Source organism: Balaenoptera musculus, chromosome 14 (assembly GCF_009873245.2).
Source record: "Balaenoptera musculus isolate JJ_BM4_2016_0621 chromosome 14, mBalMus1.pri.v3, whole genome shotgun sequence".
NCBI classification, from domain to species: Eukaryota; Metazoa; Chordata; class Mammalia; order Artiodactyla; family Balaenopteridae; genus Balaenoptera; species Balaenoptera musculus.
In genome coordinates, this window is record NC_045798.1 from 40,656,916 (window position 1) to 40,898,792 (window position 241,877).

General features: G+C 43.5%; 1 protein-coding gene across 1 annotated transcript; it reads left to right on the top strand.

Annotated features, from left to right (window-relative positions):
• The first annotated feature begins 2,899 nt into the window (after positions 1-2,899).
• LAMA3 (laminin subunit alpha 3) lies at positions 2,900-241,542 on the top strand. Its single transcript, XM_036874222.1, is given in 76 exon segments — positions 2,900-3,225; positions 23,630-23,782; positions 60,116-60,233; positions 61,503-61,621; positions 62,857-63,027; positions 65,546-65,637; positions 68,919-69,034; positions 72,861-72,979; positions 81,199-81,289; positions 83,215-83,346; positions 84,667-84,729; positions 98,038-98,172; positions 105,103-105,240; positions 108,016-108,062; positions 109,004-109,103; positions 109,807-109,859; positions 110,071-110,176; positions 110,920-111,019; positions 114,244-114,400; positions 116,638-116,770; positions 118,679-118,821; positions 121,791-121,888; positions 122,392-122,545; positions 130,820-130,980; positions 133,901-134,009; positions 135,970-136,067; positions 136,955-137,099; positions 138,706-138,777; positions 138,780-138,834; positions 138,918-139,057; positions 140,566-140,681; positions 141,825-142,036; positions 142,993-143,197; positions 155,800-155,944; positions 156,666-156,806; positions 158,283-158,444; positions 161,071-161,169; positions 163,375-163,458; positions 165,853-166,083; positions 170,023-170,136; positions 173,685-173,794; positions 176,232-176,312; positions 182,771-182,877; positions 185,744-185,794; positions 186,707-186,858; positions 191,865-191,975; positions 192,090-192,201; positions 192,417-192,584; positions 194,036-194,232; positions 195,414-195,530; positions 196,515-196,669; positions 196,950-197,091; positions 197,936-198,038; positions 200,359-200,475; positions 200,561-200,740; positions 201,291-201,433; positions 206,020-206,190; positions 207,591-207,742; positions 207,896-208,058; positions 208,485-208,618; positions 209,482-209,626; positions 211,686-211,805; positions 212,345-212,478; positions 218,537-218,654; positions 219,025-219,165; positions 221,394-221,533; positions 222,752-222,883; positions 223,707-223,860; positions 227,988-228,157; positions 232,154-232,337; positions 234,573-234,713; positions 236,900-237,059; positions 237,175-237,305; positions 239,106-239,199; positions 240,426-240,545; positions 241,303-241,542. Coding segments are annotated over 76 exon segments (10,014 nt in total). The 5' UTR covers positions 2,900-2,934; the 3' UTR covers positions 241,449-241,542.
• Positions 241,543-241,877: the final 335 nt, after the last annotated feature.

The following is a 241,877-nucleotide window of genomic DNA, read 5'->3' on the forward strand; positions in this document are numbered from 1 at the left end:
TTGGGTTCCAAAAGATGCTCTTGATCTTTGGGTTTGCAGTGAAGCTGGCCAGTTGGACAGCAGAACTTCCCTCATCGTTTAGTTACCCCTGGTTTTCAGGGGGAGCTCTCGCCAGGCTCTTGTGTGGTATTACAAGAAGCAGTAACACCTTCTGTTTTTCTGTTTTGTTTGTATTCTTTTCACTGCTGTTGGTGACCCACCTACTGCTGTTGGTTTAGAACGATGTCATTGTTTTCTCTGTGAAGTGATGATACCAGAGGAAAAGTGCAACTTGTTTTTAAAGTGAGACCAAGCCAATGGTAAGGTGTTGTTTAACAATACAATTTTAAGAAGAACAGTAATAATAAGCAGGACCCAGGATTTATATAATCCCAGTTCATATTCCTAGGACGACTTGGGAGGGCAGAAGGAAAAGCTGCCATATTGGGGAGGGGGTAGAAAAGAAGAAGGAGAAAATCTATGCTTTCGCCTAAAGAAGCATCAGTCATGAGGATAATGTTAGGCCCATCACTGTATTAATGGGACATGATCGAGTCTGACTATGCCATTGCAAGACAGTGAGTTTACCACCCTTGCGTGTCTACATTCTTGATTCTAGGGAAATTCTTTGCGACAATGGCATGGCAAGTTGCATTTCTATCTTAAGATCTGAAGGACACAGCTATGCATGAATCACTACTGAAGTATTGAGAGGTCAGCCAAACCCCAAATTCACTGTGTTAGTTTGGATTTGTTTACACCCAACTATGCATATCTGTCGCACCCACCCCTCTAGAGCTAAGTAAACCAATAGCTCCTCTTGTGCTTGGGACACTTCTGCAGCCTTCACACCTCACATGGCCCTCACCCAGATGGCTTTTTTCCCCCGGAGTCCTCCTAGGAGCATGAACTGAGAATCAGAAGCTATGGGTCCTGCTTATTATTCCTATTTTTCTTAAAACATGGGCAAGTCATTTAATTTCTTCAAGCATCATCTTTCCCCGTGAAAACATAAGAGCCCCATTTTGCCTTCAAAACACAAGTTTGCCTTCTGTTTGCTGCCTTAGTGTTTAAAAGCACTTGCTCATACATTTCTTCATTTAAACTTCAGAGCAGCCTTTCTCCCTTCCCCCAACCAAAGTGTCATTATTCCCATCATATTTCCCGTATCTAGAACCATGGAGGGTTGGTGCTCCCGGGATGTTTGTTTTGGATACATAGCCTTTACAGAGAGAACTTTACTAACAAACATGAACTTTAGATATGTACCTTTTATTTGTTCATCTTTAAAGCTATTCTCAGTGGGCAAACACACCTGTTGTGCCCTGACTTCACAAAGTTATTTTTCAATTGCAATGATATTACATACCTTCTGACTAGGGAGTGTAATAAAACATACCAAAGAGAAATGTTGTCATGTACAATACAGCAATTTGTATTTCATGCTCGCAATTTTTGCCTTTTGGAGCAAAATGCGAAGTTCTATGAGGAAGAAGCGTTGTTGTGAATCCACAGATGGTCAGTTCTGCTGCTGAGGATTCTGACATCAGAACCTCTCAGTGAACAGGCCTGGCAGCGTGGGGAGTCACTGGCTGGGTAGAGAACAGTTACCTCAGTGTACACTTTGCCTTCTTATTTGCCTATTGATAAAATAATTTTGGAATCTTAGCTGTTTGTTGAACGTTTTCCTGCAAATGATCTTGTCCGGAAGGACTTTATAAAAAGAATGTAAAATCTTTCTCACTTTTCTGCAATCTTCTTTCATCAGTTTAGACAGGACCATACCACCTCGGCAGGACTATTCCAGGTAGTGCTGGGCACTCGTTCAGTTGCTTTATTAAAATATGAATGTTCTTATTAGGGCAAAGCAGTGTAGGTTCACGACTGGTTAGTTCTCTCTTCTTTCAACTGTTCCCCTTCAATCCCCATCTCAGTCTTTGTTCGAGCAGTGCTCTCACACACTCCCTCGTTCTTCCTTCTCCATCTTTCGAAGCTCTAGTCCTTCTTCCTCTGGGACACCTGTGTCCGTCCTGGCCTGCAGCAATGACACCCCCTCTAATTGTCAGAGGCCTCTGCGGGCTCCGTTCTGGTGAGGTGTCCTGCGTGCAAGACCAAGCCTCAGCCCTGGGAGGTGGGGGGTTCGCATCCTTTTCCCCAGAGGCCAACGTGACAGCTCGAGTAATACACTCGACGTCTCTGTTCGCCTGTAAAATATAGCAGATGGGGCATCTGAAGAATTTCCTCCGAAGTACCTTTACCTCTGGGCACACTACAACTTGCACTAGTGGCTGTCTTTAAATTGTGTACGTTCTGCCACTCCCAGTTCCCCAGAGCTCCTTTGATCCCACACTCAGTACGAGTGTGCAGTGCCATAAGTATCGTTGGCGCCCAGGGTCTGAGAACTGACGGGACTTGTCCTTTGACAACTGAAACTCATCTGGGAAACCACAGTGTCTTTGGTGTAGGTTCTGCAGGCAGTGGCAGTTGCCTCTGCTGTCCACCCCATTCGCCGCAAGCCTCCTTCCCGCTTGTCCGAGATCCACCGTGAGGCTCCGGAGAAGAGGACTCTCGGATCTCTGCCCCGGCCGTGGGGAGGTGGGGCGGTCCAGGCCCCCGCTTCAGCCGCAGGGGTGGGAGCCGGGGACACGCCTTCCGCCCTCCCAGCCGGCGAAGCCGGCTGCGCGCAGCGCGCTGGCGGAGACAACGTCTGCGGGCCGAGGCCGGGCGCTGTCAGTTCCACATCCGGCGGGTGCCCGCCGCGGCCGCAGCACGTTCCAAACCCGAGGAGCCGCCCCCTCGCCGCGGGCTCCCGGCGCGTGGGGCGCGGGCGCGCCTCCGCCGCCGCCGCCCACACTCGGGCCGCGCTCGCTGGTCGCCGGAGGATCGTCCGCCGGGAACGCGGTGTCCCCGAGCCCCTTCGCCGGCCGCCGAGGCAGGAGGACCGCGCGCGGCGAGATGGCGGCAGCCGGGCTGGCTCGGGGCTGGGCACCGCGGTCAGTGCTGCCACTGCTGCGGCTGCTGCTGCTGCTGCCGCCGCCGCCCGCCGGGTGCGCCACCGCTCGGGACCCCGCGGCCCCGGCGCGGCTCAGCCTGCACCCGCCCTACTTCAACCTGGCCGAGGCGGCGAGGATTTGGGCCACCGCCACCTGCGGGGAGCGGGAGCCCGGCGGCGCGCGGCCCCGGCCCGAGCTCTACTGCAAGTTGGTGGGGGGGCCCACCGTCCCGAGCAGCGGCCATACCATCCAGGTAAGGTCCCAGGTCCCTCCCGGGCGGGCTTCCTCCCGGCGGGCTCCCTCCCCGCGCGGGCCAGCCACCCTGGGCGAAGGGGTCGGGCCCTTTCCCCGCACTCTCGGGACCCGAAGCGGCCGGAAAGGGCTCCCCCAACCCCTGCGCGGGTCGGCGACCCCGGGACGTGGGCGCGGTGCCCCCCGGGAGTGGTACTGGGGAGCACCGCCTCCGCCGATGCGCCGCTCGGGGCCGGGATGGGTATGCTTTGCCCATCCCGAGGTGAATGTAGGCTGAGGTTAAGTTTGGGCTTGCCCAGGAGAAAGTCCGAAGCTGCGCTCTCGGGATGTATTGAACTGTGGTCCTGTCCTGCCTCCGTCACCCAGATAGCGCCTGGCCACGGCTTGAGCCCCCCTGGGCTTCACCGGCGCCCCTCCTTCGAGGCCCTTCATCTCCCCGACCTTACGCAGAGAAGCTGGTAGCAGTTAGATTCCGTGGTGTATTTAAAGAGAGAACTTTTAGATTGTATCAGTAGTACCACTCCCACCTCACCAGAAAAACGCACCTCACCCCACAGGCTGAAGTGCCACCATCCAGAGCCATTAGGCGCGAGTGGACAGACACAGTGCTGAGTCCATCGGACTCCTACTGCGAACACCTGTGTAAATGCTAGTGTCGCTGGTGCTTCATCAGCATCTGGGAGTGTGCCAGGTCCTTACACACGAGCCTGGATCAGGTGACCAGGTTAAGAAATGTGCCTACGTCATCATGGAGGACATCTGGGCTTGAACCCAGTCCTGACTCCAAATCCTCTTTACACTAAGCAGTCGTTGCCACCCTCCCTCTCCCGGGAAGTATTGCTGAGGAAATTGTTGCCAGAAGAGGGAGTAATTTTGGAGTTTGGGCTCCAAAAGCGAAAGATTATCATTCCGAGTCTAGGTCAGTCTTTTAGAAGGCCTTTTGACTAAGCACTCCCATAAATGACAAGTTGTTGAACATGCAGTATATTCTTATGCAATAGATGCTAATTTATTTATAAATTACATGCATGTATGACTTTATTAATTTGTGGGTACTATAAAATATACAAAAATAGAAATAAAAATAATGATGAAAATGCTTTTTTCTTTATTAAGAGCCCCAAATAATTTTGCTTTCTCTAAATGTTTTGTGACTGTGTATAATTAGTTATAAACAAATATACAAATGTTAATCATATATATAATTATTTTTGACAAGTGTAGTTTAGCACATATGATATAGCCATTCAAAGTTGGTTTTACATTAATACTGGAATTTAGTAGTTGTCATCACTGAAAAAATACCTCAAAAATACGTAAATTCAAATGAAAGAACTGCATTGACTCCTGAGTTCCAGAACCAGCTGCATTATTCACAGAGTCTATTGCAAAATGAAATGGAGCTGCTTGTTCAAAAATTATGAATTTCAAGATGTGGGGATAGCAGAGCATTAAACTAAGTGAGGGGTCTTTCTAAGAGTGGGACCCTGTGAGAGTTTCCTAAATTGTGGTACTCATACTTCTGCTCCATCCTCCAATTATTCTAAAAGTTTTTTAAAGTAGAAACTTGGCCAGTATATGTTCATTTTTCAAGTGGAATTCAGTACTTCCTGATAGGAAAGTGTTGTGTTTTAATGCTATAAACAATAGATTCAAAGTTCACTCTTCATTTGGAAAGATGTTACAAAATTCTGTTTCCGTGTTTTTAAAATGTGCAAATAAAAGAACTTTTAGAGTAACACAGTTCCATCTTTTCAGCAACAAAAGATGACACATTTCCAAACATCTGTTTTACGAAATGCTCTTTCCAAAGTATGCATTTCTTTAGAACAGTATTTACTTTTTCACACATTTTTAAAACAACACCTTTTCTTTGATGGAACAAAGTACTTCTATTGTTTTGTAAATATCTATCAGGTAGTCCAATACTGGCAGTCACTTGTCATCCCAGCAAAAGTCAGCCAATTTGGAATTTTTGTGAAAAAAAATGTATAACTCATCTTTAAATTTAAGAGGTCTTTTAAGTACTTTTCCGTGAGAAAACCAGTGAGCCTGTGTAGTCAAAAGTATTTCATGATCACTCCCCATTTCAGTACAAGGTTTTAACTGTTCTGCTACTTAGGAGAATAGAATCCACATGTCCACTTTGCCAGGTGCACGTACGCTTCGTGTGTCCTGATCAGATGATAGCCTGGTGAAACCTCTCCTCTTCCCTTGAACAGACACTCAGGACTCTTGTGACCTGCTGACTTGTGGACTGGATGAAGGCCTTTAGGCAATCTGTATATTAAATATTAGAAAAATTGAATTTCTTCATTTTAAGTAAAATAAACAGTTTTAATATTCCCTTCCTGCACCCCACTAGATTGCCTGGCACACCCAACTTTGGAGAGAATTGTTCTAATTGTGGGGAGAGTAAAGGTAAGGAGAAGGAAGTTATCGAGGAAATTTTCAGCCGTCTCTTCTCCCCAGATTTGCCTAGAAATGGGCCAACTCTCATTCTCCTCAGCTGGAATTTTTATTAAGTGTCATAAGTTGGCACTACTCTTTTGGGAAGTCCACAAAAGTCACGTTTCTTGTTCCGATTGAGTTTCCAGAATAGGTGCTTAAACCTGGGTCCATAGGCCTAGATAGAGTAGGAAATGCCTTTCTGAGCTCACTCAACAGACTGCATTTCTAGGCCAAGGTGTAGCCTGCAGGAAGAGGGTGCTATCTGGTGTTTTGCCTTATTCTTTCTCTAAAAATAGGGGGTGAACAAAAGTGCTTTCTGCTTTCACAGTTGAGGGCCTGAGCAGGTGCACTGATGGCTGATGTGAGAGGTTCTCATGTAATGAGGAGAGAAGCATGTTGGAGACAAGAAGGAGAAGGCAAATTCCAGAAGCTGGGCTGTTAGACACTTGTTCTAGCCCAGTGTTGGCAGCAACTGGTGCAGACCTGCCTTTCAGAAAAGTGGGTTTGGTGGGAGACGGGTAGAGGAAAGGAAGAGAGATTATGATTAATCATGTGGCTGTACCTGAGTGATAATCATTTTGAATCTGCTCATGTACGGCTCAAGATGGGGAATGGAGAAGAGTTAACAAAAAAAGCTCTACTTCTTTGAACTTTCTAAAAATAAATCTTTGGGAGTCAGCCAGAGTTTAGAATTTCAGGCCAAAAGGATGCAAAAAATGTAAAAAAATGGATAAAAGTCACATCTTAGAAAAAAAAAACAGGGTTTATGGTCCTGATTCTATAATAATAATGCTGATACTTGAACGGTAGCGTGTGTCGACAGGCAGAACATTTAAAAAGTCTGCATTTTGTTTGTTGGGTGAAAAATGTTTGCTGTGGTTTTTCTGGATTTAAGATTCATTAAATAAGATTTTATATACTTGCTACTGCTCAGACATTAAGTTTTTGGTGTTTGAGAGCTCTGTGATTCAGGGAGCCTATCTGTCTGGTTCACGGCTATCTCTCCAGTGCTGAACACAAAAGCCTGGAACAGAATAGGTGCTTGGAAAATATTGAATGAAAGCATGGTGGAGTGAAGATACAGTTGAAGTTAATATGAAGAGTAGACAAGAAAAATATGCAAATTAGTTCTATTCCGATGAAAAGTAATTATAACCGAAATATGTCACAATTTGCACTTTAACTTTAAACGTTTACTTACCTATGTGGAGTGTAAAGACATTATTACAGTCGGCCCTCAGTATCTTTGGGTTTCGCATCCACAGATTTAACCAACTGTGGGTCAAAAATACTCGGGAGAAAAAAAATCCAGAAAGTTCCCCAAAGCAAAACTTAAATTTGCCCTATGCTGGCAACTATTTACATAGCATTTACATTCTATTAGGTATTGTAAGTAATCTGGAGATGATTTAAAGTACGTAGGAGAATGTACGTACGTTATATGCAAATACTATGATGCCATTTTATATAAGGGACTCGAGCATCTGCAGATTTTGGTATCTGTAGGGTTCCTGGAACCAGTCCTTCACAAATACCAAGGGAGGACTGAATTTACTGACATCTGATAGAGGTGATGATAAAATGGAAGTGGAAGGCTGTGTTGAAAATATAACCTTGGGTTTGGTTTAGCTTGACATAAACACTATGCTCACAAGAAATGACATGCATGTATTTACCAAACATATGATCTTTGTTTTTCTTTTTTCTGGCCACGCTGTGCCGCTTGTGGGATCTTAGTTCCCCGACCAGGGATCAAACCCGTGCTCCCTGCAGTGGAAGTGCAGAGTTACCACTGGACCGCCAGGGAAGTCCCAGCAAACATATCTTGATTTTGTATATCGACAGTTCAACATATTTTTATATGTTCTTTCAGTGCACTTTGATTTATGCATAAGAATTTGTATTTAACCTAAATGATATTGATAGAGAAGTACACTCACCTGAGTTATGGCTAAGAGCGAGCATGTTTGCCACAAAGTAGTCCCAGTTGTGTGTTTGTGCAACTTGCACTAATAGCCATAAAGGAAACTCAACTTCACTAAGGCTCTGTTTATAGAACTATTGTGAAAGAGAGCCATTTGTTAGCTTCAACAAGGGCCTTTTCCTTTGTGATATAGATATGAAAATTTGGGGGAAATCTAAAACATTTACGGTGTCCATTGATATATTTGTAACAATTATTAATAGAGTTATTTCAAAACTTCAAATGATTACAGTCAGCAATTGAAGGACAAATGATTCTTTTTTTTTAACAAATTTATTTATTTATTTTTGGCTGCATTGGGTCTTCGTTGCTGCACACGGGCTTTCTCCAGTTGTAGCAAGTGGGGGCTACTCTACTCTTGGTTGTGGTGCACGGGCTTCTCATTGCGGTGGCTTCTCTTGTTGTGGAGCACGGGCTCTAGGCATGTGGGCTTCAGTAGTTTTGGCACGTGGGCTCAGTAGTTGTGGCTCGGGGGCTCTAGAGTGCAGGCTCAGTAGTTGTGGTGCACAGGCTTAGTTGCTCCACGGCATGTGGGATCTTCCCGGACCAGAGCTTGAACGCATGTCCCCTGCATTGGCAGGCAGATTCTTAACCACTGCGCCACCAGGGAAGCCCCGAGGCATAATTTAAATACCATAACATGCATCCATTTTAAGTGTGAATTCAATAATTTTTAGAAAGTTTATAGAGTTGTGCAACTGTTACTAGAGTCTAGTTTTAGAACATATAATATATATAAATCCATTCTGCTAGTCTCTGCTTTTAACTAAGTCTAATCCGTTTACATTTAAAGTGATTACTGATAATGAAGGACTTATTTCTGCCATTTGGCTATTTGTCTTATATATAAGACAAATGTCTTATATATGTCATATATATATGCATTATGTATTTTTTGGTTCCTCAGTTCCTCTATTACTGTTTTCTTCTGTGTTTAATTAATTTTTCTATTGTGTTATTTTGATTTCCTCCTCATTTCCTGTTCTGTTAATTTTTTTTTTTTAATTTATTTTTTGGCTGTGCCATGCGGCATGCGGGATCTTAGTTCCCTGACCAGGGATTGAACCTGTGCCCCCTGCAGTGGAAGCTGGAGTCTTAACCACTGGACTGCCAGGGAAGTCCCCTGTAAATTTTTAAAAGCAATTTTCTTAGTGCTTACTCTGAGGATTACAATTAACATCCTAAATTTATAACAATCCAATTAGAGTTGATATCAACTTAATTTCAATAGCATCTAAAACTCTGCTCCTATATAGGTCTGTCCCCCCTTTTATGATGTTATTGTCACAAATTACATCTTTACACATTGTTGCCCCTTAAGATAAAAACATAATTATTGTTCTATGCATTTGTGTTTTAAATCATATAGGAAAAAATGAGTTACAAACCAAAAATACAATAATGCTGGCTTTTTATTTACCTATGTACTTACTTGTACTGGTGTTCTGTATTTCTTTGTATGGCTTTGAGTTACTGTCTAATGTCCTTTATTTCAGTTTGAAGAACTCCCTTTAACATTTCTTGTAGGGCAGGTCTACTAGCAGCAAACTCCTTCAGCTTTTCTTTGGGAATGTCTTAATTTCTCCTTCATTTTTGAAGAATAATTTTACCAGGTATAGAATTCTTGACTGACAGTTTTTTTCTTTCAGCACTTTATCATCTCACTGCCATCTGGCTTCCATGGTTTCCAGTGAAAAATAGGTTGTTAATCTCATTGAGGATCCCTTATATGTGATAAATTGCTTCTCTCATGTTGCTTTCAAGATTTTCTCTTTGTCTTTTGACAGTTTGTTTGTAATGTGTCTCAGTGTGGATCTTTCTGTAGATGACTAGCCTTTTTTTTTTTTTTTTTTAATTTTTATTTATTTATTTATTTTTTATTTATTTATGGCTGTGTTGGGTCTTCGTTTCTGTGCGAGGGCTTTCTCTAGTTGTGGCAAGTGGGGACCACTCTTCATCGCGGTGCGCAGGCCTCTCACTATCGCGGCCTCTCTTGTTGCGGAGCACAGGCTCCAGACGCGCAGGCTCAGTAATTGTGGCTCACGGGCCTAGTTGCTCTGCGGCATGTGGGATCTTCCCAGACCAGGGCTCGAACCCGTGTCCCCTGCATTGGCAGGCAGATTCTCAACCACTGCGCCACCAGGGAAGCCCTGACTAGCCTTTTTATGGCCCAATTTTCTTAAAAGACCAGGGAAACTCCTGTGAGGGAAAATAGAACATCACCTCACTGTAGATATTATCAAACTACTCTCACTTAGAGATGAAGAACTCTGGCTCTACAATCATGTAGACCTGAGTTTGAATTCTAACTCTACCAGCTCTCTGACCTTGGAAAATTGCAAAATCTCAGTTTTCTTATATATAAAACAGGATTAATAAACCTGTGTATCTCACAGGTTTATTTGGAGGATAAAAGCACTTAGTATTTTTCTTGGCATGTAGTTAGTGCTCAATAAATGTGTTTTTTCATGAGAGAAAAAATTCTTTTTAAGACTTCTAAAGTGGTAAGCTACAAAAATGATTTATCACAATAGTCATTTAAAATTTTTGAGTAAAAAGTTCTTTTAATGATGAAGTGTACAGTGCATTATACACTGAACACATTTGGCATGCTGAATAATCCACAGGCATAAAGACATTTATAGCCTTCTATAGAAGAGCAATGTTGAATTGTTTTGGTAATGTGTTAATAACTAGTTCAGATATTATTTATGTAGGGACTTCATTTATTTATGTACTTTCTGGTACCACAAGATGTTCCAGGGTCACTTTTAATTTTCTTTGCTCCAGCGTTGGAATTACTTTTCCAAAAAGCTCTTTTTTTTTTTTTTTTTTTTAAATTGAGTGTGGTATATAGAAACCAAGTCTGGATATGAGGTGTGCTCATTGTTACTGGTGTGTCATTGCTTCTAGACCCTTTCAGGGTACAGAGCTAGGAGTTATATGTATATCTACTAATTCCTATATACACACACATCATATATACACACATTTTTATCAGCTAAACTAACATTTTTGGGGAGGTATTAATTTTTTAAGGTGAATTTTGGTAGCACTAATACATTCTTCCAGATCATAAATTTATTTCCTGTTGTGATTTAGGCTTTCACGAAACCTGTGTTAACTTTTGCTCAACATTTTGGAACCATTTGCCTAGTGAGGAAAAGATTTATTAAATGGTACCTCAGTGGTCTCAGTCAATAGAACTGCCTGTGTTGTGCTGTATACATGGGCTCCTGGCCAAGGGGGCTGAAAATCCAGCCCGGGCAAGGCTGTATCTGCTCAGAGGCAGGGAGCCTTTTTCTGCTTCTCAAAAAAGAGCTAGCAGATCCTTGATTAGATCCCTCCTGCCAACAGGGTGAAACCTGCCCTGGGGAGAGCCAACTCATTGAGTCCCATGTGTCCTGCCTGTTTCTCAATATCATAAGCATATTGTATTCTCTTGGTTTTCCCATCCTAGATGTTTAGAAAATACATGTGGAAGTAATAAATGAATATTAGCTTGAGAGAAATATGGGTTTTAATTAGATTATCTATGCATATCTTAACTGTGGGGTATAGATGTAATTCTCCATTACTTTCAAGTTGCACTATATACTGTGTACAGGAGTGATACCAAATTAAGGGGGGCGGGCAGAATGGGGAATAGGGAGAACAGCCTAGTAACCAGGAGACTTGCTCCCCTGTTTTTTTTTTTTTTTTTTGGTTCAATAGCTCCCCTGTTTAATGCAGAGTATTAATTTAACACTTAACCGATACCTGGCACTGTTCTAAAGCCCCTTTCACAAACTTCTTAGTCTTCACAACAATTTATATAGGAGGTACTCTTAGCATACTCAGTGTACAAATGAGGAAACCGAAGCACAGAGAGGTTAAGTGATTTGTTCAGAGTCACGCAGCTAGTATGTGGTAAAGCCAGGTACTCTGGCTGCAGAGTTCATGCTTTCACCTGCTGTGCTATGCTGCAACTACTCTTCCCTCAGAGTTCCAGCCAAACTCTGTGCCACCTCCCTAACTCCATTCATGGCCTTGGAGCCATTGATTTTCATGTCTGTATCCTTATTAATTCATGAGCTTCCTGAGTGTGAGGCCACATTTTCCTGCTGTTTGTCTTCCCCGCGGCAGCTTATCACAGACACTTCATAGATGCTTTTTGGAGAAATGTTCAAAGGGCAACACCATCATAGAATTTTCCTACTAGAGCAACACCTGGATGGAAGTGCTGTTTGACAAAAAAAAAATACCTGACTTTCAACAACCTGCCTTTGGAAGACAGTTGTGGCCCTGGTGTGTTGAATTTCAAAGTAGTGCCTAATGTAGTGGCAGAGACCGATGACTAGGACTGGACCACCAGAAGCTGGAAGAGGCAAGGAAGGATCCTTCCTCTGCAGGTTTCAGAGGGAAAGGGGCCCTGCCAATGCCTTGATTTCTGACTTGCAGCTTCCAGAACTGTGAGACAATAACTTTCTGTTGTTCTAAGCCACCCAGTTTGTGGTACTTTGTTACGGCAGCTCAGCTTAGTCCGTTTGGGCTGCCGTAACAAAAAAAATAGATTGATAGCTTATAAACAACAGAAATTTATTTCTCACAGTTCTGGAGGCTGGGAAATCCAAGGTCAAGGTGTGGGCAGATTCAGTGTCTCTTGAGGACCCACTTCCTGTCCGCTGATTGCTGTTTTTTCACTGTCCTCACAAGGTGGGAGGGGTGAGGGGTCTCTCCAGGACCTCTTTTATAAGGGCACTAATTCCATTCATGTAGGTGGAACCCTCATCCTAATACCATCATCTAGTGGGTTAGGTCTTAACATATGAATTTGGGGGAGGGACACAGATATTCAGTCCCTAACAGTAGCTTCAGCTTTAAGCCAGATAACCAACCTCTCGGTCAGTCATCAGTGTTCATTGACCAGCGTGTGAGTTATCTGTGTATGGGAGGGTGGAGGATGGGGAGACTACATGAAGCTCTTGGGTGGTCCTAGGGTCTCTGCTTTTGAGACTTTGCAATCTTATATTCAAAATTAGTCCCTGAACAGAATAAGGAGAGCTCTTGGTTGAACAAATATTTGGGGATCACCCATATTGAGAGTCATCCTTAAATATGAAGAACGTATCAGTGGGGCATAAAATAAGGATTGCCTAATAACACAGGCGGGGTGGTGGGAGTCTGGGGGCTCTGGACACAGTGAGCTGCACAGAGCCCAGTGGTTGGGTGATTCCTTTACTAGTGAGGGCTCTGGGGGCTGCATCAAGGGAAGGATGGGGTGGGACTGTGAAATGAAAGGCCCAGCTCCTTGTTTCCTGGGATTGGCTCCGCAGAGACTGAATATGGTAGAGGATTCGTGTGCACAAAAGACATTGGTGGCAAAGATTCTATGCAAGGTAGTTTGCCTAATGATTTGATGAGAACACAAAAATTTTAGACTTTCAAACTTTCCTATATGTCTTATCTATTTCTAAGTGATGTTCCTATTTCATTGTGACAGCTGATCACTGAATGTATCTTTAATGTGACATTGAATTTTGAATGTTTTTAATGTACCAGAAAAAAGTAGCAGAAGTTGCTGAGAGACCTCTTTAGGAAAATCTTTTAGTAAGATGGCCACAAACTAGTTGATTTTTTTTTCTCTTGAATAAAAGTATACCTTGAAGGCACTTTTTCCAATAGAAATACCAGGACCTGATAAAGTTTTCATTCCCTTTCTCTGAGCACCATGCTGGCTTTGAAGTAACTCTTTGTACCCCTCACATACTTGGTGTTACATGCAGCCACCTTTTTCTTTGATCAGTTGCTTGCTTTCGTTCTGGAGTGTGGTTTTTCCCTAACTGTAATAGATAACAACTGTCACTGTAGCTTAGGAAGACCATAGCTGAAAGAGTAAATCTGCTTGATTAACCACAAGGAAGATGAGGCCAAGGGCCTTCACAGTCATGATAGGAATGTTTGTAACCAATGCTTCTCCATCTTCACTGAAGACAAAATACAAAGGGTGGTGTAGCTTTGCAGAGCAAAGGATTGAGGTCAGCTGTGGAGAAGGACTGCCTTCAGTGCACTGCACCACTGAAAGGATTTTCAAAGAGGAGGGCGAGGAGGCTATCTCCAGGTCAGAATCGTCTGTGTGATTTTAGGTTGCATCATAGGCAATCCAAAGGCTTTAATTTGGGCCTAGCAGGGGCAGCTGCCCTCCCCACACCAGTGCATTGCAGTTTTCTGGAGGGAGCTGCAGTCAAGGAGTCAGGGCCCCGTGGACCGGCCATGCTCATGTACTTATCTGCATTCTCCGCCCTAGAGCCTCTGTTCGGGGGCCTCCATTGAGACTCCTTTCTGGGGTGCTATCGGGGTGCTATGGGTGAGGCCTTTTCCCCTACTCTAACTCGGTACTGTTCTACTCCTCTCTGCATCCCCATCCCAACTCCCTGGGCGCATAAGAAGGCAGGAGCCTTTTGTTTGGGGTTCCTGGGCAGTGAGATCATTCTCCTGTCATCTGACCCTTGCCTCCTGCCCTTCCATGGGGGAAATGGAACCCTGGGGAGCTGGCACCTTTCTCCTTTGCCTTTTGCCTGCCCAGTCAGGCACAGGAAGTGAACGGTCTTGATTGCTACTTTCACATTAGCTCCTTGTCCTCCTTGACCACCTAACACCTGGCAGCTCACCCAGAGCTGGCAGCCTGTCTTCTGTGGATGATCCCTATTGTAGCTTTTTATCACCTAAGGAAAGAACTGCCACCTGGAAGCATGCATGTACACATACTTGTGTGCAATATTCATCCACTACTATATTTAACAAATATTTATTGACATCTATGTGCCAGGCACAGAGGACAGGGATATGATGGGCTGGGAGTACAATTCCTACCAAGGCAGAAAAGGTCCCTGCTTATAAGCAGCTAACCTTCTACGGGGAGACTGCAACCAGTGAGCAAACTAATGTGATAATTATAGATTGTTATTGTGTCTTGGAGAGAATAAATGGGATTTTGCGATAGAGATTAAAGAGGGAATCTTCTATAGGTCAAGTAGATGGAGAAGCTTTTCTAAGGAGGTGTTATTGGTACAGAAAGCTGAGGGTTGAGAGGAAGCCAACCCCAAGAAAAGGCTGGGAAAATGTGTTCCCGGCAGAGGACCAGCAGGTGCAAGGGCCCTGAGGTGGGAACATGTTTGGTGTTTCTAGGAACTCAGAAAACCACGCTGCCCTAGTTGTTATGTGTTTTGAATGTTATCTCTGAGTGAGACCTCTTTCCAGAATTTATAAATACTTCGTTTTATTTTTGTATGTATGTATTCCCTTTCTGGTTCTCAAAAGAATTTAGGTGACTGATAAAATTTTAAAAGGATGAATGAAAGAGTTGAGGGCATTAGGACAATGAGAAAATAAAGCGGTAAAGAGTGTAGTTATTTCATAAGGAGATTAATAACTGAAATGGAATTGAGAGGGAAATGTTTGGTTTGAGGAATGCATCAGGTGAAGGTCAGACTCTCTCCTGAGGACAGTATCTGGCCCTTAGCAGGTCAATAGTTGACGGTTGGATGAATAAACTGTCAAGGCAGAGCTGCTTTTGTAAATCTAGGCTTTGGGATGAAGCTCTAAAGAGGAAGTGCTTTGGGTTTGGGGCATTGAGCGGACAGGCCTAAGTGCGGCCTGGCCCACCTCAGAAACCTGAGTTTATTTGCGAGCAGGCCTCTTGCCTGCAACTACAGGTACCAAGCGACCCCTCATTGCCAGTGATATGCCAACACTACATATAGGGAACAAGAGAATAGAGGGAGAAGTAGAAGGAAGAGGATTATATGGAAACCATTAAAAAGATGGGTTTTACTTGTACACTGTTGGTGGGACTCTAAATTGGTACAGCCACTGTGGAAAATAGTATGGAGGTTTCTCAAAAAACTGAAAATAGAACTACCATATGACCCAGCAATTCCACTCTTAGGTATATATCTGAAAAAAACGAAAACTAATTTGGAAAGATACATGCACCTCAGTGTTCAGAGCAACATTATTTACAATTGCCAAGATATGGAAGCAACCTAAGTGTTGATGAACAGATGAATGGATAAACACCCCAGTGGTTCCGATGGCGGTGTGATCACTTTATGGACGGCGTCTCATTGAATCATCAAAATCACCGTGTAAGGTTGGTGGTGTTAGCCCGTTTTAACAAAGAGAAAATGGAACCCAAGGGAGACTAAATAATTTGACTAACATTTTGAAGCTGTGGCTGGTAGAGGCAGGATTTAGACCTCCATCATTCTACTCCAAAATGCATCTCTTTGAAACAAATTAAAAGAAAAACCCTCTGGAATTTGGCCTGAATGGACATAGTTTTTGAGTAATAGGTATACATTTTGCAGGTATTTGCTTATCTGCCTTAAAAAATACATACCTGGGCTTCCCTGGTGGCACAGTGGTTAAGAATCCACCTATCAATGCAGGGGACACGGGTTCGAGCCCTGGTCCAGGAAGATCCCACATGCTGTGGAGCAACTAAGCCCGTGGAGCAACTAAGCCCGTGCACCACAACTACTGAGCCTGCGCGCTAGAGCCCACGTGCCACAACTACTGAAGCCCACACGCCTAGAGCCCGTGCTCCACAACAAGAGAAGCCACTGCAATGAGAAGCCTGCGCACCACAAAGAAAAACAGCCCCCTCTCGCCACAACTAGAGAAAGCCCACGTGCAGCAATGAAGACCCAACGCGGCCAAAAATAAAGAAATAAAAAATAAATAAATTAAAATATATGTACGTGGAACCAACCTGGAGCCCCTTGTTTGGTCTCTCAAATCCCTTCCTCCAGGAACCCGGCACACTAGAGGGCAAAGCACCCCCTTCTGGTGGGGTGAAAGCTGTGTGTGGGCCGCAGAGCTGGGCACTCTCCTGGGCTGTGTGATCGCCCTTCACCCCACTCTGTGCAGACGTTTAGGTGCTCAGGACATTTACAAGATGCTTGTGTTAGTCGTAGGTAACCACGCCTATGTGCTTTGTGCCTCTCAGAAAGGAGAATGTTCTGAGCAAGGTTTTGGTAAAGGAGCAATCCCAAGTTTGGAATGGGCGCACTCCAGAATGTTCTCCACATCAGGGCTCCAGCTGGCTTGGGTCTGGCCACTTGAGACAGTGCCTTGAAGGCACATAACCTCAGGAGCCTCGGTGAGTGACAGTGAGGAGGAGGGTTCATGGTAGCGCAAACGTGGTGATCATGAAACAGGTCTGTTGATGGGTAAGCGTGGTTAGATCTTGCTGTGTTTTCTGTGCCTGCTGCAGGGCATGGGTACAGCTAAGCTTCTGTCAGACGGGGTTCTCTCCTCAGCTGGATCTCTTCCCACACATCTGGTCGTGGGCAGGTGTTTGGAAAATCACGTAATTGCTACTGCAGTGCGGCCTCACACTCCATCCAAATCTAAGACAGGGCTCTTCGATGCAGCTTCCAGAGCAGCCAGGCCAGGATGGAAAGCGTTCTGAGCTGTAAGTACTGTGGCCAGACCCACACACGGGTCCTGGTTCCTGCACGTCCCGGCTGTGTGGTTTGAGGTGAGGCCCTTTACCTCTGTGAGCCTTCACTTCTGGGTCTTTAGGTCCTGATTTGATACGAATCTGAGAATGTGGTGAAGATTCGGCAGGGAAGGCATGGCGTGTCTCTCCTGGGCTCCCACACCCCACACGCTCGCTTGATCCCAGCACCTGCTGGTGACATGTTGTGTTTGAGTTACTTCTCTTCCATCCCACTGAATTTCTTCCGGGGCCGGGTCCAGCTCTTAGCGTTTGTTCCTTTGTTTTTACCCCAGCAGCCAACGCAGTGCTCCACACATTGGTGGTGATTTGGAAAAGTTGAATAAATGAATGACTGTTCAGACAATAAAAGAAGTCGTGCTAGGGAGTGGTGCTGTAATCAACCTCTAGTTTCTTAGAACAAGACAGTGTTTATGCTGTGAATTCAGTTGCACAGTATTATATATGAGAGGCTTTTGGTTAAGGAGAATCATCAAAAATGTGAGCAACTAGGAAAGACTATTTTTTTTTCCATCTTTCTAGAAGAGGGTAGGTCACTCCGTGGGCTTCTGGGCAAACACTAGCTTGTCCTCTGGGGCCCTCCAGCCTTGGATCTCAACTCTCTTTGTTGTTTATTTGAACAGTTTTGTCCCCTTTCCTTCTAGCCCCTTCTATTACATTTGCTGTTTCCCACACGACTAGGCTAATAATAGCTTTGACACAATTCAGAGCGTGAGTCCCTTGTCTTGTTTATCTTTCAATATTCTCATCTCTGTCTGGAATAGCTTCTGATACAGAGTACATGGTCAGTACAGGTTTGTTGCCTGGATGGATGAATAACTGAACACAAGGATGTAAGAATCCTCTTTGTTCTCTGTCTGTCCCCCTCTTCTCTGACTTCTATCAGGTTTTGTCCTGCTTTTATTTATTTATGGTTATTTAAAAAATATTTGACCTCAGGTGCAGAATTAGATTAGATTATGGATTGTTCATGACCCTCAGTTTAAGACGTGCTTTCGTCATTGGTCCTTGCATGATAAGCCTTAATGTGTATGTAGATGGATGGATTTTAAATAGTATAACAAGGGACTTCTCTGGTGGTCCAGCGGTTAAGACTCCACCCTTCCACAGCAGGGGGCATGGGTTCGATCCCTGGTCGGGGAACTGAGATTCCGCATGCCGTGCAGTGCAGCCAAAAAAAAAAAATTTAAATAGTATAATAAGCACCCGTGAACTTGCTACCAAAACTCAAAATAGGGCCTTAGCAATAACTTATGTCTAACCATATGGTTTCCCCACCTCCCATCTCTCTTTTTCTCTCAATCTGGGGTAACCATCATCCTGAATCCTTTGTTAATTTCTCCTTTGCTTTCCTTTCTATATAGTTTTTTTTTAAACATCTTTATTAGAGTATAATTGCTTTACAATGGTGTGTTAGTTTCTGCTTTATAACATAGTGAATCAGTTATACATATACATATGTTCCCATATCTCTTCCCTCTTGCATCTCCCTCCCTCCCACCCTCCCTATCCCACCCCTCTAGGTGGTCACAAAGCACCGAGCTGATCTCCCTGTGCTATGCGGCTGCTTCCCACTAGCTATCTATTTTATGTTTGGTAGTGTATATATGTCCATGCCACTCTCTCACCCTGTCACATCTTACCCCTCCCCCTCCCCATATCCTCAAGTCCATTCTCTAGTAGGTCTGTGTCTTTATTCCCGTCTTGCCACTAGGTTCTTCATGACCTTTTTTTTTTTTTTTTCCTTAGATTCCATATATATGTGTTAGCATACTGTATTTGTTTTTCTCTTTCTGACTTACTTCACTCTGTATGACAGACTCTAACTCCATCCACCTCACTACAAATACCTCCATCTCGTTTCTTTTTATGGCTGAGTAATATTCCATTGTATATATGTGCCGCATCTTCTTTATCCATTCATCCGATGATGGACACTTAGGTTGCTTCCATGTCCTGGCTATTGTAAATAGAGCTGCAATGAACATTTTGGTACATGACTCTTTTTGAATTATGGTTTTCTCAGGGTATATGCCCAGTAGTGGGATTGCTGGGTCGTATGGTAGTTCTATTTTTAGTTTTTTAAGGAACCTCCATACTCTTCTCCATAGTGGCTGTATCAATTTACATTCCCACCAACAGTGCAAGAGTGTTCCCTTTTCTCCACACCCTCTCCAGCATTTACTGTTTCTAGATTTTTTGATGATGGCCATTCTGACCGGTGTGAGATGATATCTCATTGTAGTTTTGATTTGCATTTCTCTAATGATTAATGATGTTGAGCATTCTTTCATGTGTCTGTTGGCCATCTGTATATCTTCTTTGGAGAAATGTCTATTTAGGTCTTCTGCCCATTTTTGGATTGGGTTGTTTGTTTTTTTGTTATTGAGCTGCATGAGCTGCTTGTAAATCTTGGAGATTAATCCTTTGTCAGTTGCTTCATTTGCAAATATTCTCTCCCATTCTGAGGGTTGTCTTTTGGTCTTGTTTATGGTTTCCTTTGCTGTGCAAAAGCTTTTAAGTTTCATTAGGTCCCATTTGTTTATTTGTGTTTTTATTTCCATTTCTCTAGGAGTTGGGTCAAAAAGGATCTTGCTGTGATTTATGTCATAGAGTGTTCTGCCTATGTTTTCCTCTAAGAGTTTGATAGTTCTATATAGTTTTTATTACATCTATATGCATATTCCTAAAAAGTAAGTGCTTTTCATTTTGGTTGTTCTTAACTGTATAAAAAGTATATCATTGTTGAATGTTATATTGCTAAGATTCATCTGTATTGTTGCATGTTGCTGTGTATATTCATTTACCCATCATTGTTCAGGTATTCATTTGTTGTGTGACTATACCTCTGTTGATTCGTTCACACTCCTGTGGCTGGGTAATTAGGTTACTCCCAGGATTTTGTTCTTGTGAACAGTGCTGCCATGTGTATTCTTAAACATGATGCATCAAGTTTGTGCAAAAGTTTCTTTTTAGGTTGTGAGCTCGAGGGTAGAATTCTTGGGTTATAGGAAATGTGAATTTTCAACTTTAGGAGGTAATGTCAAAATAGTTCCCAAAGTCTTTGCACCAATTCATACTCCTACCACACCCTTTCCAATTCTTGTTATCCTCAAACTTTAAATTTGGGCCTATTGATTGGGTATAAAAAACAGTATTACACTGTGGTCTGCTCTGATCACTAGTGATGGTAATGGTGAACATTTCTTCAAATGTTTATCGACAAATGTGTTTCCTGTTGTGTAAAATGCGTTTTCTTTCTTTTGCTCATTTTTTCTATTGAATTGTTTATACTTTCCTTATTGATTTGTAGGAGTTTGATATGTATTTCTGATGAGAACGCCTTGTTGATTTTGTGCTCTTTGTTCAGTTATTGGTTCTTGTGTAACAAACCATCCCCAAACTTAGTGGTTTAAAACAAAAACAATGTTTTTCCTATAATTGTGTGGGATGACTGGGCTCAGCTGGGCGGTTCTTCTCCTCCATGTGTTGTCAGCTGGGGTGACTCACTGAGTTGTAGTCGGCAGCTGGCTAGGGTAGACTGGACAGTCCAGGGCTTCACTAACATGCCGGGTGCCCCTGTGTTCTCCCATATGTCCTCTCCACTTGGTTAGCTTGGGCTTTCTCATGGCGTGGTGATTGGGAGTGGTTGAACTTCTTACTTGGAGGCTGTCTTCCAAGAGGAAGGAAGTAGAATCTGTCAGTCCTCTTAAGGCCTCTGCTTGAAAATCCCAGAATGATGCTTCTGCTACAGCAAAGCAGATAATAAAGTCAGTCTGGATTCCAGGGGAGACAATAACCTCCAGGGTAAATAGCCTCCACCTGTTGATAGGGGGAGCAGCAGACACACACAGAGAAGGAATTGATGGCAGCCATCATTGGGGATTATCTGCCACTTGTGTATTGTGACTATCACTCAGTTATTAATTTTTCTTTCTGCTTCTTGAAGGTGCCTTTGATGAACCAGTGTTCTTAATTTTTAAAAATTAATTAATCAATTTTTGGGGGGAGAGAAATGATTTTATTGTTTAACATTAATTTCTTTTTTAAAAAATAATTGAAACATAGTTGATTTACAATGTTTCAGGTGTACAGCAAGGTGATTCAATTATACATATATATATATACACACATATATATATTTTTTCAGATTCTTATCCATTATAGGTTATTATAAGATATTGAATATAGTTTACTGTGTTCTACAGTAGGTCCCTGTTGTTTATCTATTTTATATATAGTAGTGTGTATCTGCCCAAATTTCCAATTTATCTCTCCCCAATTCCCCTTTGTTAATCACAAGTTTGTTTTCTATGTCTGTGAGTCTATTTCTGTAAGTAAGTTCATTTGTATCATTTTTTTAGATTCCATGTGTAAGTGATATCATATTTGTCTTTCTCTGTCTGACTTCTTCACTTAGTATGATAGTCTCTAGGTCCATCCATGTTGCTGCAAATGGCATTATTTCACTCTTTTTTATGGCTGAGTAGTATTCCATTTTATATATATATCACATCTTTATCCATTCATCTGTTGATGGACCCAATGTTCTTAATTTTAATGTAGTCAAATCTGTCTCTGACTTTGTGGTCAATGCTTTCTGAATCTTGTTTAAGAACTCATTCCTTTCTCCAAATTCTTAAAGGTATTCACCTTTATTTTCCACTGAGAGATTTTAAACTTCTATTTCTAATGGTAAGTCCTTAATTCATCTATAACAACAAAAAAAGAACATCTCCATTCCTCATATCTATACTCTGGAGATGGAGATGAATGTAGATTATAAGCATCCACATCCTTGGAGGAGATTTGCTTCTATCACATGTAAATCTTCTAAACTTCAAGAAATAATAATTTAATTCCCTCACCAAATAATTAAACTGGTAAAATGATTTCTAAGGAGAAAATGGGAAAAATAAGAATCATCAAAGGGCAAAAATACTCATAAATGTTAATATGTCCTAGCTTAAATAGTTATTAATTATACTTATTATAATAATAAAATTTTATAGAAAGGACTCAAACAATTTTTTGAAAAACCCTGAGGGGTTTATTCCTTTATTGGGCTTCTATGACATTCTAGGCTGAAGTGATATAGGGAAGGCGCAAGACACATGTGGCCTCTGGGCTCGTGAACTGATGGGACTGCATACCCCACGGTGCTGCTTCTGAGTTACAGAAGTATCTTCATGAAGGGTCAAAAGATAAAGTTGTACATAACATATCACCACATATGAAAGAACCCTCTGTAACACACTCGATGAAAACATTCAGCCACACATTTAGTTCCACACCAGGATCGAATTTATCCTTGAGCATTAAAAAATTAACTTCCAAGATGCTTGTCTGGGGCAGAGTTACCCTTTTGTCACAGCACATTTCTGGAGGGGCTGTGGGTCTAAGTTTGCTTCTCTATCCCTCTCCTATGTGGTAGTTATGCCCTTAGATCATTTAATTGGGGAGCAAAGCAGTTCAGTATGTGACATCCACTACTGGATAAGCACGAGGCTTTGAACCAGTTAAAAGTATATTCAATATATAAGAAAGGCCTATGTTCAGCTTTTTGAGTGAAAATGGTGCTAAAATTCATTACAAAAACAAAACAAAAGAGAATCAAGAGAATCTGCCTACTAAAAAAGAGTAATTCAGTAAGAAGATGAGATGATATCAGTAGAATCAGAATTCAGTAGAGATGATAATATCAAATAAATACCACTCCAGGTAAAAATGGATTCCCACTTACCTACTAAATTAACTGCCGACTTCTCACTCCGGTATCCACAGCCCCGCCACATCTCCCCCGCTTACCTTTCAAGTGTAGTTTTCCATTACTTATGCTCTTGTTCAAATGGACCAGCTGGTCTCTGTGCCTTTGCTGGTGCTCGTTCCTCCACCTGGAACACCTTCCTTGTTGACTGCTCACTGACACTTACCAACCTCCTCTCCATCCTCACAGGCAGCTGAAATCCCACCTCTTCCACCCTGCCTTAGACCCAGCGCTCTATACTCTTGCCAAACCTACTTCCTTTATGGTTACTTGTATGCTTATCGCCTCCACTGGGGCTGCGAGCAGGGATCCTCTTTGTATCCCAGGGCTTGACACAGAGCTTGCAGAGGAGGATGTAAAGAGTAAAAAACATTTGCTGAAGGAGAACATCATTGCATCCCAGGCACAACAGGCTCTTCTTAAAGTGTCATACAAGACAAGAAAAACGTAGCTCTAACTGATGGAAGATAAATATAATGTGTATCCTAGAAACACGATAAACAGAGGTATAAACAGGTAATATGGTTTAAGACTGAATGAAAAAAGAGAAAGCCTTACTACTGTCTTCAGAAAACATTATGATGAAATTCAATAGCTGAATTCTCTAAGCTATAGAAAACAGTCTTTGTTTCGATTACCTCTTCTACTAAATTGATAAGAAAAAACTACTTGACAATAAAACAAGAGCTTTATTATTTCAGGGCCAGTTCTGTGACTATTGCAATTCCGAGGACCCCAGGAAAGCACACCCCATCACCAATGCAGTTGATGGATCCGAACTTTGGTGGCAAAGCCCTCCTCTCTCCTCAGGCACGCGATACAACAAAGTCAACGTCACCTTGGATCTGGGGCAGGTGAGTTGGGGCATTTCATCTGGAATGAGGAAAAATTAGTTTGGATCATTGTTTCTGTGGTTATTTCTTTTTTTAATTAATTTTTTATTGGAGTATAGTTGGTTTACAATGTTGTGTTAGTTTCTGCTGTACAGCAAAGTGAATCAGTCATACATATACATATATCCTCTGTGGTTATTTCTGATATAATAATGATTATTTTAAAAACAAACTTCAGTTTCAGTTCACTAATCACTGTGAAACCTGTTACATTAATATTTATGTCCCTCGACACCCAGCACAGTGCCTGTCACGAGGCAGACACCCATACCCATCTATTAAATGAGTTAAAAAATAGTTGTAAGTAGTATCATTGGCAAAGGTATCTTTTATTATTATTTTTGGCTGTGGTAAAGTACACATAACATAAAATTTAACATATTAGCCATTTTTAAGTGTACAGTTCAGTAGTGTTAAACAGATTCACATGGTTGTGAAATCAATCTCCAGAACTCTTTTTTATCTTGCAGAACTGGCCCTCTGTACTTATTAAACACTAACTCCCCATTCTACTTTCTATCTCTATGAATTTGACTACCCTTGGTACCTCATATAAGTGGAATCATACCGTATTTGTCCTTTTGTGACTGGCTTATTTCACTTAGCAGAATGTCTTCAGGGTTCATCCATGTTGCAGCATGTGTCAGAATTTCCTTTCTTTTAAAGGCTGAATAATATTCCATTGTATGGGTATCACATTTTGTTTATCCGTTCATCCATCAATGGACACTTGGGTTGCTTCCACCCTTATGCTATTGTGAATAATGCTACCATGAACATGGGTATGGCAGAGATGTTTTTATAGCATTCTCTTTCCTGGAAATTCTGACTCTGTGGACACTGACTACCATAGTTTTTGTCCTTGTTTGGCCAGCTGGTCCACGAGGGTACCTGACTAAGACCTGTCCTCCTGTGGTAGGCTAAGATGGTCCCCACAATGCTTCCCTCCTGGTATACATGGCCCTCTCTTTTGACTGTGGACAGCACTGGAAATACGGTGGATGTCACTTCCGTGATAAAGTGGCATCATGTGACAAAGATGAAGGGATTTTGCAGATGCATTTAAGGTCCCAAGTCAGCTGCTCAAAAGGGAGACTATCCTGAGGGACCTCTCCTAATTAAGGGAGCTCTTAAAAGTGACTGAGCCCTACCCCAAGGAAGAGATTTGAAACATGAGAAATTTTCCTGCTGATCTTGAAGGGGAAAGCTGCCTGTGGTGATGGCCACGTGGCAAGGACCTAAGAGTGGGTTCTAGAAACTGAGAGAGGCCCCAGCCAACAGCCAGCAAAAAAAGCAGGAACCTCAGTCCTGCAACCATAAGGATCTGGATTCTGCTAACAAGATGTGCAAACTCGGAAGTGGGTCTTCCCAGGCATTTGGTGATTACCTTGATTGCAGCCTTGACCCTGGGCAGAGAACCTGGCCGCATCATGCCCAAACTCCTGACGTAAAGAACTACAAGATAATAAATGGTGTTGTTTTATGCCACTAAGTTTGTGGTAATTTGTTAAACAGCAGTAGAAAATTAATGCACCTTCTTTTTTCCTCCTTCGGACCAGGCAATGCCTCCCATATATTTCACCCTATTCCTTCAATAAATATTTCTTGAGTACCTTCTATGTGCCAGGTACTGTTCTTGGTGTTTGGGATACATAAGCAATACAAAAGGGAAATGCATCCCTCAGACTAGAAATCGAATGATACTGAGATTCCTTCCAATGAACGTGCTATCTTCAGTTTGGTGATAGAAGGGTTTCCCACCTCTTCTGCCCATATGTTTTGTTAAATCAGGCCTCTCCTGAGAATATTTGCACTGTCAGTTTGCATCTGAGATAATTCAGGGAGATCCGTCATGGTGTGAAAGACTCCATAACCCCAGTTTCAACTATGAATTAGTCTTATCCTTCTAGCATTAATTCAGTAGAGATTTTGCCTATAATGACTAGGATTTACCTGTCATACCACTTTTTAAACTGAGGATTTCTGTAGTTAGCTGGGACTTTTAACCCATTAAATGATGTTTACTGAACATACCAGTGCCTTGTGGATTTGCTCTTTTTCCCTTAAGGCTATTTTTTTTTAAAACCTACCTTTTAAAAGTACCCTTTTAGGCTTCCCTGGTGGCGCAGTGGTTGAGAATCTGCCTGCTAATGCAGGGGACACGGGTTCGAGCCCTGGTCTGGGAAGATCCCACATGCCACGGAGCAGCTGGGCCCGTGAGCCACAACTACTGAGCCTGCGCGTCTGGAGCCTGTGCCCCACAACGGCAGGGGCCGCGATAGTGAAAGGCCCGCGCACCGCGATGAAGAGTGGCCCCCGCTTGCCGCAACTAGAGAAAGCCCTTGCACGAACCGAAGACCCAACACAGCCAAAAATAAATAAATAAATAAAGTAGCTATAAAAGTACCCTTTTGATGTATCGAAAAATCCTTTATTAAGATAGATGAATTAAAAAAACACCAGCATAGGAACAATTTAGTAATTTGCTGGTTGCTGACAGACATGAGCCATGGTAAACATCTTCATGAAGACTGTGCCCACCCACCTCCTTCCTGGGTGGGATGCTCCTCGTAGGTGGCTGAGAGTGTGGGTCCTAGGGTCAGCCCACCCCTGTTGCACAGACTTCACTGCTCTCTCTTGCAGTTTCCACATTTGTAAAGTGAGATGATACTAGTGCTCACCTCATAGGATTGCCGTGAGGTTTGAATGAGTTGACTTCTTTGTTTTTAAACCTCTTCAGGCTGGTGTTTTTTTTTTTTTTTTTAATAAATTTATTTATTTATTTATTTATTTATTTATTTTTGGCTGTGTTGGGTCTTCGTTTCTGTGCGAGGGCTTTCTCCAGTTGCAGCGAGCGAGGGCCACTCTTCATCGCGGTGCGCGGGCCTCTCACTGTCGCAGCCTCTCTTGTTACGGAGCACAGGCTCCAGATGCGCAGGCTCAGTAGTTGTGGCTCACGGGCTTAGTTGCTCCGCGGCATGTGGGATCTTCCCAGACCAGGGCTCGAACCCGTGTCCCCTGCCTTGGCAGGCAGATTCTCAACCACTGCGCCACCAGGGAAGCCCCAGGCTGGTGGTTTTTAAGTAAGTTTTTATTTAATAAAATAAAGTGAACTTTAGTAAACACTCATTATTAAAACAGACCGACTCCTAACTTCTGCTCCTCTAGAAAATACTGTATATAATCCTGTAGAAAATACTCTAGAAAAGTCTAGAAGCAGGGAACGCAATATACATTATGTCAGACTGAGGATGTTTCTTTTTCCTTGTGTTGGAGCAGCACGTGCTTTAACAAGCATGTTTTATCTTATAAGAATCATATTTTATGCCCCAGTAGTGGGATCTGTATTTTCTCCTTTTTGCTGGAATTAACCACAAAAGTGTCACTGAGAGGTTAGATTTCATAATTGAATAGCGACCTACACACCTTAGATTTAGGAAGTGCAAATCTTTCTTTTTCTTAGTTTTTTAAATTTATTTTTTAATTGAAGTATAGTTGGTTTACAATGTTGTGTTAATTACTGCTGTACAGCAAAGTGATTCAGTTATACATATATATACATTCTTTTTTTAATCTTCTTTTCCAGTATGGTTTATCATAGGGTATTGAATATAGTTCTCTGTGCTATACAGTAGGACCTTGTTGTTTATCCATCCTGTATATAAAAGCTTACATCTGCTAACCCCAACCTCCCGCTCCATCCCTCCCCAAACCCTTTCCCACTTGGCAACCACCAGTCTGTTCTCTATGTCCATGATTCTGTTTCTGTTTCATAGATAGGTTCATTTGCATCATATTTTAGATTCACATATAAATGATATCATATGGTATTTGTCTTTCTCCTTCTGACTTAAGGAAGTGCGAATCTTGATGCATGGTTGGGAAATAAAATATAGGCCATGAACTTGTTATTACCAAACCACTTTTTTTCTAGCTATTGAGAACTGGAATTTGACTTTGATGTGCTATAGTCAGTTTGACAGCTTACGTTGTCGCGAGGGGGTTACTTTTCTCTGTTGTGTTTTGGACTGCTTGGTGGTTTTCATTGTTGTTTTTCTTGGCCAACACAGTTTGACAAGTGAAAACATTGCCTTCAGGACTTGATCTTGAAGGGCAGTTTTCCTCCTTACAAGGTGGCAAACGTAGGAAGGTTCTGCAATTCTCCAGGGGCAGTGGCATATTCTGGGGCTGTTCAAGTTCATTACATTATATATTACTAATCAGTTTCAGGCTATAGAATAAGAACAGAATGTGTTACTGGAAACTTTCATCTTGTCTGGCCAAGTATAATGAGTTCATTTTGACATTTGAAGCAAAATGTGGATGTCCAGTTTTTAAAAGGGGAATTTTTGGAATGTAGGGACATTTGTTTCTTCCTGGTGGGGCGTGACCTCTGGCGATCTCCCCCTGTGAGATAAGAAGGTGTAGCAATGAGCTTGAGTTACGCTCCTGGATTTCCTTCAGAATCAGAATGAATCTTACTCTGTGGACTCCCTATATTCACTCTGCTTTTCCTCCTCCAGGGTGAGGTATAAGGAAAAACACGTGAATGTGGGTGAGGCAGGGGTTCTCATGGTCCCTTGAAGTCAAGGTGGCCGGGAGGTTGGGAGGGGCTGGATCTCAGGTGGGAAGGAAGAGGGGGACCAGCACAGGGGCAAGACAGGATCCCCAGCAGAACTTGCCTGACTCATGGGTTCCAGGGAACAACAGGAAAACCGTCTCAAGAAGAATTTTAAGGCTTTTACACAACTTGTCATGCCCTCAAGAGTACTGTTTTTAACCTATTAGTAGTAGAAATAAACAAAGACAAAGCAGACAAACACCCCTCCCCCCCAAAACCGAAAAAGGAATGAATGTTTGCCTCAGAGGCTGGAGGTGTGAAAAGATGCCATTGCGCCCTGTTCTGCAGGGTTGCTGGGGAAAGGGGCCTGGCTGGATAAGACAGACCCCTTATCTTATCTTACCGTAGATAAGACAGTCCTTTGGGCCTTGTTAGAGGCAAAGGCTGTGAGGCCAGGCCCTGCCGTCAGCCCTCCGGGACCCTCTGAGTGGGCAGCCCGGACCACAGCTCCTGTGCCCATTCACACATGTACCATCTCCAGGGCCTCCACCTGACTCCCTGAATCCTGCCTGAGGGCTCTTTCCAGGCCCTGGGAGTTTTCTTAGCCTGTGTTTAGTGTAGCTAGCCGTGAAGTGCAGTATTTAATGCCCCCAAGGCAACCCTCAACCCAGAAGAGACAGGAGTTGGTGGAAAATCCCCTCATTTCCCTGCCTCTTCTTGGGACAATTCCAAGGAGCTCTCTTCACAGTTCTTCAGAGTCTCCACCAGGGCGGAGCCCCAGTTGGCCCTGGTGGAATCTGCCTATTAACACCTCAGTCATTGGCTTTTCTCCCTCCTCTGTGTCCCTCTCTCTTCCAATTTATACTTCTTGAGATCAACTCCCAGATCAACTACCTGTACCCAAGTCTTTATCTCAGAATTGGTTTTATTTATTTATTTTTTAAAGTTACTTATTTATTTAGTTTTGGCTGTGTTGGGTTTTTGTTGCTGCGCGCAGGCTTTCTCTAGTTGCGGCGAGCGGGGGCTACTCTTTGTTGCGGTGCGCTGGCTTCTCCTTGTGGTGGCTTCTCTTGTTGCAGAGCACAGGCTCTAGGTGCACAGGCTTCAGTAGTTGTGGCATGTGGGCTCAGTAGTTGTGGCTCATGGGCTGAGTTGCTCCGTGGCACGTGGGATCTTCCCAGACCAGGGCTCAAACCCGTGTCCCCTGCATTGACAGGTGGATTCTTAACCACTGAGCCACCAGGGAAGCCCCAGAATTGGTTTTAGAGAGGACCCAAACTAAGACAGGGAAGAAAGGGGCCGAGACTGAGGTCCAGAAACCCCACTAGGCGTCCACACAAGCAAACACTATGAACAAGTTATTTAAAATGCAGTAAGTAGAAAATCCAGAAAAATGTTTCTAAAGCTCTCAGATTAAGAGTAACGAAGGAAACAGGATTATAATTTTTAAAGAAAAAAAATAGGTCACAGAGAAATTTCCCATTAGTCTACCTATTTTTTCATGAACTCAGCATAGACTGTGAACTCCTCAGAGTCCAGATGCATCTGAGAGTGAATTTAGTATTCAGATGCCTTCTAGGCGCCTTTTTTTTTTTTTTTTTTTCCTGGTCCTCTTCAACTTTTATGAGACTTCGGTGGATGAATCCAAAACATTCTTTGTAGCCCTTGTCAGTTCTGACTCAGATGGGAGGAAGGCCTGGGCTACTTTCTGATTCTTCCTGAGTGTGTGGGTTTGGGGGATTAAATTGGTTCTTGGGTTGCCTGGGTCATTAAGAGTCTGACTCAGTTGGGTCTCTGGGTGGATACAGTTCAATCCAGAAAGCAGATGACTATTGGATTTGACTCAGTCTTCTAGATTTCTAGAATTTCTGGAATTTCTAGGAATTCTCTAGCCTATAAGCTTCAGGAAGCCAGGGACAATGTCTTCTTGTGTTCATTACATGATATTCTGCTCCCAACATCTTGCATAGTGTTCAGCACATAGTAGATGCTCAATAAATGTTTGTCAAGTGAATGTAGAATGAGCCAAGGATGACTCAGGGTCAGTCTGAATTTCCCGGGCATGTAGTACCAGTGGAAGCATACTGCTGTGAGACCAAATCTCTGGGTGGGAGTGGACCGGCATTGGCCCTGTAATTAACTAGAGAGTTGGTTCCACTTATAATACTTGGGTCTCTCTGCAACATCATTTAAGTATTTTAGAGGAATAACACAAGATACAGGTCTTATTCAGAGCAAACTTATAATTAATAAATATTCTATTAATGAATATATAATCATGAGACTCAACCCTTGAAAGCAAATAATTTGTTAGTGGGTAGAAAAATAGGGACTGATAAAATCTCCTGAGCTACTAGGGATGCAATTTTATCCTTTATGCTACTGTAATAACCTAAAAATGGCAATTTGCCTTTGAAGTGCTTTTTAAGGAACTTACACATTAGGAAGAATCTGGCAGTCTGACATTTTGTTTTTATGTGTGAAAAACTCAAAGAAGCTAAGTGGATCCATAGCAACAGAATAGAATCCTAAGATGTCAACTTTGCTAAGTTCTCTGAATCACTATCCCAAACAACATTGGTAATGTATGTTAGTGAATAGATTCCAAGATCTTTAAACACTACTATAGAAAATAATGCCTGGGAAATAGTTTCTGACCTAAAAACGATGTATTCTCTGGCCATGTTGGTTGTTTTCAGTATTTTTTTTCTCAATTGATGTATTCTTTTTTCTCAATATATTTTTCCACCATCTACCCATTTCCTCAAGCCATAAAGTTGAATTAACATTTACTCCATGTATTACTTAAGATTATTACCTAAGGTTACTTAAGATTGACACAGATAGATCTGATGCTACTGGCTAAACACAATGCTGGTTTATTTCTCATTCATGAATAGTTGAAGCGTAACCGATCCTGGCCTGGTCACCCCCTCCAAACAATGGTTCAAAGACCTAGACTAACTAACTATAGAGAAGGCAGGAAACGTAGTCTAGCTGTTGCCCTAGAAGGGAAGCAAGCTTTCTAGTCAGCTAGGCAATCTCTTCTGTGCACTGCAGGTTGCTCCTATCAGTGGTGAAAGCTGATATTGTGTATCTCTTCCCAGCTCTGTATCCACTGACATCAGCCGTGGTGGGAGCATTTACACCACAGGAATTAGCCAATGTTACACATCAAGGCTTCTTTCCAGGAGCTGGTATACCAGCATAGTACTCACTGAGTCTCTTGCACATTCCTGCATTTCCCCCTCCTGGTGCTCCTTACCATCTAATTAATTATTATGTCTTGATTCTTAATATCCTGGAGTCCCGTTCCTCCTCTCATCAATACCATGCTACCCTAGTTTGTCCTTTGACAGCTTTACCTGTGATTAGTCCACCAATCTTCTAACCCGTCTCCCAGCCTCTGCTCTCAGGTCCCTCCCCTAGTTCTGCAGTCACTCATGTGGCAGAAAGATGAGCTGAGAAACAGTAGAAATGACTGAGGTTGGCTGTTTTCCAGGCATCTACCTGTCAATCTCTCTCACTGCTTCCAGAACGCAACAAAGATTTAAACGTGTCATTCTCCCTGATTAACATCCTCTAGTGGCTCCCCATTACTTTCAGAATAAAGTCCAAGTTTCTTGGCATGGCATATAAGTCCCCTGACAGTCTAGCTCCTGCCTTTTCACCAGCTTCTTTCCTAGATGCCACTTCCTCCCGCAGACTCTACGTCACATCAGTAGGGACCTATTGGTAATTCCCTAAACACTCCATGACATTTCCTGCTTTGTGGCCTTGTTTGGGTGCTGTTCATGCTCACCGCCTGGTCTGGTTACCTCCTTCCCAAGGTAACTCAGGTATCACCTGCTGGAAACCTTCCCTGACTGCTTGCTTCCCTCCCTTCTGTTTCTGTTTACCCTGAGGCAGTTGCTACACTCTGTCACGAAGGCTGGGTACACCGTGAGCTCCTGAAGGTCAAGGAGCGTATCATATTCTTCTTTTTCTCCATGGGCCTTAAATGTCCTGGAAGGTCCTACATCCTCAATACATGATGAACTAAATGGAAAGAAACATTTCAATACTATTCTTTTTATAGTATCCCATTTGATTATGTGTCTTGCTCTAACCATGAACAGCTGGGCTCTACTTTTTAAATATCCCTATTTACATTTACATTTGCTAGTTCCCGTATAACCAGCACCACAAGTATAACAGACATAACAGAAAATGAGTTACATATGTTTCCTTCCAAAACATTCAGTAGGCTGTAGTCAGACAACATAAAACCAAGAATCAGAAGCAGGGATAGGAATTGTACTAGAAAGCAGCAACACTTTTCTACCGGAATTTTCTCCCAAACTCTCTATGAATATATGTTAATATGATAAAGTGCTAAACAGAGGTCACCGTGACTTCCTTGGGGCTCTTACCAGGTCACCCTGAGTCCCACACCATTGTGACTCCGGTGTTCAGCTGTGTGCCAGGATTAAGGCCATTGCAGAGTGGCCAGAGGGATCTTTCTTGTCAGGAAGGGTGATAACCAGGGTTTGGCCTCCCATGGGAGGGTGAGATCTGCAGTCCAGGAAGAGGCACTAGAGGGGGTAACCCCCCAGCTGTGGGTCAGCCCCCATAGAATTCGTCTCTCAAAGAGCTAGACGGCAAACATGCACCAGGGTTCATTTCTTGAAAACTCCCTGGATCATGGCTCATGCTGCCGAGAGAAAGATAAACAGAAACAAAGCCCTTGGTACCCTCTAGAAAAGGTTAATCCTCTTTCTTTGAGGGCTGGCCATGCAGTTAAGAAGATAGGAGGAAGATGGCATGCCAAGGCACTGGTATTGAGTTAGGTGGAACTGGGAATTGACCAGAAGGAGAGCCACTTGCTTTCTTGCGAAGGACCCAGGCTGCTGTGCCAGCCTTTGGTCCCAGGGGGGTGGTCAGGGTGAGGAAGAGACTGAGGCATAGAACCCGGGCAGGCTGGGGTTGGAGTGTCCTGGCAGGCCCTCCCCCGTGTGTGTGGGGAGGACTCCCTGCTATGGCTGGAGACACTTGTGAACAGTGTTGGTGAACGTGCTTTGATCCTTGTGAAGCACTAGGCAAACATAGACTAGTACTATCATTACTTAGAGAAATTGTCATTGACACCCCTCCTTCTCTCGTTTTCTAGGCTTCCAATAAGCTTACACTGCCTTATCTCTTCCAAGTGAGTGAAGGATCTATAAATATATTCACAGTAAAGTTCTGGAAACTCAGTACTGATGTTACATCTTCCCAGAACGTTTGCATCTTAAAAAATTATTATCTACATTTGCCATGGAACTAGTACTTCTAGGAATTTATCCTAAGGAAATAATGAGATAAGTGCTTAAAATGTTTAAGCAAAGATATTCTTGGGAGCATTGTTTATAATTACATAACGTGGGAAACCATCTCACGTCCAGTAAAAGGGGACTGATTCATTTAATGGATTAATTGGCAACCATTGGAAGGATGCCACAGAGGGGGTCTTTGTTGATCTGACATAAGTTCATGCTATAGTGTGAAGAAAAAAAAGCAAACTATATGTAAGCTGTATATATAGCGTGGTATGATTTCATTTTCTTTGTGTGTATGAGCAAAGCAAAAAGTCAGGAAAGAGGGAATCGAAAATGCTGAGTGCTTTTTCTGGATGGAGCAATTATTGATTTTTACTTTCTTCTGTGAATCTCCTTTACAGTGTGATTCAGCTGCATGGCTCTGGGTTATTACATGGGTACAAATCTGGCTCTAGAACTTTCCAGCTGTGTGACACTGGGCCCTCTAGTTAATGTCTCGGGGTCAGTTTCTTCATCTGAGATTTGGGGATGAATCTAGAACCACCCTCATAGGGTTGTTGTGAGGAATTAATAAGGTCACACAGAAAAGCTCTTAAAATTATGCCTCATGCACTAGGAGAACTCAGTCTATGTTAGCTATTATATCTGTATTTTTTTCACTGAACATGTATTACTTTTAGAGTTAGAAAGACAGTAAAGACAATTGGGAAAATCTCTCCTTTTGGGGAAAGAAGAAGAGTTCAATACAGAGAGGGCAAAAGGCACAGTTATTCCCAGTGGGATTGGAGGTATTGATGGAAAAGCTTCCTTGGAGCTTTCCTGATGCCCTCCATCCCCCAGATATAAACTTCTGACCATTTCACCCCTCAGTGAGGTCGGCCTGCTAGAGGTCTTTAAATGCCAACAGAATCAGAGAAATGCCCAGTAAATGGAAAATTTTTAAAAAGAGCCTCTTTTATTCTTTAGCTAATCTTGAAAACTGTTTCTTCCCTTGTGAAACTTCCGTGATTTTAGGCATATTTCGGCTTTAAATCATGGCAGTTTTTCTATTACTATTAATGGCAAGCATATATAAGGAAAAACTGAATTTCATGAATTCTTCACAAGGGTTCCAACGAGAGCTTGTATTAAATGTGACATCTCGGGGCATCCCTGGCCCCGGCGCCTTCCCTCCTCTGCCCGCCGTCCTCCAGGGCCCGCACCAGAGCCTCTGCCCCTCTTTCCGCTGGTGGCCCTGGAGCCTTCCTGTGCCACCAAACATTTTCCTTTACTCTTTTCTTCCTGAAGCCTCTCCTTTCCCTAGTCCTGTTCCTGTGCTTTTCACTTTCCTTTCTTCCATTGCATTTCCTTCCTTTAGAGAAAAAACTAGAACCAAATCAAACCACCACCTTTTCCTGGTTTTCCTGCCCGCCTTCAGGAGGGGTGCTGTGCGTGTCCCCGGCCGCCCCGCCCAGCCCCAGAGTGGTGGCCCGAGGAGCCAGGTGGGAGGGCTAGGGCTCCACCAGGACCAGGCTCCCCGCCTGGTTCCAGCCGTACCCACTGGCCCGGCCTCCTGTGGCCTCACGACGTGGGCGGCATGGACATCCTACCTCCTGGGACCTCTGCAGCTCCCTCCAGACCGGAGGGGCCCGGCTTTATGTGCCCCCATCCCATCCCGGAGTTCCTGCCGCTCTTCCTCGCGAGGTCTCCTTGGCGTGCAGCCCGCAGACGAGATGCTTCACGCTCGCTCCTTGTCTCTCTAACTCAACAGCAGGCTCCCGTGCTATTTGCACTCCTCTCTTTAACTCTCAAACCACCAACGGCAATGTCCTGCAGTGTAGGAATTTCCCGATTCAGGACATCATGCATGACGAACTCTGTGCCATATACTTTAAGCACCCTGAGCGATGAGATTGCATGTTTACCTTTACAGTTTCTCAACATTGCGGAATAACCGGAGTGAACACTGGGGCCTTTCCCCTGCCTCTCGCAATCACCCTGGCCCAGCAGCCTCTCGCCATCCCCGCATGGCCGGTTCTAAGCACACGGTGTCCCAGGAGCTCCAGCGAGATGGAGGGGGCGCACCGGGGGCGGGGAGATGCAGCGCCCTCCTCCTGCTTCGGGACCTCGTCCTGCTTCACCACCATGTGGGAGGGCCCCGCAGCACGAATTCAGGCTGGTGTCTCTATCAGAGGATGCAGGCGGGCAGAGCCAGGGGGCAGGTAGCATCAGGGTGAGAGAGCAGAGCCCAGGGCCTGGCTGAGGTCAGGTGGACCACAAGGAAAGCAGAGTCCTGCCTCCTTACTGCGGAGGGAGGCCAGGGCAGGGAGACTGGGTACAGGGCAGCCATTTTGCAAATTCCTGTGTTTCAGGGCGAGGGTATCTCCCCAGCTCTGCGCGGCCTGGGCAGGGCTGGACCTGGAAGCGTCTGGTGTTTAGGACAGGTGGGTTTGACGTGTTGCCCGGGCTGCCCGGCTTGCCCCCGTTGCTAGGTTGCTATGGTTTGAACTCCTTTTTTTTTTTTTTTTTTTAATTTATTATTTATTTATTTAATTTTTGGCTGTGTTGGGTCTTCGTTTCTGTGCGAGGGCTTTCTCTAGTTGAGGCAAGCGGGGGGGGGGCACTCTTCATCGCGGTGCGCGGGCCTCTCACTATCGCGGGCTCTCTTGTTGCGGAGCACAGGCTCCAGACGCGCAGGCTCAGTAGTTGTGGCTCACGGGCCTAGTTGCTCCGCGGCATGTGGGATCTTCCCAGACCAGGGCTCAAACCCGTATCCCCTGCATTGGCAGGCAGATTCTCAACCACTGCGCCACCAGGGAAGCCCTTGAACTCCTTTTATTACTCTCCCAGCCAGCCTCCACTCAGCCCTAGATTTTGCTCTCCTCCCTTCTCTTGTCATTTCCTCCATCCGTGTGTGTCCCCTACTCTCCCCAAGGCTGCAAAAACCACCGCCCAATCCAAGGGCACATGAGGATTCGAGAAGCACTGCTTAGACCAGGGCTCCTCAAACCGTCTGTTACAAGGGACCCGTTTTTTTTTTTTAAACATTTCTAAGCTGTCACAGACCAGTACCTTTGTGAAATACAATAAAAACAAATTCTTAGAAAAATGAATTGAAAAATAAAGCCTAAAGACATACAAAATATAAGCCTCATTTAATAAAATCAGATTCAATAGATGCCAACTTGTTCTTTCCAATTGTTATGAAGGTTTCTCAGTGCTCACCTTTGGTTTCTGTCCTTGTTTCACTGTGGATGAGTCACAAGCAGTCCACGGACCACACTCTGAGTAGCGCTGCTCTAGAGCATTAACTGTCATTTTTCTTCAGCGTTATTGATGCTGGCCCTGAAAAGTCTGCTTCTCCTTTCTGTGACCACGAGTCTCTTCTCTGGCGCAGACTTGGTTACGCAGGTCAAGGTGCGTTTGCTAATTGTCTAAGACTGTAGCCTCGAGTCCCCCTGTGACCTAGATGGTCTCCCTCCCCTGCCTCCAGCCACCCTCTGCCCTGCTCAGTGCTCGAAGCAGCTGACCTTCGTGGGCAGAATCTATATTCTCCCTGGTGTTGGGCTTCTGGCAGAGTCTGGCCAGTGGGGTGTGCACGCACGTGCTCAGCTCAGAGGGCAGGAGGAGAGTGAGGCTGGGGTGTCTACCCGCCACCGACTGTAGGATCTCCGTGCTTCTGTTGAGAGGCTTGGCTCCTACAGCAACAGCCCTGTCTCAGCTCCAGTGTCCGCTTCCTGACCTTGCCCTTCAGGTCCAGGGTGGGAACGGCGCTCAGGTGCTCTTAGCTGTCGCCCCTGCTGACTCCGTCGTAGAAAGCTGCTTTATGAAAGTCTCCGCAAGTACTTCGTTCTAGTGGGTCCTCCGTCTCCCGCTGGGGCTCTGAGTGACACCAGCACTCTGACTTTCGAAGGATGCTTTTTGACTGGTTGAAAGTGACCAAAATCCCCCCAGCTGTCATCTCTGAAAGAATGAAAGGGAATTATTGAGGAGGTGACTAACTGTAAATTTTTAGAAAGTACATATAATTTAAGTGTGTGTGTGTGTGTGTGTGTGTGTGTGTGTGAGAGAGAGAGAGAGAGAGAGCAAGAGAGGGAGAGGGCTCAGTTGAATTATGACCACGAAATAAGGAACAGTATTCTGCTCCTTCCTATAGAGAATGCCTGGTACACAGAAATAACTCAGTGAATGTATGTTTAATGTATGAATGAATGAGTGTCCAGAGAGTTCCTTACTATATCTGTCCAGTGTACACATGTCCCTCATACACCAAAAGCTATACATATGCAACAGATAGTAAAGTATTTATCCCTTGCCATTTGGAGCCTACTGAAGACATAATGAAAAAGTTGGATTTTGGGTCACTTACATTTAGAATATTCATTGAAACATTTAGAAAAAATAGGTGGTAAGAAGGTCTGTTGCCCTTTTCCTTGTGGTAGATCCGCTTATGAGTCTTAGAAAATTCTTCAACATCTGCTTCACAAGATGAAGCGAGAGGAATAACACCTTGCTTCACAAGATGAATAATTTAGAATTGAGAACCTTAAGTTCTATGGCCGCTATAACGTGAATTTAATGCTAACATCCTTCCTATGCTGAAAACCGTTCTAAGCACTTTTCAAGTATTAGCTCATTTCATCCTCACTACAACCTTGTAGGGTAGGTTCCTATTTTCTAGAAGAGGAAACAGAAGCTCAGGGATGTTATGTAGCCTCCTGACCCTAGGACTAATGGTCACAGGGGAGCACTCAGTAGACACAGGGTTGGCACCTGTGCAATCTGGCTGCAGAGCCGCCCTTAGGTGCTGTGGGATGATGTTGCACGTGATGCTCCCGTTCTGTCCCTGCTCCGGTTCTATGAGCCTCTATGGCCCCTGGGGGGGGGGTGTTTGGTTAGAACCATGTCCCTCTCTCAGGATGTTGTCCATCACCTTCCAGAATGTTCCCCTAAGAAGATCCATTTGAGAAATCCCTTTAGTCCCTGAAATAATTGTGCTTCTTTGGGGGCATTAAAAAACAAAACTAAACAAAACATATGGACACTGGGATCCTCTTTCCCTATTTATATTGGCTCCTAAGAGCAAATTTATGGCTACACTGTGCAAGTGTATAGAACTTCATGACCCATATTTTGTGTGCAAACTTCACTGTGGGCTCAAGATTTCATCCCTATTGATCATTTTCCTTTCAATCCTTTTGTTTGTTTGTTTTTGCTCTTGGGTAATTTCTTTTTTTTTTTTTTTTTTTTTTTTTATAAAGAATTAAGGATTTGCTGAGTTAAAACAAGCATGTTTTAATGGGGTTTTTTTTGTTTTGTTTTTTTAATTTTTGGCTGTGTTGGGTCTTCGTTTCTGTGCGAGGGCTCTCCCCAGTTGCGGCAAGCGGGGGCCACTCTTCATCGCGGTGCGCGGGCCTCTCACTATCGCGGTCTCTCTTGTTGCTGAGCACAGGCTCCAGACGCACAGGCTCAGTAGTTGTGGCTCACGGGCCCAGTAGCTCCGCGGCATGTGGGATCTTCCCAGACCAGGGCTCGAACCCGTGTCCCCTGCGTTGGCAGGCAGATTCTCAACCACTGCGCCACCAGGGAAGCCCCTTGGGTAATTTCATATTGCTGTTTTCTGTATATCCTTTAGGATTTATGGTTCTAAATCCCTCCCAACCCTTTTTTCTTAAACAAAATGGGATGTAGATGAAGACAAACAGTATATTGATGAAACAGTAAAAATATAATCGCTGTTTTCATTCCAGTCATACATTTGGTTAACACTTAGAATAAACTGTCAAGACGTATTTTACCTGACTTCATGGTTATTCTAAGCCTGAAAGATTTGCATATTCATATAGAAACATTTCTTATTTTATAGTGTTAATGATATTTCTGAGTCATTTTGAGAAGTACAGTGAGATTCTATAGAAAACACTCAGACTTTGTAAGCTGGCTAAGGTTCAGTTTTCAATTCTTCTTCTTTTTAAGTGGATTGTCACAGAGAAGCTCAGAGTCAAGCAGAATGACCAAGCATTAAATGCTGTCTGAAGAGCATGCCAGGTTATAATTTTCCTTTTACAATACGTAACTGACAAAGAACCTGCTTTTACTAAGCTATTTCCTTTCAGAACTGACGTGATATGTTCTTTTTCCCTTGAGCAAATATATCCTTTAATTATAAGGCCTCATTAGCTATTGTACTATTTCATTCCCAAATATTTTTTCTTTTGCCCCCAAATGTTTCCAGTGACAGTAGGATAATAATGTGTGTGCTGACAGCTGAGAGAGGGTTCATTTCTAAATATACAGGGATTTATCCTCAGCATGGATATCATGACTCATAACACCTCCTCAAGGCATTCTTTCCAAAGACCCCTTCTCACCCACGTTGTACCTCTTCCTACCATTATTGCTACTCTTGCTAAGAGTTATTGCTTACTTTGGAGAACAATTGGAGCTTCTTTAATAAAGCATGTTCTTTGCTGAAATTTCTTGCTCGACATATTATCCTAGAGAAGATAGACTTGCACAATTAGCTTGTAATTTGGCTACCTGAAATACTTATTTTGTCCCCCAAACTGGTCTGTACTCATAGCTTGGAGAAGACATAGTCCATCGCTGGAAAAACTGGGCCAGCTTTCTATGGAGATGGTTTGGCGGCTGTGGGCATGGTGTGATTTCAGGGCGTAGAGCAGCCTGTCCACCCACCCCTGGAATTCCTTTCACTGAAGATAAAGCTGTTAAAAGGCTAATGCTGTTGGGAGAGGTAATACATTGACTTAAAACTCACTTGAGGCTGGGTTTCCACAGGAGAAAGAACAGCGCTGGCAATGTGCGCCTGATGGAAAAAAGGACATATATTGTGGGCTGGGCCAGTGCTTCTCGACTTGGACGTACACTGAATCATCTCTTCAAATGACAGGTCTGACTCAGAAGTTGCAGGCGTGCCTCTGGAGTCTGCATTTCTGAGATGCTCTGGGTGATGCCCGGTGCGGGCCTGGGGGCCACAGTCTGAGCAGGGAGGGGCCGGAAGGACTCTCTGCTCATCAGCTGGCCTCCCTGGGGAGTGAAGAGCAGGGCGTAGGCTGAGCCAGAAGCAGGGCGGGCAGTGGAGAAGATGAGGTCCGGGGCGGGGGGCAAAGCCTGCCGTCACCAGTGATAACAGACGCTATGCTAGGGACACACAGACCTGGAGACTGGGGCAAACATCCGCACAGCCAGGTAACTCTTTGTGTTCCTCCTGTTGCCGGCTTTCTTGGGCATGGTACGCACAGGGTCAGAAAATCAGGCTGTGCGGCAACTTCTGGCTCTGGCAGGACAACCAGGGAGGGATGACTCCTGGAAGAAAGGACCACGCTCCTCCTTTGGCCCCGTCTGGCCCTGTGGCTGCCCGCACAGCTAACTGCATAACAGCCTGGGCTTTGGAATCAAGACGTGGGTTTGAGTCCTGACTTTGTCACCGACTCTCTGTGACCATAAACACGTTCCGCGTCTTCTGCAAACTTTAGTTTCTGCATCTATGAAGTAGAGAGAATATTAGTACCAAAACACCAGGGTTATTGTAAAGGCTACTGAAACACAGGGGCATTAGTACCCGGCACATCATAAATCTTCAACAAATGCTAGTTTTTCTCTCCCTCCTCCTTACTATTATTGTAATAATTCGACTTGACGAATCCTTCTCACAGGTGTCACCTCTCCCTCTTCTTCCTGTGACTGCAGCCACCTGCTCCGTTTTCCTGTTTTGTGGCCCTGCATTTCCTCAATCTTGGGGCACTAATCCCAGCAGATAGAGCTTCAGGTTGTGGACTGAGCCGCAGGCCAGCGAGCAAAGCAGAGGAGCCCGGGTTTCTAGCTTGGGGACCACACTTGGCTGGCCTTGAGCTGTCTTGGGGACCCACTACCATCAGGTCCCCACGTCACACCTTAGCAATGGGGTCCTCTCCACCTCTCTTCTCCTTCCCCGGCATTTATGACAGGATCCCTCCGGTATATTCACATAAAATTCTGGGATTTCATGTGCTTCTTGGGGAGTCAAATGCACGAATGCAGAATCAGCGTGCACCCTGAGAAGTGTAACCACCACGGAGGGAGCTACGACCTCTGCTTGGGGTGTGTGGGGAAGATTTCACAAGGCAGCAGTCTTTCCACTGGTCTTTCAAAGATAAAAAGGAGTTCGTTGGGTCAGTACTAGGCCTGGTCATAACATGACCAACCGTCCCACTTTGCTGGCGACTAAGGGCTTTTCTGGGATGCAGGATTTTTGTTGCTAAAACCAGGACAGTCCCAGGCAAACCAGAATGGCTGGTTACCCTACGAGTTCATCACGATGATCTCTCTGGATCTTGAGAGTCTTGTTCTCTTTCATCAGTTATCTGAGAGCTTGTAATCTGTGGCTGGGACCCTGATATCTAATTCTAGAACACGGGGAGACTTCCTGCCTGGAGTGGCACCAGCTCTCAGAGTTGCAACCCTTTTGTCCCTCTCCTGGGTGCTGGGACCTGTCTTGATTACCTGCTTCAACTGGGTCAGTCTGTCTTTAAGTCAGTGCTTCTCAAAGTTGGTCCTTGAATCCCTGTGCTGAGAAGGGGGACCCAAGCTTGGGGCTTCATGCCGTCTTGAAATCCTTAATAACTTTATGTTTGAGTTTGTGTTTCGCGAGTGAAGTCCAGTCCATCACGGAGTGTGTGCTGCCTCATGGGCCATCCTGCCTCCCAGACAGGTTCTAGGCCACCTGCTGCCCCAAGTCCCGGTGCCTCGATTCCTCCAATCCTCTTCCTCCCTGCCCACCCTGCCACCCTTTGGCTGGGGTCTGGGAGCAGGAAGGCTGGCTGCATGCACACCGTGAGGAGGAGGGGCAGGGCGGTGCTATCTCCATCCCAAGCTAGCAGAACAACGGGCGACTTGACAGGGACGAGCCTCTTGTCCATCCTGCATCCAGGTACCAAGCTCAACCCAGTGTGGAGGTTCCAATCCCTTGGGGATCGTCTGTCTGTGTGGATTGGGCGGTGGGCCCGTGAGAAGGGGAGGGAAGGGGAGATTGACTTTGCCCTTGACCAGGGCACAGTGCGTCACGTCAACCCAGCAGCGATCGGGAGGGGATCCTGGCGTGTGCACAGCCAGCGGCAGAGTGGGGTCCCTGTGCGGGTCTACATTCACCCTTGCCCAAGGGAGTGCAACATTAAATAGCAAATAAAAGTTACCATGGTAGGTCAAGAGAGAAACTGTGGAAGAAAGGAAAAAGCATATTTTAGTAGCTTTAAAAGCACTTTTTTCCTGCCTTTAACCAAGGACCCCTGTGTTTTCATTTTGCTCTGAGCTCTGCAAATTGTATAGCTGGCCCTGTTTCTAGGCCTCACTGCAGACCTACTGAACTGGAATGTCTCGAATTGTAGCCTGGGAATCTTCACTGTGACACACCCCCAGGTGCTTCTAACGCACACCTAAGTCTGAGGGTGCAGCAGTGACATTTTGCCCCTAGTTTGGCCGAATGTCCAGAATTGATCTTGTCTTCTCTTAGCCACTGTCGTCCTCTGTGGCCACTGTAGGCAGCCTGGGTGATAAAAGAAAGAACCCAGCACCTTTGAAATCTCAACCTCCACCACCATTGATTTCCGACTTAGCAGGAACAGCAGGGCCAAATTGGCCTGGACCAGGGTCCTCTCAGCATCAGCACCTCTGCGTTCCTGGCTCAGCAGGATTCCCAGTTCTTCTTCCAGGCTCAAGACAGGGCCGCACCTGCCTGTGTCTTTGAAGGAAAGTTTGGGGGCAGGACCAGCCTTGGTGCATGACATACCACATTCCCTTCCTGCCTCAGTGGCGTTCCAGACATACGGACTCCATTGGTTTGTGTCCCTGTGTGAGGAGGACATGGAGCGGGGTCCACCCTGAAGAGACGTGTCACACGGACGAGATACGAACAGATGTATAGTTTTGAACCACTGAGATTTTGGTGTTGCCACTGAAATGCAACCAGCCCACCACGATGGACCGGGCTCCGTTCTAATGACTGTGACTCTCTAACCATTTTCAAGTCCTTAACTGTAAAGCAAAAGGCAGGTGCACAGAACTTCCCTCATTCCTGGAATGGGGGAGAAAAAAGCAAGGATTTCCTTTTAGAAGTCCCTAAACAGAAACTTCGATTCTGATGATGAGATAGCCCCACGTGCCCATCCTCAGGCCTTTGTGCCCTCCCACCTGAACCAGCAGTTTCAAGAAGTGACCAGTCGCAGGCTTGGCTCATGGAAAGGTCTTGCCACCCTGAAAGGAACACCGAGAAAGGAAGGTGCCAGAGGTTACAAGGTCATGGAGATGTAAGGCAGGAGCAGGATCGAGCCGTCCAAATGGATAGTTTCAAGCTCAGAGTGTTTTCCCAAATTTGGGGTGGATTTATTCCCTGGGGCCCATTAGTTGAATTGCAGTTCAAGTGGAAGCAGCTCTCTTTCCTTGAAAGTCTGGCAGTGAAGGGACCCACGTGTCTTAGCCAGTGGGAATGAGGAGAAAAAAACCCTCTCCATTACTGGCGGCCCAAACCACAAGAAAACAATTCCTTCTGGGGTGCCTGTGCACGCTGGTGTCTGCATTTATAAGGATCACCCCGGTCAGGGCATCTCCCCGCCTCCTGAACAAGAGGCCACTCCTGCTGCCAGCCTGGAACCAGGACGCACGGTGCTCGTGGACATTTCGAATGGTTCCTTGAGATTTTTGCCAAGTCACTTGACCAGGACAGGAGGCAATATATATTTTGTGATGACTAAAGGCTGATGTTCCATTTAGCTTTGTATTGTCTTATCTCCTTGGGAAGCAGTTGTTGGAGGATTTTAGAGATATGGTCCCTACTTGGAGATGAGTGCACAGCATGTTATGAACTGTGCCCCTCTCGTGCTTTATTCTTCTATTTCCCCTGTCATCCTCAATTCCCACTCCTGTGCCCTGGCCCTTCGCAAGCATCTGTTCTAACATCTTTGCTACTTAATCTGAAACACACTTGTGCCCTTAAGACACACTCACTTCCACGGGTTAGGTCCTCACACGTGCCGGGCTCTGTGCTGAGTGCTCTCCGGGCATCGGCTCTTTTACCCCTCACACCAGCCCTCTGTGGGGCATGGTCACCGACATTCCTCCCTCCATCTGGGTCACGCTGCCAGCCTCTATCTGGCCCCTCTTCTGGGTGGTGAGTGTGAATCAGGAGCTGGTCATGCACGGCTCTGTCCTGTCCCTTGAGAGCAGGTGTCCAGAGGCGGGCACATGCCCTTCTCTGCTTCTCCTGCCTGAACCACATGGACCACCCGCCCGGGACATCTCACCTGGCGGTCACCGTCAACAGACACAACCTGTGTCCTCCAATATAAGCTTCACCAGAAATAAAGGCGATATTTTGTCCCCATTGCCCTTCTTCCTTTGTCTTACTTCTCATTTGGTTCTGAGCCAGATAGGGAAGAGGGATGCTTTTTATTGGGCCCTTTCCAAAACTCCCACTTTAAGTACTATTATTATTCCTTTTTACACATGAGGGTACCAAGGCATAAAAAGATGAAGGGAATCGCCCAGATTGCACAGCTCAGAACCTGGAGCGAGACATTCTGGCCCCAACACTGGCCATGTTATGTTCATGTTATGAAGGTTCATTGATAGTGTCTGTGTATCTATTTCCTTGCTTCTCACCACTACATGGTTGGTATTTGTATGGTCATTAGTTAGATTGTCTTTCACGTTGATTTTATTTAATAGAATATTGCCTGGGGGAGTCAATAGAATATTGCCTGGGGGATTTTATTTAATAGAATATTGCCTGGGGGAGTCATATATGGGTGTAAATGAGGTGCACCAAAAGTTACATCAGATATTTAGAACTTATTTTGCATTTTTTTTCCCAGAAAAATTTATAAATAAGGAGCTCTAAGCTATGCCTTAAAACCCACTTAGTCCCTAGTGTAGTTATAATGGCGTCATATTCCACATTTGCAAGACGGGTGGTATAAACATTATGGTATAATCCTCCCCCCTCTGTGTAGCTTCTGGGGTATGGGGAGAAAAGGGGCCCCGGATTGGGGAAGAAAGACCAGGGAGTAAGAGAGTGGGGGAGGGGCAGAAGTGGACCCCCAGGAAGTGAGGGGGTGGGCAGGCCATTGTGTGGCATTTGGATGATGGAACTTTGGGGCTCCACCCACTCTCCAGCTCCAGACTCCTTTCCAGAGCCTGGCCGCTCATCCCCATCTACCATCTTCAGATCCAGACCTCATTCCTGGCGAGGTGGCCAGATTGCTTTTAGTGGGATGGTTCCTGCTGGCACTTAAGGTGTTTTTCCCACGTCAGTCCCCTTCTCCGCCAGTGGGCAGAGCGGGTGTGTGCTGCGCCCCCGCCCACCAGGCGTGCCTGGAGCTGATTAGCCCTGTTCTTCGTTTAACCCACCTGCGGTGGAGGATCTGTCTGGCTGCCCTGCCCACATGCCTGGCTCGTGTTCCGCTTCTCACCCCCTCTGGGGCGGGCTCGAATCCCTGCCCTAGTTCCTAACAGTGTCTTGCCCGGAGGAGCTGAATTTCAGGGAACTGAGGCTCAAAGTTCAGCTCACTCACCCAAGGTCATGTGGTTCCCCACTGATTGTGAGCCAGGCACAGGACTCTCCAGTTCTCCTGATGCCCGTTAGCCCGGCCACACTGCTCTCCGCTGCGCAGCCACTGTCCCTCACCCACCCCACTCTGACCCTTCACACCCAGGCCTCCCCATTCGCCCTGCTATGAAGGATGCCTGCTCGGGGTCCTTGCGGGAGCCAGAGCATTAAGTGGGAGCATTTGGGACACAGGAGGCCATCTCACGTCCAGATCCGAGAGTTCAGCTGGGGATGCACCTTTTTATCACAGTGAAAGTGACTTTGAGCATCCAGTTTTTTGCCAAGTAAGTGCAATCCTTAGGGTTTTGGCCGACTACCAGCATCACCCTGATCCAGGCCAAGTGCGGACCCTGGCCTGGCCTACAGCTACGTGTAGCCAGAGTATTCCTGCTGCAGTTCGTGAGTGGGCAGGATAATCAAGCTCACATCCTGTATTTACAGGTCATGTGCACGCGAGCCAGGAGTATATATTTAATTACTCCTGGGATTGGTGTTTTAAAGAAAAAGTACAGTGTTCCAGGAAGCATCAAACACAGATATCTCACTGAAAGGGGGGAAAGCTGCATTGAGACCTACAGTTTCCACAGGAATCAGCAAGCTCCAGAGGGCCAGGATGAGGCTTCAGTTGGGTCACATTGAGTTGAGGTGGTAGTGAGGTATCTCAAGTGATTAACTAGGCTGTTGGGTCTGAAGTTTATGTGAGAAGTCTGGGCTACAGGTATAAATCGGGAGCCAGTGGTGTAAGATGGAAATACTGTGGAGTGAGGTGAGAGAAGGCTGGGAACTGAACTCTGGGTGAACTAGAGGAAAGATGAGGAAGGGGATACTCCACCCTTTCCTGAAGTGTGGCTGCATCGGGAAGAAGGAGGTAGGTGGACCTAGAGGAGGGTTTGGATGGAAGGAGAGGAATTTTCTTGACTTCGGATGGAAGAGTCATTTGAAAGCTGATGGCTGGAGAGTATTATGCTTAGTGAGATAAGTCAGACAGAGAAAGACAAATACTATATGTTTTCACTAATAGTTGGAGTCTAAAAAATGAAACTAGTGAATATAATAAAATAGAAACAGATTCACATATACAGAGAATAAACTAGTGGTTACCATTGGGAAGGGGGTGGGGTAGGGGCAAGATAGGAAAAGGGGATTAAGAGGTACAAACTACTGGGTATAAAATAAATAACAAGCAAAGGTGTAAGGTGCAACATAGGGAATATAGTCAGTATTTTATAATAACTTTATAAGGAATATAATCTATAAAAGTATTGAATCATTATGTTGTACACCTGAAACTAATAGAATATTGTAAGTCAACTATACTTTAATTGAAAAATAAATACATAAGGTAAAAGTTGATGGGAAGGATCCAAGAGAAGGCAGGAGGGGGATGAGATCCAGAGCGCAGAGGGAGGGGGCTCCTGTTCCATTGGTCCAGAGGGAAGGGAGGAGGAAGTGCAGATGCAAAAGTGCTCATGGATTTGGGATGGGAAGGCAAGGGATTCCTTTCCGATAGTTCTAATTTTACTGGTGAAAGAGAAAAAGTCACCTTTGAGGGCTGAAGGAGAGGACGTGGGGTAGTGGGTGAGGGTCTAAGGATCGTAGAGAATCAGGTTCAGGAAATGGGCAGAAGCAAAGGAGGCAGCACAGTCAGAATCACAGGTCCCTCTGCGAGGACAGAGCTGTGGCTGAACGCTGGTTGCTGCAGCTGGTGATGACACAGTCAGCCCGGATCCTGGACTCAGTATGTCCCTGCTGGGGTCAACCACTGTCCCCAGAAGCCAGAGGGGGCTGCCATATTTGTTGCTTCTAGAAACAATTCTTCCGTGTCCCTGCCTTTCTGTATCATTTGCTCTAGATGCAAAATCTCGGAAGGAGACATCCAATTCACTGAGCCTGGGTCAGGTACCCGTGCCGCCTTACCTGCCAGGAGAGCTGGAAAAACTGGCATTTTCAGCTTCTAAAGGTGGAGGTGCATTCTGCTCCCAGCAGGATTCGTAAGGTGGGAAGGGCATTTGGATCCTCAAAAATGCAACAGACAAAAGACAAAACCTCCAACAGGGTCTTTTCTCCAGCCTCCTCACCCAGAACTGGCAGTGATCTTTCTCAGGGTGGAGGTTGCTGCCTCTTCAGGTGCATGGTCTCTCTCCTTATTTGGGTTTGTTATTGTGACAACCAATAAAATACCCCAGATGGTGATACCATCCATTTGGAGAACTGCCACGCTAGGGGATTTAGTGTTCAGAAAGTAAGGACAGCTTTTGGCCAAAGGGCAAGTTCTAAGACGAATATTTAATCTATAGCCCAGCTGATTTGAAACCACACTTCAGCCTAAAGCTCATTCCAAAAAAAAAAAAAGAAAAGCTGACTAATAAAAATGAATATGCTGAGTCCATTTAAGTGACCAGCATTATGCCTTACAGATATGCACAGCTATTGTCAAAAAGGTCTCCGAAGTGCCCTGCCATTAATAAGAGCATTGGAAACACAGCCAAAAGGAAAATTTTAGCCTTAGGTAACATTCTGATTTAGCCATGGATGCTGAATCTCAGGAAAGATGTCACAGGGAGAAAGGAAGAGATGTGACTAAAATTAGGAAAGGACCATTATGAGTGCAGGCTAGAAATGAGAATACCCTTTAGGGAGAAAGATACTGGCCAAGAGGAGGGCTGGAACATTATGAAGGATGTGGACTCATTTATGAAAAGTGATGATAAATAACATCATTTAGAATCTGATTTAGGATAAATCCTCATTGAGCAATACTTTGCTGAACTTTATCACGGTGTGAGTCACCTGTAGAAATCAATATATTTTTTAGGAGTTGTTGAGTTAGAAAAATTTAGATAGATTAAAGGAGGAATTAGATAACTTGGTTTGCTCGTTACGAAAGTTGAGGTAGTTAAATCTCTTTGCCTTGGAAGAACAAGGTTATCATTTCCCTTGTCCTGTATAGTTTGTCAGACAAATTCTTAGGCTCTTTATCAGTTCAGTGAGTGAACTAAACGTCCTACCCAATTTTATTATAAATTAGCAGAAAAAAAAAAAAAGCGTGAATGAGGGAAAGTGAGTTTTATAGGGAGAATCAGGTCCTGGACAAAAAAAAAAAAAAAAAATCCGTGACAGTTGAGTGTAGCTGTAAAGCATTGGATAAAATATTAGACTTCATTGTGAAATTGAGCTCAGCTCTTGGATTCCAATAGGCTTCAACTTATTTAAAATCACCACCAAATCTATCTGTAAATTCTTAGTTGTGGATAAAATGCTCTTGAGTAACATATGTTAGTTTCAAGCTCTGCCCTTTGAGTCTACTTGGGGAATAATAACGTCCACAAGGACTGAAAACCATGCTATATGTCTTCAATCACTTTTTTCCTCCAGAGTTAAGAAGTCATCAGTCATCATAAAATATAGATGCAAATGTTTCACCTTCTCCTTGTCTTTTGATTTTTTTCTTGAAATCTTCCTTAAAAAATAGCAGGCTTGTCATTTTCCAAGTTATTGGAGTAATCCAAATCTTTAGACTTGATTTTGGTTCAGGATTTTTATTTCTCAGGTTATTGTAGTTATTTTTAATGAGGAAGCAAGGTACTTTAATTCTCTTCCCCTTTCCAGTTTCTACCCTAATCCTTGCCTCCTGATGACTTGAATCTTAATTCCTTAAGATTCAATGCAATCCCTATCAAACTACCACTGGCATTTTTGACAGAACTAGAACAAAAAATTTCACAATTTGTATGGAAACACAAAAGACCCCGAATAACCAAAGCAATCTTGAGAACGAAAAATGGAGCTGGAGGAATCAGGCTCCCTGACTTCAGACTATATTACAAAGCTACAGTAATCAAGACAGTTTGGTTCTGGCACAAAAACAGAAACATAGGGCTTCCCTGGTGGTGCAGTGGTTGAGAATCTGCCTGCCAGTGCAGGGGACACGGGTTCGAGCCCTGGTGTGGGAGGATCCCACATGCAGTGGAACAGCTGGGCCCGTGAGCCACGATTGCTGAGCCTGCGCATCTGGAGCCTGTGCTCCGCAACAAGAGAGGCCGCGATAGTGAGAGACCCGCGCACCGCGATGAGGAGTGGCCCCCGCTTGCCGCAATTAGAGAAAGCCCTCGCACAGAAACGAAGACTCAACACAGCCATAAATAAATAAAAATAAATAAATAAATAAAATTAAAAACAAAACAAAACAAACAAACAAACAAAAAAAACAGAAACATAGATCAATGGAGCAGGATAGAAAGCCCAGAGATAAACCCATGCACATATGGTCACCTTATCTTTGATAAAGGAGGCAAGCATATACAGTGGAGAAAAGACAGCCTCTTCAATAAGTGGTGCTGGGAAAACTGGACAGGTACATGTAAAAGTATGAAATTAGAACACTGCCTAACACCATACACAAAAATAAACTCAAAATGAATTAAAGACCTAAATGTAAGGCCAGACACTATCAAACTCTTAGAGGAAAACATAGGCAGAACACTCTATGACATAAATCACAGCAAGATCCTTTTTGACCCCACTCCTAGAGAAATGGAAATAAAAACACAAATAAACAAATGGGACCTAATGAAACTTAAAAGCTTTTGCACAGCAAAGGAAACCATAAACAAGACCAAAAGACAACCCTCAGAATGGGAGAAAATATTTGCAAATGAAGCAACTGACAAAGGATTAATCTCCAAGATTTACAAGCAGCTCATGCAGCTCAACAACAAAAACACAAACAACCCAATCCAAAAATGGGCAGAAGACCTAAAAAGACATTTCTCCAAAGAAGATATACAGATTGCCAACAGACACATGAAAGAATGCTCAACATCATTAATCATTAGAGAAATGAAAATCAAAACTACAATGAGATATCATCTCACACCAGTCAGAATGGCCATCATCAAAAAATCTAGAAACAATAAATGCTGGAGAGGGTGTGGAGAAAAGGGAACCCTCTTGCACTGTTGGTGGGAATGTAAATTGATACAGCCACTGTGGAGAACAGTATGGAGGTTCCTTAAAAAACTAAAAATAGAACTACCATACGACCCAGCAATCCCACTACTGGGCATATACCCTGAGAAAACCATAGGTCAAAAAGAGTCATGTACCAAAATGTTCATTGCAGCTCTATTTCCAATAGCCAGGACATGGCAGCAATCTAAGTGTCCATCACTGGATGAATGGATAAAGAAGATGTGGCACATATATACAATGGAATATTACTCAGCCATAAAAAGAAACGAGATGGAGGTATTTGTAGTGAGGTGGATGGAGTTAGAGGCTGTCATACAGAGTGAAGTAAGTCAGAAAGAGAAAAACAAATACAGTATGCTAAGACATATATATGGAATCTAAGGAAAAAAAAAAAAGTTCATGAAGAACCTAGTGGCAAGACGGGAATAAAGACACAGACCTACTAGAGAATGGACTTGGGGATATGGGGAGGGGGAAGGGTAAGATGTGACAGGGTGAGAGAGTGGCATGGACATATATACACTACTAAATGTAAAATAGATAGCTAGTGGGAAGCAGCCGCATAGCACAGGGAGATCAGCTCGGTGCTTTGTGACCACCTAGAGGGGTGGGATAGGGAGGGTGGGAGGGAGGGAGACGCAAGAGAGAAGAGATATGGGAACATATGTATATGTATAACTGATTCAGTTTGTTATAAAGCAGAAACTAACACACCATTGTAAAGCAATTATACTCCAATAAAGATGTTAAAAAAAAAAAAAGAACCTAGGGAAATGTGGTGTTGGTATTTAAATTCTGGGCAGGCTGTCATGTGGGATAAATGGTAGAAATCTGTGCTACCCCAAAGGGTAGGTGGGGGAATTATGAGAAAAAGTTTTCAGGACAGCGAGGAAACATGTAGTGGCCAGAACTTAGCAACGCAGTGGGTCTCCTTTCCTCTCAAAAGGAGATTCTAGGGTGAAGGTTCTTACCCTGGGTGAGAGATAGACCTGGGACCTCTTGAGTCCCTTCCTGTAAGTTTCTGGAATGATCGACCTTCCCTCAATGGTGAGCAGGTGCTTTTGGGAAACAGTAAGAGGACCTGAAGGACACAGTGACTTTCCTCCTAAGCACTCTCTTTTCGATGGTGCCAAGTTCTGGGTTTTATAAGACAGGGTGATGATAAACCCGAAAGAAGTGCCCTCGCCAAGCCATTGGCCGATGTGCTCTTTGCACCAGGATTAAAAGGATCCTTTTTCAGGCCAGCTGAGTCATATTTTCATCACTGGCCTTGATTGTTTAATGAGGATTGTACTTCACTTTATAAGAAGTTTTCAAACAAGTTTACTAAAACGGAGTTTAATTCCACTTGACCTGCATATTTCCTTCTCAATTAAAAAGTTTCTATAGGGACTTCCCTGATGGTGCAGTGGTTAAGACTCCATGCTCTTAGTGCAGGTGGCCCAGGTTCAATCCCTAGTCAGGGAACTAGTATCCCACATGCATGCTGCAACTAAGAGTTTGCGTGCCACAAGTAAGGAGCCAGCCTGCAACTAAGACCCAGTACAACCAAATAAATATTTTAAAAAGTTTTTATAAAATTAGCTCATTAGATAAGTTTTTCAAATGGGCATCAGCCTTAAAGGAACTATAACTGTTTGATTCCATATCTTGGGACTTATTTTTCTTAACTCTTATTTGTATTTTTACATGGATAGCAGGAACGTTTGTAATTTAGTTAATAAAAATAAGTGTTTCAAAATGTCTCTCCTTGGGTTACTTATTAATGACAAAGGTAGAAAGATAACTTTGTAAAGGGGAAATCTGGTGGACATCTTCTCAAGCAAGTGATCAAACATAACATCACTGATAACAGGACAACCTGGCATCCCGTGCTCCCTGGCGTGATGCCATGAGAAGACGATGTCCCATGGGTAGTAATCCTGCCAAAATGTTTACCCTGAATCAGATGATGAGAAAATAATCAAACACATTCAGATGGGGGAACATTCTGTTGTGGAAAGATGCCAATGTCAGGAAAGAAAAATCGTGGGAGGACTGCTCTAGATTAAAGGAGACAAGAGACTTGGCAAGTAAATGCTATATATAATCCTTGATTGCATCCCGGATTGGAAAAATGCAATGGGCGGTGTTAAGAGAATCAGGGTAATTCTAATATGTACAGTGTGTTATATAAGATTTTTGTATGAATGGTAAGAGTTCCTAGGCATCAAAATGTTGAGTTTATGTAGAAGAAATGTCCATGTTCTTGGGAGGTACATGGTGAAATATTTAGGGTTGAAGCATAATGATGTCTGAAACTTGCTTTCAAAGGTTAAAAAAAGGTGTGTATGTGTGTAGACAGAGAGAGAGAGAGAAAGTACAAATGTGGCAAAATGTTAACATTTGGTGAATCTAAGCGAAAAAAGTGTAGGGATATTCATTGTACTGTTCTTTGAGCTTTCCTATAGGTTTGAAAATTATGCAAAATAAAAAGTTGGAAGAAGCAAATCAGGAAACACTGCATTGTGGAACAGTATGTTTATCAAATTATAAGGCTATGATAATAGATTTATTTCACATTATAACTTAGACTCTTTTGGAGGAGAGAGTGCTGTTTAGTTGAGTAAGAAGCTAATTTTGGATGTGACTTTAAATACATGTGCATAATATTTTGCAGTTTCACATGTCCCATTTATTAAGTTTCATTTCAATTCAACGACATTTATTAAGCATCTACTCTGAGGAAACAGGAGTGATTGAGACACAAAGATGTCAGTCTAGTGGAGATGACATATGAAAACACATATATGCCACAGAGCATAGTAAGTGCTCTTTGAGATGGAGGATGTAAAATTTGTATGAAGTGGATATTACTGTCCCTCACCTATGTACTTAAATATCTTTTTTGATTGTTTTATGTTATTATTTTATGGACAAGGAAATAAAGTCGCAAAATGCTTCAGTGATGGACTTAGAGTCACATGGCTGGTGGGTGGCAGAGCAAAGATGTGCCACCAGGAGTTGCTTCTCCTCTGCCATTAGCAGTCCACCGCCGAGCATGGCACCCAACGGTGCTAACTGGTGCCCACTTCCCAAACTCGGTGGTGACTGCACAACTTTAATATTGATCCATTCATTCATGGCGTTTATTGAACAGCTACTACCTGCATCTGGGAAGGCCATGGAATGAAATAGATGCTGGGCTGTAGGAGCTGGAATCTCAGAGGCTTCAGCATGACGAGCTTGAGGATCAGAAAGGGCTGGCTTGTCTCACCTGCTCCCCCTGAAGGCTTTGGAAGTCAAAGTACCTCTTGCTGCACCTTTTATGATTATTATCTGCTTCATTAAAACATTATTTAAAAGACTACTTTGTACCTCCATCTAAATGCTCATCAGCAAAGTTCAAGCCATCTTTAGCTTGTTTCAGAAGCATGTGGAGAGAGGATGACAACTCAGTCCTTCTCGGTCACTTTTCCCTCCTTACCTTAACTCCCAAACGTCATTTCTCTGAAAATGCACAACTTGGCCTTTGCTTTTCTGCTTCTAGTGACTCCATTGCCTGGTTCTTTCTTGTTTCGTAAAGGGCCCTCATTTACATCCATGAGTCTCAAGTGTCACTCAGACGTGCTTTGAAGTATGTTGAGTGATCAAAGAGCAAACATAAGTCACTGATAACAGGGGTTTAACAGAAGGAGCCATTTAGAAGGCACAGCATTTAAAATTATCAAGTAGAAGAGAATAAATCCATACCTGTTGGTTTAACATGCGTGAACCCACTGTGAACCCACTCCGGAGGCCGCCTCTCAGCACCATTTTGAAGCTATACATCAAGGGGAGATTGGCTGCAGAGCTGGAGTGCTCGGCAAGAAGCCACTGCAAGTTGCACCGCAGTGGTAGGGAGAGAGAAACAGAGTCTGTCACTGCAGATGGACTCAGCAAGAACGAAAGGCAGCCTCCCAGTGTCAGGACACATAATCCTGTGCTGAGGAATCTCAGAATCAAGTTCCTAAGATGAAAATGGGAGGGAAGCATTTTGGAGTGGAAAGTCCTGTCTGGTAGGTGCTGGAAGATGAGTTGGTGGAATCCCAGAGCTTGTTAAATTAGGTCCGGGGGGCAGGTTTATGTAACATGCAGAGGGGACACACTGCGGCATGCCTCCCTTTGCTGCTAGGTGTGGGATTTTTAACTGATGTGCTGCTTTAAAGGGATCACATGTTATCGCAGAACAGGATGAAACAAAACAAAGAGAGGTTCCCTCTGAGCTACCAAGGCTATTTCATTTATGGGGATTTGTACTAGCAGAAAGTGCAGCTTTAGAAACCAATGCGCTCAAATAACCATTGAGATGTATTATCACATAGCTCCCTACCTCTGGGCTCCCTGTAATGGACTTTTAGCATAGTTGGAAATAATGATGTTTGGAACTTCTTTGACAGTTATTTTCCCCAGGATGAAACAGGTTAAATATTAAGTATCTATCAGGTTCAGTGGCATTGCTAATGATCAGTGAGTAGAATATACAAAGGTGCTGGACTTTTACACCTGCAAGATGTGGACACATTATTTCACCTCTCGAAGTCACACTTTCCTCATCTGTAAAGTGGGGTTAATAAAATCCCACTTTCATGGTGAGAATGTTTGTGAGGTGCTTGACATAGTACCTAGAACATAGTAACCATTAAGTCACACACTATTAAATATATAGGGTTTTTAGGGGACATGCTATGATTATAGGATTTTGATGGAAGAGATTAAGAATGTTTTAAATGATTCCTGTATCCAAAAATGTTCCATTTGTATTCTCTCTTACATATCTAAAAGCAGTCTTATTTTGATGTGGTCTAAGACAGATGTGCAGTCTTAAGGGAAATATATTTGTTCTGATTTTCTAAACTGGGAGTTCTTGGATTTCCTATGAATTCCTTCACTATGTAATAATGGTACATGTATTCTGGACATTATTTCTCCTTCCTTTAGGTATTGCTTTATGGTTTTCAGAGTACCTTACAATTCCTAACTAGCTTTTTTTTTGTAGCATCTTTATTGGAGTATAATTGCTTTACAATGTTGTGTTAGTTTCTGCTGTATAACAAAGTGAATCAGCTATACGTATACATATATCCCCATCTCCCCTCCCTCTCACATCTCCCTCCCACCCTCCCTATCCCACCCGTCTATGTGGTTACAAACCACCGAACTGACCTCCCTGTGCTATGCAGCTGCTTCCCACTAGCTATCTATTTTACATTTAGGAGTGTATATATGTCAATGCTACTCTCTCACTTCATCCCTTCGTCCCAGCTTACCCTTCCCCCTCCCCGTGTCCTCAAGTCCATTCTCTATGTCTGCGTCTTTATTCCTGTCCTGCCCCTAGGTTCATCAGAACCTTTTTTTTTTTTTTTTTTAGATTCCATATATATGTGTTAGCATACAGTATTTGTTTTTCTCTTTCTGACTTACTTCACTCTGTATGACAGCCTCTAGGTCCATCCACCTCACTACAAATAACTCAATTTCGCTTCATCTTATGGCTGAGTAATATTCCATTGTATGTATGTGCCACATCTTCTTTCTCCATTCATCTGTTGATGGACACTTAGGTTGCTTCCATGTCCTGGCTATTGTAAATAGTGCTGCAATGAACATTGTGGTACATGACTCTTTTTGAATTATGGTTTTCTCAGGGTATATGCCCAGTAGTGGGATTGCTGGGTCGTATGGTAGTTCTATTTTTAGTTTTTTAAGGAACCTCCATACTGTTCTCCACAGTGGCTGTATCAATTTACATTCCCACCAACAGTGCAAGAGGGTTCCCTTTTCTCCACACCCTCTCCAGCATTTACTGTTTGTAGATTTTTTGATGATGGCCATTCTGACCGGTGTGAGGTGATACCTCATTGTGGTTTTGATTTGCATTTCTCTAATGATTAGTGATGTTGAGCATCCTTTCATGTGTTTGTTTGCAACCTGTATATCTTCTTTGGAGAAATGTCTTTTTAGGTCTTCTGCCCATTTTTGGATTGGGTTGTTTGTTTTTTTGATATTGAGCTGCATGAGCTGCTTGTATATTTTGGAGATTAATCCTTTGTCAGTTGCTTCATTTGCAAATATATTCTCCCATTCTGAGGGTTGTCTTTTTTGTCTTGTTTATGGTTTCCTTTACTGTGCAAAAGCTTTTAAGTTTCATTAGGTCCCATTTCTTTATTTTTGTTTTTATCTCCCTTTCTCTAGGAGGTGGGTCAAAAAGGATCTTGCTGTGATTTATATCATAGAGTGTTCTGCCTATGTTTTCCTCTAAGAGTTTGGTAGTGTCTGGCCTTACATTTAGGTCTTTAATCCATTCTGAGTTTGTTTTTGTGTATGGTGTTAGGAAGTGTTCTAATTTCATTCTTTTACATGTAGCTGTGCAGTTTTCTCAGTACCACTTATTGAAGAGGCTGTCTTTTCTCCATTGTATATTCTTGCCTCCTTTATCAAAGATAAGGTGACCATATGTGTGTGGGTTTATCTCTGGGCTTTCTATCTTGTTCCATTGATCTATATTTCTGTTTTTGTGCCAGTACCATACTGTCTTGATTACTGTAGCTTTGTAGTATAGTCGGAAGTCAGGGAGCCTGATTCCTCCAGTTCCGTTTTTCTTTCTCAAGATTGTTTTGACTATTCAGGGTCTTTTGTGTTTCCATACAAATTGTGAAATTTTTTGTTCTAGTTCTGTGAAAAATGCCATTGGTAGTTTGATAGGGATGCATTGACTCTGTAGATTGTATTGGGTAGTACAGTCATTTTCACAATGTTGATTCTTCCAATCCAAGAACATGGTATATCTCTCCATCTGTTTGTATCATCTTTGATTTCTTTCATCAGTGTCTTATAGTTTTCTGCATACAGGCCTTTTGTCTACTTAGGTAAGTTTATTCCTAGATATTTTATTCTCTTTGTTGCAGTGGTAAATGGGAGTGTTTCCTTAATTTCTCTTTCAAATTTTTTGTCATTACTGTATAGGAATGCAAGAGATTTCTGTGCAATAATTTTGTACCCTGCTACTTTACATGAGGTTGGATCATTTTTTTCCAAGGATGGGTAGACACTCTGACAGCGTTAATCTGAACCCAGGGAAGCAGATTTTTCAAGATCAAAGAGCAAGTGTTTGAGACAAAACTGGCTGAACTTAGGGTTTTCAGTAATTGGTGTGACAATTCTTCCTTCCACAGAGAAGTAAGCAAAGGGGCTTCTTAGAGCAAAGGATAATCTCTGTGACCAAGATCAGTGGTTCTCAAAGTGCGCTTGAGAACCCATGGGATTCCCAAGACCTTTCAGGAGGTCCACAAGCTCTTAGGTCCTTTTTCCTATTACAGATCTATGGGAGGCCAGATTTTCTTCAAATACTTCAACCAAAACAACATATTACAACAAACTGAAGAAGTGGCTATGAGAATCCAGCTGTTTTCTATGAAGGCAGACATTTAAAGAGATTTAAAAAATGTAAATCAAAGCCACTCTTCTCACTATAATTTTTATGTTTTGGAAAATATAGTATTTTTTTCATAAAATATGGTATTTATGTTAACAAGTAATGGTTTATTATTTTAAATGAATTAGTAATATGTATTTTTAAAATTTCTCAGCCTTAATTTTTAATATGGTATTTCTTAATTAATAGACATAGCCCACATAAAGAAAAACTTTTTAAAGTCCTCCATAATTATTAAAAATGTGAAGGTATCTTGAGGCTAAAATTTGAGAACCAGTGTCCTAGAGATTTTGGCTTCTAGTGTCGAGTTGGGAACATTCACAATCAACTAGTAGCTCTGAGACTTTAAAAAATATATATGACTCTTACCATACTATTGTACGTGAAAAATATAAAGATGAAAATCCCTTATTTTTTTTTTCTCTAAGAAATAAAAGGATCCCACAGGGTCTGAGTACTGCCTCTCTCTCTAACTAGATGAGCTCATTGTTCAAATGGCTCTACTGGGCTAGTTAATAAGGTGGCAGAGTCTTCTTCTGAAAGTCACTGTTGAATCTCTTCCTTGGGGTTGGGGAGTGTGGGGTGGGGATAATCCTCACTTCTTAACATGTTAGCAGATTTGTTTAACACCCATGTTCATTGTCATGACCAATGAACTCATACTAGGCTCTTTGATAAGCATATAGACTCTCAGGGTTCACAAGTCAAGCCAGATATAAGTTTTGAGAGAAAGCGGTGGGAGTGGACTGCAGGGACTCCTGGGGTCCATCATGGAGGCATGTTGGGATTCAAGAGTGGGAGGATGAAGAAACTGGACCAAAGCCGCGTTTCATCTCTCCCATACCTTTGCATTGTCCTGGCCATGGGCAAAGAGTGATGAGGATGAACAAGAAAATCAGTAAGAGGGAGAGAAATCAGGAAAAGAGGGGGTGAGTGGAGCTGGCACAGGAGAAGGAGGTGCTACACTCTACCAAGCAGCCGCTCAGGTCTCAGTTCTGCAGCCGTGAGCTCTCCAAGATCTGGAACCAGGGCTGTGTCACTCCTGGGAGACGCTCAGGGCTGTACTATCGGCTCTTGCTCCTGGAAGAGCTCAGCCCACGATGATTGTTGTTTGACATCAGACTTCTCTGAATGTACAGACTTGAAGGTGCTGTGTAGGCTGGTTGAAATTCAAGGGTATAATGATTAAGATGTGACAAAAATTAATGTATAGATTCGGTGGAATGAGAAAAAATGATTATTTTGGTTTTGAGCATGATAAGCTTGAGAGGCTGCACCCAATTAGAGATGTCCAGTAGGCAGTTAGAAATGGGATCTGGATCTTGGGAGAGGTGTGGCTAGATGTGTTGCCTTGGGAACCAGCATCATATAGAGATGATGGAGGGTGTGGACAGATGCGGCGACTTGAGTAACTGTATGTCCTTTGCTTTATCAGCTTTTCCAGGTGGCCTATATTTTAATCAAATTTGCAAATTCTCCTCGCCCTGATCTTTGGGTCTTGGAAAGATCTGTTGACTTCGGAAGCACCTACTCACCTTGGCAATACTTTGCTCGTAAGTAATCTAGCCTACCATGTTATGAGGGGTTTGAATTATTGGCAGCAGATCAAGACTGTGGGTTTAAGTAGAAAATTAGTCTCTCAGTGTGGCTAGTTAGGGGCTGGTCAATTTTAACTTTCCAGGTTACCCTTGGAACATCCCTATTTCTCAAGCACATTTGCATGAATTCCAAGGATACACATGTATAACTGGAGTTGAAACACCTCTTATGATAATGGTTCTTGCTACTATTTAGGGGGAAGCAGTGTACTTATAACTGGGCCGTAGCTTCAGTCCATTTCCTTTTTTTAAATATATATATTTTAAAAATTTTAATTATTGTATTTATTTATTTTTAGCTGTGTTGGGTCTTCGTTGCTGCATGTGGACTTTCTCTAGTTGCTGCGAGCAGGGGCTACTCTTTGTTGCAGTGCGTGTGCTTCTCATTGTGGTGGCTTCTCTTGTGGAGCACGGGCTCTAAGTGCACGGGCTTCAGTAGTTGTGGCACAAGAGCTCAGTAGTTGTGGCTTACGGGCTTAGTTGCTCCGCGGCACGTGGGATCTTCCTGGACCAGGGATCCAACCCGTGTCCCTTACATTGGCAGTCAGATTCTTAACCACTGCACCACCAGGGAAGTCCCTATTTTTAAAACTATTTTATTTATTTATTTGGTGTGCCGGGTCTTAGTTGCAGCAGGCGGGCTCCTTAGTTGAAGCATGCGGGCTCTTAGTTGTGGCATTTCATGTGGGATCTAGTTCCCTGACCAGGAAGCAAACCCGGACCCCCTGCATTGGGACCGTGGAGTCTTAACCACTGGGCCACCAGGGAAGTCCAAGTCCATTTCCTTTCATGTAGAATTAGGAACTGTGCTCCATCTTTATGGATCCTGCCTTTCACATTACTTACCTTGACCTTGTCGTCTTCACTAATGAAGAATGTCTGGGTCTCTGAACCCCGTGACAAATTGAGGTGGACAGGAATTTGGCTTACAAAAGCATTGGGTTTTCCAGGAATGCTCCTTAGAGGGTAAACTTGCCTAATGAGGAATGAGGATTTAGAACCATATCTCCAAACATTTCTGTTGAAAGTCACGTGGCCTGAAATGGCTTGGTATTTTCTTTCGTGAATTAAGAATTTCATTCTAAGCTTCTGTCTAAAAATCTTAAATGCTTCTCTGTTCTTTCCCTTTTCATGTATATTCTTAAGTAAACATAAGATTTCTTAAGAGATTTACAGCAAGATGATAATATTTTATTTTACAATATTAACATGTTTCCTTCCTAGATTCTAAAGTAGACTGTTTGGAACAGTTTGGACAGGAAGCAAATAGGGCGATCACGCGAGACGATGATGTACTTTGTACTACTGATTATTCCCGGATCGTGCCATTGGAGAATGGTGAGGTAAGTAGATCTGGAAGGCCTTGAGAGATAAGACTCAGAAATGAACATGAAGATGCCACATTTTTCATAATTGTGAAACTTGCACTTTCAAGGAAATCTAACATAGATGGAAAGGAATCACATCGAAGACTCCCAGATTGAGTTTGGGTTGGAAATCTTTTTTTTTTAAATTGAGGTATAATTGACATTGCAAATTCTGTTTGAGGTCTAATTTTCCTTGGGAATTCAGGATTCTGGATTCACGGCCCACAGGTCTTGAACTCTTTTTCCTGGTGGACTATTTAGAAAGTGGGTCACTGGTGATTGTGGTGAAGATCCCTCCCACTGCTTCACAAGCACATTACCTCCCGTAAGAGTGGGGAGAGGAGGGGTTGGTGGCAGAACTAATCCCTGATCCTTTTTGGCAGGATGGGCATCATCTGTAGGGGAGAAAACAATTGCTGTCTCATTGGGGTTGCATGTGGTCCTTGTGAAGTCAGCCAGGCTGTTGTTAGGGAAGATGAGAAAAGAGAGTGGGGAAAATCAGAGAAGCATCCCATGGAGTGAGTTTCAAATGAACTTCTTTAAAGGGTGTCAGTCTCATTCTCCTTAGGTAGAGAGATCTTTCTTGAGCAGCTGTATCTAGTATCTTCCAGTGATCGGTCAGTGTTTCATGTCTCAGTAACTGGTTGGGACTTGGACTTCATCGCCTCAAGCTTTAAAACAAAACCTGGGGGACTTCCCTGACGGTCCAGTGGTTAAGACTTCACGATTCCACTGCAGGGGGCGCGGGTTCGATCCCTGGTCAGGGAACTAAGATCTCACATGCTGCGCGGTGTGGCCAAAAAAAAAAAAAAAAAATTGAAACCTGGGTTTTGTATAGATTTTTTTTTGTCCTCTTCACTGTCAACTTTATATCCAAAGGCTTCCTTTTTTCACCCTCTTTCGGGATTTTAGATTACTTTAGCTTTGTTTCTTTGATGCAGCTTGACAAAAATTGTTTCTTTATATTTGTAGATTTTAATGTTATCCTTTGAACATTTCATAGTGTTTATAGCCCCACAATGACAGTGATAGAACAAAGGGTTTGTAAATGAAATGATTTATAAAACCTGAGAGCCCAGGTTTTGAAACATCTAATGACTCAAAGAAACCAAGTAAGTGTTTTGGGGGCATGTGAGTTATTTTTAGTTACTTGCAGCTAAATTTTGATAAAAGGACTTTTTTCCCCCTCTATGTGTGTGTGGTTCTTTTAGGTTGTGGTGTCCTTGATAAATGGTCGTCCAGGCACAAAAAATTTTACTTTCTCTCACACCCTGAGGGAGTTCACCAAAGCAACAAACATCCGCCTGCGTTTTCTCCGAACCAACACTCTTCTTGGACACCTCATCTCCAAAGCACAGAGAGATCCAACCGTCACTCGGCGGGTGAGTAGTGCTTTTAAGTGCCAAGACAGCAGCTTTTGGTACCTTGTTTGCTTATCAAATTCATTGCCTCGAACTCTTTCAAGTAAACTTTATAGCCAGTAATGTCATAGGCGTAAGAGTTGTTCTTGTCTGAAATATTAGGTATAGCTTAGAAGTTTGGTGGTTAAAGACAAATCATATTCAGAGAAGATGAAAGGCAAAAGAGGACAGCCATCCTGGTATTAGTCTGCTATTGTAACAAATAATCCCCAAGTCTCAGAGGCGAACACAATAAAGGTTCACTTTTTGCTCATGTCACAGTCTAATGTGGGTCAGCAGGTGGGATTAGCTCCACAGAGTTATTCAGGGAACCAGGCTGTTTCTCTGTAGAGGCACAGCCGTCCTGTAGGACCTCAGGGTCCTCCTCTGCACCCCCTGCACCTGGTCAGCAGATGAGGGAAGAGAGAAAGAGCATAGGGAGGAACCATCTCCTGACCACAGAGCCCACTTCCATTGGCAGGAACTGGTCGTAGAGCCCTGTGGAGATGCAGGAGGCTGGGTAATGTAATCGAGCCAAAGCAGAGGGGTGTGGGCATTGGTGAGCAACAGTACTCTCCACTAGTGTTAGATGAACATCGTTTACTCTCAGTGTCAGGACGGTACCCTGTCTCCTGGGCACAGAGGGAACCAGCAGAATAAATATCCCGAGCTCACTCTTCTCCCACCCTCTGATTCCCTCCCAGTTCCTCCCAATGGTCAAACCTAACAGGAGGCCAGAGAGCAAGAGGCCCTTGTCATCCCATAAAGTTTAGCCCCAGGACAAAGGGCAGGGTGGAGAGGGGAGGAGAGTGGACCTGGGAGGGTGAATGGAAGATGCCAGCGTACCTTATAGAGTTTGGCTTCTTAGGTAGGTAAGTCAGGGAGCTGGGAAAGGAAGGGAGAGAGAAAAGTTAAGTTTTGCTACAGTTTTGAGCATTTTCCAAAAAGGCCAGTCATCTGGAGTGTAGGGGGCCTGTTTTCTGACTTTTTAAGCCCCCTTAGCTCCCTCTGAGCCGTTGTATGTAGGAACTACCACTGGATCCAAGAACGCAATTTACAAGGGCGAGCCGGGCTTTCTGATCAACTGCAGCCAGACTGCATTTCCATTCCTCCAGGTGTTTTGGAGCCTCGCCACAAATGTACCTCACCCCTTTTTTTTTGTCTTTTTAGGGTTGCAAGATTGGTACTCATATATATGTAGATTTCTTTTCACTTAGGTGAACGTAGTCTTCTCTATTAAGTAATCTTTTGTGGAGCGCATCACATATATAATCTTGACACTCCCTCCCCAGCGGTCTAGGTTGCTTCTTTAAGTGGACGAGCCAGGATACCAGGTGTCCTATCACACGTATCATGTGTGCTGGGGTGAAGGCTGATGGAGGGCTTCTCTCTTGCTGCTGCTGCCCTAACCCATGTGTAGAGAGAAATTTCTGTGGTGATCAGCATGAAAGCTTCCGAGTGTGAACTTGTCACAGAAGCCCTCCAACACTGAATTTTATCCATATTAACAAGAGGGATTGTTGATGCCTTTAGACTAAGTAAGATGTTGCCGGGAAGCTAAGACACTTAACAGCTTTCAGGGAGGAGATGAGAACAGAACCCCAACCCTGAGTGACTGTGGGGGGAGGTTTAGGATGACTAATCTCAGCAACAACAAAAAGATACAAAACCCCTCTTGTCCCTGTGAATTCACAGACTTCCTCACTGACAGATATTCTCACTGGTGGCATGACCTCAGTGAGAAAGATGATTTTACAACCTCTGAATTCCTTACTGAGTCCTGTGCCTCCTGCCAAGTCTGAGAAGTAAGGGAGCTGGCGGATGGTGCCACCTATGGTCACGAGTGGAGAGGCCTCCGCCATGCTGGAGACATGCCTTGTCCACGAGATGGCCTATGCGTATCGCTGGCCTGGTCTAGGGACCGAGCCTCAGCTGGGTCTGCAACTGTCTGGCCTTTTGGAGCTTGAACCTCTGCCTTGGGCTTTATTAACCCTGACCTAGCAAGGCTTCCGCAACTGCTAGCGGGTCCTGCCGGTCTCTGTGCTGTATCTGATCCATCTTTGTGAATATTCTCTCCTTTCCTGAAGCCTAAACACAGTAGTTACAAAATTTTTGTTATAAAAATTATGTTTTCTGGTAAAGAGATATGTCCAATTTATGGAACTCAGATTTACATTTAAAAAAAAAAGAGAAACTAGGAAGCACTTAATCCCTTTCCCAAAGGCTATAGGGTATGATTCTTTTCTGAGGTAATTTCCCTCTGTGCATTTGATTTTTAAAAATGGACAAATTCAGCAGTGTGCTATGAAATTTGATTGGGGAATGTATTTGCTTTGTAAGAAAAGTTACACCCAAACGTGGCTCCCTTTTGTGTTGATGGAGGCTCAGGAGTACAGGATGGAAGGAAGCAGGGTCAGTACAGATGTATGTCAAAGGTTAGTAAAGGAAAGTTCACGTTGGGGTTTAGTAAAACTGACACGTTCTGTTTTCTGTTCTATAGTATTATTATAGCATAAAGGATATCAGCATTGGCGGGCGGTGTGTTTGCAATGGCCACGCTGAAGTGTGCAGTACAAACAATCCTGAAAAACTGTGAGTACATTGTACAGATTTTTCAGCTTTCTATGAATAAATCTAATTGTTTCAGTAGATGTTTGCATCCTATTAAATACTCCCTAAGTTCCTGCCCGCAACAAGAATGTTGCAATGTCAACAAGTAGGTGATGTGTATGTCTCCCCTCCTCCACCCCAAACTTCCCTCTCACCTGCAACCAGCCCATAGCAGACATAGTTAATCAATCACAGCACTCTATGCATGATCAGGTACAAAGCCACCCAAACCCCCTTCCCCCACCCCTGCTCCAGACACTGCCCCAGGCAGCCACAAATAATTGAGTAGATTTGGCAAGAGAAATAATATTTGTTTGTCATCCCTGGTCTAGTGAGATCAGGGGTATATGTTTTCATATCCTTTTTCATCTTTAAAATTGTGGTGAAGTGCACATAATATAAAGTTTACCGTCTTAACCATTCTTAAGTGGGGGTGGTTTAAGTTCACTAGTGTTCAGTACACTCACATTGTTGTGCAGCCAAGAACTCTTTTCGTCGTGCAGAACTGAAACTTTGTACACATTAAACAGCAGCTCTGCATTCCCTCCTCCCAGCAACCCCAGGCAACACCATTCTACTCTATGAATTTGACTACTCTAAGTGCCTTGTAGAAGTGGAATCACACAATCTTTGTCTTTTTGTGACTGGTTTATTTCACTTAGCATACTGTCCTCACTATAGCACGTGTCAGAATTTCCTTCCTTTTTAAGGCTGAATAATATTTCATTATATATACACCACGTTTTGCTTACCCGTTCATCTGTTGATGGACACTTAGGTTACTGCCATCTTTTAGCTATTGTGAATAATTCTGCTATGAACATGGGTGTAACACTGTTTTGCTTTTAATTGAGGTATATTTCACATACAGTAAGATGCATGGATCTCAAATATTAAGTGTTATGCAATTGTATACACTCGTGTTATCACCTTAGAAAGGATACTTTGAAGGGCTGGAAATTACCAGACGCTGGATATAGTAATGATTGTCTCTCAATGTTTTATTTAAAGTCTCCAATTCCACATGAGCAGCATTTACCAGGGGTACATTTTACTGTTAGTCAAATTCTGGTTTGTACATCATAAGGCCTAGCTTCATAGTCAGGCAGAGGTGCCAGCTACCAACTTACGTGGTAAGTTTGTGGCGCCCTTCTCCCTGTCTAGAAACAATCCCTAAGGCTGTCAGCCCTCCTTCAGGGATCAGGTGGTGCTCTCTGAGATAGCAGTGTGAATCCATCAACTGACTAGCCCTTAATCAGCAAGGAGCTTATTAATGATTAAACCATCGCTGCCATGTAGACTCCTGAAGGGTAGGCCGTAAGGCACTAGAAGCCGGGTCAGGGAAGACCTGAGTTGGAACGAGAGGGGAGAAAAGAGGTCACTCTTGGTCCCTGAGCCTGAGGTAAAGTGGTGCCACCTGGGAGAGGAGGAGAAGTCATCGGAGAGGGGTTGAGCTTCCCACTTGGAAGAGCTGCCGAGCCCCATGCCCTTGGCAGACCTGGGGGGTTCTGCACTGAGCAGTTTATTGCTCCCAGCGTGTGTGAGTGGAGAGGCTGTCTCCCCACCCCTCAGTGAAAGGCTCAGTTTGCCACTGGTCTATATCAGCACGACTGCCTTGCCTCCCCCTGCCTGTTGTGACCTGCACAAATGACTCATGGAGGCCTCCATGAATAGGAAAACATCTTATATTGAAGGGGATTCAGTGACAGTGGAGGGAACCATGGCTGGACAATCAGAAATCAAGCAGAACCTATGATGAGGCAGAGGAGGATTTAATCAAGCATGGGTACCATGCTGACTTTGATGTATGGAAACATGGATGGATCACAGGTTTAATTCTGAGCCTCCTGGCAGTCAACTCAAAAAGGGAGACCTGCTCAGTTTCATATTTCACTATGATCACAATCTAAAAAGTAATCAGTTGTGTAGGAGAAGATGAGTGTTGATGCTAGGGCCAGATGAGAAATCTACCTGGAGGTGGATGGAGTGGCCATTGTGAAGAGAATTCTCCAGTCAACAACATCTTCAGTAACATCCTTACAACTGATGCAAGGACAAATTTTCTACATCAACCATCACCCTGGGCTGAGAGTCAGAAAAAGCAGTTATTTGGGAGTGACAATATGATTCAGACAAGTTCCCAGCTCTGTTTTCTTTTTCAATGCTCAATGTGAATCTCCCTATAAGAATAGATGGACTCCACAATAAACCCCTCCTCCAAAAAAAAAAAAAAAAAAAAAAAGAGCATTAGGACTATATGTTCTTCAAGCAATTTCCCCTAAATATTCTTTCAGTTCAGCTTGCAAATACGTCATTGGCAATGAGCTGAAGTTGCATCTCTGACAAAAAGCCCGTTTGGACTCCAGCTGTTCTGTGCTGCCAGTTAAATCTATGTCCATTTGCTTTAACGGGGAGCTGAGTAGGGAGAGGGAAGACACCTTCCCGTAGGAGCATAACCATCCCACCTCCCCTCAGAAGAGTTGAGGGGATCCCCATGGGCACAGCCAAGAGTCTTCTTAGACTGTTTTGAATCCTCTTTCAAGCACAGACGAATGGAAGCTCAGAGCTTGGAGTTCTCATCCAACGCCATGGCTACAATGATTTCATTTTAGCTCAGAAACGTTCTAAGGCAGGTGTATAGTTCTTTGAATGTCGATTTTTGTCTTTACCCCATTGCCTTGTTGAGTAATCTGAGCTTTGGTTCCTGTGATGGGAGCTGTTTGTTGGAGCTGGCATGGACTCTTGGAGCAGGGTCCCCTGAGATCTTGTTAGTAACTGTCTCTTGGATTTGGTGAATCTCTGCACCAGACCCCAGGTTGAAAGTAAGAAACCTGACCCATCTCACAGGACTACTCTAGATTTTTGTGAAGATGTTGATATTCAACACACCTCAGTACACTCAGCACTTGCTTGCTCTTGTGTTGATTTATTGATATATAACATAATAGAGAAGAAACAGCTGGGACTTCGGAGTCAGACAAACTTAAGTTAGAAATCTGGCCCTCGGTTTATCATCTCCTGACCTTTGGCAAGTGTTTAAATATCTCCGGATCTTAGTGTTTCCACCTGTAAAATGGAGATAATAAGCGGGATCGGGGGACTTGAAATAACGTATGCAAAGTGCTTTGTTCTCATAATCACTCAATGGTACCATGGGTGACCATGATGACTCAGTTTTTCACACAGGAGCAACTGATCTTATACTTCAGTTAAACGAACAAACAACTTTTCAGTAACTGAGATGTGCTTTGCTACATGCCCAGGTTTCGGTGTGAATGCCAGCACCACACCTGTGGGGAGACATGTGATCGCTGTTGTGCAGGGTACAATCAGAGGCACTGGCGGCCTGCCACGTGGGAGCAGAGCAATGAGTGTGAAGGTGAGTGCTGGGGGAGGGGTGCTAGGAAGCGAGGCCCCACCCATGGTCCCCATCCCCCCATCTCTAAGGACTGATGCAGTGTCTTCCCCACGCTCATGAAGAGGGCGAGATCATGTCAGTCTTAGGGACTCAGAACTGTCTGATGCAGCAAATCACTCACAGACTGGAGGTAACAGTGCCCCACTCTAAACTCAGATACAAATATGAGAACAAAAATAACAACAATAATGCTCGTTAATATATATTAAGCATTCACTATATGCATATGCAAGGATTGGGCTTTGACAATTGGCCTTTCTTTTTTTTTAAATTAATTAATTAATTAATTAATTAATTAATTAATTTATGGCTGTGTTGGGTCTTTGTTTCTGTGCGAGGGCTTTCTCTAGTTGTGGCAAACGAGGGCCACTCCTCATCGCGGTGCACGGGCCTCTCACTATCGCGGCCTCTCTTGTTGCGGAGCACAGGCTCCAGACGCGCAGGCTCAGTAATTGTGGCTCACGGGCCCAGCTGCTCCGCGGCATGTGGGATCCTCCCAGACCATGGCTCGAACCCGTGTCCCCCGCACCGGCAGGCAGACTCCCAACCACTGCGCCACCAGGGAAGCCCGGCCTTTCTTTTTAGCAATCTAAAATGTGTTGCAGCCACTATTAAACTGTAAACCCTTATCATTTCTTAGGATGTGATACTGGATTGGAATCCTAATTATTCTGAGGACCGAGATTCAGAGAAGGTGGTGAGATTGATGTCTAAACAGAGAGCTGGAAGTATTGAGGGAATAGGGCTGAGGGGGATGCAGGATGGAGGGGACCAGAGAAGGAAGGAAGAGGAGAGGCTGCTTTTAATTATGGGCACAATATAAAGTAAGAAAACTGTTATTTAAACAAACAAGCCCATGACATCCAACTGAAGATTTTCTTTTAAACCCATCTTCTTAGAAGGCCATATATTTATTCCAATTGCTGGAAACATTTTTGTAACTTTTAGTTATTGGCTTTGGAGACTGTGGCCTATTTTTTCTGAATATTCTTAGCATTTGAAGACGGATTTGCTTTTTTGAAATGACCAAAAGGCGTTTGGATCCAGGTTTGTTGAACTAGATGTGTAAGAAAGAATCCATTGTTTATAATTTCTGGCCAAATAGTTCTTGTAACTTTAGGAGATAAGACTGATGATCTCTGTGACCAGCAAAATTACTTAAAATGCATTTCCAGTGGGGAATTCTGAGCACGCTTCGAGAGATGCTAACATTGTTGGAAGGTGTTGCCGAAGGTGAACGCTCAGGTGATCTCTAGGTCCAGGTGGTTACCCGGATGGCCATTCTCACTTTATAGTCATAGTTAACAGGTTCCTTTGCAGTGAATTCCCGACTCCTCACCCCTAGATAATAGGGCCCCGAAGAGGGAAAAGTAATAATCAGGGGTTGTTTCTTCCAATACTTTCAGGTGCTCGTTTAGGATACTTTGATTGAATAAGTGTCATCACATGAATTCCAACATTCATCGTGTGGTTAGTTTTCCAGACTGATGGAACCACTCAGTGAATGACAACGCTTTACTCCAACACACATATGACAAATTTTAAATAATTTCCTTCCATAAGTTTTTAACCTTTTTACACTTACCAAAATGGTTAAAAATTATAAACAGCCTATGGAAATCAGACCTGTTAAGATATTTGTTAGATGCTTTCTAAATTCCATTTGAGTTACTGCAATTCAAAATAAATAGACTTCTTAAGAAATAACTGACGTAGTAAATGTAAATGCTTAGAATTTTTTAAAAAATCATGGCACCACTGAGGAAATGAAAATAAGAAAGGGCTCAGCCTGTTAAAAACAGGGTATCTTGAAAATCTAACCCTAATAGATTTATCCGAGAACTTGATTAAAACACATAAATTCCTAGAAAGACTTGGAAAATTGGATCTAGGTGGAATGTAGTGAATATATATTCTGCCTAAGAGAGAATGAGTGTTTTACTTGTTAGATCTTTTTTCATCTTGGCAATGATGAAAATCCTAAATGGGTTTTAAATCATATTTTCTAATTTTAGAAGCATCATACGTTACTTGTAGATAACTTGGAAAATTTTTTTTTTAAAAGTAAAATCATTAATACTTTTACTACCCAAAGAGAACCACTATTAATATTTTGTTAAGTATTTTAGTGTTTTTTTCATGCATACTTTAAATGCTCAAGGGTATATTATTTATATAATTTTATATGCTGAGCTTTTTCACTTGATATTTTTAAATATTTTCCCATATCATTAAAAACTCTTTGACATCTTTTTTTTTTTTTAACTTTGGGTTTATTTATTTATTTATTTATTTATTTATTTATTTATTTATGGCTGTGTTGGGTCTCCGTTTCTGTGCGAGGGCTTTCTCTAGTTGCGGCAAGTGGGGACCACTCTTCATCGCGGTGCGCGGGCTTCTCATTGTCCTGGCTTCTCTTGTTGCGGAGCACAGGCTCTAGACACACAGGCTCAGTAGTTGTGCCTCACGGGCTTAGTTGCTCCGTGGCATGTGGGATCTTCCCAGACCAGGGCTCAAACCCATGTCCCCTGCATTGGCAGGCAGATTCTCAACCACTGCGCCACCAGGGAAGCCCTTTGACATCTTTTTTGATGGCACATATTCAATAGTATTGTCATTCTCTGGATTCAAGTGTATCTAAAAAGTGTTTGAGTACTTACTGTGTGCTGGGGACGATGCTCTATTACAGACAAAACAGGAGCAGTTCTTGACTTCATAGAACTGACAGGCAAGCAAATATACTGTTGTTTGCTTAGCCATTTCCCTATAATTAGATGTTAGGATTATTTCCAATTGATCACTATTATAGATAGTGCTGGGATGAAAGGCTTAGGGTGTTGACTGGGAATAGGTTTTGGAGTCACAGAAAGACAAGTGAGGATTCTGCCTCTCTTACTCGTGAAGTCTGTGACTATGTGCTCATCCCTTAACCTCTCTAAGCCTCAGCCTCCCCATCTGGGCTACAGGCATAATAGCACCACCCTTAGAAAGTTATTGTGCAGATTAAATGAGATAATGCATGTAAAATGCTTTTCACAGTGTACCAAGAACTCAGTTATTCTTATTTATTTATTTATTTATTTATTTATTTATTTATTTATTTATTTATAGGCTGCCTTGAGTCTTAGTTGTGGCACGTGGGATCTTTGTTGAGGCACACGGGATCTTTTCTCGTTGCAGTACGTAGGCTCTTTGTTGTGGTGCGTGGGCTACTCTCTAGTTGTGGAGTGTGGTTTTTCTCTTCTCTAGTTGTGGCGCGTGGGTTCCAGAGTGCATGGGCTCTGTAGTTTGTGGCAATGCAGGCTGTAGTTGAGGTGCACGAGCTCAGTAATTGTGGCACTCGGGCTTTAGTTGCTCTGCGGCATGTGGGATCTTAGTTCCCTGACCAGGGATCGAACCTGCATCCCCTGCATTGTAAGGCGGATTCTTTACCACTGGACCACCAGGGAAGTCCCTCAGTTATTCTTGACATTAGCAGTAGTAGTAATATTCTCTTTGTGCATAAAGCTTAATTGGCATTTTGGTTTATCTTAATTTGTAATTATATATCTTATTTTTTAAAAAAGAGAAACCTCTCCCACTTAATATCAGATGGAAGAAGGTATAAATTGCATATGATTATAAGTGGGTCTTTGTGTAAAACTCCTCCAAATTTTCCACTGGGGGTATCCCTGGTGTTCCAGAATAGACTTTCTTGTAGCTCAGTGAGCAACAATACTCTCTGGGGGAATTTACTAAGGGTCTCATAGTCACGATGGAGTACTAACTTAGAATGCTCTTTTTTCAGCATGCAACTGCCATGGCCACGCCATCGACTGTTACTATGATCCAGAAGTTGAGAGGCAGCAGGCAAGCTTGAATAGCCAAGGCATCTATGCAGGTGGAGGGGTCTGCATTGACTGTCAGGTGAGGCACTATTTAAGTCAAAGTGAATGTGTCACAGTAGGAAATGAACACTCAGTAAGCCCTGCTCTAAAAAGATGTCAAGAAAGTGATATGCAATTCTAAGGATTTTCTGACGCCGTTTCTCCACTTTTGTACACAGAAAGCTTGGTTAGCTAGATGTAATTTAGGGAAAATGGACTGAGGCATGTTTGTCCAAACTCCATTGGTTAGATTCTTCATTTGGGTCTTTGCCTAAATGGAGGGGAGAATTCCTGGCTGTCATCCTGACTGCTATCCATCTTATCTTAGAAAGGCTCTAAGATAGGAGGGCAAATAGGTATCAACTTCAGTGCTGACTCTAAATCCTGTTTTCAAATGGATTCTGAATCTAGAGGAAGTATATCATGATCAATTAATGATGTCTGCTGTTGACACTAAATAAGAAAAATGGATTTTTCATCCCTCTTATAAGGACGATTGGGTTCACTGGAATTTAGGTAAGAGGAGTGTATGGCAGAGGAGGGTATATGTATATCTGCCTTGAGATATTCATTAAAAATTGTGTAAAATGTTCATGAGTTTGGTCTATATTGTCATTCTGTCTTGTGTGCTTTTAGAGTGATGTTTTGTTAACGTTGCCAGTAAGGAGGCACTCTTTACGTGAGATGCCCATTTATGTGGAACCAGGGCTACACACCCTTAGAGAGACCCACCATTCTCCACCTGTCCCCCACTCCACACATTTTATATCATCTGTCACCATAGTTAATTAAAATACAAGTAAATGTAAGTCATAGGTTTGTTACAAATCACAGGGTTTCACGGATAAGTGAAAGATCCCAGGATCTTCTTAAAGCTATGCATTGCAAGACCTTCAGGTGATTTGCATGCACATTAAAGTTGCAGAAGCACTGGACTGTCTGCAATCTGATGAAGGGTATTTATGAAAACCCTACAACTAACATCATATTAGTGATGAGATATTGAACTCTTTCCTTCTAAAGACTGGGAACAAGGAAGGATGCTTGCTTTCACCACTTTTGTGAAACAGTGCCCTGGAGGTCCTAACCTCTGCATAAGACAAGAAAAAGAAACAAAAGGTATTAAGATTGGAAAGGAAGAAGTAGAACTGTTTCTATTTGTAGATGACATGATTCTTTATGTAAAAAAGCCTAAGGAATGTACAAAATAATTACTAGAACTAATTGAATTTAGTAATATTGCAGGATACAATGATAGTATAGAAAAACCAGCTATATATACTAGTAGCAAACAATAGGAAAATGAAATTAAAATTCAATTAAAAATAGTATCAAAGAACATAAAATGCTTAGGAATAAATTTAGCAAAAGACATGCAAGACCTCTATATTAAAGCTAAAAAAACTTTTCTGAGAGAAATCTGGAAAGACGAAATAAATAGAAAGATGTAATATATTTGTGGATTGGAAGATTCAGTATTATTAAGATACCAGTTCTCCCCAAATTGCTCTACAGAGTTAATGCAGGTTCTTTTTTTTAAAAAGAAGTTGACAAGTGGATTCTAAAATTTATATGATTATGTAAACGACCTAGACTATCCAAAGCCATCTTGAAGAAACAGAATAAAATTGGAGGACTTATCTTACTTCAAGATTAACTATAAAACTATAGTAATCAAAACATGGTGCTATTGACATAAGGCTAGAAGAATAGATCAATGTAGCAGAACAGGGAGCACAGAAACTGACTCACACGTGGACATTTTATTTTATTTTATAAATTTATTTTATTTAATTTATTTTTGGCTGCGTTGGGTCTTCGTTGCTGCCCATGGGCTTTCTCTAGTTGTGGCGAGCAGGGGCTACCCTTCGTTGCGGTGCACGGGCTTCTCTTTGCGATGGCTTCTCTTGCTGCGGAGCACGGGCTCTAGGTGTGCGGGCTTCAGTAGTTGTGGCTCGTGGGCTCTAGAGCGCAGGCTCAGTAGTTGTGGTGCACAGGATTAGTTGCTCCGTGACATGTGGTATCCTCCCGAACCAGGGCTCGAACCCGTGTCCCCTGCATTGGCAGGCGGATTCTTAACCACTGCGCCACCAGGAAAACCCCTGGACATTTTATTTTTGATAAAAGTACCAAAGCAATCCAGTGACAGGGGGTGGGGAGAGAAGAGAAAAGTCCTTTCAACAAATGGTTCTGGAGTAACTGGATTTATATGGGAAAAAAATTAACTCTGACCCCGACCTCAAATCATACACAAAAACTAAATTGATATGGATCAGACCTAAAGTAAAGTTAAAGCTTTTGAGAAAAATAGAGGCAGATATCTTTGTGATTCGAGGATGAACAGTTTTCTTAGTTCATAGGAAGCAATAACCATGAAAAATTGACAAATTGGACTTCATCAAAATTAAAAACTTCTGCTCACAAAAGACACTGAAGAAAATGAACAGGCAAGCCATGAATGGGGAGAAAATATTCAGAAAACATAAGTCTGACAAATGGTTGGTATCCAGGATACACAATATAAAGAACTCCCGCAGCTCAATAATGAAAAGACAAATAACCCAATACAATTGCAAACGCTTTGAATAGCCACTTCACAAAAGTGGATGTATGGGGGCTTCCCTGGTGGCGCAGTGGTTGAGAGTCTGCCTGCCAATGCAGGGGACACGGGTTCGCGCCCTGGTCTGGGAGGATCCCACATGCCGCAGAGCAACTGGGCCCGTGGGCCACAATTGCTGAGCCTGCGCGTCTAGAGCCTGTACTCTGCAACAAGAGAGGCCGCGATAGTGAGAGGCCCGTGCACCGCGATGAAGAGTGGCCCCCGCTTGCCGCAACTAGAGAAAGCCCTCGCACAGAAACGAAGACCCAACACAGACATAAATAAAAAAAAAAAAAAAAAAAAAAAAGTGGATGTATGAATGGCCAATAAGCATACAACAAAGGGCTTAACATCATGAGTCATCAGAGAAATGTAAATTATAGTTACAATGACTTACCCCCAATTTTGGTGAGGATGTGGAGCAACCGTACCTATCATGCATTGTTGGTGTGAGTGAAAAGTGGTACAATCACTTCAGGAAAATATCTGGCAGTTTTTAAAATATAATTAAACATACACCTACACCATGACTCACAAATTCCACGCTTAGGCGTGTATCCATGAGAAATGGAAGTGTGTTTACAAAAAGTTTATAGCAGCTTTATGCACAATAGCCCCAAACTAGAAATAGCCCTGGTGTCCTTCAGTAGTAGAATGGAGGAACACACTCTGGCATTTTTTTTTTTTTTTTTTTAAAGAAATTCACGTTCTTTTATTTTTATTTATTTATGACTGTGTTGAGTCTTCGTTTCTGTGTGAGGGCTTTCTCTAGTTGCGGCAAGTGGGGACCACTCTTCATCGCGGTGCGCGGGCCTCTCACCATCGCGGCCTCTCTTGTTGCGGAGCACGGGCTCCAGACGCGCAGGCTCAGTAATTGTGGCTCACGGGCCCAGTTGCTCCGTGGCATGTGGGATCTTCCCAGACCAGGGCTCGAACCCGTGTCCCCTGCATTGGCAGGCAGATTCTCAACCACTGCGCCACCAGGGAAGCCCCCTCTGGCATATTTATACAGTGGAACACCAATGGGGAAGCAACAAACTATTGATGGTGCAACAACATGCAAGAATCTTAACAGCATCGTGTTAAGTGAAAAAAGCTTTCCCAAAAAGAATACCGATAGTATGAAGACCATTTAGATGAAATTTTGGAACAGGCAAAACTAATCAATAGTGGAAAAAATCAGAACTGTGGTTGACTGTCGGAGCTGGTGGTGGGGATTGACTGGGAAGAGGCATGGGGACACTTTCAGGGATGGTAATATTGTTCTGTATCTGATAGACATCTGGGTTTCACAGATATATGCATTTGTTATAACTCAGTGAATGTACAAGAGTTTTGCCCTTGTGTATAAATTTTATACCAAAAGAAAAAAACTGAACAAACATTAAACTCCAGTTAATTATATGCATAACTTTAGCTATGCATATAATTAACTGGAGTTATTATAATAACAGTTAATAAACAGTTAATATAAATAGCTGAAGTATTTTGGGGGACGGTAACTGATATCTGCAATTTATTTTGAAATGCATAAATAAGATGGATTAATGGATGGATAGAAGAATGAGTAGATGGATAATTATGTGAAAAAACAAGTATAGTAAAATGTTAATGGTACACTCTAGTAGAGGGGGTATAGGTGTTTATTGTGAAATTTGAATTTTTTGGTCATAAAATATTGGGGGAAAGAGCAATGGAAGAAGGCAAGGAGCACAACATTTTTGGATTGACTCCTTGATTCCTTTCTGTTTGATAAAATATTTTTGCTCTTAATTAATGTTGAAGATTACCCATGTTATTTGAGATGATGCTTGAAGATACTTTATCTCCATTAACTAAAACAGAGTCTTTAGCTTCTTCCATGGAGACACGACTTCTAATCTAAGTCTTGAACTGTTTGTGTCCCTAATGTGTTCATCTCACTACTTCCAAACATTTGTTTTTCTCTCTCTTTCACACACACATACACACACCACACAAAGCTAAGTGATGGGATCAAGAAACAGACGGAGCACATATGGCTACGTTCCCTTCTGCAACAAATCCTACAAAATGACAGGAAAGATACCAAACAAGCAAAATACTCTCTCCTTCCAGAATCCACAATAGCATGAAAAATGAGAAAGAGTGTTATCAACAGACCAGCAGTTTCAAGAGATTCCTGAAAGATAGAAAGCAGAAACAGATACATGCAGGAGAACACAGCTGTGATTATTGGAACAATTTGGAGGTACTCCAAGTGGCAACAGATAGAAGAAATTAACTGTGGAGCTACATTTAAACCTATAAAACATTATTGAAGTTTATAAAAGAAGACCTATATGGAAAGGCATAATATGTTTCCAGACTCAGTATTATAAATACACCATTTTTTCAAAACCAATCTATAAATTCAGTGCAATTTCAATCAGATTTTTAATGAAGATTGACAGACTGATTCTAAAGTTCTTATCAATAAAAGAATATATGAGAATAGATAAGTAGCTTAGAAAAGATGAACAATGACGGGAGAAATTTGTCTTGCGAGATATCAAAATATACCGTGAATCTGTATTAATTGAGTGTGGACTCAATGCAGGGATAGATAGTTCAATAGAACCTAATAGAGAATTTAGAAACAAATTCATGCAGATATTAAAATTTGGTTTGTGGTAAAATTGGCATTTCTGATGGAAGAGAAAGATGGATAGTACATAAATGATGTTGAATAATGGGCTCTTCATTTGGGGAGAAAATGTAACCCTATCTTATGCCATATACAGAGGGACATGGGGAGTCTTGCACAGGAAGGGAGGAGAGCGGGTGCAACTACAGCAGGGCAGATGGTTTGGTGAGCTACGTGGTGATGCTTCAAGATGAAATTTGAGTTTGCTGGTAGAACACGCATACCGTACAGCAAGGTCTGCCTATCAGAAACCCAGCTACCTTAGTCACTTCAGGCCGTTATAACAAATATACCATTGACTGGGTAGCTTACACAATAAACAGTTATTTCTCGCAGTTCTGGAGGCTGTGAAGTTCAAGATCAAGGTGCCAGCACATCCAGTGTCTGGTGAGAGCCCTCTTCCTGGCTGGCTGATGTTGACAATGTCGCCATTGTCTTGTATTCTCACATGGAGGAGAGAGAGAGAAAGGAAGGAAGCTCTCGCTGTCTCTTCTTATAAGGGCACTAATCCCATCATGAGGGCTCCATCCTCATGATCTGATTACCTCCCCAGGCCCCATCTCCAAATACATTGGGGATTAGGCTTCCACAAATGAACTTGGGGGGAACACGAACATTTATTCCATAACACCAGCTAACCTGACTGTTTCCTGCCTTTTCTGTGCAGTGCTGGTAATGGGAGAATGATGAAATCTCTGCCATCAGTCTGGGCAGGTGACAGGAAGTGGAAACATCACAGGCAGGCTGGGCCTGGGGACTTTCAGGTGGCCAAGCAGCCAGCATGTAAGAGCCAGATCGTCATCCTGCAGGGCACGTGGTTGTCAGAGATGGCTGTTTTCTCACGTAGTATTGATTTTGCTTTTGTTTCTTAGATTTACTATTTTAAGTGTTGGTTTGGGGGTATGTGACATTTTAAATAGGGTGGTCCGTTTTCTGGGATATGGCATTTGAGTAAAGACCTGAAAGAAGCGAGAGAATGGACCAGGCATCTGTCTGGGGGACAGCTTTCCAGGTGGAGGGGACGGCAGGGCAAAGGGCCTTGAGAGGGAACAAGGGGCCCGCGTGGCTGGAGGGGAGTGAGCAGGGCTAGATGTGTCAGAGAGGTCACAGAGGCCAGATCACTTTGACCTTCAGATGGAATATCAGACGGGGTCTTCCCAGGAGAGTGTGGCCAACGAGTGGACTAGCCAATAGTCTCGCTGTACTTGAGGTTCACGGAAGTAGAAGTCAGCAACAGTGTTGTAGGTGTGGTCAAGGAATTGAGGGAAAGAGAGAGAGTCAGAGAGAGATGGGGTTTAACTGAAGATTGAAAAGCATGTAGGAAAAGTTTTGCTTGGAGGAATTAGGACCTGAGAATTATCAGAGCAGGGCCTGAGGTTTCTAGGTGGGCGTTCCTTAGAAAGCCTCTCTAGATGGTGCCAAGGGAAAAGGAGTAGGTGGGGGTGGGCTTACCTCCTGCACAGATCCCATCGGCGCCCACCCCACTCTTTAGCTTGGGCAACCGAGGCTTTCTCATCTCGTGCTGTGTTGTACATATGCAAATTCAGACACCCACTCCTCCTGGCAAGAGTGCTTCCTAGGTACCTCCCACGTTGAAATCTGGAGCCACTACTGTCCTTGAGTCTCCGTCTGGTATTGGTCCAACCATGACCTTGGTGTCCATGGATAAGTGGTGTATCTTGCCCTCAGGTGGTGCGGGTCCTAGAGAACCACCCAAAACTTGAAGGCAAACTACAGGTATTCTTAGGGTGATTTGTTGCTGTTCTTTGTGTTTCAAAAATATAACTTCTTTGTGGCAGGTGCTTCATTAGACAAACCTTGTGGTAAAGCGGAGAACCCAGGGTACCCACTTGAGAGAACTTTTTCTCATTTCCTACTCCAATGGGAAAAAAATTGGGAGCCAAGGTTAACCTGATGTCCTCTGTGTATTATAAGCCACAGTGGCAAACAACAGAGTTGAGAGGTTCATTGGCATTTGATGGAAGGGAGGGTGGACTACAGCTGTTTCCTGTTTGTCCGAGATGTTTATGCATGTAAACCTTAGGTCAGAGAAGTGGCCAGTATGGTTTTAGACCTCAATGTTAACGTGAATTCAGATTTTAGCCCGCAGGACAAGGAGTGGTAATAAATAAAAGTCTGTAATTAATAAAATCATCTAAAGGGGTAGAGGATACAGAAAGGGTCTTTGTTCTCCTCTCTGTGTTTCTATGCAGACTCCTTTTGAGTCAGTGTGTTATATTTGTTCTTTTTAACTTCCTATTGCCTTTCCTTTCATTAGTGAAAGAACACTGTCCTTCTAATTGTTTCCAAATTAGAGAGAGAGAGAGAGGTGGAATTGAGCTAGATCCATGGTATATAGTTCTTGGAAATTGATGATGCATGTTGGGTAATTTGATTTTCTGGCAATTACAAGGATTAGCCGTGAAATATAAAAGGCTGCCTTGTATTGTACTTTAAAATGAGCTCTGTGTATGAAGCACATGCCTACATTTTCCATTCCCGTAGCAGAAATGTTTGGGAAATGGTTTCAGACTAAAGCACAGATAAAATTTTGGAATGACGAGAGAAGGGGATCTGTACATGCAGTTTTTTCCAAAATTGGAGAAGATAAAAATACACACATAACCCTTTATTCCTTGGGTTAAACCTAAGGGTGATTTATGATCCATTTATCACTACCAAATGAAGCTTTGAAGAGTGGTCCTCTGGAATTTTTGCTCACTCAAATGTCAGGTGCTTCATTAAGTGGTAGAGAGGAAAACTTGGGTTGTCCAGTTCATGGAACTTACCCTCATTTCCTCTTCCAATGGGAAAAAAAATGCCAGAGCCAAGTTCAAGCCAGTGTCCTGTGGTAAATCTTGGAGATTCAAGGTCAAGATCAGTGCTTTTTTTTTGGTGACTTTTACATTACAATTGTGTATGACAGAATTATTTCTCTGGATGAATAGCGCTTGTCCACTACTCTTCCCCCTAAATTTCTTTTGTTTCTTTCTAGCATAACACAGCTGGTGTAAACTGTGAAAAGTGTGCTAAGGGCTATTACCGCCCTTATGACGTTCCGGTCCATGCCCCTGACGGCTGCATCCGTAAGTTTCATTCCAACTTGGTGTGTCTTAGACTTCAGGAAGGTCATCGGGCTAAATTCTGATTGGCTAGTAATTCCCTTCGTTTTCTCTCTCTCTTCATATTATTGGTTCTACTCCTTACTAGCTGTGTGACTTGAGGCAGTTACATAGTCTCTCTGAGAATCAGATTTCAGATATATAAATGGAAATGATAATCTAGTCTCTAAGATTAAATGAAATGCAATCAAAACCACCTAGGAAAATACTGAGCATTGGGCTTGTCGCATACTAGGCCTGCAACAGATGTTTTCTGTTGTTTTGACATGTTTTTATGATCTCCAGTAATTTTAAATTTCATCAGAATTAGACTCAAGGCAACATAGTAATGATTTCACAAGGATGTAATAAGTCATAATATTCAAAATAGTTACGATTTATTGAGCACTTGCTATATACAAGGCATTGCCTAAATAATTTCACAAATGTCTTATCTAATTATCATAACAAACTTAAGGTAATGTATTATTAGTCTCATTTTTAGATATAGAGAAATCAAAGGGTCTGAGTAGTTAAATATTTTGGCCCAGGTGAGAGAACTACCAACTGGTAGGTCCAGGGTATAGTTCATATCTGTCTAGCGCTGCTGTAACATACCACTTCCATTATACAGAAAAATGCCACTGTTTTTTTTTTTTTCTGTGGAATTATCAGTCGTAGATCAGATTATAGACTTTGTTCTGCATGTGTAATTTATTTGGTTCTTTTATGTTCTCTGGCTATTGCAGTTAGAAAACAATTCCAGTCCTGAAATTGGCTTCTGTGCCCACCTTCCCCCCCAAATTCATTCATCATATCATTAATGTTTGAGAGCATCAAAATCCAAAGAATGTGTAACCTCTGATTTGTTTCTCTGTAGGGCATCTTAGTTATTAAAAGTGTGTCCTTGTTTTCCCTCACTCTTCCACATCATCCAATGAAGTATGCCCATGATTTATCTTGTGCCCACGAAGAATAAGCTTTGGCAAAGGAAAACAGGACATCGTGAATAAACTCATGCCTTATTAGGAGCCTCAGTTTTCCATCACTTTTCTAGTTTCTTTCTTCATCACTGAAGTGGTCTCATGGAGATATTAGAGGCTTAGTATAAAGAGTCCACAGGACACATAAATCCTAAACAAATTAAGCAAAGGACACCAGGAGAAGCCAGGCTAGGGGGTTGCTTGGTGCTCACGACTTCTCCAGCCTCCCGGTTCCTCACAGGACAGGGACTCAGCCGAGCTATGACAGTGTTTTTGCTGTCCAAGGTGAGGACTTTTGCCAGGTCAAGGGAAGCTCCCAAGTGAGGGGGTTACCGAGCGTTTTACACCCAAGTGTGTCCCTCTGGAATGCAAACCCAATAGTCAGGCTGGTTGCAAAAACTGCCTTCAGTATGCTGTATCACTTGATTCTAACGTTTGGGTTATGGGCACGATCTTGCTGTGCTGTGCACAGATTATATATCAATGTCTCGGCATCCCACACTTGTGTCCACATCACAGCTGTGTAATGCCGACCACTCTGTGGACATTCATAGTTGGCTCATAGCCGGGAGAGGCTGTGCCCAACAGCCCTGCCAGGAGCCAAAGCATGCGCCCACCCAGCCCCTCCGGTGGTGGCTTGTGCAGGGTTGCCCCCTACACGGTGAACTGGGCAGTGCTCAATGTAATAAACCACATCCTGGAGAACTTCTCAGTGTGACTGCTCATTAAAGCTTGTCTCTGAGGGTCCATGGGGTTCAGTCAATGCAAACCATCAACCAGGTGTGAAGTGGAAAACAGGCTGTACCCTTTCAAGAATCCCTGGAAACCAATGATGAAGTAGTAAACATTGCCTGAGAAGGATTAGGACATATTTGCCTTAAGAGGTGCAGTGAAGGAGGGACTCCTTGAATCTGGGATTTCTCTCAGCCTGCAGCTGTCACCCCGACCACGCGGAGGACTGTCAGCAGGGCTTGGGCCGCTGCACCTGCAGGCCCAACTTCCGCGGAGACCATTGTGAGGAGTGTGCGGCCGGCTACCACCATTTCCCGCTTTGCTCCAGTAAGTCCCAGCTGCGGAAGGAGAGGCCTGGCTTCTCGGCGCTGACCTGGGCTTTGTGCATCGACCCCTGAGTGCATGGCAGGCATGGGGCAGGGGGGTGGTAGAGGGACAGAAATAGGGCCAGGAAGGTTCTATTTGTGTGAAAATGTTCCCCAAAGTTGGGAACATTACATTTTTATAAGTATGTTTTATAGTGTTATTTATCTCCAAAGTGTTAGGCTGTACCATAGACATTACCGTCTCGGCAGGTCAAAGGGTCAGATAGTGGCAGTTTCAACATAATAGTAATCCATGTGTGGGGTTTTTCTTCATAAACCTAGAGTAAATGTCGCGGGCTTCCAGATGTTCGCGTGCGCACACGCAGTGTGTGTCGTAGTTCCAGTGGCCGGGGGGCTGTGTCTTCTTTCCCACTGTACAGTAGAGCCCTCACCTTATCCCACTGCCGTGACCTAAGAGAACATCTCAGCATCTTGGAGAGAAATATATGTGTCTGTTAGAAACAGCATAGAACATGGAGCAGGAGAGCGTGTGAAGTCAGCTGTGCAGACTGTTCCAAGAGCCATGATCCTATTTGTTCTGCAATTAGTGTAAAAACTGGACTTTGGGGTCAGGACGGAGAAACACGGTCTCAGGAAGATGATACCCCATTGCTGCGTTAGTTCTTGCCCATTCCCACCTCACAACTCTGCCATCCCCGGAAAAGCATGTTGAGTTGTGGGGCTCTGTGTACAGGACGTGCACGTGTCCTGGCTCCCACCTGCTGTCCCAGGGTCATTGTTAAACGAGCACCCACTTCCACTGTCAAGTGTCCCAGTTTGGAGGATGAATTACATGATCATCTTAAAGTTAAAGGAAGCAGTTTTTAAGCCCAAACATAGTGACACTGAATCAGGGCTCAATCCATTTAGAATCTATAATTATTGGATAGAGGCTAAGGAGAAATTGCATTTTCATAAGCAAAGTTTTAGGGAAGAAGACTTGAAAGAAAACATTTTTAAAAAGCTAGTCTCGATGTTACATTAAAAAACAATAAAGATACTGAAGAAGTCCAGCTCAGCCTTGCTAGACTGGGACTTAGCTATTGTGAGCACGAAATATCCATTTCTGTTCATTAATATACAGATCAGAATGTCTGACCATCCTGGTTCTATTACTAGATGCATTTTAAGTGTAGCAACATTTCCTTTCTTTCAGTTAGTTTCCACATGCTGCTTTCACTAAGTCAGAGAGGGCGTCTTCCTAGTTAGTGCAATTTAATGTTTTACTTTACTGTCTCCTTAATCATCCTTCTCTGTATTTTTTGATAAATTATTTTTCTAGGAATTCCCGTTTTCCCTATTTCTACTCCAAGTCCAGAAGATCCAGTAGCTGGAGATATAAAAGGCAAGTAACTTCTCTTTTGGTTTAACTTCAGTGAAGATGTTATGCTCCATATTCCTTTTCTACTTCCGGTGCACCTGGCTATGTCCAAGTTCAAGTCATCCTCATGGGACCATGGTGGTGCCTTGCAGGTGTGTCGTATTTGGGCTTCTCACCTCCCATCCTTCTCTACTCCAGTCTGTCCTTTGCAATGGCACCACCTGATGAAGGAGACTAAGAAGAGTTTTTAGATTGTATGTTGCTAGATTGCTCAAAAACCTTCAGTAGCAGTCGGTTGCCTCCTGTGTTATTTGGTTCTCCATAACGAGACTCTGAGAAAGGAATTGAGTGCAAGTAGTTAATTTGGGAGGTGACACCAGGAAACATCAGTAAGGGAGTGAGTCCGAGATTGAAGGGAACCCTTATGAAGATGCGTTAGCGGGCGTGGTCCTGCTGTAGCTCCTGGAGCTGCAGCCCTCTGAGCAACTCTGGGAGGCAGCAGAGAACTTGCTCAACGTTATCCCAATGGAACGGACAACTTCAGTCACCTGATGTGCATGGAGGGCTACCTCTGGGGCATTAACTTGCTGGGCCCGGCCTGCCGGGGGGCAGAGGAGCTCCTGCAGCCAGAAAAACACCCAGGGAAGAGAGTGGCAGGGGTACGCAGGAAGCAGCCTTTGGGGTGGAGAGGTGCTACACCTACCTAATCCCTGATTCTGCAAGTATTTTATGACCACCTGCTATGTGCATAGCACTGTTCTGGCTGCTGGGGACTTAGTGAAATGAATTTCCCAACTCTCCTGGAGCTTATATTTCAGTCGGGGGTGGGGGTGACTCCTACAATAACATATTTAATATACAAACAAGTAAAATCACTAATGTGATAGATTATGATATGCAGGGTTGTGTGTGTCCTGCACAAGGTGTTACTTTTAAATGGGAGTCATTCACATTGTAGGTGTAAATTAACCCATATGAGAGTATTCCAGGCCTTTGGGTTCGATTCTGGAGCTGTGAGCAGTTCGCTATGTGAACCCACCATGGTGCTCACAGGGACACACACGCTCAGAAGGGCGCGGCACGTTGCATGCACACAGCCCACAACCATCTGGGTCAGGCTTGGGTCACCCACCTGGTCTCGTCCCCCAGGATGGGGAAAGGCCTGATGGTCACGTGCTCATCTCACTGGGAGCACATGGACCCCTCTTCCCGGTGCGTCCGGAGTGTGAGTGGGCAGGGAAGGGGCACTGGTGACCAGACAAGAACATGGTCTCTGGAGGGCCATCCTTGGTCAAGGAATTCAGGTTCTACAACAGTATATTAGCTCCGGGTGTGTTGGCCATCAGTGCTGTGGAATAAATAAGGCCGAGAGAGAGAGGGTAGGAATGTGAGGTTTGCACATGTAAGTAGGTTGTCAGGGAAGGCCTCGCTGAAGAGATGATTAAGCAGGGTCATCAGGGGGCTGAGGGCTGAGCTCTGCAGGTGTCTGGGAAGAAGCATCTAGACGCAGGAAAGAGCGAGTGCAAAGTCCCTGGGGCAGGACATGCCGGGGGTGTTCCCTGAACAGAGAGAGACCAGGGGTGTGAAAGCAGAGTGAGCGAAGGGGAGGGGGTGAGGGGGGCAACCCGGGGACCAGATTACAGGCCCTCGTCAGCCACCGCATGGACGTAGCCTCTACTCTGATGAGCCAGGAGAGTTCGGCACAGGGAAACGACATTGCATTGGGGTGTGGCAACTGTGTTGAGGACCAACTGTAGGAGGAGGAGAGAAGAAGCAGGGAAGCCATCACGATGATGATCCGTGAGGAAGAGATGGTGGTGGCTGGGACCCCGGAGGTGTCAGTGGAGGTGACAAGCAGTGCACAGACCGTGGATATAATCTGAGGATGCAACCCGCAGGACTTGTGGGGGCGTTGCTGGGCAGAGGTGCACTGTGAGAGCAAGAGGACCGGGGGTGGCTCCCCGGCTTCTGGATGGAGCACACAAGGAGCGAAGGGGAGGGGGTGCCATTTGTTGAGCGGGAAAGGCTGTCAGAAAGGAGAAGGCGGAGCGCGGGGACGGGCTGGGCAAGGGCCTGCAGACCCGTGGCGGAAGCATGTGGATGCTGTCTTCTGGTCTTTCTCTTTTTCTTTGCAAAATAAGAATCAAGATGGGGGCAGAAAGTGAGGCTGGGGAGAAGGCCTTGGAGTTGAGGAGAGAGAAGGTATGAAAGAGGCATCCTGGAACGCGGGGGAGTGAATGGGCTTGGGGAGTGTCACGGGATTTGGGGCAGCACAAGGGCTCACCTGAGGTCAGCTCTCACGTGACCCACTTTACCTTCCTGAGCCATTTCCTGCTTGTGCCCTGCCCACACCCAGCTCCTCTGAGCAGACCACGGCGCTGGGGTATTTTGCGGGGTATTGTCTTTAGCTTTCATCAGACACTTGGTCACTTGGGGACGGTGGCTGTGCCTGACTCGCTTTCTAATCCCCACAGCACCTGCCGTGGTATCCTGCCCACAGCGGGTATCAGCAAGTGCTTGCTTAAATGTTTGTCATTTGACTAGAACGGGACTCAGCTTTTGAGCCTGGATTATGACACACATCTCTGGTTTCCTTCCACAAACATGTTTTAGATCTTCCATTTCTGGTCTGTTTCCAGTAATCCCTTTGTTATCCCATTCTTTTTTCTCCCCAACTAGATTGGTGGTGACTTCAGGGAAGGAAATTTAACTGAACTTGAATGGAAGTTCAGACATCTATTACAAAATATTAGGGAAGCCTCAGAACACAGCCTCGAGAAAAGAAGTTTCAATTAGTGCAATTAGATTTATTTGGGCATTTGAAGGCACAGATACCCACTTCAATTTGGTTTCCACTAATGCATTTTAAAAACACCCAATTTGGGGCCTGACTTCTGGCAGTGAACATTAGAAGCACAGACATCTCAACTGCCAGGAGATACACAGCACTGGATGATACCAAGTCCCTCCCACCCCAGAGAATTTTATTTCATTAAGGCTTATTAATGCTTTCGTGTCTTCTGATATAGTGGTTCTTAAACAGGGCTATGTTTTAGAACCCCATGCTTTTACAAAGTATAAATTCCTGTGTATGGCCCCCAGATCTTTTTTATTCCCCAATCAAATATTTTATTTAAAGTTTTCCATATATACATATAATTTCCTAAAGTTTGTTTATAAATTTCTTATGTATTTGTTCCTCTGAAGTTCCAGTGTTCTTTTTTTCTTTTACTCTTTTTTTTTTTTTTTTTGGTTCTGCACATACCAATTCCATGTTATGTTAATAATAGTGATGCTTTTTTCTAAAAAAAATAGTATAATTTTCTAATTATCCTAAAAGATTTTACTAGACAAATATCTAATTATTTAGCTAAAATAAATGTTCTTGCATCCTTATAGGTTAGTTGGGCCTGAGGTCAGCTACACAAACTCTGAGAGGCTATTTTTGGAATGAATCTTTGCATACTCAAAGCACATGTAGCATAGTTCATTCTTTTTTTTTTTTTTAATTAATTTATTTATTTATGGCTGTGTTGGGTCTTCGTTTCTGTGCAAGGGCTTTCTCTAGTTGCGGCAAGCGGGGGCCACTCTTCATGGCGGTGCACGGGCCTCTCACTATCGCGGCCTCTCTTGTTGCGGAGCACAGGCTCCAGACGCGCAGGCTCAGTAAGTGTGGCTCACGGGCCCAGTTGCTCCGTGGCATGTGGGATCTTCCCAGACCAGGGCTCGAACCCACGTCCCCTGCATTAGCAGGCAGATTCTCAACCACTGTGCCACCAGGGAAGCCCCATTCTTTTTTTTTTTCATTTTTTTTTTAAACATCTTTATTGGAGTATAATTGCTTTCCATTGTTGTGTTAGTTTCTGCTGTATAACAAAGTGAGTCAGCTATATGTATACATATATCCCCATCTCCCTTCCCTCTTGCGTCTCCCTCCCACCCTCCCTATCCCACCCCTCTAGGTGGTCACAAAGCACCGAACTGACCTCCCTGTGCCATGCGGCTGCTTCCCACTAGCTATCTATTTTACATTTGGTAGTGTATGTATGTCAATGCTACTCTCTCACTTAGTCCCAGCTTACCCTTCCCCCTCCCCGTGTCCTCAAGTCCATTCTCTATGTCTGCGTCTTTATTCCTGTCCTGCCCCTAGGTTCAACAGAACCTTTTTATTTTTATTTTTAGATTCCATATATATGTGTTAGCATACGGTATTTGTTTTTCTCTTTCTGACTTACTTCACTCTATATGACAGACTCTAGGTTCATCCACCTCAGTACAAATAACTCAATTTCGTTTCTTTTTATGGCTGAGTAATATTCCATTGTATATATGTGCCGCATCTTCTGTATCCATTCATCTGTTGATGGACACTTAGGTTGCTTCCATGTCCTGACTATTGTAAATAGAGCTGCAGTGAATATTGTGGTACATGTCTCTTTTTGAATTATGGTTTTCTCAGGGTATATGCCCAGGAGTGGGATTGCTGGGTCATATGGTAGTTCTATTTTTAGTTTTTTAAGGACCCTCCATACTGTTCTTCATAGTGGCTGTATCAATTTACATTCCCACCAACAGTGCAAGAGGGTTCCCTTTTCTCTACACCCTGTCCAGCATTTATGTTTTGTAGATTTTTTGATGATGGCCATTCTGACTGGTGTGAGGTGATACCTCATTGTGATTTTGATTTGCATTTCTCTAATCATTAGTGATGTTGAGCATCCTTTCATGTGTTTGTTGGCAATCTGTATATCTTCTTCGGAGAAATGTCTTTTTAGGTCTTCTGCCCATTTTTGGATTAGGTTGTTTGTTTTTTTGATATTAAGCTGCATGAGCTGCTTGTGTATTTTGGAGATGAATCCTTTGTCAGTTGCTTTGTTAGCAAATATTTTCTCCCATTCTGAGGGTTGCCTTTTCGTCTTGTTTATGGTTTCCTTTGCTGTGCACAAGCTTTTAAGTTTCATTAGGTCCCGTTTCTTTATTTTTGTTATTTCCCTTTCTCTAGGAGCTGGGTCAAAAATGATCTTGCTGTGATTTATGTCATAGAGTGTTCTGCCTATGTTTTCCTCTAAGAGTTTTATAGTGTCTGGCCTTACATTTAGGTCTTTAATCCATTTTGAGTTTATTTTTGTGTATGGTGTTAGGAAGTGTTCTAATTTCATTCTTTTACATGTAGCTGTCCAGTTTTCTCAGTACCACTTATTGAAGAGGCTGTCTTTTCTCCATTGTATATTCTTGCCTCCTTTATCAAAGATAAGGTGACCATATGTGCGTGGGTTTACCTCTGGGCTTCCTATCCTTTTCCATTGATCTATATTTCTGTTTCTGTGCCAGTACCATAATGTCTTGATTACTGTAGCTTTGTAGTATAGTCTGAAGTCAGGGAGCCTGATTCCTCCAGCTCCATTTTTCTTTCTCAAGATTGCTTTGGCTATTCGGGGTCTTTTGTATTTCTATACAAATTGTGAAATTTTTTGTTCTAGTTCTGTGAAAAATGCCATTGGTAGTTTGATAGGGATTGCATTGAATCTGTAGATTGTTTTGGGTAGTATAATCATTTCCACAGTGTTGATTCTTCCAATCCAAGAACATGGTATATCTCTCCATCTCTTTGTATCATCTTTAATTTCTTTCATCAGTGTCTTATAGTTTTCTGCATACAGGTTTTTTGTCTCCTTAGGTAGGTTTATTCCTAGGTATTTTATTCTTTTTGTTGCAATGGTAAATGGGAGTGTTTCCTTAATTTCTCTCTCAGATTTTTCATCGTTAGTGTACAGGAATGCAAGAGATTTCTGTGCATTAATTTTGTATCCTGTTACTTTACCAAATTCATTGATTGGCTCTAGTAGTTTTCTGGTAGCATCTTTAGGATTCTCTATGTATACTATTATGTTATCTGCAAACAATGACAGTTTTACTTCTTTTCCAATTTGGATTCCATTTATTTCTTTTTCTTCTCTGATTGCCATGGCTAAAACTTCCCAAACTATGTTGAATAGTATTGGTGAGAGTGGGCAGCCTTGTCTTGTTCCTGATCTTAGAGGAAATGGTTTCAGTTTTTCACCATTGAGAATGATGTTGGCTGTGTGTTTGTCATATATGGCCTTTATTATGTTGAGGTAGGTTCTCTCTATGCCTACTTTCTGGAGAGTTTTTATCATAAATGGGTGTTGAATTTTGTCAAAAGCTTTTTCTGCATCTATTGAGATAATCATATGGTTTTTATTCTTCAGTTTGTTAATGTGTATCACATTGATTGATTTGCGTGTATTGAAGAATCCTTGCGTTCCTGGGATAAATCCCACTTGATCATGGTCTATGATCCTTTTAATGTGCTGATGGATTCTGTTTGCTAGTATTTTGTTGAGGATTTTTGCATCTATATTCATCAGTGATATTGGCCTGTAGTTTTCTTTTTTTGTGACATCTTTGTCTGGTTTTTGTGTCAGGGTGATGGTAGCCTCGTAGAATGAGTTTGGGAGTGTTCCTCCCTCTGCTATATTTTGGAAGAGTTTGAGAAGGATAGGTGTTAGCTCTTCTCTAAATGTTTGATAGAATTTGCCTGTGAAGCCATCTTGTCCTGGACTTTTGTTTGTTGGAAGATTTTTAATCACAGTTTCAATTTCAGTGCTTGTGATTGGTCTGTTTATATTCCCTATTTTTTCCTGGTTCGGTCTTGGAAGGTTGTACTTCTCTAAGAATTTGTCCATTCCTTCCAGGTTGTCCATTTCATTGGCATACAGTTGCTTGTAGTACTCTCTCATGATCCTTTGTATTTCTGCAGTGTCAGTTGTTACTTCTCCTTTTTCATTTCTAATTCTGTTGATTTGAGTCTTCTCCCTTTTTTTCTTGATGAGTCTGGTTAATGGTTTATCAATTTTGTTTATCTTCTCAAAGAACCAGCTTTTAGTTTTATTGATCTTTGCTATTGTCTCCTTCATTTCTTTTTGATTTATTTCTGATCTAATCTTTATGATTTCTTTCCTTCTGCTAACTATAGGTTTTTTTTGTTCTTCTTTCTCTAATTGCTTTAGGTGTAAGGTTACGTTGTTTATTTGAGATTTTTCTTGTTCTTGAGGTGGGATTGTATTGCTATAACCTTCCCTCTTAGAACTGCTTTTGCTGCATCCCATAGATTTTGGGTCACCGTGTTTTCATTGTCACTTGTTTCTACGTATTTTTTGATTTCCTCTTTGATTTCTTCAGTGATCTCTTGGTTATTTAGTAACGTATTGTTTAACCTCCATATGTTTGTATTTTTTACAGTTTTTTCCTGTAATTGATATCTAGTCTCATAGCGTTGTGCTCGGGAAAGATACTTGATGTGATTACCATTTTCTTAAATTTACAAAGGCTTGATTTGTGACCCAAGATATGATCTATCCTGGAGAATGTTCCATGAACACTTGAGAAGATAGTGTATTCTGTTGTTTTGTTTTGTTTTGTTTATAAATTTATTTATTTATTTTATTTATTTTTGTCTGCATTGTGTCTTCGTTGCTGCATGCGGTCTTTCTCTAGTCGCAGCGAGTGGGGGCTGCTCTTCGTTGTGGTGTGTGGGCTTCTCATTGCGGTGGCTTCTCTTGTTGCGGGGCATGGGCTCTAGGTGCATGGGCTTCAGTAGTTGCAGCATGCGGGCTCAGTAGTTGTGGCACACGGGCCCTAGAGCACACAGGCTTCGGTAGTTGTGGCACACAGGCTCAGTAGTTGTGGCTCGCGGGCTCTAGAGTGCAGACTCCATAGTTGTAGCACGTAGGCTTAGTTGCTCTGCGGCATGTGGGATCTTCCCGGACCAGGGCTCAAACCCATGTCCCCTGCATTTGCAGGCAGATTCTTAACCGCTGCACCACCAGGGAAGCCCTATTCTGTTGGTTTTGGATGGAATGTCCTAGAAATATCAATTAAATCCATCTTGTCTAATGTGTCATTTAAAGCTTGTGTTTCCTTATTTATTTTCATTTTGGATGATCTGTCCATTTGTGAAAGTGAGGTATTAAATTCGATTTCCCCTATTATGGCTGTTAGCATTTGCCTTATGTATTGAGGTGCTCCTATGTTGGGTACCTAAATATTTACAATTGTTATATCTTCTTCTTGGATTGATCCCTTGATCATTATGTAGTGTCCTTCTTTGTCTCTTGTAATAGTCTTTATTTTAAAGTCTATTTTGTCTGATATGAGAATTGCTACTCCAGCTTTCTTTTGATTTCCATTTGCATGGAATATCTTTTTCCATACTCTCACTTTCAGTCTGTATGTGTCCCTAGGTCTGAACTGGGTCTCTTGTAGATGTCATATATCACCCCCAGATCTTAAATCTAAATTTCCAGGGGTAACGTTCAGGCTGGTATTTTGCACATGTTTTCCAGATGATTCTGTCATATGTCTGTTGTTAAGAACAACTGCTCTAGTTAGTAGAAATTCCTATTTAGTTGTTGGCAGACTTTCCTGTAGAGATAAAGATAGTAAATATTTTCATCTTTGTAGGCAAAGTTGCAAGTACTCAAATCTGCGTGTTGTAACATGAAAAGAATCATGGACAGTATGTATAATAAATGAATGAGCTTGGCTGTGTTCCAATAAAACTTTGTTTACTAAAACAGGGATGGATCTGGCCCTCAGGCCATAGTTTATAGATCGTGGGATTATATCAGCATCTCTGAGTTTGGGATTCCACAGCCCGGCAATGATGTTTTACCAGGAGATTCCAGTGTGCAGCCCCAACTGAGAACTACTGGTTTAGAAAATCCATAGGCTCAATTCCAGACACTTGAACCAAAGGGGACATGAAGCAAAAGGACAGAACAATTTTGCAGATCAGAATGTTTTTAGATTTTTCGTTATATTTCATGACTGGATATTATTTGGAATTTCTGGGTCCACGTGATCACTTATAACCACTTAACATTTATTGTTAGGAAGTCAATGTTTAGTAGACACATCTTCAAGGGCTCTTTTTGAAAATGACAGGATACACAAAACATTCACTCTAGAGGGACACTGACCTCCGGGCATGGGCACAGTTTTATTCCTCCAAGTTCAAACAAAGAGTGGTGACAAGCAAAATCAACAGCTGCAGAAAGACTCCAGGTGCTTACCTTAGGAGATTGATACAGTCTTGGGATGATTTTGTAAAGCAGCCCATTTGGCCTGAAGACATGGCTGCCCAGAGGTTTCTCGACAAATACCATGAAAAGGTTTTGATTCCCCCATCACTTTGTAAGGAGCTACTTGCCATTGCCGAAATATTGCATCAGCGTGATCGGGGCCGGGGCACGCGCTAATGATGAGAACTCTGAGAGATGGGGCGACCGCCACTAGGGCATGCCTTCCTGCTGTCTCTCCCCAGGCTGGGCATTTCACCTGCCTGGCAGGGTGGGGCATTCATTGTTGGCGTGGAGACAAGCCAGATACAACTTAGAGTTGAACAGGTGAATTCTGATATCTCGGTTTGGCAGCTCTGTGCCAATAAAATAAAATTCAAGGAATGGTGTTTACCCAAGAGAATTGTCGTCTTGAATATTTAGCATATTCTTCATTCATTAAACTCCTATTAAGTGCCTCCTCTATACTAGGCATGGCCAAGGCAGCTGCCTGCTCATGGTCCCTGCTCCCTGGAAGCCCCCAGGCCTGTGGGAGACACACAGACAAGCAGTTATAACAGCAGGAGTTGATGCTATGACAGGGCAAGAACACGGAGCCATAGGAGCAAACACAAGGGGCATCTTTACAGCTCCTTACAGAAGGGAGGGAGGGAAGGCAGGAAGGCAGGTGGGAAGGAGAGAAGGAAGGATGGGAGGAACAGTGGAAGGAGGAGGGAAGGAAAGGAGGAAGGGAAAAGGCAGAGGTTCTAGAAGGGCTTCCTGGGACCAGGAGGAGGAGGCATTGAGGATGTGGCAGATCTGTATATATATGGTGACGATTTTACAGCAAGTGACAGGAAAGCATCTTGAGGAAGAGACACCTTTTTCTAGTTTGCATAGAGGTGCCGCATGGGCTCTGGCAGCCTGAAGATTTTGAAGGGTCTGCTGTGTCACACATGTCGAGGACTTTGGATTGCATCCTAAAGGCCTTGGGTCACCATTGAGGGGTTAATCTGGAAATTGATATGCAAAGATTGGCGTTCTAGAAAGATCACTCCTGACACCAGTTTGGAGAGTGGGTTGGAAGAAGACAGGAAGCAGACAGCCTTGTCAGGAGGCTCTTGAAATAATCCAGGCAAATGAGGATGAGGTCCTGGAGGAAGGCTCTGGAAGTCTGGAAGGAGAGGAGGATTGCGGGCGCTTTCCTGAGATGTAAGCACTACGGCCTGGTGAGGCGGTGTGGGAGGTGAGGGTGGGGGAGAAGTGAGGGACCTCAGAGGTTTCTGGCTCCTGCGCCGTGTAGGAGTATTTGCCACATAAGTTACGTGTCAGGTGAACATGGTAACCACTGCACTATGGAAACCATGCCTAAGTTAAAAAGTGAATTTCAGAAACAAATTTAGAAATGCATAGGCACTAGATGCTTTCTTTCTGTTTACAAGTGGGTGTAAATCAGGATTCCTTGGACTTCAATGCCATTGTAAAGTTCAAGTTGCTTACTGAATTCCAATGCCTGGTTTAATGCCAAGACTGTAATTTACAGTAAATCTTTGCATTTCCCTGCGGTGTTCTCAGCCTGTGGGCCCCTGGCATTGGGACCTTGTATGGCAGCTGCGATGGATGGCAGCTGTGATGGACAGCTGCTGTGACGGACAGCTGTTGTGATGGACAGCTGCTGTGACGGACAGTCAGGGCGGTGCTCGTGCCAGCCTGGGTTCCAAGGCTTCTCTTGTGATGAATATGCCCTTGGACACATCCAATGCCCATTTTGTCAAGTTAGGTGACTGTTGAAGTATAAACAAGTTAGAGATTATGCAAAGACTGTAAAGTTGCTCTGATTTACCTTGATCTTTTCTTTCTTAATTATTGTAAAAAAATAATTCCACAACTTTGTTACTAACCTTTTACCTGAAAAAGGGCAAAGGGAAGGAGTGGGATTTAGCTAACTTTTCAGATTATCTATTATTTTAACCCTTGTGGAAAACCTTTCTGAAATGCATGAGACTTCCCTTCCTTGAGAAGTAGGGGGAACCCAGTCAAATCTTTGAGTCTTTCAGGATCTTCCTCAAGGGACCATGTTGCAGGTTTAGATGCTAGTGTTCTTGGTTTTTTTTAATCTTTATTAAGTATAATTGCTTTACAATGTTGTGTTAGTTTCTGCTGTACAACAAAGTGAGTCAGCTATATGTATACATATATCCCCATATCCCATCCCTCTTGAGTCTTCCTCCCACCCTCCGTATCCCCTCTAGGTGGTCACAAAGCACCGAGCTGATCTCCCTGTGCTACGCAGCTGCTTCCCACCGATGCTAATGTTCTTGATAGAAATGTAGATGTTTTAAATATGAGAATGGTTTGAATACATACACTAATCTGGAACATACCTTGAACACAGCTTTTAAAATCAGTTATCAGCTTGTATTCTTGGCATCATAGAAAGGGCATGGACTTTAGAATCAGACAGACCTGGGTTCAAAGCCCTACTTAGCTCCTCTGGCTGTGTGACCTTGGGCAAGATAATTAACCTATCTAGCAACCTAAATGTCCATCGACACATGAATGGAGAAAGAAGATGTGGCACATATATACAATGGAATATTACTCAGCCATAAAAATAAACGAAATTGAGTTATTTGTAGTGAGGTGGATGGACCTAGAGTCTGTCATACAGAGTGAAGTAAGTCAGAAAGAGGAAAACAAATACCGTATGCTAACACACATATATGGAATCTAAAAAAAAAAAAAAATTGTACTGATGAACCTAGTGGCAGGGCAGGAATAAAGATGTAGCCATAGAGAATGGACTTGAGGACACAGGGTGGGGAGAGCGGGAAGCTGGGGCGAAGTGAGAGTAGCATAGACATATATACACTACCAAATGTAAAATAGCTAGTGGGAAGCAGCTGCATAGCACAGGGAGATCATCTTGGTGCTTTGCGACGACCTAGAGGGGTGGGATAGGGAGGGTGGGAGGGAGGCTCATGAGGGAGGGGATATGGGGATATATATAGATGCACATGGCTGATTCACTTTGTTGTACAACAGAAACTAACACAGTATTGTGAAGCAATTATACTCCAATAAAGATCTATTAAAAAAAAAACCTTTCTGAGCATCTTTTTCCTCAACCATAAAATGCTTACCTATCTTGCAGGGCTTTTGCTTGACTTCATTATTTAATCCATCCATAATAAAGTCAAGCAAGAACCCTGTCTTCTTGAGAAATATTTATTGATTGAGACATACTGTACATGGCAGTGGGAGTCCTGAGGTGAGCTCTCCGTAAGTTTTCAGTTTGATAGGTGTTTCCTTCTTCTATTGCTATGTAATAAATCACCCCAAAATTTAGTGGCTTATAACAATAAGGGTTATTTCTCACAATCCTGTGGCTTGGCTGGGCAGTCTTTCTGCCAGACTTGCTGAAGGGTCTGCTGGGGCTCGGTGTCTCTCTCCATGTGGCCTTTTATCCTCGATGAGGTCAGACAGGGTACCTCCCTGGTGGTCTCAGGGTTCCCAGAGGGTGAGAATGGAAACCACAAAGCCTGTTGTGACCTGGGCTCTGAAATCCCACAGCAGCACTTTCCTCTCATTCCACTGGTCAAAGTCAGTCATGAGGCCAACAAGTGACTTCAGTAATTAAAGTGTGAAAGACAAACACAGGTAAATAGAGAGTGGGAGAGGGAAGGGGGAGCTGCTGGTACAGACTGGGTGGGGAAGACCTTCCTGACCGAGACCTGAAGGTTGAGAGGGAACCAGGGGAGGGGTGTTACCTGCCGGCCAGAGCAGAGGTGCTGGGTTAGGACTGGAAGCAGCCTGCCTGCTGGGAAGGGCTCTGCCTGGAGGATTGAGACAAGCCGAGTGAGGTCCCCCAAAGCCACATCTGGCACTTATTAGGGCTACATGTGTGTTCATCTCTTTTCTTCTGAAAAATGGAGGTAGGAATATGTTTAATTCAAGATTGCCATTCGATGGGAATCTATGAAGTTGAAGTTTTACTAAACAAGGCTCAGTTTGGGGAAAAAAAATTGTTCCCCCGGGGGTAGATGCTGGAAGATTGTAGGTACTTTGCAAACCAGTGCCTGTCCTGGGTGTTTCTGAATGGTATCTCTGATCTTTCCAGGAGAGATGTTTTACTCCCCTTAAGATGCAGTCTTCTGGGTTAGGAAGGTATATAAACCATAGATTACTCAGAATCTGTGGGTGAAGGGATGGAGGATGGAGACCCCTCTGAAAAATCTCTTCCCCTTCGCAGGCTGTGACTGTAACCTGGCAGGAGTTCTCCCCGAAATATGTGATGCCCACGGGCGGTGTCTGTGCCGCCCCGGGGTGGGGGGCCCTCGGTGCGATGCCTGCCGCTGGGGTTTCTACTCCTTCCCTATTTGCCAAGGTAAGTGCAGGAGTTTCTACTCCTTCCCTATTTGCCAAGGTAAGTGGGCCCCACTTAGGTAGTGATCATCAGTCCCCCGAGGTAAGTTTCCCCCTGAGGAAATGCAGAGGCTCTTTTTGGCAGAGCTGTGTGGCCTGTTGTTTAATAAATGAGCCCCTGGTCTACATATGTATGTTACGTGTGACTGTCCTCAGGGCCAGACCATGTCACCTCCCCTCCTTTGTCTTTTCAGCCTTACTCTTCCTCCTCCCAGGTGGTCAAGCCCATGGGCTCTGGAGTCAGCACCTGGGTGCAAATCCAGGCTCTGGACGGGAAGTGGTACCTGCATAGTGTTGAGGAAACTGCCAAGTAGACAAGGGCGGGGGGCAGGGTGTTCCGGGAGGGGGAACGGCACGCACAAAGCCACAGGCTTGGTTTGCCTCTTAGTCCCCCATCCTAGTAAGAGTCACTGAAGGCGCCGGAGGGGAAGGGGAGGAGTCTGGCCCAGTCCCTAGAGCATGATGGGTGTGCGGTAAATGTTGGGTGACCAGCAAATGAATGAATGAATTTGCCCCCGTTCTTCTCCTCCGCCTCCTTCCCATTACCTGCCATTGTTCTCCTCGGTGGCGTAGGGAAAATGAGGGGAAAGGAGAAGGGAAGGTGATCAGTCAGGGCTCAGGGCTGGAACTAAACCCAGCAGGGACTTGCTGTGGGTTATTAGGTGCTGACCGACTCAGTTAGGCTCCAGGCTGGGCTTCCAAGGAGGTTCCTGGTGTCAAGCCCAGACTCCTGCCATGCAGCTCAGCGACAGGGGGACTGCGGTCCTTCTGCCTCCATGGCCATCCAAGGCCCCCAGGAAGCCAGCCAGGGCACAGCAGCAGAAATGCTCAGCCTTTCCAATCTTATTCAAGTAGTTATTTGCAAAACCCGATTGGCATCCAGAGCCCAGCTCCAGGAGAATCTGGGAAGTGCTGTTTCTAGCTTCCAGCCTCTGAGCACAGCAGGAGGGTAGCATCGGTACGGAGGCATGTCACCCATGAGGGCGGCCACACTAAGGAGCTGGGAGAGTGGGGCAGGAGCAGGAAGGTCCCTCCCCGAAGCAGGAGACAAAGTGGCAAAGAACAGGGTTCGCACTAGCTGTCAACTTGGGCAAGTTCTTACCCCCTCTGTTCCTCAGTTTCCTGGTAATAGTGCCCGCCCTGTGACATGTTGTGTGGGTTACGTGTGTACTGATGTGTAAAATTCTTAGAGCCCGGGAAGCACTCACCTGTACGGTAGCTGCTATTCCTTTAACCCTCCTTTCTCTGCCTCATACTTTCCTCTACATCATTTTAAGAGCCTGTAGCCTTAATCCTGGTTGATCTCCCTGTTTGCATAGATGTCTGTGTGCCATATCCCAAGCCCTTCTTTTTCCTCCTGATCCCCTGACGTGTCCTGGACCTCTATCCTCTGCCCCACTTCTCAGCCTTTGCCTCTCGGGCCACAGAAGCTCTCGGCAGTCCCTGCCCAGAGATTAAGGTCACCTGGCGGGTGGAAGGGTAAGGAAAGGAAGGGCTATCTTTTGTTTCTCTGCCTTGACTTCAACCAGAGAAGTTCAGTATTAGAATTTGGAATGCCCAGTGCATTTCCTGTGGAAACCTCAGTACAGGTGATGCTTATGTTGGAGTTGTATGAATCATACTAGAGGCAGATTCAGTGCTGAGCTGGCGCTATGGTCTGGTGTGGTCACCTTGTCCTTGTACATATATTGTTTCTGTTGAAAGACATCCCAAATAATGAAGTTTTGGAACACGAGTTGGGGGTGCTTACATTTCTATTTTAAGCTGGAGGCACTGAATCTCTCATTGACCAAATGAAGAAGAACTAGCAGGAGGGAGACGGGATGGAGGCCTTCCATTTCAGGGTCCACTAGGGGCCAAGTCTAGAGGGACTTATGTGGGGAGCGGGCAAGTTTAAGAGTAGTGAAAACGAGGTCTGTCGGACAAAAGCAGGAGGAGAAGATTCAGGGCAGCCTCATTCCTGGCGGGGTGTAGAGGTGTGCCCTAAAGTTCTTCCAGATTTGAACCATTAGGCTCTGGAAGCGTTTGGGATGCTCCTACATTCTGTCAGCGATGGTCTCCCTTCTCTAGTGCTTGCTTTTTCTAACAGCTTTTGTGATCTTTTAAATTTTTTCCTCAGGGGCAGGGTTGAAGCCAGTGGCTGAAGCCCAGACATGCTGAAATCTAAGTCTGGTCTAGCATCAAGGTCTGACCCAGTATTTTGTGATCTTTCTTAGATGAAGTTGATTGCTTGGCCCATGGAATTTTAGAATCAAACCAGTGTGGCCCCAAATGCTACATCAGATGGTCCGGTATATTCTAGCCAAAAAATGTTTGTGTGGCTTTGCTCTATATTGCTTTAAAAATTTAAAAAGTCTTCTTAAAAAGAAGTCTAAAACCCTTCTCAATTGCGCTTTCCAACTGCAGTCCAGCGTTTATGTTTTGCATTAACTTAATTTACTCCAGACTTTAAGCACAAGGCTATCTCCTTCTCAGTTTGTTTTTGACTCACTCAAGTGCCCTGCAGTTTTTTCTTGTAGCTGAAAGTCAAATCGTAGATGTGAGGCCACATAGAGAATTGTCTCTGTGTATTTCAGTTTTACGTTTGTGTTGACGTCTGACTCAGCTCTTTATCTGCAACCACAAAACACACCGCGACTCTCTGGGAACTTGGTCCTTTGGGGGTTTACTGTTCCCTTTTCCTCCTCTCCGTCCGTCGTCATTCCTGCCTTCCTGACCTGCTTCATTTTTCTCTTCCTCTTCTTTCCTTCCTCCTCCCCCTTTTTTTTTCTGGTGCAGTTTGCTAAGTAGCAACTAGTCAGCACTTAGAACATAGGCCAGGAGGGTGGGAGTGTGGAGACGGCGGTCCTCCCATGACTTGGCACTGAAGGCACTCAAAGTGCAGCTGCCCCCAAACCGCAGTGGCCCAGGGCCCAAACTGTCCCCATTGTTGTTTGCTCTAGTCTTTGGGTTGTAGTTGCAGACTTTTCCTTGGAAAAGTCCTGGCAACATATGTTACCAGTGCAAGATTAACCTCCTTCTGCATGTCAGCATATTCTCCGACAAACTGGCCCCAGGAAGAAGCCAAAGGCACCGGCAGATGGCAGAAGGCACAGCAGGGGAAAGTTTCTGACCTGGGATGCTCCCGGGAGAGCCCTCCCGGCCTTTCCAAGGGAGAAAACAAAATCCATAGGGCTGGACCAAGTTCTGTGCAATTTTGCTTTGAACTGGCCCTTTGCTTTGTAATTCAGCGTGTATCTAGGAGAACATAGAGGTGATTGGAAGAAGCCTTGGGGTTTTCTGTAGATCTGATCTGCTCTCAGCCCAGTTAGCCAGAGAAGTGGAGGGTGCTAAGTCTTGTGGAACTGAAATGTTGGCTTTGCGGCTCTGAGTGAAGAGCGCCAAAGAAGGCGCCAGCCTGCTTTTCCAACAGAAGGAAAAGCTCTAAAATCACGCGCGACGAGAGCACCCCTGAAACAATAAGGAGCTCTGTTTCCCTTGCAATTTCTGTGTTGTCTAGTACTGTCGCCTCACTCTGTGAGCTTATTCACTGCAGGGGAAGAAGCTGGCATCCCTCAGAGCAATACCTCTCACAGCAGCGCTGCAAGAGTCAAGGAGAGAATGCACATCAGTAGAACTACAGGGCTGGACCTGGAAGAGCATTTCAATAGCTGCTTACCCCTTCATTTAACAAACATCAGTTTGGCATGTACTAGGGACCAGGACTGTGCCTGATGCTGGAAGATTTGGGGGGAGCACAGCAGACAAGCTCCCTGATTCCCTGGACCTTTATTATCTTTTTTTTTTTTTTAATACTCTTTGGGAATAAAAGTGTCTTAGAGCAAAAGCACAGTGAGGAGCAGACGAGAAGAAAATACTCCAGAAACTCCGAAGGACCTGGCTCAAAACAAAGAGCAGAATTCAAATATTCGTAAAGACTTATAGTATTTCCAAGAGTGAGAAAAGGCTGCCAGTGTTGGGGTTTGGGTTTGGGATCTGACAACTTTCACTGATAGTTGGATTGAAATGCGAAGTGTGATGCCAGATTGAGGAATTCAGGATTTAAAATAACGTACCTGCGTTTAAGGCTTCATCTTTGTTTTCGCTTCTGGAGTGTTAACCGCGTCTCCTGAGGCACCCTGGGCAACCCCTTTGACCCTGGGAGTCAGGGTCGGCATCACCCACGTGATGCTGGCTGGAGCTGCCGCCTCTGTGCTCCAGGCTCCTGCTGCTGCTACGCCGACTGCCTGCACCAGTGTTTCCTCTCTGCCTTCACTTTCCTTAAAGGAAGAATAGCAGAAAGAACCTGTGTTAGGGTTCTCCAGAGGAACAGAACCCACAGGATATGTGTCTGTATATATAGATAGATGTGGGTATAGATAGATAGATTTATTTTAAGGGCTCGGCTCCCGGATTGCGGGGGCTGACAAGGCTAAAGTCTGCAGGGCAGCAGGCTGGAGACTAGGGAGGAGGTGATGCCGCAGCTGGAGCCCACAGGCCTTCTGGAGGCGGAATTTCTTCTTCCTCTGGGACCTCCCGCTTTTCTCGTAAGGTCTGCAACTGATGGGATGAGGCCCACCCACTTTGTGGAGGGTAACCTGCTTTACTCAAGGTCAGCTGATGTAAATGTTTGTCACGTCTAACAGAACGCCTTTACAGCAGCATCTAGACTGGTGTTGCGCAAACATCTGAGCCCTATAGCCTAGCTGACATGAAAACATTAACCATCACAAAGCCCAAGAACGTTTCCTCAGTAATCTGACCCCGGGGAGGGACTTGATCTCGGCAGACAGGCCTGCGGGGAACATGGGGCCACGAAGGAATGCTGACCTAGACGGCAGAAGGGCTGAGTCCTTGTCCTGCTGTCTGCCAAGCGCTGGTTGAGTGGCGCTCGGCCCGTTTCTTCCTCTGTCTTACGTTTAGTTTCTCGGCACCATGTCAGTAACGCTCTAGCCCCTGTCCTGGAGTTCTAGCTCCATGTGGTCAGGGAATGTGTGTTTCTCATATTTGCCTCCACCCTGACACCTGGTCACGGGGGCTGTAGAACACAATAGGCCTTCAATCAAGGTCTGCTGGATGGATGCATGTAAAATAGGAGGGTGGAAGGATGGTAAATGCTCCTAGGCCTGCCACTTCCTAGCTGGGCCTCTCAGAACAAGTCACATAGCCCGTTGAAGTCCCAGGTAACTTGTAAATGAGAAAACGAGCCAAATTCCCTTCCAGCAGTGAGTTTATTTTGTGATTCTAGTGACAACTCCGGTAAACGCTACCACTGTTATTATCACAGAAAAGCACTATCAGAGTAACTCACCGCTTCCGGGCCTGGGCCAAGTGCTGTCAAAGAGAATGCAAATGGCATGGTCTCATCCCTGTGGGAGCTCTGTGCTCCAAGGCTTAATGATGTGGGCCTTTACAGATCCTAAGGATGCCTGCAAAGAAATCACTGGAATTGGCACTTTATCTCATCTTTTCTTTCCCAAGGCCTCAACGAGTGTGGAATTTTTGAAACCTTGCAAACAAGGTCGTGTGTGTGTGTGTGTGTGTGTGTGTGTGTGTGTGTATATATATATATATATTTTTTTTTTTTTACTGCATACACCGAATATAAATTTGGAAGTCAGGAATACTAATCCACTGATTCCCATTAATGCAGCGTGGGATGGTGTACAGAGCACATCCCAAGCACTGGGGGACTCGGATGATCACGATAGTAATGTTAGCAAGAATGAATGCTCACTGAGCAAGCACTGCACACACCGCCCTTCTTGTCTGTGGCTGCTGATTCTCTAGTGATCTCATGGGACGGGTACTGTCATCAGCTCGTTTCTAGAAGAGGAAACTGAGGCTTGGAGAGGCTAAGCAACGTGCCCGTGATCACACAGCTATTAAGTGGCAGAGCTGTTACTTGAATCTGGATGTGTCTGCCCCAGAGACTGAAGCCCTTTGCTACAGGCTAATTCGGTGACCTTGGACAGACATGTCACTTAACTTCTGAACTTCACTATGTAACCCTGGAATTGAACGAGATAATCTCTCCAGTCCCTTCCAGTTCTTAAGGTGTGAAACCCTCCAGCTCAGGAAATAGTGGGCCATTTCCACCGCCCTCCTCTCCCCAGAAGCAGGTCCTCGCAGAGTGAGTGAGTGCTGAGTGAGGCTGAGTAACTGCCACCCTGTGGGAGGTTAGCTGCAGGGACCTGTAGGAACCTGACCCAGTAGGAAGGAGTAGAGAGGGGAATGTCCAGAATCTCTTCTCTCCATCCACGCGTGTTTAGTCACCTGCTGGAGGGGGAGGAAAGGAACCTGGGATGCTTTTCCTGTCTATTCCCAACCCTGCCTGCATCACTTTTTTCATGATTATTCAGTTACACCTGACCTTGAGAAACTAAGTATGAGGAGAGGGGAAAAAGGAGGGGATCACTGTAGGCCAGTCTGGACTGGAATGGTTTGCACTTGATCCCCAGTGGGATGTAGAATTAATGTGGCCTCTCCGTTGACTCACATCCCCAATCAGCGGTTCCCTGCGTCTTCCTCTGATGAGCACCATTTCTGAATGCAAGAAGCATCCCCCAAATCCTCATCCACGACCAGCCAATCTTGGTCAGTATGAAATATACAACAGAAAAAACCCAGCATTTACTGATTGCTCAGTATGAGACAGGCATTGGACCCAGCTCCTTCAAGTATTATCTTTATCTAATCCTGGCAACGATCTTATCAAGTAGATGCTAATATTATTCCCATTTAAGAAAGGGGAAACTGAGGCTTAGAGCAATCGAGCGACTTGTTTCAAATTCCATGTCCCATAAGAGGTGGAGCTGGAACTTGCATTTGGGTCTTTCTGGCCCTGCCTCCGTACTCTTATCCGGGTCCTGTGCCCTGCTGCCCTGGGTCTTACTGAGGTCTTTTCATCCAGCCTGCCAGTGTTCAGCCCTTGGTTCCTACCAGACGCTGTGCAGCCCGGTGACTGGACAGTGCGAGTGTCAGCCGGGGATCACAGGACAACGGTGTGACAGGTGTCTCTCAGATGCCTCTGATTTCCCCCACTGCCAAGGTAGGGAAGACATCAGAATGCCGGAGGGCGGGTTCCTCTCTGAAGTGTGTGCGGGCAGCTTCCCAAAGAAGCCTGCAGACCCCTGCAGACCCCTGCAGACCCACCACTGGTCACTGCTACACTTTTGACCCTAATCTGCCTGGTTCCTCCCCAATTTGAGTCCATTGAAAACGGGTATACCAGTTATACATCTTAAAAGAAATCTGAAAATGATTTATTCCTAAAATTTTAAAAATTATTTCGTGTGCTATAAATTTGTGTTTCTTCTTTTCTTTTCTTTTTTTTTTAATATTTATTTGGTTGCACCGGGTTTTAGTTGTGGCTCGTGGGCTCCTTAGTTGTGGCATGCAAACTCTTAGTTGTGGCATGCATGTGGGATCTAGTTCCCTGACCAGAGGTCGAACCCGGGCCCCCTTCACTGGGAGCGTGGAGGCTTAACCACTGCGCCACCAGGGAAGTCCCCATAAATTTGTGTTTCTTGACTTGCATGTAAATTCTCTGTGTAGCAGTGTGGCAGAGGTGACCCCTTTTCGCTAAGCTGAGCATTCTTGTCCCCCTTCCCAAGGCAAAGTGGCTTCTCTCTGGTCCTGGGTGGCGGCACCGATGTGGCTGCCCCGTAATTTCCTGCAGGTGTTCTCACAGGTCCCCCTGCAGGCAGGCAGAGCAGGGTTTTGCTGGGGTTCTGCTCCCCTCTTCTCTTGCCTGCCACTGGCCTCCTGGGGGATGGTGTCATCACACATCAGCCCAGGTGTGAGGGGCCAGGGAGTGGGGTGGACCAGAGTCTATTCAGTTTGGAAAGAGTGAGCCAAGGATTGAAACACTGTCCTGGGTCGGTCCTCATGCCTGCAGTGATACGAGAGATGAGAGTGTGCCGGGCTCGGTGACTCAGGGCACAGACCAAAGATGCCCAGGAATCTCCTTGTGCCCCCGGAGTGTGCAGGCCCCAGTGGCAAGTAGCTCCTGACTGCTGCTTTCAGAGACCCTTTCTCTGTTGAGAAGCGGGTGTTTGTGAAAGGCTGACCCAGACTTTGCGTCAGGAGACTGTGGTTTTCTCAGACCCCTTCCTGCTCCTGATGGCGCTTGGAGCCTGGCACGCGGAACCATCTGAAGACGGGGCTGCTGCTCCAACTTGATTCCCCAGAACCTCGCTGACCAGAATCCTCAAGAGACCAGGCTTTCTTGCCAGTGGCAACAGTAGCCAGCAGTCAGAGGGAACTGCTCACTTGGGAGAAGGCCTGGAGGTCCCTGGAGAGGGAGGCTGTCCCAGGGTGGGTGTCCTCACCTCCCCGGGGTCAGGAGTGGAAGGAAGTGCTGAGCAGTGGGCAGAGGGGCTGGGCAGCCAGGACAAGTTCCCTGGAGCTGGATGGGGCCGCTGGGCAGCTTGTGGAGGAGCCAAGGGCTGGGTGGGGCCAGGCTGGAAAGCAACAAGGAGCTGGAAGGTTGTGTTGGCTTGTTACCGAAGAATTCAGGAGCATTAAAAAAGGAAGAGACAGAGGGCTTCCCTGGTGGTGCAGTGGTTAAGAATCTGCCTGCCAATGCAGGGGACAGGGGTTCGAGCCCTGGTCCGGGAAGATCCCACATGCCGTGGAGCAACTAAGCCCGTGCGCCACAACTACTGAGCCTGCGCTCTAGAGCCTGTGAGCCACAACTACTGAGCCCGCGAGCCACGACTACTGAAACCCGCATGCCTAAAGCCCGTGCTCTGCAACAAGAGAAGCCACCGCAATGAGAAGCCCACGCACCGCAACGAAGAGTAGACCCCACTCGCTGCAACTAGAGAAAGCCCGTGTGCAGCAACGAAGACCTAACTCAGCCAAAAATCAATAAATAAATTTGTAAAAAGAAAGAAATGGAAGAGACAGAGAGAGAATATCATCAAGGGGGAAGTTGAAACAAAGAGAGGAGACAATAAAGGCAAAAAGTCTAGGGAGCAACATGTAAGAAAACAAGATCGTATTATGGGTTTATTTAAATTATTTGAAAAAGCAGGCTCAGAGCAGGCTTACCCAAACTCTCTTCATTTTTATTTTTTTTTTATTTATTATTTTGGCCTCACAGCTTGTGGGATGTTAGTTCCTCGACCAGGGATTGAACCCAGGCCCTCGGCAGTGAGAGTGCCGAGTTCTAACCACTGGACCACCAGGGAGTTCCCTCTTCATTTTTAATGCCGTGTGATAGTAATGCTGAGACACTGCAAGACCCTAATTTGTTGACAAGAGATTATTACATTGGGTTTGTAATACTATATTGACAAAGGCAAGAAAGCAAATTAATTAATTTTAGAAATAATTTTAATACAGGTGGAGAACAAGAGGGCTGTGATAGTTAAAGAATTGTCTTGAGTAACTAAAATATATACTTAACAAATTCTGTAACATCTAATTGGATAATTAAAAAATTTCTCGGTACAATACTGCCCTCTTCTGGATAACCCTAACGATGTTCAAAATTCTAGACTCCTTTCCCCAGTCTCCTTTGTTATCAGTTGGAAGTGAACTTTTTAGTAGTAGGCAGGGAAGAGAGTTGTTCAGTGGCCAAAGGGGTGATTTGGGGATTAAGGACCATGAAGACTGTTCAAGGTGTCTTCTTCTGAATTACATGCAAAGTCCTTGCCACCCATCTATCAAAAAATACAAATGTAGATGCAGCAGTTTTAAAAACAAGTAAAACTTAAAAAACAAAAATAAAACAAAAAAAACCCTCAAAACATCAAAACAAAGGGACAAACAAACGTTAACACCCCAGACATTTAAACCACTTCTAAATCATATACAGGCTCCAGCAGTGTCTGTGACCCAGCCGGAACCCTGGACTCCAGTTTGGTAAGTAGAGGATTGTTTAAGGGTTGCGATTCTAACTATTGTTCTGATACTTATTTGAGACCGACACATTTGGGAGCTTCCTGAAATTAAAAGTAAATTAAAATAAGACCTGAGGCCAAATAGCTTGAAGAGACCATTGCTCTTTTTCAAAGTGCATATGTGATATTGTGATTTTCTGCCCAAAACAAAAGAATACGGTTTATTTAAACTTTGAATTGTAGATTCCTAGCATTACTCTGAGGGCGTTGCCACCCTGGAAACCTGCACATAAGCCTGCCGTACATAATTAAAATTAAGAAAATCAGAGGCCAGTACACATTTAATTAAGCTGTGTACAAAGTAATTGCAATTTATTTGCTATTACTCCAAGCACAATACCATGGCATTCTGATTCATTTTCTAAGCACTTTAGAAATTATCTGTCTTCTTGGCCTCAGAGCTTGGAGAAGCTGGAACTCCAGGCCCTGGAGGGAAAGGGGAGAGACATTTTGCCTTTTCACTATGGGGCTTCAAGATGTTTAAGCAAGGCAGTGACTCTGGCATATTATAGACACACTTGCAGATAAACATAATTTTCTACTACCTCTCAGCATGTTAAATATTCAGATATTTTCCATTAAGATTTATAGTCCATGCTGTAACAGAATCAACAAATAATGACAATGTTATAAATGAGTCGTTAAAATTTTTTTTCTTTTTCTGAATTTTCCAATTTTGCTTTAACCACATATATGGCTTATGTGTATAACAAATAAATAAATAATAAAACAAAATCAACTAGCAGACTGTTGAAATCAACCCAGTACTTTTATTCCGCCTGGATACACTTAATTTACATTTCGTGACCAAAATATATTTCTGTGACAAGCTTTGTTCAGAACACTTGTTTGGAAACCTCTTAATTCTGAGATGTCAAGCATTAGTTTGATTTTCTTTTAAAGGGGCATTGCCGATGCAAGCTTCATGTTGAAAGTCCTACTTGTAGCATCTGCAAACCATTATATTGGAATCTGGCCAAAGAAAACCCCAGTGGATGTTCAGGTGAGGTTTCCTACGAACAATATTTTACTATATTGTAATTTCCTCTTGATTTTCTTTACCTCAGTGACTCAACTCACAAAAGAGCTATTGATTTAATCTGTTCAGTTTGTTTGAAATTCTGTATAAATATCTTGATTTTTTTTCCCCCCACTTTTGGCAGAACTTCTGTCATTTTCAAAATCTCAGCAAGGGATTTATATCCTGTTTCCATATGCATCATGTTGTTTGAGAAAGCAGCTGCTTGATAAATGGTTTTTCCGCCTTGTTTTTATAATCTACACTTCCCGGTTTAATTTTATTTTCATTTTATGCTTAGATTGAAGCCAGTATAGGAACTTGGAAACACCAAGCTTCAGATGGCTAAGTGGAGTGAATATCTTTTAATAGGGTATATTTTCATGTAAGCATATCAATAATGACCTTGACATTAGAATCATTTAAAAATCCCATGATGTTGTAGCTTTTGTCTTTTATGAGTGGTCATAAACAAACCAGTACTCCTTGTAGGTAGATGGTATTGATCTGGCTTCTGGCTTCTGCTGACCCCAGAAAGCAATTCAGTTTTATGCCTGACTGCTGCAAAGTGGAGTTCTGCTGAAGCATGCCAGAAAGTGATTGTAGTATTGCTGGTGTGTCCTGTTCCCAGAGCCGGAACTGTCCTTTTTTGTAACCTTGGTCCAAGGATGCTCTCTTATCTTCCCAGAATGCCAATGCCATGTGGCGGGAACCGTGAGCGGAATTGGAGAGTGCGGGCAGGTAATGTGGGCCTATTTTTCCTGGGATGCCGGTAGAATATACTAGCAGTTAATTGTGGGGTTTCTGCCGGAGGGTGTTAGTGCCATCTTCATGGAAGTTTTCAGATCCCGGCTACCCTGCTTCATATGACACAATGAGCCAGTTTGAAATCTTGAAGATTAGCAAATTCTGTAATCTCACCAAATGTTGTCATCCGCTCATTGTTCTGCAGTTAGATGGTGACTGTCACTGTAAGTCCCATGTCGGTGGTGATTCCTGTGACACATGCGAAGATGGATATTTTGCTTTGGAAAAGAGCAGTTACTTTGGGTGTCAAGGTAAATCCTTCCAGGGGGTTCTGAGTAAGGCAAAAGGACAAAAGATGGGCAAAGACTGGCAGAGTAACCTTGCTTCTGAGTTCACTGTCTTCTTGCAGACTTTCTGATGGATGGGACTGAAAAGATCTGTCCAGGGAAATTGGCCAAACATTCCCTTAAAACTAGAAATAAATTGCAAACAGGGCTGCTTCCACTTTTCTTCTACCAGCACACTGTTGGTTTAATTATAAAAAATCATAATTGGGATGCGGGGGACCCATAGGGGAGATGTAAATAACATCAAGACTTAGAGATTTTAAAGATAAATTTTGAAATATTAAAAAATCTCACACAATAATATTGTGTGATAATACCATGTTAAATAATGAAGTTGCAGGAGCCCCACAAGGCTACTCTGGTATCTTTCAAGCAGCCTCTCCTTAGCACCCACTGTTTACAGTAGCACTATGCTGTGAAATCGTGTTTAGCTCCTGGGCTGCAGTCGCCTTACATGGGACAACAGTGTTGGAACTGGCCTACAAGTGCACCTCCAACTTTCACGTGGACTCTTGGGGGGACTTGCTGTCTTACTTTGGGAGGTTCCTACATATTTCAAACACCTGCCAGATGTGAGGTGTGGCAAGGGAAAGAAGGCGCAGCCCTGCAACCCCGGGCTTCCTGATTTCCACTTCTCATAGAGGGAGGGGAAGCCTCCGGCATGGAGATGCTTTGATGGGTGACCACTGCTGTTTCCCGACTCTCAGGGTGTCAGTGTGACATCGGTGGAGCCGTCACCCCTGTGTGCAGCGGGCCCTCCGGAGTCTGCCGGTGCCGAGAGCACATCGTGGGGAAGACCTGCCAGCGGTGAGTCCCCTCCATACTGACGTCGTGAAGGCTCTCTCAGAGTCCTGTCTGTGCCGGCAGTTCTGGGGCAGAGAGAAGCGGTCCCCAGGTGAGAGGGCCAGTGAAGCTGTACTGTCATTTGCCATCTGGACACTTGTCACTGAGGCCAATTAAAACAGGAGGTAAAGTTGCCCTAAAAACGGTTCCACTTTGTAGATCACAGAGTGGCCTCACTGGAAAGTTCCCAGAGGTGCAAAAAGCCAGCTGGGTGAGACTTGGGCTGGATGCACGAGGTGGGTTCCCACAGCTGAACCTCCATGTGGAAGTCACAGCCTGGAGGAGCCCAGCAGATGCAGCTCCTGCTTCTCCCTTGGGATCCGTGACTGTGGGGGTGGGGGTTAAGGCAACTTTAGAAGTGGGAGGAAGTCCCTCATCTCATGCAGAAGCAAATCAAAATGAACGGGAGCAAGGGAGCCAAGTGGAGACTGAGGTCCCAGAGGGACTATAGCAGGTCTGGAGCACACTGCCTCTGTCCTGCCTGTTTAGCAGTTTCTATATTTATCTGAAACCATGATCCATCCGTAATTGTCCATTAGTGGAAGGAAGAAAATTTTTAATATTCTGACTTTTTAAAAAAAATAATATTTATTTATTTTTGGCTGCGTTGGGTCTTCGTTGCGGTGCATGGGCTTCTCACTGAGGTGGCTTCTCTTGTTGCAGAGCATGGGCTCTAGGCACGCGGGCTTCAGTAGTTGTGGCACACAGGCTTAGTTGCTCCGCGGCATGTGGGATCTTCCCAGACCAGGGCTCGAACCCATGTCCCCTGCATTGGCAGGCGGATTCTTAACCACTGAGCCACCAGGGAAACCCTCTGACTTTTAATCATACACTGAAACTCTTGTGAAATGCAACTTCTAAATCTCAAGTACCTTCACTACTTCTGCATTGTCAACAGGTTAATAAAGAGATCTTTAACGTAATCAAGACGAACCGTATGTATTGGGTTGGCCAGAAAGTTCGTTTGGATTTTTCTGTAAGATGTTACAGAAAAACATGAACGAACTTTTTGGCCAAACCAGTACTTAGAATGACGCTTCTCTCCTTTTCCTCGATGTTTCCAACATTTGAATTCTCAGGATCAGAGCAACTCAGCTGTGCTTTCTTCCATTGTTTCTAAATGACAGTAAAAGGGGCCTCATAGTAAAATGTATGTGAAGAAAGGCACGTCTGTAGTTTTGTTTTCCTGCAGATGAGCGAGGTTCACCATAGACCAGAGGAACTTCATAAATTGGCTCAGGAACATTTTCGACCCGTGTTTTACCTCTTCCCGCCTTCCTGTTGATAAAGTGAGCTTTCCCCCTACTGAATCAGCATGAGTTTTTTCTCCTTCCAGCTATGTAGGTGATTGGCTAATTTGAGGGTTGAAATAATGCATCAGAATACATTACCCACCCTGAGGCCAAAATATTGACATTACAGCCAATACATATATATATGGAATTTAGATTATCCTTTGATTTAGTAGTAAATGATAAATGAAATAAAAGGATAGCACACCAACAACATAGATGCCACAGCACCTTTTTCCGGGTTGATAAATTTTGCGTCTTTTTGTCCTAAATTCCTCCAAATGTTTGTTTACGGTATTATTTGTGTATTTTTAGTTTTTCTTACAAGTTTAGAAAGCATTCACTTTGTTTTCTAAATAGTTTTTGTGATAACGTAATATGTGTTACATTGTAAAATTTTAATAAGTACCTAAAAGTAAAAAGGCAAAGGAAAATCTTCATTCTGCCGCCCAGAGATAACCCCTTTTAATATTTTTTGTATATTTTCTAGGCTTTTTCTATGAATAAAAATTAGTATTGTATTTTATCATATAATTTATATCAATTTTTTCACACGATATCATGAACATTTTCCATTGTAATTAAGTAGTGTTCAAAATATTTAATGGTTACATAATATTTAATAATTTCTTTATTTCATAATTGTACATATATTTTGTTTCCAAGTTTTCACTGTTGTAGACATTCTTTTATGTTAATTTTTTTTTTTTTTAATTTATTTTTGGCTGCGTTGGGTCTTCTTTGCTGCGCGTGGACTTTTCTCTAGTTGCTGTTGTCTTCATTGCGGTGTGCGGGCTTCTCACTGAGGTGGCTTCTCTTGTAGTGGAGCACGGGCTCTAGGCACGTGGGCTTCAGTAGTTGTGGTGATGGGCTTAGTTGCTCCACGGCATGTGGAATCTTCCTGGACCAGGGCTCAAACCCATGTCCCTGCATTGGCAGGTGGATTCTTAACCACTGCGCCACCAGGGAAGCCCTATGTTAATTTTTGACCCTATAAAATCATTCTTTAGAGTATATTCCCTGAAGTAGAATTTCTATGTCAATGGGAATGAACATTTTTAGGGATCTTCATAAATTACCTCCATAAATTACATTCATAAATTACCTTCATAAGTTGTAAGCATTCCTAATTCTACTTGCAATATAGGAGCATGCCCTTTTATTTCACTTGACTAATTGGTCTTTATGGCTTTAAATCCACTAACAGCTATTAGCTTGGGACTGGATTGTCAAAATACTCCATTTTGAAGAACTTCAAGTAGTTTGAATATAAAATGTCACACAAGCAATAGAATATTTTTGATCCCTCTCTGTGACCACCATTATCAGACTCTTGAAAGGAATCCATTTATAGGCATATAGTTTAAGAGAAAACAAGACATAGAAAAGTCGTTCTAATGATCAAAATATATATGTATATGTAGAGAAAATGTATCTAACTTGTAAACTTGGCATACGAAGTATTTTATGTCGTGTTCACTATGATATCTGCAGTGCTTAGCAACAGTGCCTGGCAAAGATATTAATATTTGTGTAATCAGTGAATATGAGTATAAATGAATGAATTTATGGTAAATAGCCCAATTTGACTTTGCTAAATCGTTGGCAACCATTTAAAACATTTTAAAGGGTGCTACCACTATGGGCTGTTCTCAATGCTTTTCTCACTTGACTGCTTGGAACGAGTAGCGTTGGGTGTTTTCTGTGAATGTTTACATGAGCGAAAGCAATAATTTAGAGAAAAAGCAGCCCCCCCCCCCCTCAATTTGTCCTTATTTAATGTGCTCTGTCAATTTGGTGGGAGTTCTTTCAGTGATAGCTATTGGGATTTAAGGCTATCCAGATTATCAACGAACTTCACTTTCTGTATCCACATTTACATTTTATTTATAAAAGACCTGAAAACAACTACTATTTCCCGGATTTGCATCATATGAGGTATGAGATTGAAGATGGCGCTACACCCAATGGAAGAGCGCTTCGGTTTGGATTTGCTCCCCTGGAGTTTCCTGAGTTCAGCTGGAGAGGGTATGCTCAGATGACCTCGGTACAGGTGAGCAGCCAGGAGGAAGCAGCCTCTGGGTAAAGCAGCCCATACACTTGCCCACAGCCCTCTCAGCGAGACCCCCAAAAGGTGAACTCTCCCAAAACGAATTCCAGGACTCTTGTTCTTGAGAGGGTAGATGGGGTGCTGGGTAAGGTTGGATTTTAACTGATAAGCATATATATCGATTTCACAGCTTATTGTTGCTTTAATTTGGTCACCAAATCAGAAAATGAAGGGATTAAAGAAAGATGGCGCTTATCCCTGGAGACTTTTTATAAGAAGTTTTCCAGACGAAATTAGGCTATATTTTAACATGAGAGACAATTTTCTTTAAAGCCATTTGTGGAGAATAAAAATGAGTTAACTTAATTCCAATAAAGCCTGTGTTGCTGAATTTTGAACAATGCTTTTTTTTACTTTTTATAACTCTGAATTACTATATGAACAGAAACTAAGCTAAAGGAGGAGTTTTAGTCATGCTATTTAATTTTTCTTTCCCATATTTCTCCTGTCCTTCAGTCTTCTCTACCGTACCCATCTCTCTTGGTTTTGCAGTGGAATAATTAAGGAATTTACACATTGTCTGTTTACCTTTAGAACTTATACAACATTTATAACTGAACGTTTCTTTATAGTCATTGAGTAGTTTTATCCTCAGAATTTCTCTCTGAGGTTGCTCTCTTCAAGCTGTTTCTCAGTGGAGAAATTCAGAATAAAAGAGGCAAGTTGATGACGATGGTAGCTCAGTATGTGTCCTTAGCAGGTCCAGGACTAGTGCTTGCTATTTCTAAATCAGGCAGCCCTTAGAGAAACAGGGGTGGGGTCACAGTTCCCTAGGAGCCCCGATTGATTCTAACGTTGCTTCTTGCCTGGCAAAGTGCCCCATCTAAGATGCCTTTCGCTAACAGTATCTGGTATCTTAAGACACTCCACTGTTTCCTCCTTCTCCCCAAATACAGCAATTCAGTTTCTTTAGTTCTCTGCTTTTACTTCATTATTCAGAAAAAAGCAGTGCATTCCACTGAGTCATAATAGGATGTGAATGACTAAGCCCAGTCAAGGTATATACCTCCTCACAGGTGTTTGCAGTTTGAAAGAATAGCTGGTTAACACAAAGGAATGAATTTCTAATGGTGGATTTTTCTGTAAGTATTTTTAGTCAGAGGACTTGGGTGGTGTTCCCTGGAATCACCACTTACTTTACTCTGCCCTTAATACATTGTTGCATTTTTATTTTCCAATGTGGAACTAACCCTTAAAGAGGAATTCTGTCAAACTGAGAGGGCCAGTTGGAGTTCCTCAGTGTGGGTCAGCTGCAGCTCCTGCTCCCAGAGCAAAGGATTCTACCCAACGCCAGTCTTTATGGTCACGGATGTCTTGTTCAACAAAAGTCCCCTTCATTTCAAAGGAACTGCAGGAAAGACCTAAAGAACTACTGGTTTAGAAATTTCCATCTTTCATTAACTTTCCTTGGGCCACAGCTGGATCTGGACATGTGCTCTGTGGTTCAGAATTGAAATAGTCTAGTGTCTCCTTCAAGATCATGGGCCCAGCAACACTTACAGAGCATTGTGTTGGCAACGGGACCTGGGGACCAGCAAGACCCCCTGTCCCCAGCAGAGAGCCCACATTCTTCTCAGACAGGGACTGAGATAAATTCCATATGATTTAGCAGGCAGATTTTAGTTACATCTAGATTTCATCGCTAATGTGTTTGGGATCTTATAACCTCTCCTTAGCCACCACTGGTTTCTGTGACTGTTTCAGATGTTACGCATGTGAAGTGGACTCTGGAGTGCTCTCTCTCTGGGGCTGGTGGTGTTAAATAACATACTTTCTTTTCCTTCTGTTCTGCCTTTTTATTTCTCCCAGCCAGTGGTGGTTGCCCCGTCACTGTTTCCTTCCCTGAACTAATCCATCTAACATTCCGCTCTGTCTGACTGATTACTAAAAGGTCAAAAGAGGATCTCGGTTGCTGAGGGAGTGCGTTTTCACTGAACCTTTAATTGTAAGTGATTTTAATTTATTGGCTGACTTGCCTGTGTTCATCTTCCGCAGAGTTAGTCACTTGGTGTTTGTTGAGTGGGTGTGAATGCGTGTGTATATGAGTGTGTGTGTGTGTGTGTGTGTGTGTGGTTTCACTACAAGCTCAGTAGTGAAACTGGAATGCCATCACTGGTTGGCTAGCATTTCTTTTAACCAGTTGTCTCTTCTATACTTTATGGGTTTTTGGTATTTTTCAGAATGAAGTAAGGATCGTGTTGAATGTAGGGAAGTCAAGTCTCTCCTTGTTTCGGGTTGTTCTGAGATATATTAACCCTGGAGCTGAAGCAGTATCTGGCCGTGTAACTATTTATCCATCCTGGGCTAAGGCAGGTGGGTAAATTTTCAAGCCTCTTTTGGATAAAGAAGCGATTAATTAGTGAAACATTTTCTCTAATTTTCACAAAGTTGATCTCTTTAGAAAACATGAAGCCTGGGATGTAGTCTGATTGGGACACAGATGCCCTGTCCTTTGTACCTTTTCAATCTCTAAATGCTCTGAGTATTTAAATTTTGCTGTTAAATTTGTTATTAACTGTCATAAAAGAAATCAATGTAACAACATATGTACCTTGGCTGAACCCTGTGGGTTATGATATCACCACAGGGCAAAGCTAATTTATAGCTCATTCAGGTAAAGTGGGTGTCACCTTTGTGGTGTTACTTGAGAGCCCCTGGCCTACTGCCCTAAATTCTCCCATTGTTTCAGGCAAACCAAGTAATTCAAGGAGAAACAGGTGAGGACAGGAATTTTTCAGATGAATGTGGTAAAGCATGAAGCCCAAGAGAGCTCCAGGGAGGAATATGCCAACCTCATTCAGGGGTGAGGGATTCCTGGGGGCAGACGAGGAGCCCAGTCAGAGGGCAGATCTCACCACAGTCAGAGATGAGGGCTGGAAGTCTGTTCTGCAAGGAGTGAGGGCTTCCACTCGTCCAGGAACAGACTACTGGGAATTCCACAAGGACACAAAATGGCGCCAATGGAAATCTAATTCAGGTGGGAAATTTAAGCGCCTTCGTTTAGTATCCATGGCAGAGTCGGACTTGGGGAAGAAATGATGTACCCAGTTGTGTCAGCCAAGCTTGTAAGGCTGGAGGCTGATTAGACAGTAGCTACTAGGAAGAACTGGCAAGCTTGCTTTATCATTTACAGAGTACTTTGGCATCCATTTCCTCACACGATAAGAACTTTGTGAAACCGAAGAAGGTTGAGGAGGAAACAGCTGAGAGGCGTAGTAAATTTTCTAAGCACACAGCTGGTCTTTGTAGACAAGACCCAATCTTCAGAGCCCAAACCCTTTCTAATGGACCCACTGCCTCCCAGGGGACAGTGCCATCAGCAATTTGCCCTCCGTTAACTCAAACAGTTGGAATACATTGTGGTTTGTTTTCTTGTTCTCTGGGACACCTTTCCTAAGCCCCCATGTCTGAGTCAGGAGCCCAGCTGTGTATTTATTCCGTAGTAACCTATGCCTCCTCCCAGATGCCACTGTCCACGCTGTACCATATTTTCTTCTGGTCTGCAACCCCGCACCTCCCCTGTCCCCACTGTCAGGGAGCAAAGGCCATGCTGGCTGTGTTCACTGCCTGGTCCCCAGAACCTAGTTCCAGCCCTGACACATAGTGGGCCCCATAGATGTTTGTAGAACAGGAGAGTGAATGCAGGTATTTGGAGTAAACATTTCTTCTAAAGAAAAAGCCTCCATTGGACTCCGATGCAACAGTTTTGTTTCTGAACCTTCTACAGAAGGTCCTCTGTTTGTTTAATGCAGAAGAAAACATTGCATCCTGAAAACAAAAGAAAACCGAAACTTTTTCATATTTCAAAATGAATGCCTGTTCTTCAACAGAAATTAAAAAATTTTTAATTACATATAAACAAAAAAGGAAAAAAAATAGTTTAATATCTAATGTAATATACTGAATACTTACTATGTGCAAAGAACTTTTCTAAGCAGTTTACATGTCTTAATATACTTAATAAATTTAAAAATTACAATCCCAGCATAGATAGCCACTGCTAACATCTTATCAGTGATATCTTTCTAGTCTATTTTATACATAGGCGTATGCATTCATGCAATTGTTGAAAATAAGATCAGTAAATCTGATCAGTTCATATGATCAGTAAACTATCTGAAACCTTTTCAGATGTCAACTGAATGTTCAAAGCTGAGTATCTAAAATCAGAACACTGGCTGCTAGAAAAATGCCCTAAGCAATTCTTTTTATTTCTGATAGATGCTGCTCAAAGCAAAGAGACCATCTTCCAGCCAAGTAAGGAGCCGGCCTTTGTCACCATACCCGGAAATGGTTTTGCAGATCCATTTTCAATTGTACCAGGAACATGGATCGCTTGTATTAAGGCGGAAGGAGTCCTCCTGGTAAGAGATGGTTCTGAGGGGAGATTCTTCCCCTCCTAGAGATGGTCCATCCACAGTGACCCACAGTGACCAGAAGATAGAAAAATCATAGCTGGTTCCCTTTGAGACACAGGAACCTATGGTGACATTTGCCCTCACATGACATAATGACATAGGAGCCAACTTAAAATAGCTTTTATATTCTTCCAGCCAGCTTCTCACTGGCTAAAAAAAAAGAAATTTTTTACTCAGAATGACTCAAAGATATTAAAATAAATGCACAACCTTTATGAGCATATGTCCCAGCCTTTCAAAAGTTTCTTTGGGATTTTTCATCATGAATCAGAAGGGCGATAAGAAAAAAATTAACCTCTCTGGGAACTGTGCACAACGAATCAGAAGGAGCTAGAGGAAGAAAAGATCCTAACATGAGTGAAGTTCTTGGTGGTGAGAAGCGAAGGGAGAGACGAAGAGCCAGTGCCTCTCTGTGACATGCTTCCTGCCTCTTTCTGCCTTGACTGTGGCAGTAACATCATCAAACAGATTGCCTTGGACAAAGAACTCTTCATCAGGGGAAGGGATGTGTCCTCGCACATTAATAGAATAGCCAGAGAGGCCAGGGGAGTTGTAGGGATGAAACCTGCTATTTCAGATGCCCCTCTTTGATGTCTGCTTTCACTTATAGCAAGGTCTTTTCAAAAACAGTCTTTGGCAATACTTGGTTTCATGCACTCAGAGTGGAAAACAGAAAGCTTTTCCTTCTGGCACAACTCTTTTGATTGGCTAAATGAGCAGATCTCAGGCAAGTCCCTTAACTCCAAGCCTGCCCCATACAGTAGAGACCACGCTTATTCATGTAGGTCCTTTCCAAATCTGAGATCTTACAAAGATAATGTGAAGGTTTAAGCTGTTCATTCAGTCCCTATTTTTCTTGCACTTCTTGGTAGAAAGGTTTGTTGCTTTACTAAAGTTTCTGAATGTTTCACAGATATTAGACATAAGGAAGAGGAAAATTCCATTGAGTCCAGTAACAGGGCACAAAGTTGGACTAATGGAAAGAAGAAGTTCATGGTAAAAGTTACTGCATAGGCATGGAAGAGTCTTCATGACCTTTAGCCACAGCAGTTGTGTCATAATTCATATGTATGCTTCCATATTATGATCTTATTTCCTCTAAAAATATTTTATTGAGCACTTATTATCAACCTTTACTGTTTTAGGATCTTTGGGACCATAAAATAATGAGGAGATGTGGTCCCAACCAAAGGAAGCTTACTAATAGAGCAATAGCCATTTAAAAATTAATATTAGAGAAATGTAAATCAATACTATAATGAGGTATCACCTCATACCGGTCAGAATGGCCATCATTAAAAAGTCTACAAATAACAAATGCTGAAAAGGACGTGGAGAAAAGGGAACCCTTGTACTCTGTTGGTGGGAATGTAAATTGATGCAGCCACTATGGAAAACAGTATGGAGAATCCTTAAAAAACCAAAAATAGAGCTGCCATATGATCCAGCAATTCCACTCCTGGGCATATATCCAGAGAAAACTCTAATTTGAAAAGATACATGCACCCCAATGTTCCTAACAGCATTATTTACAATAGCCAGGACATGGAAGGAACCTAAATGTCCATTGACAGATGTATGGATAAAGAAGATGTGGTATATATATATACACACACACACACACACACATACATATATATATATATATATATATTCAACGGAATACTACTCAGCCATAAAAAAGAATGAAATAATGCCATTTGCAGCAACACGGATGGACCTAGAGATTATCATACTAAGTGAAGTAAGTTGGAAAGAGAAAGACAAATACCATATGGTATCACTTATATGTGGAATCTAAAATATGATACAAAGGAACTTATTTACAAAAGAGAAGCAGACTCACAGACATAGAAAAATTTATGGTCACCAAAGGAGAAAGGGGATGGGGGAGGGATAAATTAGGAGTTTGGGATTAGCAGATACAAGCTACAGTATATAAAATAGATAAACAACAAGGTCCTACTGTATAGCACAGGGAACCATATTCAGTATCTTGTAGTAAACCGTAATGGAAAAGAACATGAAAAAGAATATATCGGTACACATCTGAATCACTTTGCTGTACACCAGCAACTAACACAACACTGTAAATCAACTATACTTCAATTAAAAAATTTTTTTAATTAAATTAAACCCCACTCAGATAGAAGCTTGCTGAGCCCCTACTTTTCCTCTCCTGTACATTCTCCTCCTCTCTGCTGTAGACAAATTGAGGACTGTGAAGAGACAAAAGCCTCATGGCCTGTGTACGAGTCTCTCACCATTGTGGCCAACATTCCCTCCCTTCTTCCCTCGGCAGATAGTCAGTGATGCCAGGATTGGCAGAAGCCCAAACTCTGCCCTCTCCTGAAGAGCTGCTTCTGAACTCCCGCTGTGGGCTCCCCGTGGCGCCCTCAGTGGAACATGTTCTTCCTCTCCTGACCCAGGACAGGCAGTGGGCCAGTTTCAGGCTATGATTTACCAGGATCGCAAAACATCACTTTTTTACACGAAGCCAGGAGAGCGTTGCTCTGGTGTGGGAATAAAAAGCCAGAATACATGACCTACAACTCAGGGTTCTATAGGGATGAAGGCAACCAGCATGTCCAAGGAACGTCTAATCAATTGACAGGTTATTATTATCTTTATTTCTGAATTTATTAACAACCCAGAAGAACCGGTAAAACTTCCCCTGAGATCTGAAAATAAAAATGTTTGCCTAAGGCGCTTCATCTCCAACGCTTGAAGCTCCTGTGAGAGGTTGCTTTGTGTGTTCCAGTGAGTCGGGGCAGAACAAAGCAGTTGATGCAGACAGTTTAACTAGAGTGCTTCACCTGGTTATTATTAGTTTAGCTAGTATGTGTAGCTATTTTATTACTAACGTACGGCCGCCCTCCTAATGAGTAATCGTCCTTTCGGTCTTTATTTCCTAGGACTACCTGGCGCTGCTCCCCAGGGACTACTATGAGGCTCTCTCACTACAGCTGCCGGTCACAGAGCCGTGCGCCGACGTAGGCCCTCCCCGAGAGACGTTAGTATGGGCAGCAGGTGCATTGTCGGGGGCCTCTAACTCAGGAACCTTGGGTGCAAGGATTTTTAATAAGGCTTCAGGGTCACGACTGAACAGAATGCTCTGCTTAATTCCTTAATTGTGGTTTTTCTCTGTGGCAGTGACTGTCTTTCGTGTTAAGATTCACAAAGTACTTTGCACACGGTATCTGGCGCGTAAGAGTGACTCACCCTCTCGCATGAGGAAGTGGCGACGCATGCCCAAGTAATACCCTCAGGGTCATGCATCCGGTGAGGGGAAGAGCTTAAAATGGTATCTAGGTTTGTGGACCTTTGCTTCTCCCATTCCTCATGCAGATGAAAATGGACCATCCGATTCCTGTAGTAAGCACTTAGGAAGAGTTGGTTGAAGCATGATGAGTGAATGAATGAAAGACGGAAAGGATAGGAGCCCCGGGGATGCACCGTGATGTTCTGTGTTCTGTTCTCGGTCGTAACTGTCGTATTTTGTTGTTGTTGTTGAAGTTGCTTGCTTTACCAGCATTTGCCAGTGACCCGATTCCCCTGTGCCCTGGCTTCTGAGGCCAGACACTTCCTGCTTGATGGGGAGCCAAGACCCTTGGCAGTGAGGCAGCCCACCCCTGAGCACCCAGTCATGGCGGACCTCAGTGGGAGAGAGGTGGGGCAACCTTTTCTTTACTGTCAAAACTATTATTACTTCCCAGTCCGTCTGCTGAAAACCCTTGGCTGCAATTGCTTCTCACTTTCAGGGGAACCTGGAAGACTTCCTCAGAGGTGTTAATTACAGGTGTGCTGAGTTCTCTGATTCGGGCTGGGCCTGGGTGGTCCAGCGCACTGAACCATGAGAAGGCTAGTCTCTGAGCACATTCTGCAGTAGATGTGGTGGGGAACATGGACGACCACAGAATCCTTTCCTTTTGATCCTCTGGGTTTATAAGGGGGCATCCTGTTCTATCTGATTCAGGGCAAGATCTCTCTACAAGGCTTCCAGAAATTACACAGCTTACCCTAAAAGGATACAATGCTCCCAGACTGCTCATCCCCTCAGGCTAGGTGATTTGTTGCAGCTGAATTCCTTGAGCTCCTAATCTGGAACTGCTACTCCCAAAGGGACCTCCTTCATGGCTCAGAGGACTGGTTAGTACAGATCTTGGCATTACTTTTCTTCCGGGAGTTCTCTGAGCCTCAAAACAATTTAAGACTACACTGTTTTAAGATTGAGTTAGAAGTATTGTGTATCAACAATTAGAACTCATTACCTCAAAAGGAAGACACTGAAAAAAAAACTTCCTCCACAATATTTCCATTCCTTACTTTCTACAATGTTCTCTGTTTCGTACCCTTGAGGAAAATGTTTATTTGGGGGATTAAATCTATGGAATGAAAATATATATGGTACTCTCACTGACCATTTAGATGTGCACCTTTTTGTAAACTACATTCCTAACATTTTCAAGGTAGAAGTTATAGGATTTTAAGGAGATTTCTTAAATTTAGTCTTCATTTCATTTTATTTTATTTGAGTTTTTATTTTACAAAAATATATACTTGTTATAAAAAGTAAAACAATATGCATAAAGGAAAACGAAGTGATCTTACTTCCTCTCCATTCTAATATTCAGTCCACTGTCTCTCTCCCTACCCATGCTGTGTGTGTATACAGATGCATATACATGCCTACGCATATATACAAATCTGCGTGTGTGTGCGTGCATGAACGCACGCGTGTGTGTGTTCCCCACACAGCAGGGAGGTACAGTTGGGAAGGGCTGATCTCCAAGAAGTGATGCTGATGATTCATCAGGAGCTGTCCCTACCTCTGACTTAGCCCAGAGCCACAGCGCTGAGCTATTCTATTTGCATGATGCACAAAACTAAGCCCTGGGCTGTCCAGTTTTATTTAATGGTCGTTTTTACTGTTTTATCTGAGTGCTTACAGACTTGTGCTGTCTGATACAGTAGCCACTAGCCCCATGTGGCTATATACATTTAAGTTAATTAATCTTAAGTAAAGCTAAAAATTCAGTTCCGTGGTTGCACTAACCACATTTCAAGTGCTCAATAATCATATATGTCTAGTCGTCACCCTATTGGACAGCCCAGATTACAGAATATTTTGCCGTCACAGAAAGCTCTATTGCACAGCATTAATAGATCACTGTGCTAAAACTCAGAGACAAATGGAGTTAGAAGAGGTCTTAGGAATCATCTGGTTTCCCTTCCTGTGAAAGAATTCTTTCTACATTATCCTTGTCAGATATTTATTCATTTATCCTCTGTTGAATACTTAAATTGATGGGGGACTCACTTCTTCTAGAGGTAGCCTAATCCAGCACCTGTGGTACCTTCTGATCCCCAATTCTTTGGATGCAACCTGCTTTTCCTTTCCTAAACCTTTTGGCATCATCTTTTTATTTTTTTGTATTCTGAAATTTCATAAGGATGTGCCTTGATATAGGTAGTTTCAGCCAGTGTGCTGGGTTCTCGGCAGACCCTTTTAGCCTAGAAGCTTCTCTGGGAAACTTTCTTGAGTTATTTCTTTGATAATTTATTTCTTTATCTTTTGTCCACCTTTCCAATCTCTTTATCTAGATTTATGTTTTGGGAGATTTCCTAGATTTTTTTTTCCAACCCCAACCCCAACTCAACCCTACACACACACACACATACACACACACACACACACACACACACACACACACACTCACACACTTAGGTTTCAACTTTCTTTGGTCTGTTCAATTAGTTAACATCCATTTGCTTTCTAGCTTCCAAACTTCTGTATATCTCTGGTCTGTTCTTTTCCTCTTCTCAATTCCCTTTTCTTTGTGGGTTTATGATTCAAAAAATATTTACTCTTATTTTTGTGAATTTCTGAGAGGGACGATCAATAAATATGTGTGCTAAATCCCTAAATCCAGTATGTTTAACCATAAGTTCTAAGATGGACTTCTATTTGTGATATTCTGAAGTTTTATTATGATGTGTTTAGGTGCAGATTTATTTTTGTTTATTAGTTTAATACTCAAAGTGCACTTTCAAGATGAAGAGTTATGCCTTTCATCCTGGGAAATGATCAGTTAGTATCTCTACAGACATTACTTTGCTGCTTGTCCTTACATCTTCTCTTCTGAAAGTCAGACTGGAAGAATGTTGGAGCCTCTCAATCTGTCTCCAGACTGCTCTTTCGTATTTTTATATCTCTTTGGCTTTTTGTGATGCTTTCTGGATGACATCCTCAAGACTCTGTTAGAATCCATGAATGCTCTGTTTCACTATCTCCAGTCTAGATTTTATTCAGCCTACCAATTCCATGTAATTTGTACTTTTAGTCTCAAAAAATTTCTCATTGGCTCTTTCTCATATTTACTTTTTCTTGTTTCTCCGCTGCCAATTTTTACTTCATAGCTTCATTTGCTTTTCAAAGAGGAGTTACTCTATTGATCTTTTTGAATATCTGAATACCCTTGGAGCAAGGTATGTTTCAGAATTCAGAATTTTTAAGATATTAAAAAGATAAAATGATACACATATGCATAACATCTATAGTGGGGTCTGGGACAGCACCTTGTAACCAAACAGGTTAATATTTCTCCAATGAAAAGCATGAGTAGGCTTTTCAAGGGAGATACATGAAGACTATATACATGGACTTATATCAGTTCAGGTCAGATTTTGCCACCAAGTGCTGCCTGGTTAGGGTTGGGTTAGGTTTTGCCATCAAATGAGTTACAAAAACAGGATTTCCTTTTCATATTTTGGGGGTTCCAGATAAGGGACCATTATACTTATTCTAAAGCCTTTGTCAGACTGTTTCATAAAGTTCATTTCATCTGAAGTGAACTCATCTTCAGTTGATGACATCGTTGCCTGTCTTTCTTAACATTAGATTTCTTTATGTTGTGGAGGCTTATTTTGTTTGCTTATTGGCTTACTTTGAATGAGAGATTTTTTTTTTTATCTTCTCTGTCTTTCTCCACATCCATCTCAGCCTAGTAGTTTTGCAGTGTCTGTCTGGTCCTCTGTACCCTTAGCCCAGAGCCAGGCATTATGATGTGCCAACCTCTATTATTGTGATACTGGGGGTAGTACAGATTCCGACACTGAGCCAGTGGGTGCTTAACTCAGTTCTTGGTCATGAGGCCTCATCTTTGATCTTTGGTTCCCAAATTCCACAGCTTTTTATAAAGCTGAAACCCAGGTGGCAGATTTTCAGCAATTTTTTCCAGCTTTTCATGATTTGAAGGAACCCTCATCCTTTGGCTTCAAAAAATGAGCCTGGATCTGGCCACTGTCTCATATGAAGCATTTTTAATTCTCCTTACTCTGCATATGCTGAACTGCTGACCCAAACAGCCTGCTTCCAGACCTGAAGGACAAGAGGACCTTGCTATTTGAAGTTTTTCTTTTACTTATGTTCCATCATCTGTCTACTTTTAAAACCAAACATAATTTTTGTTTTTCTATTAAAACATTTTATCCATAGTTGCTGTGTCTTGGAGCAGATGGGGTACAGCAAATGTGAATTCCTGTGCCATCTGAACTGGAAGTCACCCTACATTTAAAAAACGCTAAATTCTATCCTATTCTGATTAAAACCCTCCTTCCCCCTCCCACAATCCTTCAGCCACTGCTCCATAACTCTTCACCCCTTCAAAACCAAGAATTGTCTAGACTCACAATTTCTAATTGTTTACCTTCCACTCACACCTCAAATCACACCACTCTGGCTTTTACCTCCCACTCCATTAATTTTTTTTTTTTTGGCCAAGGTTTCCAATGATACCCTTGTTGCTAAATCCCATGGATTTTTTTCAGTCTTCATCTATTCATCTATTTAACTTCTCAGTAGCTTTCAATACTTGCTGAATACTCCTTCCATTTAAAAACACTCTAGGGACTTCCCTGGTGGTCCAGTGGTTGAGAATCCATCTTGAAATGCAGGGGACGCTGGTTCAATCCCTGATCGGGGAACTAAGATCCCACGTGCTGGGGGGGCAAGCAACTAGAGAGCCCGCGTGCTGCAACTAGAGAGCCTGTGTGCCACAACTAAGACCCGATGCAGCCAAAAACAAACAAACAAACAAAAAAAAACCACTCTCTTGCCTTGTTTTCCAGAATTTAAGAGTAGTCTGGGTCTCTTCCTGCCTCTCCGGCCGCCTCCTCAAAATATCATTTGTAGGCTTATCCTCCTCTGTCTAGCCATTAAATGTTAGAATTTGTTGAGGCTCAGTCTTAGCCCTTGTCTTTTTTTTTTTTTTTATATTTGTTTATTTATTTGGCTGCGTCAGGTCTTCGTTGCGGCACATGGGCTCTGTAATTGATGCACGGGGGCTCTGTAGTTGCGGCACACGGGCTCTCTAGTTGTGGCGCGCGGGCTTAGTTGCCCTGCGGCATGTGGGATCTTAGTTCCACAACCGGGAATTGAACCGGCATACCCTGCATTGCAAGATGGATTCTCAACCACTGGACCACCAAGGAAGTCCCCTTAGCCCTTGTCTTTTTATGCTGTAGTCTCTCCCTAAGCAGTCTCCTCCATGTCTATCATGTTAGGTACCAACTCTACACAGATAACTCCCAAATTGGTGTGTCCAGTCACACCTCCCCTTTTATATGCAGAGTGGCACAGCCAACTTCCTTCTTGACATTACCTCTTAGATATCTCAGAGGGATCTCAAATTCCATTTTAGTGTTCCCTACCTAAGTAAATGGCACCACCATCCATCTAAGTGCACAAACCAGATTTCTCAGGGTCATGCATGACTTCTTCCATTCTCTCCCCCACCAAAGCCAACCCATTCCTGAATGTACTCCCCAAACTTTTTAAAATAATCTCCACTTCTCTCCATCTACCTTTCTTGCCCAATACCCCGCCATCTGTCATAAGAATCTCTGTCGTAACCTCCCCATTAGCTCACCCACATCAGCTTCTGCTTATTGCATCTCCCAACTCATTCTCCATACTGTAGTCAGCATGCTCATTTTGATAGAAGTATCTAATCATCACTGACTTTCTCACCCCACCCTCACACATACACAGTTGGAACGTTACAATAACATCTTATTGCTCTTAGGATAGAGACAAAAATTTGTAATGTCCTCTAAGGTTGCCCCTTTTACCTCCCAATTTTATCATACCTCCTCTTGCTCTCTGTTCCTTATCACTGTGACCTACCTTCAGTCACTTGGACGTACATTATAGGCTACCCTTTATGTCGTAGGCTGTTCCCTCTGCCTGAATGCTTTTCCCTCCCCTCTTGGTCTGGCTGTCTGTTCCTTGTCCTCCAGCACTCAGCTTGGTTGTTGCTTCTTCAGGGAAGTCTTCTCCTCCCCCATCATCTTCCTGACTAGCTCAGGCACCCCTCTTAGCCCTTCTTCAGAGCATTTGTCATACATGTAATTTCACATTGCATTTGTCCAGTTATCTAATTATTTGATTAAAGTCTGTCTGAGGGTAGAGACCAGATCTGTCTTGTTTACCATTGCATGTCCTTCACTTTGCTGGTGGGCAGACATACAGTAGGTGTTTAGTAAGTATATGTTGACCAAATCATTTTGAATCCTTACTTTGACATCAGGCATGTTAGTTATCCCTCTTAGCTTTGTGTAAGCAACAGATTTTTATGTGGTTAGGAGGATGCAGTCTGGAATCACTGTGCCTCCAGCTGTGTGACCTTGAGCAAGTTACTTAACATCTGTATGCCTCAGTATCCCCCTGGGTAAAAATGAGGATAACGTAGTACCCACCTCTGAAGATTATGAGGATTAAGTGAGTTAATATGTGAAGAGCTCTTAAAACTGTATCTGCATTTATATTTGTTTATTTATTTGGCTGCGTCAGGTCTTAGTTGCGGCACATGGGCTCTGTAATTGATGCACGGGGGCTCTGTAGTTGCGGCACCTTTAATGTCTTTAATGTCTTTACCCTGAAACACTGATAACTAGGTGAAGACAGTTTTTTGCCACAAAATGGGAAAGATCCCTCCAGAGTGACACTGGTTTCGTTAAAGTTCCCTTTTTCAAAGATAATAACTGATAACAAATAGCGACAGTAGGGTTTCTGTTTTCCATCATTTACATCTTTTGTCTGACTTGTCAAAACCCATTATTACCATCAAATACATTCAAAACCCTTCCAACAAGTCTTCCAAAAATCAACCCATAGGACTCAGAGTAGGAAGAGTAATAGAAATTTATAATAGAGTGCTATGATAGAACTGGCAGCCAATAATAACTCCTGGGAGAAAGCTCATCATTGGCCTGTGTGTGTTTCATGGTGGGGTGAAGACAGACAAGCCCTGGTTTGGAGATGCCCAGGGGAGAGATGCTGGCAATAACCTCCCCACATGGACCAATGGCAGCGTCATATTTCACTGTAAAACACAGAGTGGAAATGTGGTGTGGATAATCCGCATTTTCTCCCTGAGGGAAGTCTTTCTATTATTTAAGTGATAGAAAAATCACTGTGGAAAATAGCAGTTGTGGGCTTCAGAGCTGTACAGAAGGAATAGTAAATGTGAATTTCCTGAAGGCAAGGGACAAGAGGATTTTAATTAAGTGTGGTGAAGCTTGGCTGGGCCTGCGCTTACGGGCTGAAGTGGGTTAAACTGCTAAGGAATGTAGTTCTAATATTGGCTCAGGCATTAAATATGCACCTGCACTTTGATCCAGCAATTCTAATTCCACTTCTAGGAATCTTACAGAAATACTAGCATAAGGATATAAATATAGATATAGATTCAGATATATACATAGATAAATAGATATAGATAGATGATCATATAACCTTATATGTTTTAAGAAAAATTAGAGAAAACCTAAGTGTCTAACAATAGGGGATTAGTTAAATAAATGATTTTACATTCATACTATGGAATGGTAGGCAGCCATTAGAAGAATGAAGTATATCTGTATGTACAGGTATAGACACACTAAATACTACTGAGTAAAAAAAAAGTCGTGGCAAAAAGCAAGAACCAGAGTTGTAATCATCGTTTATATAGTGCTTACAACATGCAGATACAGTTTTAAGAGCTCTTCACATATTAACTCACTTAATCCTCATAATCTTCAGAGGTGGGTACTACGTTATCCTCATTTTTACCCAGGGGGATACTGAGGCATACAGATGTTAAGTAACTTGCTCAAGGTCACACAGCTGGAGGCACAGTGATTCCAGACTGCATCCTCCTAACCACTAGGCAATGTCAGGGGTGGGTGTGCTTTATCTGTAGAGGGCCAGGTAGTAAGTATTTTCAGTTTTGCGGCCCATATGGACCCTGTCGCAACTACTCAGCTCTGCTGTGATGGTACGAAAGCATCCATGTTTGCCTACAGATTTTCTTTAAAAAAAAAAGTACATATGTGTGCATTGTGCATTTTCAGATGTAGAAAATGGTTTGGAAGTATGAAAACCAAGTTATTATTAGTCATCATCCCAGGAGTGGGGTGTGTGTATCACTTTACGTTATTTGCATTCATACAAGTCATTATTTGCATTCATAAAAGTCTCTTTTTTAATCAAAGAACAGTTAAAGGGCTTCAAGGCATACTTTCATTCCTTTTATCTCCCATTGGAAATTCCTTTTTACTTCAAGTTTTGGAGTATCTTTGGCCTTGGGAAACAAGGCAAATATATGGGTAGAAGGAGTAGAGGCCCCTATAAGTAGGGTCGCCAGATTTAGACAATAAAAATACCAAATGCCCCATTAAATTTGAATTGCACTTCAACTATAATTATGTGTTACTTATCTGCATTTCAAACTTAACGGAGCGTCCTGTATTTTATTGGGCATCCCTACCTACAGGACCACAGTTCTTAGTATGATGACATATAAAACTCTTCCTGGAGTCTACTCAGCCCCAGTTTCACCGTTGCCTGTGGAAACGCATCCAGTACATCTCACATCTGTCCACTTGGGCTCTCCGACAGGTGGAGCTGCACCTGCAGCTGCGGGTCCCGAGGGTCGGCCACTACGTGGTCGTGGTCGAGTATGCCACGGAAGCAGACCAGCTGTCTGAGGCCAACGTGCACGTGCAGGGCCCCGGGGCTGACCTGGCAGGCCGGGTGAACATCTACAGCTGCAAGTACAGGTAACCATCCTGCCTGGGCGAGTCCTCTGTAACTGGACAGGCAGGAGGTCAGCTGTGGGAACTTCAGTTTTTATCTAACTTGGAAAGTTGTTTCCTTTTGGAGGCTGAGCTTGAAAACCAGCAGGGGAGTAGTTGTGCGACCCAGCATCTTCCCCAGCGTGGTATCAGAAGGCTTCTCCGTAGGCAGCACCTTGAAAATCTTGCATTTTCTTGAAAAGCTGTATGTTCTACTTACCATTTTGGCTCAGATTCACATGAAGCAGCACAACCTTTTTGCTTTACTCTGTGTCACCCTATGGGGGCCAGTGAACCCAGGGCTCTCCCCTCAAACACCGTGTAGAGTACATGGGTGCCTGGCACATTCTCCACTACTCCTGCCTTCACAACACGCCCTTCAGAACTGGGGATCATTAATGTTTGATGATCGTCAGGTGAAAAATAATTTGACAAAGGAATCTCAGATTCACCCTGACAAAGTTCATCTCTTCCAAGAGCGCTGACAAAGGTTTATTAAAAATTGTTTTCTTTGCATAATGTTTAAAGATGTATGCAAATGTTCAGAGTATACTTTAATTAAAGAATCAGTTCAAGGGATGTTTCCCCATGAAATTAATTGTAGAATAAATGGCACTGGAAGGCAGAGGCTCCTGAGAGGGCAGGGGGGTGATAACTACAGTGAACCCTCCCAATTCTTGGCCAAGACCTTGAACATTTTATAACCTCTATGTTTATGTGCTTTTTGTCTAACCCAAGATGACTTGAGGTAGTTGGACATTTTCCCTGTTTTGCAAATAAAAGAACTTATGAAAAATGTTACTTTTGGTAGCTTAGATTGGAAAATTTTATGAGACTTGATGAAATGGTTATTAAATTAATATCACACTCTTGGCAACCCTACAGAATAAACTGTGAAAGTTTCTTTTCAAAACCTTAAAAAATCTAATATTCCCTTTTCTCTGGGATGATGATTAAAAAAAGAAACAAAGAATGTAATTATATATGCATTTTTAATAGGAACACCAGATGGCCCAGAATAGTTCCCTAGAATGTTCTGTCATTTTCTGAAAATACTAGTTTCATCTATAGGTGACATCAGCCACCACTGGGATGTACACTCACCCCCTGAGTCCTGGAGACTGTTGGCCACAGGGCCTGGGGCCATGGCTTCTCCATACCCCATCCAACCAAGCCCACCCTCCAGTTCAGCTCTCTGACCCCTTCCACCTTGCAGATCAGGGCTTGATCCCTGCTCCACAGGGTAGAAAGTGGAGATGGCCCAGCAAACAGGAGGAAACATTCTTAATGACCTTCGTGACTCTTGACTATCTCAGAAGAGGCTGAGACTATCTATGCCAAGCAGAGGAGTGATTTCAAAACTAAAGAGAGAAAGAACACCCTTCCAGGGTTCCACAAGCCATAAGCATTGTTTCAGGACCTTTGTCTGAATGGTGTTTTAAGGAGAGAAGTACATGATATTCTGCAGATCATTTAGGCTTTGGACGTGGTGACAACACCAAAGTTCTCAATCATTAGATTTCCAAGACAATACTGCATTAGACTAGGAATCACTATTATTGTATTTAACCACTCCTAGGGAAGTCCCATGGTATCTTTTCACTTGTCTAAAATATTTCCTTTTTCTCTACTTTGCATGTCATGTGGATAAGTGAAAATGACCAGGCTGCAAGTAATAGAGTCCAAAAGTATGATGCAATTGGAAAATATTTGACCCGTAAAAATCTATTTCAAATGACAGACCCTTTCAACATGGCAGCTTCTCCTGCTGAGGTTTGAACCTTTCCCAGCATTTCTCAAGTGAGGTCTAACTATGTTGTTAAAAAACAATATCCCAACAGAAAAGTAGTGGTGCTCGTAGGAACACCGCTTTCCAAAATAGTGCTGTGATAACTCTAATAAATCTGATCTGCCCTCCATAAGAGAGGTGATCACTAATGATTCAATTATCCAGTTATTACTGTTAGTCTACTCTTAGTAAGAATTGAATAGAGGATAAAACTCAATCTAAGGGAGTCGCTTAATATAGTGAATATATTTAACTCCCAGAGTTATGGTTGAATCCAATAGAAATACATTTTAATTGACACATGTTTTCACACCCACACACATGCACAAAAGGGAAAAGAAAACAGCTATTTATTGAGTTTCTAATGTATGCCACAAACCATGGCTCTTTATACACTATCTCATTTTAATTCTCACCTCAGAAGTATTGCATTATTTCAAACGTTTTGCAGAGATGGTCATTTTCTCTTAGCATGTCTCTAGTTCCAAATTATATTTATAGACCGAAAAGTTGCTACTTTAGAGGATGAAGTCAGAAGCATTCCTCAAATAATACTTCCTTTATGGGTTTTACTACGAGGCTGTATTCTTTAGTTCAGAATCTTACTTTAAATGTTCCTGAGCTCTGTATGTCCTCTGATGCCATGGAGGGAAGGAGAATTAGGAGGAACAGACTGAGCTTCTAAAGGCAAACTCGGGGCTTCTCAGCCTCATTACTGACGCGGCATGAGATGGTCATTGTGAGGTCAGTAGGCAACTTTAATCTCCAACAGTACCAACAATATTGGTAAATTTCCAAGAAGGCTGTGTCTTAGACATCAGACATTACTGGCCCTGGGGCTCTTTCTCCAGATGACCAAACCAAGTATTATAAAGCTGGGTGGAGAAGGTGCACAAGGCCGTCAGCCCTGAGAGGTGCAACTCAGAACACAGTGGGAAGGTTCTTTTTCCCCTATTGATCATGGGCTGCATCCCTCCTAAACTCCACCTCCGGGGAAATTCATTGTCAGTGACCTGGTTAACAACAGGAGAAACTGAAGCGCAATCAGCAACCCCACAGGGCATAAAGTGAGGGAGACCAGGGGAGTCAGGTTAAGAAAACTGTTTCCTCTTGTAGCGTCCTCTGCCGGAGCGCTGTGACCGACAGCAGGAGTCGCCTTGCTGTGTACGAGCTGTTAGAAGATGCAGACGTTTGGCTCAAAGCACGGATGGCCCGATTCCTTCTGGTACGCTTCTGTTTTGACCACTGAATGTTAGAAGTATTTTTATTGGTAACCATATATATTTTTAAAAGCTTATTAAAGTTTTGGCTGGGTTTGTGTTACAGCTATAAAGTTAACCTGCAGAGAATTGCCAGTGTTATGATGTTTATTTTCCCATCTAGAAATCTGTTTTGCCTCTTCATTTGTTGGAGCCTTTTCTATAGCATCCAATAAAGTTTAGTCATCAAATTTGAACACACGTCACAAAACACCATTTCATTAATTTGTATTTGTTGTTACTATTATGAATGAACTATCTTTTGTCGTGATATTTCCTAGTTTATTATTATTGCTGGTGTATAGAAGTGCCATTAGTTACTGTTTATTTTCTTTCCACTTTACTATTTTATTATGTCTATTAGCTTCTTGGCAGATTCCTTCAGAATTTTCAAGGTTGTAATCACCTGGTATTTTTTTCCAGACCATTGTTACTCAATTTCAAGAAGAGTATTTTCAATTAATTAGATATATACTATTAAGAGTTAAAATGCCAGCTTTGGCAGATTAAATACCCTTTTAATAGCATAACTTAAATATTGAGAATTGTGATAAACAGAGGCAGTGGGATCTGGGCTAGGAAGGGGTGGTCAGGTTTACAATAACTATCTCAGGGAACATAAGATTATCTAAGCATGAAGCAACTTCCTGATACTGTTAATATTAAGCATGTATCACTCTGGGAAATGCCAGGCCAGCCTGTTCTAATATGTTTTAAATATTTGTGCTTGACAGTATTAAAAATGTTGAGCTTTCTCTTAAGAACTACCTGGAGTTTAGTTTTTAAACATTATTATATAAACTATATAATACTTTAAGACTTTTTAAAATGATGACTCTTTTTAAACATAGTAAGTCAAGTGAATCTTAACCTCTTCATTTTTGGAAATTATAATGGGGCTGAACGTCCTTCTTTTAAGCATAAGTTTGCCCTTTTGAAATAGTCAGATGTCATTCAGAGTCAAGGCTGACTGGAAAATAAGCTCCATGAAGGCAGGAGTGTGTCCATCTTGGTCTTGCAGAATCCCACCGTCTCAGTGCCTGGCATATAGTAGGTGTTCAATTAAAATTTTGTTGTTACCAAATAGCTTTGTGATCAAGCAGGTAATAGTTTTGATTTAAAATAAGAAGTATTAAGTTAATGACTGAATTTCTTGTGTGACTCAGAAACTAGCTCTGGAGACAGAGCCCAAATGTGCCTGAGATACAAGTCATCCTCTATTGAGAAGGATTGTTTGTAGCGGGAGCAACCCTCTTTCTGAACAGTGGGCTCCCTGGTTGCCCACCACGTCCCTGCCTCTCCCTGCCAAGGGGTCTGAAGAGCCAGCATTGGCCCCAGGCAGGAGAGAAAAAACTGTCAAACGTCACTGACGGAGAGTTGTCTTTGAACTTTCACATGATTTTGTTTATTCATATAATTATTCCAAGAGCAATTTAGTCAGTGATCCTGCATAATAGTAAAAAGGATTTGTTGGACGTAATGATGCCAGAGGGAGTGCTATCCTATGATTTTTACTGCTTTACAATAATAGTTATAATTCCTCTGGGTGAATTCTTAACGGCTTTTTGTTGTTGTTGTTGTTGTTGGGTCTTCGTTGCTGCATGCGGGCTTTTCACTAGCTGCGGGGAGCAGGGGCTACTCTTCATTGCGGTGCGCGGGCTTCTCATTGCAGTGGCTTCTCTTGTTGTGGAGCACGGTCTCTAGGCGCACAGGCTTAAGTAATTGTGGTGCACGGGCTTAGTTGCTCCACGGCATGGGGGATCTTCCCGGACCAGGGCTTGAACCCGTGTCCCCTGCATTGGCAGGCAGATTCTTAACCACTGCGCCACCAGGGAAGCCCGTAACAGCTTTTTTAAAAGAACGTGTTTGGCTATAACCTTGACTTTGCTGATAACTGGGATGTACCTTCTTGTATTTGCTCGACAGCATCAAATTTGTATCATACCCACTGAAGAATTCTCAATGGAATATTTGAGACCTCACGTCAAATGCATTGCCAGTTATGGGAGATTTGTTAATGAAAGGTAATGTGTTTCCTTCCTTTATTCCTTGTTTGTGCTGAGTGATACTTAATGCTTTTAAGGCTGTAGATTTATATTTAACTTCAGAAGTGATCACAGGCCAAGGTGCTAAAGGCTGGTGATGCATTAAAAAAAAAAAAAAAAAAAAGAGCTAAGTCATTCATCCCAGCAATCTTTCCAGAATTCCATTGTATCAGGAAGCTGACACAGTAGCAACTGGGGGAAATGGTTAGGCCTCACCCTTGAGGACAGTTACTCTGAAGTTCTGTTCTGAGCCTTCGTCAAGACTCAACTTTGTTCCAATCCTTTCATCTCTATGTCTGAGACTCCTCATTTAAAAAAACATGAAAATAATGACCCATCTCACAACTATGTTATGAGAATTAGCTAACCAATGATTATTGGGATTTTGGGAAGGTTGTTTGGATGTAGACTCAAAAATAATTTATGGACACAGTCATGACATCTTATGCATATGGTTGAAACCACCAAGACAATGAAATCTGGCTGTGCCTAAAAGAAATGATAGGCATGTGTTCTCTTTGTTTTTGTATAGTTTTATGTCAACATTGATGTTTAGAGGTGAATAATAATGTTTCATTGCATTGATCTCATTTAACAATGAATTTTAGTCCTAGAGAGGGAAGTTTTAAAAAGTTTCCATCTAGCTTACTTTCCTTCAAAATTAAGATTTTTTTTTTTTCTGTCTTAGCTTATTGTATTAAGCGGGCAGCCAGAATACACTTGGCCAATCCAGAGCACTGAGTATGTTTGTATAAAGATCTCCACAGGCTGGTGGTTCTCTGGATCCTTTTGATGTTTAGACTCTGTATCTTCACCGGGGGACAGTTCTTCGGGTTTTGGTTATTTTTCAGTATTCTCTTTTTCAGTGCCACCTGTATCTCCTTGGTCCCTGAAACTCCTCCAACAGCATTGATTTTGGATGTTCCGAGCGGTGGGTCTTCCCCTCTCCTGCCCCAGGACCCTTTACCTTCTGCTGACGCTGTTACTGGAGTCACCTTGAAGGCCCCACAGGTAGGGCTCCCCCTCCGTGTGTTGCTCGTAAACCAGTGGTTCTCAAAGTGTGGCCCCAACCAGCCCCATCCCCTGGGAACTTGTTAGAAATGCAAATCTGCAGGCGTCACCCCAGAACTATTGAATTAGAAACTCTGGAGAGGGGCCCAGCAATCTGTGCTTTAACAAATCCTCCAGGGGATTTGGATGCCCCTAAAGTTTGAGCACCTCTGCTCTCATCTGTGGAGAATCCCAGGCATGAGGCATCCGGTTAATCCTGTCTGTGGCCACCCCATCCTGACGCTCCTTTTCCCTCCTGCATCGCTGTCTACATAGTCATTTGGCAATTTTTCATGACCCATCTTAGGATAGGTCATATTTTCATGGGCTACTGCTACTTAACGTTGTTGAGTCATTAATTATCTTCCCAAATCAGAACATAAGCGCTTTTAGAACTCTAACAAATTTTTTGTGGCCCCAACTTGTAGGCCGGACATTCCCAATAAACACATATTGATTAATCATCTAGAGCACAAAGGCGAAGTATATGAAGGGAATACACCTTTTTTTCACTGTAAACTACACAGTTGCAGGACTTAATGTTTGTTCTCATGCCATTATGTCCTTCTAATCCTAGAGATGGCTTGTGTCAGTTCACATTGCATCAAGAGAGGAAATTAACAGGATTTGGGAGAGAAAATTTCATAAGATCCCGTATGGGCAAGGCAACCTAGAATAGTAGGGGGAAATGAATTGAAATCATGACAATAGAGCTGTACTCCTGGTTTTGCTATAAAATTAGTGTATGACCTTTAGTCAGTCACCCTCCAAGGCACAGCTCTCATCTGAAAGATAATCTTTTATTGTTGTTATTCTTGTAGGGTTTTTTTGCGGTTTGAAAAGACTTATTACTCACATAGTGAGGCTTTCTGGGGAGAGCAGGGCTCACACTCAAACTTGAGCAAGCACTGGGGTCTGAATCTGGTTTTCGTTGTGGTTAGGACGGGGTGTAGGGGGAGTCTGGGTGAGGGCTCCCTCTCCCATGGGCTGGAATTTGTGTGGCTAGAACTTCCCACGTGTGCCAAGGGATGAACACCTGGGCTTTCTTATCAGCTTGTCCAGGTGTAGGACAAAAGGCAATAGGTGAGTGATGGAGCTTGAAAACTGTCAAACATGAAAAATGGAGTCTGACCCTTTGTTACACGGTTATTACAAGTAGTGCTCAAATGCTGGGAACATTCTTGTATGGCCTTTTGCACACACGTTGTGCCTTTCTGTTGTTAAATACCTAGGAATGCAATTGCTCAGTTATATGTTCAACTTTGGTAAAAACCACCACATAGTTTTCCAAAGTGATTTTACCAAATGTCACTCCCTCCAGCATCACTTATGGTTGTCCCACCGTTGGTTTGTCCATTCTGCAGCTGAGGGTTATTTGGTTTGTTTCCAGTGTCTGTGATCACAAATAAAGCTGCTCCAAATGTTCAGGGGAAAGTTTTGTGTGAATGTGGATTTTCACTTCTCTTGGGTATATACTGAGGTTGTTTTGGTTTTTAACCTCAAAATATCCTGTGATTCTAATTATTCATAACCCTGCAGCTTGAGGAATATTTTTTTTCCCACCCAGAACCAAGTGACCTTGCGAGGACTCGTACCGCGTCCGGGTCGATATGTCATTGTGGTCCATTTTTATCAAACCGGTGCAATCCGACGTTCCTGGCGCAGGTGTCTGTGGACAGAGGGCAGCTGCAGCCAGGTGAGCTGCGGGGAGCAGGGGCCGGCTGCAGGGCTCACCTGCCTTGGCAGGGGTGTGATAGGAACGCCTCTCTCTGCCCCCAGGCATCTTCCGTGCCTCTTTTTGCCCCCATGTGCTTGGCTGCCGGGACCAAGCGATCGCCGGAGATCAGGTTGAGTTTGACATCTCGGAGCCGGAGGTGGCCGTGACTGTGAAGGTTCCAGAAGGAAAGTCCTTAGTTTGGGTGCGTTCTGCTTATTTCTCAGCTTGCTCTTCACGTGGTTGCCTTGGTTGGCTGCTCTGTGTGTCAGTTTTGGCTCATGACAGTAATTCCTCCAAGGAATTGAAGCCAGATTTATAGAAAAGTGTTTAAATTTTACGGCTAACTTTACCAAAAAAAAAGTCTTTCTTTGACAATTAAAATCAAGGGAAAGCAGAATAATAGAGAAGTGACTAGGAAGAAAAACCTCCCTGCACGAGCCTGGAGCCCTCTCCTTCAGCCCCTCCTCAATGTCATCTGACAGGTCTCTCTCTGAAGCATTGAACACTCATTTGTTCTTGAAAATTTCTTTCTTATTGGCTTCCATAGCTACTTTCTCTTGTTCTTTTCCCACTTTCTCCACTGCTCCTTCAATGATTTCTCTTTCCCTTCATCCCCATATGTCGCCGTTCCCTCTGCCTCGACGGTGAGCCCCCTTGTTCTAAGATTTCTCTTTGAATAACATCGTCTGTGCCTGTCGATTCTGTTCTTCCTCTCTGTGCGAATGACACCCACATCTGTGAACTCATTTCTCATCTTTCCTGAGCTCTAGGACCGTCTACTGCACATCCCCATAGCCAGAGAGCTCACAGGTCCCTCCACCTTAGCCTGTTACCAGCCCAGCCCCGGGCACCCCCTACCCAGTTCTTTACCTTGGTTGATGGAATCGTGGTCACCCAATGCCTGGAAAGCCTTGGAGAGCCAGGAAGCACTGCCAGGCCTGCTCTGTGGCCCTCCAATTCTTGCTCATGCCTCCTCTCTCTCTGAGGATGTCATCTTCCTAGGGACAGGGGCCTGACTTTATTCATTTTGTATCCCCTGTGCCTGGAACACCATCTGGCACACGTACTTGGCAATGTTTATTGAACTGAATAACATGAGAGCAGTAGACTCTGTAAGCCGTAAGTTGGTGAGTAGTTGACGAAGATGTTTGAAATTTCCTGCAGCATTTGTTACTGGCGCAGTCTGGTTTATACAGGTATAGAGAACTGAGCAGTATTTTTAAAGACCGGGGCTACAATTATTCATAATAGAGTATCTGATAGGATATGAATTTCAGGGGCAAGCCACCATGTGAGTTTCCCCATTGGTCCTGCCATTTCGGTTTGCTCACATTTAACAACACAAACTGCAACCTCTGGAGATCCAGGGTCATCCCAGGCATGGATCACACAGGGCCCTGGCTGTCCTAACAGGCCCCTGCTCACCCCTGACGTCTCCTGTCCCTGCCCAGCACCCGAGGCTGCTGCTTCTCTGAGCAGGTGCTCCAGGAGATCTGCCCCAGACTTATCATTTCCTGCATGGAAACATGGCCTGAGCCTTCAACACTGGCTTAGGGTTGTTTTGTGATTCTTTTTTCATAAATCCTGTTTCATTTGGTTTTGGACTTAACAATAAAGAACGTTGATCTTAGCGAAGAGAAAGTGTGATGGAGAGCCGTAGGTATGCCGTGCTGTTGGAAATCCAAAGACATGCCGACAGCTTCCCTTTAGGTCCGTGTCCTAGTGGTGCCTGCGGAGAATTACGACTACCAAATCCTTCACAGAAAATCAGTGGACAAGTCATCTGAGTTTGTCACCAATTGTGGAGGGGACAGTTTTTATATTGAGTAAGTATCCTCTGTGGAAAGGCCCTGGGAGGCATGCAGCTCTCCCACATTCCCGACCAGAGCAAGAGGCCCAGGGAGGGGTGGCCCTTGGGTCTGTCTTCTTCCTCTGGGAGGCTGAGGGAGTGGCACTGAGTCCCGGGTCCTCAGCGCATGCTACAGCCATTGTGCACATCTGGGCGAGATTTCCCTCCTCAACTTTGATCTTAACGGATCACCTTCCAAGCTGGGATTCACAGGCTGCTTGGGAGTTTCTCTTCCTCTTCCCTGCTTCCTCTTGGCTGACTCAGATTCCTAAAAGATACCACACAGGGCTTCCTCCGTGGGGAGGCATGTGAGCCCTGATTCCCACTCTCCTTTGCCCTCTGATTGAGTGGGGAGCATCACAGAGGGGTGGACCTCCCCGTCTTCCCTCTGTGGGTCCCTGAATGCTAAGAGCCTAGAACCGCCCTGAGTATCAGCTCCTGCCATTCTTTTCTGCAGACCCACCCTGCCCCCTGTAGGCTTCCCAAGGAACTGAGGCTCCCGGGGGCCAGATGCCTCCTGCGTAGAAAATATTAAGAGCAAAGGCTCTGAGGTCAAACAGCTATGGGTTTGAGTACCTGCTCGACCACTTCGTAGCTCTGTGGCCTCGGGAATGTTGCCTAATTTCTAGGACCCTCAGTTGCCTTATCTGTGAAATGGGGCTTAGGGCCTAATTGGTTGGGTGGTTGTGAGGTTAAGTGAGGTGTAGGCAAAAATTCTAACACACATGTTCAATAAATGTTGGCAATTCACCTCCTCCTCATTATTATTCTAACTGGTGTATCATTACACATGTAGGTGTAAATTTTTTTGGTGACTACTTTATTGAGATATAATCCACACACCATACAATTCATCCTATAGGTGAATTTTCACCCATTTATTCCAGCCACCGAAAGTTCCCACCCAGCGTCCTGTGATGTGTCCTGGAGTGGATGGGGATGGGAGGAGGGGTGGCTGGCACCCACTGTGAGTCCAGGGGTGGGGTTTTCTCTAACTTCCTCCCAAACTCCAGAGCCCCTCCCCCAAAACACTGCTTGGTGAGGCATGTGGGAAGAGGAAGGTTGGGACCGTTTCTGGGCACGCCTCCCAGGATCTCACCATGAGTTTTTGTTCCCACAGCCCCCAGAAAGCCTCTGGATTCTGTAAGGATTCTGCCAGGTCCCTGGTGGCCCTTTACCATGACGGCGCACTGCCTTGTGAGTGCCACCCCGCCGGGGCCATTGGCCATCGCTGCAGCCCAGAGGGCGGGCAGTGCCCATGCCGGCCCCATGTCATTGGGCGGCAGTGTACCCGCTGTCAAATGGGCTACTACGGATTCCCGCACTGCAAGCGTAAGTGCATGTTCAGGTCAGCCAAGGTCATCTGTGGTCCCAGGTGGATGAAGCTCACCTGGGGCCAGGTTTCTTGAATATCTCTGTGCTGGAGACTCACCTGGGAATCTTGTGAAAATGCAGATTCTGACTCTCAGGCCTGAGAGTCTGCATTTCCAGTAACCACTCAGAGTATACCCATGCTGCTCATCTAGGGACCACACTATGAGTAGCAAGGTTCTAGAAGATAAATATTTATGTTTCCCATGCTATGTGACCCATGCGCTTGGCAAAGCAGGTGAAGGTAAATAGCCTTAAGCATCAAAATATTGGACAGCTCAGTTCTCTTCTTAGTGGAATAGGTTAGGCTTCAGTTTCTGCAGCCTAACCAAAGCTCAGCTGAGGTGGGAGGAGAGCCAGGGTCACAGGGCGTACCCCTCACTGAATGAGGAGGCCGTGGGTCTGTATCTAGGGAATGTGCTGCAGCCCTTGACGAGGGTCAGCCCAGGCCATGTGAGGGGGGCGGAGTCCCCGCATGGAGGCCAGCCTTTGCGTAACAAGGGCCCCGCTGCTGCATCCTGTCCTGACCTTGGGCTCAGTGCGCTGGGGTGACGCGGAGGCCCTTCAGGGAGCCTGAGAAGAGCTGACCCCCTGACGGAGGACAGGCCTCACGTTAGAATGACATGTAACTGCAGCTTGGGGTCGGGGGGCGCCTTAGGGTGTCTACCTTGGTGTCAGTAGCTCCAGCTGTGCCGCACTCAGCTCCTGCACGTTGTGTCCGCCATGAGCGTTGGGTGTGGTCGGTCTTGGCCCCAAGAAAGGGGCCTTTCAGATAAACCACACTCAGTAATGCCATAAGGGAAGAAAAGCAAGACCTTTCTCCCAGACCCCTTGGAAGGTTCTGGAAGCCCTGGTGCAGTCCTGCTGGAGGTCAGGGACGTCTAACCCTTTCACCGTGTCTCTTCATCCCCGGCCAGCATGCACCTGCGGCCGGCGCCTTTGTGAGGAGACGATGGGCATGTGCCTTTGCCCGCCCCGCACGGTCAGGCCCCAGTGTGATGCGTGTGAGACACATTCCTTCAGCTTCCACCCGCTGGCCGGCTGCGAAGGCTGCAACTGTTCCAGGACGGGCACTGACGGGGCTGCCACCCCAGAGTGCGACAGGGACCATGGACAGTGCAGGTGAGGCCTGGTGGACTAACCTGTTGCATCCTATGGTGGGAAGGGAAGACGCTGTCCGTCCCCACACCGGTCCCCGTTACTTCCCGCTTCGCATGGGCCCCGAGACTGCTTGAGATGACCTCAGGGTGATGCTCCCACCCAGGATGGGTGTGGTGTTTGGAGCGTCTGGTCCCCTCGGGCTCAGGTGGCCTGGCAGAGCCTGGGTGAGCGGATGGCTGTCTCCCGAGGCCCAAGCAGCCTCGCCGTCCACTCCAGCCTCATTCCGCGTGTGCGTGCGATACGTGCATGATTACGTGATCAGTTCCATCTCCTTGGTCACCGGCTGGTGAGCATCTGTTCGTTTGTACTGAGGTCTGGGCTCCAAACCCTCACTCTCGTAAGCTGGTAGTTTTATTAAGGACGGTGCTTGATGAAGTCTAAAATCCCGAGCCTGCTGCCCTGACTCAGATGGGGGAGCCGGAGGCGGTGCAGGGGCCTCCACAGGGGGACTCCATGTGGGTAGGGCGGCAGGGTGGGCAGTACCCGCTGGAGAGCCTGACCTGAGAGGCGGGGCTGCCTCCCGGACCACCGAGGTCCAGCACGCAGCTGCTGAGAGACAAGAGGCAAACGGCGGCTCAGACAGATGCCAGGGGGCCAAGAGGTTCGCTCAGCAGGTCAGCTCCGCATTGGAAACCAGCGGGTGCTGTCACGTGACTCCAGGTGACCAGCCTGATCTCGGCAGGAGGAGAGAGTGGCCACAGGGGGTGAAGAACAGGATCCAGTCTCCTAGAAGAAAAGGCTGGAAAGAATCTGGTAGGGGTTATGTGGCAGGAAGACTGAAGCAGAGCTTCTGCCATCCAGGCCGGTGTGACCTGTGCAGGAGAAAGCGTGAGGCTTGCCCCAGCCCTGCACTCCCCCCTCCCCGCTCCCCCCCCAGGCACGTGGACGTAGGCGTCGGTGCCTGTGACCCCGGTGTGAGAGCCAGGAGGGGCCGTGGCTGCCAGTGGCAGGCGTCTGCTCCTCCAGCTCCAGGGCAGCTGTGTTCGTTTCCCGTGGCTGCTGACAAATGGCCACAAACTGGTTGTCTTCAAACAACAGAAATTTATTCTTTGATGGTTCGAAAGGCTAAACGTCTGAAATCAAGGTGTTGCTCTTTCTAAAAGCCCTAGGAGAGACTGTTCCCTGCCTGCCTCTTACCTTCCCGTGTTGCCGGCAGTCCTTGGAATTCCTTGGTTCTGCCTCTGTCGTCTCATGGATTCTCCTTGTGTGTCTCTGTCTTCACATGGCTTTCTGTGTGTGTCTGTGTCTTCCTTTTCTTTTTTTTTTTTTTTTTTTTTAGCCTTTGAATTTTTTAAAACTTTAAAAAAAATTGACGTAGAGTCGATGTGCAATACATAGTGTCTAAGTTTCAGGTGTACCACATGGTGAGTCACAATTTTTAAAAGTTATACTCCGTTTATAATTATTATAAAATATTGGCTATATTCACTGCACTGTACAATATATCCTTGTAGCTTATTTATTTTATCTTTTTTCCTATTTTTCTTTTTTGAAGTATAGTTGATTTACAATGTTGTGTTAGTTTCAGGTGTACAGGGAAGTGATTCGGTTATACACATATATGTATATATCTATATTTTTTTCTATTTTTTCCATTATACTTTATCACAAGATATTGAATATAGTTCCCTGCACTATATAGTAGGACCTTGTTATTTATCTATTTTATATATGGTAGTGTACATCTGTTAATCCCATGCTCTCAACTTATCCCTCTCTCCTTCCCCAGTGGTAACCATAAGTTTGTTTTTTATGTCTGTGAATCTGTTTCTGTTTTGTAAATAAGTACTATTTTTTTTAGATTCCACATATAAGTGATGTCATATAATATTTGTCTTTCTCTGTCTGACTTAACTTTACTTAGTATGATACGCTCTAGGTCCATCCATGTTGTGGCAGAAGGCATTATTTCATTCTTTTTTATGGCTGAGTAATATTCCATTGCATATATTATATACACCACATCTTCTCTATCCATTCATCTGTTGATGGACACTTAGGTTGCTTCCATGACCTGGCTATTGTAAATAGAGCTGCTAGGAACATTGGGGTGCATGTATCTTTTCGAATTAGAGTTTTCATCTTTTCCAGATATATGTCCAGGCGTGGGATTGCTGGATCATATGGTAACTCTATTTTTAGTTTTTCGAGAAACCTCCATACTGTTTCCCATAGTGGCTGCACCAATTTACTTTCCCACCAACAGTGTAGGAGGGTTCCCTTATTTATTTTGTATATAGTAGTTTGTACCTCTTAATCCCCTACTCCTATCTTGCCCCTGCTTCCCTCTCCCCACTGGTAGCCTCTAGTTTGTTCTCTATATCTGTGAGTCTGTTTCTGTTTTGTCATATTCACTAATTTGTTCTAGTTTTTAGACTCCACGTGTAAGTAAGTGATATACAGTATTTGTCTTTCTCTGTCTGACTTATTTCACTCAGCATAATACCCTCCAAGTCCATCCATGCTGTTGCAAATGCAAAATTTCATTCTTTTTTATGGCTGAGTAGTATTCCATTGTATATATACCAGTGTCTTTCTTTTTTTATAAGGACACCAGTCCTATCGGACTAGGGCCTGCCTTACTCCAGTATGACCTCATCTTAACTTGATTATGTCTGCAAAAACCCTATTTCCAAATAAGGTCACAGTCTAGGTACTGGGGATTAGAACTTGAACGTACCTTTTGGGGACAAAATTCAACTCTCTATAGCAGCAACGTTTACTTTTCCTGAGGAAGGACCTTTAACCACACTTCTGATTGTTGCCCAACATCTAACTAACAGTTCCTTTGTCCTCTGGGAAGGAAGCTGAGTGAGAATTTGAGTCATGGAAGATTCCAAGTCTTTAAAACCACAGGTTGTGAGTCCTCCGTGAGTCAACTCGGTTGCCTATCCTTCTCCAACTATGAGCCTAAATGGAATGTGACGGGTACAAAGAATTTTGAGGCGTTATCAGAGAGTTTTCATCACATACATTAGGTTCTCGTCCCTTCAGTGCTTACGCTATTCTCTGGAAGGAAGTCAGGCACTTAGTTCATTACTAAAGACTTTGCATTGGGTTCCGAATGCACCAATAGGCCTGTGAACATGTCTGACCTATTTCCAATAAATTCCTGATTCATGAGGCACTTCGTGTGGAAGCACAGGCTTCTACCAGGACCTGCAGGGATGCTACAGAACAAAAAGATGCACTGTGCCCAGGAGTTGCTTGCTGCCTTGTGGCTGGAGAAGATGGATAAGTGGGAAGCTCAAAGGACCTAGATGTGCCAGTCATGACCCAATCAACTTTGCAGAAGAAGTGAGAGACCAGACCTAAAGAAACTGTAGAACTAGAACTGGCTTCAGAAAAGGAAATCCAGGGTGTTATAAAAAGGGAAACAGATTGAACTAGGAATAATATTCCTTTTCGTATATTTGAAAAACAAGTCTAAGGAAAGAATCCAACGTCTTTATGTGGAATGGGTTTGCATGAATCCTTCAGAGGAAAGAACAGTCTGACAAATAAGCGGGATAAGCAGAGAGGGAGGTCTTAGCATTAAAATCCTTTGCTGAGAGCTTCCCTGGTGGCGCAGTGGTTGAGAATCTGCCTGCCAGTGCAGGGGACACGGGTTCGAGCCCTGGTCTGGGAGGATCCCACATGCCGCGGAGCAACTGGGCCCGTGAGCCACAACTACTGAGCCTGTGCGTTTGGAGCCTGTGCTCCGCAACAAGAGAGGCCGCGATAGTGAGAGGCCCGCGCATTGCGATGAAGAGTGGCCCCTGCTTGCCGTAACTAGAGAAAGCCCTCACAGAAACGAAGACCCAACACAGCCAAAAATAAATAAATAAATAAATTAAAAAAAAAAAATCCTTTGCTGACTCAAGGGACTAGGAATCTGGATATAAGAAAGGCTGAAAGAACAAGGTTCCATTTGAACAGCAGAATGAGCAATGCATAACCTTGGGAAAAATAAAGAAAAAAACTAGATAGAAGAACAGGAGAGGAGATAAACAAGGGGACGTGGAACAGTTACTGGGAGATGGAATCCTGGCAGAGGACGAAGCCCAAGACTCTGTAGTGGCTCCAATCACAGCTGCATGAAGACACTCAGAGCCCTAAATACTGAAAACATTACAGTGCCTCCATATTTAATTAAAAATAAAAACTTACTAAGCCACAAAATAAGTGCCAACAAGTCCAACAAAGCTCTGTTTTTCCATAGTGACTAGTTCAGTTTTTCTTTTGAAAACAGAACACCCACGTGAAGAGTTTGGGGCTGGGGGTAGAGGTTGGGGAACCATGTACATGGGTTAGAGTGAGAGAGGACCCCAAGGAGAAGGTGTGGACACACAGGAGGGAAAACAGGTGTGGGTCCTGGAGGGGGTCCCTATGTTTAATCATAGGAGGCAAAGGAGCCAAGGAGGTGGAGAAGCAGTTTTCAGGCAGGAAGAGAAGCAGGAGAATTCACTGTCTGAGAACCAGTGGGAGAGTTTTAAAAGGAAGTGGATGGGGGGCTTCCCTGGTGGCGCGGTGGTTGAGAGTCTGCCTGCCAATGCAGGGGACACGGGTTCGAGCCCTGGTCTGGGAGGATCCCACATGCCGCGGAGCGACTGGCCCCGTGAGCCACAGTTTGCTGAGCCTGCACATCTGGAGCCTGTGCTCCGCAACGAGAGAGGCCGCGACGGTGAGAAGCCCACGCACCGCGATGAGGAATGGCCCCCACTTGCCGCAGCTGGGGGAAGCCCTCGCGCGGAAGCGAAGACCCAACACAGCCAAAAATAAATAAAACCAAAAAAAAAAAGTTAAAAAAAAAAAAAAAAGGAAGTGGATGGGTCAGCAGAAGAAATTGCTGCAAACAGGACCTCACCACAAGTTTCTCAATGCTGCCACCACAGAAAAAGGAAACTGAGAACGCATTAAAAACTGTAAAAATCAGTTAAGGCACCATCTATGAGAGAGAGATTTACCATAGGATGTTAGGTACAAATTCTAAGGAGAATTTAACAAACCTTCATTAGCCAGTGATGGTTTAGTAGACTAGAAAATTCCTAACTCAGGACTGAGACATGTTGTATAGTAGTTTTGCCCACACCCGAGGGAACATCAACAGGAATGGAATCTCATTGACCTGTATGGCACGCAAACCAAGATGTGAAATTATTTATCTTGACATTACCAAAAAGACTGTAATCACCTAATGGGATGACACATCTTTCCATGATCAAAGTGGATTTGTCATGAAAGGGCCTTGGCAGATAATGTAAGAAAAACTTCAATTTATTACATGACTGTAAATTGCACAAATTACCCATGATAATTCCAGTGTTGATGCCAAAAAAGCTTTTGATTGCCTAAAGGAATATTTCTTTAGAAAATATTAGAGGAAAGAATGCTCCCCGCTGCCCCTGAAAATATCCTAATGAAAATGAAGAATGCGTTTAGAGGAACCTAACATTCAAGTAAAAGAAGTAATCAAAGATACCTGGAACTTGCAATAAAAAGAAAAACATATCCTTTCTCAGTGATACAACAGACTCTCTTACAGTTGTACAAGTTATCACAAATCACAAAGCTGAAAAATTTGAATTTTCAAATTTTGTTTGACTATTTAGAGGTATTAAAGTTTATCATACTAAAGGGAAATCGAACTGTTATAAATATTAATCTCCTTTAAAATGAATTACAGAAATAATTGCAGCAATTCCACAATACTCAATTGTTCTTAATTGAAACTAGTGTTGTAATTTAGACACAACTGGAAATAAATTCAATTGGAGCCATAAAATTGAGTTCTTGCTTATCTTTGTCATGAACTAGCTAGGAGACTCTGGCAAGTTGCTTTGCCTTCCTTGGTCTCAGCTTCCTAATCTATAAAATGAAGCTTGGTAAAATCATCTCCAACTTCCCACCTAAATAAAACTCTGATTCTGTTTCTTCTTCCATCTCTGATTGTATCACGGAAAATATTACAAAAGTATATTGTATAAATGATAAAAAGTCCATTGTTTGGGACAACTCTATCGGGATTGTGGTCTTAAAGATGCTTATATTGATCAAAATTTCATTTTTTTTATAGCATCACAGTAATTGAATCAGATATAATAGCAATGAAAAAGTACATTTGCATCTGCTTTTAATAGTGGTGATTGTACCATCAGATTCTTTGAACAAACGAAAGCGCTAGAATAGCCTCAGAAGATTTTATCAATCAGTGACAGATACACGAGATGCTGGGAATCACTGCTTTAAAAGACTATCGTCACGTCGATGACTTTCAAGACATTTTAAGATTAATTACAGGAGATGGCAGTTCACCTGGACGTCCAGTGAAACCACATGTGCAAACGTGCCTTTTCAGAAGAGCAGCAGCAAAAGGAAAGCCATTTTGGGGGGACCTCTATCTCAGCCAGTCTCACAGTTTACTAAATGTGTTAGATGGAGAAACAAAATACAGAAAAGGTCGTAGACTTGGCATTCTGGGAACAGAAGTACTTCCAGCTCGGCAGAAATCCACGAGCCCCTAACAACCTGGAGGAGCAATCCCTTTGATGCACCTCATCAGATAATAGAATGGTAAATTCCAGACAGCGTGCAGGCAGGTGCTGGGACACGGTGGTGAGCAGGGCGGATGGGATAGACAGAGTTCAGAGTTCTCACTTACACTTCCTCTGTCCCAGAGGCACCTACCTTTTAAAGTTCTTTAGAGGATTAAGTATCCTGTGTGAAAACCCTTAGAAGAGTACCTGACACACACTTGCACCCAGTATTAGCTGTTGTTATTATTTGCCAAGCACTTGGCTGTCTGCCTTCTGCCCTTTATGCTTTGTCCTCCTGAAGCCCCACCCGTTCTCCTGCCTTCAAGCACCCGACCCTTGATGATTCCCAGATCCAGAGCTCCAGTCCTGATCCCTGACAGCTGTCTTATCCCACATTCGTTGAAAATCAGTTCTACCTGGGTTCCCCTACTGGCTTTCCTTAGGGGGGGCCTTGGCGGACAAGTCCCCTGTCCTCTTTGAGCTCCTGTGCCCTCACATGTATAATGAAGTGTTAGATTAGATGATCTTTAAGGGCCCTCTCAACTCCTAAATTCTACACTGAGTCCATATCTGAAACCCTTGCCATTGTCTTGCCTTTCAGGCCATTCCTGTCTTTGAATTTTTTAAAAAAATTCTACATATTGGTGACAGCCTCCCCCCGGGTCCCCAAAGCCTGAAATCTCAGCATCACCTTAGAGTCAATTCCTTTTTCCTACAGTCACTCAGGTGTCAACTTCTAACAAAGTGTGTATTATCCCCCTTCCTTCGATGACCCCCTGCAGGTACTTCCACCTGGTGAAGTCCTTTTTTACCACTTCCTGTGTGAATGATCTTAGTCTCCAAACTGACCTTCCTTTTCCTGGCTTCCTTCCTTCCTTCCTTCCTCCCTTCACCTTTCTTTCCTTCCTTCCTTCCTTCCTTCCTTTCTCCTTAATTGAAGGGGAATATGCTAGTACACAATTATACTGGGATTTAGAAATCGATTTTCTCCATAATTTTGTTATTAGTGCATAGGGAATGTTGATAAATGCACATATGTTTATGATTTCATCTTCTTGGTGTGTGGGGTTTTTTAAAAACTAGGATGAAACATTTTCTTCAGTCCCTGTGATTTTTTTTTTTTTTTTGGCTTTAAATTCTACTTTATCAGTTAGTATGTTTTATGACCATATCCAGCGCCTACTCCAGTTTGGGTGCTGTGCTTCGTGCGGAAGGCACACATACCTGCTAACGAGAGGTCACGGTCTGGTAGGGGAACCTCTACTAGTCAATAATGACAGTGCAGCATAATGAGTGCCATATTATGTGCAGGCTGCTGGGGAGTGGAAGTGGCTCTGACTGGCACCACGTCCATCACATTACTCTTTGCATAAGAACCTTCCTCAAGTCTCCACTGTCTGAGAAAATAAAGACCAGCTTTCCGTGGTGATCTGGCCCCCACTTACCCTAACTTAAGCCTTTTTTCAGCTTCTCTGGTTTTTCTCACTTTCTCTAAACACTATTTGCCTAAGTTCAGTTCTTCAGTTGTCAGTTCTCCTTTCCCCTCTTCTGTTACCCCCAAATTATCCACATCCTTTAAGGATTCTGTAGGAAAGGTACAAATGCAAAGAAAGCATGAAGCTGCTGCAAGCCCACAGAGGTACCCTTGTCATCTCATTGCCGAAAGCTAGTTCTAAGCTTAGCCATCCCACCTCTCACGTGATTACCTAACTTTCTGCATCTCTATGTCCCATGTCCTCAGTGAAAATGCACGAAGGTCAAGACTGGCTTATTCTACTTTTTCCCCTCCCTCCCATGTCCCCTAAAACGAGGATGTGTATATATCAATAGAAGGCACTCAGTAATTATAGGATGAATAAATGAATGAATATAAGGTAGACTTTGGATTCTAGATTAAAACTGGACTTGAATGGAATACAATATTAAGGGACCCGTGGTATTTAATGAGCAAAGGGTAGAGTTCACCCTAATGCCTGACTTTCTGGTGACCTGTGAGACACACGAGCACCCACACACGTGAAGGTGTCATTGCATAATGTTTGGCCCTGAGCTCATTGCCATGGAGATGACTTCACTTGACCCGCATCCTCGGTGCTGCTACTCTGCACCTCCTGGCAGCAGCAACTGGAACCTTCTTGCCGTTGCAGGAAGGGCAGCGCCTCCGGTAGCACAGCGTCTCCCTGGAGGAGTGTGCAAGGTCAGGCTGACTTCAGGTCATTTTTAAAAGACATTCAGCCAGACTTTGAGGAGGAAGTTTCCTTTTTATTCCCTGTTGTCATGGCACCACCCAAAACTCCTTTGGTTGCCTGTTTTTGCACAGGATTCACGTGTTCAATGCTCTTGGCGTTGCGTTACACAGAATCCAGACATCGTATTTTCCATGTTGTGGTGAACCCTTGCCCATCAGTCCCACCCGCGGTCCTTGGGTTCAGCTCCCAGGCCACTGCTGCTATCACTGTGTTCAGCTTTCTGCTTTTTTCTATCCGCTCTTCTGTGCTCGGTTGCTACCTACGTGCTGGGTGAGGCTCAGCGCTTCATCCCACGTTACCGGCGCGGTTACACCCTCTCTGCCCAGCTCTGCCTCCCACCACGTCATCCCACAGACGCCCTGAAATAAACAGGCAGACGTTTCTCCTGGTCTCGACAAGCGGCTTATGCAGCTGTCCACCCTGCATAATACTCCCCTTCCTTTCTTTTCCAATGAAGTGAAAATATAAGAAAGAGGCTCCCATCTGCCTGTCCTCACCTTCAAGGCCCGGGTCCAGGTCAACACTCAGGGTCACTTGTCCCCCGGAGGCACTCAGGGTGTGAGAGGCTCGTGGGCACCAGCCTTCCGTGAATGCACCTGTTGGCCAACAGCCCTGTATGTTTGCTGAAAGAAGCATCCTGGACTTCAGGATGACAGGCTGCCTGGATGGCACTTTGTGACAAGAGCGCCGTGCACGGCATCCTTTTCCTCACTGCCAGGTGGGAGGAGCAGGGAACGCCCAGGCTAAGTCAGGTCATTGCCAAAGTTCCTCCTCTGATCTAGGTTTCTTCTTCCAGGCAATTTTATTTGGAGGGGTTATCTGTACTCTCCCTTCCCATCTCTCACCCACCAGAGTTCTTGTGCTCCAGAAATAGGGAGTCATCTGGGAACAGTCAATTTTCTGCTGGCCCGTGATTGCATTTAGTTTGGGATTCACAAGAAGAGAGTAGGTGTTCTTAACCTGGGCCTAGGAACAAAATTGTGTGTGCTAGAAAGAGAGAGACAGAGAGAGGTGATGTAACCTGTGAATGGGTGGGAGTACTTTTCTGAGAAGATGGCCCATAGTTTCTCCAGCTTCCCAGAGGGTCCCTGACCTCTTCCAGAGTTTGCAGCAATCGCTCCAAGCAGACTGCTTCCACCTTCCGCCTAAAGCACTAGAGGTGTGATTTGGAGAATACTTTTCTTCCTCACGGAAACAGTCTCTGCAGGTATCAGGTAGGGAGGGAGATGAGGGGGTGGGGCTGTGCTGAATGACATTTGACCTATCAGCAGGCCTTGCAGGTAAAAGTGATTTTGTCTTTTTAGGTGTGGTGAGTGGGATAAAGGGAAACACATCTGCTCCCCTTAGCTGATACCATAACAGGAGTAATGATAGCAAATACTTCTGTGTGCACGGCACTCTTCTAAGGTTTTTAGATTTTTATTTTATTTAATTCTCACGGTAATCCTATGAAGTGGGTATTATGAGCTACTTTTACAGATGAGGAAAGTCAGTTGTAAAGAGATTAATTGCTCGAGCTTCCTGTTAGTAGCAGAGTTGGGATTCAAACCTAGGCCGCCTGGTCCCAAGTTTGTGTTCTTAATCACGTACAGAATTCTTTACTTAATTATAAGCAGATATTTGCCAAAGGCAAACTTACTGGGATATAAAGTTATATTTGTCTTTTTTGGGGATGGTCCCTGGGGTGAGATTATTTTTTAAATTGAAGTATAGTTGATGCACGATATGATATAAACTACAGGTGTACAATATAGTGATTCACAATTTTTAAAGGTTATACTCCACTTACAGTTACTATAAAATATTGGCTATATTTCCTGTGTTGTACAATATATCCTTACAGCTTATTTTATACATAATAGTTTGTACCACTTACTCCCCGACTTCCCTCTCCCCACTGATAGCCACCAGTTTGTTCTCTACACCTGGGAGTCTGCTTCTTTTTTGTTATATTCACTAGTTTGTTGTATTTTTTAGATTCCACATATAAGTGAGATGATACAGTATTTGCATTTCTCTGTCTGACTTATTTCACTTAGCTGAACGCTCTCCAAGTCCATCCATGTTGCTGCAGATGACAAGATTTCATTCCTTTTTATGGCTGAGTAGTATTCCATTGTATATAGATACCATATCTTCATTATCCTCGAGTGAGATAGGCGATAGCTTACATTTGGTAGCAAGTTAATGATAAAATATTTCAAATCAGATTATACTCCTAACAGTCTAATAGAAAGCAGATTTCCTAATACTTTCTTGGGACCGACAAGAAAAAAATCAGTATGTAGATCCATCAGGCTTCAGCTGTGGAGCTCAGTGACCAAGCTGCCTAATCCTCTCCTCACCTCTCGGGTGTTGGGCTTCTCAGCCCTGAGAAGCCTCTAGTGTTTTCTCAGCCACTCTTGTGCTCAGAGCTCCCTGGAGCCTCCTTGGAGCCCAGCCCCACTCAGGCCATTTCCCTCCTCCCTCCCTGCTCCACTGTCCAGCCAGACCACTGGGGGGCCTCCTTGCCTTCTGTCCCCTCACCCAGACCACGGCGAGCCCCAGCATCGGCACCCTAGGATAGTTTGGAACCCATCCCCCCATCCATACTGAGTACCTCTGCCCTCGTTCGGCCCCCTCATCTACCTGCTGTGGAACCAATCTCAGCTCAGTCCTTCACACACAGCCAACCGCCCTCCTTCCTCTCTGAAAGCTTTTCAAGATGACGGTGGTCCTGGGAGGCAGCGGCTACTGCTTCCCGTCTCCCGCAGACGAGAAAGCAAGGCCTTGAGAAGTTGGATAACTTGCTGAGACGCTGTCTCTAATACATGTGAGAGCTGGGGTGGAACTCTGGCCAGTCTGCCTTCAGTGTGCAGGGCTCAGCCCCGCGCTTCAGGGCCCCGGGACAGTGTCACAATGGCCAGCACCTCCGTCCACATGAGCCGGCCCCCTCCCGCCTCTCCAGGCTCGTGGTTCAGCATCCCTGCTCATACCCCTGCTCCAGGAACACCCGCTGCGTTCCCTGCACATGCCAAGCCGTGTCCCCCTGTTCCTGCTGTCTGGGACGCCTGCCCCACCTCCTACCCCGGGACACTTGGCCTTTTACACTCAGCTCAGGCATCACCTCCCCCAGGGATGCTGGGTCCGAGCTGGCCCTCTAACCCCTGTTTAGATCCTGTGTGTATATCATTCACATTTCCACCTCAACACTTATCTTAAGAGCTCTCAGGCCCAGGGACTGTGTCCTTCTGTGCACCCCAGAGCCTAGTACCAAGCCTGGCCCTTGGAATCACATCAGTGATGGTCATTGTTTTTTTTTAATTAAGGTATAACTGACATGTAACATTATATTAGTTTCAGGTGTATACATAATGATTCGATATTTGCATACATTGTGAAATGATCACCACGGTAAGTCTAGATAGCACCTGTCACCGTACATAGTTACAAAATTTTTTTTCTCATGGTAAGTATTTTTAAGATTTACTCTCTTACCAACTTTCAAATATGCAATGCAGTGTTATTAACTATAGTCGCCATGCTGTACATGACATCCCAGGACCTGTTCATTTTATAACTGCAAGTGTGTATCTTTTGACCCCTTTCATCATCAGGATGACGGTCACCTTGAGCTATTTTGTGTGAGTGCCTTGTATCCGCTTCTCTCCATTCTGCCTTGGACGCTAGCACCCCGTGGACAGGCCCTGTGTCTATTTAACTGGCTTCATACAGCAACTGCTCTGCGGCAGTGCAGGTCGGCTCTAGAAGTGTGTGTAGAAAGATGACGAGGACATTTGCTTCCTTTGCTTAAGTACAGATGCAAGCCCAGAATCACAGGGCGGCAGTGTGACCGGTGTGCTTCCGGCTTCTACCGCTTCCCTGAGTGCCTCCCCTGCCAGTGCAACAGAGATGGGACTGAGCCAGCAGCCTGTGACATGGGGACAGGGTCTTGTCTCTGCAAGGTAAGACAGAATGTGCAACGCTGGAGAGGTCGGCCACTGACCATTGTGGAGGGTCTTCATGCTGAGTCATTGTATAAAAATCAGTGGGAAATGGGGTTGACCCAAGATAGATTTCCATAATGACTATGGCATTTTCTAGGCATTCTCATTGGATAGAAATAGTTAGAAGCGAAGACCTCCCCCCCCCGCCCCCGCACTGCTCTTGTCCTTTGAAGAGGCCACAGACCTCCTTAAGAATCTGATGACAGATATATACTGTCTTCAGAAAAATCGACACAAACGTTTGTCTATAATTTCAAGAGGTATGTGGGTTCCCCTGAAGCCTATTCCTGTCCCATGCACCCCAGGTTAATCATCTCTCTCCAAGGCGTTCTGCAGGGTGTAGGAGAGCTCCCGAGTCCCAGTGGATGTTCTAAAGTGGTAGTAAGTGGGATGAACCTGTCCCCCCCCATATTGTGAATCCTTCTGGTGCTCTTTCTCTACCTTCAGGTTGCCAAAGGGCATCTTATGAAATTCAGGAAATCCTCTCTTCCATTTGTACATGGTATACAAGTTTAAATCATTAATGTGGCAAAAAGCTTAACAGCCATGCAACTTTGGATGCTTTTTTAGCATCCATGTTCTATCATCTTATGTTGATACTTAATTTGTGCACGTAGCTCTCTTCAATCAGAGAACCTTTAGAAGGAATGATCTCTCGTTTCATGTTTTTCTTCAATAGGAAAATGTGGAAGGTACAGAATGTAACGTGTGTCAGGAAGGGTCATTCTACCTGGACCCAGCGAACCCCAAAGGTTGTACCAGGTGCTTTTGTTTCGGAGTCAGTCATCGTTGTCACAGCTCGCATAAGAGAAGAGCTAAGGTAGGCAGGGCATTAGACTCCTTTTGTTTTCATTTAGTACTTCCAAATGAGGGAGTAATGCATTGGCATGAAACGTGAAGGGTTGTGGGGTTTGTAGCATCTTGCTTGGTTCGAATGTTAAGCGTTGTGCTCGCTGGTCCTCAGCCTGCAGTGTTCTGTCCCCAGATGTCCTCATGTCCCTCAGTTCATCAGCTCTCTGCTCAAGTGTCTCAAGTGCTTAGAGATGCCATCCTCACTCTGTGGCTTCACCCTTCTCTGTGTACTTCATAGCATGTGTCACAGTTCTAAAGGTTGTTTATTACGTATCTATTTTCTCCACCACTCACATGTAGGCTACTTGATACAATCCCAGTGCCTTGAGCAGGATCTGGAACATAGTAGATGCTCAATAAAAACTCATTAAATAAATGGAGTTAGTTGTTCTTGTCCCTCGTTTCTTCTTATCTGCTCATCTTCCTCTTTTACTTTCCTTCTCACCTATTTTAACCACATCTTGTCTTAGCCACTTTTATAATTAACTCCAGGAAGCTAAAACTTTTGTTGTCTTCATGATTCCATGAACCACTAGTCTCATGCTTGCTTTCTTGTGTGACATGTCTTAATGTCCAACAAGTACTCAAAGAGAGATTATTTTCTCTATTTTATTGCCTGCCTCCTGAAAGGAATGCAGGCTTGTAATTGGAAAAAAAAAAAAAATTAGTTTGTAAATCCATCCTGAAGTCTCCTCTTCTTACCCTCAGGGGAACCCGGAAGCATTATTCTGACTCTATGTCTTGTCAGTTCCTTCTTTTTCTTCCCCTCATAGTATAACTCCTGGCTTCCTTTGTGATCCGGGGAATATTTAATTTTGATGCTCCTTGGGACTTCCCTGGTGGTCCAGTGGCTAAGACTCCATGCTCCCAATGCAGGGGCCCGGGTTCGATCCCTGGTCAGGGAACTAGATCCCACATGCCACAACTAAGAGTTCTCATGCTGCAACTAAAGATCCTGCCTGCCGCAACTTAAGACCCAACACAGCCCAATAAGTAAATAAATATTTAAAAATAATAATAATTTTGATGCTCCATTTAGAGAAAAATAATGACAGCAGTCCACTGTATTCCACATCACATTTTCTAAGGAGCTCACCATTAAAATGTGCCCACAGTCCTAGTTATTATTCACACCCTTATTTGTGTATTATTTGAATATTTATTGAACACCTACTAAATGTCAGGAACCAAGATGCGTGCTGGGCTACAAGGATAAGTCCCACGTGCATCTGGTCACTACTCTTTGAGAATTCCTAGTTGCGGTGGGTCAGGTGGGGGCTGAGTGGGAGTGGGCCCCCTCACTGGAGTCAGACACGAGAGGAGATACCGGAGGGAAGCCTTTGAAGTAAGTTGGCTGCCCCACGGCTCTTTCTACTCTGCATAATTCAACCATCGCCAAAGACGCCATGGGCACACGTTTCCATCCGTTGCCTCTGTGTTTCAGTTTGTGGATATGATGGGCTGGCGCCTGGAGACGGCGGACGGAGTGGACATCCCCGTCTCCTTCAACCCGGGCAGCAGCAGCGTGGTGGCCGACCTCCAGGAGCTGCCCTCAACGGTTCACAGCGCGTCGTGGGTCGCCCCTCCTTCCTACCTGGGGGACAAGGTAACCATGTCCTGCTGTCCTCCCGCGCTCTTGCTGGACCTCCTCCATCACTGCACGGGCATCATTTACTGGATGTCTGGAAGGAAGGTTCCGGAAGTTCAGGTTACTAAAACTGAAGAACTTCAGTTAATCACAAATGCAGAAGATGGAGAGGCTGAGGGTGTACGGGCCTCAGGGGCCCACATGGTTGCTCACCAGCAAAGGAAATCCTGCACCAGGTTCTCCCTGATTTTCACTTAATGCCAAAGAATTTTCCTCTGGGGAAATAACCATTTAAATAATATCTGCCGCGAACGGCACATGTATGCTTTTAAATGCCAATGCTGAGAATTCTTTGTTTTAAAGCAGAAAAAGGGCCCCTTGTCAGGAAAACAAAAGCTGAGAAGTGACTCATGAGCTTATTAAAAGCACAGGATCCAGTGACAGCACGGCTTTCATTAGTAGAGTCACGTGTGGCTATGAATACATTTTATTTCTTTTTTTAAAAGTTTTATTGGAGTATAGTTGATTTACAATGTTGTATTAGTTTCAGGTGTACAGCAGAGTGGCTCAGTTGTACATATACATATACCCACTCTTTTTTTAGATTCTTTTCCCATATAGGTCATTACAGAGTATTGAGTAGAGTTCCCTGTGCTGTGCAGTAAGTCCTTATTCGTTATCTATTTTATATGTAGTAGTGTGTATATGTCACAGATGTAAAAAACAAACTTATGGTTACCAAGGGGGGAAGGGGGAGAAGAGGGATAAACTGGGAGACTGGGAGTCACGTGTGGTTCGACGCTCCTTGGGGAGCTTATAAAGGAGTTGCTTTTCCTTTGCTGCATAAATTATTATTCCAGGATCTGACCACCTACACTCATTTATATGGACAGATGTGTGAGCATCCCATAGAAACATCCTCAGGTGACATATGCACCTGGTGGCCCAGGATAGAGCTTTGGAGAAGGGGTGGATTTCACAGAGCCCAGCCCAGGCGATGCCATAGTCTCACATCTACAATGACTGAATATTCGGCCCTTGTCAGCCTGAGCTCTCTGATTCTGTCTTCAGGTTGAAGGACTATGGATTTTGACCTCTGAGCATGGGGAATGTTGCTCCTTTCATATGACCCCACTTCTCCCTCACGTGATATACCTCTTCACGTCCACATGGCGAGCCCTGTACTTACTGATCATCTAGTCCTGGCTAACAAATGACCCACAAACTTGGAAGCTTAAAGCAACAGACCATTATTTTCTTGCCCAGTTTCCATGGATCAGGAATCCAGGAGTGGATGGCTCGGGGTCTCTCATGGGGTTGTGGTCAAGCTGTCAGCCAGGGCTGCAGGCATCTGGGACTGGAGGATCCACTTCCAAGCTCACTGGCGTGGTTGTCAGCAGGCCAGTGTTCCTGGCTGGCTGGTGGTCAGAGGCCTCAGTTCCTATTCACATGAGGCGCCCCATAGGCTGCCTAAGGGTCCTCATGACATGGCAGCTGGCTTCCTCCAAAGCAAATGAGAGAGAGGGAAAGAGGTGGGTGGGAGGGGAGAGGAGAGAGAAAGAGAGAGAGAGACAGGGAGGGAGAACAACATTTTTGTAACCTCATTTCAGAAATGACACACCCTCACTTCTAACCTATTCTGTTCATTAGAACCCAGTCACAAAGCCCAACCCACACTCCGAGAGGAGAATTAAGCTCACCTCTTGAAAGCAAGAATATCAAAGAATATGTAGACATATTTTTAACCTTCTCAGCCCATCAAAAAGGCAATACTTAATCTCAGTAAGATGATTCAAGATGTTACCTTGGAATACTTCCAGATTCTAAGGTCATAACTCTGTGAAGCTGTGTAGGCTGTAGATTCTAGGGAAGAACTTCAGTGGATTGGGAGCCCCGAAGGGCTGCCCCTCCTCCCTGCTCCAGCTTATTTGCATCTCAAGTAACGGTATTTTGTCTGCCTTCCCTGAGACGATGTTGCCTCTGATTTCTATCCTTCGGTCACTCCTTCCTTCTTGATCAGTTTTCACTTTAAGGGTGGGAGATATCAGGACCAGAGGTGAAGTCGCTGTCTAAAAAAACCCATGATCATTCACCTCCATGTTTCCACCACCATCATGCTGCGGAGGCAGTGGTACAGGCGAACATGGCTTTGCATCCAGGAGAATGCAGAATCACTTAGGAAATATTCACCATCTGCCCTCAGGGGAAGTTTTTTTTTTGACAATTTATTTTTAGAGGTTCATTTTGTAACTGATAGATATTAACCACATCTCTCCATTAAATAGGAAAGCAATGGCCTAGATTTCTTAGAATAGCTGTGGATTAAATAGACATTTTGGTTTAGTCATCATCTAGAATAAAAGGATCTTATTTGTTTCTGCGTGACTCTTTTTCTTTTTAACAGAAGTATCTTCTTGCTTGTAAAACTCAATCATGTTCGTATTAAACATCTTACTTGATATAACATGGTATAAAGTAGAAAGTTAAAATACCATCTTCAATTCCACTCAGTAGAAATGACCATTGTTAACAGGCTGATTGTGTATCTTTCCAGATCTATGTGCCAGTGTACTTTGTAGATGAGTTAGTGTTGCCATGGTCTCTTTTAATGCTTGTGCTATTAATCCTACTGTTTCAATTTCAGGTTTCCTCATATGGTGGCTACCTAACCTACCAAATCAAGTCCTTTGGACTGCCTGGTGACATGGTTCTTCTGGAAAAGAAGCCAGATGTGCAGCTCACCGTACGTGTCAGAACACGACCCAAGTAGCAGAGAGTGGCGGTTGCAATTGGTGCCAATCCAATTTTAGGACACCTTGATAAGTGGCCTACAGAAAGTTTGGATTAAGTCATTTCCAATATTTTGTAGAAACTCAAAGGGAAGTTTAGAGCATGCAGCACCTCCTCAGGATCCTTGGTCCCTGACCATCCCAGCCCCAGATGGTTTCTCTTTTCTTCCCTTCCAAAGAACTTAACCATCTCTCACTTGGAGTCTCACAATCACTGCCTCATCATAAACTTGTTTTATGTCTCTATCTTTCAATTTTGTCTCACAAACGTTTTTGAGACCTCCCTGTTTGCAAAGTCACATTGCTGGGCTCATAAAGGACAGGTGATCCCTGTCCTCAAAAAAAAGTGTAACCAGGAGGGGAGATGAGAGAAATGACCGAAGACCTACAGTCCACTGACCAGTAAGCCTTTGAGACAATGTCCAGACAAGACTCTGTGGGAGCGGGAGTCCAAGTGGGGGCTTATGTAGTCGGTGCCCTCAGAAGACTTCATGGAAAAGGTTAGTTTTGAGCCACGCCTTTAAGAATGAGCGTGAGAGGAGAAACACCCTTCCCCTTCCCCGGCAGAGAGTAAGTTGAACCTAGGCAGAGGAGCAGCCCTCCAGGGGTGAGCCGTCCAAGTTGGCTGTGTTATCAGCATGTGCCGGGCCATTGAAAACAAGCCCGGAAGGGTAGGAAGGGGGGTGTTTAATGCCGTGATGAGGAATTTGGCCTGAGGTAGACAGTGGGGAGCCCCTTTGGTTTTCTGAGAAGAGAAGTGACACCCGCATGCTATGTGCCAGGCACACAGTCCAGAACTGCAATCTGGAAAATTTCCTTGAGGTAAGGGGTGATATCACATCCTGCATTGAATCCCCTACAACGTACAGAACCTCACACATGGGGTGAGGTGCCATAGCCTGAACTTGTGCCGTAATTAATGCGATGCAATTCCAGCTTCCTGAAGGGTTTTCTTGTGTCATTCACGGTATAAGAGGGGACTGGAAAATCCCACATGCCTCATGCCAGATGAGGGCCTCGCATTCTGGTAGCTTTTTGTGTTCAGGCATGGCCGTGTTGTGTTTTGTTTCTACTGGCACCCAAGTGTATTGAACTGTTGTTTTAAAAGGTTCTCAAAGGAACCTTTGCAAAACAACTTGAAAAGGAAGCACTCAAGATTTTAGAGTTATAGTCTAAGGAAAAATAGTTCCACGATAAAAATACTGTTATGACATGTTGTATTTCAGCTTCATTATTTTTGCAGAGCATCTCAAATTCAGGCCATTAGTATGCCTATATTTTACTGCCTATATTGTTATGCAGACTGTTGGAATTCATGGAGAAGTGATGACCAAAATTTCTTCTTAATTTATCTTCAAACATGGAAAGTAATTTAGGCTCATGAAACATTTACTCCTCTGCTTTGTTCCAAACCACTGAAGTGAAAAGCCTATGGGCATGTTTCTTAGATTAAGGTTTTCAATTAGTGATCGCAGATAATGCTCTTCTTTCTGAAAACTGGCTCTAATGAATGAAACCCTTTGGGGTTTGGTGCTACAACAGAAAAGCTGTACTTCTGTGTGTGGGTGTGGGGTGAGAGTGCTGCTGGTGGGTGTTGACCGTCCCGTTGGACCCTCGAGAGCCACCGTAATGGGGACGGGCGTGCGGAGGCTAAGTGAGCAGGGCTGGATCCTGCAGGGTATGGGCTGCAGGGCTAATTCCTCCCCCACGTGCCAGCTCTGCCTGCCGCTCCCTATCTATGCAGCCAGCCCCGCCAGCCCCGCCAACCTTCTACCCTCCCCGCCCTCCCCACTAACCCACCCCCCAAAGCACTTTCTCGCTACCCGTGCGGTCCTGTAGGCAGTAAGGAAACCAGCACCTCATGCATTGACTACAAAGCATCATTTAAAAAAAAAAAAAAACTGTTTCCATCTTTTTAAGCCACTTTCAGTCAAGAGAATTTTCCTGGTTTACCTATTTGTGAAAATGAACCGTGTTAGGGCTTATTATTCCATTTCCACGTTACTACTCCTTTTGCCAGTCGGTTCATTTTGCAGCTACTTTTTTAGAATCAGGCGTCTCACGTAATGCAGAGCCATAGACATTTGTTCCTAGATCAATCATAAACCTCAAAATATCCCAACCAAGCCACTAACACATTCATGTGTTTCTTTAAACAGGGTCAGCACATGTCCGTCATCTATGAGGAGCCAAATCACCCCCGGCCAGACCGGCTGCATCATGGGCGAGTGCAGGTGGTAGAGGTAATGGAAAAGCAAACATGAAATTCTTCTTGATGAGCCTTTTTGTCCCACGATTTAGTCCTTTCAAAGAGTTGTTTTTTTGACTTATTTTATGAATTTAAAATATTAACTATATTTACATAAATATAATTTAGATATCTAAGTTAAAAATATAAATTATATAAAATATACAGGGCTCCATCCTCACAGGGCTTTGTTGCACCATCTTTATGGCACTTACCGCTGTCTCTCCTGTTTTACACCTAAGTATCCTTGTTTTGTAAACTCTTGTGAGTCTGTGAATGCTATGATGTAGCTCCCTGTCTTCCTCAGGCCTCCCTCAGTGCCTGAGACCTGGTGACTGTCCAACAGATGCTTGGGGTGAATAAAAAGAAAAGTCACAAAAACATCCAACACCAAAAGAAGTAAGAATAGGATAGCTAAATAAAGGAAAGCTCATCAAATTATAAAGCATTGTATTAAACCTACATGGTTACAATTATTCCTTTAGAGTTCTAGCTCCAATTATATTATTAAATACATCCAGTGAGGATTAGTAAATATATCTTCAAGGTGATACTTTTTCAAGTACCTTGAACTCCCAGACACATTGTAACATTTCTGTACTGGTCCACCCAGTACAATGGAATACTATTTGGCAATAAATGGAACAAAGTATCGATACTTTCCACAATGTGGATGAACCTCAAAAACATTATACTGAGGGAAAGAAGCAAGACACAAAAGCCCATCTATTATGGGATTCTGTTTATGTGAGAGAGGTGATGCCAGCAAAAATGGTGAAGAACCTGTTTTTCCTCCATAAAAGCAATGTGGCAGAAATGGTCAAAATCAACTATTTTAGAACTCTGACAATTAACCAAAGGCTTGTGGAATCTGAAAAGCATTTATTCAAGAAAAGTGGCTGAATCTTTTTCCAGTAAATGCACACTACTACATGATCTGCAGTTGGTTGAATTTGCGAATTTGTAACCACAGGTATGGAGAGCCAACTGTGAAGTTGTACGCAGAATTTTGACTGCTCATAAGGCTGGCGCCCGCATTCTTCAAGGGTCAACTCTATGTTCAAAAGAACTGAAAACAGGATTTTGAAGATATTTGCACACCCATGTTCATTGCAGCACTATTCGCGATAGCCAAAAGGTAGAAGCAACTGAAATGTCTATTGACAGGTAAATGGATGAAGAAAATGTGGCATGTACATACACTGGAATATAATCCAGCCTTCAAAATGAAGAAAATCCTGTCACATGCTAGAACATGAATGAAACTTGAGGAGAGTACACTAAGTGAAATAAGCAAGTCACAAAAAGACAAATACTGTGTGATTCCACTTGTATGAGGTATTTAAAGTACTCAGATTCAGGGCTTCCCTGGTGGCGCAGTGGTAAAGAATCTGCCTGCCAATGCAGGGGACACGGGTTAAAGCCCTGGTCTGGGAAGATCCCACATGCCGTGGAGCAACTAAGCTTGTGCGCCACAACTACTGAGCCTGCGCTCTAGAGCGTGTGAGCCACAACTACTGAAGCCCGCGCGCCTAGAGCCCGTGCTCTGCAACAAGAGAAGCCACCCAACGAGAAGCCTGTGCAACGGAATGAAGAGTAGCCCCCGCTCACCACAACTAGAGAAAGCCCGCGCACAGCAGCGAAGACCCAACACAGCCAAAAATAAAAATAAATAAATTTATATTAAAAAAAAAGTACTCAGATTCATAGAAACACAAAGGAGGATGGTGGTTGCCAGGGGCTGCGGGAGGAGGAAACGGGAGTTATTGCTTAATAGGTGCAGAGTTTCAGTTTTGCAAGATGATAAACTTCTAAAGATCTGTTGCACAATGATGTAAATATAATTAACACTCTTGTACCCTACTGTTAAAAATGGTTAAGATGGTAAATTTTATGTTACATGTTATTTACCATCATAAAAATAAAATAATATGAATGTGTGTGTGCAAGAAAAGATTGTACTATCACAATTATGAACATTTAATGAATGATCTGAGCTGTGTGACTTATTCAGTTTCCATGTCTCTCTCCTGTATCTTTCTCACTCTTACTGCTTGCACAAATAAAAGTGCATTTTACGATAAGCCTAACACTGGGAAATCTGATTTCATTTTATTGCTCCTTATTTCCTGCCTTCATTTCTTCCCCCTTCCTCGTGGCCTTCTCCCTTCTTGGAAATAACCCAGGACATGTGACTTCTGAATATAAATCCACTCTGTCTACTTACCTATCTTATTTTAGCGTTTTTCCTGATGCATTTTATTTTATTTATTTTTCCCCTGATGCATTTTAAATGGCTTTATTGGATTCCTTCTGGCTGGCTGTCTCTGATAGGCCCTGGGAATGAGCTTACCACAGGGAGACCTTGCCTCTCTGCTTTCACATGTAGGGAAACTTCAGACATGCCAGCAGTGGTGCCCCCGTGTCTCGGGAAGAGCTGATGATGGTGCTGTCTAGACTGCAAGGTGTGCACCTCCGGGGCCTCTACTTCACCGAGACACAGCGACTCAGCCTGAGCGGGGTGGGGCTGGAGGAGGCCCCGGAAACAGGAAATGGACGTCCAGCACAGAACGTAGAGATGTGTGCCTGCCCCCCTGACTACACAGGTGACTCATGTCAGGTAGGAAATGCTCCTAAACCATAAAATCCCCCCAGGGTCTCCTGTGGGTGGTGTTCCTGTCTGCTGCCCAGCACTGCTGGACGATTTGGGGCCCTCTGACCATTGAACAAATTTCTGCTGGGCTCTAGCTTCTGTCTTACCTGGACCACTTGCAGGTATTTAAATATGAAAAAGAAATCACAAATGTCTCAAAATCCATCAGGAAGCCACAGAAGCTCGGTGGATCCTGGGGGCTGCAGAAATCTGGACTTTCTGGGAAGCAGGAAGGACCCCGCCCATGGGCATCCCAGTAGCTGACCCAGGCTTCTCATGCCTTTCTCTAATCCAGAGCCTCCCTCCACCACCCGCCCCCAACAGTTATAGCCCACTGAATATCCTGATTATTCAAAGGAAATTGCAGTCCAAGTTTCCAGCTCACAGCAGGTCTTCATTTGAGGCCCAGTCAACCTGACTGTCCTCAAGTGATTAAAAGGTGGCGCAAAATGAAACCATTTCATGTCTCAAACTGCAAATATGTTCTCTTCCTGAAGAGAGGGAAAAAAACCACAGTGGTCAGGACAATTAACAGGAAATAGCAAGCATTGTCATTCTGAGAATTCCAGACAAGCCTCGGATGTTGATTTAGCGACATCCTTCACTTTCCATCCTGACCCCTGGATTGCAGAAAACCCCAAGGTGATCTGCACGTCAGTTTCTTTTTTAACCTGCAAATACAATATATTTGCAGGTTAAAATATACTATACCCACCGTGGTTTTCTCAGGACTCCTGCCATGTAACTTTTAGACCACAGGCGCTTCTATTCTTCTTCCCCCTGCCTTCTCCCTCTTTTCTAGCCCGATTAAAAGAAATTCAGAGCCCAAGGGAAAGAGAGGGACCTCTGGATTACCACCCTCCTGCCAGGGCGTGTCCTTGGCGCATGACTCAGCCTGCGATTTACAGCGGCCTGTGCTGTCTTGGGGGTGAGGTGGGTAGAAGGTGATACCTGCCCCACCTGGCAGGAATTACGGAGCGGCGCGCTTCCCCACGGGACTGTTATGTGCGCTCTCTCACAGGCTGACTCACGGGTGAAGTTTACAGGTGGGGCCTCCTGCCGCAGACAGCCTGCCTTACCTGAGTCAGCCGGGCCTGGGCACTGAGCCGGAAGGGCAGGTATAAGAGGAAGAGGCAGAGATCTGCGTGCAGCCAGCAGGACACCCAGAGACCAGGATGCCCCCGGCAGTGAGGGGGTCCACCCGGAGCGCGGGATGGCTGTGGATCTTTGGGGCAGCCCTGGGGCAGTGTCTGGGATACAATTCACAGCAGCAAAGGGTAGTGCTTCCTCAGCTTCCCGGTCAAAGCCAACGGCAAGCAAGTTATGTGGAGTTTAAACCCAGCCAGGTAACGTCCCTTTTACATTTTGGTTTGGGATGGGGAAGGGTTCCCAGCTCCGTGACGTTTTAAGTTAGGGTGATGAGTGAGGAGTGCTGGGCTGGAGGAAGGACTGACGGCTCCCCATCCCGTTGACAGGCGGTGTTTATTACGGTGCCTGACAGATTGCTCTCCTGAGCTGTTAACCACAAATCCTATAAACATCAGCCCACCTGGAAGTGCTGAGACAGCTAGCTAGAGTTTGAATGCCTGTGGGATGTTAATATCTATGAAATTTTGTGCCCTTTTGAGAGTAACACAAGCCTCAGGACAAAAGAGTCTGTTGCCTATAGGCTTCCGAATTCTGTTTGGGAGAGAAATTACCCACAAAGTTAACCAAGAGAATCAGTGAAATCCCTTTTTAAGAAAGTGATGAGATCAATTTTCTATAATACCTAACAGACGTGCTTCAATTTGCCAGACATCAGACACTCATAAATTCTGCTTTCACTGTCTTTAAACTTCCTGGCTGGTACATGTATATTCACAGAGAAATAGATCCTATGGCTGCTGAAGTAGCCCTGGAAACTTGATAGAGACATAATTTCATCATTTGTACTACAAAAGTTTATTGGAAAAGTTATCCTGAAAAATTATCACTTAAGAAAACGATTAGTTGCAAAGCCTCTTTACTGAAATAATATATTAGGATACATTCATTTTCACTTAGAATAAGTCTTCAGTACAATCTAATTAGTTGAACGGCATTTTATGTTAAATCTGGAGTTTGTTTGCCTTATAGAGGTGAGAAAATGGTTATATTTCAGTAACTGACAAATGTTCTGAGTCACATGATGCATAACTCTTGCAGAGTACTTTTCTGTTTCTAATTAAGAGCAAATTAAGATGGGTGATTTACTTTAGCCAGGATAGACCATCCTACCCCCCAAAGCATATTTAAGTAAGGCTTTTACTGGACATGTTGTCATAATCAAACCAGATATATTTATTTATTTGGATAATTTGTTCTTTACCAAATTGGATTATTTTATAAGCGTGTAATGTGATATATGGTGATAATTATAAGGCACTTGTCACTTGTTAGTAGAGATTGTAGATAGGATCACACCACCACTGGCTGAATTTCATTCAAATGTATCTCTCAGTCGTGCTTTCAGCTCAAGAACATTCCTTTCATATTTGGATTCTCCTTTAGACAAGCCTATTCATAGAACACATAAAGTAATCTAAGTTTTTGCAATGCATTCTTTTGCCTAAACATGGTTCTTAATAGCTGAAGGGAAAATTATATTGTAAATGATAGTATTGTTATTGTGTACGATTTGGAATCATTGTGTCATTTTTGGAAGGAGCTTCTAGCCACAACTGGAATATTCCACTCTAGGGAAGATGTGAGCTTCTTTCTCCCCCAGTGCATTGGCTTCTTCCTCTCCCCAACCTGGCCAGCTAGAGACCTTTAAGGCCATGGATGAATGAGAGCAGATTTCCCTTGACTATAACCTCAGAGTCTCATAGACGTACGTGCTGTTTAAAGAGATTAGATAAAAGATGATCTTTTATGTTGAAGTATTATTTTTTCCTGATGCTTTAAAAAAAAAAGCTGTATAGGAGATCAATGAAAGAAACTAGAGATAACATCTGACTTTAATCAGTGCACATTTGGCTCTGCCAAAATAAAGAAAATGCCTATCATTCTCCTTAAAGACAGAAATCTAAATAATTTTTAATGGCTGGTATAATAATACTTGCTTTTTTTCTATTGGGGACATTCTTCACTAGAATCTTTTAAAAAAAATATCAGTTCATCAAAAGAAAACCGTAATTCTTTTCATCCACATGAAAAATAATCACGTGCGTTACACTGGAAAGAGACAATTAGTGGAGATAGAATTAATCGAAGCAGTACTGAGCTGAGACCCCTCAGGCTGGGTCTTGGTGTTCAATCGGAACCAAACATCCCTGCCGAGTTCTGTACTAGGATGCAAAGTGGTTGCTTTCCCTGGGGTTCCCTGTAGCCCACAGACCAGTGAGTGGCAGTGAAAGGGTCCCACCGGTTCTGCCATTGCTGTATAGATCCCAGTGAAAACCCCATCTTTCCTCCTCCTCCCATACTGCTCCCCACCAGCCCAAACCCACACTTGGAGAGGGACTGGCTACCCAAAGAGAACTTGAACTTGAAGGGATTTGCTCAGAGGTCCTCCCCCCGAAGGACTGAGGTCCTGATCCTCTGCTTTTTCAGCACTCCACCCCCCGACTGGCCCTCAAAACCACTGGTGGGAGGAGGAGAGCATCCTACTTCCATACTCCCTCCCCACCCCTCCCCCCGCTCTGATTTCCCCACCACACGTCTCCAGCGCGGGCACCAACACACACAGCTACCATGGTGTGAAAACAACAGAGAAGCTGACCAAAAAAGCAAGCGGACCTGGCTCACATTTGAAAGTAGAAATCCACATACCAGCTAAAGGAGCGAAGATAGAAAGGTGAATCCTTGACAGTCAGAATGGTCACCTGCTTTGGATGATAATTTCTTTCTCTGTATTGACTAAATGCTCTGTTTGAAAAATAGGGTTGTAGCCCTGGATACTATCGGGATAACAAAGGCTTATATACCGGACGGTGTGTTCCCTGCAATTGCAACGGACATTCAAATCGCTGCCAGGATGGCTCGGGAATATGCATTGTGAGTAAATTGATGCTCTGACGCTACCAGCAGACAATCTATGTCTCCCCATCCCCCTCTACTAGGCCCTGAGATATCAAATGTCGCATCTCCTACCAAACCCTAAATACAGGTTGCCGTGTGAACGCAGGGGTCTCCAGGTAACCAACCTGAATTATTTCCCACTCACTTTTCCCTCCATTTTAACGTATGCCGTCAGAGAACACCTGTCTGAGCAATTCAATTATACCTTAGATTCTAAATCTCTCTCATTAGATGATAGTAGTGGGTAGATCCTGGGCCTTAACTCTTGCCAGGGTATAATAAACCAGAGCTACTACTTTGGACCCCAGTTTTGTTGGGGTGACAGGAGGTCGCGAGAGGAGACCTCATGGCTGTCAGGTAGCTCCAGAAAGCAATGAGAGGAGGAGGAGATGGTAAGAAGGGCTGAGGGCACACACTCGCTCACCGCCACGGCTGCCGAGGCAGTGGGTTTATGGGGGAAGACAGGCGAGGGCAGTCCCAGTGGTTTACGACTTAGCCACCGGAAAACTATCTTCTTTTGGAATATGTTAGAAAATTCTCACACAGAAGATTAGATTCTCGGGAGATTTTTCTCATGCATCCTGACGCAGAACAGTTTTTGTTCTGCTAGCTTCCTCCCTGTCCTCAGAAGTCCTCTCCCTGGTGGCCAGGGCCTCCCCGATTAGAGGGAGGACGGACAGTTCCAAGGAAAGGAGAGCTCACCAGTGCCCCCAGGAAACCAGAGCCGCCGCTTCTGTTGTGCTGTTTGGAAATACATTCTCCTGACGCAGGTTTCCTCTGCATTGTGTAAGGCAACTAGAGTGTGTTTCAGCTCTTTGAGTTCCTAGACTATTTTATGCGCGTTCGGCATGTCCCGGGGAACTGCTTCCTCTGCAAGACTGGACAAGCCAGGACAGGAAATTGTTGTAAAGAGCCTGATGGAATATTCTGTAGGATCTTAACCTTAGAAGTTCAAAAGGAATAAAAGATGTTGGGTGATGTTGTCTTCCAGCTCTTAGGTATCTCATGTAATAGTTTGTGTTTCATACTGTATGATGTGTGTAACACAGGTAGACAATTTCATGAAAAATACTTATCTTGTCATTAAACCGTTGCTAGATGTCGAGTCCACTTTATCAAAACTGCCAAAGAAAAAAAGGAGTTTTCTCTGTGGTTCAGCCACCGGTGAAAAGATCACTCGTGAGAGTCATAATTCATGTTTTAATCAAACGACAAGATTTTCTTTCCCACTTTTCTTTGTAGCCCCGTCTACACTTGTCCCTAATGGCCATGTAGCCTCTAGAAACAATTCATTCAGGGAACGCTTCCTGAGTATTTGCTCTTTTGGAAGGGACTGAGCAAAGTGCTGGGGGTTAAAACCATCGGACATAATCCCTGGTCTCAGGAGGCTTGCTGTCTCGTGGGGGGATGTACCTGTGTGCACACATGCATGTATGCACCTGCACACACGTACACACACGTGTACAGGCACACAGGTGCCGCTCAATGGCAGGCAGTGAGTGCTGGCACTGCTCTCCGTCGTGGCCCTCGTGCGGGAGCTGAGGATGCAGCCCTCATCCTCAAAGAACAGAAACGAGGAAACCAAGCACCTTCCACTAGCAGATGGGACGGTCTGCAGATTGGCCTCCGCCTCTCAAGGTCCAGAGTCAATTTTAAAATCTGGGACCTTCACACATGTGCAAATCTCCCTGTCGTTTCAAGAATAAGCTTTGACGTGTGAAAAGAAAGCAGCCCAGTCCCTGGGCAGTAAAGCAGTGTGTGTCCAGTGGGGAGGGAGCTGGAGGTGGTGATGCATCCCGTGGGTGCTGTGGGCTGGAGGGAGCGCTGATGACGGGCTCCCTTCTCTCCACCAAGGCCCTGCCTCTCCCTCTTCTCCTGGCCTGCTTTCTCCCCACTTCCCCTGCCTTCTGTGCCCAGTCACCCCTCATCTTCCCCTCCGTTCCCAGTCCCTTCCCCTTTCTCTTCTCTTCGTCTCTCTTCAGTTTTCCTCCTTTTTATTCCCTGTTGCTGGAGCCTGTCTCCCCGTGCCCCCAGGATGATTTATCTGCAACTCACAGCTGACCCGGGGCCCCCCTGAGGCTCACAGCCCGATGTCCACACTCCTCGGGCGGCCTCAGGGCCCCCTTGATCTGCGCTGCTGCCTCTCCCGCCGCATCCCGCCCCCTTGCACTTCACCCTGGGGAATACCAGCTGCTTCGCATTGCCCACACGCGCCGCTGTGCTCCTGCAGGACTGAGGTTCTGTGCACACTGATCCATGTGCCCAGGATGCCCTTCCCCGCTTCTCCACCCAGCTCATTCCTCTCCTTCTGTCCCCACGCAGGCATCATCCCCTCCCCTGAGGCGCCTCCTGCTCTTGTGACATGCTGCCACACCTTTGTCATCGTCTTTCCCACATTATATTGAAGATGTCTGTTCACAGGCTTCTGTCTACCCCTGAGTCAGGGTACTGATCCATCTTTGCATCCCTGGTACCTAGCATAGTTGGGCATCTAGTTCGTGCCCAGTAGATGTTTGGTGTCCCATGGAGTTCGAAGAGCACATGCTGTGGGAGTGGATATGGATTCATTCATTCATTCATTCACTCATTTACTTATTCACAGTAAAACAAGGAAACCTGATAGGCAGACGCCTCAAATTTGCAGGACTGAGGAAGACATAGTTTCCGGGGCAGATACTTTCAACTGAGGTTGAGGGGCCTTTCAGACATTCTTATGGGACTTTATCAAGCAACTCATGTTCTAACCCCCTTCTACACTCCTCTCCCTGTGCCCCCAATAAAGGACCAGAGTTCAGAGGGATTTTTCGTAGGATACAGGTGGCCTCACTGCAATTCTTGTTTCTCCACGTTCTTGTTTCCCCAGTGTTTTCAGCTCAGAACTAAGTAGAGACAGGACTAAAATAGCTCTCTCCAGGCAGTTCTTCTTTAAAATTGTCATTTGGAGTTATAAAAGAAAGGAAAGTAATGTGGAAAGGTAAACACTTAGTTCAAAAGAACAGATGTTTCTGAGAGAGTCGGGGCAGCCGAGCAAAGTAAAGGAAGCTGCCAGCACCCTCATCTGACGCCCCTGAGAGACTCCTCTGTGGATCCCACAAATCCTCCCAACAACCTTGGAAAGTGGGTATTATTTTAACTGTACATTTTAAGAAAATTAGAATTGTATGTAAATCACACACCAGTAATAATTGATTGATAAAAAAACACTGAGGCCCAGCGAGGTGAAGGGACTTGCCCAAGATCCCACAGCTACTAAATGTTAGAGTGGGATTTGAACCCAGCTGGTCTCACTTCATTTCATCCTGCCTCCCGATGGTAACACCAAATAGCTAACAGAAGGGCACTTCCTTTTTTTAGCACCAACAATCATTGGCTAGATAGGAGAAGCATGTGGTTAGCGAAACCAACATCACTCTGTAGTGTCAGCAGATTTGAGTTATAATTGTGTGAGTAATTAAGAAGACAATGATCTCAATAGCAGTAAAGGTAATAGGCTGTTATTAATTTTACTCTTTATCTGTCCCAAGAGCTGCCAGCATAACACTGCTGGGGAACACTGTGAGCGCTGCAAAGAGGGTTACTATGGGAACGCTGTCCACGGATCCTGTAGGGTCTGCCCGTGTCCTCATTCAAACAGGTACTGTGGAAGTTTGAAAATAATCTATAGAGAGAGGAGGTAGTTTGGTGGGTGCCTAGGACTGTGGAGGGGGTGGTGGGAGGGAAATGGGAAGTGACTGTTGAAGGGTATGAGGTTCCTTTTAGGAGTGATGAAAACGCTCAAAAATTGCAGTCATGCTTGTACAATTGTGTGAACATACTAAAAGCCATTGAATTGAACATTTGAGATGAGTGAATTTTATGGTATGTGAATGCTATCTTAATAAAACAGTTTTATTAAAAAAAGAATAAACAAGAAATGCAAACCAGAACCAAAACAAAAACAGACTTTCCAAGTTGTATGCTTCTGGGTTTTGCCTTTTCCTCTTTTCTTTTGCTGTTCATTCAGCCCCATCATGAGGCTGCCCTTCTCTGGATGCTGGGGAAACTGCCGTAAAGAAGGCTGGCAAAGGCTCCAATCTCATGAGGCTTTACCTGGAGAATATGAGGAGAGGGGTGGGGGTAATCATCACACTCAGTAAATACGTGCACAAATCAATCTGAAGTATAATTTCAGATGGAGATAGGTTATGCCATTGATAAAAGGGTTATGTTATGGGTAGTGAGTAGATTCTTTACAGAGGGTGGTAGGAGGGCTTTCTGGAGTTGTTGGACGGGGACCAATGAACAATGAGATGGAGTAAGCCATGGCATTATGATGAGGGTCCAAGGCAAGGAAAAAAAAAAAAAAACAGACGAGAAAGCCCCTGTGATGATGGGTTTGTGGACAGTAAGAAAGCAAGAGTGGCTGGATGGCAGTGAGAGAGAGACGGCCAGGAGATGAGGTTGGCGGGGCAACCAGGATTCAGATCCTGTACCTTGCAGGCTAGAGTAAGGCCCTTGGATTTTATGGATCTTATCCTCAGTGTGATGGAAGCCACAGGACAGTTCTGAGCCGCAGAGACATGTGATCTGCATCATCATCCAGGCTCCAGTAAGGCCCGTTGACTCTGTGGGTAGAAAGCCACCATTTTCCTTTCACGATAATCCAGGCTCTGCTTGGCCTTGGCACTTTGTCACAGTCTTGCTCATCATGACGTGTTCACTGTGGGTCCAAACAAAATATAACAGGTAACTAAGTGAAGCAAGATTTGGTTTGAAAATCAGAATGATGCTGATAAAGTATCAGTAGTGCACAGGCTCTGGAACAGTTATGGACCACAAGGCTGATTGATAATTAGCCGAGTTAGCAGAGAAATTGGGCAAGTCAAAATTATCAGAGGTCACCTGCCCAATGTGGCTTTTCTGGAGATGTATATTTGAAATGTGCATCCTGGTTTACTCTCTGTGTATTTGATACTCGTTAAACCTGCCCAGTCCTGTGGCTTTATTTGTAAAGGGATCTATCACTTGACAGTTGCCCAGGCTTGTTTGAACAGAAGCTAGAGAGAATAAAAAGCAGCAAGATTTTCACGGGGTGAAATTTTGGGGGGAAAGCTGTTCATCTTTAGTTGCAAAGCATATTATCATCAAGGTCAGCTTCTAGCGTCTGTGCAGTTTAAGTAACATTCAGTTCCTAAGATTTATCAGTAAAACCCTATTTTTTCTAATTCTCCTTCTGGCGATATTAATACTGCTGACAAATTTCTAACTGTCCCTTTAGAGGTGTAACTGTATCTAATTGGCCAAGAGAAGCTCCCCAAATAAGAATTCTTTTACCAGCCAAAGATAAATGGAGTTATTTCCCCTCAGATTTATGTCAGTGTAATGTTCAGTAGTCACAGACATTCCATAAGGAACAAGACTTTTTCATGGTCTCTTCGTTTAATTTTTTTTTTAAAGAAGCTTCTCAAAATACACCAGTTAAGAACTGAAAGGGAATTGAAATTCCAACAGCCTGATTGGAAAAGTGTGGAAATCCCCAACAGCTGTGCCCACAGAAATACCTGGGCATTGAGCATGCTCTGTGTTTTAGTCGCCTCTGAGGCTCTGAGGGCCTGGCCCACCTACCACTGTTTCTTCCCAGAAGGGATTGTGCCCAATATAAAAGAACTAGAATAAACAAGGAGAAAAAATTTTTTCTTTAAAGAATCAGAACTCTCTGTTCTTTTTTTTCTGCCTAGACTTGTTTTATTCCTTCCTTGTTAATTCTGGAAAAATGCTGTCCTAATCATCTCTTCCAAAGTGTGTTACTTTACTCTGTCTTAAGGGAAGGAATGTATTTCTCCAAGCCAAAAACTGAAACCAAGTAAATGCCTTCAGTCCTTATTCAGCCAAATTTGCCTGATGTCAGCTGAAGGCATTCATCATTATCTCTACAAGTCTTGATGGGCAAAATTTTCTTCACACAAAAGGTAGCCAGACACTTGGTTTCCAATTTCACTTAAGGCAAGTCAGGTTCTTTGTGGCAAAAAATAATGAGCGTAAAGTCTATCAGCTTATGTTTTTACTGGGGCTTTTCAATGTCTTTCTTCAAGTTTTGCCACCGGCTGTGTTGTGACTGGGGGAAAGGTGAAGTGCTCCTGCAAACCTGGATACACAGGAACACAATGCGAAAGGTGGGTGCCGCCCCTCCCCCACCCCCTTCTCTCCTCCCCCGTCTTGCAGGTAGGGGTGGGCTCCTTTGGCACGCTGCTGCAGGCACCCTGGCTGTAAGTGGGGCTCTGCTGGGTTGAGGCTCAGAGCTAGGGCTGGGGCTGCTGGTTTCATTGAGGCTGGAAAAAAGTCTCTTGGGAAAAATACAAGCCTGCTCACTTAGTAAATCATTAACTTCCTTCTCTTTCTTGTTGTGTACCTGTTTCAGCCATTTGAGAACGAGGTCCAATATGTCATAGTCCTGTACGCTCCAGCAAACACCCGTCTATATACCTATATATACCCCTACATACCCCTACTCCCAGGCACACCCCTACATACCCCCCCCCCAACGTGTATCTATATACTCGTACCGCCATATAAACTCATCCCTACATACTCCTATCCCCACGTATACACATACCTACTTGCCTGTACACAAACGTACAACTCTGCCTACTCCTACACACGCACACATATCAGCAGCCCTAGATATTCCTGCACACACACCCCTCTTAATGCCCACACGACATTATGAACACTTGCAGGACAGCCTGTGTCTCACTCATTTCTGAACCCCTAGTGCCTAGTGTGGTACTATTCATATAATAGGTGTTTGTGAAACAGAAGAATACATGTTACAAAATGGAAAGTACATACTTGATCATAAAGGGCCACAGAGCCAAGCTTTAGTTTTTCCTGAACAGTATTTCATGATTAGCTACTATGCCCAGGGCACTGCCAAGTATAGTGAAGGCTGTAGAAGGTACTTTGTCATCTAGAGGGGAAGAGAGCACACATATATCTGGAAAAGTAACAGTATAACAAATGAATCATATGGATAACATTTTAAAATTTAAAGTAACTTTAATATAAGATCAATACATAATTATTATAGAAATGATGTAATACAGGTGAGCAAAGAACTAATATGTACCATACCCCTGCAACTGCCCTATGCTCATGCCTGCCCACCTACAGTGCTTGTTGTATGTTCTTACAGATCAGTTCTACATGCATAGACTGTTTCTTAAAAGAAAAAGGTAGATTCCTATTTTGCTTTCTGTTTTGTTTTCTCACCTAATAGTATGTTAGTAGTACATTTCCGTATTAATAAGTGTTCATTGATAACATCATGTCAGGACCAGGAAGTTCCACTGAAGTTCCATAATCCCCCACTACTGGCCTTTGAAATAGTTTTACTGTTTTTCATTCAAAGCAGCACTAAAAGTGAATCCTTTTAGCTAAATATTTGTGTACATAAATCCTCAAGATGTAATTATAGAAGCGATCCCTTGGGCCAAAGCCTAGGGACATTTTTCAGGCTTTTGATACATTTTGCAAAATTACCCTCCAGAAAGATTGTATCTGTTTACCATCCTACTAGCAGCAAGAGAGCAACTGCCTGCCTCCAGTGGATACTAAGACTGTTCACTTTTTTAAAATATTGCCAGCTTGATAGGGAAGCATTGTATGTCATTTTATTTTACATTTTTTGGTAATAATTAGATTGGATTTTTTCATGTGCTTATTGACCATTTATAAATCTTTTTTTTTGAATTGATTTCCAGGTCTTTTACCCATTTTTTTCTAGTGGAATGTTCTTTTATTTTTTTGTTGATTTGTACAAATCTTTTAGAGGAAACTAATGCTTCATACTATATATTGCAAATATACTTCTCAGTTTTGTTTTTCATTTGTGTATTTTTTGGTTTTGTTTTGTCAATTCTAGATCTGCAATAGTTAAGTTTTATTATATTTGTACCTACTCTTTTATTCTTTAGGGTTTCAGCCATTAGTGTCATGCTTAGAGAGGTTATTTAAATGTTTATGCATATTTTGTTTTAGTACTTTTCTGGTTTTATTTCTTACATTCAAATCTTGATGTTGGTGAAAATTTGGAACCTCAACTTTTTTGTGGTATTGCATCTCACAGGGCAGATAGATTTAGGGTCTACATGTCAGGCAAAAATTGACCGGAGCTGGAATAACCTTGAGTATCCCAGTGTCCCATGTCTCAGTAATACAGGGGCCATGTTGCATGAAATGCACATGTCATTTGGTTACACCCAGAACCACGCTCTGTAGGGTGAAACAGCCACTCTAGGAGAGGCACAGGGAAACTAGACCAGCTGGGGGAATAGCAGGTTCACATCTCTCATGTCACGCTCACTGCAGGACGTGTGCTCACGGAGTGATGGGGACAGTCACTCCAGCTGTTCTTCCCTTACACTCATGCTCTCACCCTCTCATCCCTCTTTGGCTAAGTACCTTTAGTTGAATTCACTAAAGCTAAATGTGTACAGAATTTCTTTTTTTTAATTAGGGTTTGATTTCAGATTTTATTTTATATTTTAGTTTTTATTTATTTTTTTGGCTGTGTTGGATCTTTGTTGCCGCGCGCAGGCTTTTTCTAGTTATGGTGAGCGCGGAGCGCGGGCTTCTCATTGTGATGACTTCTCTTGTTGCAGAGCATGGGCTGTAGGTGGCTCAGTAGTTGTGGCTCACGGGCTCTAGAGCACAGGCTCAGTAGTTGTGGCGCACGGGCTTAGTTGCTCCACGGCATGTGGGATCTTCCCGGACCAGGGCTTGAACCCCTGTCCCCTGCATTGGCAGGCGGATTCTTAACCACTGCGCCACCAGGGAAGTCCTGTAAATGTGTACGAAATTTCTATACGAACTTGGATTTGTTTTGTACATTTTATTTGGTTCTTGTGCCATTATCACTTCTGTATCATTTCTGAAACTATAAAATGACTTTGACTATTTGGTTAAGCAAGGCTCCCCTCGTAACCCTTATTTAAATTTTTTCCTGGACCATTCTGGCATATTATTTTTCTGGATAACTTTAGAAGAATTTTACTTAAAAATAAAAAACAAAAACAAAATTAATTCAACTGGATTTCATAGTAAGGGAGGGCTACTCTAGACTGGGTTATCTGAAACATTTTATGGACAAGGTGGGACTTAGGTAGGTCAAAGGGATGAATAGAACCCAGTGGAGCTGGGAGGTGGAGGGGGAAGGCAGCTCAGGTCAGGGAAGTAATGCAAGAAAGTCCAAGGGCCTAGAGTGTACCTGCCACGGGTGGAAGGAGGCAGTGCCTTGTTATGGGCATCAGCTGAGGGTCTGGACACTATCCTATGGTAAAAAGGAGCAATTCAAAGTTCTTCTATTTTTCATTTCTGCAGGAGGAACATTGCCCACACTTGCCTCACATCTATTATTCATTCTTTCCTTCAATGAAAAATGGATGGAGATCCTAGTATATGCCTGGCCCTGTGCTAAGCATTAGAAACACATCAGCAACCAGAGCACAGACTCTGCCCTCAAGGGGTTTCCAGTCTAGTGGTGGACAGAGGTACAAATAAGCTGTTAGAACAGAGAGAGAACATAACCGGGCTAAATCAGGCTGCAGCAGGAGGGGCATCAACCAGCCCTGACGGGTGAGGGACGGAAGGGGCAGCTACACTGAGACAGCAAGGACAGCTGGGGTGGGGAATGGGCTTGGGAGGGTCTTCCAGGCTCCGTGATCTAAAAGCTATGCGACTCCCACCTGGGAGAGGCTTCCTAATTTAATCCTCCTTATGGTTCTGCACAAACAGTGAAGTGGAAAACAGCACCAGGCTGGAGGAGACATCCATTTGACAGGCAGCTGATTTGAAAAGGGAAATTCTTAACTAACAGTTTTCTCTGCTTAGGTTTGTTAAGTTTGATGTCTCAGGAAAGCAAGCTATTGTTTTTTTTTCTAAAACTTTTCCACAGCTTAATGCCATTTTAATGTCAAATTTTGTCATTTCTTAACACTTATTGAGCATCCACTCTGTGCCAGGCTGCCAGGCGTCATCTGGCACGAGTGGTTAACTATGCAATGATAAATACAAGCACAGAGTACGGTGAAAAGTAAGCATATATGCAGGAGCTAGCTGGGCAAAGGTGGGGAGGGAATAGGAAAGGCTTCCCTCCTCACCCCGTGCTCTGGGACACATTTCTCCCTTGGCCACTCAGAGCCACAGATGACAGACGTGCTGTCTGCTCTTTATTTGCTGTACCAATGTCATCTATGAAATCAGGAAGTTTTAGTTTAGTCCATTGTGTTTAGCACTACCATAAAATGAGAATAAAAGAACCAGTTATTGCTCATAATCGGTAACTAATGCTTTGCAAGATTAAGGAAGAAGCAGAATCAAACTTCCTGAATATTTATGTAACTTTAAATTAGGTATTTTGTAACTATGTATCTTTTACATAGAAAGTTTAGATATAGGTGAGACATCTAAAGAAAAAGTATTTTAAACCGAGATCTTTTGCGTAGCATGGTTTGTTAGGCAGAATATGGGGCCGGTCACTTCAAATAAAGCCCTATTATTAGGACAACCTGCTTAGTAGACTTGGATAAGCCACCTCAGCTTAGTTACCTTCTTGATAATTAGGGAATACATGTGTTTTCTGCTTCCTATCCATTTTCCGAAATGTAGAATTCCAAATGACACCAATTATACATACGTACATATATGTGAATATTTCATCATGTCTTAAAGTAGCAGTAGCTACCTTTTACTGAAAGTCTACTATGTGCAGGCATTGTACTAGATTCTTTACTATATTATCTTTTATCTTATATCCATCCACCAAAATAGGTATTGTTAGTACAATTTTTCATTCATTCATTCAGCATATACTTATATCTGACACCTAATATGGGTCCAGGCATTATCCCAGGTGCTAAGGATGCATCGGTGAGCAAAACAGCCCCCCCCAAAAAATCCACATCCTCATGGAGCTTAACATTTTCATAAGAGGAATAGATGAAGAAATGGAAGCTTGAGGGGTCAAGATAACAGCCCAAGATTACATGGACTGTGGTGGAGATGGAGATCTAACCAGATCTTCCTGATTCAAAACCCGTGTCCTGACTTCCCCGGTGGTCTAGTTGGTAAGACTCTGCGCTCCCAGTGCAGGGGGCCCGGGTTCGATCCCTGGTCGGGGAACTAGATCCCACATGCCAGCCACAACTAAGAAATCCACAATCCTGTGTGCTGCAACTAAGACCCGGTGCAGCCAAAATAAATAAATAAATATTTAAAAAAACCCAAAAAGATCCCATTCACTTTGTTATACAGCAGAAACTAACACACCATTGTAAAACAATTATACTCCAATAAAGATGTTAAAAAAACAAAAAAACCCCCAAAAAAACAAAAAATCTGTGTCCTTTGCACTATATCACCAGTTTATCCATTGGTAAAGCATATTTAAATTGCCTCAAAGTTCTTTGATGAAAAGCTTAAATTTGAGAAAGTCAAATGCCATATTTCCTTGATTCTATCGATTCCATTGATGATAAACCACCACACACACATCAATTTAATGACAATTTAGGGGGGATAGAGTGGGAGTGGAATTTTGCTAATGAACAGAAATATTTTAGTTTACATCCCAGTTCCAGAAACATTAACATGTGTTTGTGTAATTTTTTTTTTATTTTATTATTTATTTATTTATTTATTTATGGCTGCGTTGGGTCTTCGTTGCTGAGCGTGGGCTTTCTCTAGTTGCGGTGAGCGGGCTTCTCATTGCGGTGGCTTGTCTTGTTGCGGAGCACGGGCTCTAGGCATGCAGGCTTTGGTAGTTGTGGCACACGGACTTAGCTGCTCCGTGGCATGTGGGATCTTCCCGGACCAGGGCTCGAACCCGTGTCCCCTGCATTGGCAGGCAGATTCTTAACCACTGCGCCACCAGGGAAGCCCTGTGTTATTTTTTGAAGAAAACAGAAACTCACAATCAAGGAAATATGATCTTTTACCTTATAAATAAGGAACTGAATTCTCATCACTAAATCATCTAGAATAATAAAGGCTCAGGCCAAGGTGGCAATTGTAACTGCTCAGTTGTTTAAGCCCCTTATGTACATCACTGCAGCAATTAGAGCAAATAAATGTGAATTATGCAGACTTGAAATACACAATAGGAAATATTAATAAAATCCCCCTTTATGCAAAGTATTGAAATTATATGAATTTTACTTTAATTTTTTTCTTTGAGGAAATTAGCCATAAGTTAAACAGTGTGTATTTGTGTGATATCTTCAGGAACACAACTCTTGCGTAAAATTCACCCACCCCTGATTTCCGTATTGGTCAAACCACTGGCTCCTATATGCATTTTGTTCATCTGCCGTTTGGCTGTCGGGATGATTGAAGACCTTGTCATCTGGGGTGTCAAGGAGGAAGGGAGCAACCTCTGCCTGCCTCCCCTCCTCACCATTCTCATTCAAGTCATAAATGGCTCTGTACTGAGACACATTCACTCTTGCAAATCTATGTCAGCCCTTCCTCTCATAGGGTTACAATATCCCAAACAGGGAGCTAGAAGTTGAGAAATTGGGTGGAATAAATGATGAGCCCTTTGGGTGTTTCCCCTCTTTTTCTGTATTCTGTGTAGGTGTGCACCAGGATATTTTGGAAATCCCCAGAAATTTGGAGGCAGCTGCCAACCATGCAGCTGTAACAGCAACGGCCATTTGGGCAGTTGTGACCCCCTGACGGGAGGTAAGATCGACTCACACCTCTGTTAACCTACCTTTATCAAACTGGTATAAAATAGCTGGCAAAGAAGCCAAGCACACATTTTCAGCAAACACACACACAATTCCAGCTAACAAGTTGTCCCCTTGTTTTGACAAAGTTGGGAATGCTTAGGTAGTATTCACAGGTTTGGTGAATAACTTACTTCAAGTAGGTTTTTTTTTAAGGTAAATTGTTTTTAAAACTTCACTAATTATAGCCAAAATAATTTCAGACCCTATTTTGGTGATTTTTGCTGAGATCTCCCTTTGACATTATAAGGTAATCATTTCATCAGCTTCCTTCGTGTATGTATCTGAAGAAGTCAGAGTGCTCTTTCTCTTAAAGCAATAACTGTTCTAGGATGTGGGTGTATAATTGAGATGGATTTTACATACCAAGGAGAAAACATTAACTGGGAGTTAGTATAGGTTCATTAGGAAAAAAAGGAAGTTGGAAAAACAGGAAGACTCTCCACGTCCTTCTTTGATGGAGAATATTAATGTGGTTTATCAGGAAAATGCCATTGATATAGTGCAATGCCAAATCCTTAGATAAAATCTTTCATCTTATAGACAAGATGAAGAACTAAACCCTGGATGTGTGGATTAGATCCATTCAAGTGACTGTTCCCAAAGGAATGCAGAGTAAATGGAGCCTTATCGGTCTAGAACGAGGTGTCTGTTGTCACGTTTGGGGCTTCATCTGGGCTCCGTCTTGTTAAACATCGTTGACTTGAATGGAAGTATAGAAGGCCTGCCCACCCAGTTATCAGGTGACACAAAGTTGGAGGAGCTAGCAAATGCCTCCTATGACACATTTAGAATAAAATAGGGCCTCAACAGCCTGGAATGAGGAGCCAGTTCTAACCAGACAAAATTATGTTGGGGTAAGCATGCAGTCGGTCCTATAGTTGAATGGAAAAAAAAAATAAGTTTGTGATAAATGAGACATGGCTAAGGTTTCAGTCAGCAGTGAGTTCAATATGAATCAAGAGGGTAACGTGGCCCCTTAGACGCCTTGTACTATCTCCACTGAGTTCTAGTGTGCAAAACCAGGTGGCCTGCCATTGTTCCCTGGTCCGCTGCCCATGCAAGTCCCCACGGTGGGCCCGTGTCTTTACAAGGCAATAGACAAGCTACAAGTTTGTTCAGAAAGAAGGTGAGGCTGTGAAGGGACTTGGAGCTCTGTGACATGAGGAAGGACTGACAGACCAGGACGGTGGAAAGGAGACTTGGAAAGGACGGATCTGAAAGGCACATGTGTGGGAGAAGGGTGGGTCTTGTTCTGTGTGGCTTAAGGTATGGAGAACTCACATCCAGGAGTGGAAGCTAGAGGGAGATCTATTTTAAATCATTCTGAAGAAGAAGTGTCAAATGCTTAAAGATGAGAAGGACTGGTTTAAAAGGAGGTGAGTTCTACTGTCACTGGAGGTGTTCAGGAGAAGTTTCGACATCAGACACATCGTACTCGTGAGATGAATGCCTTTTCTAATAACAAAAGTAACCAACCTGAAATGAGGATGGGAACTATTTGTTCTAGAAATGGAAGGAAATGCTCACATGTGAGACACGTTTGTTCCTGTGAGCTTTTTTCCCTCTTTTTCATTCTTTCTTTCAATTAATAACGTACAGATTCCTTGGTGGTCAAAACTCAAACTTGTTGAGAAAATTGCACTGATAAATCAATCCTCCTCATAAGCCAAGTCCCCCGTATATTGTGTTTGCAGGAGTTTGTGAAGGAAATAAAACCATGTTTCCTGCCTGTAAGGCATTTACGGTCTAATTGAGGAAATAAAAGTGACACAGCTATATGTCCATATAAGAGTGAGTCAAAGATTTTTTGAAAAGGACGAGTAAGAGAAACCTATGATTACATATAATAAAATGTCTACAAATATACTGTGAAGAGACACTTATTGTCTTTGAGTGGTAGGATCAAGGATAATGTTTTATCTCATTTTGCTGATTTTCCCAAATTTTCCATAGTGAACTATATATTTTTTTACAATTAAAAATAAATGTGGTTCAAAACGTATGTGTATACACGCAAGGTGTGACTGCTGAGAACACACCTGAAAGCCTCCCTGCAGCATGTCTAGGAAAGTTTCAAGCTTAGAGTTTTCCTTTAATAAAGTCAGATGATTTTTCACAGGAAAATGAGAGGGCATTTCAGCGTAAGAATGCATGGTATGGGGAAAGGAGTAGAAGTGGGAGGAGTAAAGAATGTCCAGGGATGACCATTAGGCTTTCCCGTCTATAGCCGAGAACCTCAATATTCAGCATATATGAGCGGTAGGTGGTGGAGTCAGTCCACTAACTTTGTGTGCATATCTCACTTACAGCATCTGTCACACTGTTGTGAAATGTGCCTGTCTCCCCCATAGGACCATTAAACTACAGGACAGCAGAGACTTTTGCCTTGCTATCTTTGTATTCCCGCCCCTAGCACAGGGCCATGGCACACTGGGAACGCTCAAAGGTGCTCAGTGTTTATTGACTGTTCTTGAATGATATTAGAAGGGACATCAGCAGTTGTATAGGAGGCTACCAAATGAGGACAACACTAATGATTAAGAGTTTTCATTTCATAAGAATGGCATGACCCTTTGTAGAGAAGAAACTGAATATATAATCAGAGAGGCCACAAGAGAAGTTCCTGTAGCAAGATTGCTGGGAGATGAGACAGCTCCCCAAGCAATGGCACTGAGGAGGGAGGGAAAAGGGAAGAGCCGGCAATGCTGTGTGGTCGGGTGACTGAACACAAAACTAGCTCTCCCGAAAGCCAAGTTAAAAAGCACATGAAGAGTAAGTTTAATAACGCTGTCTTCTCTGGTTACTCCTCATTTCAGACTGCATAAACCAAGAACCCAAAGACGGTGGCCCTGGAGAAGAATGTGACGGTGAGAAGAAAAAGGGCCCCCTCTTTTCCAAGTTGTGGGGTTCAGCTTAAGATCCGTGAGCCCTACACTGGGACATGCAGTTTCGAGTCTGGGAAAGCAGTGGTGGGAGGTGGTGGAAGGAGGGCTACTTAGGGTCACATCCAGCCTCTGTCAGCTAAAATCTGTATGACCTCGTGCAAATGACCTTACTTCTTCAAGCCTCGGTTTCATCGTTTGTCAAATGGTAAAACTGAGGTTGGTAATAACTATACCAACCTCATATAGCTGTTGGAAAAATGCTTATAAATCCCTTATCATGATTCTTGGTAAATAGCAAGCACTCAATAAATAAAAACTATTTATTACTCTTTTCCCACATACAAAATAAGCAGCAAGTTGAATAGATTCACCATTTCTTTTTTTGCCCAGTTTTATTGAGATATAATTGACATGCAACGTTGTATTAAAGTATATAACATAATGATTTGATATATGTATATGTTGTGAAATGATCACCACAATGAACTTAGTTAACTTCCATCACCTGACACAGTTACAAATTTTCTGTCTTGCATTAAGAGTTTTTAAGATCTACTCTTCTAGCAACTTTCAAATATGTAATACAGTGTCGTTAACTATAGTCTCTGTGCTGTACGTTACATCCCAAGAACTTACTTATCGTATAACTGGAAGTTTGTACCTTTTGACCGCCCTCACCCTTTTTCCCCATTCCACCATTTCTTTTTCAAATGCCCCCTGTCTAGAGATCTCCCTTTTTCAGAATCTGCATCTTTCCCGGAGAAGTCCAGGATTGTGATTTTTGCCTGCGATGGGCTATGTGTGTATTAACTGGGCAGCACAGCCCTGGGGCTCTGTTTGCATTCCTGTGGCTCCAGCCCACAGCACATGTGCCTTTGATTGCGGTCCCCACAGATTGTGACAGCTGTGTGATGACGCTCTTGAACGACCTGGCCACCATGGAGGACGAGCTCCACCTGGTCAAGTCTCAGCTGCAGGGCCTGAGTGCCAGCGTGGGGACCCTGGAGCAGATGAGGCACTTGGAGATCCAGACCAAGGACCTGAGGGTAAGTACCCTGTGGGTCCAGCATGATGCCTGGCCCAGAGCAGATACTTGGTGAAGAGAGATGCTGCGTGAACGAATACTCCTCACGTGAGAAAGGGGGGAACTTGACTCCACTTAAGGCTCAGGGGGGCTGTCCTTCCTCTGATATGAAGATTAGATTTTTACTGGTGAAAAGTACCAGTGAACACACAAAACTAACACTTCTAAGTGAACATTCCTTACGTACTGAATATTTCTGGGCTCATTTTTCTCATAATCTTTAGCTCACTGTTTTGCATTTGGAAGACTCGTACGAATTTGAGTACAGTTGTTATTAATTCTTCTTTAAATGTTTGATGGACTTTTCCAGTGAAGCCATGTGGGCCTGGGATTTTCTTTGTTGAAAGTTTTTTTTTAATTAAACTATAAAATCAATTAAAAAATAGATATGGGACAATTAGGATTTATCTATTTCTTCTTGAGTGATATTTAGTAGTTTGTGCCTTTCAAACAATATTTCTATTTCATCTAAATTACCAAATGTATTGCAATACAGTTATTTATAATTTCTCCTTATCCTTTTAATATCTGCAAAATCTGTAGTGATGCTTTCTCATTCATTCTGGTTGTTGGTCATTTGTGTCTTATCTCTTTTTGATTATTCTGGCTAGAGGTTTATCAGTTTTATTGATCTTTTTATTTCATTGATTTCTCTCTGCTGTTTTTCAGTTTTCAATTTCATTGACTTCTGTTCTTATCCATGTCTTTTCTTCCTTCTGCTTGCTTTGGGTTTAGTTTGCCATTCATTTTCTAGTTTCTTAAGATAAAAGCTTATTTACTGATCCAAAACCTTTCTTAATATAAGCATTTAGTGCTATAAGTTTTCCCCTAAGCACTGCTTTAGCTGTATTCCACACATTTTAAAATGTTGTGTTTTCATTTTCATTCAATTCAAAAGATTTTCTAGGGAGTTCCCTAGTGGCCTAGTGGTTAGGATTCTGAGCTTTCACTGCTGTGGCCTGGGTTCAATCCCTGGTTGGGAACTGAGATCCCACAAGCCACGCAGCGTGGCCAAAGAAAAAAGAAAAATTTTCTCATTCCTCTTGTGACTAGAACTGTATTGTTTAATTTCTGAATTGGGGATTTTCCAGATAACTCTCTGTTATTGATTTCTAGTTTAACTCTTGGGGTCAGAGAACATACTTTATGATTCCAGTTCTCTTAAGTGTGTTGATGTCTGTTTCACAGCTCAGAACATGCATGTACTATGTACAGTTGGAAAGAAGGTGGTCAAGAGGGTATCCTAAGAAGTACTAGGGCCGAAAGTGCCCCACGGGCCAGAGTCAGGCTCCCTGGGGGGAAAACGGGGGCTCTTCTGCCTATAAATGGAGGCTGAAAAAGCAACCTTGAAACTTTCCAATTCCCATTGTTGGGCAATGGCTGTATGAGAACCTAAGAAAGGACAACCTTGCAGCCAGGATGTGGACAAGACTCACAAACCAGGATCTGTGCTGAAATGTGACATTCTCACTATCACCATAATGTGCAAGTCCTAAGCTGTCAATGTAACACCTGGTCCTGGACTGGGGGGTCTGGGGTGGGAGTGATGATACCCACAAGATCACTGGACAGGGCACAGAGAGTGCAGGGAGAAGAAGAAATCTCCCTCTCGGAAGGAGCCTGCAAACACTGTAACAGACAGGTAATAAGAAAGACATGCAGCAGAAGCAACAGTCAAGGGATGAGTTCCCTTCAGAGAAAATGAAAATCATAGGACAATCTGAAAATTACTTTAAAGAATAACATCCAGTAGAAGGAGCAAGAAATTAGAAAAAAATTTAAAACACCAGAAACCAAACAAGAAGAGGTAAATATGAAAGGATCTAAGTAAAACTCATGGAAATGAAAAAATATACTCAAAGTAAAATAAATCAGTAGATGAGATAAACCCTAAGCTTGACATAGTGAAAGAGGGTTTGGAGAACGTTTAATAAGTGCTTTTGGAACGAGGGCTGATTGTAAACCATTAGTGGCTATGGTTGAGTACATACAGCAAAAACTAATGCTGGAAAACTGGTTCCTTTCCATCCCATTAGGGTAATTTTAGTGCATGGTTTGCAGGCTTAATATGGAGAGGAGGGGGGAAAGTATGTTTTCAGAGAAAAAGAAAAGCCACTTGGGTTACTTTGATGTCATCAGTACAACCCTGCATTTTTTTTTTAAGTATTTGTTTATTTATTTATTTATGGCTGTGTTGGGTCTTCGTTTCTGTGCAAGGGCTTTCCCTAGTTGTGGCAAGCGGGGGCCACTCTTCATCGCGGTGCGCGGGCCTCTCACTATCGCGGCCTCTCTTGTTGCGGAGCACAGGCTCCAGATGCGCAGGCTCAGTAGTTGTGGCTCACGGGCCCAGTTGCTCCGCGGCATGTGGGATCCTCCCAGACCAGGGCTCGAACCCGTGTCCCCTGCATTGGCAGGCAGATTCTCAACCACTGCGCCACCAGGGAAGCCCCAACCCTGCATTTTTTCAATGAAGGGAAGGAAACCAACATTTTGGTATCCATCCTATGTGCCAGGCTCTGTGCTAAGTGCTTTCCTTACATCTCACAACATCCTATGAGGAAAATAGTGTTATTTTTATTTAACAGGCCTGTAAAAGCTAAGTAACTTGCTTTCAATCACACAGCTAGTATGTGGTGGTTCCAGAAGAATTCAAGCCAAGGTGAAATTCCTTTTTTTTTTTTTTTTGGCAGCTTTATTTGCAATAAGCAAAAATCAGAAACATCCCAAAAGTCTGTCAGCAGGTGAAGGCATAAATAAATGGCTGTACATCTACAAAGTGGAATACTAGTTTGCAATAAATTGTAATGAACTACTGATGCATGGGTGAATCTCAGAATAATTACTCTGACTGAAAGAAGCCAGACCAAGAAAAGTTCATATCCTAATGAGCGTGTGTGTTTATGTGTGACAATCATAAGTTGTGCACAGTTCTAGAAAATGAAAAGTAATCTAATAGTGTTTGTTCCTGGTGATGGGGAAGGAAGTGTCACGGAGAATTGGGGGGAGGGGTTACAAGGGGCATGAGGAAATGTTTCTTATCTTAATTGTGGAGATAATTTCATGGGTCATGTGTCAAAACATATCAAATTGTGTACTTTAAACACGTGCCTTTTGTTGTATGTCAGTTATACCTCAGTAAAGCTTTTAAAAAATCAAACGAACAAAAACAGAAAGAGCCTCATTGACCTGTGGGACAACATCAAGTCACCAAACCTGTATGTAATTGTTGTCACTGAAGAAAAAAGGAGTAAGGGGCAGAAAAATATTTGTGCATTTAACGGTAGAAAATGTTCCAATTTTGAGGCAAAACTATTAACTCACAGCTCTAAGAAGTCCTGTGAATTCCAAGCAGGATACAGAATAAAAGTCTCACTAAAGCCCACCATTAATTAATTGCTTTAAAAACAAAAATAAGTTGACATACTTAAAAGCAGGCTGAGAATAGAAAGATGCATTACAGAAAGGGGAGCAAAGGTAAGAATGACTTTTGTCTTCCTGTCTGCAAAAATTAAAAATAAAACATCTGAAACAATCAGGGCATTGTTGCATAAATTCCAGTTTGTCCCCTAGTGCAGATTATAATAAAACAGAATTAATAAAATCTACATGTGTTAACCAGCTCTGTGAATGTAGAAAGTCACAGAAAATTGTAACCTTTTTTTGACAAAATAAAAGAATATCTACTCAGGAAAATGTCAATCTGTTTTTATAGATTTGTATGAACTTGAGGAAAGTGTAAAAAAAATCCAACAGATAATTTTGTTCTCTGTCACCTCTGATGTCTGGGATTGGTGAGGGTTTTGAAAGTAGGGTGATTGATTGTCAACCATTATTCATACACAAGATGAAATTCTAAAGACCATGCTTTACCCACTATACTTCTTACTTCTTATACTTCTACTAACACTCTTTAGAATGATGTGCCTCATTTACCTACAGCAAAATTAAAATAGAACTATCTTCTTGCAACATCACACAAACACTATGAAAATTCAGTAGGAATATGTATGAGAAGGCAACTAATTTTTTGAACAGTCGTATGTATGTGACATTTTATAATGCATTAGCCCACTTACCACTGAAAACAACCCAGCAGCTTAATATTATAATCAGCAATATACAGATGAAGGAGATAAGGCCCAGTGAGCTTATCTATTAAGTGGTGAACCTAGGGTGTGGACCTGAGCTGGAAAGCCTGTGCTGTTTTACCCAACGCTGGTTCTCGTGTGCAAATAGAGATGATAATTTTGCTTTTTCTTGTAAAAATTCTCAAGGTATTAACATATTTTTTTCCAAAAAATTGAAAATATTTACTACTCTAGATATTATATGAGGCAATGTCACCCTCTAAAAGTAATGAGGCTGTTTAGTTCCCCAAAAAGGACAGGGGACCAGGATTTGAGTCCTGAAGCAATCAGTAATCACCTGTACTGCTGTGGCATGGATGGGTCACCCAACTTCTTTGGGCTTCTGTTTTCTCATTTTTTTTTCATATTGAATAAGGGTATTCAATTAAATGAGCTACAAATTTCTCTCCTGCTCTATAATTCTTTGAATCTAATGAGTCCGTGAATAGAGTAGCCATAGGCACTTCTTTTTAGTATTATCAGGTAACATATAGGTTAAAAATAACTGAACAATTCTTTATAATAGAATCTAAACCTTAATACATCATGTAAGTGGCATCACCCTCATTTCTATAAGGTTAGATCGTTAATTCAAGTAAAGTATCTCTTGTCTCTTCATGTTTTTAAATTTTACTACTTTATTTTAGAGCCATATCACAACTTACATCAGAAATTTATTCTTCATGTGGCCTATTTCAAAGAACCGTATTTTTTTTCCTAAGGATCAGCATTGGTCTTGCTAAATGAATCTTTTCACATCATCACCAGGTTTACCAAGTTGGTAAGACTTCCCTCCAAATTTCTACTCTAAAGTGAGATTAACTTTGTATTTTACTTTCAGAGCCAGTTGCTCAGCTACCATTCCACCATTTCAAATCATAAATCAAAACTGGATGGCCTGGAAAAAGAACTGAGTAACTTGAATCACGAATTTGAAACTTTGCAAGAAAAGGTAATGTGTTAGGTCAATAACATTAACTTTTTTTTTTTTTTTGCTTTCAGAATATTGTTAGTTTTTTCCTCCCATCAACTTAATTTGTTGCTCATCAATTTGTTTTTCATATAGGTTCAAATAAATTCCAGAAAAGCTCAAACATTATATAACAATGTTGATCGGACAACCCAAAGCGCCAAAGAGCTGGACACGAAGATTAAAAATGTCATCCGGAATGTGCACAGTAAGAAGAGTTACTCAGCCCAATTAAGCATCTTTCATATTACTTTGTAGCCTTTGTGGTACAAAGAAAGAGTTCAACATTATGAAAAAGAGCCTGTAGTGATACTAAAAAACCAATATGAACCCTCCATAAAAATCTCGGCCATTTTTTTTTTTTTTTAGTAGTCTGCTGGAGTCCCGAATTCCCAGTTTAATAAACTGCTTGATGTTTTCCAGTTCTTGTGAAGCAGATCTCTGGGACAGAAGGAGAAGGAAACAACTTGCCTTTGGATGATTTTTCCAGAAAGCTGGCGGAAGCGGAGCGCATGTTGAGGGAACTGAGGAACCGCAACTTTGGGAAGAACCTGAGGGAAGCAGAAGCTGAAAAAAAAGAGGCTCAGCTTCGTAAGGACCCTCCCAAATTCTTGCATGCAATCCGTTCTAATTGGTTTGAAATACAGTGTGCAGAGTGCAATATCTAGTCACCGGTGCCAGGTGGAGGGGCTCGTCTTTTCAGCGTATATTACTGGTAGAGGATCATGTGGTGAAAATAGGTGGCCCCTTCAGATTACTGAGAAGCCATAGGACAGAACAACATTTTTTTTTTTTAATTTATTGAAGTATAGTTGATTTACAATGTTGTGTTAATTTCTGCTGTACCTCAAAGTGATTTCAGTTATACATATATATACATTCTTTTTCACGTTATTTTCCATTATAGTTTATCACAAGATATTGAATATAGTTCCCTGTACTCTACAGTAGGACCTTGTTGTTTATCTGTCCTATGTATAATAGTTTACATCTACCAATCCCAGACTCTCAATCCTTCCCTCCCTCCCCACTCCTTGGCAATCACAAGTCTCCTCTATGTCTGTGAGTCTGCTTCTTTTTCATAGATATGTTCATTTATGTCATATTTTAGATTCCACATATAAGTGATATCATATGGTATTTGTCTTTGTTTGGCTTACTTCGCTTATTATGATAATTTCTAGGTCCACCGATATTGCTGCAAATGGCATTATTTCATTCTTTTTAAAGGCTGGGTAATATTCCATTGTATATATGTACCACATCTTCTTTATCCATAGAATAGAATATCATACCATCATGCAAAAAAAAAAAAAAGTTTCTTCTTGGATATTAGACACTGATACCTCTTGTTCTTTTTTAACTGCATTTTCATTCTTCTTTCATTCATCTCCACTCAGCTCTCTCATATCATTTTTAATGGTCACCTTATCACCATTGAGGTTTTGAATCATACATTGATATTAGCACTACTGTTACCTCCCAAAATGAATATACTAGAAATTGACTGAATATATCTAAAGGTTTGGGTTAGGGAAAAAGCCTCATTAGCTCAAAACTGTAAGAAATAATAATTTGGTGTATATTTTTCCAAATACTGACCTTTATTCTCTAGTAAAATGATGTATCAGTGGTTACAGATAGTAGCAGTTCTCTTTTAGCATTTGTATTGTTTAAATTTAATATTAGCCTTGGCTTTGAGCTGCAAGGAGACAGTTAGTAGAAGGAGCATGTGCTTTGTGCTCTGCAGGTCAAGTTCAAGTCCCAAGACTGAAACCTTGTCACCCAATTTCTCAGGCCATCCATTTTCCTATCTGAAACACGAGGATGATAATTACTGTTTTCATGTGGTTGTCACGAAAGTTAAATGAGACAGTGTGTGCATAACATAACATAAATGCTAGTTTCCTTTCCTGTTCCCTTGCAAGTTCAAGGAAAGCCATGAAGTGAGTAGAAACTCAATTCTCCTTCTGTAGTCTTTATAAGTTAGCTTCCAATGTACTCATGTCTCAAGTGGAAAACAAAAAGGTGATGTATTACAGTGCTGATTCGGATAAGGAGCTGGCTGGAAAACCACCAGGTGGAGAACAATGGGCTTGTTAAGAATATACGAGATTCTTTAAATGAATACGAAGCCAAACTCAGTGACCTCCGTGCCGCTCTACAGGAGGCCAGTGCCCAAGCAAAGCAGGCCACCGGCCTCAACCGAGAAAACGAGAGGGCTTTGGAATCCATCAAGGTGAGGTCACGGTCAGAATCTGCACGGTTTGGTTAATGACAAGGATGAGGGAACAGGAATCTTTATCGTTAATAAAGTGGCAGAGCCAAGCAGCTGTCTTTACGGGAAGCCCTAATCAAATAGGAGCGAGGCATTAAATGCAAAATCAAAGTAGTTGCTACTCCTCAGCGGCCAGAAAGTTTCTGAACTTAAGCCACAGAGAAAGTAGAGCAAATCACTTCACCCCCACCCCTGGCTGATAGAGTGCTGGACCAATAATGCTGCCAAATAGGTGAGAAATTAATATTGTTATAATTAATTCGAAGTGTACAATGTATGCTTTAAATAACTGACTTTTTGTGTCATATATGTAAACATCATTATCAGAATCACCAGCAAAGGCATTTTAAGCCATTACTTGCTTTATAGGAAATAAGTCAAAATACAGGCCACATGCAGGAGTTGCAATGAGTATTTAAAGCTCGAATTCTATAGTGTGTATTTCAGTGGTGAACACTGTAGGCTAAAACAACAACAAAAGTGTGAGGGGCTATGAAATGACAGTAAGATCAAAGTGGAATAACATAGGACTGAACACCCCCTCCCCAAAAAAACCCAGGAATTTCATAAAAGACAATGACTAATATCTTCGCAGATGGTAATATAGTTAACTCCCAAAGCCTCTTCAGGTAGTAACACCTCTGTTGGAAGTCACTGATTTTGCCAAGGGGAAGGGAGCAGGATCCAATTTTATGGGTCCCTGAACTCTGGCAGCCTTCACCCTGGCATCCTAAAGTCCTGTGTGTTTCCTTATTGAAGTGTCCCAACATCATCGTTGGGACCGGCATGTAGAGTGTGCTGATGGTTGGTGCTGATTTCCTTAGTTAAAACCCCTCGTTCTGATCCACTAGCCAGAGCTTAATTATACATCCACCTCATGGGCCTGGTTGACCCCAGTGTAGAAACCTTCTCCAATGTGACAACGATTGTTTCATTGGCATGTTGTCTGTGGAAACTATGACAACACACCTACACAGCAAATTGAACTGATGTCTCATGGCTTTGGAGTTTCCTAGATGACCTTTAAGTGCAAGAAGACATTCTGACCCTGAAATTACTTCTATGCTGTTGTCCAATAAATATGCCTGTGCCTTCTGACAATATATAATGAAGCTCACAGACATTCTTTTTATTCTCTCCAGAGACAAGTTAAAGAAATGAATTCCCTCCAGAGTGACTTCACCAAGCATCTAGCTGCCGCAGACTCTTCCTTACTACAAACTAATGTTGCCTTGCAGCTGATGAGTAAAAGCCATGAGGTAGAGGCAAAACTTGTTCTCTAGAAAATTGGAAAGCATTTAATTTATGTTTCGAGGAAACTATGAGATCCGCTAACCAATTTTTTCTCCAGTATATGTCTTTTAGATGGAAGAAAATATACCAGAATGTTAGGAGTGGTTGTCCCTTGGGGGAGGGGTGAATGATGTATCTTCTTTATATCTGTCTCTATTATCTAATTTGCCTGCAGTGAGTGAATGTTACTTTTGTGATAACAAAAAAAATGTGGTGCTATTTTTAAAATATCATTTTCATCTCTAAGATGATGAATAAGGTCTGAGGATCTAATGTAAAGCAATATGACTCTAGTTAATAACACTATATTGTATACTTGAAATTCGCTAAAAGAGAATTTAAATGTTCTCACCCCCACTCCCAAAAAAGTTAAGAGGATAAAACATGAGCTGAGTGATGTGTTAACTCAGTGGGGGAATCCTTTCACAATGTATGCGTATATCAAATCATCACTTTGTGCACTTTAAATATCTTACAATCGTATGTCAATTATACCTCAGTAAAGCTGAAAAACAATTAAAAAATAAAATAAAATATCAGGCATACATTAGTAACAGAAGACATTTAGGACTGGTAAAAGATTGACAACATTTCTTAGCAGCCCATTGGTCATTTTGAAAATATCTTTTATTATTGCTATTTCTAAATCAGAAAAAAGGTATTTTGGTTTAGTACAACTATACACTAATGATAATAATGAGCTTTTATAAAACTTATCAAAGTGGGTACCCACCATATGGAAAATGTTCAAAATGGTGGTAAAACTTGGGAGAATATTATCAGTGTCAATATCTCAAGTAACCAAGGAGTAATTGGTGTGGTGAGTGGGCTCAGAAAACAGCTTCTCATTGTTGCTTCCTGGAAACGTCATTTACGATAGAGGTCAAGAAGATGGCATATACACGCTTTGCTTAAGTTGACACTACCTCTTGTTTACTTGGAAAATATAGGAATATGAAAAACTAGCTGTCACTTTAAATGAAGCAAGACACGAACTAAGTGACAAAGTGAGAGAACTTTCCAGATCGTCCAGTAAAGCATCCCTGGTGGGGGAGGCAGAGGAGCATGCGCAGTCTTTACAGGAGCTGGCGAGGCAACTGGAGGAGTGAGTGGCCGGCCTGGCGGGTCTAACTGCAGGGGCCGCTGGAGCCTGGTGGGAAGGCCTCTCAGGGGGAGTGGGGTCTCCAGACCAGGGTGGAGGGCGGCACCCAGGGCCCAGGTCCGAGCCCGACCAGCTGCAGGGGCCTGATTCCCAGCTGCATCTTTGGGGCAGAGCTGCAGAGCCCGCAGCCCCAAGCCTCCATCTGTCAAATGAATGGGGAGGTTAAGGGGGCTCAGCCGCAGGCAGGGGGGCCGCTGGAGCCCTCTCCTGTGCCATTTTCTAGGATCAAGAGGAACACCAGTGGGGATGAGCTGGTACGCTGTGCCGTGGACGCTGCCACCGCCTATGAGAACATCCTCAGTGCCATCAAAGCAGCCGAGGATGCAGCGGACAAGGCCACCAGCGCGTCTGAGGCTGCCCTCCAGGTGAGCACCTGCGCTGGCACCTTCTCTCCAGGCACTCTGGAGACGACTCATTTTCCTATCTTCTTTCTGTGTGCACCAAGGAATAGAAAAAAAGCATTATTTTAGACCAGAATTTGTTATATAGAATAGACTCGAACTTGCTCTAGATATGTCATTTCTGTGTATACTTGGCTGTTTGATAAATGTAGCCCACTTTTAAAAATCATTTGTAAAACCAGATAGAAATCACACTGATTATTGATTTTGAACCGTGAAAGTATTATACACCCTGCTTCTTACCAGGTATGTTTTTATGCTGTGACTGAGTATTGAGTATTAACATTTACCAAAGAAGAGAAATTTTTGTACACAATTTTATAACCATTTATTTCCTGTCATTTGTCTTACACCTGGGCATGTCTGTGGAGTCCTATGGGATCTTAAATGCATCATATAATATTCCTATATCTAAAAATAAAGAACGAATTATTAACTATGAGAGAATTAGGGGACAGACCTCGGAAGGTTGAAGATTTTTATCTCCTGAAGATTAAAAGCCTAAAAGCATTTCATCTCTGTCCTCCATTACTGCAGAGGGTATTGTACAAGTGACAGTGAGAAAATGAGAAGGTGTCACACAATTTGTCATTATATCAGCAGAGATGGGTCCGCCTCCCCAAGCCACAGATGTCTTCTTAGAGCCCTGACTGTATCTTTTAAGGAACAGTCTTTTTAAGCCTCCTCCTTACCTTCTAACCTCATTCTTTAAAGACTAAAGATAAGGGCTTTGGGGTAGGATGAAAACTCTTACACTATATTTCCTAAGGTGTATCACATTTCAAGCTGATAAACACTTTGCTTTCAGACAGTGATAAAGGAAGATGTTCCAAGAAAAGCTAAAACCCTGAGTTCCAACAGCGATAAACTGTTAAATGAAGCCAAGATAACCCAGAAGAAGCTACAGCAAGGTATTGAGGGTTAGGGTGGAGGCTGGGATAGTCAAAGACTTGGAAACAACCTATGAGACCAGGAGAGGCAGCCCTAGAAGCAAACGCACTTCTTGAATCTCAGTGTCCATGCAAATGATACTTTGCAAACTCATAGCTGGGATGTTTCTACCCAATATTCTAACATATACCAAATTAACTAGAACCTCATAAATCTAAGTAAATCTTGAGGCTGATAGACCTGTTTGGGCCTGGCCTTGGGTTTGGGGGAGGGGATTCTTAGTTTAATCCCATGTGGACCCACATAGCATTGAGGTGTGTACAGTGCTGCTTTCTTTCTTTTTTTTTTTTTTTTAAACTTTGGGTTTATTTTATTTTATTTATTTATTTATTTATGGCTCTGTTGGGTCTTCGTTTCTGTGCGAGGGCTTTCTCTAGTTGTGGCAAATGGGGGCCACTCTTCATCGCGGTGCGCGGGCCTCTCACTATCGCGGCCTCTCTTGTTGCGGAGCACAGGCTCCAGAGGCGCAGGCTCAGTAGTTGTGGCTCCCGGGCCCAGTTGCTCCGCGGGCATGTGGGATCTTTCCAGACCAGGGCTCGAACCCGTGTCCCCTGCGTTGGCAGGCAGATTCTCAACCACTGCGCCACCAGGGAAGCCCCAGTGCTGCTTTCTTACTTAAGGCCCAGGTAATTAGTTTCAGGTCATTAGAGCAACTGCTTCAAAATTTCTTAAGCCCTAAAATCTTAGCAACTGAAAGTACCAAAAATCAGTACCACTATGGAGCATGAAGGTTTTTAAAATTTTTGTCTTTGAAAGTTTTCTACTTATTTAATTTGATTTTTTTTTTTTGAATAATTAAACTCTCTTGATCTCACCAAATTCCTGTGTTCAGAAAATGCTGTGTCTTGATTTTCTCTGGTCTCCTGTGGTCATTCATAGCTGAGCAGCCATCCAAGCTCATAGCCCTCATTTACCTTCTTCATCCTTTCAGAGCAGTTAGATGCCTTCTACCAGTAAATAAATACATTTGTTTATTTATCTGTTTTCATTTTTAAAAATGAAAATGAAAAATAAATATGAAAACAGGAAAAAGAAAATACAAAACAATATATAGTCATTTGTCTAGCAAATTTCAAAAATTAAAATTTCCTGGTATGACGTCTGCTCTCTTTATAAAATTTGAGCTAAGAGGTGAAGATATGTGTTTTTAAAAGCATTAGGATACTGGACTTCCCTGGCAGCCCAGTGGTTGAGAATCTACCTGCCGATGCAGGGGACACGGGTTCGAGCCCTGGTCCAAGAAGATCCCACATGCTGCGGAGCAACTAAGCCCATGTGCCACAACTACTGAGCCTGTGCTCTAGAGCCCACGAGCCACAACTACTGAGCCCGCGTGCCACAACTACTGAAGCCCACGTGCCTAGAGCCCGTGCTCCACAACAAGAGAAGCCACTGCAGTGAGAAGACCGCGCACCACAACGAAGAGTAGCCCCCCTCGCTGCAACTAGAGAAAGCCCACGGGCAGCAACGAAGACCCAACGCAGGCAATAAATAAATAAATAAATAAATAAATGAATGCATGCATGCATGCATATGAACTTAAAAAAAAAAGGATTAGGATACTAACTACATTGTCATTTAAACCAGTCCTGGAATCACAGTTTAAGCCATGTATCATCAACTTGATCTTAAAGCATTCACTGGTCATTTTCCATGACCCCAAAGTGGCAATATTATCAGCTAGGAATGTCTATGAACTCTGTTCCTTTCACTGAATGTCCTTAAATTTGTTAGTTTGGAAATGAGCAGAAACAATGCCTACTGTGTGTGTGAGTTCGCTTCAGTGAGGCTCTCTTAACAACACTCCTTTACTGTACTTTTGACTGAAGGGGCATCCCTTATGCATTATTCATTCATTTGTTCATTCATTCATTTGTTCCATAAATACATACTAACATTAAGCCCCAGTGAGTGCCAGACATGGCACTATGTGCTGGGACACAGCAGCGAACAAGACAGACACATCCCTTTTCTTTGCTAAGCAGAGACTTTCGCCCTGAGCAGAGTGGAAGTGAAGCCTCCCTCTGAGTTATTACGCCTCTCCCTTTCCTCATGTGCATTTCCAAGGAGCCTGGTACCACAGGCTCTGTGTGCTCCTGGCCTCTGTAACTGGAGGACCTGTGGGTCTAGGTGCATGCAGTGGGCATCTCGGGGATGACTCCTAAGATGCAGGTCTGCTCAATGCTGTGCTGACCTTGGCTACTTCAGGGGTCACCAATACCAATACGGAGGATCAAGGTCCTTAGGGTAATTGCCTCTTGCTGCTTTATTTTATTTTAGAAATCAATCCGGCTCTCAACAACCTGCAGCAAACTCTGAAAATTATGACCATTCAGAGAGGGCTGGTAGACACCAATCTCACGACCATCCGCGATGATCTTCGTGGGATACAGAGAGGTCAGCATTTCCCTAACCCACTGGACTTGGCTTCTTTTGTCAAACATTTTAGATACTTACCCCTCCCTGTTTGTGTGTGCATTAGATGACATCGATGGTATAATCAGTAGTGCAAAGAGCATGGTCAGAAATGCCAACGACATCACAAATGATGTCCTAGATGGGCTCAACCCCATTCAGACAGACGTGGAAAGAATTAAGGATACCTATGGGAGCACCGGGAGTGAAGACTTCAACAAGGCTCTCACTGATGCAGATAATTCAGGTAGCAGGCATTCTCTGCCCAGGACATATTATCCATTTTCTCCATCAGTATGTGCTTTGGTCAGTTTTAATTTTTCCCTGGTAAAGTCTGATCTTAGAAATTAAAATATTAAAAACAGCTTCACATAATCTATTCAAAGAGTATGGCTATTCTGTTAGTTAAAAGGACCAAGTAGGATTTTTGAAAAAAATCCATGAACATTGCTATTGATTTTCCCTTTTATAGAGTGGAGATATAGGTCCCTGGATCATGAGGAATTGAATTATGATTAATATTAAAGATCAAAAAGCAAAGATTTATTTTTTTATAGTGGTCAAGAAAGATGATTTGCTATCTAGATTGCAGAATAAGATCCATGATGTATTTATATAGAAATATGTATAATATATATTTCTATAATGTAGAAAATGTATTACCTGATTCTCAGTCATCCTGTCCAACGTTTGGGACCCAGACATACCACTTGACACGTACTATCAATGAGAACATATGTATTTAACCTTTTCTCAGCTCACAATGATAAATTTCTGTTTTGTAATCTCACCAACAGTAAAGAAATTAACCAACAAACTGCCTGATCTTTTGAGCAAGATTGAAAGTATCAACCAACAGCTGTTGCCACTGGGCAACATCTCTGACAACATGGACCGCATACGGGAGCTAATTCAGCAGGCCAGAGATGCTGCGAATAAGGTGGGTGTGTCCCCACATTGCCAGGCGCCAAGGCTCATTCTTTGATAAGTTACTCCATTCATTAAGAAAGGAAAGGTATCTATGTACTCAAGAACTGGTTGTCTTTCTTTTTTTTTTTTTTTAATTTATTTTTTGGCTGCGTTGCGTCTTTGTTGCTGTGTGCAAGCTTTCTCTAGTTGAGGCGAGCGGGGGCCACTTTTTGTTGCGGTGTGTGAGCTTCTCATTGTGGTGGCTTCTCTTGTTGTGGAGCATGGGCTCTAGGTGCATGGGCTTCAGTAGTGGTGGCATACGGGCTCAGTAGTTGGGGTGCGTGGGCTTAGCTGCTCTGTGGCATGTGGGATCTTCCCGAACCAGGGCTCGAACCTGTCTTTTGTTGAAGATATTTGCATCTATATTCATCAGTGATATTGGTCTGTAATTTTCTTTTTTTGTAGCATCTTTGGTTTCGGTATCAGGGTGATGGTGGCCTCGTAGAATGAGTTTGGGAATGTTCCTTCCTCTGCAATTTTTTGGAAGAGTTTAAGAAGGATGGGTGTTAGCTCTTCTCTAAATGTTTTATAGAATTCACCAGTGAAGCCATCTAGTCCTGGGCTTTGGTTTGTTGGAAGATTTTAAATCGCAGTTTCAATTTCAGTGCTTGTGATTGGTCTGTTTATATTTTCTGTTTCTTCCTGGTTCAGTCTCGGAAGGTTGTGCTTTTCTAAAAATTTGTCCATTTCTTCCAGGTTGTCCATTTTACTGGCATAGAGTTGCTTGTAGTAGTCTCTTAGGATGCTTTGTATTTCTGCGGTGTCTGTTGTAACTTCTCCTTTTGCATTTCTAATTTTATTGATTTGAGTCCTCCCCCTTTTTCTTGATGAGTCTGGCTAATCTGGTTTGTCAATTTTGTTTATCTTCTCAAAGAATCAGCTTTTAGTTGTATTGATCTTTGCTTTTGTTTTCTTTGTTTCTATTTCATTTATTTCTGCTCTGATCTTTATGATTTCTTTCCTTCTGCTAACTTTGGGTTTTGTTTGTTCTTCTTTCTCTAGTTCCTTTAGGTGTAAGGTTAGATTGTTTATTTGAGATTTTTCTTGTTTCTTGAGGTAGGCTTGTATTACTATAAACTTCCCTCTTAGAACTGCTTTTGCTGCATCCCATAGGCTTTGGATCATTGTGTTTTCGTTGTAATTTGTCTCTAGGTAATTTTTGATTCCCTCTTTGATTTCCTCAGTGATCTCTTGGTTATTTAGTAACATATTGTTTAGCCTCCATGTGTTTGTCTTTTTTACGTTTTTTTCCCTGTAATTGATTTCTAATCTCATAGCGTTGTGGTCAGAAAAGATGCTTGATATGATTTCAATGTTCTTAAATTTACTGAGGCTTGATTTGTGACCCAAGATGTGATCTATCCTGGAGAATGTTCCATGCGCACTTGAGAAGAAAGTGTAATCTGCTGTTTTTGGATGGAATGTCCTATAAATATCAATTAAATCTATCTGGTCTGTTGTGTCATTTAAAGCTTGTGTTTCCTTATTAATTTTCTGTTTGGATGATCTTGTCCATTGGTGTAAGTGAGGTGTTAAAGTCCCCCACTATTATTGTGTTGCTGTCAATTTCCTCTTTTATAGCTGTTAGCAGTTGCCTTATGTATTGAGGTGCTCCTCTGTTGGGTGCATATATATTCATAATTGTTATATCTTCTTCTTGGATTGATCCCTTGATCATTATGTAGTGTCCTTCCTTGTCTCTTATAACATTCTTTATTTTAAAGTCTATTTTATCTGATATGAGTATTGTTACTCCAGCTTTCTTTTGATTCCCATTTGCATGGAATATCTTTTTCCATCCCCTCACTTTCAGTCTGTATGTGTCCCTAGGTCTGAAGTGGGTCTCTTGTAGACAGCATATATATGGGTCTTGTCTTTGTATCCATTCAGCGAGCCTGTGTCTTTTAGTTGGAGCATTTAATCCATTCACGTTTAAGGTAATTATTGATATGTATGTTCCTATGACCATTTTCTTAATTGTTATGGGTCTGTTTTTGTAGGTCCTTTTCTTCTTTTGTGTTTCCCACTTAGAGAAGTTCCTTTAGCATTTGTTGTAAAGCTGGTTTGGTGGTGCTGAATTCTCTTAGCTTTTATTTTCTGTAAAGCTTTTGATTTCTCTGTCGAATCTGAATGAGATCCTTGCCGGGTAGAGTAATCTTGGTTGTAGGTTCTTCCCTTTCATCACTTTAAATATATTATGCCTCTCCCTTCTGGCTTGTGGAGTTTCTGCTGAGAAATCAGCCGTTAACCTTATGGGAATTCCCTTTTATGTTATTTGTCATTTTTCCCTTGTTGCTTTCAATAATGTTTCTTTGTCTTTAATTTTTGTCAATTTGATTACTATGTGTCTCGGCGTGTTTCTCCTTGGGTTTATCCTGCCTGGGACTCTCTCTGCTTCCTGGACTTGGGTGGCTATTTCCTTTCCCATGTTAGGGAAGTTTTCCACTATAATCTCTTCAAATATTTTCTCGGGTCCTTTCTCTCTCTCTTCTCCTTCTGGGACCCCTATAATGCAAATGTTGTTGCATTTAATGTTGTCCCAGAAGTCTCTTAGGCTGTCTTCATTTCTTTTCATTCTTTTTTCTTTCTTCTGTTCCGCTGCAGTGAATTTCACCATTCTGTCTTCCAGGTCACTTATCCGTTCTTCTGCCTCAGTTATTCTGCTATTGATTCCTTCTAGTGTACTTTTCATTTCAGTGATTGTATTGTTCAATTCTGTTTGTTTGTTCTTTAATTCTTCTCGGTATTTGTTCTTTAATTCTTCCAGGTCTTTGTTAAACATTTCTTGCATCTTCTAGATCTTTGCCTCCATTCTTTTTGTGACATCCTGATCATCTTCACTATCATAATTCTGAATTCTTTTTCTGGAAGGTTGCCTATCTCCACTTCATTTAGTTGTTTTTCTGGGGTTTTATCCTGTTCCTTCATCTGGTACATAGCCCTCTGCCTTTTCATCTTGTCTATCTTTCTGTGAATGTGGTTTTTGCTCCACAGGCTGCAGGATTGTAGTTCTTCTTGCTTCTGCTATCTGCCCTCTGGTGGATGAGGCTATCTAAGAGGCTTGTCCATGAAATGTTTTCTTAATTAAAAAAATTTTTTAATGAGTAGGAGTTTTCCAGGTGACAAAAAGCAGAAGGGCATGGCATAGACTCAGGATGTGTGGGGTAGATGGAGGGTAGAGGGCTAGTAGAAGAGAAGGGCATAAAATGAGCCTGTGAGTGTAGGGGAGGGGAGCTCCATCAGTCATGGGCACCTTGGAGAGACTACAGCGCATGCATCACTAAGCACCCCCTGCCTGATGCCTCGCATATACAAGGTCCTCCATAAATACTTAAATGCTTGGGAGATAAAATGTAGAGTTGGTGTAAGTATCATTCCTAGAGTTATTCTTTGGATTGTTAGAGAATATTTATTTTCTGTGTTTTAATGCAGAGCTACCCAAGGGGGTCCAAAGACCAGAGCTAGTCAGAGAACTTTTATTACTGCTCCGTTATATATAAGTACAAAATTGAGAGTAAATGTTTAGAAACTTTCAATAATTTGAATTGCTTCAGCATCCAAGCATGGGATCAGTGGATGTGTATTTTGCATACCTCCTTTATTTCATTTTTCTAGTAATTTAATTTCTCATATATTTTATAAAAGTATTGATCCAGGGCAGAGTAGAGGGAAAAAAATAGTCCTTCACCCTGAGTTTAAGAAACGTATTCTAGAGAACCCTGATGCACATATTTTCAAGGACTGAATGCCTGTAATAAATGCAGACATAACATGTAATATGTTAATGGCAAATGGTTCCTTAAAGAGTTCTTTTTTTTAAAAAATATTTTTGATGTATTGTACATCTATTCTATGCCAGGCATCATGCTAAGTGCTTCCATATATGTTAGCTCATTTGCACAAAAACCTTCTAGGCTTGGAATAATAATAATTATTATTATATTTATATAATATTAATCTTATATATTAATAGGGATATAATACATATTAGTAAGGCTAATATAATATTAATATCATAACCCTATTATTAATAATACTTTGCATATAATATAGTTTTATATTATACCATAATATATAATCATATATTAATAATAGGATTATAATATTAATATTATATTAACCCTATTAATATGTATTATAACCCTATAAATATAATACCCTATATTATAATAATATATTATCTAAAGCCCATATTATTCTCTGTATTAATATATTATATTATTATTATGATAGAAATATTATAACAATAGGGTTAATACAATATTAATATTATAACCATCATAGTGATAATAATAGTAATAATTTATTATGATGATTATTGTTGCTGGCACAGAGGACTAAACGCGCTTCCCAAAGCCCCTCGGCTGAGGCAGGAAGAGCACAAATGCTTTATTCCGTGTGCAGCTGAGTGTGGACTCCAGGCCTAGGAGGCATCCACACTCCTTTGCTCCCTATCATAGCAACTTGGGAGCGGCTACACAGTCACAAGCCACCACCTTGAGCACCCTCACCTTCCTCATCTGGAACAGCTAACACCCTGGATCTTGTCCCTCGCAGGTCGCCATCCCCATGAGGTTCAACGGTAAATCTGGAGTGGAAGTCCGGCTGCCAAATGACCTGGAGGATTTGAAAGGATACACATCTCTTTCTTTGTTTCTCCAAAGACCTGAATCAACAGAAAGTGGGGGGACCAAGAATATGTTTGTGATGTACCTCGGAAATAAAGATGTAAGTATTGCTTTGACGTTCCTCTTGTTTTTAAAACAGAATACGGTTTTTGAGATGCATGACACGACTGTGTCACTGCCATTGGCACAGCAGGAGGAAATCCCGCCACCTCTGATGGCTCCACGGGGGAATCTCCCATCAATTACCGATTATCCTTGGCTGGGGGATCTAGAGGCCTGGCCCAATGGGCCCAGCATGTGGGCACACGTGTGTACACGTGAGCACATCCACACCTGGGGTTGAAGATCAGCACCCCTCCCCTCACAACCAGGGCAGCAGTACCAAGGCTTCATGGAGATCAGAGTAGTTCTTCCTCATAGCACTGGACTCTGTCCAAGTGTCTGGGGTGGGGACCATCTGTGAATGAGGCCTGGAGTGAAATGCAGCCTCTCCTGCCTCATTAGTAAGAAATACAGTTGCCCCATCTCTATAATTCTAAATTCTCTAAACCACCACTGTTACAGGCATTTCAAATAGTTTATTTTAGCTTTTAATTCCTCCTCTTAAAATACATCTATTCCACCTAAGTGTCAGAGGAAAAGGTAATCACTGACTAGATTATTATACATGATTGGAAAAGAAATTCCTGAAACATGGTTCTCAAAAATTCTGGGCAATTAGGAAATGGTTGGCTGTCACTGTGGACTTCGTATTTAAGGATTCCTAAAATCAGCACTATTACTGGTCACCCGTTCATGCTTCAAGGTATTGGGACTTTATTTGTAACTTTCTTATGACATGACTTTTTGCTTTGTATTATGGCAAAATGCACATGACTCTGTTCCTTCAACAAATTTATACCATATACCTACTAGGTACCGTACCCTGTATTTATGATAAACAAAAATTCGTTTCCTGAATGTACTTAATGTACGCTTAAAACAGGTTAAAATGGTAAATTTCATGTTATATATTTTACCACAGTTTTCAAAAATTTGTTTTTACCTTAAGGTGCTCACATTCTAACAGGGAAGTAAGGTACATACGTAGCTGACCGTGATAACATAGGGTGAACAGGCGTGCCAGAGTGTTGAGGGGACTTTGTATGGGGCAGGAATAACATAAATGGCTTACCTTCCTTACCAGAACAAAAGGGAATGGAGTCCTGAACCCGCATATGGTTCATCTTTATGTCAGGTGCCTGGCAAATATTTGCATATTGAGAGAATGGAGGAGTGGATAAATGAGTGCCCTCATGATAACGTGAGCAACAACAGCCCAGACATTGTTAATTAACTGTGCTGTCTGTATTATCTTATACCAGGATGTGCCTCATTCATTCTGTCTGCCCAGGGTGAACTGAATGAAAGCTGTTAGTTATTAGAAATGCGCTCTCTTGGGATGGGAAGTTGAGAGAATTCAGTATGTGAAGTGCTCTGAGGTGGCCTTTTTGTCTCCAGGCCTCCAGGGACTACATAGGCATGGCAGTCATAGATGGCCAGCTCACGAGCGTCTACAACCTGGGAGAACGCGAGGCTGAACTCCAAGTGGACCAGACCTTGACCAAGAGCGAAACTCAGGAGGCAGTTATGGACCGGGTGAAATTCCAGAGGTGCGAGTCTGATTGATTACTGCTCTTTGTTTATCTGACCTACACTCACCAAACTTTCATTATATGCATCGCTGAACCCCATTTTTAGTATTTTGGCTTTGATTTCTTTCATCTTCTCATACATTTTTTATATACTTTTTTATCTTTAAACAGAATTTATCAGTTTGCAAGGCTTAATTACACCCGAAAAGCCACATCCAGTAAGCCGGAAACACCTCAGTTCCTTGACATGGATAGTGGGGATAGCAACACGCTCCTCGATTTGGATCCTGAAAATGTTGTATTTTATGTTGGAGGTTACCCATCTGATTTTAGAGTAAGTGTGAATGTTTTTTCACGGAATGAAAATATTTAAAATTTAATTTGGCGTAATGATGTTTTAATCAATTATATACAAAATGGATTTAACTATGTATTCTTACAGGATATCCAGTGACAATGGCTAACACTTAATGAGTTCTTTTATGTACAGTGATCTAGGCTTAAGTATATTAACTTAAACAAGCATCCCTATCATTCCTATTTCACAGATGAGGAAACTGAAACAGAGAGGTTGAATAACTTGCCCAAGATCAGGCAGCTAGAAAATAGCAAAGCCAGAGTATCTGGCTCTAGGGTCCACATGCTTATCCCCTATGCTATGTTGGTGGTTAAAAGTGATGGGGTTATACTGTTTCCTGGTCAACCTGTTCATTGTCCTTTGTTCAATTAGTGGAAGATCTTTTGGTTTTGTTTTTTTTAGCTTCCTAGTAGACTGAGATTCCCTCCATACAAAGGTTGTATTGAATTAGATGACCTCAATGAAAATGTTCTGAGCTTGTACAACTTCAAAAAGACTTTCAATCTCAACACAACAAAAGTGGAGCCTTGTAGAAGGTAAATAAAACCTATAAGCTGGTGTCTCTTTGTGATTTCGGTAGCTTGCAGTTATAGTACATAAAATATGTGTAATTGATATTTAAGGAATATAAATTAAATAAGAAAAAGTCTTTTCCTTATTTGTATAAAATATTAGATTATAGAATTTTCTCGATTTTGAAAAAATAAATCTTGCTTCAATTTTTGGTGCCTCCTACCACGAAATATGCAGCATTAGTTGGTACCTGATTTAGGCACAGACTATTTATTTACTGTAAATTTCAAAAAACAAAAAAAAAATCGTGGTCCATAAAGTACACCATGACTTTGGCATATGAACCTATTTGAAAGTTGCTGCCTTGAGCTCCTGACCTACCCTATAGTTTAAAAGATTTGGAAGATTCTAATACGAGACAGACTGAGTATTTACTACTCAGAATAAAATTATATTTCAAGTTAATAATTTCTTATAGTGCAAGATCTTCAGCTGCTGGGCCACATCTTCCTAAGTAGACATTTTCAAAAGGGACTCCTGAATAGTATCTCTGTTGAGCTAGGGTTTGATCATCATAGAGTGTAAGAGCACATCCAGGAGAAATAGTGGGCTGTGGTGACCTAAATGGGAAGGAAATCCAAAAAAGAGGGAATATATGTATATGTATAGCTGATTCACTTTGCTGTACAGTAGAAACTAACACAACATTGTAAAGCAACTATACTCCAACAAAAATTTTTAAAAAAAGATATTTCCTCTTCTTTAACAAAATCATGACAACTCGATTGCATGGGCTTTGCTCCCCTTTTCCTCTCGTATTAATAAGAACACTTTCCTGGCAGTCCTTTGCTGCTGTGTTCTAACTTACGATGATTGGTGTTGACAGGAGAAAGGAAGAATCAGACAAAAATTATTTTGAAGGTACAGGCTATGCTCGAGTTCCAACTCAACCAAATGCTCCCTTCCCAACCTTTGGACAGACAATCCAGACCACCGTGGATAGAGGTTTGCTGTTCTTTGCGGAAAACCAGGTAATCTATAACAAGCATCCAAATACTACCAAATATGTCCATTCATTTGAGCAATTTGGGGGTAACTGGGTTATTACAAACAACCAATGGATCTGAAAAACAATGTGCAAATGTTAGCTGCATTCTTTCCCTTGGCCCAATTCTACTTTCTTTGCCTGTGCGAGTGTGTGTTTTAGTAAGGCAAGTAATCCGGAATTTGAGAAGATGCCACCAAAATGTGGGAGAAATTGCCCCTTTCCCATTCTTTTGTGTTGTCAGTTTTATTCTTTGGAAACTACTATTTGCCTAGTAATCTACTTATTTTCTGCCTAAAAAACGTTAAGACCTCCTGGGGTCTCTGAAAGCTAGACTGTTTGACCTCCTGCTGTTTGATTCTTGGGCGGACTGTTTCCAGGCTGTATGGGGTTTTGTCTCTGTCTGACCCTTGACTTGCCAGGTCTAGGAAGCTTCTCTGTTTTCAAGCAGCTGAGGTTCCTAGAGACCATTCTTAAGTCTCCTAGTTTAGATAAGGCCAAAAGTGACACTCTATGAGTGATCGTCAGCGCCATCTGCTGGTAGATGGTGCTGGACTTAACCTCTCCTGAGAGTAGAGTGCTTCTGTAGCTGCTGCGTAGGTAGTATTTGTGGAGAAATGTGGATCAGCCCGTGGGATCTCCAGTCTGAGAATGTAGGATTGATATGGAGCTTGGGATTTTACCAGACCCTTCTGTCTGCAGGGCAGGGACACAGACCTGGTCCAACTCTCCTCTCTGGGGTTGGTCTGGACCCCTCAGGAGATTCCAAGGCTGAACCAGTTCTGATGGTTTGGGGAGGTCCTGACCTGCCTGAAGAATGCAGAGAGCTGAGCAGTCACACAGCATCTTCAGAGCAAGGCAGTTGTTTTCCAGAACAAGGTCTTCTTTGTATTACATTTTGAAGTTCTGGGAGACTAAGAACCAGAAATACTACTTATAGTAGAAGAAAACTTATGAAATGCCATTAATAACCAGATAAGAGAAAATTGTCTCCAGTGCTGCTGTTAAGTAGGATGAGTTGATGCTATTCTATTATCTATGAGTGTGATGAACCCTCACTGGCTTCTAAGAGCAAGGTTTAGGATCCAGATAAGGACTGATTTTCCTTTTAGGTAAGGACTCTGGCAGTAGACTTCAAAGAGAGTCTCATTAGGAAACTGTATAAGAGCCAACTTTCAAGTCCTATACCAGACATTCCTCAGCTTACCCTTCCGCTAAGGAAATGGTTGGCTCAAGTATGTGCCTTACACCATGATGGGGATGCAATTATGACCCCTAGTAGGCTTGTGGCTGTCTCAGCAAGGTGATCAGTGATGAGAGAGAGAGAGAAAGAAGAAGAGAACAGGGTGAAGGGCAGAGAGACAGGCTTGGGAGTCATGTAGATCATAAGTTCTGTTAGAGATATTCCGAATTTTAGACATCTGTGAGGCATGCAAGCAATAGCAGTTAGGCAATCAGATGTACAGACCTGGCCCTGAAAAGACAGGTCTAGGCTGGAGAAAAATATTTGGGCTCATGGGCACACCTGAATTGGAACCACAGAAGTGACTGTGATTGTCAAGGCAAAGAGAGTAGTGGGAGGAAAGAGGCGCTATTTGGGGTCCCCAAGCAACACTTAAGTGAAAGCTAGAGGAGACATAGGAATATGTCAGAAAACACATGGTGGAAAATGTTTGGGGTTTGAGGAAGACCCTACCTCTCTCCAACAGGTAGCAGTCATATTTTCAGATGATATTAATGATCTGTAGCTTTTCAGTTTCCATTTTTGCATGCTGGTTATAGATTGTTATAAAACAAAATCATGACAGTAGCTAGCATTTATTGTTTCCTTCCTGTGTGCCAACCACTGTATATGATGTTTAACATGATTTGCAAGATTTAACCGTCATACCCGTCCTCGGAGTTGGATATTACAGCACTATTGTTCCTTCGGACTAAGGAGGCAGCTGAAGCTGAGAGCAATCTGGAATTTGAGAGCATCCCTGGTTCCAGCGTTCTAGCTCTTCCCGAGTCTTGTGGTAATCTACATTGTTTCCATGCTCTAGGATCACTTCATATCTCTAAATATAGAAGATGGCAGTCTCGTGGTGCGATACAAACTGAATTCAGAGCAACCAAAAGAAAAAGGAATTAGAGGCATCATAAACGACGGGAGAGATCATTTGGTATATCCTTCGAGTCTGTTTATTTGAATTGTTAAATGTTCTTAGTCCTTTAAGTCAGTGCTCAGAACCCTTTTCTATTACCAGATGAACTTATAGTTATTAACTGAGAGACACATCCTTTTAAAATCTGAACATTTTGGGCATGAAATATGTAACATCTGTGTGGCACAGATAAAACATGATTAATTTCAAATGCAAACATTTTGGGAATTCCCTGGTGGTCCAATGGTTAGGACTCTGCGCTTTCACTGCCGAGGGCACAGTTTTGATCCCTGGTCGAAGAACTAAGATCCCGCAAGCCGCACGGCACAGCCAAAAATAACAAAATAACAAAATTTAAAAAAAAAAAAGCACACATTTCTATTTAAGTGTTTTAATAGTATAATTTTATGCAAATGAGCTACTGCTCAGAGCCCATGTATATGTACCATGTATATAAATGAACCTGAAGGAAGGCAAACACATAATAGCTCTGAACCACTGTGAATAGGATTCTTTTATCTCTCATTGCTTGCTGATTCATCTCTCCTTTATTTCAGATTCTGATCAAAATTGGAAAAACCCAGAAACTTATGCGGATAAACGTGGATTCTCAAAGCATTAAAATTGAAGGTGATATATTTGATTTCAGCACATATTATCTGGGAGGAATTCCAATTTCAATCAGGGAAAGGTAAGATGATTTTTTTTTCTTTTAAAGAAGCAGATCACCTCTCTTAAGAGTTATGACTGCTACTGATTAGTCTTTCTTTTTCTTAACATAGATTTTATTTATTTATTTTTGGCTGCGTTGGGTCTTCGTTGCTGCGTGTGGGCTTTCTCTAGTTGCGGCGAGCGGGGGCTACTCTTTCTTGCAGTGCGCAGGCTTCTCATTGCGGTGGCTTCTCTTGCTGCGGAGCATGGGCTCTAGGTGCGCGGGCTTCAGTAGCTGCAGTGCGTGGGCTCAGTAGTTGTGGCTCGCGGGCTCAGTAGTTGTGGCGCATGGGCTTAGTTACGCTGTGGCATGCGGGATCTTCCCTGGCTTGAACCCAAGTCCCCTGCACTGGCAGGTGGATTCTTAACCACAGCGCCACCAGGGAAGTGGTGGGGTCTACCTTTTTTTAATTCTAGCAAAAAACAAACACAAAGAATTAACTTTTCAGTATTAACAGTGTTAGCCAACAGAGTAAAACAGGCTGTGAATACTGGATAGCGGGACTGGCCATTTGAAAGAGGCGGTGGGGGGGCAGGGGGGGAATTGTGTGCCACCCCCCCCCCATTGTCATTCCTGGGAGGAGAGAATCCACAAGGAGTAGGCTTGGTGTTGACAACACTGCCAGTAAGAACAGGGACTGTGGCCTGGGGCCCTTGAAGACACAGAGGAGAGCGCAGGTAGCCCCCTGGCCTGACAGGTGGCCCTGGACACTGAAAGCTGGGGCCACTCCTTCAGGAAGTACCTCCTAGGATGGAAGGCACATCTGTATTACCCACCCCCTTACGTTTATTGAGCATGGACTAGGGGCCTAACTGTTTCTCGGATGAATGAATACATGAATGAATTAAATTACTTTGAATGGAAGTAAAGCTTAATCTGAATGAGAAAAACGAACACCACTTTGAGGATACATTTAAAAATAACTTTTACATTTTATTAATCTGTTCGCATCCTATAAAAAAGGCTTTTAGATAGCTGACAATGATGTGTGTGGTACAGCCTCATGACTAAGCTAAGAGCACTCCCAAACATTTGGTGATGATTACTTTCATATGAGATCTGAGGTGAGTTAACTCTTGCTGTTATTAGTCAGTTGGAAGGAGCACTAGGTGTGATGTATGAGATCTTGTGCAAAGGCGCTCTTTCTTCTCAATTCCTAATATGTTTGAGCAGCTGTCCAGCCTCAGGACGGAGGCGCTAATCTTTGTGTTACAGTCATTAGGGGTTGCCCCCCAAGACAGAAATGCGTGTGAGAGAGTTCAGCACTTCGATAGAGTTTGGGAGTGAATATCTTTACTCCCTAGATTCCTTGAAGTGGAAGGGACTGTGCAGATCATGGTATGTAACCTCTGAACTTTAATGAAGAAATTGAGAGCCAAAGAGGTGATATTAATATTTAATATCATCGGTATTAAATAGCAATTCAACCATGAATAGCTAGTTATGAATGGCCAATAATCTTGGTTTTATTCAATTAAGTGTAATAAATAGAGTAACCTCAGGTAGCACCATGGCACACATCTGAGGCTATCATTTATTTGTTCATTACACAAGCACTCACTGGGTGCCTAGTGACATCAGGCAGTGTGGTCGGTGTTGGGATGACAACGACGAACAGGGCAGAGCCTCAAGTATAGTGGAAGGGAGACAGTAGAATGAGGCCAGTGCCATCAGAGGGGAAGCTCAGGGTGATAGAAGGCCCGGGGAGGGAACCCACCCAGTTGGGGTATCAGGAAAGTGGTCTCTGGCTAGACCTGAAAGACACTGACATATGAAAGTCAACGTATGTGAGGAGATAAGAACCGGAGAAAGTGTGAACTCTCAAGAGAACACCATGAAGCAGGCCAGGGATGCCACACATGGCTGGTGTGGGAAGCAGGGGCCAGGCCGCAGAGGATCTTGAAAGTCACAGTAAGAAACCACTGGGGACTTCAGCAGAGAAAGGACATGATCAGATTTGGGTTTTCAGTAGCTTGTTCTGGTGCAGGGAAGGAGATTGGATTAAGAGGAAAAAGGCAGAGGCAGGTAGAAAGGTTGGAAGATGAGTGTAACAGAGGTGAGAGAGGCGGGTGGCCCGACCACAGAAATGACAGCGCAGATGGGGAAAAGGAAGTGGATTCCCAATATACTTAGGGCAGTGGATGGGCAGTGCTAAATGGTTGCTTGGGTTCGGGGAGCACTCAAGAGGGATACCTGGGCTTTGATCTAGCGCTTGGACAGATGGCCAGAACCAGCAGAGAAACAGGGCAGTGAGTTCAGTCTCAGACAGGCTGAGTCCCAGGAGCCCAGGAGACAGCAGGTGGAGATGCCCAGAAGGGGTTGGACAGAAGGCCTGGACCTTTGCAGAGAAGACCAGGCTGGAGAAAGGATGAACGAAGCTTGGGAACAGGTGGCCATTGAGGTTAGGCGGGCAGGTGGGCTCCCAGAGCCGTGAGGGATTCTCAGTGGCGATACGAGAGCCACTGGTTGGTGGTTTGCCTCTGTGTGGTGTCAGCAGAAGGTCCACAGACAGCAATGTGGGTGACAACTAAGCAAGGTTTACTAGAGGAAAGTAGTGGGTGAGGATCCAAAGAAATGGTTCTAGTTTCGGCTCAGCCACCAAATAGCGGGGTGACCTTGGGTTAAGTCAACACTCAACCTTTCTTTGACTTTTTATCTCTGTCCATTAAAGAAATACACATGGATATCGTTATACGTATATGTACAGATAGACATGTAGAATTTTCCTAGTCATTTGTTTTAAGGTCTTCCAAACAGGGACTGTTTCCTTTTTCTGGCCAAGTTTATACTTCGATTTTTGATTCAAACCACGATGACATGGAACGTACAGGAGATAGAGGCCAATTGAAAGATTTCACTGAGCTTTTACTCTCTCATAAGTAACGTGCTAAACAACATTCAGCTGTTTCTGGCCCTGCTTCATACCTCTGGTGCCGTCCTTGATGGTTCAGAGTCCTGAGAACCCCCTCTGACGTGGGTCACAGAGGATTTCTCCTGAGAACCCAGCAATTCTTTCAAAGGAAGGAGATGCCCCAGCCACTGGCATTAGTGGAAGACAGTCAGTGCTTGAACCTAATGTGGAGAGAAGCAAGCCTCGTGTAATCTCTAAATACAGTAGCTTTGACAAGAGAGCTTGTGGGTGTGGTGTTTTCTCCTCTCTCCCTGTAGTGTACCTTCTGGGAATGGGGACCCAGATCTTGGAATGCCTTGTTTAGGATTACAGTCAGAAGTCACAATCTGTTAATCCCATCTGCTTCCCATGAGAAGAGCAAATCCTCCCTAATAATGCCAGAGGGCCTCAGACCAAGAAGAAATACTTCCTGCGGACCTACATCATTGCATCACAGAGTATAATAATATAACATTAACATGAAAATAATTCAAAAAGTAAACATCAGGCAAGGATCTGTTGGGCATTTACTGATACCCAGCATGGAGTTTGGGATTAGATTTTGCTCTTATGCTCTCTGAGATCTGCCCACGGCAGGTTGAACCTGGCTAAGCCTCTGTGAACCGATTCGCCCATGGTGTGTACACATACCCCAGCGTACTAACCCATTCATACCACAGCCTACACTCCTCCGCAGTCATGTTCCTCTAGCAAGTGTGCTCAGACCCAGAATCCTGGAGTAAACGTGGAACTCTAGGCCCTCAGATGAGCCAGAGTAACGAGAACACATCAGAAAATAGTGGAAATAAATCTTTCCTCTTAACACCTCTGCTGTAGATAACTGTTCCTTAAGGAAAGAGTCGGGATCATTCCAGTGCTGTGGGTACGCAACCGTATAAGCGTAAAGAGCAAGGGCTTCAAGTCACACAAGTTTGCGCGACACGCTGTCCACACAGATCCCAGTGCTGCCCCGCTGCCTGCTGTATGACTTCGTGCAAGTCACTTAACCTTCCCAAGCCTCCTTGTACGTCTGTAACGTGGGCATAGTGGTGGTCTAACTCTTAGAGTGGTTGTGAGATTCAGAGTAAAGGAGTTAGCACAGTGCCTGGCACATGATAAGCGCTTAATAATGTCAGGTAAGAAAATATCTCCCTCGAAAGGTTATTGTGAGGATCAGGTAATAGTACCTTGCACAAGACATGCGCTCCATATCTGGCGGTGGCCTTTCTTTCCCCTTTACTCTTCTGCCACCTTATTCTTCCTCCAACCTATGCTTTATGGAAAAAAGGAATCAGGAGATATTGATGAGTCTAAAACATGTTGAAACCCAAGAGAGAATGGATCTAAATATATATATATAAATAGACAAGCTCCAGCAATGGATATCAACTTTCCTCCTTTCCTGAGGCAGGAAGCCAACTTTATAAAATAATCAAGCTCGTGCTGCAATGCCAGTGAGGATTCATTTCTTCCTTTTCCTTTTAATGAAATTTAATTTTATGCATATTACATGTAGCTCAGCTCTTTATAATGAATTGAATAAAAATGAAGGAAAACCCCTTTCCATTTAGAAAAGTGAGCTGCTTTAGGGATTTATAATGAAGTCAGCTTTGTGTTTATCTTAGTACATCATTTGCTTAAGAAACACAAATATTTGCCCGGACTTCAGTCATTTCACGTGTGTGAATGTTTTTATGTGACGTCAGCTCCAGACAGATCCAAAAGTCAAATCAAAGGGGAAATGTCAAAGCAGCCACGTAGGAAGAGCTGCTTTAGAAATTGCTTCGTTATAATGATGCACTGATATGGGGATAGTTACAGACTCTGCCATCTCACACTGAGTCCTTGCTCTGTACCGGCTACCACTTGAGTGTGTTAACGCGTAATATCTCATTTAAACTCAGGACAACCCTGGGAAGCAGATTACCACATTCACATTGTATAAACGAGGAAACAGAAGCACAGAGAAGGCAGCAGGGACAGGACTCAAACCCACGCAGCCTAGCTCCAGAGTCCGTGGCTTCAGAGCAGCACCTCTTAGAAGCACCTCCTGAGTGCATGTTCATGACCACATGCCACGGAGGGTTCCAAGCACTTCCCGGATGTTAACTTGTTTAATCCTCACAATGACCTCTTGCCCAGCTTGCACAGTTAGGAGGTGGAGGATACAGCATACGAGGCCAGACAATGCTTTCCATTGTTCCAGCTTGGCACTGATTAAATACCAAGCTACATTTTTCATAATTGACTAGGACCAAAAAGTAACAGTTTGTTTCTTCTGGGTTTACAGTGGCTGACTTAAACATGGACAGGAAAAAAAGAGCAAAAAGTTTTCTGCAGTGTTTCTGGCTCTTATAAGTTACTTATTAGGTTATTAATATTGAATATATATTTATATAATATTTATAGTATATTAAGTTATTAATATACTTTTTAAAATTTTATTTATTTTATTTATTTTATTTTTGGCTGCATTGGGTTTTTGTTGCTGCGCATTGGCTTTCTCTAGCTGCAGCGAGCGGGGGCCACTCCTCATTGCAGTGCACGGTCCTCTCACTGTGGTGGCCTCTCCTGTTGCGGAGCACGGGCTCTAGGCACGCAGGCTTCAGTAGTTGCAGCACGTGGGCTCAAAAGTTGTGGCTCACGGGCTCTAGAGCGCAGACTCAGTAGTTGTGGCGCACAGGCTTAGTTGCTGCACGGCATGTGGGATCTTCACAGACAAGGGCTCGAACCCATGTCCCTTGCACTGGCAGGCAAATTCTCAACCACTGCGCCACCAGGGAAGCCCCTATTAATATACTTTTAATTCATGATGCATTACCATGACTCCGGGAGGGGATGGAGGAGCAATTCCAGATATTGTACATCTTCTGTGTCTCTATACCTTTTGGGGACACTGGCCATTCTTCTGTCAACATTGTTGTGTTCACTTTTAAAGCTGAGAATGCAAATCACACAGAAAGGAAATAGATTTCCCTAACATCACAAAATAAGTAGCATTCTAGAAATCCCATGAGAAGAGATAACCGTAAAACACGTACTTGTTCGTGGATGAGTAGTAGTAGGGAATGAGCGCCGTGTTTCAGCTCCAGTTCCCCGTCAAGCCTGCTGTGGTCCATCTCTTCCTTTTCTCGAATCCCACATCAGGTTTAACATTTCTACACCTGCTTTCCGAGGCTGCGTGAAAAACCTGAAGAAGACCACTGGTGTCGTTAGACTGAATGATACTGTGGGCGTAACAAAAAAGTGCTCGGAAGACTGGAAGGTAAGTGAAGAGTTCAAAACCGTGCAAAGGAATGCTCCCCAGCTAACCCGTGCTTGGCATTCGTTAACACACCAACTTTTGACGTTTTCTGGTAGCACACAGTGTTACTGTGAACTGGTTCATTTATTACACTCCCCACGTACTTGCAAAACCTCTTTAGGCTTGCATATTAAATTTTTAGGAAAGTAGGAATACCAGCTGTACACACAAAAACGTACAGACGACTGGTAACTTATCATGCAGACAAGCAAACTGTTTCTTCCCATGGATCACATGGATTGGTTCCAGTGAGGTGACATAGGTTAAGATACTGTATTTCAGCCATGACATGACTACAGTACCAGTAATTTATTCCGTGTTTTCGTTTCAGCTCGTGCGATCTGCCTCATTCTCCAGGGGAGGGCAGTTGAGCTTCACCAATTTGGACTTCCCGTTGCCCAGCCACTTCCAGGCCTCCTTTGGGTTTCAGACCTTTCAACCCAGTGGCATCTTATTAAATCATCAGACAAGGGTATGAAATATTGCATGAATACTGAACAAGATTTAAACCTGACTCAAGGTTTGATGTCAAAAATAATAGAGGGATTTTGAAAGTAAATTTGTTAGGCATTTTATCTATCATCACACAGTAAATGCTATTGTGGATTTCAACCATGGAAGCTGTTGCCCGTCCTGGGGTAGGTCCTAAAAGAAATCAGGCTTAGAAAATACATTATAGGTTACGGAATTGAATTTGTGTGTATTCATGAACTCATTTTCATTCTTTTGGGTATATTTTGTGAGTGAAGGTGAATTAGAACTGTTGTAAGTAATAATGTAGCTTTAATTTTTAGATCTAAGAAAAAAATCAGAATGTACCCCCATTATTCCTTTGTTATTCCACAAAAGGTAGCTCTTCAGATTCCTTTTTTAGCAGCAGCAGCTAGTTGGGACAATATTTACATCGCAGAATGGGAGAGAGTAAGGTCCTTTGCTCTTTGTTCCTGTACAACAAGCCACAGAGATTCTATAACTTAAGAGGATTTAGCCGGTGTGGTCATGTAGGCGTAAAAGTCAGCTAATACTCAGAAATCGCCTGGTGGAACGAGTGGGATTTTAAAATAGAAGTAGAAGTAGGACACTGTTCTTCTTGGATTTGTTTCTTCAGGATTGCCAGCACAACGGACAACTAGTATATGTTGAAAGGAAGGACGTAGCTGCCTCTGTGGTTATGTTGTAGTAGAACGCTTCTCCTCTCTTGCTATCTTTGTTCATCAGGAGTTCGAGATCTTTTTTTGAAAACAAAACAAACAAAAATACCCCTGAAAAAGCACATGCCAACATTTAGATTGTGAGAGTGGCTTTTCCATCAGAGCAGGATGTTTTGACCCAGCTCTTTTGACGCACACTCCTTGTTTCCTCTACCAAGAGTGGGGACACTTAGTACCCAATATACAAAATGGTCCAAAACAGGGGGAAGAATGGGCTTAGCAAAAGATGAGATCAAAAAAAAAAAAAAAAAAAGATGAGATCAATCCTGGACAATGCAGGGACCCTTCCAATATCCTAGGAACACTGCCCTCAACTTCTTAATGGATTAGCTAAGGAATACATTTCAATTAGCCTTCTTTTATCCAGTTTATAATGAATATTGCCAATTGAAAAAAAATCAACATAAAGTGTAATTGACAATGGCTACAACCACACACTATAAAAATTGTTTTAGGCTAAAAGCTCACTGACGAATCACATCTGGTTGAAAACTGCAAAAATTGTACCTGGTAGGAAAAAAAATTAACAAAATTAAAATGACAACTGCTAAAACTACACACATTTTTAAAAATTAAGAATTGACAGAAAGAATCAAATCATCTTGCCAAAATTTGGATCTTCAGAGTTTGACATTGGAAAATTGAACCTCCTAGAAATTAGGATCCGAAAGTAAAAAATTCGTGACTGAAGAGAAGCTATTGTTGTAATCATCTATGAAAAAAAAATTGATGAATCAAGTCTTTGTTGTAAAAATGTATTCAGAAGAACATCGATGCTGATGAAAACAACTTCAGCAAAATGAAAGTGAAAATAGGAAAATTTAGAAATATTTTAACTGTTTTGTATAATTGATGGAGAAATTAAGGGACTTCCCTGGTGTCCAGTGGTAAAGAATCTGCCTTCCAATGCAGGGGATGCGGGTTTGATCCCTGGTCAGGGAACTAAGATCCCACATGCCATGGAGCAACTAAGCCCGCCATGCCACAGCTACTGAGCTCACACACCACAACTACAGAGCCCACGTGCCCTGGAGGCTGCGTGTCACAACTAGAGAGAGAAAAACCCGCAAGCCACAACTAGAGAGAAGCCCACGTGCTGCAACGAAGAGCCTGCGTGCCGCAACGAAGACCCAATGCAGCCAGTCAATCAATCAATCAATTAAATAAATAAAATTTAAAAAAAGGAATGCCTGGATCAATTTATTTAAAAAAAAATTGATGGAGAAATTAAGGTGGTTTATGAATGTAGGTCCATAAAATGCTTTTGACAGATTCATCAGTGTTGGAATAATTTGCTTAAGATTTTTATATTCATAAACATGGAGTCCAAATATTCAAAAATAATCTTTAGATCAAAATAGCAAAGTCAAAACATTGGGGTCAAAACATCCTGTGTACCTAGTTTTGATCGTATATTCAGTATTAATACATTCATAATCATTAAATGCAGATGGATTGCACTGATGGGTACATTCTGTGATGATTTCAGGCAAGCAGCCTACAGGTCACCCTGGAAGATGGCCACATTGAACTGAGCCCCAGGGACAGCAGCAGCCCAATTTTCACATCTCCACAGACGTACATGGATGGTTTACTGCATTACGTGTCCATAATAAGCGACAACTCTGGGTGAGTGGAATGGCTCTTCTGCCAGAACGCTAAGAATTTTACCTTATTTCGTTTAATGGAATCTTCTAGTATCTCTTCTGAGAAATATTTGTCCTTAGCATTGACACTATTTTACTAGTAAATCTTGGCCTTCTTCCTGGTTTTGTATCAATTTTCTCATTTAAAAAATCAACAGTTGGATGGATAAGTAAATTGAGGTACATTCAAAATGGGAGAATGAAATGGGAGAATGAGAATGAAAGATCTACAATTGTGCACGACGACATGGATAAACCTTGCACTAAAGGCCGAGCGAAACAGGTCACATGTGAAGGAGTTTGTCTCCCATGCTTTCATTTATACAAAATTCAGAAGCAAGCAAAATCAATCTATTCTATCAGAATTCAGGATAGTGGTTACTCTTGGAGGGGGAGGAAGGCTAGAGATGAAAGGGAGCCCAGGCGGGGTGCCTGGGGTGCTGGCTGGTTCTGCTTCTGGCGATGTTGGTGTTTTCACATTTCAAAGATTCACTGAGCTGTGCACTTAAGACGTGTGCTTTCTGTACATATACAGGCACACCTCGGAGATATCTGCAGGTTCGGTTCCAGAGCACGACAATAAAGCAAATGTCACAATAAAGCAAGCGTCACAATAAAGCAAGCCACACAAAATTTTTGGTTTCCCAGTGCATATGAAAGTTATATTTACACTATACTGTAGTCTGTTAAGTGTGCAATAGCATGATGTCTTTAAAAACACCCAATGTACATACCTTACTTAAAAAATACTTTGTTGCTAAAAAATGCTAACCATCATTTGAGCCTTCAGGGAGTTGTGATCTTTTTGCTGGTGAAGGGTTTGAAATATTGTGAAAATTATCAAAATGTGACACCAAGACACGGAGTGAGCAAATGCTATTGGAAAAATGGTGTCAATAGACTTGCTTGAGGCAGGGTTGCCACAGACGTTCAGTTTGTAAGAAACCGCAATATCTGCGAAGCATACTTTTAAAATGAAGTGCCATAAAACAAGGTATGCCTGTAGAGTACTTTAATAAAAATGTTATGTGCAAAAAGAAACACGTGAAAAAACTTGAAATGCTCTTTAAAAATAGTTTAGTGAGTTATTTCAGGTAAAAGATTTTGAGTCTGAATCAAAGACACTCAGTTGCCCCACCTGGCGAGAATCGTTTTCCCCAGCTCTTCTCACTCCTGTTTTGTTTTCCTCCTCTTTTTTTAGGCTCCGGCTCCTCATTGATGACCAGCCTCTGAAAAATAACCAAAGGCTCCTAGGCTTTTCAAATTCCCAGCAATCCCTGCGTCTGGGCGGGGGTTATTTTGAGGGCTGCATCAGCAACGTTTTCATCCAGAGGTGGGTGCCGTTTTCTGTGCGTGTACAGCTGATGAGAATGGCCTGCGACCCAGGGGACTTGTCGTGGCGGGCTGCACGCCGCTCTCATCCCGCTGACTTTCAAGATGCCCTCTTTGGCACGATCCACACATTAAAAGCAAACTAACTGAAAGCTTCTGGGCTCATCCTACCTCCGTAAGAGCAGCCTTGGAACACAACCTTGGAAAAGGTTTAATTAAAATTTACTTTCAGATTATGGCCCTTTTTAGATAAGAACAAAACTCTCCCCTGGGCAGAGGGAGAGCCCAGGACTGGTCATGAGCCTTAGGCAGCCTGTTAGGAGCTTGTGAGCTGCCATCAGGGCTCAGCAATAATCATCAGATAAAGTAGATTTACCCGTGAGATTTTCCTACTGAAATGCAGTGAGATAAATCCTTCCACAAACTCACTTCTGAGGTTTCCTGTTGTTCACCGTCATTCTAGGTCATCCGGTGTCTGTGTTTGTCCTCTCTGCATATTTCACTTTCATATTTCTATGTGGCTCCCATTCCAAAGAACTATAATATTCTGGCTTTGCTGCAACACTGGCTGTTCAAGGCAATAAAAGTTTCCCAGGGCCTTCTGCTGGCGAGGCACGGTGCTGGATATTTAAGGGAAGGCAGAGGTGGGTACAGCACATTCTCATCCGCTATGAGCCTAGTATTTCCTCTAGATATCCTGTACGGGGAGGAGATGAAAGTTTACCCAGAAATCAGGACAGTAAGAATGTGTAGTTTTGAAACAAATCCTCCCTGCTAGTGCGTCTTCCTTGATATGTCAGCGTTCGTTTCTGCCCTCATTCCAGATTATCAGAGAGTCCTGAAGTCCTAGATTTGGCCAGTAAATCCACCAAGAGAGATGTGTCCCTGGGAGGCTGCAGTTTAAACGGATCACCTTTTCTAATGTTGCTTAAAGGGTCTACAAGGTTTAACAAAGCCAATACTTTCAATATCCACCAGGTGAGTATCAAAAAAACCTTACCCTGGGTTTTGCTTCTTTCCAGATGATTCTCATAAGAGAGTCCTGCCTCACCGGAGATGTTGGGGAGGAGGAGGGAGGGGAGGGAGGGATGTAGGTCACCTGATCCGGTGGTGGCCAGTGCCTCCAGGAATAATGGGTCATCAACAGTTGGATTACACCAAAAGGTTAAAGTGGTTTTTGTTTTAGCTTTTATTTTGTATCTTGAACGTTTGACAATTTTTGCAGTCATAGAACAAATAGAACCTTGACTGCAGTTTCTCAATGTCTGCAGCTGATGTCTGGCTCTTTTGACACTTCTGCTGTGTCTCCAGCAAGTACAATGATTGTCTCTAGGATACAGGGCTCATGACCCTTCTCCTGCCCACAGACACTCCTCTGCCTGCATCCTATGACAAGATATACACATGCCCCCAGGCCTTGCCAAGACCAGTGTGGCTTGACCTTGACTGCACATTAGAGACACCTGGAGAGCTTTTAAAATCCCAATGCTTGGGTTGCATTCCACTCAATTAAGTCAGATGCTCTTGGGGTAGGTCCAAGTGGCAGGAGTTTGTAAAGCTCCCCGGTGATTCTAGTGTGTAGAACTAAGAGAGGCTGAAAGGAAATGAAATTCCTTGTTTGGAGGAGTGGAAGCTTTGTCATACATTGAACACAGGGTTAGAACTTAAAAAATTCCTTGTTCTGCCTGAGGTCTACAATGTGACCTCCCCATATCTGAGGTTACAATTAATATGATTAATGGATAACACTGAATACCTCCAATGTGCCAGGTGCTACGCTGAGCTCTTTAAGTGGATTTTCTTACTAAATCCACACGTAACCGTATGGGAGAAGTACTATTACCAGCCACGTCTCACAGAAAAGGATGCTGTGGCTTAGAAAGGTGAGCAGTTTGCCCAGGCTCCCCCAGATGGAAGGCAGAGTTGGAATTCAAACCCAGGCAGCCTGACCCCAAAGCCCAGGCCCTCTCGAGAGCAATGCACTTCCATTCAACCCACTTTTCACTTAACATCAATCACATGCTGCTCGTCTGCCACTATTTCTCCTGCTGCACAATGATTTGGGGAGATGAAGAGATAGTACATAAAAAGAAATGTTTTATGCTATTAAGAAGAAATATATTTCATAAATCCCAAAGGGTTGTCATTTTACTCTTAGGAAAATAACACCTTTAGACCTGCCCCCTCAGGAATGAAGTCATAGATTCACTTTTTTCCCTGTAAGGCTGAGAGTTACTGAGAGATTAAATTAGCACACTGATGGTGGAGATGGAGCAAAGGAATGGATTCAAAGCTATATAGAAGCTGGAATGTACCAGACTCATATAATAATTGAAGGTGGGCGGCAAGGGAGAGGTGGGAGTTAATATAATTCTGAGGCATCTGGATGGATGGAGAAGCCAGTTATGAAGAGATGAAAAGGACAAGCCTTTGGAGGGAACGAGAATGAGAGGAGTTTGTGGCCTATTGAGTGACAGGTGCCTCAACCAGGTGGAAAGCTGGTGGGAGACTGTCAGGTGTCTCTGGGGGCCTCAGCAGAGAGAGTGGGACTGGGGCTATTGATGTGGGAGCCCCAGTGAATACACTGTATTTAATGTTCTCCCTGTTCTGTGCATGCCCCCAGATTAGGTGGAATAAGACATTAATTCTGCCTCCAAAAGCCCAATAACAGAGACAAGGCAACCAAGCTTTGTGGTTAAGTACTGGATTTTGGTGTCAGACTTCCTGGCTTTATCACTTACTACGTGTGTGATCTTGAATGATTATCTAACCTCCCTGTGGGTCTATTTCCTGCAGCGTAAATGAGGATATAGAACAGTAATATCTCACGGTGTTGTGAGGGTTCAATGAGGTAATAAATATAAAATTCGTGGCACATGGTAGGCGTGCAATAACTATTAGCTGTTATCATTATTATACACACTAGTAACCTAAGTGAAAGGGACAAAACATGCTACAGGAGTGGTACACCAGGTATTTTCCTGCTACAGAGATCGGGGGGTTCCTCTGGAGGAGGTGATACATAGACTGGGTCTGGAGCATGGGTTGAGTTTAGATGAGTGAACATTGTTGCTACGTGAGCAGAAGCCCAAAGCTGGGAGGCAGGGTGTGGTGGAACTCGCAGGTATAGATGCTTTGCATGCATTCTCTCTGATCTTCACAAGCCTTCACTCTCTCTCTTTCAGTTCCCACCACACCCCTATGAGAGCAGAATAGAATGCCAACTTTACACGTCAGGAAATTGAGTCTCAGAGAGGTTAAAAGAAAGATTTACCCAAGAGCACCCAGTAAGTAAACTGTAGAGTCAGAATTGGAACTCAGGGCTACAGAATCCCAAAGAATGTGCTTCTCATAGTCACTTGCTCAGGGGGAGGTAAGCTCAGAGTCGCATGCTGCAGCCGGATCAGACAAGCCTCAGATGGCCTGATGTAATTTTGACATTTTTTCTGTAGTCAGTGTGAAGCCATTGAAAGGAGTGCTTTAAGCCATGTTTAAAGACTAATAAACTGGCAGCAGCCTATGGAATGGTTTGGCTTAGGAATGTTCTACAGACGTGGCATCAAACTGGCAAGGTACTGGAATGGTCCAGGCAAGAGAGTCAGCAGCCTGACTTTCAGGTAGAGGGACTGGGAGTGAAAGGGAAGGAGTGGAAACAAAATATGTCCCGGAGATGAACAGTAGGACATGGAAACAGAGCACGTGCAAGAGGCCGGGTAGGAGGCTGTCCATGATGACCAAGGTGTGAGGCCTGGGTGCCTTGAAGGATGACACTGCCATTAAGAGAATTAAGGAAGAGTTGGTACCAAGAGTGTCTATGAAAACTGTTCATCTTGATGTTACTGCTGCTGACACGCAAGAATCTTTCAGGGAGGGAGTGGGCCCCACTGGTGTGAGCCCCCGGCAGGAAGCTCCTGGAGGATACAGGTCTGGCTCTGGTTTTAAACAACTCACTTAACTTTCTGGTGATGGAACATCTCCACTCAGCAGATAACTGGTATTAAGTCTGCATCCCGAGCACCCTATCCAGGAATCTGGTCAGGTTGGAAAACCTGATCCTGAAGGAATCTGAATCTGTTAGGAAGACTTCAGCTGCTAGGGCTTAACCCTCTGTGGGGATCTATAGTGTCACATTAAGGGACAGCTTGAGGATGGGTGTGCTGCAGGCCTGGCCCGCGGGACTGGTCTCTGCTTCCCCACAGCCATCCTGGCTCCATCCCACACAGTTCGGGGCTACGGACAGGACGTTTCCTCACCAGAAGCACAGATCTGTGGCCTTCTCTCTCCTCTGGAAGGAAACGTTTCTCAGAGGCCCCGCCCCCTGACCACCTCTTAAGGCTCATTGGCCAGGAGGGTGTCACATGCTCGTTCCTGAACCAATCCCCAGCAGGGAGAATTCCCATCACTGGCTTCCATGAATGGAGAGTCCCACTGAGCCCTGAGCCCCATGGGAGGGACTGTGGACCCCTCATCAAAATCTGGGCTTTGCAGCAGAGAAAAGAGGGGGAAGGGCTGGAGAGTCTCAGTTCCTTCCAACAACTTTTCTAGTCTCATTTGATGTTTATTATGCTTGTTTTTTCTAGTCTCGTTTGATGTTTATTATGCTTGTTTTTCTGCATTAAAACTCATTCCTGTTAAAAAGTTGAAAGCATCCAGGTCAGGACAGACTTCTGTGTGGGGGTCAACTCTGAGGAAAGTGGGGTCAGGCTGTGGTCCCCTCCTGTTCTCTGGGTTCTTTCACGGCCCTGCTGCTAAAGCCCAAGTGAATGGCCTGGAGGGGAGATGGCAGATTGGCGGCTCCAGGTCCACTGGCTGGCTGTGTGGGCCTCAGTGCTGCTGGCCATCTGCTGGCCCTCTTGAGGGACACTGTGGTTCTTCCGAAGCTCCGCGGAGGAGAGGTGTTCTGGGTATCCACTGGTCCCACGTATAGCAGACCTGTGTAGGATGGGAATAACATGCATCCTCCCCAAGGATGAATTCATCTCTATTGAATTCAGCTCTTAGGATCAAAAGTCAAAACTGAGCAAGGCACTTAGCAAGACAGGCATTTTCCAACTCTTCCCCCTGATAATCAGCTGTCCTGATTTTTTTGTTCCTCTCCCACACAGCCACTGCGTGACACACCAGCCGCCTCCCCAAGGAGCTTGAAGGTGAGGGGAGACGCCCAGTCTTGCCCACCACTTCCAGAGGCCCAGGCCAGCCGCGGAGCCCTCAGGTTTGGGGACAGTCCCACCAGCCACTTGCTATTCATGCTTCCCCAGGAGTTGCTGAAACCCAGGTATTATTTCATTTTCCTGCCCCAAGCCAGCTCAGAATCTGATTCTACCCTAGGGCAGGCTAGCCGGCACGACAGCAGGCACCTGCCACCAATGAAGGGGACACTACCACGTTTGCGAGAAGGGGTGCCGGCCTACCTGAGACACAGAGCCTGGTGGCCCGAGCCTGCTTCCTCCCCGCAACTGGGAGGCACCCGTGACACGTGCTGCTCAGAGGCTGAAACAATCAGCTCGGCTCTGGTTTAGAATTGACGGTGTTCTAAAAATAAGGCTGATATTTCTTTCCAAAAGTGCTGTTTATTTCTATGATAAATCACCTTTCTTCTCCTGCATTCTACAGTTAGAGGAATATCATTCTTTTAGGAAGACTCGGTGCCAGATCCATCATTTTTAGGGAATACATTTGGAATTTTTGTGCTAACAAGTTGCATCTCTTTTGGGGAGGAGGGAATGAGCAGAGATATTAATTCTGTCAGAAAAAAAAAGTAGGAAAACAAGGCTTGTCATTTTCATGTGATTCGAAGGAGACATAAATAAAAAGGTGCCCAAAATTCCTTTACGACTTCTCTACAGAGGCAGAGTGGCCCAGGGGTCCAAAAGACCTGGCTTTAAGACCTTGGCTTTCAATCCACCCACTCAGCCACTTGCTGGCTGCGTGACCTCAGGCCACAGGCCAGTTCAGGTCCTGGGGATGCAGAGGTCAAGATGGGATCAGATGTGCAAGAGAGTTATTATTCCTGTGCAGAATAAAAGGGGGAGAGCAGGAGCTGGCAAGGAGAACCTTCAGCTGAGACACAGGCCTGCGGCCTGTGAAAGGAGAGGGGAAGGCAGGCGTGGGTGGGACGAGCATCAGACAGCAGGGAAGCTCCAAGGGACTCAGGCAGGCCGGTGGGCATCACAAGCAAAGATCACCCCGTAGAAGAGTCCAGTGTTGGGCACGATGGCCCGGCTCTAGTTCTGCCGCTGAGCTCGGTGCTTGGCTGGGGGTCACCTGTGTGCCACTGTGGTTCTGAGAGCGTGGCAACTGGGGGCTGCCAGGCTGCCATGCCCCCGCCGCAGGGTCTCCTGAAGGGAACTCTGAGTGGCAGCTCCACGGCCGGGCCGCCGCAGGCTGCTGTTCAACTTTTCTAAGCCTCAGCTTCCTCTCCATAAACTTGGCATAATTGTGCCTGACTCACATGTTTTTGCAAATTGCTACACCTCTTCGAACCTCAATTTCCTCATCAGTTAAGTGGGGTTGATAATGTTTCGCTTGCAGGGAGGAGAGGTCATTGCTTGTAAGGAGCTGGCCCTTGGAGGCACGCTCAGTAAGCAAGTGCGTGATTCACAGGCAGGTGTGAAGGCCGGAAAGGGGAGGGGCCGAGTTCTAAAGGAGACCCTCGGCCAGCTGCTGGCAACTCCAGTAGACCCATGGAAATTCGGGGGATCCCTGATTTGCCAAAACTGTGCTAGTCGGAGACAGACAGATGGCAGAAGCGGTGACCCTCTCAGCCCCTCCCGGGGCTGTTCCACTCCGCATCACTGCTCTGTTGGTCAAGCTGACCATAATGACAGCAGTCTCCCTGCAGATGCTGCCCACGCTGTCCTCTTCCCGGCCTCCCCACCCCCCGGCCCCCCCTGCCTCTGCCCTCCCCCTCCCTCCGTGGCCCCTTTCTTACATCTTCTCTCTCAGCACATTCACTGTGGTGAGTCATCCGGCTTCTTCTAATGATTCGACCCCAGCATCTTCCTGTCCAACACTGAATTATATATAATAAATGGAAAAAGTAACATTCTTAAAGGAAAGCGGGAAAAAAATAATCCTTAGGAAATATAATTTAAAAATTATTTTAGTCCCCAGTATTGTAGCAATCAGAGTATATTTTCAGGATGTTGCAAGATTTGGACTATTCTATTATTCTCATTCTGGTTTCTATTCTGGAAACTTTTGGCCTCTCCTGTAAAACCCTGTACCACTATTTTAACCTCTTGGTGAATGTACAAAAATGCTACTTTGCTCTCTGCCTTTCCCTCCTATCCTCCAGCAATAAAGACTCATAGCTACAGTGTCATATGCCAGGATTTGAAGCTACTGATGTCATTTTTGGGTGTTAGTCAGTTAGTCTTTTCTGAAAGAAAATTGCTTGAAGAAATAATTCTGGAAAGCAAATGTCAAGTCTAATAACCAAGCCCACATACATAAAGTACATTCATTCTGTAGCAAGTTCTACTATCCTCCTTAAATTGGCTAACCCTCGTTCTCCAAACCTCCGCACGAATACACAGCTACACCAAGAGAAATACTGAGCCGTGTCACCATTGGGTTGGTTTAATTTCACAAATATAGATTTCTTTTGCATTCTGAAGAACTATACCCTCAAGGAAACTTGCAGATCTGAAGAATGAAAGTGCATGTCCGTGTTTGCTCAGCCTCACAGTATTAAAAAGCAAAGAGATGTAACAGTGTAATTATTTCTTCCACTTCCTGATTCTGCCTCCGCATTTTCCATTTGCCAGCATTTTCCATTTGCCATTTAATTCAATTCAGTAACTATTTCTTGAGGGCCTCCTGTGTATCATGCACTGGGTATACAGCTTTAAGCAGGATAGACCCCGTTCCTGCCCTCAGTCTGGTGTGCACTTGGACACAAACCACAAGGAATGGGTGATGACCGCCGTTTTTTTTTTTTCTTTTTTTGGCTGTGCTACATGGCACGTGGAAACTTAGTTCCCCAACCAGGGATGGAACCCATGCCCCCTGCAGTGGTAGCGCAGCGTCTTAACCACTGGACCACCAGGGAAGTCCCTGATGATAGCCTATTGACACCCATATCTCCCATTACCTTTTCCCAGTACACTTTTAGGCACCCCCTCAGGGCACCTACACACCACAAACCACTCAAAGAATGAACCATCCATCACTGCGTTCCCAGTACCCACCATGGTGCCTTGTACATATGACCCATTCATTAAATATTTGTTGAATGAACGAATAAATGGATGGATGGATGGATGGATGGATGTGAGTTTGCATAGAAAGTAAAGCTTGCTTAACCACACGTACCTATGATATGTAACCATCATGCAAAGGAATAAATATTAACTTTCACTCTCTGCTTTTACTGCATGATGCTTGCTTAATTCCTGTTCCACCATAGACGAGGTATTAAGGTCCGAGAAACGTTAAGGGTAGGTGGGAGAAGGGTAGGTGGATCTGGACTTCTGTGCCACTGTGTTAAATATGTCTTACGGGAAGAAAATGCTTACCTGATGCTTAAATCAAATCCTTGTTATTCAAGTTGTCCCCCGACTTCTCCTCACAACTTTCCTCTCCCTGCATGTATACAAAGTAGAAAGCATATTCACTGGGTTTAACAATCAAGGCTGCTCGGTGAAATAAGCCAGTTGCAAAAAGACAAACACTGTGTGATTCCACTTCTATGAAGCACCTAGAATAGTTAAATTGATAGAGACAGAAAGCAGAATGGTGGTTACCAGGCGCTGGGGGGAGGAGAGAATGCAGAGTTGTTGTTTCATGTGTAGAGAGTTTCAGTTTTGCAAGGTGAAAAGAGTTCCAGAGATTGGCTGCACAACAATGTGAAGGTACTTAACACTACTGAACTGTACTCTTAAAAATGGTTAAGATGGTAAACTTTATGTTTGGTATATTTTTACCATAATTTTCTAAAATGTAGATTTTTTTTTTTAAAGTAAGGCATCTTCCTTCTTGCCATGTGCTGGGACTTAATGCCACTAGCTGAGTTTGTCATAAAACTTCCTCTTATTTCCCAATATGGTAAGGAAATTATACAACAAAACTTTTACCAGTTGAAATACAATGGCTTTTAAAAATTCCCAAAGAGACAGGTCGTTTAATCAATCAGTGCCTTAGTTTATTCATTTAAATAATGAGGTTGTAGGGTTTTGCTTCTCACTGTCTCTCCCAGCTTTGGAGATTTGAAGAAACACTAAAAACCTCTTATTTTCCTTCTTCGCCTTTTGCTTTCTTTTCCCCACAGGTCACAGTTTGCCGTGGACTTGCAGACAACGGCGTCCAGAGGGCTCGTGTTTTACACAGGCACTAAGAACTCCTTTATGGCTCTTTACCTTTCGAAAGGACGTCTGGTCTTTGCACTGGGAGCAGGAGGGAAACAACTGAAGCTCAAAAGCAAAGAGAAGTGCAGTGACGGGAAGTGGCACACGGTGAGAGCTGGGGCTGCCCTAGAACCTCCGCTGGGGCCAAGTTCACTGCCGAGTAGCTGAAGACAGGAGTCTCAGCGTTCTTCCCGGCAAGAGGGCACAAGCACTGGGAGAGCTCATGTGGTCAGAGGCACAGAGCGCCCCAGCACCTCAGCCCCAGAGACTCCTGCACGTGCCATGTGTGGATGTCATCCTAAATGCCAAGACAGGCTTTCCTCCCTGCTTCTTTACCCGCCACCCCCAACCCCCCATGCACCTCCCTGGGCTGCACCACTCCCCTTGCCTATTCCCACCCTTTGCTCCCTCGACCATTTCTCTCCTTCAGGACAGTTTCCAGTCTCCAGGCCCCCTGTGAGTCTGGAATGCCTTCTCTGTAGCCCAGGTGTAAGCACCCACATCCCTAGCATCTCAGCTCTTGCCTGAAGGCGTCCCAGGGTTAAAGAAATACAGTTTAAGGCGAGAAGGGACCTATGTATTTTTTTTTCTGACGAGGGAATTTGAACTCAGAAAACTTAAGTGACTTGACAAGTTACACTCACTCAGTCATTCAACAAATATGTAATAAGCTGCCATCCTGGAGCACATAAACAAAAAAATCCCCAATATAATGTCAGCTACTGCTTTGAGAAAACACTAAAGCAAGGTAAGGAAGTGGCCGAGTAGGGAGACTGTTTCAAATAGGGCAGTAAAAGAAGGCCTCCTCCAAAAGATGACAATCATATAAAGTTATAGGAAGGATTTCCAGGCAGAAGGAACAGCAAGTACAAAGACCCTAAGTTAGGAATTAGCTGAATGAACAGAACAGAAAGGATAAGAAATGGGATTCAAGAGTGAGGCAGGGGGACTTCCCTGGTGGCACAGTGGTTAAGAATCTACCTGCCAATGCAGGGGACACGGGTTCGAGCCCTGGTCCAGGAAGATCCCACATGCTGTGGAGCAACTAAGCCCGTGCACCACAACTACTGAGACTGTGTTCTAGAGCCCGCGAGCCACCACTACTGAAGCTCATACGCCTAGAGCCCATGCTCTGCAACAAGAGAAGCCACCGCAATGAGAAGCCAGTGCACTGCAATCAAGAGTAGCCCCCACTCGCCACAACTAGAGAAAGCCCATGCACAGCAACGAAGACCCAACGCAGCCAAAAATAAATAAATAAATTAAATAAATAAAAAAAGAGTGAGGCAGGCCCAGGTCATTAAGCATTGAAGGCCAAGGTGAGGATTTGGGATTTTATTCTGAGTCTCTCTGAAGCTTTTAGAGAGCATTAGAGAAGCTTTTAGAGAAGCTAAAAAAGGAGCGTTACACAAACAGATTGATATTTTCAAAACCCTCTTTAGCTAAAGTGTCTAAAAGGGAGTAAAAATAGAAATAAGTAGACCAGATGGATGCTATTGCCTTTGGTTCAAGAGGCTGAGGTAGAGGGGGAGAGAGTAGACCACCCAGGATGTGTTCTAAAGGCAGAGCCAAGAGGGTTGGCTGATGGAAAGAGAGGAGTCAACATCAAGTCCTGTGATTTTGGGCCAGTGATTGGGTCAATAGTGGAACCTTTGCTGAGAGGGAGAAGATGGGCAGGAGGTGGGTGTTGCTGGGCAAGAATGGGAACTCTGTTGTCAACATCCTGCGGTTGAGCTGCCTATCAGACATTCAAGCCCAGGTGTCAATAGACAGTAGAGGCCAGAGGTCACAGCTGGACATCTACACTGGGGAGTCATTAGTGAATAGTCTCGTAGCCATGAGGTGGCAGAATTCACACCAGAGCCCAGGGATCCTGACTTCTAGCAAAGAGTTTAAAATGCTTGATCCTCTTGTTGGAAGAGGAGTAGCCATTGGCCCCTTGCTCCAGGACCCCTGCTCAGAGGAGCATGTGACCTTCTCCCGTCTCAGCTCTGCACACTCCCTTCCTTCCTCTCTGTTGCATGGATGTATGTTCATTTATGATCCTTTGGTTCTTCAGTTATTTAGCTTTTGTATAAGTTTCCAGGCACTTATATATTTTTGTTCACTTTTGAGAAATCTTTTTTTTAGTTCATGTTTTAAGCTCACTCTGTTTAATATCTGACATAATCTCACAAAATGATGATGATGGTGACAATACTATGGGGAAAACCCTCTGATTTTTCAAAGCTACTTGAAGGGACAGAAAAACTTAAAAAAAAAAATTTCCTGTGACCACTAATAAACTACAATGCCTGTTGTCAAAGGTAAGAATACGATTAACTTATTTTCTTTATCCTTAAGGTGGCATTTGGGCAAGATGGAGAAAGGGGGCGCTTGGTTGTGGATGGTCTGAGGGCCCGGGAGGGAAGTTTGCCCGGAAATTCCACCGTCAGCCTCAGAGCACCCGTTTACCTGGGATCGTCTCCATCAGGGAAACCAAAGGTAAATAGTTATGCTTCAGAGCCACAGATAAGAACACGTCACCCTATAAGCTTTATAGTTATACCATATATTCAAGGATATCAAAATACTTTAAATTATTTTAATAACTGAATCTGTATTTTAATGTTATTTGGTGACTAAAATAAAATTATCTCAAGAACCAAACTTGGGGAAAATTTGGGCTAAGGAGAAAGTCACAAGTCTGTCTGTCCCCAAGAAGGAAGGGTGCGTACCAGGATTTGTCAGGTTCAAAGGCTCCGATGGGGCCGTGGCCCCAGGGTGGCGTTCTGTGGGTGCCCTCCCCCTGTCTTCTCCACGTGGCCAGAGTGCTCACTGCACCTGATTACTTGGGGTGGCTGAACCCCCCCGTCACTCTTCTCCCAGATTTGCCTTTTTTGCCCACAAAGTGAAGATGGCCCGTCAACAGCTCCGGCCCAGGAACTGTCCTCCTCCAAATGTGCTGCCAGGCGCTGAGCCCCTCCTGCCCCTTCCCACTCCACTGGTGCCCATTCTGGTGTGATGTGTGCTAGCAGCTCGGGGGAAGGGCCGAGACTCAAATCTGAGCCAGAAATGGACGTAATCAAAGCAGGTCACTTCTGCCAGCGTGGATTCTAGGGGGTCAGGCTAACCTGGCCTTGACCTTGGTGTCTCCACAGGGCTCAGCCTGGCCCACTTGAGTTCTGCACTGTGGTTTGGGCCAAAGCCCCAGCAAGTCAAAGTACTGTTTTACTTTGTTGTATATAATAACTTTTATATATGTATCATAAATAATATATAACATAATATAGTATATGTATTATGGTATCTAATACATATATAACGTATAACATACTAATAATTGCTAAAGAGGATACTCAATGTTTGCTTTTCTGCAACCTCTGTACCTTTTTCCCTCTCAGAGAAATCACAGGATGGGGTAGTGATTCAGGGGCACAATTTGGGTGCTCTTTTGACTCGGGTAAATCACACTCAACATCCTAAAATCTGAGACAATCAGTAGCACCCCATTTACAACATCCTTTACAAGCAAGGTCCTATTCGCAGCCTTCCTTCAACCTGAGAGTGCAAACCACTGAATACCCTCCTCCATATCCTTTCAAAGGGCGGGCAACATCCAATCAACCAGTGGCTGCCTCCAAATACCAAAACGTACAGCCAGTCTTTGGTGATTCCGTGTTAGGTTATGGCCTGAACTGGAGAGCCTGAGCGTGGTGTCAGATACAGACTCTTTGTTATACGTGATGGCAAATCTGAAGAAACTAACATTTCTTAGGGGCCCCAATCAGTACTTTGTTGTTGACGCTGACACCACATGCATCTATAATACCACTAGATTCCCTTAAAATTATCATGTCTTGCATCCGTCGTGTAGGATTCCACAGTCCTAAAGGCATTTACTCCATAAGACAGTAGAGGGATTTTATTCAGTGATTTATTAACTTTTTTGAGAATTTCATGAAAGTTATAGCCCCTTTCTCCAGGAAAATACACAGACATCTGGTATATAATTTAAGGGGTCAGAGAACCCCAGAAGCTCATCCCTGAGCCCCAGGTGAGGAGCCCTTGTTTCAGGCCAGCTTTAGGCAGCCATGGGGGCTCCACACAAGCCCCCTGATCCCGCACCCTGTGTCTGATCTTAACCCTGTGGCATTCGTGATTTGTTGATGGTGCACTGGGCCCAACAGTGTGGGGAGCTTTTTTACACTTCATTATTTTAGGAATGTTTTGGGCCTCTTTTTTCAGCCAGCCGCCCTGCATTAAGCTATCACATGGGCTCATGAAACCCTAAGAAGTGTTTTGTACCTGCAAAGAGACGGTGAGATCTGTGAACAGCAAGGTGGAAATTTCCCCTGTTGCAGCTCTGACTGTGGCCCAGGGTCAAGTCACCCTCTGTATTCTTGTTTCCACGCTAGGTAGCCATCTCCACTGCCCCTGCCCCTGCCCTTGGTTTGGTGGCACCTTCAAACTTCGACCACCCACCAAGCACCTGGTATCTGGGTTTTTTGGCACCATGGAGGGAGCCAAAATGGAGACAGTCAAGCCCACCTGACTCTTGGAAGCAGGATGGATGAATCCCCCTCCTTCCTCCTTTTTGGGACACCTGCCCCTGCCCTTAACCTTGGCTGAGCATGGATTTCTGGGAGTTGTGGGAAATACAGTTTGCTTTCACTTCTGCTTGGTTGCAGACCCTCCCCCAAAACAGCTTTGTGGGGTGCCTGAGGAACTTTCAGTTGGATTTGAAACCCCTGGACACCGCTTCTGCAAGCTTTGGGGTGTCTCCCTGCTTGGATGGCTCTTTGGAGAAAGGCATCTATTTTTCTCAAGAAGGAGGTCATGTCATCCTAGGTAAGGAGCAGTTTGGAAGACTTTATATCTTTATAGCTTTGATTCTGAAGAACTCTTATCCTTTTTTTGGAATTATGATGTTTAAACTATTATTTGTTTATTTTTGTTTTGAAAGCTAACTCCGTGCTTTTGGGGCCAGAATTTAAGCTTGTTTTCAGCATTCGCCCGAGAAGTCTCACTGGAATTCTAATTCACATCGGAAGTCAACCCGGGGAGCACTTATGTGTTTATATGGAGGCAGGAAAGGTGTGTAGCTGTCGGATGACATGGGAAGGGTGTGTGAATTTATATTAGAACTAGATTCCACTTCTCGAGACCATGGTAGGTGGAGTTATGGTAGAGAGTAGAATCCAATCTTGTATTTAAGAGGCCTGACTTCAGGGCTAACTTACCCTTTTCCTTAAGTAATTTGGTCATCATGTTTTCTGTTCTTCATCTTTAAAATTGGGCAAATTCAAACAAGCTGGGCTGAATTCCAGCTCCACCACTTAGTTATAGGGCCCTTGGGAAGTTACCTAACCTCTCTCAGACTCAATTTCTTTATCTTTAAAATGTGGAGAATGAGGCTTATATTTAAGGGCTTTTGTCAAGAGAAGAGAAGCTGCCATATACTCAATAAGTGTTCATTTTTCTCACCTCCCCTTCACCCTTGTCACACCTCTACTTTTATTCATAAGGGCAGCACCAGAATTCATGGGATGGATTTTCTCACCAGCCGTCTACACCATGTCACACCCATGCCCATGCCCCGCATCTGCTGGTTCAGTTTCAGATTCCCCTTATCCTCTCTACACAGCTCACCAAGCCCTTCTGGTCCCTGAAGCCAAGCTGGCCACAGGGTCTCCACCCAGCCTTCCTTTAGCTTTTCATGGCTTCCTTCTTCAGCCATGTGCTTTTGCTGCTCTGTCTTTCCCATTGCTCACAGGCCTACTCAATATCTTATGTTCACCACCCACTTTTAATCTCTTTCCTTTTCAAAACAATCTCTTTCAAACCAAATCCTTCCAGGAAGCCTCTCTTAGTTAAGGCCTTAAAGCAAAGATTGATAATATAGCATTTTCTTTTACCTTCATCCTTCCAGTTTATTGAATGTGAGGGAGAACTCTCAGAATAAAATACAGTAGTCAAAACTCTTGGACACTTTTTATTTAAGTTACAGCTTTAAGTCTGAGCAGGCCTCTTGCGGGCCCGAGAAGCAAGGAACTACGCTTAACGGTGGTTCAGACAAAGCTGGCTTTTCAGGGGAGGGGTTGGGGAGCATCTTTGGTGAGAGCTTCTGGATAGGAAATAATCCCCCCAAAACGAAATCAAGACCTGATAACCTTCCTAACAGCCGTGACACTGTTTAGCTTGAAAATTGCCTGAGAAAAGGCTGCACTGTCTGCTTACATGCAAATTAGATGTAAATTATTTATCAACATGCTTATTTTAGTCCTCTCATTTCATTGACCTTGATTCAGGCCCTGGAGAATCCTGGCCCAGAGTGGGAATGCGGGATTCTGCACAACAGCACGTTGAGTGCCTGACCCCTGACACGCGCCCAGTGCAAACTCAGTCAGTCAGCTTGCTGAATTCCTTGGACGAGAACCCTCTTTAAGTCCTGCGTTCATGGAATTATTATAATTGGCTGCTCCTTGCAGCTGGGTGTAGGCCTCAGCCAACGTTTTTGCCTCCCAAATTGTACACATCCTCCTAAACAGAGCTACTGTCACGTGCTAATAACTAAGGCAGATCTTCGATGCCAATCAGTAACCTTTGAGTCGGGCCTGATGGCACCGGGGTAGGGAGTCAGTGGGAAAGGCTCCTTACCTTTGGCAGTAACTTCAGGCCAGGCCCTGGGTTTGCAGCTTGCTTGCCTGGAAAGGGGTGCAACAGAGAGACTCTTGCAAAGCCTTAGTCCCTCTATGGTCACCTGGTGCGGGAGGGTGTACCCATATTTCGAGTGCTCCTGGGCGGTCAGGGTGCAAGGGCTGGGAAGGGAAGATGGCAGGAAGTGGGTTCCGCCTGCCTTTCTGAAGGAAATAGGAAAATGCATGTGTGTTCCAGGTCACGGCCTCTGTGAGCAGTGAGGCAGGTGGGATCCTGACATCGGTCACACCAAAGCAATCTCTGTGTGACGGACAGTGGCACTCAGTGACAGGTATGACGTCCAGTAGCCTATTGTTCACAGACTGAAACAGTCTCCCTTTCCATCTGGACTCGAACATCCCAAACGCTCCCTCAGTTCATCCATCCATTAGTGTCTGACCAGGGTCAGCCCACCAGGTTAAGGTGCTGGGAACATGTCTATTCTCAACTCCAGTTGTATTTATGTAATTCATGGCTCCAGTTCTCCATAACACACTGAGTTTTTTTTGGAACCCAGCAAACTGATAAGCTATGTTTGTTTTCAAGGTAGCATAACATTGTGATTGAGATTTTGGCTCTGAAGTCAAAGAACAGAGGTCAGGTCTCAGTTCCAGCCCTGTGAGACCTTGGGCAAGCTACTTAATTTCTCTTTATCTTCAGTTTTCTCATCTGTACAATGGAGGTAAAAATAGTGTACACCTCCCAGGGTTGTGAAAATTAATGGGATAATGCGTGTGAAGTGCTTAGCAGGGTCCAATATGTACTAAGTGCTCAGTAAATGTTTGCTCTTACTATCGGTAAAGTTCATTGTTGGGTTATTTTTTTCAACAACATTTAATATTAATGCCAACGATTTAGACAAACCACTTGACGGGGAACAGGCATAACCTCTCAAGTCGAATCTGCTATTTTATGAATAACTTGAGCATACAAGTTTGGAGAAACATTAACCTGTATTGGCTAAAATATCTTTTGTTAAAAGTAGCTGCCTCTTGGCTAATTTGAAAGCTAACTGCATTGCAGTTGGTTAAGATTGTTGACGCCGGAGGAGTTTTATTTGGAGGGTCAAAAGCCACTGTCTTTGGAGTCCGTTTTCAGCAGTCAGTCAGTGTCTTCTTGGAAAGAACCAGAGATCATGTGAAATAAGCACTGGCCTCTGGAGACAGGAAACCAGGGCTTGAATCCCAACTTGTTTAATTTCTAACCAAGCCGTGTTGCCAAGCTCCTCAATGATTGAGGGTCACAGTCTCTTATCTGAGAAACAAGAGCGATGATATCTTCCTCACAGATTCATTTTAAGGATTAGATTCTGTAATATATGTGGAAGCACCTAAACAGCACCTGGTGGGGAGAAATTCGTTGAATGTGTGTTTAGGTTGATGGAATTCCTGCGAGCCGCGCTCCCTCGGGTCCAACAGGAGTGAGTGAGAAAGAAGCCGATGATGGTGCACGGTGTAGACACTATACAGGGGGCAGGGCTCTCAGGTGATAGACCTGACCTGCTTTCTTTCCCTGCAGTCACCATAAAACAGCACATCCTGCACCTGAAACTGGACGCAGACTATAGTTCCACCGCTGGACGGCACCCCGTCCCCACTGCCCGCACGCAGGAGCACCTGCACATTGGAGGTGTCCCAGGTAACCCCTGTGCTGACTTCTACACCCGTGTTGTCCCACGTCAACTCTTAACATCTCCATCTTAACCCGTGGGTGGGGGCATCACATTTGTTGGGTTATCAGCAGGGCAGCCGTTGGCTAGACCGTGTAGACAGTGAGACTCTTTCTCCAGCTTGTGGGGAAACCCGATGGCCAGCCACAGAACGTTTCCCAGCAGCCCAGGCCACGTGGCTGCCGCTTTCTCTTGTCCCAAGCCTATCATTTATAAGCCTCTCCTAAGAGGCTGCATGAACCTAGAAGCCTGATATCACAAAGAATCAGAAAAGGGCTTGAGAAACTGGTCTCTCCCCTCCAGGCACTTAGTTTTGGTGACTTAATTAAGCTTTGTGGAGCCAGAATGGGGGAATCAGGCAGGGTGAGATGGAGTCAAGTTCAAGACTGGAATTTTGCCTGGAAAGAGCCTTGTCAGCCTTCATTGTTTCATGTGCCTCCAAATGGTCTGGTGGTTAATTTTATGGGTCTTCCATGACCCATGAAAAGCACTAGAGTTCAGAGTCATTATCTATTGGTTAGGGCTGTGGAATCTCCTCCTCTGAAGGACGTGCAGAGTAGCCTTGTGGCTGACCTTTCACAGCAGGGGGTGTGCTGGGTGCCTGCTTAAAGCAGGAGAGGACTGAGAGCCCCGGTCCCTTTAGCTCTAATAAGACCGTTTCTTAACGGAGTGCGTTCACTTGACAGTATGAATGAGCCGTCAAATGCCTCTCCTTTTGTCTTGCAGCTCATTTGAAAACCCTGAAGCTTCCCGCGTGGAAATCCTTTTTTGGCTGCCTGAAGAATATTCAAGTCAACCACATTCCTGTCCCTGTCACTGAAGCCGCAGAAGTTCGGGGGACTGTCAGTCTGAATGGCTGTCCTGACCACTAACACAAACCTATCACAAGGCAAGGAAGTTCACCTCGGGAAGCACTGATTACCCAACGCCCCTCCCTCTCCCCTCTCAGGGTCGTTCTTGACTTAAGACACCATCCCGATGGGTTTATTAGCAAATCTCATTTTTAATTCCAGCCACACATACCCATCATTTTGGCATTCAGCGCTACATATATATTTTACATAAAAATCCCATTTCTTGAAGAGGATGAACAAATCCTTACATGCTTCTGGTAATATCATTTTCCACTAAAAGTTTGATGTCTTTTAAAGAACACTATTTTCCACTTGTTAAAAAAAATAAGTATCTTTCAAAGCACTTTAAAAATACAAAAATTTTACATGTGTTAAGATGTTATAATTTATGGGTTTAAATAAATGCAGTGTACTCTTCAAATTATGATGTTTTATTAACATAAAACG